Source organism: Stegodyphus dumicola, chromosome 7, assembly GCF_044657685.1.
Source record: "Stegodyphus dumicola isolate Sdum_Otavi_A_Nest chromosome 7, ASM4465768v1".
Lineage (NCBI taxonomy): Eukaryota > Metazoa > Arthropoda > Arachnida > Araneae > Eresidae > Stegodyphus > Stegodyphus dumicola.
In genome coordinates this window covers 87,150,404-87,420,390 of record NC_140774.1, presented here as the reverse complement: position 1 = coordinate 87,420,390, position 269,987 = coordinate 87,150,404, and the positions used below count along the sequence as shown (strand labels likewise).

The 269,987-nt window shown below is 32.0% G+C and overlaps 1 protein-coding gene and 1 long non-coding RNA gene across 10 annotated transcripts; one reads left to right on the top strand and one right to left on the bottom strand.

The window, feature by feature from the left end:
- Positions 1-27,037: 27,037 nt before the first annotated feature.
- Positions 27,038-154,610, bottom strand: Sp1 (transcription factor Sp8). 8 transcript variants are annotated; one of them, XM_035369850.2, is made up of 5 exons: positions 154,216-154,610; positions 106,241-106,339; positions 69,212-69,292; positions 59,535-59,637; positions 27,038-31,033 (listed from the first exon to the last, which is right to left on the bottom strand). In XM_035369850.2, the coding sequence occupies exons 4-5, from the start codon at positions 59,601-59,603 to the stop codon at positions 29,750-29,752; spliced, it is 1,353 nt and encodes a 450-aa protein (XP_035225741.1). In that variant the 5' UTR covers positions 59,604-59,637; positions 69,212-69,292; positions 106,241-106,339; positions 154,216-154,610; the 3' UTR covers positions 27,038-29,749. The 8 variants fall into 8 exon arrangements, with proteins under 8 accessions (XP_035225741.1, XP_035225737.1, XP_085676690.1 ...); XM_035369846.2 differs by lacking the exon at positions 59,535-59,637; XM_085820564.1 differs by lacking the exon at positions 106,241-106,339.
- A 330-nt stretch (positions 154,611-154,940) lies between these two features.
- Positions 154,941-211,698, top strand: LOC118193778 (uncharacterized). Of its 2 annotated transcripts, none has more exons than XR_015041876.1 (4): positions 154,941-155,104; positions 196,827-197,086; positions 205,874-205,942; positions 211,471-211,698. It is a non-coding gene; the product is annotated as an uncharacterized LOC118193778 (long non-coding RNA). The 2 variants fall into 2 exon arrangements; XR_015041877.1 differs by having other exon boundaries at positions 154,942-155,104; positions 205,874-205,934.
- Positions 211,699-269,987: the final 58,289 nt, after the last annotated feature.

Genomic DNA, 269,987 nt, shown 5'->3' with positions numbered 1-269,987 from the left:
CAATCCTGATTTCGCCAACTGCTATTTTGATTAATAGACACCTGTTTTTGCTTATTCGCTGTTATTTGAATATGACTGAGCATTTAAATGACATTTTAAACACCATGTGAGGTATTTAACGATCTTTACGCGATTATAAACGTCGAAACGGGGAAACCAGAGATAGTCGTAACTTTTTTTTTAATCAAAATATGCTATTTATTTTATTTCTTTTTAACCTACGCCTTAATTAATCATAATGTGCAGTATTCAACCCAAGAACTTATTTCAAGCCGTTCTGCCTTGTTTGTTAGATTACCTTGTTTTATTCTGCCTTGATATTGAATAACACCCAAAATGATATCTGTCAACGCTTATGCTAAAGTGATAAAGATATGGAGTTGCGAAGTTAGACACACCTAAATTATTGTCACAGTATATAGTATTTAGAACATGCCATCTTACTTATTGTGCATAGAAATGATTCGAAACAAGTTTATGTAGCAGTCATCTTTACTCATTAATACTGGTATATAATTATTCATCATCTGGTTGTTTAGAGTAATTTTCATTTAGCTTACCTGCATTGATACCTTTATTTCTGTTATTATATATTTTTTGGAAGGAGGTAAGAATTTGCCGATTCAATCTCTATGCGCTACAGTAATGAGATCACTATTTGTACAGCTCTAATCTCATACTATACGCTTGCATAAGTATAGCTAACAAATTTTTTAACTTGCATATCTATTAAATTTAGGATTGCATTTAATATATCATAATTTGTATCTTTTGTTCTAACCGCCTTAACGACTTTGTACAGAGACTGTTAGAACAGTTTCAAACAACAGGTATCTTTCAGGACTTCCCCCCACAAGACTATAAACGCTAATGTGTTTGAATTTTGATATCAACTGTTTTGTTTCTGTTATTCACTTCAAAGAATCATGTACCAGTCGGAGCATTAATTTGTAAATTTTGTGTAATTCAATAATATGAGACTCTGAAAATATATTTTTTGAGGATTTAGCTAAATGACTGCCGCCTGTCTGATCCTTGACTGAGTTTTGAAAAAAGCAAATGATTTCTACGTAGACAATATTTAAATACCAGGAAACTGACTAAGTCTAGGGTCGGTGGTTGTTTTTGGTAGTGTTAGTTAGTATTTATGACATTAAACAGTATTATAAAATAATATCTACTGCACAGCAAGAAGATGAGATGCGTCCTAGGTCAAGCCGCGCGGAAATGAATGGTACCTCAATGGAAAATTTTATTGGAGGGTGGGGAGAGATAAATACAAAAAGAAAAATAATAAAATAGGTACATAAAATAGCATAAAAAATTACATGCATAAATTTTGCAGCGTTTAACAACAACAGTATTACAAATTGAACGTTATCACCGTTGCCGATGTCATTAATTTCAATTGTCTACCTGTAAAATACTATGCATAATTTTAAGTGGAACATTATCAATCTTGTAATAGATATTTACCTATAATCAAGATATATACAAAAGCGCATTAGAAATGAACATAAAACAGTACTTAACAAATTTGAATGTGCATAGGAACTGTGATACAATGCACGAGAAATAAAGCAAAGCAAATAACATTATAAAAAATGCATAATAATAAATATACAAAATAAAATGCATAATGACATACAAATACCTACATAGTAACAGACAATGCATACATAATAACACAAAATATGGAAATTACATAAAGTACATAATATTATATAAAACAAAATATATAATAAATACATAACAAAAAATAATGATACAAAAATTCAGACAAACGATGCTTAAAGATATATACATTCCTCGAAGGTCGCACATTTTACTGCCAATGAGAAATTATGGCATACATGGAAGAACAGTCATTAATAGCTTTTCTTATCCTAAGTTGTGCAACTTTGTTACAGAGGTATTCTCGGTTCAAGCCGTCTAGCGTTCACCAGCCAGTAATTTAAGATGATGGTCCCAAGTAAACGGACATTCAAATATGTAGTGATCGGGATTGCTTAGCCCGCCACAGTCTCAGATGTTCATGTCACTAACCCAAATCGGCTTAGATACGACAAAAAAAACACGCTGACCCGAGGTATGAGTAGCTTTATCAGTTTGCGGTTTTGTCCGAATTTTCGGCATCAGCCGATCAACCTGCCTATTGTAGCTGTATCCTAAGTTACTGCCCCTGTGCGAGCAGAGGCTTAAGGGTGAACCGTTTCAGAAATGTGACTGGAAGTGAAACGGGATTTCCAGAAGGAATGGACCATTTGCATTCTTCGCATTGATATCCGTCCCTCATTTCCAGAATACCGGTGCGATACCGCATTAAGTACAACTGATACTTAACAATGCATTAAGTACAGCTGGATACTTTACGTATTTTGATAACTAAGGGACTTCGGCTTCGTTCGTTGCGGCAAGACTAGGCGTATCGTTGTATATCACCGTTGTATTTTGCGGACTGTGCTAGGCTATCGGTGCACATATTGCTAGTAATTCTGCTTGGTACATTGAATTATTACATCCCAACCTTGGTGTTCAGGAATGCACAGTTTGATCGCAATCCAGATAATCAAAGCCCATCTTATACCTGAATCTGTCTTACAGAGAGCAATCTTGTTGGAGATCTGTGGTTGAGCAAAGAAGATATTTTGCTGTAAATCGCTATGAATAGGATGGCAGATACTTGTGGAAGTATGGTTTTTATAGTCAGAAGGAAAATAAGTTCGCAATCACACACTAGTTGCCAAATGAAATCTGGTAGCTCCCAAAGGAAAACAGGAAAAAGAGCATCAGAGACTTCACTACAGAACAGAATTGGTATTACTTCAGTACACTTAACAGCTAGAGTTTGACACTCCTATGAAGTTGCAAAATATTCGATGGGGATGGATGTTGGTTGAGACTATACCGCGGAAACGTAGCTACACCAAAGGGATCAGTAGTGCAATTTTTGAATGAAAGACTAAAATTGACTGCATGCTCTTAACTGCAGTTATACATTGAACAACTGCACTTATACATTGAAGTTGTTAGATTTAAATATAAGAGGATATCAGCATAAAGTTACGCAACACAACCTGTTGCATAGTTCTGATTAATTCCTTATAACTATACTCATTACAATACTGGTTTACGTAAATATAATACAGTTGATCCTTTCGAGATCGTTACATTGGAATTTTTACATTTTTATTTAAATAGATAAACATATGAGGTTTGATTTTGCTAATAGATTAAAATGGACTTTTGTTACATGAAGATATTTGTTACACGTTAGATTGTACTGAGCTCAGATCCTTCAATCTATAGTTCAAAGTTCATAAATAAAATTTGTGGCCTCAGCTTTGTACATTTGGTGTTTTGAAAAGTCATGGAGATTATTGATATTGCTCTGAATCAGCTAGTGGGGTATAGCCTGGTTATTTTTCTTTCCGCTTTATGATTTTGGGTCTTAAGATGTGACTTGGCATAGGTTCAGTCCTAGAACACTTTACGTTTGATATATTTTCATGATTTTTTTCATACAGCTGACGTTGAGATACATCAGTCTTCGGAAGTTAAGGTCTAGATTGGTGAGATTCCATTTATGCAGGCAACTTGTAAGAGGGCAGAAGAACGGGTAATGGTCTACATCTTATTTGACTCCGCAGACACAGTTGGCGCTATTAAAGTTTTCTTTTACTTTAACCTCTAGTTCAGCCACAGGTAAACTGGAGAAAGGCCAACAATAACTTTAAGGGCACCTGAATACGATACGTTGTGTTGTGAAGAGTTTTCACCTCATATGTGTCCCCTCATATGCGTTTCAAAATTAAAAATAACTATGAGAAAATTAAAATAATCCCTACACTTTTTTTCGTTCAGTTGGAAACTCTGCCTAATTGCTCTTTGTAAATCTGTAAAGTCATCTCTCTCAGAAATAAAGATATTATCCATAAAGCTTTATACTACTTCCGCATTTGTAGCTGCTGGAGAAAGTGAGGATATCAGAATGGCGATAGGCCGGTAAACTTTATTACGTACTATTTTGTAAGCTAAGCCATAGATATCTGCAGTATTAAAGCAGAAATTTCTCCAGGAAACAAATTTGGCTTCTTTAATATGGCGTTTGCACTGAACCTCTAACTTGTGGAATCCTAACATGCAAATCTCCCTAAGTTTTTATTAGTAGGTAGCTTGTACTTTACATCTGAGTGTTCGCACTCTACTGCGTTCAACCATGACAGCCTTAGCTGACGAGGATGTGTGATTCATTATTATGATTGATTTAAGTCTATAGGTCCACTTACAAGCAATTAATATGCTAACTGTCAGTTCTGTATATAGAATATCTAACGTAGGAATAACGTGCTGTGTCAGGGCACCTTTCAAATCTAAATGGTAATAAACAATACAATGAGGTAATGCATGAGTCGTAAAAGTAGAGTGGCTTCTGTAAATCGCCTTTCACTGGAATGCCTAAACGCTACGTGATAATTCTATGATCCTTTACTGAGCGAATATCTCTGACTGCCCAGTTATGTGTATAGGCAGTAACCTCTTCAATGTTGCAAGTCCTGGACTGAGATAAAAGGTTGATCTTTTCTATCCGCCCCCTAAAGCGGATTTACTGTATTGAAGTTCCTGCTACTATACCACAAGTTGCTGTAAGGGGAATACATGTGTCTAATTCCAGCAGCAACAGATTTATGGCAAGCTGTGTGGAAAGTAAACTAAAGTACTCGTAATATTTAGAAAAATGTTCCGCACCTGTAAAAGAAAGGAAACTGTATGCTCTGTCTTCAGTAATTGCAGAAGGGAAAGAGGGCTGATAATAGACGATAGCAAACAGTCTAGTATCTGGGAGAAAGACTTTTCTTGTGAACTGGATGCCAGGAATGCACCCTTGCATAAATGTAACTCCTGGAGCACTACGAAGTATTGTAGTAGGTCTACTATCTACTAATGACTATTGTGTCTGCATAGCTTCTAAACCGCTGCTTTGTAAGCCTGACATGTTCTGGAATTAGCCTGGTGATCATAGGTAAAGCTACTGCCTTTTGACAAATTAGATTTTTCACAGTTGATGGAGTTCTTTTTCTTTGCAAATTTGCGATGAGCGTGCTTTTCCGCACCTCTCACAGGCATGTTTAGCCATGCAGGTGTAGCTGAAGAAGTCAGACTCTTGGCAGTTACTACAACGAGATAATTTATAATATGTCCGAAAGATACAAGATGCAAATCCAAGTATTATTTTATTATAGAATTCTGAGACCAGATCATTGACGCAATTTTGGGTTCCGTCATTTTGGGGTAGAGATTTGCGCGGAAAGCCGGCTTTGGTACAAGCAGTTACGCTCTTTAGGAACAATCTAAATTCTAATTAAAAAGTTGGAACAAATATAATGATCTTATATCTTCTTACCTTGTGTCTTTGCTCATACATCTATGCTGACGCTGGGAAGGCTGTCTTCTTAAATCCAAAAGCTACTAGAACGTTACACACATTACTTATTAATCATTTTAACACACACTCAAAATACAAAAGACACTTAAGGGAAACAACATAGAAATAAATCAAAAAAGAAGTTAGAGTCTTCAAAGTTTCTAGGCATGCGCAGATGATCGAAGTTTAATCGGAAGCACCTCATTCTATACTGTGGGGGTTGTGACACGCTCAGTTTCTAAAAGTCAGTTTAATGCCATCCAAGTGGATTTATGAGGGAACTCCAAACACAATTATACAGTTTTTTGGAGGTAGTGGTTCCCGAATAGGAAGTGAGCTGTATAATATTGGCGACTCCTCATTTGCTTTTCGTAATCTTTGCAGTTGTCCTCTTTCCCTGCAATGGATCAGCAGTTCTGTTGAGGGCTTAGAACCATCAACACCGAAAGAAAAAATCCCGCGTTTTGCTGTTCACTAGGAAGTGAACTAGCAGGCACAATAAACTGACCTTGTGGTATGCATGCTTGTAGTGATAGCGTGATATTTTGTATATTGCATGCATATTTATAAAAGATCTGCAAGTATTCTCTTTGGTGATTAACGATCATCTGCTGAGGAAAGGCTTATACTAGTCATGTGCCTAATTGCAAAGAGAATTGCGCAAATACTGAAAAATTGGACTTTTTTTCATTTCCAAAATCAGATTTTGTATAAGAAATGGCAGAATTTCAATCCATTAAAACATTGTAAGGCAAGTAAAACTAAAACCTTTTTTTTTCATAAAAATGTCAAATTTTTTATTCTTTATAAATTTATAATTGAAAAAGATACTATAATAGATCTCTAGAAATGTCTTTCTGTAGATATATTATAGTTTCCATGGGTATATCTACAGAAATCTTTTTCAACACATGCCCGCTCTGTTCAATGGATAATACTCTGATACCTATTGCCTAGAAAGAAGCTGTCCTAACAAGAAGATTTTACTTCATGGCAATGTTTTGCAGAATGCGAAAATAACTCTAAAAGATAGCTTCAGATACAAGAGATAATCTTAAATTTTGTTCACAGTCGCTTTAATTTAACTATTACAAAAACTTCTGAAGCTCCAAGTAAGAATATTTTTCTCCTTCCTTTATTATGCATGCAAGATTTTGGCAGAAGTACGAAATAAAATGGTTGATGGCACAATCATTGCATTAAACTGCTGCTGTTCTACAACCTCACTAAGGAAAAAACTTTAAATTAATTAAATTAATCGATCACACTCTCCACGGGCAGAACACAGAATCTGATATTGGCAAAAAAATAAAACCGTTGTTTGAGAAAGACATTTTAAAGCAGGCAAAAAGGTCTGTTGGAGATTAGGCTTGAAAATCTTTCTTGTTTTTGTTATACTGCTTTTCACTGACTGTTGCATACTCAGCTCAAACCACCAATTACCTGACTTCTGCACGAAACATTCATTATTTTGCCTAAAATCTAGCTTTGATTTGTTTTGACGCATTTCGATTGATATCAGTGCCTCAAACTTTTCATTCACTGTACACCTTATTCATGACTAATTTTAATGTACCCGCATGATAAAATTTCTCCAAGAAGCTTTCAAAAAGCATTTATAACTAATGAACAAAATATCTAGCGAATGAATATTTTTCTTATCGAAGGGTTTAATCGAAATTCTGAGTTGAAAGTTTAGAAAGCCATAAAGATTTTCTGTAAGAAAATGTGCTTGCAATTTATTACCTTATATCGCGTTATCGAAGCACTCTAGCGTCCAGCCCTGATTAGCCTGTTTTGCTTTCTTTGAGATTTACCATATGCAATGAACCACCATTCTTGCACAACTTCATTGTTGAAAACACTGTCATTAACTTTTTGGCCGGGACAGCAGTCTGAAGAAACTTTTGGAACGAAATTGGTATCTTTTCCTTTAAAACTAAAAAGATAGGAAAAAGTGCATATTCCGTAAGAACTATAGGTCTCACGGAAAAATGAAACTGAATTTGAAATTATGCCTTTATGAACGCACTTTAATAACGTGAACGTGTGTCGAAGTTTAAATTACATATTTAGGTATACTATCATCTCATGTATGCATTAATCTATGAATTTTAATACAGAAAGAAACTTCTAAACGTATTATTGTAAGGATCTTAAGTTTTACTAACGTTTATTTTATTTTAAATCTTTACTATCACTTCTTATTTTCTACTTCCGGCCAGAATTAAAAGCTTTAACTTATTTATGCAAATTTGTCTTGCGAACGCCAAGTACTTAAGTTGTGGCTTTTTCTGAAGAAAAAGTCTGAAGGCCAGTGGAAAAAGAAGGAAAGCATGGAAAGGAAAAAACAAGATTTAAACTAAAACGGATTTCTGCTGACGGGAGGGTGCGGAAATCCGAAGGCCAAGAAAACCCCTCTTTCTTCAAGTTAAATACAGTGATGGTGAAAAATTTGACTCTTCCAAAGATTGAAGTGTTGGTGAATAACATCCCAGCCACCGCACTCCTGGATACAGGCGCACAGTGTTCCTGTGTGGCAGAAGATTTTTTTAGGAAATATTTTCGTAAATACCGCATATATAACTCGGATAATACGACATTGTTAGCTGTGCAGGGAGAAAGATGCAAGTGCATAGGTAAATTACCGCTATACGTTCGTATCAAGGACGAACAAGTAAAGATTATGTTTTTTATAGTAAAGAACTTGCAAGCACATATCATCTTAGGGATAGATTTTCTTTCAGAGGCAGAAGCAACGCTGGATTTTAACGAAGCGTCCCTTAAGCTGACGATGAAACCAGTTCGAGAAGAAAAAACAGAACCACCAATGTTAAACCTTGACCACCTGCCTAAGGAAGAGGAACAAAAAATTTGACAAGTGGTAAGTGAATTTGCTTCGTTATTTAGTGATATTCCAGGATTTACTCAAGTTACTAACCATAGTATCGACACCGGAGATTCACTGCCAGTTCGCCACAAACCATACCGATATGATAAGAATAAAGAAAAAATTATAGAGTGGCACATTAGAGATATGTTACGTAAAAAGATCATAACGCCCATCTCAAGTAGTTATGCTAGCCCGGTTGTTTTATGTAAGAAAAACAATGACTATCCAGTAACACATCCAAAAAGGTGGCGTTTTGCGATTGACTATCGTAAATTAAACTCCATGACTAAATATCTGGTATATCCGTTACCTATTATTGAAGAAATTCTAAGAAACATAACTTCTACCAAATACATGACTACTTTAGACTTAACGACTGGTTATTTTCAAGTAGGGGTTAGACCGGAAGATGTACCTAAGACTGCTTTTATAACCAAGTCTGGCACTTATGCATTCCTGCGTATGCCGTTTGGCCTTTCAGGGGCACCGGCAACATTTCAGCGATGTATGGACATTGTGCTAAGGCCTGTTCTTGGAAAGTCCACATTTATCTATTTAGACGATATCAATATTACTAGTGATAATCTGGACCAACATGTACAGGATTTAAGACAGGTGTTTTCATTATTAAATGAGGCTGGTCTAAAAGTTAATGTCGAAAAGTGCAAATTTGCAGCCCCTGAATTAAAATACATAGGTTACAAAATATCTCAGAAAGGAATCGAGACAGACGAATCAAAAATAATCGCTGTGCAAAAGTATCCGCCGCCAAATACGGCGAAGAAGCTCTCTTCTTTTCTAGGACTTTGTTCATATTATAGGTCCTTTATAAAAGATTTTGCAGCTATTGCTGAACCATTGTTAAAATTAAAAAGGAAAAAGGCAAGCTTCTCGTGGACGGCCGAAGCCAATAGTGCTTTCGAAAAATTAAAGCAAGCATTAACGCAAGCCCCTGTTTTGAAATTTCCTGAAAAGGATGAGAATTTAGAAATTTCAGCGGATGCTTCGGATTATGCGGTAGGAGCGGTACTTTCGCAAAATCATCAGCCCGTGGCATTTTTTAGTCGAACTTTAAATCAAACACAAAGAAATTATTCCGCGACCGAGAGAGAGGCACTTGCAGTTCTGTTAGCAGTGCAAAAGTTCCGAGTCTATTTTGGAAGGGCGCCAATAACAGTGTATTCTGATCATGCGGCGGTAACTAGATTATACTCAGGGAAAAACTTATCCCCAAGGTTAATAAAATGGGCACTCTAGTTACAAGAGTATAATCTGGTAATGAAGCACACCTCCGGAAAGGAAAATATCGTAGCAGATGCCCTATCCAGAATAAAAATAGATGAAGAAGGTAATACTGTAAAGGTGGCAATGTTCACAGCATGTACAATAAATTCCCGAGAAACTGTAATAACCGAACTGGGTAAGGATCCTGAATTTAGAAACATTTATAGAATATATAAAAGCTTTAACTTATTTATGCAAATTTGTCTTGCGAACGCCAAGTACTTAAGTTGTGGCTTTTTGCCAAGCAAGAGAGAGAAGGAGTGATTAGGAGCAGGCCGCTTGCCATAGCAGTTTTACTCGGTTGCTAGTTGCCTTCAAGGCCAGAGGTTTAATCCTCTTGATAATTTCAAACGTATCGTAGTGTTAACAGTTCTCTGTACTACATACGGTCTTTCTGTTAATAAACGGCCAATCTTCAAGTAGGCAATTGTTTATTAATCCAAAGTTAGTTTAGTTAGAGTTTAGTTAATATTTTTTTATATTCTTACGTTCAGACCACAAGTGGTTGGTCTCTGTATTCCGAAGTCCGGAAATCATTGTAAAGAGAGAAGAATAAAAGGTTTCGTATACCCTTCCTGTGTATCTTGTCTACTTCCCACATTTATTGAACATAGCTTTAGTAAGCTCCCTGTTCCGAGTCAGGTCATTTAATGTTCCCAAAGCAAGTAAGGAGGAACACTGAACCTGATATTATTACCTAAAACACATAAACATACACCTTATAAATATATTTATGATCTCCACTCATATTTTCTGAATCGGTAAAATGGACAATTAGTTCCTATTACTTTTTAATTTTTTGATTAAATTCTTTCACAATTCAATCTGTAAGACTCAAAAAATCAAACACCAGTTTCATACATTGCGCAAAAAGTGGCAGATAAAGCTCTTTAACATTTTTTGTCTGTGTGCCAATTATAAAAAGCTAGGAAGGAAAAAGTAAAATGTGAAAGTAATAAAAGTAAATGTGAAAAAAAAAGTGTGAAAGTATTTAAGAGTTCAGAAAATTGTATAGACATTAAATATGTTTTTAAAAAGTTAAATAGCAGATAGTTTTTAACAGATCATCATAGATATTTTTTTCTCCATTCAGATGTCAGAAAAATTTCAAACTGCGCGAACAATTCGAAACTGTAATTTGTAATTTTTTTCCTTATTTTCATTTGCTATTAAATATGAATGATATTAAATATGAACTTAAAAATGAAAAAAAAATTCGAAAATATAGAATAATTTAATTTATTATCACTTCAAAATTATTATAATTTTTCTTTTAAATTTACCACTTATTTGTTTAACTTATTTCAAAAGTGTTAGTCAGTGTTTCCGAAATTTTTATCATCGCGATATGCATTTAATTACTGTTGGGGGAAAATAATTATAATGAGACTTAGATAAAACAATGGTATAATAAAATAAAATTAATTAAATAACTTATAGTTTTAACATTTATTTAATAATTGTACATCAAATCATAATTATCAAAAATGGTTAATATAATTGAGAACAAAATAATGAAATTTAAAAATTTCTTCAACCTCAACAAGAACTTTTTGGAATCTACTGTTGAATCGTGATTTATACTCTGTAAATTACCGCATATAAGTGATTTTTGCCCCTTCATATCGCATGGTAGTCATTGAATATCAGTTAAAATATGCTTCCAAAAATGAGTTCTGTTTTTCTCTTCTAAGAAGTTTTAAATGTAGAAATTAATACAGTTGTTCATGACATTGGAGATTATATATATATACGTATGTATATATCCTATGAACTCCATTTGAATCTGAGTTGTTTAAGTTGTTGTCTTTAGAAATGTACATCTCAAACCAAGCAATTTCTCCCTTTTATTTCCAGAATATTTCTTTTAATACATACAAGATGTTTCGTTTCTAAATAAACATTATTTCTTTTGTTAAAATTTTAAATTTTAATTTTAAATTACTGGCATATCAAGATTCCTTCTAATGCTGGAAAAAGAATATTGCTACGAGTTTCCCAGTTTGTGAATAATCAGTGCGCCTCTATGGAAAAAAAAAAAAAAAAAAAAAATAGCAGAAAATTAGGGCTACATTTCTAGGCCTTCCAAATGAAGTCTTCTATAAGTTTTACATATTTATTTCAATATATAATGTCCAGTTTCATACACAAAACTGCTTATAAATTTCTTCTTTTGTTCTCTAACCTATATGCTAGAATTTATTCTGGCAGAGTTTAATAAAAAGAATAAAAATAAAGTAAAATTAATAAAAAGTTTGGGATTCTAAAAGGAGATTACATGTATTTAAACAAATACTTTAATAAACTGCAGGTTTTTAAAAGTGGTGATTTATCACATTTTTTTCCTAGTCAGCAAAAGAATTTAGTTCTCCAACTACGATCCCAATCAATGCGAGCTGACTAAAAACAAATACAAAAGTGTTTTCTATTTCTTGTGAAATGCGCTGTACTTCTTTACCAGATGAACAATAATAAAATGAAATATTATATGTCTACAAATATGTAGTCAAATAAATTTAAACTTATACGATGTGATAAAAGAATTTGTAATGTAGAACATACTATTGTTTCCATTTCAAAAGTAGTTTCACTTCCACTGAAATAAGCAGAAGTAATAACTTTTCTTACGAAACACGGAACTTTGAGCGGAATTGTCCTAATTATGCAACTAGATTTGTTTTTATCAAGTTTATTGTCATCAGAAATAGAATTATAGAAGTGGAAACAATTAATTTAGTGCCATATGTGCGTCGAATGTAAAACGAAACTTACAGTTATCATAATTACAATATCTCAAATTACAATAGTATCCCTGCTCGAAATACTTTCTTAATTTCGAAATACTTTCTTAATAATAAAAACACTGAATATGGGAACACAAAGATAGACGAAACAAAGTCATTTGCGTTTCATACAAAAAATATCTCCGCAGTTTGATATGAAATAGCACTAGAAAGGAGGAGAAAATATTTTACAAATATAACAAGCATGCTGATCATTAGTGAATTTTTGGAAATTAAATTCGTATTTATATTATTTGAAAGTTCTTCAGTTAAAGTGAGAAATTTTTGAATTATGTCTCAATTATGTATATTCGAAGCGTTATCACAAAAAATTTTGAGTGTTGTTAGAAATGGGAACATATATATTTTTGATAGTTGATGAAACTGTATGAAATGAAACTTTTATGTTTCTTTTATGACCTTGGAAAATTCTGTGCTAAGAGCAGTAATATCTATTGAGTAACATAATACTGTTATGAATTTTGTGTATATGTTAATAATTTTAGCGAAATGGTATGTGGAAATGTGGTATGTTTTGTATAATTTAACATGAAAATCTAAAAAGTCGAAGCTCATTCGAAAAAATAAGATTACAGGGGTAAGTCTATTTAACATTGCACTAAATGGTTATCTCACTAAATTAGTGAGATATCTCACTAAATAACTGGCGATATCTCAGATATCGCCAAACGTGGCGCCAATTTGGCGATATTTAGATCCGATCCCTTTATAACTGTAATTGGTACTGGAATTGATTAACTATAATTGATTCTATATGTAACTGGAACCGTATCTGACCCTCATATGTAACTTTAAACGCATATGTCTTCCAGTAATTTCGAGAAATTGAAGGTACTAGAGATTTCTCGGTGGCCGGGTGAAAGCTATACTATAAGACCGAAGAGAATGTCTGCTCGCAGCTTTTAGTTCAGAGCTGACTTCAGAGTATTGAAACATCGTGCGAGCGTCTCTCTTTGAACGCGTTTTGCATTGTGTTGTGTTTTACGTTATTAACGGTTTGAGAAAAGTTGTACGGGTACTTTTGTGGAAAATTCCAGAAGTGTAAAGTGTTTCTTTTGGAAAAATAAATTTAATAAAGCTATCATCGGTTCTCTATGCATTCAATCCATTACGAATCCGTGCGCAAGCAACCATATTTTTAATAGCAGATAAAATAGTAACGTGAATTATTTCGTGTGCACAAGTTTATGCTGAAACTAAATTAATATAAAATTTTGTTCGCAAAATATAAAAGAAGCTTTGCATAGTGGTTCACATTTGTGTTCGAATACTTATGTTTTCAGTTTTATTAGTAAATATCAAATACTAAATATTGGCAAAATGACCCCGATTTTTTCCCCCTTGATCTATTATCCTTTTTAAAACCTGATTGTTTTTGAAAGCTTCATTCGAAATATTTTAGGTAAAAAAAATATCTCATTAAAAATATTCTTCAGGTAAACACATAAATTCGTAAACATTGAACAAGCAGTTTATATTTAATAACTGCATGAAAATAACGGGACATCTAATACTTCGTTAGATATCCTTTTAACTAAAATTACGCTTTTCAAACGTTTAATCATAAATTTAATTTTTTTTAAATTACACATTTGTATTCCTTAAAGAAGTTGGTAGAAAGACTCTGTAATTAAAGATCTGTTAAATTCAAAGCATTATTTTTTTTTCTATATTTTTCATTCAATAAATTCTGAGCATAACTAAAAGAAAAGTAGCGCGTACTATATCGGATATTTAGAATGTTGATTGCTAAAAAATCTCATTTTATCCCCGCCTTGTAACGTCTGATTCACTATACAAATGCGAACATATTTTTTCTCCGAATAAAGTTCCTATCTAATAATGTTTTTGTATACAGTGAACATAAATTGCATGCTTTCTCAAAAGCCTATTATCAAAAATATTTGTGAACACAAACCCGTCCTTTTTCATGATTACCGAAATGGTATTTTATAACGATGAAGCCTTCTATTCAAGGTTAATTTAGATCCGAGATTTTCAGCTGCAATTTTAGTGTCGATAATTAATATTTAAACACAAAACAAAACATGTAGTGTTGCAGCCAATTTTGCGCAATAATGCATAAATAGGTAATCAAATTCTCTAATCATAGCAGTGTATAAAATTGTTCCTCAATGTCATAAGAAAACTGATGTAAAACCCAGATACTGCCGCCCATTATAGCAGAAATCGTGTTAACATCAATAACTAAACTGGTATTGTTCTATTATTGGAACCGGAGTAGTCGCCGAAAGCTAAACTAACTCGCCGAGAGATTGGTTCATATGAAGTCGCCATTGTTGACTTTGAAAATCGTTACAATGTTTGCATTAAAAAAAAATGTCTATTTTAAAGCTGGCAATGAGAATACAAATTCTAAAGCTGTAACGGTCACTTGCGTTTTTATTAATAATGTATTTACCATGGATATGTAAATTTGGGACTTACCTAATGATGAAACATCCTCCATATAACTTTTTCAGGAACGAGGAATTATTCACTCTGAAAGAAAATGCACAAAACCATAAAATGAAGGTCTACTTCATTTCGAAGGAAGCACCAAAATGGAAATGTGAAAATATGACGTGCTGGAGCAAACAGAATCACATTCTCAAAATTGGTGTGAAGGATCGAGAATCCGTTTATTAGCGGTAATTCGCTTCCTTTATGCATGGTATTTAGAGTTAACTTCCATTGAATTTTGACAGTATTAACTGGATATGAATCATGGCACTGTTGTTGATTGGAGCAGTTATATAACTTAAGTCTGTGGTCATATATTAATGCCTAGATTCCAGACAGTCAGTTAAAATAGGTGGCAGTGGTAATATTGTCGAAGTTTTCGCTTCGAAAACACAATTTTGGTTTTGGTTGAAACGTTGGTCGTTGGTCGAACAACGTTGGTCGAAAAAATAACCTTTCGCCTCAGTGGGTGTGCGGCAGGATTTCTTGAGAAGGAATAGAATGTTTTTAGTTGCTGTGCCTTACGCTCTGCCAGAACTTTGTTTAAAGTTATTGAAGAAAATATTTTTGATGGCATTATAATATACTCAGACTGTTGGAAAGGGTATCACTGAAAAATAAAAAGTGACTGGATTTGAACATTTCTGCGTTAACCATAAATATAATCTTATCGATCCAGTACTGGTTGTCATATGCAAACTATTGAAAGGTTATGGGGCAGTGCGAAATAGCGAAATAAATTTCAACGCAGCACTGACCGTAACCAAGTAGCTTTTTATTTAATGGATGGTATGTGACGGGAGCAGCATCCTAAAACGCATATGCTTCCAGACGTTTTAAATGATATCCACAGTTTATGCCTTCGCGTTAATCTTAATTCGCTAACCGATTTTTTTTTTCTTCGGGACGTTTCTTAAATTACTAATTCTACGAATGTCTAATTCTACGAATACCTTTCTTTTTCCCTTGGATTGTTTCTTCAGTTTAACCGTATCGTTAATATTTCGGCGATTATTTTTATGCTTTGAATTTTTCGCCTGATCATCAGCTTTTCGCGATATCTGAATCCGGTCTCGATAACAGAACAGCACCACTAAATTATATATCCTGCTCTCACCAAATATTTTTTATCTGACGCTATCAACTCAATAACTCATTTTCCCTCAGATAGTTCCGGATATCTATGCAGACTGAAAGTATAGCGAAGGATATTTTCAATCACATTGCTTATCGGCGTTTTACTGCAGGTATCAGAAACCTGAAATGCATAAAATTTAAGATAAGAGAAATTTATCCTTTGTAATTAATACTTATCCGAAAACATCATTTAAACCCAGAATTACTCTAAAATGTAGGTAATTTTCCGTTGCGCACCGATTTTCATTCAGAAAATGGTAAACCGAGAAAACCCGTTAGTTGTTTCAAAGATCTCACAATCAGCTTCATAAGTAGACTCAGACCTATACATTACTTCAGATATTTAATCAGCAGAGATGTTTTTGTGAAGTAATTTCTCAAATTTTCCTTGGAAAGATATTCTCTGTGGAAGATTTCCTTGCATGAATTATCAAAAATCTGAGGGTAAACTGTAATTTCATTAATGGTCTTTGAGAGAATAACATGAGAACAAAGACGAATTTTCCTGTAAGATAAGCTTTATTATTTGCAATTGGTTTGTCTTTAAGCGTTAGCAAATTACAGTTCTATACAGTTAGTTCTGACTGATGTAATTCAGGAAGGAGACTCGGTATCAATAGATAGTCGTTTCTTTTCTCATTTCTATTTATTGTTTTATTTCAATAAATCTCAAAGGCCAAGACTCCCCATAAGCTAGCCCCATTAATACTTATATTATGTAATTTTATTTTTCTGAAAAGTGTAAAATTTATAATGATTCATTACACGAATATACACTCGTGTCCATAAATTAAGGATAATTCGAAGTCACGCGGAAATCGAACTCTAAAATAAATATATCACCTGTAAAATCACTACAGACATCTTCAAGAATCATATACAAATTTCAGGAAATAACCAGATGACACCGATGGTACGTCACAATGACGAGAGTGTAAGAGAGTGATATATAAGGAATACAGGCAAAGAAGTAAAATTGTTCGCAGGCGCTTTATAAGCATTTCAGTGCAATAACCGAATAGTTATGACACAAAGGACGCATTTGGATGATTTTTTACGTGGCAGAATTATCGGCCGTCTGGAATGTGGGCGTACCCAACTGGAAGTATCAGACGAACTTGGAATTGCCAAGAGTGTCATCTCCAGGCTTTGGCAACGATTCCAAGATGATGGTAATGTGAGTAGACGTTACAGCGCAGATTGCCCAGAGTTACAACGCCGAATGAGGACCGGTATTTGGCAGTTAGTGCCAAAAGAAACAGGCGGAGAATAGCCTTAGACCTGTCTCGTCAGCTCTCTTCAGCCACTGGTACGACAATTTCAAGGCAGACCGTGTACAGACGCTTAGGGCAGATTGGTCTATATGCTCGTAGACCTGTCAGATGCGTTCCAATTACTGCAACTCACTGCCGTCTGCGGTTAGCCTGGAGTAGAGAGCATGCATTGTGGACACCGCAACAGTGGGCTTGTGTGATGTTTTCCGACGAGTTCAGGTTTAGCTTGCAGTCTGATTCTCGCCGGACTTTCATATGGAGAGCTCCAGGTACCCGTTACCACCAAGAAAACATCATTGAACGACACCGTTGCGGTGGTGCAGGAGTGCTCGTTTGGGGTGGAATTATTCTGGGTTCCAGAACTGACCTGCATGTTCAAATTGGAACCATGACAAGCCAAATCTATCTGGACGTCACTCTGGAACAACATGTATGTTTGTTTCAGGGCGCCATGGGCGCACAATTTGTGTTTATGGATGACAACGCCCGTCCTCACCGTGCAAACATCGTAAGCGAATGCCTTCAATCGGAGGATATCACCCGTATGGAGTGGCCAGCATTCTCACCGGACTTGAATCCAGTAGAGCACGTGTGGGTCATGCTTGGCCGAGGAGTTGCAGCCCGTCAATCTCCTCCTACATGTCTACCGGAACTTCGGAGAGCATTGCGTTTTGAGTGGTGTAATATCCCCCAAGATCTGACCGATAATTTGATACTCAGCATGCCTAGGCGTTGTACGGACTGTATTGCATCGTCTGGGAGACATACAATGTATTAACAATCATACCAACCATGTAATATTGGTTTATTGTAAATAGGTTTTTTTTTTTTTTTTTTTTTTTTTTTTTTTTTTTTTTTTCTCTTTACCTTTTGTTTAATAAATAAGCTTTACAAATAAGTCAAATTTGTTTTGCTTCTAACTTTTCCTTTGCCTGATTTTGCATTATCCTTAATTTATGGACATGAGTGTAGTTTCAAGCAAAGAAGGGAGTAAATTGTTTTTTGATTATATTCAAATTAATTCAGTTACCACCTGAAATATAAAATTATTTCTCTCGACCATTTTTCAACTGTCGAATTAATTATACAATAACTTTCATTCGATAATTCATACCACTGTATTCGCCACGAAACTAACTGTATAAAGAAGAGAGGTTACTAAGACATGCAAGTTACCTTTGGTAAAGTTAGTAGAAAAGCTGTAGATTCTAAGTGTTTGTAGAGCTAGTTAGTGAAAGGAATGAAATTAATTTTAAAATCATTATTAAATTCATTACTTCCCGGTTCCATAAAACTTCTTTATTAACTTTTACTTTATATATCAAAGTAGAGTACGCCAATCAGTTTAAATTATTATTATTATTAAATTATGTGATGACTATGGTAATTATAGTAATCTTTAATCACAAAAATTCGTTCTACTTTATCTGAATCTTTAATTTTTGAACTTTTTGCTATCCCAAAACGGCTACTAGTCTCGAAACACGATTTTGTGTTGTTTCACTTTCCATTTGGCAAAATGTAAGCTATTTATCTTTCAGATTTAATGTGTTTGTTATTGGCTAATAAATTAAACTACTATTAAAAAAATAAATGGAGATCCTAAGAATATTATTTTTTTAAAGTTTAAATTTATTAATTTTAAAAAATGCATTTCTTTCATGATATATCTACTTAACAAATATTAAATATCGCAGCGAAAAATGTCCTTTTCTGCTCAGCACATTGTGGCTCAGTGGGTAAGACGTCGGATTTCGAGTTTGCAACGTATACAATGGGAAGCCACCCCAAAACTGGTTTCCGTTTAAATTTGCTTCCTGTTAATTTATTTCCTCTTTATGTTCCATTTATTGGGTAATGTTCTCCTTTTTTCAAGAATGTTTCAGCTTGTTCATTAAGTGTAAATATATGGTCACTTATTCAGTTGTACGATAACTTCAACTACGCGACAATATTTTATAAAATTAAATTAGATATTCTCCAATTTTCAGATATACAGAAGATATATGACATTCCTCTATTAGTCTAAATGTATAGTATTCTTCTAGTATGCTGTATATTTTTTCGTTATTCTACTGAGCCATCTCTATCGATAATTTCTGCTGTTAAAATATATTAAACTTTAAAACAGCCCTTTTGGGGGGACCGTTAAAATATGAAGCATTGTCCTTTCAAATTATACTGTTCTTATGCAGACAATATGATTATCCGAAATAGTACAAAAAATATACCGGAATTAGAGTTTTTTTTTTTTTTTTTTTTTTTCATTTTAGTCTCATCTTTCTATATGTGTTAAAATGACACCGCTTCATCTTATTTCGTTTAAGGCCGTATTTTGTAGAAACATATCTTGATTGTTGACTAAATATATTCTTCAATTACAGTGCTTTTTAAACTGGGCCCCTAGAATTTTAACAGCAGTTCCGCAATGCTTTTATAAAAGCATAGATTTTTACCATCCGCCAATCTATATATGTAAGGGAAGAAGCAATGTTTTCGGTCCCGAATTTAAATACTGAGTTTTCAGTGAATAAAAACGAATTATTATCTCCACGACACGGTTTTACAATGATATCTGTTTCTCTGTTTATGTGTCTGTATGTGTATAACGATTTTTTCATCACGATAACTTGTGTATCAAACTTTCAAAATTTCTGTTTTCCGTATTTAAGCTTTCTGCATTCATATAAAGAATTGATTTGGAGTAAAACTGGACAATCTTATTTGAGGCTCACATAAGTTTTTAATGAAAAACTGTATTAAAATATAATCCACTGCTTTCTAAGTTTAATATTTAAGGCTTTTATGTCAGCGAGAACAATATATTAGATTTTGGATGTAGTTGACAAACCGAGGCTTTACTTGAAGCTCTGAACAGTTTTTCATCAAAAATTATATTATGATGTTATCCAAAACTTCTCAACTTTAGTATTTAAAAATGTCATATACATATATGATACATATAGTATAATCACGACTGAGAAGAATATATTAGATTTGTATGGGTAGTAAGACATGTTCGATGAGTAGTAAGACTTCAAATACTAATAGGAAAGCACTATATGACTACATCTGCAGTTATCCCATTGCGATATATCCTCCAAATGTCAATAGATATGGACAGTAGAGAGTCATTTTAAACTTTTTCATCACTAATACTAGCATAGGTATGGCTGAGATAAAACTGAACTCTCATCGGATCATTGATTCGATTTCTGGTTTTAGCAAAAACTGGAATTGAAAAGCCGAGATCTCCTAAACTCAGAACCTACACAGACTGCCACCTGTTTCGTAATCTTTTGAAAATAAACCCTTCAAAGCTTGATGCCTTGCAAGACAAACTTAGTACTGAGGCAGCTACTAATGCTTTCACCAGTGCACAATTAAGTATGTAAATAATGAGGCTAATACATTGAAATGATCCCGCAAACTCCTCAGGAAGATTAGAAAGTTCTGGACAATTAAGAATCGACTCAAAAAACAATATCACATCACCTGGAATCCCCAGATAAAACTCTGCAAAGATTTAGTTTCAAATTGCAAATCCCAAGAAAAAGAGAAAATTCCAAGACGGCTCCCTCTGGAAATTGGCAAAAGATCGTAAAAGAAACCTTCCTTTAAAAATCATATGGCACACACCGCTGAAGAAAGAACAGAAATTTTTGTGAAGCACGTGGAGTGTCTGTGGCTCATAAAGTTATCAAACTCACGACTTCGGGAGAAATTCAAAGGATTCTCAGAAAGCTCTGTACAAGGCAAGCGTCAGGCGAGAAGAGAATTACGAACGGTAGGCTTTTTAATTTTCCAAAAATTGGGATAACAAAGTTAATAAGTATAAAGAATGCGTGCCTTACTCATTATACTTAGCTTTCTTTTGTAAAAATACAAACATATCCCTGCTCACAAAACCTGTAAAGAATCACATGACCCGCGACCGTTCAATTTGCCTTATGTCAAGAACGGAAAAACTGCTTGAAAGGCTGATCTTACGGCATCTCCAGACAAGCAGTTTCGATTTAGAAAGGAAATAAATACAACGAAGCAATTACTGAGGTTTGTAGAATATCTAAGTCCTGAAATATATAATAAAAGATCGACTGCTCTCGTTACTCTAGACATGTTGTTGTTGCTGCTATGCTCACTTGTCTGATATAGTCAGCTCAAGCGCATGAAATTCTTTGCGGCAAGGAGCGCTAGATTACGCGTGCCGTTGGCAACAGCCTTGAGCACCATTCAGGTGACAGTGCGATTTAGCTTTTCTGCCTCCAATTTTGATGGAGAGCACTCCGAGGGACGTGTACGAGGGTCTCCCACCCGTCTTCCCTTCCACCAAACGCTAGACGTAACGAAAGTGTTCCACCACGTTTAGCACCTGAATTTTAACAAGTAAATGATTCTTATTCTTAATTCCTTCGCAGTAAGACAAAGCTCAACGTACTCTTCCAGGAAAAATTGCTATGCATATGTTCCGTAAGGTTCCTGTTTTGTCACGATATTTTACCTCTTCTACATAGCTGATTTTCCTAACCCGAGATATGACTACAGTCAGCTCTTGTTCTGCTATACACACGATACCATAATCGAGGTAAGATCATTTCCGCCAAACCAAGCAGTTTAAAAATTACCAGCAAAATTTACGAAATTGAAGATTGGTACCGAAACTGAAAGGTACAGTCGATGGAAGGAAGCCTTGGTTGCTTGCAGTAAGACGGCACAAGCCTAAGCCCAAAATACAGGAAAAAATTTATTTGTTTAATGAGAAAGTATGAATAACATCCAAAGCTAAACATCTGAGGGTAATTCTTAATAACAATCTTAAATGGAATCAACACACGTAATAGGATCAGTACAGACAACATCAACTTCTACCCTTACTTGGTTACAAACCAAATCTGGACTTTAGGAACAAAAGGAGTTTATACATAACGAATGTCAGACCTATTTTATGCTATGCCAGCCTAGGCAGCGACTACCCCGACAAATATTAATAAATGGCAAATAATGTGCTTAACACTATCACTAATGCTTGTATTTTCATCAGAAATTCTATGCTGCATAGACACTTAAAAGTCCCTCCTCTGATAAGCGAACATCTCACAGCTCTACTGTTGATTTGCTTCTCAGTCATTAATAATGCAGTACTGAAAGATGATAGGTTTATTAGACCATTCGTTGCACATCTATTAGGCGACCGTAACTGTTTTCTAGCCGGTAGTTTATTGCACATACTTATGAATACTTTTTATTCATGTTTGATTCATAATTTGCAATCATTAGACCATGTTTGATTAAGGCTCAGTTTTTTGCTTTATTTTATATTACATTAGTGCGATTACCTGTATTGTGTTCTTAGTGTTTGAGAATTTCGAATTCTGTACAGAGTTGCATATTTAGCATTTTTGAAGAGCACACTTGTGTTGTAAGACAGTTCGATTTTACTTCTTGACTTTGCTTGTCACTAGTGTGGTGTTTTAAACTTCTGTCATCCTATCTGTTTCACAGTTGCACAGCTGAAATATTCCCCTGGAACTGTTTCTCAAAGTCATTGTTTCGGGACAAAGGCCTCCACTGTTTAATTTCCTATTCCTTGGACCATCCACCTTAACAAAATTCAAGTTCGTGGTATTTTAGGCCAATCTTTATTGAGAGAATGAAGGCCTAGTCCAGCTATTAGCTTGCGCACCTATAATATATATCTTCTATTTTCACCGAATAATATAGGATCACAATAATAAGAATTTAATCTTAAATAATGCAACGTGTTAAGTGTTTTTCTATCATTTCTAGACGTGATATTTATTTATATATCCACCCAAAAAATGCGCTCGTTATTCTCTTGTACTGTTGATGATGAGGAGGCACAAGAATAAATGTCAGACTTAAAAATACTTATTCTTTTTTACTTAATACTAATCCTTAAACGCATAGTAATAATAAATTCTCAGCTGCAGTTTCAAAAATTAACGAGCACCCTTTACTGATACCTAAATATAGCAGAGATGTATATTCAGATCTGATGAATTTAGATGTGTTGACACTATAGTTGATCATATTATAGAAGTAAAATAGGAGAAAATTGCGGTATGACATTCAGTTTAAAGTATTTATTTTAAATATATTACGAATATTTTATTTAATTAAAACCAGTTATCTTATATGTTATTCAACTTCCCAATAAAATGCAATTTTTAATAAAAAAGCGTAAAAGAGCAAATATTTCCTTATATTGGTAAATTTAGAAAAACCAGTTTTTACATATATCCAATTATACTTAGTAAAATATAATCCAGAATTTCGCATTATAGACCTTTCTGTTTATTGGAACGTCAAATTAGGTTTTGATTACAAATGATCGACGAAAGTGATACTTTACTTAAAGCTCATTTCTATTCAAAACAAAGAATTGTAGGGAGGTCATGTGCTAGCCTCATCAGATTTCCTGTGGTGTCATAGGATTTTATTATTTGCATTAATTGCTTGTTCATCAGCCACTGAACGACAAAATCTCTGGAAGCTTGCAGTTCAACTCGGGCTCAGATCTGGGCGAATGAGTTGGCTACGTTGAAATTTTTTCCCTCCATTGAGTTTTTCCTGTCAGTAACGGGAATACGAACCCGTTTCCCTTAAAAAGTCCAACTGAAAAATAGCTCTCGTGTGTTTTTCTATAATTCAAACCATTTTGTTAATTATTTTTGCCCTAAATATTCCGAAAATCATATTTATATTAATAAATAAAAACAAACGATGCTATTCGAGTTACATGATGTATTGTAAGGTATTTCTCCCGCTTTCCTAGCGTGCCTTCGTGGTGCAGTGGTCAGCACACTTGGCCGGTATTCCAATGGTCCGTAGTTCGATTCTCGGCGAAAGCGTTTGCTAATTTTTCATCTCTCTGGCTTTTCCAAAATTCCTGATGTCTCTACAGTGGCGCCCGAACTAAAAGGGTGTTGGATGATGATTCTCTTCACCCCGGTTCGATTCCCAACGAAGGCGGTTGCTAATTTTTCATCTCCCCAGCTTTTTCCAATTAACCTAGTGTCTCTACAGTATGACATTAAAAACCTCCTTATGGTAATATTTCAGATGTTCATGAAAATGAATAATAGATTTAAAACAAATTAAATATAATTTAAACTATATTAATATGACATTCTTTTTAAAAATAAATCGAAGATTTAAGAAATCTGTTCATTGTTTCAAAATCGGTCAGATTGTAAGAAATACACTTATAATTTGAAATGCAAATCTTTGAATTTGATATTTTCGAAATTTTTAGATTATCTTAAACTTACAACGGGCATTAAAAATCTAGGTATGTCGGAGATCCTACAAAATGTAATGAAATTTGCTTGAGAGATTCGTGATAATGATTGACATGACACTTGAAGTTTTTCTAAATATTTCCGAACACAAATCAATATTTTATTACAATACCTTGTCCTTATACATTAGCCAACATTTATAATTAAAGCGAAAATGTATTTTAAATGCTAATTATTTATTATCACATTAATATAATTATTTCAAACTTTTTCTTCCAACAAATTACCTGCTTATTAACTGAAAGAAATTAAGTTCTAAGTAAGAAAATAATTCTATGGCAAAACGTCAGACAATTCTGTTACTAAGACCAAATTATTAGCTCATTAACAATTCATTTTAAAATCAAACATTTAAAAGCGCCGCTTTCCGCCATCGACTGTGCCTACCTATACAGTCAGAAAAGGTCACTGAAAATAACCTTGACTGTATAGGAAAGTAGAAGAAATGTTATCTACGATTTGTGCATATGATTTTCTAAGTACAATAAAAAACATGGGAATTTTATCGCTTAAAAAAGTGTTTTTTTAAGGAACAAATATTCAGTGTTTCTACAGATCAAAAGGATATTGAATTAACTGAAGATTTAAAAGATATAATCCCTCTGTATAAGGAAAAAGAAACCATAGAAAAGAATTATCTTTAAATTATAAGACTATTTTATCTATAAAGAAATCAAAATTTTGTTCAAATAAAAAAAACATTAATTGATTCAGAAGACCAAAATTAATGCCAAAACATGCCGACAAAAAGCTTTGAAAGTGTTTTACAAATTTAATCTGAGAGCAACAGTTAAAAATTTATTGAAAATCTACGAATACTAGAGTATGAAATCATCTTAATAGTAGTAAATCGATAACCGCATTCAATGGTTTACATTATTGCAAAATTGGTATCTTCAATTCAGATAAAAATCACGCTCGAAAGGGATTTAAAAATCAAAAATCAAGATGAAAATTAAGTATTTTTTTCAGGCTGGATTATTGGCTTATAGTGAAGTATTGCTTAATATAGATAAATCAGAGCAATGATGATTTCATAAAACTGCGTACTATAATATTACACTTCGGAGTTATGGACTAGTAAACTTCGTTCTTTAAATTCTAATTGTAAAGCTTGCTATTATTTAAAAGTAAAACAGTTTATGGTCATTTTTATGGCTGAAGAATAATATCCGGATCTGCCGCTTTGTGCTAGCCCACCATGTTTCCAATCTTAGACGACCCCACCAGCGGCCGAGCGATAAAGTCGCTGAACGCTAGTACGGGCTGGCTGCATGAGCGGGTTGAAGAAATTTTGTTTTGTTGGTTCAAAATTAAATCTTTGTTGAGCAGAGTTGTTAAATAAATGCAGTAAAAATTATAATTAATTAATTAATTAAATTTGATTACCGTCTCAAGTTAAAATCTTCGTTAAGTGGATTTATTATTCATTGAATGAAAGCAGTCAAATTTAGAACTTAAAAACGCGGTTCGAACGCTGTTGTTATTTCAGTCTTCGTCTTTTCTTGGTTATTTTTCATGAATGAAAGCACAGGAAAACGTAAACTTCTCTCCAAGTCCTCTTTGAAAAGTCGTTTTCTGAAATGTTTTATGGTACCAATTGTGCCTTTTGCTACCACCAAAATTAATTTTGTATTAATTTGTAAGTTTAATTATTAAACGTTTCCAACGAATCTTAACTCTGTTGCTTTTTCGTAGTTCACATATATATTTATTTCTTTTCAAAATTTTAGATATAATTCAAGAGATGTTTTTCAAGAGATGTCATGATATTTTTTTTATTTAGAGAACCCATTATATTTTAACTAATAAGCTTCTGTGTAATTTATAGTCAATTAATGCTTAACTATGCTTGTGAAAGGTATGCACAGTAAGTTCGGATCTCGGCGGGGATATCACCGATTTGTCCTGTTTCCCGGCTTTATAAATATTTTAATTAGTTATACAGCTCTAGGACAAAATTTTTGATAACTAGATATGAAAGCTGCTCCTTCAATGTACTTTGCTAAGTATAAATAATTTCAATAGAATTTTGTAATCAATGTCGAAGGCAAACGTTTAGGATCTGTGAAGCTTTTGTACGCATCTGTGGGATTATATCAGAATTAATGGAAATTAAAGAATAGATTAATAGTTGGTCTGAATAATGTCAACAGAGTATAAGTGATTTTGTATTTATAAACTTATTTTTAAAAATGTAACATATCAGTGTACCAGTAATAACATATCAGATTAAGAAAAAAGTTATTAATAATGTTATAGAGATTATGACTGAGGGTAGATAGGCTAAGAACTTCATTTCTTACATGCATTTTTTTTTTTTTTTTTTTTTTGGTAATATAATGCTGTTTCGCCTAAAATGTTTAAGGTGTGTTTGTTCCTTATAATTTCTGAAATACAAGAAAAGACGTATTGGAAAAAATAATCAGCTGAAATCCTTGAACAGAAAATTTTTTTATTCACATCATTTTATAACAGTACATGAACTCCACTTGCAATGACAATTGCAAGTATACACGCTTCATTCGTTTTACACAATATACTTTTATCTTCTTTTTTATATCAGATGTAATTAAATAGTTTCCATAGACAACTTAATTTTTATATAGATCAAATTTGATAACAATAAAATAAAGAAATCAAGCTAAAATTTAGCTTTGCTGTTTCAATATAAAATTTAAATTAATTTTCGAGGTCCAGGATTATTTTTTTAAACATGATTAAAGAAATATTATTTTATAAAAGAAATTTTTACTGAGCTAAAGTCAAACAATATTGTAAAATTTAAAAAATATTTCAATGGAAAAACACGTTAAAGGAAAATTTTTTATCAGTCAGCTAAAATCGCGAAATAAAATAAAATAAAGAAGATAATTGTTTTTTAGAGTTATCATAATACAAAGAAAGAACAATTATTTTAATATTCAACCTTCATCTAGAATTCCAAACCATGAAACCTAAGACGTGCCCCTCTGGAATGCGAAGAAAGTATTTTAGGCTCGCTAATTGGCGATGTGTGATTGCCACATACTAAATTTCCGACTCACAGCTAACGATAAACAAATACAAGAGTATCTCATCACGACCGATCGCAAATACATTTATATCGCAGCACACCAATGAGACTGTAGAATTTAAACAATTTTTAAACATTTATCTTTAGATTCATAATTAACCACACATCGCCTTTTGCGTGCCTTAAACATTCCCTCGCACTGCAGATGGAACACGTCTCAGACTTCTTTGACACTGTCTCATAGGTGTGCATTCGATGTTCCAAATGATTTTTGTCTAAGATATTGTGTAATGAATTAAAAAAAAGGTTAAAAATATAAACAGTATATTATTCTCATAAAAAAATACACTCATTTTATTCAATTATTTACTTTTTAACTAATTATTTTATTTTTTGACTCGAAATACGTTTTAAAAACATAGATATATTGATGCGCTACTATATGATTCCTTTAGAACACAGATAAATTTGCTTCATGAAAACAAATAATTTACCAAATTAGAGGCTTAATTACATTTTTATGATGAAAGTAATAATCATAACTCTGATATTGTGAGCAATCAAGAATACTCTAAGATAATTATAATATAATAAATTCCGTCACAAGCAGACATAAGTTTTTAGACTATCATAATGTTAAAGTTTCAGTGCTACATGATAATAACGATCAAATATTTAACATTCCCTTATGTAATTTCTCCACTCATTCAAAAAAGGAAATATATTAGAATAAATTTTTTAAGCCATTTTACTCTTAAGAAAATTTAATTTTACTTTTATTATCTGAACTTTATATTTTTAACATGCATTTCGAAAATACAATCTATAAATTTAATTCAGCAAGCTTCAAATTTTTTTAATTAAATCATAAAATTTAAAATAATATGAAGTAATTATTAATTAAAACAATAATTTTCGTTGTAAATGCTTCCTTGTACACAACAGACACTTTGGAAAAATTTATACTTTTAAAAATCTGAATAAATTGATACTATAGCAAAGTTTACATCATTCTCTATTTTCCTTAACGAATGAGTAGAACATTTTATAGACAATTTTTAAGCAAAATTAAGTTTTAAAGATTAAATTATTTTTCAAAATACTTCTTAAAATTCAAAACTATTTATGGTGAATTCTTCATACAACAGCTAAAAATAGAAAAAAAATTTCACACAAGTCAATAGAAATAATGTTTCCTTCTTCTTTACTAAAATTTGCGAATCTTTCTTTTTTTTTTTTTTTTAACTCCAGTAATTTTCAGAGTTTGTTAATCATCATCATGATAATAATGAAACATTTAAGTGCACACTGAAAATGTTCTCAGTTCTATACAGGAGCATAACCAACAGGTTACAGTTACATAAGGCGGCACCTTAAGTCACAGTTTGCTTGCTATATATATTTTTTTAGATTAACTTGATATTCGATGCCGAAAAACAGAGAACGTCGATTAGGAGTCCATTTAAAAGTCACGATGACATGCATGTACACATTAAAGAAGTCCTACTTCAGGCAGCAGGGTCACGTGCAAGCTTCACACGTACGTACACACACACACACGCATACATTTACGTACACAATATACAATGTACCATGGCCGCCTCCAGTAGCTGAAATTCTACTTGAGTACGAATGCAGAACAGACAGAAACAGTTCTATGTAAATTTCGTGAGATTAGTTAAAAAGATTAAAATTAAAAGAAGAATTGTGAGACTCCTTGAGTTAAAATATGTGCTGAAATATTTTCATTACTTGTAAACTGAATTCTCTTCGTATTTTAAACAACAAAGCTTCTGAAATCTTCTGACTGAACATTTTTAATTTGAAACTAGATAAGTTTGAAGGATAAAATCCGTCAGTTTTGACAAGACACAGTTTTTTTTCTTCAGCATGCTTTCGTTGAATCCTTTAAATAGGAATGAAATTTAAAGCTCTGGAAACGACCATGCAATGTACAGCGAGGTGACATTATAGTACTTTTGGCCACTTCAGTTGAGGATTCGACACTATACATTGCAGCAAATTAAACGAAATTGTAGGATTAAAAAAAAGAAGGAGGGAAAGCTCTAGGGGATAAGGTTTCCATTGTGTATACGCGATTATATTTTTTTAATTATTATTTTCATACATTTCACTTTGGAGTTCCATCTGGACCCATAGGTTCATTGTGAAGACCAAGAGGAGGGGTGCCAACAGAAACAGGAGAATTGACGCTGGGTGGTTCGGAGTGACTGTTCTCGGAATCGCTGCAACTACTGCTGGAGCCTTTTTTCTCGGTTCCATTACCATTATGTGTCTTGACGTGTTTACTCAGATGGTCTGAGCGCATGAACCGCTTGTTGCACACAGGACAAGCGAACCGCTTTTCACCCGTGTGGGTTCGTAAGTGCCGCTGGAGTTCGTCGGACCGCGTGAAACGTTTGCCGCAAAACAGCCAGTTGCACACGAAGGGCCTCTCGCCCGTGTGCCACCTGAGATGCGCCTTCAGGTGGGACGTTTTACCGTAGACTTTGCCGCAGCCCGGAATGTGGCAACTATGGATGTTCTTCTTCCTCAAGTGTGCCCCTGCGGGGCCCAGACGCTCGGCTTCCTGACAGTTGGGGCAATCGCATGTTGCCCGTCCGCTGTAGCGTCTCTGCGACCGCGGCGAAGGCATCTGCGGTAACGAGGGCTGGCTGAGGGCAAAAGGTCCTCCCACCGAAGGTCCTTGCGCTGACGGAAGCATCGATTTATAGGTATCTTGGAGCAAATGTTGACCAGAGGACAACAGGTGGGCAGTGTTGGATGCAGCCAAGCTGGGGCCTAATCCATAATCTGAAGTCGGGTAATTTGCTGGTAGCTGAGAATGCAAGCCGGATGCTGCCCCAGACATATCTAACCATGGACCGGCTCCGGATGCAGCATGCATGTCCCACCAGGAAGTAGAGTTTAAAGTGTTCACTGAAGACACTTCAGTCTTGATGGGTCCATGAGGTCCGCCAGCGACATTCATGTTGAATGGCCAACTCTCATAGGGATGAGTTGCCACTCTTGAGTACATGGTACCCAAGTGAGATGAGTCTCCGTGCACTTTGCCGATGAGAGATCCTTGCCCACCGTCTCCCTGCGGTGATGTGACGGCGGCGCCTGGATAAAAGAGATTTTCACCACCATATGATGCTGAACTACAGGCTGAGGTTACCGTCGGTCTTTGGTAGTTCAAATGAGATGGAGCACTGCTGTTGGCCAGAGTAGTGACTCGCTGCGTTGCCAGTGGATGAGCTCCTGGAGACGAAGTGGGTTGAGCCCCTTTCTTCCAAGGATGAAATCCTTTCCCAACAGCTGCGTCGGCAAGCGGGGGTGGGCTTTTGCTGGCGAGTTTGTTACATTGTGCGGCAAGCATAGCAAGTGGCGTGCCTCCTAAGCGGGGATGTTCCTAAAAAGGGCAGAATGTAAATTAATTAGAGTTAAATAATTAAAAAAAATTGCTCACAATATGAAATAACATTTTAAATTGTACATTTACAAGTGAATTGGTACACATTGTTTTCAGTATCAATTAAAAAAAGAAGGTTAATTTTTACACTCCCAACTATTCCCACATGCGTTAACTCCAACCCCCAGTTTTCTGCATTAAAAGAGTATTTGTCATATCCATGGAAGACAAGTCCTCAGTGCCGCAGCTTTTCATCCGAGGCTGCGTCGGTGGGATGTGCACTGCCGCCTCATGGTCACCGAGGCGAAATGGTTGCAACGACTGACGTAGACTGTCTGATGGTGCCTTCCCTCCCATATGAAGCCCAGGATTATACTGATAATGTAGTGCTTTAAAAACTGAATAATTAAAACGTAAATAGTAATTTCGTCTAATTTCCTACGCAGAAAATATATCTATCACTTATATGAGGAAATTAAATTAAATGCTGTAAAATAAATTTACAATTCCGACTACACCTAAGAATCTTTTCTTTTTACTTATTTCTTTTCTTTTAAAGAGAAACAGAAAGCAGGGTCATGATCACCATAAAATTATATCCCTGTATTATATAAGTCATAGATCCTCAAAAATGTATTAACCCAATAACATTAGAAAGAAGTTATAAACTAATGTGTTTTAAAACTTTGTCAGAAATTTCGAAATAAAACAATTTTCTCGAATAAAGATTTTGAAATTTCTTTAATTTCAGGATCACATTTTTTCTGACTTTTGCCGATAAGTATGATGGCTAAGAAATTCATGGCTAAGAAATTATATAGATATTCATGGCTAAGAAACACTATTTTTCTTAATGAATATTTTCTGCTTAATTTAAATTTATAAAAGGAATAATTCTGATACTTCGATACCTGTCTTAGAGGATTTAATAATCTGCAACTTGGAGAACATTAAAAATATAAGAAAAATTACTGAATGAAAAATACAGATGCATATAAGTTACAATATACTTAAATGCATATTTTTGGATGTGAAATTACACCTTCATAATTCAATTAAGCATAATTATCCTTATTATAATCTTATCTTCAAAAGTATAACACAAGCAAATTCTTATATTTTTTCAGTAAATATACGTTTTAATGCTGAAACATAGTAAGATTATATATTTTCTTTAGTTGACTTTTTTATCAATAAATATAATATTGAAAAACAGGATATGAAACAATATGTTTATATTGCCTGAATAAGTTAATTTTTATGTATAGTATATCCTTATTAAGAATATTTAGCCTTTCTTTCCCATTTGCAATGATTATTATTATACATTTCGTGGTGGGCAATAATAACAGATAGATTATTATTGTAATTATTTTTATTTAAAAGATTTGAGAACGAAATGCTCATCAGATGTTTGATTACATAAAATAAAAGCTAATTTCCTCACAATTTCTAAAAACTTCACAAATTTTTCAAGAGTAAAACGAAATCTTACTGCCCTACCCAGATGCTTACTTGCCCTACTCTTCCAAAAAATTTCAACATATAGTGTTGTTATTTTCTGATTCTACCATTCGCCAAGTTGATCAACTCAGTGGCGTAAATTTCCTTAAGGTATTTCGACGAAAGTTACACTAAAAATATTCAATTTCTAACAAAAAAATTGTTCCTTGAATGAACTAAAACAGAAGTACCAAAAATTCTAGTTTGCTATCACTGAGTGTTCATGAGCTTATTATACAGGATGTCGCTGTAATTCTTTAATCTTCCTATTGTATGTTGCAAATATCATTGAGTCACCATCGTCTGTAAACATTATGCTATTTGACCAACGTACAGCCCACTGCATTTAACCATTAATAGCGAAAACTCATCCAGCCAGCTTTTACAGGATGAGCTGGGGGCATGCCCTTTTCGGAAGGGGGGGTCTTCATCAATCCCCATCGTAACATACGAACTTTACCGCCGAAAGTCAATTACGGCTGTTTTTATTCTATCTAAGGGGTCGCGTACAGGTTATTAAACACCGTAAGGTTACATAATCTGACAATGAAAATTCTGTACAAGGCGCTGAAATATGTATTCCTTTTATATTCTGGTCACACCAGATGAAGAAAAGATTACCAAATTACTAAATTACCTGGCTTGTTTATCATTAATGCAATAATTACCGCCTTTGGTCAATTTTTGTCCCTCCCATATGCCGTACTTGCCCTCTGGACTCTGTGTCCAACACGCGTATTATCTTAAGAAATAATAAAAAAGAGGAATGAAATTGAAATGCAACTCGGATTTAAAGCCAGCTAATTTTTATTTTTTCTTCCCTAATATGCAGCTGCGTGGTATTTTTGCCAGGTGATACGACTTTATTTTTTGTTTCCTTTTATTTTCCTTTTAGTTCCGAGCTTGCGTATGTTAAATGTGTGAGACATTTGCAATAACAATGTGCTATTACTAATGTTAGAGAATTCACATGCATTCTGTTAGTATAAACCAGCTAAAGAATTTACTTCATTATGTTTCTTCAATAAAAATTACAAGATGCTGCAGCTGCAATGCGATGCATAGAGAAAACTAAGCCCAAGGTCAATTTCATTTTCTTTACGATAATAACACTAAGATAACTAAAATAAAACATAACTATCGTTAAGCAAATGAATTCATGAAAGCTGGTTTGTATTTTAATGTACAGTAAAACGCCAATTATTTGAAATTCTAAAGAACTAACTTTAGACAAGCAAAATTTCTGGTAGAATTCAATATCCAGGATCATTAGCATTTATATTTAATAATACATTTTATCATAATTTAGATTTTTTTAATCTCTTTGAAAATGGAATGATTAGATGATTGGAAAATTCAAATAAATGGAGTGAGATAACTCGCCTTATGGGAACACCAGCGACCGAGTGCTAAAGTCCCTAAATGTGAGCAGTTTGGTCCGGGGTTTGAAAAACGGCGAACGGGGCGGCTGCATGAACGATTTCGTGGTTTTCCCCATTAGTAACGTATATGTTACCGTGAGAGACCGAAATTGGAGAATGTCGACTTTCACCGGAGAATGTCAACATTCACCAAATGCGTTGGTGAAAGATCGAATATTGCATTACATTCTTGTAGATTCGGACCCTCACCGGTGTATGTCGACAATCACAGATATGCTCTGGTGTAAGTCGAAAAGAGAGGAGTATATGTACGTGCTGTCATTGCAAAAGGAAGTATTCCACAAATAAATGCAGTTGTAAAAGCAAGGACCTCTTGTGCAATTCAAAGTGTCCTAATAGTTTAAATTGTTGCAGTAAATAAGATTTGAATCACATAATTTACTAAGTTTTTAACTTCTATTATTTTCCTTTCTCATTTTGAATGTACCGTGTGTTTTAAGTTCTTATGTTCTTAAGTTCTCGTTTTAAGTCTCAAGTGCGTTTTTTCGAGACTGAATTACGGAGAAGAAAATATAATATTATTATATGTTCAACATTCACCATTAGCACATGGTGAATGTCGACATTTACCGGTATAAGTCAGAAATAAGAATATTTGGAAAATATTTCGGACATGCACCAAGCGACTATGGGAATGTTACATTCACCGGTGAAAGTCGACATTCTCCAGATTTCGGTGTTTCACCGTAACATATATACGAGTCAGTTCTTGTTAGAAAATTCCCCCGAATTCAATCTTCCCCTTAGGGAGACAGCCCTCGAGTGCTTTGCTATAATCATATAAAGTAATCAAAACCAGCCTTATGTGGAAACCACCTATATCTCTATGATGCAAAACTGGAAAACATCAGCTTATTATGATGATCTTTAATTATTGAATTATTACTAATGCTTATTTTATTAAGCTTTTTACTGAATTGTTAGTTAACGGCTGTAATTGCCAACCTTAATTCGGCATTCTAAAATAATGCAACTAATCTCATTTCTTTACTTTCTCAACTCATATGCAAAATGCTGAATTTAGCTGCTCCTCAAAAACACAAACAAAAACACTAATCTGAAACCGATTCAAAAACAATTCGATTTTTAGAATTTTAACAACTTGAATAAATGATATTAAAAGTAATGTAGAATTTCATATTGATTCTGCGATACATAGATATAGATGATAATCAATTAAAACAAAACGCCAAAATTTAATGAAATACTGTAAAGCTTTTTTTTTTTTTTTTTTTTTTTTTTTTTCAGAATAGGTCAAGAATTAATTACGGTTTTTCTAAAATTTAATATTACTTATTCATAACTTATAAACGGAAATGACGCTTTTTAGAATGATATATTTTAAATAGTTTCTATTTTTAGGACAGAAAGAAGAAATACTTGAATTAAAATGAAACACAAGATATTTTCTAGTTAAAATTAGAACTCTCCTATGGTTTTTTTTTTATTATTATTATTTTTATTACATATTATGTGTGCGTATAAAGAAAAAAAATAAAAATAGTGAAGTACTGTTTTTTTTATTCAGAAGAGATGTGTATAAAATAAACTTATTATCCTACTTCAGTGCTCTAAGTAACGAAGTTAGAATGTAAATAAAGCCAGATATATCTTTAGAATTTTCGGTAGGCAGTCTCGCGCGCTGAAGATTTTTTTTTTTTTTTTTTTTTTGTACAGTGTTTCCATTGTTCGCTTTGAAATTGTTGAATTTGTTGATGCGAAATTCGGTAAAGTTTCTCAAATATAAAATAGACAACAAAATAAATTCCAAATTCCAAATTTGGACTTCCAGGTGCCCGTATTCGGGTCGAGGACTACGTTATTCAAAATTTGATGGCTCTAGGTGTCTTTGTTTTTTCACAATACGAGAAACATACATATATTCAAACAGATACTATATTATTTAAAATTTTTATATATAATATATTCTTTATATATAGTAATACACATTACTGTCCTTTATTATATTTAATGGTGGCAACAATTTGAAAAGTGATTCAACGCTTTTAGTGATTTGACGCAAAATGCCGTTTCAAGACTAACAGCTCATTTGGGCTAACGTTCCTTTAGGCTAAAAAAAAAAAAAAAGAATATCATTTATTTTTTGGAGCAAGTGTTTCAAAAAATTTTACATTTTTGAACAGTAAAATGTCTTTTCCTCTTGAAATTTGTCCCTTTTTGAAGGAGGGGGGTCAGTGAAAGTAAAAGATGAGGATTACAAACAAGTAATCCTGACTCGTGTCTGCTTGGGTGATTGCTCCATCAAAATTGGCACTGAGAGAAGCTGCACCTATACGATTATTCCCAAATCATCAGTTAATCAGTAGGTAGGGTCAGTATGGCAAAATATGCAAATGGTCGTACTATTATCATAATTCTCCCCGCCGTAAGTAACCGCCATCAAGAACTGGCCGACGAATCCTTTGAAGGATAATTTGGAAATACTCGAAAAGCAATTTTAAGTGTGGAAGCAAAGAAATCTTTATTCATTGCTTCTGATAAAGTATATAGTTTTAGTGTAAAATTCGATTCCAACAATTACAAAAGACAACAGAGGAGAGGAAAGGAGAAAAATTAGTAAATGTTGACTACATTTGGTCTTCGGATTGATGCTTAAAGTTTAGCAAAATTAAATTTCGCAAGCAATTACAAGCATTTTCTCTCTTTGCGTTATGTGCGAATCGTGTGTATGAAATCCCGATAACGATGATTAAGCTTAATTTATTTCCTGAGTTTAACAACATGTTAATTGAACGAAAGAATTTTACTCTCTGCTTGCAAGAAAAATCTGACCTGTATGTATAATAAGCGAAGTATACATTGCTCATATTCAAGAAAGCAGCTCATTGTGTTATTAGTGTTATATCTACCTTTCCTATAGCATTTCAAATCCATTTGGAAATTAATAGCTACAGCGTACTCAATTTTCCAGGCTAATGCCGGGGGAAACAGACTACGGAAAGTTGGAAAACATGAATGATCCAAACTATTTTCATGCATACTGTACGCATTTATTTCTTATAAGAAAACAGTAATTTGTTTTTCAAAATGTTTAAATATGTGTCGAATTTCACTCCGCAGTTTTAGCCTAAAGGATGTTAGCCCTAGCCCAGAAGGGCTATTAATTTCGTTTTGGCATTTTGCTTCGATTCACTTTCTGCGTTGATTCACTTTTCAAACTGTTGCCACCAACTGTTACAGCTATGTATTATATTTAAAGAAATTAAGTAATGAAGAATCTGCATAAATGTATGTATGTTTCTCGCATTGTGATAAAACAACGGTACCTAGAGCCATCCAATTTTGAATAACATATAACATAATCCTCTAGCGAATATGGGCATCTGGAAGCCCTAATTAGGAATTTGGAATTTTTTTGTTATCTTTTTCATATTTTGTCAGACATTAAAGAATTTTTTATTATGAAACTCAACTATTTCAAAGCGAGGAATGGCAACATTGTACGAAAAAAAATATTTCTCCAGAGACTGTAAATCGAAAATTCTAAAAATATGCTCATTTTTAAAATTATTTTGCGATATTGCTGTTGAACTGAATTTTACTTTTTAAGTGCGAAGAACATGATATTTAATAAAGGTAACACACAGAACGGTAAAAAACGCCCTTTTGGTAGTAATGTAAAATCTGAAACTTTTCAGGTTTTATTTTTTTAATTGAAGTGGTATTTTATCACTGAATTCTAATCCCCTTTGATTGATGACTTCGAATACAGTTCCAGCAAATGTTCTTTCTGTGTCGGGACTAATGTAATTGTCAGTATCGTCTTCGCTTGTAGTTTCAGTATTACTTTGTGCCTCATCTGTTGTTGCGACATTTGAAGCGATATCCGCATCGCTCCAGCACTGAAAGCCCGGCTGAGTCGAATCGGCAGGGAACCATACTTCGATGTTTTCCCGATCGAAATTTTCAAATATTTCGACAATTTCTATTTTTTGCAAATAACTTCAGTTATTAGCTCGACTTCTTCACAACTAGATAAATCTCTTGTTTCTGTATTAAGAAGTATCATTCTCCATGATCGAACTTGCGCGGGTTTAATTTTTACACACTCTCACGCGTTGCGTTGAGTGTGCGTGCGTGAGCATCGCTGCGCACAGATAATCCGCAAACTAGGAATCTTTCCAAAAATTATAATGATTATTAATGATTATTAATATATGTCATGATAGTGAGTAGACATAAAATTTTCTGAAAAAATGAGATGAAATTGTTTAGAAGGTAACAAATATTAACTTCTTAAAGTTCCATTCAAAATTACAGTTTCAAATACATTATTTAAATAGATACCCGGTATTGCTATTACCTTGACTGAAACCTCTTAAATAAACACCTCTTGTAAATGATTACTCGTAATCTTATCCTAGCATTCATTCTTAGCAAATATTTCATATAGGCATTAACTGAATATAAAATTCTCATAGATCTGAATTTTAAATGTAATCGATATGAAAGCAAATCAGATTTCGCTGATTAAAGAAAATAAGAATCGATAAACACGTGCGCTAAGTCTTATCTAAATGTCTTTAAAGACAATATATATATATATATATATATATATATATATATATATATATTTGCTACGCTACAGTATCTATTTTCACTTAATATCATAAAATAGTAAGCATATTAATTACATGGCTAACAAGTCCTTAGGATAATTTAATTTAATTTCCCTTAAAATTTCGCAAGAAAATTTCTCTACTTTTCTACAGTTGTTTGCAAAAATAGTGTCAGTTTGAGGTTGAATTTTGCCATGTATTAAATAGTGTGAACATATTTTCATTTTTGTAATGCGTCATTGGCTTTAATACAATCATTTGAATGAATGATACTAAGTACGAGTTTTATAATGACTCTATGCAATATTAATGAATTCTTTCCTTTTAGAACTGCTTACCGTGTTGCCATGCTATGATCTTACAAAAGAAGAAAAGATTGTAACTTAGATATTTTAACTCAGCTTTTACAAAAGTCACCTTCCCATTACCAAACTGAAAGACTATATAACACTGAATTACCATAGAAAGAGAACCACATCATGCTTGGACTCTCGATTTTAAATCTGTGACAGTTTAACGAAGAAATCTGGGAATGCTGAAAATTTTTTGAATATTACATAATCTGGCAGGTATTATTAGAATACTAACCTAAAAAGTATACCAAACCAAGAAGATTATATCTATTATTATCCGATATTTCGTAAATGTGAAAAGAATAAGCATATCTGAAGATTTACTACCATCTGCCCGTATTGTTATTTCTTGGAGAGCAGATAGCACCTGTAGAAAAGTCTCATTCTTCTACTACTACTAAACATGAAAGAAACAAAAAAGTCTTTTTAGAAACTAGTTTCCTAAGATGCAAGTCTTCTAACTGCCAACCATTGGTAATAGATTATAATGAAAGTCTACCCCTTATTTATTGTTGTTAGTAATTAGGATTCTCAATCATTATGTGCGTCCTTTATGATGTGCTTGTTGCTCGGTGAAAGTGCTTGGTGTCTTAGTTCGTTATTTATGTTTAACTTGAGAAATGGTAATTATTTTTTATCTTTCTTTCTTATCCGTTTCTCAGAAGTGGTTGTCGACTTCGCTTTAGTAACATAATTTATTTCAAGTCTATTAAGCAAAATTAATAAAAATAAAAAATCATTCCCAACTTCATGCATCATCAGTATTTTGCGATTATGTTTTTAATATTCTTAATCAGATATTAATCGATTGTTTATTTATAAGATAAACGTAAATGACTTAAAATTATTTATGAAGCAATAGATTTAAAAAAAAAGTTGCTTAGGAGTTATAAAAGCAAAAATAATTACTAACTAGTTTTCTTCAGATATCAAGTAAATGCTGCCTCCCCCCTCCCAGTTACTTTTTGATATTACTAAAGTGAGATTAAATTGTTCATTTCGCAAAATTAAATTTCATAAAAGGATCATGCGCCGGTATGAATTAAAAGAAAGGTGAGAGCAATAATATTCTCAAAAATTTTAAAGCCAAATTTGATTTTAAAATGCTCATTTTTGGCTTAATGAACTGTAAATCAAAGTTATGCACAATCTGATTTACAAAGCATTAATTAATATTTTTTGTTTTTATAAAACTCTTGCTCAGAAACAAAAGAGAGAACTTCAAGCTTGGGATCTAGTTGTCCAGGCACTGAATAGGTCACCTATATACCTTCAAATCTAGTGTAAATTTTGGAAAGCATGCGCCATTCATCAAAGCTTACTCAAATGTTCTCAGGACTATCGTCTCACGCTGTTCCCCCGATTAAGTCTCACAAAAGCAAGAAAATTATTTTTACTCTCTTGTAAAAAATGAAATATTGTAATCGCAAAAACATTTCGGTTATTAAAGTTCAAAGGAAATATCCATTTTGACCGTTCCTAAAACCATTTGGACGATTTTTTTTTTTTTTCGCGTGAGGTCTATACGCATGCACAGAATAAGGGATTCCTTTATTGCAGATTCAAAAATGAAATTTTTTGTGACGGCTGTACGTACGTACAACCGTCACAAAATTGCTGAGTACTGCTCAAATGGACTCCCGACCCTAGCTGTGGTATGCCTTACTGCATTTCTTTCCACTTGGCAGATGCTGTCTCATCACGACTTTGGGATCCGACAGCAATCTTGACTTCAAATCAAAAGAATTACATTGTCACAAAAAGTATTTTAGATATTTTTTATAGTCTAAACTTTCCTGATGGTGGTTTAGTATAGTTCTATTTTAACTACTGAAAATTCCTTTAACAATAACTACACTGGATACAATGTTTCTTTAACTGCAAAATTTGAGACCCAATGCTGGGAGATACTTGAAAGCTTGCTTATTAAAATAAAACAGGTTTTTGCGTCAAGATATCAAATGTACCTAGGTATAAAGGAAACAAAATAAAGAAATTTTGTCTTAAGAAAATTTGTTAGTGTTCCATTTTTACCTTTATATTTTAATAACATTCATCAAAAAACTGCCTTCGTATTTTCACTTCTATGAAAACAGCTTTATTTTCGAAAAAGAACCATTTATTGTAGTTTAGTAACTGCTTGTATGCTAATCGGCACTTTCCACATAAGTGCTAGGCATTTAATACTTCACACTTCACAAATGGCATATACATCAGGAAACAGCTAGCAAGAGGCCTATACCGGAAGCTGACCTTTTAGTCTTTTTATGAACGCTTTAAAATGTGGTTATTGTAATTTCTGTAAAAGTGGAGAGAAAAAAAGCAGAACATATTTGTTTTTCATTGAAACTAAATCTAACAATAATCAGGAAACACAACAACATTTCTACTTTTCGGGAATCATATCAAAAATTTCTTAAGCAATCGAGAACGAACTTGATAGGGCACACTTCTATTAAAATTTGACGTAGCTGTTAATTCATAAAATGCGAAATACAAATTCCTTACGAAAGTTTGTTTTTAAATGTGACTTAAAAAAAAAAAAAAAAAAAAAAGATAAATGTACTGAAGAATGGAAAAGAAGTATTTAAGAATTCACTTCCACCCAATGACAGATCAAAATCATCACCTTTCAGGTGATGATTTTTTGAAGTAATACGTTTCACTTAAAGCATCGTGTGAAACATATAATTCAGAACAGCTCAGATAAGAAAGCTGGACTCCGATTATAGCTCTGTAGCTTATTTGGAAAACATTTATCAGAGAAGATTAAATACTGTCAGGCCATTTGCAAATCCTCTCCATCAGACTAAATTGTCTGTTAAAAGTATGGGAGACTACAGCGATGTACCATGAGTCAATGGGTAGTGCCTTCCCGTATTAACTAACTATTAAAAAAAATGCGGGCTTTATAAGAATTTACAAAGAAAAGTTGAGAAAATGGGCAGCTGAAGCTTTCCAAATGATCTACAGTTTACCTACTATGGTACATCGTGCAAGAGGTATTCTATTACAATATAGAAGTCCGTTTTATTAACTGTAGGCTTTCACCAACGGAGATCACATGGAATCTTTCCATCTATGGTTCTTTAATATCATTAGTGAATTCGTCATAACTGCTTCAATGACAGAGAGCAGATAGTACAGTAGTCTTCTTTGTACACATTCTTCAAGCGCAACTGGCTTCATGCATTTGTTTAGCATCATGGATTCTTCTCATTTATAGGTATAAATGAAATCCATGTAAGCCCGATCAGGCAATTCCTGATGATTCCTTCTCGTCAACTTCAATTATAGATTGTAAGATTGAAGAATCATTACTGGACGAAATAAGACTATTGCAAGGAATTGCGAAAAGTTTAACCTAGAAAATTTGTACTGGGTACTTTCTAAGAAATCGCAAAGCTGATCTTATCATAATCATTATAAAATTTTAAAAAAGCTTCTCTTCACTGACTGTTCCTGTAAGAAATATTCTTCAGTTACGTTACGATATTATTTCACAGAATATATTTAATATTACTTTTAAGCTTTAATAGTCTTTGTGCTTAGGTCTGAGTTGAGTTAACGCTTTGTTTGTGCTTGAGTTGCATTCATGCACTCTGCGCAGCCATTTTTTCCTAAATTTTCCCAGGTTTTTACAATTTACTACGTGTATTACGCAATAACAAAAAAAGAATACTTCAATACGTTAATTTGGTGAATTCCCAACCAATCAAAGATTCGGTTAGTGGAACACAGCACGCTGTTCGTTCGCTTTCATATTAAATGGTTTCAGTGCCATAAATGGACAAGCGTGGGCCTCCACGTAGCTTTTTCTTAAACTGTAGCGGCGGGCTTATTTCATCGATAAAACCGATCTGCAATCACTCATTAAATCATTAAAAAAACACCAGCGCGCACGAAAATCGCCCTAAAAATTCCTGCGTATGTCCGATTAATATCTTGCTATCCCCCTTTACATTACCCTCCCGGTAATATTTTCTCTCCTTCTCTTGGTATTTTAGCGTTGCCCGAGACAGAGATCGACGATGTGAGGTGGGTCAAGCATCATTATAAATGGGCGTGGATTTATCTATTGGATCGCCCCCATTAACTATGAGGAGGGGTGTCGGGTATTACAAGATGCCTTCGGAAGGCATCAACTGCGATAACGATCGCAAAGTTCATGTTTTATGCATCTCAAATTATCATATCAGTGATCGCGACAGAGTAGGTAGAGAGGGAGAGAAATTATTTATTTTCTTTTATTTTTCGCCTTCGCTAATTCAAAAATGAGGGATTTATGTAGGGATATGCAGTCATTTTGGTCGGCGAGTTTGTGTACATATGCTGTCCAAGCCATATCATTCACCCAATCCTTCCCCAACTCCGTTTTCATGCTTCACTTTTACAGAAGACTAGTTCTACTGCATTTCGGTAATTTCGATGTGTGTTAAAAATGCATGTTCACCATTTTCACATTTAAATTTTTTTAGAAACTGCAAGTTTCTTAAATTCTCAGATTTTCTACTTTCTTAAAGTAACTTCTAAAAAGGAGGAAAATACCAGCCCTTCCATTAGTTCCATAATAGAACTATGTTCACTAATCAACGAGAACAGATATTTTAATCGGGTTCAGTCAACTGAATTTTACAGATCTTGCATATAAAAACTACGCATGCTGTATTAAAACGCGTGGTCTAATTACATGCAAGGGAGCAGAACCATATCAAAGCTCATAACTATAAGTTTAAAAAAAATCGGAAATCCTACTCTTTCCTTTCGTGGAACACCGCTGCATTTTAAATGTTCATCAACCTGTGGAAGCCATTATTTCAAATATCCTTTAAGCTAAAGAGGTACAGTTTTCGTCGCCTAAATCATCTTTATCGTTTCATCCAGATGATGCTTTCGAAACAATCATCGTTAAATTTATGCCTATTTTTAACTTGCTGAATTAGATCGCATTCGTTATTCCATGACAGCACGTGCTTTGACCTTTTAGAAGTCACATTCTGTTTCTGTTGGTCTGTCTGAGCAACTTCTCCACTTTTACTTGAAGCCATGAATTCTGTACATTTCCTTGAGTGGGAATATGATTATGTTAAGATAACTGGGTAGTAAATTATCTTCGAGTCAATTGCAAATCCTGTTACAAAGAGTAAAACTTTCAGAAATGCAAGTTCAGATTTTTATATTTACAATCGAAAATATAGCGCAAATAAACTGTTTTTCTGTTATCATTACCATTTTATTAAATTTTTTTAAACTTTATATTATATATAAATTTAATTGATGATGTGAAGGCAGTCCTGTAGTTGACAGAATTAACTTATCACAGTTTTTATCATCATTAGAAGCACAGCTGTTTCGCAGAAGACACCTTAAAAATCTATATCTTATTTTATAATCCGAGTTTTTGAAAAAATTACAGAGATTATATGTGGAAGTAGGATTCTTCGACTACTTTTACTTCCACTTCAACTCAGCAAGCCATGACGTAGCGCAGCTCGCAGAGCGGCAGACAACCGTTGGAAGCGCTAAGACTAAAGACGTAATCGACGCGCAGAGAGGATAGCTTCGAGATGGAACGGATGTAGGCAGACGACCTACGGATCCTTTTACATCGAGTTAGCCATACAAGGGTAGAAGGGCCCTTTGAATGTATTTATTGAGGACTGTGTGTTAGTCATCGTTACATGAATCCCGTAGAACTGTTTGAAATTACTTGCCATCTGAATTATTAACTTTTACTTTTTATCCCTTATTTCATTTATTTCTTATTAGTAAAATAAAATAGTTAATTATGCTTAACTTGTGCTCTACCATGTTCTTTTGAAAGTAAACCCTACATATATAAATAATCGACAAATTTCAACAAAAAACTCTTGAACATTTTTAAACGTTAATCTTTGGTAAATCTAGTGCAATTTTCATTTATGAAAAATATATATATATATATGTAAGATAAAAATATATGAATCAAAATTATAGATTAAACTATAAACATTAATTCTTCCTCTCTATTCTAAAATCGTAATAACTTCTTTGCATTGCCTCATTTCTAGATCACTCTATGGCCCGCGCAACTCTGATGACCTAATAATTAAGAACTGAAACTGTCCTTGTAAACCAAAACTTTTCTCTTCGCGTGCTTCCATCTTTCATAACTACGCACTTCAGCTTTTGCCCTCTACTCTGCTAAGATGTAATTTCGCTGGCTTGCTTTTTATCTCAACAATATCAAAAATGTCAATCTTCTGTGGAAAGGCACGACTAGAGTGCCAAGTGATTGTGGCCACAAATATCAATTGGAAATAAAAATGGAATTAAAACTGCCTCGACTGCCAAGTTCTTTAGATGTTACCAAGTTAGCATTACTAGCATACTACGCAATCAAAATTCTTCTTCAATATGGATCTAAGCACGCATCTACAGTGTTCCGTCTTTTCCTTCGCTTTTATTATTACATATATATATATATATATATATATATATATATATATTGATGCATAATATGATGCAAAATTTTTAATATATTTTTTAAAAATTATCTAATTCAGAAAAAGAATTATTTTTCTTTAAAAATATCTAGAGAAACTGTATTTGTGCCAAAATACATTAAACTTGCACCCAGTCACCCGGTATATCCCAGCACTAGAATAGTACAAAAAATTAGAATGAAATATTATGTTTCAGAAAAATGGGAAAAGCTGATAAATTTAAGCGTAAAACTGGTTGAAAACATGTATTATTTACGCACAAAAAGCAATTTCTAAAGGAAGTTACTTAGTCCAGTTTCAAGTCAAAACGTCGTATTTATAGATTTACAAATTCTCAATACACCATAATGTTTAGCTTAGTAAAGGAGATCGCTGAATACTGATAGTTAATTCTGGGTTCGAATCCTGGCTAATGGTTTGGTTGTATCGGTGTTTCCATGGTTCTCTCTTATGTAATATTAATATGGATCAATTTCAAACAAGTTCTCCATGAAGTATCCCTCTAATTAGGCAGGTACCCTAGTACGTTTTTCTATAATTCGTTAAGAAAACAATGAAGTCCTGCTTCATTTTATTAACAAAGCTTACAGAAGGCAATAAATTATGGCCTAATTATTATAATAATTTTAAATTCAATTTCCTGTTTGAGAAAAACTAAATTTTGTCATCTTTGGACAAATAAACAATAATTAAAATAAATCAGAATTTCGTTATATTGAACATAAACAAATAAAATTACTTTTCTCCCACCTAATTTTTCTTCGGAAACCTGGTTTACGCCGACGCCCAATACTAATGATTCTTCGACCTAATTTGAATATAGCTCATTCTTTTTTTCCTAACACCCATGGCGGAAATAGAATTTAAAAAAAAAAAAAAAAAAAAAAAACCAAGAGATAAAAAGAACAAAAGAATAACAGCAGTAGTTCAGTTTAATTTCCAGTACTCCAAGCCAGAAATTATAAAAAAAAAAAAAAAAAAAAGCTATGGAAAGAAAACTGAACATGTGATGGAAAGTAAGATAAGTTAAACAAGAATCTGAATATCGTTTAAGCAGATTATATCTTATGTCCTTTTTACAAAAATTTTCCAAGTACAGTAGGCATATTATCAGGATTATTATTCAATAATTCTATTCTATTAATCAGGCCTCTATCAACTAAGGTATTTGTTTACCGAGCGTGCAATTAGTTTAAAGAAATCATTGCGAAAAATGTACCAACATTAGACACTTTACAGACAGAATCAGTAACATTAGCGGTTCTTTTACTTGTGACTGATTTTGTGAACTTTCGTATCAACGATGGGTTATTAATGACTTTTTTATTCGAAATTACTGTCAAAAATGTGTTTTACATATGTTAAAGATGAAAGGAACAGTAATTGTCAATGATTTTTTAGGCATATTTCAAAGACTAAAAGCTGAGTTTCGAAATCGATAAAAACTGAAAACAGAGAATCAAATTTTCAAGTTCTAGAGAAACGAAGAGGTCACATACGGCACAGATTCGGAGAACAATAAAAATTGTGCTGATGCTGAAGATGACGATGAACCAAAAAAGGTAAAGATTAGTCATGTTGAAGTCATAGATTTGGCTTCTACTGATTATGGCAAAGCACGCAGGGCTCTCTGCCTAATAGGAGAGATGCCTTCCTTGAAACCTTTTTAAGGGAAATTGGCCTATATACTTTACATATGGGAAAAATCAGGAAAACTTCCATACGAAGAACCCATTTGTTAGAATTTAAGCCCCGGGCGAACTACCAGTATTGAGCTGCTTTACCGCTGGTCACTGATAGGCGCTTGCTAAGACTTTGAGATAAGCTCTTTAATACTTAAAGCAACCATTTTCATGCTCCTTTTATGGGTCTTTTGTTGATAAAAAATTGGAATTATCATGATTTAGCTAATAGAATACTAGGACTTTCACAAAAAATTAACACACCTTCCCCCCCCCCAAAAAAAAGGGGGATTTTAATACCTCAAATATGGAACATCATATTAGGAAGGGCAAAGACAAAAAAATGTGTGTGACACTTAGATGATCCATGTTTACAGACTGTTAAGTGTCGCCGTATTTTTTATATATTCGCTATACTATTTATATTTGTGATGTAAATTGATAATGACATACAGATGATGAAAACATGCAGAAATTGCTACTGCTTGGAGTTGTAAAAAATGTTCATACTTTTTGGTTAATTTTTTTCTCTTTTGGATGTTTATTCATAAAGTTCATATGAACTGTGAACACACAAAAATACTAACAGTAACTCAGTAAAACATTAAAAAAAAGTGTTTAATTTAATTACTCTTTTGAAGGTGAGAATGGCAACGAATGTTGACAATAGCAGAAGGGTGCTGCAAATGTAAAAAATGTATTAATGTTGTTGCTATAAAATCATATTGTTAAATTATTAAATATTGCATTAAAAACTAAGAGTAAGCTAACAAATTAATTGCATGATAGTTATCTGGCACTTAAAAGTGAAGAGTGAAGAACAAGTTTTTCATAAGTTTTCATATTGAAAAAATGTACAAATAGTTTTATGATACCTAGCAAAACGGGGCCAAAATTTTATTAACGTATAGTTTTAAGAGATTAATTGCTAAAGCGAAAGGCCAAAAATATGTTTGCTTTGAACGATCTCAAACTTTAAATTTTTTTTTAACATACTTGAAGACTTCAAATAAGTAATAAGGTCCGAATTTGAAAACCAGAATGTCAGCTTTGATACTATCATAGACTTCCTCTTGAGATGAATATTTAAATAACCCTATTTTTAAACAAAAGCTTCTCCTTTTTCTTCTGTTAAGGGACGTTTTAATGGACGAAATCCTTTACAACAAGATTATGATAATAGTTAATTATCCCATCAAAAGAAGACATAGCATTAACCGGTTTTACAAATTTTATACAATTTAGACGCAAATTAGACTTAATCTCAGCATAATTATCAAAAAGTGAAATGGTTCACATCAATTCTATGAATAATTGCCATAGTGGTGTGATATTTCAAAAACTTCCGTCTAGCGGAGAGTGAACGTACTTCTATGGGGTTTTGCATGAGCAATTAAAGCGCCTACATATTATTCATATTAATTTAGCCCGCATTAGAACTTCACAGTTACATTTCTTTCCACTTTGCAATAGCAGTTTAAAATGCAACTGTTATGGCACTGAGCTATTTTTGAAATTTAAAATGCACTCAATGTATTAGTAAACATTTATAACCCTATTTTAAGTAAAAAAACATGCATTTTTATCTCCCTTTTTAAAAAATGATATGCATATTTTTAAAAAATTAAACAATTATAAAATATTTTAGCCTGCGTTAGCAGCATATCTTTTATATGTATATATATGTATTTACACACACACACACACGCATATCTATCTATATTATGGGGCACATGTTAACAACACTTCTATTTTTGACACGGTGGGAAGTTTTTTACATAGTGGAAATAATAGTATATGCTTTTCGGTGATGAAATTATTGCTCATTTCCAATCAGTCGCTATTACTTGTAGAACTTTGTATATCACATGTAATTTGGTAATTCTTCCAGAAGTAATAAAAGTAATTTTAGTAATTTTATTTATAGTGGCAAACATTTAATTTCTGTTGTGTTTGATCGTGTTATAAAGCCTGAAGTTATTTTTTAGGTTTATAATAATCATTCAAGCAGTAAACAAAAAATGAGAAAAGGCCGGATTCCAATATTCCTCGTAATTACGTCATTTTCCACGAACGTTACATATTTTCGTATCATGTTACGGATTTTCGACGTTAAGAAAACGACTTTCTTAAGTTATTTCCCACAGTTTGCAACTGGTAGTTTCCCAGAGTTTTGACATCTTTGCTGTCATCCCCTATAGAGTATTTTATTGTTGCTGAAGGTAATTTACCCCGAATGAATACTTTCCATTTTAATAGTATTACAACATGCTAAAAAAGACTTTTTTTAATAGGTAGTTCACTTTCAATAATTTAATGTTAAAAGATGAATATTCAAATATAAAGATGATATTTACTAGCGGTTAAAAGAAATTTAAATTCCATTGTTAACTTTCACGTATAAGGTATTTCTCCCACCTTCTTGGCGAGCTTCGTGGTGTAATGGTCTGCACCCTCAGCGCGTAATTGAGAGGTCCGCGGTTCGATTCCCGGTGAAGACGTTGCTACTTTTTCATCTTGCCTACTTCCAAAAATACCTAATGTCTCTACACACCTATTAACTACAAAATAAATGTGTATCTTTTACAGGGGCGGAAAATATTTCAGCAGGTTTGAATAATTGATTTTTATAGTTTATTATACTTTTTCTCGTTAATAGATCATTCATCAAATGCAATATAAATTTTAAAATGTTGAACCAAAATACCAGGAATTTAATGAATGTGCAAATGAGTCGCAAATTTTATCTTTGACATCACTAAACAAATTACCCTAAATATAAGACACTTTGAAAATTCTCTCACTATAAGCTACAACTATATAGGACCATTATGATTACACTTACCATCACAGGCGAACTCATAAGATAAGGCTAGAATTCAAGAACATTGGACAATGAGAGAAATCCGAAAATTCCGATTAATTTCGATTCAGGTTAAAGCCAACTTTCAGAGCCACCAAACACTTCGGTATCCGGAAACTGGTTTGATATACATCACCAATTACTAACTGAATATGCAACTCAAAACAATTAAGTCTATACTTTTCTAAACTCTATAACTATTGAGTGACTAATATCCAAGTTAAATCTTTAAATCTTTTTATAAAGCCGTAATTTAACAAGAAAAACCTTTTATGTTAACATGATATAATAATAAAAATCAGCCATGAGAAGGTGAGAAATGACATAATCATTAGAGGAATCATTCTTAAATCTTTGACTGTACTGTATTTTTGGAGAGCACTGTAAAGAAAGCATGGATAAATCTCCAGAATTTACTTATACGTAATTTTCTTTTAAAAAATTCGTACGCATAAATTATTTACAAAGTAAAATAAAACTTCTGTTAAAAATTCTTTTTAATATTTGCTATTAGTCATTTACTTAATCCGTATTTTCACTTATGATTACTTGATTTGGGAGGTGATCCTATATATAAATAAATTATGAATTTATAGCTCATTTTATTCCCAATTAATCTTTAAGAGTCTACTTTAAGATGGATCCGATTTAGTTGCAAGGGAAGCAAAACAATACCAACACTATTCTAGTTAGTAACTTGTCTCAATTAAAGTACCAAATTTCGAGTACTGTATTTATCAGTCTAGCTTTCTCTAACTGTAATCTTTCTGTAGAATTACATTGCACTGAGGCACGGGTAACAAACAATTAAAAGAAATATTTGAGAGTTCAGATTTTATTGACCGCGCAAAAGGATTGGTTAAGGTTTCGCTGAGCATGCGATCTGCTAATCTGCTGTTGCACTTATTCCTGCTAGCTTCATTGTTAAGCACCATTTTTTTCGTACTTATGCATCAGACAATTCAAGAGCAAAAATCACAAAAATTAAAAAAAACTTTAAAAGCAGCATAGCAGCATTTGCTTAGGATTCTCGATTCAGTGTTAAGTGTCGGCATGTATTTTTCTGTTTTTGTCAGTATTTTCTCAGCTGGTTATATCAGTCCAAAGTTCAGTTTTCTTAGTAAGATGACTTACAAAACGTTCTTTTTCTGTGTCATTTTATTATTAACGTTTTGTGTGTTTACTTTATTTATTAGACATCCCGTTCTTCGCACTTATGTCACACAATTTTCAACTCAACAGTGAAATCACAAAATATTTAAAAGCAGCATATTTTTACAGTTTCCTATAGACGGTCTCACGAACTGAAAATAAAATTATTTTATTCTATACAGTGTTGCCACTACCCGCTTTACAATCGTTGAGTATATAAATCAAAAATTCATTAAAGTTTTAGAAAATATGAAATATAAAATTCAAATTCAAAATTCGTTCTTCCAGGTGCACTTGTTCGGGTGGAGACCAACTTCATTCAAAATTTAATGGCTCTAGAAACCGTCGTTTTTTAACAATACGAGGAACATACATACCTACATGCAGAATCTTCATTATTTAATTTAAGGCGAGAGCATTTGGTGTCAACCGTTTAAAAATATATATAGTGGTAGTGGTAGATACAAAAACCCAGTTTCGAGACCTGAGATGTCAAATGACTGTAAAAGCAGAAAGAAAAACTCTAATATTTTATTACCTTAATTAATTATCTTAAATGCAAAAAATTACGGCGTCAAAAGCCAAATTTATCAAATGCTTCGAAAACGAGAGTTAAAAAAATCAGGGCATGGAAAAGATCGGAAATACCAAAAAAGAGCAAGTAAGAAAACTAAGATAACGTTTCAGAGAATTAAAACTAAATTATATGTGTTTTAGACAATTTTATACAATTGTTAAACCTACAAATGATCTCTTTTACTGCCCGTTGTAAGAAAATATATAATGTGAACTTAAATAAATATGCATGTATTCTTATCTCCTTCATTTCAAATAGTATTAAAACACATTACGAAGAAACGAAAAACACAATTTTTCGAATTTATTTTCTTAATATGCGTCATGAAGTTGGAAGTCATCCTTATAAATGCAATCTTAAAGTAGCCCACCATTCCTTCTTTTGAAATTTGAAAATTAAAAAATAAATAAACAAATTCATTTATCATACTATAATAATGATTAACATAAAATTATCGATTATAGATGTTATACTTTGCAATCATACCTAACAGCAGCAAAACTATTACATAGATAATGAATTATCTAAGCTATCAAGATTAGAAGCACACCTGTTATCGGCAGCGTAATACATTTTGAATCTTAATCGATTGTTAAAGGGGGGAAAGAAACAACCCTACAACTTCCCTGTTGTCGTTTAAATCGTCCATCCATATTTCAAAACCTGATAGCAAATAGCGTAGCAGTGATGGAAAGTCTTTCCTGAGTTATTGTTCTTCCCATTTCATTTATTTTGCTTAATAAATCCCTTTTTGACGATGTGGCACAATAAGAACCATGAATATTCATCAGCAATAAATGGAATAAACAGTTTAAGCCATTAACTGTAACTGTATTCACTAAGCAAATGAAGTCGTCGGCAGAGGCAGACAACATAAAGAACGAATAGAATTTGTAATTTATGAATTGGAGGCATGCATCTTTCTCGTGGTGCTTAATAGCGTCATAAAAAAGGCGTCTTTGATTGTTATTGATCCATTAAGAAACGTTATGTTGCGTATTTCGGTTGGCAAACGTTCAAAGGCGTGTTTGGAATGACGATTACTCTCTTAAGTTTAATTTAACAGTATTTTTCATTTTCTTTCTTTTTGACTTCATGGCAATATTTGAAAAACGTCTACAAAAAAAAGTAAAGCAATCAAAAGCCATTTTATTTTTATTACGTACACTTTTTAGTTTCATATTACTAGACAGTAAAAAAATTACTCCAATAAAAGGATTGATATAATAAAAAAACTAAGCTCAATTCTTAAACAAACTTCGTATTTTAAAGAATAAAATACACTTAAATTTCCATTCCTTTCATTTTGAAACTGAACTATCTGAATAAATATTTATATAACTTATGTTCCTCGTCACTGAATGCCCTGTTTTTTTGCTTAAAGTAATATTTCATTTTCGGAAACATACAGTAATATCTTTCTATCCTTATTTCATCTTACACTTCTAAAATTTCAGTTTTATATTGACATTGAACTAAATACCATTTTCAAAACTAAATCCCAATACTAACTAATTTCAATTTCTCTTTCTGAACCAGGTTAATGTTACTTTTGCTCACGTGGTGGAAATGCACTCCATGTTATGTTCCATAAAATTTTGCATTTGAAGAAATTGCAGATATTCATTTTAATTTCTTTCGAGGACACAGTGGTACTCTCTGTAATAAAAGGGCTGACAAATTCGCTCAAAAAGCGACTTATTGTGATATTGATGTAATCATATCTGTTCCCAAGTCTAATTGGAAGCATGTTACTTAAGAAAAAACTGTGGTTAACTGCAATACTGACTACCTTACTTCACAGAAGACAAAAAGTTTTTCGCAACGGTTTCTTCAACGTTTTAAAGCACATTCAATCGGATTATAAACTAATTGAGATTTTAACTGGTTGTGGGAATATTAGAAATTATTTACTTCGTTTTAATATCGTGACCAGCGGACTTTATGCTTACGATGCTGTAGGAGATGTAGAGAATATCTTTTTCACTGCACGTTACATCAGAGTACCTGAGGTACTTTTAAGATGAGTTTTAATGCATCTTTGTATTTGCTGTTCTTTAGGTTCTGTCTAACCTTGTCAGGAGTTCTGAAGTTTTCGCTGTCTTGCGCAACTTTTAAACTTTTAGTATTGTTATTTTTACATATTACTGCATTATTATCTTTTATGTGTCACTGTATTATTATTATATTTTATCTATGTAGGATTGCGTCATGTATTATTGTTGTATCATATCTACTTTGTCGTCGTCGCATTGCTACTAGACTTTTTTTAACGAGAGTCTAGACATACGGACAAATATCAGATTAAGGATTTAAAAATTATTTCATTGAATTTAATTAACCTGTATAAAAATCGTTGTCATCATTTCTCGATTATAAGTTTCTAATATCAGAAGCATTTGCATTCCAATACACAATTTCAAATATTCGTATTGTTTCAGATTTCGCTGGAAACGATTAATAATTAGAGTAACTGCTTCTCCTAAAATTTGTGAGATTTTTAAGAGCTAACACTGATAGTTGTTTTATTATTTATCACTTGCTTTCAAAGGTTTCGAAAAGGAAGTTCTTGAAACTTATTACTAAAGACTATTTTATTTCATTTAGCATTCCGCGCGTTTAATCATGTGTGTTTAATGAAGCAATATATATCCATTAATATGTTTATCAATATGTAAAAGTTATTTTTTAATATTTACCAAAGACACTTTTATCTCAAGTACAAAAGAATCAAGTTAAGAACATCCCCTACCAAATCGATGCAGGTCTAGAAAGTCATGATACTGTTATGAAAAAATAAAAATAAACGTGGATGAGAAAACAGGAAACTTATTCTTTAAGTCTAGATTTAGGCATATTGAAGAAATCTTTGTTGAGACTTTCGAAAGCATACCTTCACTGCGCTGATCTGAATATTAAAAACGACTCTCCAAAGAGGAAAAAAAGTTGAAAAGGAATAAAATAGCTAAGTGGTCTATAATTGTTTCGGAATATATGAATGAACAATGTGTGCTCCCCTCTGGGTCTATTCAGTTCCATCAACTCTGACGGGGCATATCCCTCCATCCCCCCAAATTTCCCATTATTTATAAGCTATCAAATTTCGCGTAAATGCCCGTCTCATAAATCACATGCGTTATTTCATTTTTCAAAACGCCAGACAAGGAAAGCGATATTCGATGATTTAGTATTGATGATAAATAATCGATTCCTTTGCTTCGTTGGAGGCCGGAACAACAACTTACGACTGTTGTTTGAAATGTTAAGTAGAAGTGATCTGCTTTCGCAAACAGGTAGTGTCACACATCCAAAAACTATTTCATGCTTTTTTCTTTCCATCAAAAGTTTTAAGAAGTAGTTGAAACTCTTTTTTTTTTTTTTTCTTTTTCTTTTTTTTTTTTTTTTTTCTTTCTTTTTTTTTTTTTTTAATCCTACGGCCTTTTACCAACAGGATAACCTTAAACATCATTCATTCGGCTCTTTGAAGTTGATAAATAAAACATACATTTACGTAATCAAATTAGAGTTTTTAAAAACTAGTGTGCGCAATACAACATACAAGTTTTTACTGTATGAACCATATGCCGCAAGATCATTGATTAAATATTAGGAAAATCTCTCTTTTATTGCTGAGAGTTACGTATGCTTTAAAATTATCAGATCTGTAATTTTTAATTCATGCAGCCTTTTTTAAATCCTCTAACACTTAAATGCGCATATATAAGACAGCAAACTTTGTACCAGTGCGTCATCTTATTAAGCAGCAGATTATTATAAACACGAATTGAGGGGAAGAGTACAGTTATAATATGCTAGGGTCATTTTGTAATTGTAATCGAATAAAATGTACTTTTGTCATGGGTGTTTTGAGAGCTTTGTGACCTTTTTTAAACGCTAGAAGGTTCAAAAGAAGAAGAAAAAACAATCTTGATAAAATTGTTTCAACGGAATAAAAAAACTGCAAAAACATTTCATATGTTTCTAAGTTCGCTTCCTTGATGCACCCAGTTATTAAACTGAACTGAAATGTTAGAGCACTTACATTAAACCGAGAGAGATAAAAACGTTTCTACACATTAAGGACATCCATTCTTTTATAAATTTTACTTCTGAAGTTTTCCTGAGACATTATTAGAACATCTTATTGTGTTAAAGTAACTCAAAGTTATTTAATTTGATCCAGTAATTAATCGTATTCTGAAACAGGTACAATTTAGGCCTGCATTAAATCATTACAAAGAAATAACTGGAAAATTTTCCAAAGCATGGTATCTTTTGCGATTAGGCACTGCTAATTATAGCCATGGTTTCGTGTTCTCTGTTTCTGTACCTCTTTCATATTTTGATAATTAAAAAAAGAAAATGCCCATTAGCTATAAAAAGCAAAAAGAGTCATAACTTGATAAAATACAATAGATTAAAAGCGCCTAATATTCTCTTTCCACACAGTTCTACAATGAAATTAAATATGCATGTGCATTTAGAACTGATATTTCTTTATTTATGTAATTATTTGTCTGGAAAAAGTGATTTTTTTATTGTTCTTTAATCAATTAAAATTGTTTTTCAAACTTAAGTGTACTACACATTCAGCCTTTTCATACAGCTGTATAACTTGTTAAGGATTAATTCAAAATTTCAGAATCCCATAGTTTCACCCGTATGCCAGAAGAAATACGTTACGTTTCGAAATATAAGTTCCTAATTGATTTATTTAAAGCTAGGTAATACCTATCTTTATACGTCTATTGAACTTTATCGTATGTATGTTATATAACTATCGCTCTGTTTACTCTATTGTATTCGGTATTATCCAGATTTCACTAATCATGATAAAATTTGAAGCACATCACTAGTAAACACGTGGCAATGCTATATTTTAAAATAAAATAAACTTTTTTTTAAATTATACAACTTGTTTTGATATCAAATTTTCTAACTAAGAACTTCTCGTTTTACTAGGCACGTGTACTTAGTCATCCGCGTATTACCAATTCGTTCGTGACGTTTATTTCCTTTGTTTTTGTCTTCCTTATCAATTTAGATGAATTCGTTCATAAATTTTTAGGTGCTTTTTCTGTAATGGAAAAAAATTAACACCTTATTTAAAAAGTAGATAATAATATGTTATTATTAAAAACGTATGCACTCATTTTCTTGCGAAAGCAACTTAGCAATCATTGCAAAGAGAATACCATTTTATTTGGGCTAGAAATTATTTAATTTTCTTGGATTGCTACAAACATTTCTAAGAACATAAAACAAAAAGAATATTACATTCTAATTCGCCAAACCATTAACCGTAAGAGTATTCAAACATAAAACATAACGCACTGTAGGTTACGAAGAAAGTTATTGAATAATAAAAGAAAAAGTATGATTAACAATTACACAGAAAAAAAAAATCGCATTTCTTATTACCTTTTTTTATCCATTAATATATCCAATATATTACAACTAACGATTAAATACTCATTTCCACTGCACTTCAACATCAACAAAAATTGCTTATACAAAAGGAATATTGTATTCTAAATCTCCAAATCTAGAATATTTAAACATAAAACATAATGTCGAACGTACTATACTATAGGTTAAGAAGAAAATATTGAATAATAAAGGTAAAAATATGATTAACGTTTATACACACAAAAATAATCGTATTTTACATTATCCTTTTTTTATCCATTAATATATCCAATATGAAATTGTCTGTTGGTAGAAAATTAGAAAATATGAGTAATCATTCACTGAAAGAACTATTCCTACGAAATCGTGCTAGAAGAAATACTCTGTTTATATATCTAACCACATGAATTAAAACGCCCTCTTATCTACAAACAATCGTCCGACTTGCAAGCTTAGCTTTTCATTATAAAGAAGTCTTTTTACACTACTAACTATAATTTCAAGCAATTTAGGCACATTTTTGCGCTGGTAATAAGTCGGCTTGGCGCTATTATAGCTTCAACATAAATCTTAGCCCATACTGGCGCGTTTTTATCGTACACTTAAAAAATATTAAAATAAAAGAACGATGAAGAATATGATATTGGAAAAAAAGAAGGGAAGGAATAAGAAAGAAAAAAAATTAGGTGCTGTTAGTCTTCGTGTCAAAGAAAAAAAAAAAATTCTTGCAAGACCGGTTAGCCGTCCACATTTAAGTTTTGCCGTTGCAGACGAAATTTCTTTCTTTGTTTCATGTTAACGTGCACATTTTTAGCCGCCATAGAAGCTTTTATTTCTTGCTATTATTTCTTTCTTCGCGCCATCTAAGGAAGCTATTATAACAATGTATTCTCGAATAAGCTGACGGAAATTCTCTATCACTAAGGTGCAGTTATGAAAGGCGTGGGTGTAAAATTTGTCTCCATATTTCATTCACGAGCTTATCAGCTAGCTTTTTAGTTTTGAATTCACATCACTGTAACGTGTGAAATGATATGAGCCGCGTTCCTTATCAAAACAATATATCTATCTATACAAGCTGCTATTAAAAGAGTTGCCGCATAGTTAATTCCATACTATTATAAGGCTTCATTTCCCTTTAATTTGTACTTGATAATGGCTATTGCTACCAAATTCTTTTATAGTTAAGCTACACAAGCTTTACTTAATTATATATCAGGCATAGGGAATTATTAGTTCGAAATAAGTAATCTCTAATTTAAAACGAATTACTTTAGTACCAATATTAAAATTAATTTAAAATATATTTAAATAAATTTTAGATATGCGAAAAATATACATGTAGAAGGCTACAAATTCTCAAGTGGTTCCGTGCTACAAATTTTCAAGTTTTTATTTCTGAAAAGAGAAAAATTTCTGAAATATTACGATAATTTTTTAATTTTGATGTACCGTTTGTTGATATGTAGTTGAATACGTTTCCCATAGCGATGACATTGATTGCTTAATCGACGTGGAAAATATCCATTTTAGTATGAAAAGAATTATTGTACCATTGCTTTTCATTACATCATTTATTTGAAAATAAAAGATATAACTTTTAATTTAATTATTAAAAGATTTATTTTTCTTTAAAATGAGAAATTATTAGGATTAATTTACAAATGAATTAATAATTTTGATAACGCCTTGTAAGTTACTCATTGTTATTTCCAAATTTTATAGAGAAAATTGAATTACAGCAATTTAAAAAAAGGGGTACAACTGTGTAAAAATTTTCGTATAATTAAAGAAATTTACAGTATATTCTAATATATAATTGTGTTATATAAAAATAAACCATTAAGTTCGTTGTTTTATGAAACTGATATTTTATTTATAAAAACTGATTTCTGGGATTTAAAAGTGTTGAAATGGAAGTATAACAGCCATTTTCATAACAAACCCTCAACTTCACTCATCAAATAAGAAAACTTAGACGAAATTGAATTTACTTATGTGTTAAATTAAGCAGTTTCAATTTTAAGTAAGAAAAAAGTAACGTTTCACTCGATAGCTCACATTTTTATCTAGCACAATAAAATCAGCAGCATTTAAGAAATAAATATTTTATGAATTTATTTAAAACATCGCTTTAACATTTAAAATTTTCTGAAATATTAAATATCGAATATTAATTCTTAAGGTGTAATTTATTCTCGTTTACCTGGTGTAAAAAGATTTCAGGCACAATTTTGTTTTTAGTCGTCACAAACACAAAGCCTATTTTTAACTTTAAAAAAGGAATTTCAACGAAACTGTTTTTGTGCATTCGTTAACGGATATTTCATTCGCCCAATAGTTTTTTACAGACATAGTAAAAAAATATTAAAAGCTTCCCACTTTCATAAGTATCATTTATTTGAAGTAATTAAGCACAGTATAACTTAATTTTTGGTAAAATGTGTATACGTACTAAGTAATAGGCTCCAAAGGGGGATCCTATTTTCGGTTCGTCGTATCCACGATTGATGTAATCATTCATTGTCGGAACCTGGCAACCGGTTGGGAACCAGAACCTGGGGGAATTAATTGTCACTAATGAATATTATTAAGCACTCAATGATCTAATTCAAGAATTTTAGAGAATTCTGGAATATTTAAACACATGTGTGTTCCGCTTTAAATAATTCATATGCAATTTCTTAATTAAAATTCATTCCTGCACCTTAGGTATCTATAATTACACATATCGAATAGTTAAATCTAACAGTTACATTTTGAAAGCTGATAAGTTAATTTTTACAAATATCTGAAATAATTTTTATACTGTAAAGAGATAATCTTTTAAATAACTGTTTAAATTTTTATCATGACAAATAATAACGGGGAAAAACGGAAGTTTTCTAAATATGAAAATTATTGAAAGTAAATGGTTACTATGATTTGTATGTACGTTTTGTTCATAAATATTTACTGCACTTAAAAATATAAGTATGGGAAAACTCTTTATAAAAAAGGCACATGATTACAGAAACATAAAAGTGAGAAATTAGCATAAATAATGCAAAATATACAGAAAACAACTCATACTCATTTTAATAATTTTAATAAAAAATATTGAGATATTAACGAAACTAATATTTTATTTATAATATATCACTTAACGAGATTCTGCTTAGTTAAATGTTCAGTTTTTGTATAGGGATAAATGTATTTTTACAAAAAATTCAATATGGTTTTAATGGAATTTAAATATTGCAAAAGATTCATTTAAATGGCAAGAAGCATTCAGGCATTAAATTTACATATAAATCAATTGAAGTATGTGTCTCAAAGAAAGTGCACATCAATGCATCATTAATTATTAATTTTATTTAAGCGTCATTTCTTTACTGTTACCTTGAGATCGAAAATTCAATAGCTATTCAACTAATTATAGTAAAACTGTCTATCAAGTTGAGTTTTCTGAAACTTACCTCTTTAAATTCTGTATTTTCTGCAGCATTTTGTCAGTTTAAAACGCTTAAAAATTCATTCAAATAGCTTAAAATTAATTACTACTTAACGAAATAATAATCTCCTTACATGCAAATTTATTTTAAGAATCACTATTACAGATTATTTTAAGAATCACTATTACAGAGTAAGTTCAAAGCAAGAAAGTAATTTCATATTTCACACATCTCAGGCGTTCTATACGAATGAATGTATATAAAACTTGAATTATACGTCATCAACGGAAAACATTTGATAATTTCCTTAATAATTTCTCACGTTAACTTTTATCTATTATATAAAACAAAGACATTTTCTTAATTTTCGAAACTAAAGAATATATATGTGGAATAAATTAAAATCGTTTATCAACTAAAATACTTGAACCATATGAATAAAAAATTGCTTCGCATAAGTACCAGTTAAATTTAATCCCAGTTAAACTTAAAAGTTTATCCTTAGTTTTTTGCTCCTAATTTCAGTTACTTGTTTATGTTAAAGAACATTAATTAATAAATAGTGTTGATAAAATATCCACCTAAAAAAAGTTTTTAAAAAAACTGAAGCGAACACATGAAAAATATTTTTTTTTTCAGTCAATTAGCTTCGTAATGCGTGTGTGTGTGTGTGATTATGGCAAAGCCTCGAGGGCTATCTGCCTAAGAGGAGGGATGCCTTCGTGGAGGATCTGCCTAAGAGGAGGGATGCCTTCGTGGAGGATCTGCCTAAGAGGAGGGATGCCTTCGTGGAGGACTTTCTAAGGGAAACTGGCTCGTATACACGTTACACATGGGGAAAACCACGAAAACGCCCATGCAGCCAGCCCGTTCACGGGACTCGAACCTCGGACCGAACTACCAGTGTTCAGCGACTTTACCGCTCGGCCGCTGGTAGGCCAGCTTTGTAATGCACTAAGCGACTTGTTAATTTTCATATTTAAATATAAGAAACATTACGTTTTTTTCCTTATTTTAGCAAATTTAAACGTCCAGGGAAAAAGAAAAAAAAAATTATCGCAAACATGCGTTTTCAAGCTTTAAAAATTCGCATAATGATTTGTGAGCGCAAGGATTGAGGGATATTTTTACTTTTGCAATTAATATTTTTTAATTAATTAACAAATTTTTGCTGAAAAAATAAGAAGGAAATTTAAGCATTGAGGAACTGAAAATAAATAGAAAAATAATACCAGGTTAGCAGTTAATAGAACTTTAATATAGTTAACTAATAAAGATAATTCGTTGATGAATTTCTTTTATAAAATTTTATTGGTAATTTTCGTGAAAAATATAGTCTAAAAGAATTAGAAAAAGGAAAATGAGTAAGTTCTTGTATACTTACTCATCCTCTATTAACCTCTATTAACATTTGTTAATTAATTATCAAATCATAAAATATTATCAACTGTTATAAGTAAAATTAATTTTCTATTTATTTTCAGTTTTTGAATGCCTCAGTGACCTTTTTAATTTATTGGCAAAAATTTATTAGTTAATTAAAAAAGGTGAAAGTAAAAATATTTCTCATTCATTCTTGCGCTCACAAATCATTATGCGAATACGCAGTTACAGCTTTTAAAGCCTGAAAACACATATCTGCGATGTTATCGTCATACGATGACTTGTAGGTGCTTTGTTTTTTGCCACGATATTTTCAAGGACAATTTTTTTAAACTGCAAAGTTTTTGAACCGCTTTATTTTCGACGATTCTGTTTTGTACTACCATGTTTTAAAAAAGACGGTGTTTTCCCCTTGCGTTGTTTTGTCCGCGATGTTTTTGCTGCGATTTTTTCGCTTGTAACCGACGTTCCATTTACTTTCAAATCTTATTAGTCTTTAATTGCTTACAAGCTGAAAGAGTTAAAACCAACAAACGCGCTCTTCTTGATAAACTGCATAGCAGTTTACTATAGTAGCTGATATAATTTAAAATTATTTGATTTAAAATATAACTAACTGATAATTTTTGCGAATATTTGTAGAAGCTTTAAACCGACGAACAATGTAAGTAAGAATAATAGGAAGTACAAAATCTAACTAACTTATAATTTTGGGGAATATTCGTAGAAGCTCTAAGCCCGCGAACGATATAAGTAACAATAATAGGAAGTACAAAGTTCAATATATAACAAAAAGTAAATGCGCTCTGTCGTATTGATTATACACTAAATCAAAACCTATCATATCTATTTTGCCCATATTTGTATTTTTAATATGCACATGACCATGTGTATGTTCGTCTTAGAAAATACTTCGCTCTTCATAAAAATTGTGTTCTGTGTTTGAAGAAGTCCTCTTTCATTGATACAGGCATTTAATCCAGAGCCGAGCTATTTAAATAAGAATTTTGGCAACACCCAAATAATATGCAAAACCATTGTGTATTGGGCAGTAATACAACAGAGAATTATATCGTGCTTTAAATAAACCTTAAAACAGTTATTTTCCACTTTTATGTTGTAGAAATATTAGGTGTTTTTTTGGGGGGGAAGCACAAAAGATGAAAAATTAGCAACGCCTTCGCCGGGAATCGAACCACGGACCTCTGGATTACTCGCCCAGCGTGCAGACCACCACACCACGAAGGCACGCTAGAAAGGCGGGAGAAATACCTTATAATGTAATCAATTAAGAAAGATCCTAAGCTTCACTCAAGCTTCGTCTTCGGAACATATTTTAGTCGTTTCGTATTAGAATGATACTTTTTTAAATACCAGGAAATTTAAATTTTGGTACCTCTTTCTAGCACTTGAAACAGAGTAAGAAGCATCGGTTCTTCCCCAAGATCCAAGTAGATTATCTGGTTTATAAATGTCACTGTAATCTTTTCCCTTGTCGGCAGCAGAGTCATTATCAAAAACGCATCAGACCAAAACCACGTGATCTTTATCTTGATGTCGCGTCTCGCCGTGTGCTGGATAATTCACCCTCAGGAATAAGTCGAGAGATTTTGAATGACTTCATCACGTTATATACTTGACAGGAAGTCATGCGTTTATGTTTAATATTCCATTTCTACTGTAATGCGAAAATGCTGGGTTTGCATGTTGTTGATGTGATGTAACATGCATATTTGATGATCTGTTATTTCCTCCTGTAGCTTGCAGAATAGCACAATGAAAATGTCATCTCTCTCTCTCTCTCTATCTTTTTAAAATCTAATTTATGTTTGAAAACATTATAACATTGCATTAAAATTACACCTATCAATTCTGTACATAATGAGCGACAAAATGTCGCGAATATTTTGCATTCGTATATGAATTTCCTACAACACTGTATGGAAAGTGCCACTCTATATAATTATTTTTCAGATATTATGCGGATATACGCTAAAAATGACATGAAAATGACGTAACGCTGGAACTATTAGACGCGTATAGCAAGGAGAGAGGGAAAAAAAAAAAAAAAAGTTATATTTTCGCTAAAGAAATTTACGATTTCATGAAATCGAGAATGAGAGTGAGCAAGAATATGATGTGCCGGAAGGAATTAGAAATATCACGATCAGAAAATTTCTAATACCTCAAATAATATTTTTTAATTACAAAAAATTCAAAGCTTAAAAATACAAAATATCATAATTAAAATATATGTAATATATTCGGATTCCGGTTTAATACCTTTAGCAATTTTAAGATAAACATGAACGTCAGGCCCAAATGATTTAAGAATTTATTCTTACGAAATTACGATACAGAGCATAAAATCTAAAACCAACTGTTAAAAACAACAGGGACAAATGAAGCTTGCTGTTATATTATTTCACCAAAAATGAATACCACTCGGACACTTTTGCATTTATTTAATGAATAATAATAATAAAAAAGACTTAATCATGTTAGAAATGCACTTTTCTCATGGGGTAACCTGAGCAAGTCGCTCGCAGAAGACACATTCCGCAATAGATAACAATTTCAATATTGTCAGGGAAAGAAATTCACGCTGTGAAAACAATGATGCTTTCTTTGATATGTGGAAAGGGTATTTTCAAACAAACAAGTGCTGGGATCTGTGAATATGCTTGAGATATTGGTTACGACCTCAAAATGTGATTCAACATAAGCCATGCAATCGTCTACGGTTAAAAGTTTAACATTAAATTTAGAAGAAGGAAAGCTGAGAATAAGCTGAGTCAATAGTAATTAGTGAAGTGGAAAATTATGAAAATGCTTCTTTAAAAATCATTTTAAAAAACATGCATGTAATATATGGTTAATGATTTGCGCATCAAATGCATAGCTATTTTTTGTGTACATAGCTAGATTTTGGAGTATTGTTTACTGTAATTTTCATTTTTCTACTTTACACTTAATTTTATTACTTTGCACTTAAATAATTCATTTTAAAAGTTCAGATTCACATGCATCGGAATTAAATTTCTTCGTTCTGCAGGTAGATATTTGATATATGTATATATATATGTATTTTTTAAATCTAAAAACAAATGCTGTTTGGTGATATGAATTTAATATTTTCAAGATTAATTGTTTGATTTTTGTTACACACACATGATTAATAGTGTGAGAGCATTAAGTCGTGAGAATAAATTTATCAAAAAGAAGAAAGAAAGCTTGCAAATCAGGAGCAAAATGAGACGATGTATGGCTCAACTACGCAGCAGAGTATTTTTCCTCACGGAAAACAGGCGTTATTGAAACACTGGGGCAGTTGCATTGAATTTAGTAACGACTACACAAAGAAGTGATTATTTTTACTATTTCCTTTGGCATATATTTTATTATTATATAAATAGTATCAAATTATGTCTGCATAAAGATTTTTGGGCTGCATATTATTTCCAAGTGTTTTTAGTGTTGAATTACTATATGCAAAAGCAAATATGAAACTTGTAGTGGAAAAGATTAAGTAAAGAACGTAAACTTGAATATGAAATAATTAAGAATGCCTGTTAGGGATGATCTAAGAGGGGAGGTAATGCTCCAAGAGTGGCTGCACTCAATGGAAGGGACCAAGAAATTTTGTGCTATGTTCTCGGTCTTATCCTCAGTTCCTCGTGATTTAATACTCCTATTTTCTTAGTTTTTCTCCAACCACGATTTTTTCTGCATCCTCCTTCAATTCAGTTTTTGTCTCTTCTCTTTCAGGATCCACATGAATACTATTATTTGTTCTTCTGCGACTGCCATTCTAATGCGACTGCCATGTCCTATCCAAGTCTATCTTCTTTGGGTTGAAAAGCTGTGTCTTGTTAAAGGAGTAAATGAATGAATGATGTAAATATAAGGTTACATATTGATTTTTCTTCGTATTTATCTCATTTACAGATTTTCTCTCTTATTTTCTTCTTTTTTTTTTTTTTTTTTTTTAATCTCTTTTTTTTTTTTTTTTTTTTTTTTTTTTTTTTTTTTTTTTTGGTGGGGGAGGGGGGGCTTTTTTCGTTTAACAGTAGATATCTCAACGTATCTTTTCGTATAGGATTTAAAAGGGTAAAATATATAGCACAGTATGCGTTTATCATTTTCTCAAATTATACTAACATTTTTCGAGTCAAATATAGCATTACACTTGCTTCCTTTTTGCTTATTGTTAGCCTTCACTTTCTCAGAGTTCTCAGGAAGTCATAATCACAATGTAATAGCATATTTGAAAGGTACAAATAAGCGTCCCCAGGTAGCGAAATCAGATTTTTCGCACGATTATTGCGTCAGGCTACACAGGTGAAAGCCGCGACGTGAAATCGGTATTGTTATCTAAGCCAGGGCTAATTCGACGGGTCCGGATCAAATGACAGACAGACAGCAGAGACGGGCGGGGAAGCGATTATAATAACTAAACAAAATAAAATATGCGACGAAAATTTTCTCTACAGATCTCTATTCCCCCATGTCGATTCTTTTTCTTTTTAAATCATTGATGCGCGTCGGCGCCGCGCTCGTCTTGGTCGCGGCGTCGCGTCAAAAATTGTTGACGTGTCACATCCACCCATTCTGTCTCTTCCCTCCCTCGCTACCGATTCTAAAACTCCCCATCGGTCGCGTGAGGAAAATTCAAGCGACAAATCCGATGGCTTGGCGCAATTGGCGATTTCTTTTCGTAACCAAAAATAATCTTGAAGATCCAGCACCTCTTTCCAGAAGCCCCAACGCTACAAAACTCAACTCAGCTGAAGTTCTCTTAACCAAAACCAGCTTAATCGGAATAGGAGATCATTGAATCAGGATTCAAAAATTAGTCCCTTCTAATTTTTCAAATCGACTTTCACTATTTTATAATTTTACAGTGATGCACAAAAATTATATCACTTCATACCAGTTGAACCGTTCATAAATGCTAGTCCAAGTATTATGCATGTTAACTTAATTTCTTATTCCAAGGAAACATGCGGAGTATGAGTTACAAACTATCAGTCGAAAACTCTATAAATATGAGTATGTGTTAGTAACTGTAATGATATCCAGAAAGCGCAAGTAGCATGGGTTATCAATATACTTTCTCTGGATGTGATTTAGCAGGAATCATTGCATGTTTTGCCGCCGGGTTGATTGTTATCAATGCTTTGAGAAATATTTAATTATTGATAGTCTGTTTCTAAAGTGCGAAAGTTCAATAATTCGATGCTGTGCAATTGCAATAAATGCCCAAAAAAAAAAAAAAAAAAAAAAAAATTTCAAGATTATTCAGTCGATGTCTGTAGATCACATTCGACAGATATTTAACACATTTTTATTGCAAGGGACTCGAAAATTCTACGCAAAGGAGAAGATGGGCCAATAATAATAATAATAATAATAATAATAATAATAATGTAGAGAAATTCTGCTGTAACACGTAATTTCTAATTTATATGCTGAGGAGATTTAGATGGAAGATCTGGGGGATCTGCGAAACAGTTTGTGCTAACTCCCTAGAAAGGCATTAAAAGCGAACAGGTATTATTAATTAATTTTCAATTTTTGTTTGTCTTTATTTTCTTCCATATTTTTGCACGAACATATTACTTTGCTTTTATTATTTAAATGAAAATAAAAGATGTATAAAAGGAGAATGTAAATTTTTGTTATGCGAAATTTATTCAGAAATAGCACAGTGACTGATAATTATCTATACGAAAATATGCTTCAAATGTAAAAAAAATACTTCACCTGTTATGAAAACGTGACTGAAAATCAACAAGCCGGGATGTCTCCTTCCCTTTCAGTTTCAATAAAGGAATTCTACGGTAGATCAGAGACTTCTTTGTTTAAACGATAATCTCTGTTAAAAATCTCGACTATTACTGATCTCTTTAAATGCATAGAGAGAATTTTTTAAATGTTCATTTTTTCCGTCCTTACAAAATCTGCTGAATTTTAAAATACGATCTAATCGGGTAAGCGAAAAATTGTACCACAACATTATAACATTAATATAACCCTAGAAAACAAAATTAAATCTATGTAGTTTAAAAATAAAATAGTATCATTACCATTTTAATAGTTTAAAATAACTTTTTCCTTTCGAAAGTTAATAAAACTATGCTACTGATAAAAGCGCCAAGAAAGCGATATGAGTGAAATATGGTAACCACGGCATTTTAAACATTCAAGCGGAGGAGTTATAATAAGTAAATAACGAAGAATAAAAAGAATATCATAAGAGGCGGTTATGGGAAGAGCGTGCAAATTTTGGATTCGCCTCCTTCTGTAAACCGTGCTCCGATATTTTTTGTTTATTTACGTTTGTCCCTTTTCTTTTTACATCGCGCCACCTTGCAGGGTGAAATCTTAAATTTGATCATTTTTTATTCAAAAAGAGGGCGTATTTTCTGTAAGAACGATTGATGAACTTTTCTTGGCGATATCTATTTTGGCGTGGTGATGTACAGTTCTGTTCTACAACGAAAACTATAACCATCATCAAATTAGGAATTTAAAAAGATTACATTAAAGGGTATTGTTTTATTTTAAATTCGGCCTTAATGATTTACAACAAGAAAAAATAAATTTTATTTGTGTATAATTATTTTAATATTATAATTCCCCCTTTCGTTCTCTTTTCATAAACATATATACCATTTTTTATCTTATGTGTAAATACGTTTGTCTTTCCACTCTTACCAACGCACACCAAAAATATGCGGCAAAAAAGTATTAATTTTTTAACCTCGCTATTTATTCTAACATCTTATTTAAATTGAAAATTATGTAGAGATTACACTATCTGGAAACAGATATCGTTATTACCTTGGGTACATTTAGACCTGACAACTAAGAGTGTTAAGTAAAAAAATATGCATCTTAATGTAACCTTTTTAATTATCGATACAATTATACCTATCTTTTATGTAATTTTAAGGAATAATCAAAACTTGTTATTAAAATTCCATGATTAAAAAATGCTGTAAAATCATTAACTAAAACTTGTCTCACGAATTGTACTTATTCATTCTATTAGGTAGATACAGTAATTTCTCATTATGTGCAGAAGTTACGGCTCCTTCAATATAACGATTAGGACTAAACCGTGGGTAATGAAATTAGAAGACTTTATAAAACTGTGGATTCTGTGTAATATTAGCTGTTCATACGCAACTGAAATAATTTGATTGAAACGAGGGTAACATAAATCAACACTGGATCAAGAGGCCGACTCTAAGGGTGGTGGCATGGAGCTCTGTACTTAACTGGAACAAAAATGTGTAAAAAAATTAACCTGAATCTGATTTTCCTTGTAGTAACACGCCGATGGTAGAAAGTCTCTCTGTCCGGTAAACAAAGATATCTCCGTTTTACACTGAAAGAAATAAACACAGAAGCTTTTTTTCAAGTATTACCAGGATTATACAATGAAAATAGATTTAATATAAACATTAATCAATATTTAAACTGTAATAAGGTGGTTATAAAAAAAGTTATGTTAACAATTTTTTTTTTTTTTTTTTTTTTTTTTTTGAGTAATTTTTTGTAGAGCTCTAATAAATTTTGAATATATCATTTAAACTTTGGTTCCTGTTCCGTGAGAGGCTTTAGAATGTTTTGGGTGTCTGCTACAGCAAAAATTACCGTTTCGTTTATATTTTCAGTTACAGTCTGTATTTCGCTGAATGGTTACCATGTAGGATATCATAACACTCATATCCAGAATTCTGTCTTAAATAAATACTTTTGTTCATACTTGAGGCAACAAATATTTAACAAGGGACGTTGAATTTTATTTATTTAATAATCGACTCGGTTACAAACCTCGGTTGCATTCATAATTTTTCCGACTAAAATATTGTGGATCCTGATATTGGTTTACCAGGTTCGTCAATGGACTTTCAAAAGTTTTTACGTAATAGGCCTTAAAATAGAGTCATCCTTATTTCTAATGGCAACACAGGTGAAATATTATTTTATTTCCTTTAACTCGATTCAAAGAATTTCAAGAACTGTATGTAACCTGAGAACTGTCATTCAACCAAAGAACTTTTAACTGTATCTCTGCTTCGAACAAGAATATTTACTAGCCCTTCAAAACGCTGGCAATTGATTCGTATCAAGAATTCATAGGTTTAGTGATTTACAGACAAGGTAAATTCATCAACAGGCCATTTGCGTTCTGACAAAATATCAAACTGATTTTAGTAACTTCTTTAAGCTTTTTGTTTTTCTTAAGTCATAGATAACAAAGGATCACAGATAATTGATCCAGATCATGCATCCATATTTGTGCTCATGGTCATTAACGGGCACAGAAAATTAATGTCATAGTCATTAATTGTTTGTGACATGGTCGTCACTTGCTGAGATAATGGTAAGGTCCAGCTGATACATAAGGCCTTGTCCAATCTACAGACGTTCAATCACAGCGCCGGATAAAAAAAAATAGACTGTAGGAGCTGCTGCCGTAGGTTCAAGTAAAATAGGGCTCCAAATATACCCCTAAAAAAATTTCTTTTTTAAATTTTGATCTTAATATTGATGTACACTAGAGACATCTGGGGTACTAGGACCTCAGAAGGATCACCAGCCTAGACACAGCATTCTCTCTGGGATTCCAAAACCTCCACCTTTCCATCGCTTTATGAGAGAGAAATAGAATTATGAAGAATTTTAGGAGGAATTAAGAGGTTTAAGAGTTTAGGAGTTCTGGGACAGGAATTAGGCTATGCATACGGTGATATTTGGGCTGCATAGAATTGCATTAAAGAAAACAAATTATATAGAGAACAGTTAATTTATATCGTAATATAATCTTATTCCATAAAAGATGTAAAGACCCCTTTCTCAGGGAAAAAGAAAATAGCATTATTAGCTGGAATATTTCTCTGAAAAGCAAAACTGAATACGCCATTGACACATTGCATCAAAAGCATTTCCTTTGACTTCTTAATTGACTTTCATACTTAGGATTTCAGATACTGCTATAAAGAGTCTAATTAAAGGTTAGCGTTTTAATTGAATAATCAACATTACATCCCCCATGAAAAAAAAAAAAAAAAAAAAAAATACTTTTTTTGATGAAAAAGACTCAAGAGGTTACATTCAGATGTTCAAAAAGGGAATATTGACTGAGATCGATCATTTTCTTTGTAGGATTACTTTTATTTCTTTTTCCTCTTCGCAAGTAGGCTTGATCTCAAGGGGGATATAATACTTTACGTCTTTAGAATTAATACAGAAAATAATGTAATCTATTAATAAAACGAATATTTACATAAGCTCATTCCGTTCGGAAAATTGATTGAGTGTGATATAACATGTATTACTGTCTTCACTGCTTATAACTTAATAAGTCTTCAAGATTTCATTTAATACATCTCTTTTTAAGTTGATTTATATTGATAATTCAGTAAGGCATAACAGTATGCAGCTCTTATAAAGTTCAGTAATTTAAATTACTCAGTTTATCGAAATATAATCTGAATAAATCAAAAATTACTTGACTTCCATGAAGAGGTCGTATTTTATAATACATCTCGTCACTTAAATACAGATATCGGAAAAACTAAATTTAATAATAAAATATTTTTGCATTTTCCATTTAGTGATGAAAAATTATAAAAATATACCAAAATACTCCCTTATTGTGTACTCACTCGATTATAAGAAACAAATAGTTTACATCTACGTGCTGCTTATTATTATTTCAGAAATGAGAACTGGAGTTATTAAAATGACCAGATAATTTGTTACAGGTTGTTGTCTTAAAAAGATTAACTTGAATCTGTTTTTCACTGTATTAATATGCCGAAATTAAAGCGATATATTGGAAAGTATTTTCCAAACAAAAATTGGTTTGTGATTTTATTAAACTTAATCAGAAAGAGAGAAATACTGATGCAGCTAGTCTGTTTCAGAGAGGCTTTACGAAAAACGAAGATTATAATAAGCATATCAAATAATTCCAGAAGGCTGGAATATGATAATGCAAATATTAGTGGTACACTATATTAGCTGCTGATTGATCGATTCTAAATGGAAGGTAAACTATACTGGAGAATTCAGGTATTTTTCCTAAATTCCACGTAAATGCAAATCAAAGACAGATAGGCTTTGAATAACTCTGGTGCAATAATTAATTTAATATTTAAAAACGAGATTCCATTGTATTTATTTTGTAAACATTATTTCAGTATTTCCAGTTCATATTGATTTACCAGTTCTTAATCATTAACGACGAATAACAGTAGCACTGCCACTAAAACGTACAAAATAGTGAACGGCTCGGGTTTACATTCTTTGACAGGTGTCCTGAGATCTATTGTACTCCACAATATTTCACCGTAAATTAAATCCTCAAGGTTTAAGCCAGTAAAGTCAAAACTGGACAAAAGAAGAAGAAAAGCCAGAGGAACCATTTAAAGCACCTGAATCCCCAAAAGGAAGATGGGCTTGACAAGGATAAAAGAAGAGATATCATTGTTTAAAAGTGCCACTGGAAGACTGATCTTGAAAACGGCGACAAGAAGCGATCTTAGAGTGACGTTCTAATCTAGGAAACCATTCTTCCCTCTCACCAGAGACCACAGAGAATGAATAGAATGTTTTTCAGAGAAAATACGAGGAAGGGATTACAATGATTGCTCCTAGTCCGCTGACAAAAGTCAACTACCGAACTTTGTCAATTAAAAACAAAGTGTATACTAAAAGCAAATAAGTAAGGATGCAAATAGTAAAATATGACCTATATATTATTGGAACTAATGAAAGAATTATTTAAAAATATTGGTACCGAATTAATCCTTAATCCTATATGCCCTAATCCAAAAACATCTTTAATATAAACCCAGTTCTGAGGAAGCTTTTGAATATTCTGACACAGATATTCTCAAAATGTGGGTCGTAAGACAATTTTTGATGGATCGCGGAAAATTTTTGAAATACGTTTTCTGATTGTATAATTATGCATATTTACTCGCAATTACGAATTTATACGAAGTATTAGTCGATTACACGCATATTTATTTATTATTACTTTATTATTACCCCAAATGGGCGTCAGCCCAGAAAGGCTATTAGTCTCAAAACGACATTTTGCGTTGAATCACTATGAAAGTCTGAATTACTTTTCAAAGTGTTGCCACCAAATATTATCGTCCTGTATTATATTTAAAGAAATTAAATAATGAAGAATCTCCTTTAATATATATATATATTTATATATCTATGTGTGTGTGTGTGTGTGTTTCACGCATTGTGAAAAAACGACGGTACCTAGAGCCATCCAATTTTGAATAATGTAATTCTGCACCCGAACATGGTACCTGGAAGCACGAATTTGGAATTTGTTTTATTATCTCTTTCGTATTTTGTAAAACTTTAACGAAATTTTGATTAACAAACTAAACAGTTTCAAAGCGAACAATGGCAACACAATACAGGGGAGGAAACATCTCCAGCGCGCGAGACTGTCTATCTGAAATTCTAAGGATATGCTATTTTTAAATATTTTGGGATATTGCTGTTGAGTTGAATTTTATGTAGTTTAAGCGCAAAGAACATGTTATTTAATAAACAAAGGTAACACGCAAAATGTTAAAAAAGCGCCCCTTTAGGCGTAATATAAAATCTGAAAGCTTTCAGATTTTTTTATCTGTTTTATTTTATTTTATACTTTTTGTATTAATTTCTTCTAAGAATGTCATTGCCGCCTTCTCTTAAGAGCAACTTTATTTTTGAGAGCCGTGACAAATCAAAAACATATACATGTGGGTAATTATAGATCGCTATTATATTATGCGGGTGCCCATGAATCCCAATAACATGAATCGCGTATTGGTCGCAAATGTAAAAATTTTGATGAACACTGTTCTAACAGATTATGAATTTTAAGTGGTTCAAAACATTACTTGTTTCAGCCTTGCAGCTGTCTCACATATGCACCTCCCTACTGGTATTGAGGTTAGTGGCGCCAACTGCCGTACCGGCAGGCCCAGGTTCGAATCTCGCAGAAGGTATAAATATTTGTAAGCATATAGGGTTTGTATGTCAAAAAGGCAATAAAAATATACGGTGAGCCGAAAGTTCTCTCCAAAGTTTGTAGCAGAGCAAGCGGTTCAAGAGCCCCTAGGACCCCCACTCAGGAATTTTGGAGTATCTGCTCTCTAAATTAATGCGAAAGTTCTACAATTAGCATACCCGACGATGAGACCTATGATAATGCACAGGTGCGTTGTTCCAGCCTGTTCTTGTCCCACATATGATAACTAACATAACTAAGGGTATTCAAGTAGGAATAAATAAGAAGGCCTACATATGGTAAATAATATGAGGATTGTTTTATTATATATCTCAAATGTTCAGCAACATGTACAAGACGGATATACTAAAAATTCAGCATTATTATTTTCAAAGACATTTTGCAGTGTGAATTTAGTACGCTTGAATCAGTAAATGTGCGTCTGCCGGCAGCTCTTTTTTTATTCGTCGGGATGACATTAATCCGTTAGGCACCACAGCCTTAGGCGGAATGCCATCTCGACGACGAGAAGTCTGAATTTAGTTCCGGCTTTGACATTAAGTATGAATATTTCCACTAAGAATGGGCCCATTAGCGGCCGAGCGGTAAAGTCGCTGAACACTGGTAGTTCGGTCCGAGGTTTGAATCCCGCGAACGGGCTGGCTGCATGGGTGTTTTCGTGGTTTTCCCCATGTGAAATGTGTACACGAGCTAGTTTCCCTTAGGAAGTCCTCCATGAAGGCATCCCTCCCCTTAGGCAGATAGCCCTCGTGTGCTTTGCCATAATTAAATACACAACACACACACCACTAAGAATGAATGTAAAAGTTAAATTTTCAATGAAGACTTCAGATATTAGTACTGAGTTTTAATTAAAATGTTTTCCATGTTCTTCTGTCTCGAATGTTATTTAATAATTTTCACATTAGTTTGCGTCTAATATGTTTTTCTTAAGAGTAAGAAAATCTATCATGTCAGTAAATTTCGAAATTCATCCATAAGGATTTCATTGTAACATTTAAATGAATCGGTATTCATGGCCACAAAATAAAGTATAAAAAATTTTTGAAAGAAAAATAGGAATTGAAATACGGCAATTAATAGCCATCGCTAAATTTTATAATGAATGTGTGGATGAAGTTCTATTGCAAATAAAACTATGTTTATAACTAAACAAGTAAATAAAATATAAATGTGGAAATACTAGCTTTAAAAGAAATTTAGACGAGAAAGGTCTTACTTTATCCCATTTTGTATACGTTAAAATTTACCAAAATGGTATTCTGTAGTAATTAAAACTATTTACTTTATGGAACAGTTAACTTTGTTGTTCGAATAAGCAGCAAAATACTATCTATGGCCAGGTTCCCTTTTATCAGACCTTGAAAATAATAAGAAAAACAACTGACAAATTCAATCTGAAATATACATAAGCAGTGAAAATACGAAATACTTGAATAACAATATTTTGCTTCTCGAAGAATGGAAGCCTGAATCAAACTCTCTTGAAATAAAAAATTTAAATTAAATTTGAAAAATAATAAATTCGCTAAAATTAACACCAGACTAAGTTTCCTTATCTTAAAATGCCAAATGTTTAACAATTAATACTAAAACGTTAAATAAAAACTTTTTCAGTGAAATTTTTATAGCACCTATTTAGGAGATTTTAATTGAATTTTCCTCTATAAATTCTGTAAATGTTGTATTATAAAATAATAAAGACTACGAGAGACCTGTATTACAAAAGAATAAAGACCCGCATTATAAAAGAATAAAGACTACATTTCGATACATGCAGATACAGAGATTGCGATGCAAACGTCCGCAGATATTCCCAGTTCGGATTTGACTACTTTACAACACTGGATTTAAAAGGAAAAGGAAATCAATCCTTTATCTACACTAGCAAGCTTTTACAATTGTCAACGACTCCTTAAACTATATGAGGTGTTGAAAAACCTCACAATCTTTAATAAAACCCTTGTTTATACATTTTTATAGTCTCAACGTGAGACCCCGATTCTTTTACTTGATTGATATAAATTTCGGCAGCCACGCATCATTATCTCCTCGTTCACAAAACGGCACGATAAGATGCTGACGGAAGTGTAAACGATTCGCAGTATCAATGACAAACTCTCAGCTCTTCCGAAAAAGAAAGAGGAGGTCCGTTCAAGGTTGACGTTGTCCACCACCATCGCGGTCGGACAGATAACATCTCTCGGCGGGGACTTGGGTGTAGCTACGAACAGTTTTCATCTTCTTTTGGTGACAGGAGGGGGCAGACACTACATACTGATGGTTATCGAGTAGCTTTTTGGCTTTCGAGAGAGTTAGCTCTGTTTATTTGTTATTCTCCGCTCGGGAAACGCCTTCAGAGAGTTTAGCTTGACTTCCTTTTTTCCATTTTCAATCAACGAAGACAGCGAACGTTTTCCTCGCAGAATTTATATAAATATTAACTACTATCATAGTTAAACATCATATATATCCCTGCTGACATTATTTAAGAATCTGCTTCTACAAATAAAGGCATGATCCTAAAAACAGGATTTCTGAAATTTTGAAGCCAAATAGGAAACGATATACTTCTTTCCGTTATTTTTTCAAATGTGTCCACACATGTATTTACTTCTGAAATGAAATAAACTTGGTGCTCATTGCATAACCAAAATTAAATTTGAGTGCGTGGAATATGAAAAATAATGAATTTATTTATTAAGAAAAGAAAAGTATGAGTATAATTTTATGAAAAGGAACAAGTACTAGCGAGATCCAGATGAAACATATATTAATATGATTTCTGTTCCGAAAATCGCTAATACGAGCAGTATGTCTCTACATGTCTGAAAGCTAGTTGCAGGAAAACGATGTCAGACTCAGAAAAGAAACAATAGGTATCCTTCTTCTACATGAATTTCCTTATGTTCCTTCTATTTCTTTCTTTCTTTTTTTAATTACAGTATTAGAATTTTCTGCTCTACTCCCTTTTTAAGTACATCATGCGGTCCGCACTGTTATACACTATAGCTATTTAGCCCACCTGAGATACTGAGTTTGGCCTGCCTGATCTCGTGGTTAGGGAAGGCTGCCTGCTAATTCAAACTCCATAGGGCGGATTTGAATTTCGCTTAAGACTCGGAGGTTTGTTTGTATGTCATTACTTCTTTCTCGTGAGCATAATATCGGTCTATCCCTATGGTGCATCATCGGCAGCGCTCATGATGATGAGACTGTTAAATGATCAGTGGATTCGGCTATTCCCGAGGAATGCTAATGCTATACACGAGGAATCTCGAGAAGCTAAAATATCCGGCCTTTTGACAAGGATAGGGGGAGAAAGCTCTCAAAACATAGACCGTTTTTAAAAGACTCAGGCTGTAGGTATGGAAAGGGGAATAACCATAATTCTTTACTATTTCCAATTTTGTGCTCAGCAAAATTTTGGTTTCTTTTCCAAATGATCGACTAATGACAACGCAAATTATATTCGTAATAAGACTTCCGGTGCAAATCAGAAAAAAAAAAAAAAAATTGATTAAAATTAATTAATGTATTAACTTTTATAACCCAATTAGGGAAAATAGGGATATTAAAATGTAAAAGTATTGATTTAAGTAAATTGTATTTAACAATTTATTGTTTTAACTGAATATTTCAAAACTTTGCTAGTCCATAATCTTTCCTTTCGCAATACTTTTTTACTTTTAAAATTGAAGATTTCAAAACTTTGCTAGTCAATAATCTTCAGTTCAACTAGTCAATCCTTCCGCAATAACTTTTCACTTTTTAAGTAACTTTGATGCCGTACTTCTCATTAATTTTAAAATTATTTTGAGTCAGTTTAATTCTAAAGACATTAATCCTACACGTTTCAGATAGGATTACTTGTTCAATACAAACATGCAATCTTTGGCATAATGTATTTAATACAGTTTTTAGAGTCATTAGGTTATTTTTTAAAACAGGAGTGACGAAAAATCAGCAACATTCTCGCCGGGAATCGAACCACGGACCTCTGGAATACGCCACTACACTACGAAGGCATGCTAAGAAGGCGGGAGAAATACCTTATAAGTTCGCTGGTATTTTACTTCTTAATTAAAGTCATACTAATTATGCTGTATCACTTTAATTATACTAATTACTAACACATGTGATTTAATTTGACTACTTTATATGTCACATAATATACAAATCTCAAAATTCCATTAACTGATTAAGAGTATTAGCTGATTGAGTGAATAGTGACAACTTATGTTAATTGTATGTATGGTATGTAAGAAAATAACAACATAATCAAAGAATTTTCAGAAAAAATATGGTAAAAGACATTGAAAGATAGAGCATTGAATTTTAAATGCACTGAAGAGCATTTTATTTAAATACTTAAGTCTTCTTTCTTCAAAAGCAAATTATTGAGCAAAAGTATTGTTAATTCTCCTTAAATACTCAATACGTCGATAAATTATCTTTAAAGAAGACCGCAGAATTACCAATAAATAAGATTCAGAATTTTTCATTTCATAATGTTCAATTTGAAAAAGACTTCAATTTACACTTTTCAAATTTTGCAACTGGAACGTATTTACAACAAAAAAAGTTATCTAAGTTTTACTCAGGGAAATATATATATTTTTTAGTTTTTGCATATTCATATAGAATTTTAACTCATCAGTAATACAGTAAAAGAGAATTGTAAGGAAAAATCGTCGTAGGTTTCACCGGTTACTGTTATATCTTTGTTCGATTACACGCTTAAAAATATCCCAGGTCTATGTTGAAAATAAGTAAAGTATTATAGCATTATCAGCTACGGGTAAGTCACTCAGATAAACTTAGAATATATATTTAGGTAAATTCTCATTTCACAGTTAAGTAAATTTTCCATAATGAAAAGATATATCTGGGGGTAATTCGCTCATCTAGCTCTGCAAATTTTGTTAACAATTCATTATTACATTGTTTAATAAATTTTGCACAGGAAAGGTACATTTTTTGAAACCTGCATTCATGTCAAGGTATGCATGATTTTTCGGGTTAATTTCACATCAAGAGCTATTAACTCAAGGTAACTTGGGTAACAGTGAACAGTAAGAAACAGTTTGTAACGGATATTCATTTCAAGTATATGTGCCCTTCTTGTTAGCCGAAGATACAGTTATTTTGATTGCAATTATCGCTAAACTCAAAGAGGATAGAATGATTTATAAAATCGTCTTCAAAAGAGCATACATATTTTGTCTTTTGGAAAGCCATGTGCACCAAATAGTTCAACCCACCCATTGCCAGATTTGGATGGCATCCGAAATAGAAGTCACTCCGGTACCGCAGCAATCTGAATGACCGCGTCCGACGCACTCCTTCCCTTTTCTTTCAGCATGGGACAGGGGGTGGACGGCTGGGAACACCCTTTCTCCGACTGTCACGCGAGGCGACAAGGGCCTCGAAAAGACTACTCCCGACTTTTTCCCGGCGCATTTTCCACGCTGATTAGCAATGAATGACGGACAGATCGGCGACGATCCCTTAAACTTGTTTGAAGACACGATGTTTATGCCCGCGGGATACATAAAACGGAAAACAGCATAATGGGATGGAATCTTTGTTTTAACTGAGTTCCTACGATATATGATTTTGAGACAGTATGTATGGATGTCATTCACCAAGAGAAAGAGAATGTGTCAAAAAAGGAGACAAAAAAAAAAAAAAAAAAAAAAAAAAGAATTCCTGTCATACTGAATAATTCAGGCAATTATTAATTACGCTTTTGAAAACTATATATGAAAATTACCGATGTGTTGCTTTTGAATTGTTCTAATGCAACTAATTGTGACATCAGCTGGGGCTATAGAAGCCAGCTGATATATACATACAGTAGTATACAACAGACTAGCTAAAAAGAAATTTTACTAATTTAAAATACGTGTGATGATTCAGGTTCCCATTCAGTGGACCTGAATGACCGCACGTCTTTAATTTCCAAGAGATAATTTGAGTTTTATGATTAATATTTATCTGCAGTAATTCTTAAAATTATCATCTTTTTACCCTTGTTTTAATTTAAAGATCCTGAGAAAATGTGAAAAATTCGAATTTTTACTTTTGAAAAATAATGAGAAACGGAAACCCAGAATTAAATGGTTTTATTACATAGTTCATTTGCGTGCATGTAATAAATGTAAATGTATTTTTTAAATGTTTGTTTTTAAATTTGTTATCATTTAAATACAAATCTGAAAGGTTGCTTTGGTTAAAACTTTTTAATATTAAGCAAAAGTTTATTCTTTTTAATTCCTGTTACTCTTCAGATCCAGAAACTTCAAGAAATAACGAAAAATTATATAGAACTTGAATATGAATTCTGATTCAAGAAATTTAAGATTCGTACTAACTCGGAGTGACCATTAAGACAAACTTCCACACAAGAGGAACTATGTCTACGGAAACAGACTTTAGAAGCTTGTGCTTGTGTGTCACATGATCCAACAAAGAGCTGCGGAGCCCAACAAATTATATCAATGGCCACATGGGAATCTGGTATTCATTGATAGCCACAATGTCATTTACGTTGTTACTGCATCTGATAAAATTCTTAGAGATATTTCTTAATCTCAGAGATATTTATTAACGAAAAATATAAGTATAACATTCTTAAAGTGAACTTTCAACAACAATGTATAATTTGATAGCCGTAGTAACGGTTCACAAGAATATGTTCAAAATATCCGTCTGAAAGGATTGCTGTGATTATATTTTTTTTTTTTTTTTTTTTTTTTTTTTTGCCGCTCAAATTAAAAGTCGCAACAATTGAAATTTATACTAAAGTAATTTAAATGATCTTCAGTTTCGTATCTGATCACAACTTTGTATACTCTACTTGCAAGTTCGTAGGTAAGTTTGATGCGAGTTGAGAACGGAATAGCAGACACATTTGAAGGCAAATGTTTCAGCTCAAAATATTATAAAAAATGGTTATCAAGACTAAATATATATATCTGCCGCTTACATAACTCTAGACAGAACGCCAGAAAGAACTGAGTTGTTTGATTATGTGTTAAAATTTCTGGAACACTCCGGATATTCTACAGATATTTAAAAGCAATTATTGTAATGCGAATTAATGCAATTCATTTAACATAGAAGGTTAGTAATTATCTAAACAGATCAGTTTTTTTAATACACAACTTACGTAACTTGCATAAAGTAACGTATGTAACATAAAGAACATAAAGTCTTGAATATGAAGCTTCCTGCTAGGAAATCATTTATGTTTATCCTATAAAAATACGTATGCCTTTATTTTTTACCCGATTTTCGATGGTTATGTCACAGCAAATTGCAGGAGTATTGCCGAATGATAGCTCAGCACGAAGATCTATATAAAACTCTATGTGAATAATTACTTCTAGAGTCGACAGTGGTGTTCATGGAGTATGTCTGAAGAGCAAATCGCGTCGCATCAATCCTGTTCTAAACACCTCCAAAGATAAAAAATACCACGCCCCTAGTTTTATGCATATACATGTGAAGTATGACAAGTGACGTGTGAAGTTCGTGTTCTCGGCACCCACACCCCCGTAGCGATACGTCTGTCCATCGTAAAATGACAAATCGGACCGCGGCGCAACATGACAGGTAACAGCTGTCCGCGGACGTGCACGAGAAACTATGAGAGAGAGAGAGACTTCCAGATTAAATAGATGCCCGAGGAAAAGAAGAATTTTTACATTCGTGCCAAGACACGAAAGCGATCTTTAAAATCCAGAAATAACATTTTAGGAGCAGAAATCTATAGCAACATTTTCGACAAGCATTCTTTGCTAGCTGATAAAATTACATTTTTGCGAACTAAGCTTGATAATGTTATCATTGTTGTTAATAATGTTAATGTTAATTGCTCTTTGCTATTTCAGAAAGCTCAGTTTTTAACTTTTTTTTTTTTTTAAGTACCTCGAAAGAAGCCTCTAAAGAAGCTTACGGTTTTCAGTTTTCCGATTTTGCGTACTGGCAAACTAGAAAATATTATCATTTGGAAACTAATTCTTCGTAACTATTTAGTTGAAAGTTGCTGTAAGTGCTAAACTAAAACTTGAATGTCAAAACGAGATTGTAACTTTTTTATTACTTTTATCTTGGTTTTATTTTATGAGTTATCTATTCATTTATAAGTTTTTGAAATTTTTTAATAATAAAAATCTTCGAGTGCAATCTGAATTTTTCAAATTTCAATTTTATTTTATCTATTTTTCGATTTTGTTTTAAATTAATGTAACTTATACTTCTCATTTATTTGAGTCTTTTTTAAATCATACTTAATACATAATAAAATTTAAAGAAAAAAAGAAAAAGAGTTCTTTTTTTTCTTAAAGACAGAAAGAAATGTGCAGAGAAAATTATAATCTACATGTTACTATAAAATTTTCTCGCCATCGTTACATTTTATTATAAATGCAAATGATAGTCCGTAACAACTAAAATTAGAAATTTTGCATTCCACATACATTCCAGTTTAAGAAACTGATTTTATTTTTCACATTAATGATATCAAACAGCACTTCTGAGATGTTACATTCAAAAAACTATATTTCAAAGGATATATTTTGTTGTACTGATGAGCAGTCTTATATAATATAAAATTTCTTAAAAGCCTCGTAGACTGGCAACAGCTTTTCATCTTCATTTTTGTAAAACTACTAAGAAAGTACAATAACACTTCTCCAAGATGTTAAAAAATTAATCGAAAAATCTCTCCATTCAAGTTGCATATTGCAATGTAATATTGAAACAAATAACTTGGCGTGTAAAATTTGCAAATAAATAATGTGAGTAATTTTTTAATAAATATTTCCATAGCAGAAAAAAACAACTTAATTCTTGGCATTTGTCTAAACAAGAACGAATTTATGCTTATTCTTAAATTAAACTATACGAAGACTGAAGTGAAGATCACCATTATTACTTGTCTGTAAAACATAAACTTCTTCGCGACTTAAAGTAAATCTCAGTTTATGCTTTATTAATTGGATATTTAAAGTAATTTAAATAACAACTTTAAAAAAGTATGTTTTCAATTGAATAATTTGTAAATTATTAGAATACATTCGATTTTAAGACCTCTGAGAAACGATTTTTTAAATGTGATTGCTATTTTAGTTAGATTATGGTTAATTTTTTAATGTGTTCTAGAACTTTTGACCAATACTGCGTAATTAATTCCTAGAATAAATAAACCGTCATAATGATAATTAAAGTAGCAACACATTTTCATTAAAAAAGCGTATCGGATATTAAAGAATATTATTTTTAAGCAGTCGGTATCAGTAACGCTTTCAAACATATTTAAATTCCCAATTTATTGAAAAGAAAGCCAATAAAATTATAATAATGTAATAATCTTAAAATGTACTTTGGACTCTTGGAATTATCTATCAATCATTTGAAAAAAAATTGACCAAAAGTTAAGAACGTTTAATATAAATGTTTCTATATAATTCTGAATGGAAAATATATTTAACGCAAAATAATAAAATGTTTAAATCTGAAATATTAAATATTTATATATTTCTCCAATTACTAGCACTTTTTTCAAAATTTAAATATTTAAGAAATGATTAGAAACGATTGATTAGAGAAAAAAAAGTAGCTCAAAATAAGACTAATAAAACCAAAGTAAATAAAGTAGCACGTTTTTAACACGCGTGGCACATTTATTTGGTGCAAGAGAGGGGAGGGAAAAAAGAGACCTCAAGTTTCAACTGAAACTCCCTATTCGCTATATATATACTTACAAACTTAAACATAATGATGTGTTAAACAATTAATAAATAATATCTTTAAAGTACCATGTGGCGACTCTGGACGAAGCTCGAGATTTCAAAAATAAAATATATTGTTTTTATTGAGAGGGAAGCCGAAATAGCCCCCATAATAATCGTACAACCATTTACAATATCATTAGCAAGCTTTGAAAACCCGCATCTGACAAGATATACCACTTCCAATACTCTAAATAGTTTTCGAACGTCTCGTAAATTAAGATTATAGCCGTCTGCACACGATTTTTTGACGCAGTTAAGATTCGCTCTGTCTCGTAACTTTTGAGATTAACAGAAGTTACGATCCAGACAAGCCTACATTTTTAGCAAATTATAAGATGAGCGTTCCATAATTCCCGTGTCACTTTCACCGATTTCTTGTGTCATCTCCATCCGGATTATTTTCGTTCATATTCAGATATAATTTATTCATGAGAGTGTAAAGAGTTTTTACTATTTATTTTTTATCAGTATAATGATGAAATTCATTTTACGTTAATATTTTAATATAAAAGGAGAGCAATCTGCACACTTTTCTAATAAAAATAAATTTTTTAATAAAAGATTCTTTTAATTCGGCATTATATATAAAACAAGTTTTTAAAATTACCATTTTAAAACTATTTAAAATGCTTTTTTAATTTAAAGTATTGAAGTACATGAAAATTATTTGAAACATGAGAAATGAAAATAAAAATGGAATCTCTGAAAGAAAAGAGATAAGAACTTCTTTCTTTCTTTTCTTTTTTCAGCCCAAAGAGCGTTAACCCAGAAAGGCTATTGATCTCGTTTTGTCATTTTGCGCTGAAAATTTTAAATGTCCGTTTCACTTTTCAAATTGTTGCCACCAAACATTATCGACCTGTGTTATATTTAAAGAAATTAAATAATGAAGAATCTGCATAAATGTATGCATGTTTCTCTCATTGTGATTAAAAAAAAAAAAAAAAACAGTACCTAGAGCCATTAAATTTTGAATAACGTAATCGCCCACCGAATATGGTCATCTGGAAGCCAAATTTGGAATTTGTTTTATTATCGATTTCATATTTTGTAAGACTTTAACGAATTTTTGATTAACAAACTCAACAATTTCAAAGCGAGCAATGATGATACTATACGGGGGGGGGAAATTATCTCCAGCGTGCGAGACTGTGTACCGGAAATTCTAAATGAATTTATCATTTAGAATTTAACATAGAATACATTATAAATTGCGCATACATTATAACATTATAAATACATATAACATTATAAATACCTTATAACATTATAAATACATTATAACATTATAAATACAGTATTATGACATTATAAATACAATAGAATACATTATAACATTATAAATTTATCATTTATAATCAGAATTTTATGGTTTAAATTGCGCAGAACATGATATTTAATAAATAAAGGTAACACACAAAACGCTAAAAAAATGTCTCTTTGGAAGTTGCGTAAAATCTGAAAGCTTTCAGATTTTTTTTTTTTTTTTTTTTTTTAAATTTAATTTCTTGTAAAAAGTATAATTTTTGCAAATGAGCGACAAAATAAGGTAAGTTTAAAAACTTAATTAATTTAACATTGAAATTTAAATTAAAGAAGGAAAATTAAACTTCGTCTTGAAACTAAATACTTTGAATGTCAAGGCCTTTTACTTTGCTTTACATAAGAAAATTCATGAATTTTAAGAACAGGATGTGCACTAAATAACATTCACTGATATTACAACACGAGAACCTAGAGTTAAAGAAATAAAATATCATTAATTGATTCATTTTTCTATTTTGTGTTATTTAACTCTTCTTTTAACTTTGCGCTTTCCTTTACCGTGATAACTTGCAACTGTGATAACAGCATTTGATTATGAGGTACACAACCACTTTATTCACCATCGATTACTATGAAAGACCATCGTGTTTTTTGCCATCATTTACAACAATAAAACCCATTCATCATTAAAATTAGCAACATTGTTCAACTTGAATGATATGATTTTCACTTACATTGTTAACTTTGAATGATTTGGTTTGCTTTGACAGCAAAATGTCTTTGATGTTCAAAAAACAAATAATAAAACAAATAACAAACAAATACAAAAAATGATCCAAAATAGTGAAACAAATCCGACGAAAGAATAATTTGGAAGCATCGCATCCTCAATCAGATCCAAAACCATGCACACATTTACAGGGTAATTTTCGGCGAAAGTTTTTCGACCACGTGTGTTTTACTTCACCCTCTACAAAATGACTGCAGGTAATGATTATAATATGCATATCACCAAGCTTATCATTCAGATAGGATAATTCATTATTTCACGCATGTCTGAAAAATATAAATAAATAAAAAATAGATAGTAATAAAAAATCAAGAAAGGAAAACGAAAGAAAATGACGAAGGTTTGAAAAATGAAGAAATAAACTTGTCATTTAGAAAAACTTCGATAATATCGCCAGATTACATCAAAAATAAGCAGAAGCAAGATCTGCTGTTGTCTCAATTCAAGGTCATCAAATGATGAAGGAAGTTGAAAACTTTAACTCTCTTTCTTTAGAGTTTTTATTTCAGTTGTTTATTACCTATTTTAAAAGAGACACATTCCTACCCACAGCTCGTCTGAATGTTTAACATTATGCATTTATGCGTTTCGACAATATATCGCTCTAGGGACTTCCGGAAATAAAACTTTGCATTATAAGCTTTCTCTGAGAAATTGTTGCCATTCAGAGATTGTAAATATTGGCTGCCTGAAAAAAGTAAAGAATAATGGATGCAAATGTATGTAGTTAAGGTTCGATCTTTATCTAGAGGAAATGTATTTTTATGGGAGAGCTATATATTACTAAACGGAAAAAATAAAAAAAATAATAAAAAAAAAACCCGATAAACTATTCAACTTAAAAGTTTATTACATAATATTAAATTCTATGTTAGAAGAGAATGAAATTACACTTTGGTAGAAAAGATCTCAGGGGCAAAACATGAAATAATGTATGCATGTTTCAATTTGAAAATTGTTCGGTCAGTTTCAATAAAAGATTTTCTATGAACATTTGCAGCAATAAAGACTTGTCTTTTGAAAATTAATTCGGGCGGTTTATTTGGCTGACTTTTTTACTAATGTTCAACTGGAGCGATTGCAGAGAAAAACGTTGTTTTCAAGTTTTAGATCAATTTACATGGGAGCACAGTCCACTCTGCTTTAATGCATTTAGTTTGTAAATTAATATTTTGTGAGAATAATTATAAATATTTCTTCTAATTTTATACTGAACGCAAGTGCACCAAACATGGGACTTTATTGTTTATTGAATGAAAAGGAAAGTGATTGTAGTAAATATAAAGTTTTGTTCTATTCCCTGTTTTTCGTTTTCATTTTCTTGACTTATTCTCTCACCCGCAAAGTTTCCAGGCATCTAGAAAACCATAAGATAATCTGATTAGATATACTGTCTGTACACCGAATTTCTGTGATACAAGATGTGGTTCAACGAGATAGTTGCGGGTACTTGATTTGTCATAAAAAGCCGTCCGGTTGTCCGGCCCTGCATTTCCCTGTTCACCTGGCCAAGTGGTTAAGACCGTTGAATACTGGAAGTTCAAGCCGGGTTTAATTTCCGGTGAACAAGCTGGCTATAGGGTTGGTATTCATGGTTTAAAGTGTAATATGAATACGAGCCAGTTGCCTTAGAAATCCGTCCACCATGGCCCTACCCTTAAGCTCTTGTCTGCTTTATTCTACCCTAATAAACTAACTTAGTTTCTGATATAAATAAACACCTGTAACTACTTGTCCTTTCAGTTTGGTGAAATATGTACTGTATTTACGGAATTGAAATCGATGGTTAAATCAAATATCAATATTATAACTTTGTGCTGATTCGTATGATTTTTAATAATTATTAGCCCTGTAAATAGATTTACAAATTTTCGAAGCAATTTATGTCTTGAATTTACCTCTAAACAGTAGCTATAGGTATTTTATAATATTGTTTCATTACCTAAGCTTTTATTTAAATAAGAATTTTAGAAACATATTTATATTTAAGTTGCATGAGCTTATATTGATATTAAAATGTTAGTACAAAGACCATAAATATAGTTATAATTTTACTTATTAATAATTAAGCATATTTAGTTCATACTAAGGCCAATATAGAATTATAATTATTGCTCATTAAATACTTTCCTTTCAAAATCACAAACTATTGCCTTTTTTTAATTCTTCACAAAATGTCGCTAACATGAAAGACTAAACGCAAACTGCAGTTAGAAGATTCTAACAAGTAAAAATAAAAATATTTAAATTTAGTTATACATTTTCAAGTTAGAAAAGTAATTTACGGAACTGAACTAATATAAGATTAATTAAGAGATTATAATTAACAAAAACCAAAAATCTTCAAAATGTAATCGCGCGCTTTTAGTCAAGAACTCATTTTCCTATTATTGAACATTACTCAAACCTAGTTTGAGATAAATTAACGCTGAAATCTTTTATCTACTGATTCAAAATTGATCTCTTAAGACCTACCAGTTACTAAAAATTAATCTTTCTGCATATGAGTTCAGACTTCAGTTATCTCGAAAATCCTACATGATGGTTGGACCGTGAAAAATTTACAGGATGTGATTAAGAGAAGAACGTTAACAACTCTATTACCTCCATAAAATTAATGATCATTGCTTTCTTAGATTTACACGTTTTACAATGCTTTCACACGTGCAGAACCAGTTGTAGTGCTCTTTCGCAGCAGACGATTGCCTCTTTAATTAACGGAACCTTTCAACGCAAGCAGAAAAATCTAATTTTTTGAGGATTGGCCACTGTAAAAACGCCTTTTTACACTACTCTTGACTTTTTATGATGGGATTCTTAAGTTTTTTTTTTTTTTTTTTTTTTGTCTGAAGTAAACACAGAGTGCATGTAGATTTCTGCGGTATATTATTAATGGTTTTATAACAAAAACCAAGGGCTTTGAAGTCTTAATTAATTAGATTTTCTCAGTCGTATCTATTTAATCGTCAATCAATGAGAATAACAAAACATTTTTCTTTGGACGGGGAAGGGGGAAGAATTTAAGGGAATTAGAAGCATTTATAGTATCAAAAAACATCGAAAGTTTCAGATATTAGTCTAAGGTTTTATTTAATATTCAGTTATATGGAAATTATAAATGATAACTCAGAAAATAAATATTGCTAAATATTCAAATTTAAATTTGCCAACAATAATATGTGCTTTTGTTTTTGTTTAAGCAATTCAGTTTTCCAGTAGCAGCATATATTCCACTTAATTTAGAATAGCTGTTGTAAGTTCAAAAGCCTAATGCAAAAGAAATTTTGAATTCTAAAAATAATTAGAAGCAAATACAATTTAAATTGTAAACAGTTTTCTTTCTATCTGAAAATGCAAAACATAATGCTAATGTGTTCATTTTGTAATTTTTCTAACAAAAGAGACCCACCAGTGGGCGAACCCCAGCGAACGGGTTGGCTGCATGGGCATTTTCGTTGTTAATGTACACGAGTCAGTTTCCCTTTGAAAGGCATCCACGAAGGCATCTCTTCTCTTAGGCAGATAGCCCTTATGTGCTTTACCATAATCAAATAAACTAAATCAAACCTAACAAAAGAAGGTAAATCATTAAAAAGAGCGCATTAATTAGACTGATGATGATAGAAAAAATTTTAAAAAGTTTTTAATTTTAAGAACTTTTTTAGAATTGTTCCAGAAACTTAATTCAAACTGAATTATTTTGAGACGTACATGATTTTATTGTACCAATGATCAGTTATTAAAATGAAAATGCTTGATTTTTCTTCTTTTTAACCATTAGTATCGCAAATGACCATTCGAAATGCCGGTGCCGGTGATTTAACGGCTTCAAACAATACAAAACCTGTGAGTCACATTCGATGCACCCGGCTCCGAAAAGTAATTCTGTGTATCAATCGGTGATGCACATGGCAGTCAAGATGTTAACAGCATTATTGAATAATTGTAATATTTTAAAAGGTATTTAGTTATTTAATAGTAAAATTTGACATTACTGAAACAAATTTATAATTAAATTTTTATACAAGTATGTTTGTGACAATATTTCTTCATTTCAGTTTGAGAGATGATGTAAGAAATATTTATGAATATTTTTTTTTCTTTTTTTTCTTTTTTTTTTTTTTTTCCTTTTAACTATTCGATGTTTGATGATCGATAAAACAAAAATCACAGTTTTTAAAAGTGCTACTATCGCCGATAATAATGCAAAGTTTTCTAAAAATCTAACCTATAGTCCTATGGTGGAATATGAAATAAAAGTTATACATTGCACATGAATAAAGAAAGGCATTTCCAAATTTGCACGGTAATTTTAATAAAAGTCAGACATCCTAAAAGATAACTTGTATTTTTACTTTTAATTTTCTCTTGGTTTTAATAGTACTTTTAATAGTTGCCTTTGCCCTAAGACAATCGCCAATTTGAATAAAATTTTTCAGAGAAGAAAACAATAATCACAACTTACCAATAACTCCATAAAATCACAGGAGTTTAACGATCTCTCCACTTTAATCATCTCTGTACTAAGAAAGCTATAAGTAGGTCGCTCCCGCTTCTAGCTTTGTCCTCTACACTCTGGCAAGACTAAATCCTCGCATTCAACTTTGGACACTACTCCAACCATGAAAAAAAGAGCAATGAGGTTCCATCTAGTCCCTCTCTTTTCCTCGTAGGATAGTGCTTGACCCTCCAGCCAAAAGTCGTTAAAACCATAGAATCGCTAGAGGGGGGTCATGGGAAAAAAGAAAAGTACCCGAACTATATATACACGTCACATGAGAAAAGGAATGGCTGGACTTAGTCCCCAAGTAATGATCCATCTAAAGGGCAGGAAGAGGGAATGAGTTGCACTCAATACAATTAATACAGTAAGCGAGGATAGCCTCAGTATCATTAAATTCTGCTGTTATCTCCAGTCATTAGGTTTTTGTTCACACAAACCTCTCAGCATGAGGAACCCCGGTGGAGACTTGAGATACGACCAACTGTAAATTATCCCTTAATTTTTCTTCAGCTTCGATATATGCGATCCGCATTTCCATTTGCAATCTCAGTGTTATTTGCTCAGTATGCTATAATGGTAAATAAAATCGATCAGGCGATATATGAATTTTATGTGAGTTAATATATTAAGCAGAAATAACGCGACTGTCATATCCAAACGATGACTATATTTCAGAAAAGTTCTTTTCAGATTCTGGATTAAAGTTCTAATCACAAAATCTTTTCCAGTTAAGAATATTTATGAAATCTTAAGCAAGGGAACAACAATTGCAATAATTGCTGTACAGCAATTGTTATTGAGATATTTATTTCTATTCGTCTTAATAAATAAATAAATAAACTAGACCTGTCCTCTTAAAAAAGTTAAATCGTTGTTTGCAAGTCTCGATCCAAATGAAATCGCTCATTGCGATTTTTACTTTATGTAAAATCAACCATCATAATTCTTGTTCAAAACTAAATCTTTGACTTCACATCTTGTTCAGAATAAAATAATATATTTTGATAAATAGCTAAATTGTAACTGCTGATAATCGAGTAATTATGTAATTTGATTAATTTTTCATAGAAGCAAACATAAATACAAATGAATTTATCGTTGGGTAGATGTTATTATTATTTATATATATATTTTTTTATTTTTTTGTTTAGTTATTCTTAAGTCTTTCCCCCCCTCCCCCCCAAATAAAAAGAACAGTACGATAATATTCTGTACCACATTTGCACTTTTTAACAGAGAAACTTTCAAGAAAATAAATATTCCTATGATTTACTTTACTACGACTAAAATGGAATATATGAAATGTAAAAGGGGATTCATCTTATTATCATTAGTCTTCTTATTAGCGCTAATCAAATTGAGTCACACCATTTTTCGAATTCCAACTCCTAAGTACGCTTATGTTATTACTCTGTACTAATTTGGAATTTAGTAAGTAGCAGCCAGAATTCAATCCCCTCCCATTTTTTTCGTTATGTGTGTAAGACACTTTCATATTATTACGTTATTACATGAATTCCACGTTACACTAGCTCTGGTGGATGGTTCTACCAGAAAACTTCCTACCGTAAAATTTTCTGGAAACTCTTCAACTCTTCCTGTATTTTTTCTTCCATTTTGTAGTCCAAACCCTAACGCTATACTTCATTTCATGCTTCAGAACTTAAGTGGGAATAGAAAAAATTATATTATTTCCTTAACAATTTATGAAGCAAAGTGAGTGTTCTGAATCTGAATTGAGAATAACGAGAGGATATGAAGACGACTCATTCTATTATTTTACTTTCCATTACTAAATTAGTTTTAAGTCATTACTATCGTAAATGCTTTTGAAGTGAAATAAGTGGTTAAGCCTTCACAGTCAAAATATTCATGCAATCTCAAATAACATAAATAAATAAATAAAATAAAAAATAATTATAGGTTATGATTACTATTGCATCGTAACTATAACTTGAAAGGCAACAGAAATCTGAAGATTTATTTCGCAAATTCCCGCTGTCGACGATTATTAATGAGAAAAAGACAAATTCTTTCGCTTAACAACGGCGAATTACATATTCGACAAAGAGCAAACAAAAAAGTGAAGTTTCAATTAATTTGATTTCAGTAACCTATACAACTGCACAATTACTTGAACATAATCAAAAATATAATTTGCATCGTTTACGAAAATGCTCAGAATTATCTCTCGACCAAAAAGTTACCGATAACATCAACATATTCTTGTGAGAGATTTCGTGAAATATTATTCCTAAAAAAATTTCTAGACTCACAATACTGCCTGGAATTTCCACTAAATGCAGCGAAACTAACAACAGCAGCTCTATACAAGTTTCATTGCTCGGTATCAAAATAGTTGTTAAAGCAGGATCATGATTCTCCTGTCATTTTAAAGTAAATACTACACAGAGAGCAAGCATATTTGGAGCTGTCAGTTTTGTTTACTTTACAAGAAGTAGCACAAAATAGTATAACTTCTATGTGTAATTATTATTCCTACCTCCAAAAGTTCTTTAGAAATAAGCTTATCTAAAAATTTTGGCCAAAATATTTATCATTTCTGATGCTTTCCACTTCCCTGAGTATTTCTTCTCTCTCTCTCTCTCTCTTTTTTTTACTTAGTCAGATCCCCGATAGAAAATTATTCCAAAGAAGAAGCTCTTCTCACTTTGTGAGACAAAGAATGGATGGGGGTACTTAGCATCCATTTTCTAAAGGAAGTGAATACCATCTGGTCTGAAGAATACCAGATTTTTCACAACTTTTATTCAGCCACGGTTATAATGGAGTTTCCGCATCTGAATGGGGAGCTCTAACACGTGAGAAAATTTATGGGTGCTTTAGCTCTCACAATGCAGGACCTTGGTCATTAGCACTTTCGTGACAAGAAAGGGCAGGACATCACCTCGGGGATTTTACAGCAGCATTTGATTACTGAAGACGTAAATCGAGTGACATCCGTTGCTCGAATCGAAAGCGTGTATCTAAAGAGGGCTAAAATACAATGGGGCTTTGTGTCCTCGTTCGCATGAAAAAAATTCCAAATCTTTAAAGTAAGTTATTTTTATATTCATTATTATTGATGCTTTTTAGTAGTTAAACATCTTAGAAATATGTTAAGTTATAAGGTATTTTCTCTCTCCTTCCAGCATGCCTTCGTGATGTAACGGTAGCACACTCGGTGGGTATTCTAAAGGTCCGGGTTTGAGTCCCGGTGAGGGCACTGCACATTTTTCACATCTCCTGCTTCAAAATAACCTAATGACTCTACAAGTAAAAAGAAAGAAGTTTTGCTAATGCAATATGTTTCCCATAAACAAAAATTCATATTGTAATTCCAACCTTTCTCGGGCATTGCATCAGTGGCGATCGCTTGTGGTACTACTGTCTGAACCAAAAAACACATAAATACATATTCGAGAGAAAATTGAGGCTTTAAGAAGATTTCTGAGCCTATACAAGGAAACCGCATCTGAAAAGAACTTTCGGTCCATAACTGTAATATGCTGTTAAAGATAAAATTCGTGTGATTGCTTTCATGTACATGAAGCCAGTCATTTCGAATGAGATTAATGTGTATATTAACAAATGTTGCTATTTTAAATTTTCTTAACCACCTGCAGTCATTATATGTACCTTTCAGGAATATTTTACTGGGTAGTATATTTTGTTTCCCTTATATCGAATGGAATGCCCTTTCCTGTTCTCATTTTCTATTTCATTAAATGTCTCTTTTAATTAAAATCCGAAAATTTTCCACGTTATCATTGAGTTTTAAGATATTATAAATAGTAATGTAAATGACCTAAAATAATGTTTCAACATATATTTATGTACTAATATTATCTTTTAAATAATCATCTCAAAATTATGTATGGTAAAAATTATAAATTAAAAGTCTTAGAAAGTTTTAGACTTTCAGTCAAATTTATACTCTTTAAAAATAACTATTAAGCAATATGCGTAGACCAAAATGATAAAATTGGCACAATTACTGAGAGATTACATAGTTCCCCCTCCTAAAAAAACAGTAAACAAATACAAAATTTAACAAAGAATCGCTAACTGTAAAGGAAAAACCATTGCTTCTCCAAACAAAGTTTGCTCGGCTATTATTTAATTTTCGCTAAAAGCAGCTTTTATTGGAGATATTAGGTTTAATCATAGCTTCAAAGACCGAGTTACATGACATTTGTATTCGTGTAAATAAATTCAATAATTTCTTGAAAAAGTATGAGCTGTTATATTTTTTTATGTTCTGCTATTTAAATCATCAAAAAATTAAAAATTGCGTAAATAAAGTAACAGAAGTTTTAATTTTACTCGGCTTAATAAACATGACAAGAGATCCGAATGATTGAACTTCTCCTGAATAGATTTATTGAAATAAGTCATCAATAGCACAAAAGTAAATGGAATTAAAGCTGTCGTTCTTTGCGACAAACTCTGCGATTTTGCGACTGAGACATACGTGGAAGCGGTTAATGGGATATTTTCAATAATGTGTTGTTTTCTCCACGCAGTGTACGAAATTATGTAGATGGGATAACGAAAATGTCGTTATCTTATCTTGAAGCTCATGAAACACTTGAAATGATTGAAGACTGGAGAACAGAAAACATTGATAAATGTGATGATAGTTACTCTAATGCCATAAATTGTGTTATTTCGACAGCGTAGAACACCTATGAAGCGTTAGAAACCTTGAAGTACTTTGCATAATCTTTTAGAATCTGTTAATGGCAGTGTTTTTCGAGTAGTTCCATGCATGGCTGAACACACCTGAACATATATAACGTCAAGCTGAAATCGCAGACATTTCAGCGAAGTTACGGTACGTTTAAGCTGATGAAAGTGTTTGAACAATTTCATTATAAATATTTAAATTTATTCTGGGCAATCATTGGCATGAGAAATTAATACTGTGTGATTTTATTTAAGTTATATAGTTTTTTAGCACAGTTTAAGCAGCACATTTGCTTCAAGAAACCATTACAAAATACTAGCTATAAATTTTAGAACAATTAATAATTTTATGAATTTCGTTATTAACTCTTGTTTGAGATCAAAAAGTTAGTTCTTTGAAACATTGTTAGAACGCAGTCTAATGCTATACTTGTACTTCATTTTTTCCTTGGAGACACGGTTTATAAAATTTGTAAATATGTTCAGATTTTATGTATTTGATCATTTTAATTTTTTGTTTATTACATACATTTATTTTTATATTTCTTTATTTTTGTTACCAAGCGAATTACTCTTCAAGCAAACTGTCTTGTAAAGTTTTCTTTTGAAGCAGATTTTTTATCAATCTAAATGATGAATTTGATACAGATCTTGCAAATATAATCTTAAAACATACTTTATATTTAATGTAAGCAAAGAAATCGGTCCAGGTTTTGCGATTTAACATTAAAAAAATATTTCTAATGACTTAAATAATAAACTTTGTTCAAGTTTATAATTTTTAAAAATTTTTCTGCAAATTTTATAAATCATTTTTATAAATCAATCCTGAATTTAACTCACGCATTCACTTATAAATTTACCTGTAGTAATGAATTAATTTATAATTATCAATTAATTATTGATCATTACGCATGTTTGTTCATTATTACTTCATTGTTTTCATTTTCTTCTAGCCTGACATTTTCTCTAGCCTAACTATACGCGGGTAGGTCGTCACATGCCTCAATTCTAAAGATGTGGCGCGCCAGAAGTTACAACTACAATCATATTGATCGCGAGGCTCAACAATTCGAAAAATATTTATTGACCAGCATGTCCAGTGGTGCACTGTTTTCTCAAACACAAGTTAAATACCATTTACTGAGAGTCGATGTAAGAGAGGATGTGACAGCTTTCATTTCTTGATGCGTATTTATCTTCCTTCCATTTAATTCTTGAGAGACTTGGTTAATATGCAGAATGGGTTAGAGAGTGGCAATTCATTTCCTGAAAAGTTTCTATAACTTGTCGTGCCTTATATAGCCTAGCGTTATCCTAAGGGAGAAACTCCTTTCCGTCCGCCGTCGTAAAGCACACCTAAGTTTAACTTCTACACTTAGCAAATAAACAGCTGGATCATATTAACAAAGCACATCAGAGGTAATATTCACAAACAACAATCACAAAATCATCGCACTGTTGCCAGTCCACGAACATTCCGAAGAGCTCTAGATAAGTATGTATGTATTCAATGTTTTCGGCTTCAGAAATTCTCTTCTAGAATACCGTCAATACTGGTAAAAATCTATCGACAAATTTCCTCGCAGAATGACAATTGCGAAATTTATATTTATGAAATTTTACACTTCCGTTTTTTGTAATTAATTTCGCTTTCAAGCATCTAAATTTCACAAAGGCAAACTTCAGTTTGCAGCATCAGTGAAAGGGAATGTGAAATCATCCTTCTATGGCTACAATATAGCACTTACAATCCAACATTTCTGCATACAGGTCTACTGAGATCATTTCATTACATTGAAAAAAAATTTGCTTACTTTTAAAGGATGAAACAATAAACAAAGTTAATTAAAATTTGGAAAAAAAAAAAAAGCTTTAAACTCCCTGTTTCGGTTAAGCAAGATATTTTCGGCAAGGTAACGTTTTATGTTATCCTAAATTACAAGAAGACAACATACGAAGATTAAAAAAAAAAAAAAAAAAAAAAAAAAAAAAAAAAATGCCTGGTCCATAAAAAAAGACAACAAAATAAAAGCATATTAATAAACTTTTTAAAATGACCTATGATTGAATTGTTTACTCTTTCTTTCTGTTCATTTATTGTATGGATTTCTAATTCTAATCAAAACGGAACAAAATATAACTAAACAGTCAAGGAAATTAAAATAAACAAGTTGTTAGAAAAATTTATACATAAAATAAAAACAAATCGAATGCACTATGCAATGTCTTCCATCAGCGTTATGTTTATCGAACAACAAACGCAGCGTCGGATGAAAAGAAAGAATAAATAAATCGAACAAAAGAGGTGCCTAAAACCAAAATTGGAGAGAAAGGGGAGTGAAGAAATGTTTTATCCAATCAGAAGATGGCGCCACGGCATACAAATTCATAAAAGAAACGGATAAGAACGAGCTGCAAAGAAAGAAGACAACAAACTGCTCTCGCTAAAGCGCGCAATTTTCTTTTTTGGATTCTTCTTTTTGCTTGGCTTCGAGAGGGCCAAAAATTAGTCCTAATTACGCCAGGGAGCTTCTAACTTGACGATGAACTTAATTTCTGCCGTAATTACGGTATGATGGGAGGGGAAAGAGAGTTTGTGGAGGGGCGTACGTTTCAGCTTCCAAGAACGGCACTTGAAGAGAGAATTTTTCCGCCATTTCTCTAGAGAAAACTTTTTTCAGCTGGCGAGGAATTTATTTTAGAGTTCACAATTCTCTCCCCTTCCTGCTTTTCCACCCGTCCTGCTTCTTCTTTCCAATGGATACTTTCTTTGTGACAATTTGAAAAATGAAGAATGTGACGGACCGCTGACAAGCAAGACTCTATCAGAATGCGGTGAAAAAGTTGAGATAATTACATATCATTCAGTTCGATTACGATTTTCTGTCTTGTTTGCGTTTTTTGTATAAACTCAGCTCTCCTGACATCAAGCGGGACTGTAAGAGCCCGAAATTATACTTCTGAATTTTAATTCAACAATTACAGTTGAGAAAATTATTACGTAACTATCCCAAGTACACAAGCAGAGCAAGGAGCATAAATATCAGGTATGAGCCAGTTTTTCATCGACCTGAGAGTAACTTAAAAGAAAAATTCTTCTGAAATAGATAAAATCTGAAAGGTTTCATTTGGCCCAAGTAATTAAAAAAAAAAAAAAAAAAAAAACTTCAGATTTCCAACAGGCATAATTCAGGGCACGTTTTTTGATTTTTTTTTTTTTTTTTTTTTTTTTTTTTTTTTTTTTTTTGTATTTTCTGCTATGTTTCTGGTATTTCATGAGTTATCTGTTAAGACGTTGCTGTAAATCAAGAATTACGAAGATACCAAATGTTTGATTTGGTTTATATAATTACGGCAAAGCACACAAGGGCTATCTGTATAAAGGCAGGGATGCCTTCATGGAGAACTTTCTAGGGAAACTGCCTTGTATACATGTTACACATGGGAAAAAAAAAACACGAAAACGCCCATACAACCAACCCGTTCGCCGGGATTCGAATCTCGGACCGAACTACCAGTGTTCAGTGGTGGGCGTTACCAGATCTCGTTGGTGTTATTTGAAAATATTCCCTTTCCTTTGAAAAATGAATGAGTTGTTTTATTTTTTATGTTTTTTCAATTTTGTATTTAGTTCATATTCTTCTTTACAGGCACAGTCGCTCATTGTAGTCTTTGCAATTTCGGTTCAATTAATTTAGTCCTTTTGGGATTAGTTATTTAATTAGTTATTTAATTAATTCGGTCCTTTTGGGATTAGTATTTATATACTATTTAAAGCTCAATTTTAGTTCTCCCTCAGATCTGCCTACTGCACTGTATATTATGTTTAGAAATATGTGAAAGAATGATGAAAAATGATAATTTTATGATGCAAATTATCTTTGAAGTTAGTCCTAAGATGCTCAGAACACGAAAATGGAAATTATGAAATTCTGTCAATAGTAATTTCTGCTAAACTTTAAACGGTTTTTGAAAAGTTTGCACTTATTATATGGGACTAACGAGTCATCAGTTGGTAATCCTTAAAGTAAAACATAATTTCTTAATCCGTAATTAATCTATCTTAATTTTGGTCTTTTTGTTAGCCGATTTCTGTTTTTTGGTGCTCCTGTTATTTGAACAGCATATGACTAGTGTATTTTGATCTTTATGTTTCAACTTACTACAGAATATATGCAGTTATTTATATAACTGCTGCAATATATATTTCATAACCTTTCATTAAATTTAAAGCCTCTTATGGCAACGATTTACATCTGCATTTCCACTTATGCATATGCACAATGAAGCTATAGGTGATTTATTGAAATTAAATCAGAATCTAAAACCTTAATGCTGTCTTTGACTATAAAAGACTTGATAAATTCTGTGATATATGAATTATTCATGTTAAGAAAGTTTCCACTATGCCTTAGATGCAAGCCCGTTCCGAATGGCAAAACCTATGGGTGCGAAGTTCATATCAAAAGCACGTATTTGTAGAGTGTTTGGATAGGCCAACAATAGGTCTACTTGATTCATGAATCCTCGACCATACATGTAGCTTACCTTGCTATACCCTCTATTACTGTTATGCTAATATTTGCCCTCTCTATTAGAACTTTTAAGGGCTTTTAAATAGTGCGGAAACGGACGGATGTAAGCACGGATATGGAATTATAATCTTGAGAGGATAAAAAATACGTATACCGTATAGGTAAAGGACACTTTAGGATAAAGTTCGTACTATAATGATTTTAAGGCGTAAAATGTTGTACTCCCCCCCCCCCCCCCCCGTGTTCACAATCGCCTCCGCTTCCCTTTTAGGTAGCGAAGCTGTTAGCTAAGAAGAATACACGTTTCTTTCTATCTTTCAGTTGCAATGGTATAGGGTTGCCGTAAAAAATATATTGGTGCTTTTCAAGAGAAACATTTCGCCAAGTATAAGGTACAGCACTATCGCGGTTCGAAAACCGTTTACCGCACAGACGGATATGAGCTTTACTCCCCAAATTTTTATTATTTTTAAGATGGGGAAGCTTCTGTTAAAAAAGTTAAGCCAACTCAACAGAAAATCGCATTTTGATAAATGCACTTAGCTGGATTTTTATAAAATCATATGTCCCTAGGGCTGCTATTTGTTACCGACACTCATTTACATTCCATAATACTAGGCGCGCAAACCTTGTGGTGTATATATTTATATAACGGGCGCCTTGAAAATTTACATATGTTTGTGTGAGATAAAATTAATCTATTTGTTTTACGTCTCAATTCTTGTAACAGCATTTAAACTAAATCATTCAATGTTTCGTTGATAGATTAAACTTTCAGCATACTGCAGCCTGCTTTATTAGAGCTACGATTTCTTGTTTTGCCTTGAATGCGCGACAGAGTTTTATTACTATTACTACTACTATTATTATTATTATTATTTAAATTATTATTATTACTTTCAAAATTATTATTATTATATAAGTCCATGGAACGGTTAAAATATTTCATTTCACAGCTTTTTATTGAAATTGAAGTCTTAAAAAATGCGAGACAACAAATAATTTATGCTATACATATGAATTAATCTAAAATAAGTGTTTAAATTAAATCATAATAACAAATAGTAACTATGAAATTGAGTGAATATAGCAATAATTTACGAAAACTAAATCACAATAAATGTTAACCTTATAGCATAGTGAATAAATATTACTTAAATCTTGAAAAGCGATTTTATGCTATCGAGAAAGTATCATATACTTGAAACTAGAAACTAGATGTCTGATTGAGATACTAATATGAATTCTGACGAATTTAAAGCTGCAGACCGAATTGTTCCAATCCAATTAGAAAATTTCAAAAATAGCTTGCTAATAGCATATTTTGCATGTATGTGCATCTATAACTCAGGCTTACAAAGCGTAAACATCATTCATAAGATAAATCTGAATAACTCAGGAAAAAAATATATGCATTAAAGTAAGTAGTTCTAATTTCAATAAGAATTTTTAAAGAAAAAACTCGAATTAAATCGATAACATAACTGCTCGAAGAAATAAGGGAAACACAATAACGTTTGAAGTAGTATCATTCATGCAAGATAATGTTTTTTTGATGTTATTGCAAACATAAATGCTTTTAAAATCTTAATATTCTATAATAATAATTCTACAATTTGATGATCCAGCCCTTTTTATAAACGGGATCTCAACCGGTCTGTAGTCGGTCTTTGTTGTGAAATTTCCTGTTATTTAAGTAAACAAGCTCAAATCGAAAAATATCTTTCATAAAACTATGGAATTCCTTCCTCGGGAACAACTATTTAACCCACCACCCTTCTTTAGGATTAGGATTAGAATTATTCAGTTATGGCAAAGCACACGAGGGCTATCTGCCTAAAGGGAGGGATGCCTTCGTGGAGGACTTTCTAATGGAAACTGGCTCGTATACACGTTACACATGGGGAAAACCACGAAAACGCCCATGCAGCCAGCCCGTTCGCGGGATTCGAACCTCGGACCGAACTACCAGTGTTCAGCGTCTTTACCGCTTGGCCGCTGGTGCCCCCCCCTTCTTTAAAATACAGGAATATTACGGTTATGCTGAAATGAAGTTCTTATATTGGCACCCATATTAATACTGCTCATAAATATTGCTTCCTGAATTCAAGTTTTAAGATATTATTTTAACTAGCCAATAACGGTTTTAGATAAACCTGTCATATCGTTCCTTACTTTAGTTCATACATTTTAGGAAAAGAAAATTATTTGACACACACGTTGTATATATAAAAGAGCTTTAAAGATAGATTAGAACAGAGCATGTTAACTGAGATATATTTCTACTTTTCATATAATGTTACCTAAAAGTTTTGCAGTTTTGTTATTATTTTTAATTTATTTAGGCACTTTAGTATAATTTACTTCAATGACACATTTACCAGTTCTACGAGTAATGTGCTCGAAAGTTCAAGTACGTTTCGCTATTCTTACTGTTAAGCTGAGGATCAAGCTATGAACAGCAGCATGAATTATCCCGAATGGGTCAAGCAGTGTACCTAATTTGGCTATAGGTCTTAAGCAAGCATCACAGGTGACAGTATAGTTTTAAACGCAAATGTCCTGAATCCAGATTAGACAGCAAGGAGTTGACTCGCATCTGCAAAATACTCGTATAAGTGTAGGATGATAAGCGAAATTCATAAATATATGAAATTTAAAAAATGGCGAGATTCGCTATCACATGGCAGCCCCGATAATGCAGGAATCATCGCATTTTCTCTTCCCCCCCCCCAATATTGCCCTTTAACAAACCGAGTGCCGAGAAAAAGCAAAAATAAAATGAAATAAATCAATGCACAAAAACCCTTACAAAACGGTCTCAACACCCGAGCACAAACCCAACAAATCAGGCGTTGCCACTGAAAGAAAGCTTTCTACCCGACCCATCTTTTACAAGCGATTGCAGCGCCCCCGCTGAGGGCAGCGGGCCCTTTGAGAGGGGGGAGACTTCAACTGTTGAACTAACTGAGCCTTGTTGTCGGACATATGTTTGGTTTCTATTGAAGGTATAAGGGATTGGGGGCCTGGGGGTATGATAAAAGGTGTCAGAAATCCTCAGCTTGAGCCGATTTTGCCGTGTCCTCCCCCTTTGTTAGGCTGTATGTACCGCTGCGGTCTATAGAGGTACATTCAAAGGACAGTAAGAGGGTGCAAACAGCATAGCTACCAAAGCTTTGATCAGGTAAACAGACGCACGTTGAAAAATTCTGGAATTTTCGATTCCATGAAATTTAAGTAAAGAAAGAGGAAAGTATCCATCCTGTAATAGACTTTCCGTCTTATCTGAACACGTGCTTTAGAATTTATCCTAATAGAATTCTGTCTTTTTTTTTTTTTTTTTTTTTTTTTTTTTTCATTTTTATGTCAGAATATGAGTAATATGAGAACATTTAGGTACAAGACAAGTGCAAAAGGACAAAATATAGCAACTAATTGGTACAAAATGTAGCAACTACAGGTACAAAATATAGCAACTAATTGGAGTTTAAATGCAATGATAATGTTATATAATGTGTTTTTGGTAGTAACAAAACTAATTATCAGTAAGAAAACTGTCAGTAATCAAATTTGCATAATAAGTATCATGCTCAAATTTCTTAATTTTTATGACGTAACAAATAAATATGATTAAAATAATCATATAATTAAAAATTATTAACAAAATTATACGTATATATATATATGTGTGTGTGTTTGTATATGTATATATTGTAAACTATCAATATTATTAAATAAAAAATAAAAAATTTTAATTACAAAATAATTTAATTTTAACTTTCACGTACATGAAAACCACCATAAATTCAGAGTTAGAACCTAGGCAGGAGTTAGAATCTAAAGTGACCAAAGTCGTAACCGAGAAGGTCCCCAAATTTCAAGGGGCCTTCAAATCGTCAGTGAGTTTCAAAAAATTGTAAACTTCTGCGTCTTAAGATGAAGTCCCCCCAAAAGTTCAGGTAATAAAAGCCCCCTTTTAAAATTGGTTGATGAGTTAAAATGATTATTTCATAAATTATAAAATATATAACTGGAAATCAACAGAATTATGTTTAAATTAATTAATTAACCTTTTAAATTTAAATTGCTCCAAATATGTCCTTAAATTATTTCTTATGATTCTTAATCAATAAACTGCAAATTTTCTAATAAATTTTAAATCAATAAATAACGAAGCTTTTAATTTGTATTTTTTAAAGGTTTAATTTTTATATGTTTAATTAAATTTTCTAGAATTGACTTAAATTTACATAAATGTATACGTTTAGTAATTTGCGTTATGCACATATGCCTGCATTTTTGCATGACTGCCTTTTTGTTTTCATATTCTATTCGCAATATCAAATTTATTAAACTAAAACTATTCGCAATATCAAATTTAAGGTATAGCATTCGTCTTTCAGAAGAACAGTTAATCAGCATTAAGATGAAAACAAGCTTGTAAAAGAATATTATATAAAACAAATAATCACACGTGTTAAAACACCTGACAACCGAATGCAGAATATGATGTTTGTAGCAAGCGAAATATGCTTATTGCTTATAATTTTAAGTCTTGATTCATGTAAATAAAGGCGCTTAATTACATATTTGTTATAAGCTGAAAAACAAGAAAGGTGCTATTTCAATGCCAGTCGGCTTTTTTCTTAAAAGAGAACGCACAGCCCGAGCTGCATAGCTCGTTGATCGCGGGATTGATGTGGAGTGGGTAACGGAGTGAGACGGATACCCCCCTTGCTTCATGAGGGGGGGGGCAACATATTTGACCCCTGACCTCTTCTATCTTTATTATTATTTTTTCCCTCTCTCTTGCCTGAACTAAAGAGCCTTCTCGCTCTTTCATTTATTTGCACATGGCTTAAGGGTGTTACTTACATTGTTGAGGAGTTTATTCCTTTTTTTTATTTATTCTCTCATAGATAGGTTGAAGCAGTTTAAAATGCAGGGGCGCAAGCACACAATCGCTTATGCAGAAAAGTAGGGGCGCAGCTGTTCTCTTGTTTACAAGATTTTTTTTTTTTTCATTTTTCTATTAGCTAAGAATGCAGACTATGCTGTTTTATTTTAATTTAAATAGAATTTTAACTAAAAAGTCTAACTAAAAACAAAGTTACCGTTTTCATTCGGCGCCTGATATTCCTTTGACGCTCTTTAAAAAAAATTTTATGAGTGCGCAAGTATTAGTCTCCTTATATATTCAGACACTATTGTCATAATTTCAGAGAATTGCTGAACACCAGTAAAAATTAAATAATAAAAAACATTAGAAATGCAATAAAAGACAAATTGAAAATCATACAATTGAATTCTATTTATTTATTTATTTTTAATGTTTTTGATACTTTATTGCTGAATATAAAGTCATAACTTATAAGTTAATATTAAAACCCAACCAAATAAAAAAAATGAGACTCAATAAAAGATTTCATATATTTGTTTTCCATGTTAAAAAAAAAAATGAACTGTAGGGCCTTATCATGTTATCGAAGCAATTACCTAAGAAACCGAATAACCTAAGAAACATCTTTAGCATTAATTCTTACAACTAATAGACCATCGCTGCATTATAATTTTCATCTCGAAGCTCTTTTCTGAACATTTTTTTCACTGCTCATAACATGTTTTGCTGCCGATAATTTATTTATTTATTTATTTATTTATTTATTTTCAGTATTAATGAAAAACTTTAGACATTTAATCATTTACAGGCCAATATGACTTCCACTTATGAAAATATAGACTCAATAAAAAATAAAAGCAAACTAAAATATTCAAGTTAATAGAAGAATATTATAATATTTAGATTGGCAAAAGGAATCTATGAGCATATGTATTGAAGTATAATAAGCCAACTTATAATTAAAATGCACGAGCAAATTACTTTTGCTTCATACGGCACAAGCAAAAGGCAATTTAAAACATCATTAAAAAATAAAAGATTTAAGATTTTTGAATTTCTCTTGCACAAATTTTATCTTACTTTATCATAACAAAAGTTTAATTAGATTAATCACAACTAATTTTTGCATATTTATGTTTTCCATTTAATGCATTTAAATCGCTTTTATGTTTTAGTATTTGCCCGAAAAGAAATTCATTTGAAGTTCTAAAAACAGTCGTTTGTTAATCTAAGCTAATAACATATACGAAATTTTATTTCACATTTTCTCCAAGTGTTTCATGCCTAACAAATACTGTTCTGTTTCCCATTGTTTCCTATACATTGCAGAAAAAGGTTATTTAGGGGTAAAAAGCGATGATCGTGGAATAACATATTTAAAGAAAATACATGCTAGGAATTTCCTTGAAAAACGGAATGTATACAAAATAGACAATATTCGAAAATTGCTTAAATTTGAACATTGTCAAAAAGCAGAGAAAATTTTAAAAATCATTAAAAAAAGAGGGAGCAGTTTCGAATATTTGTTATTATTTTCGAATTTTGTTATTGATTTCATTTTTTAAGTTTGAGTGTATTTAAGGATTTTATTTATTTGTTTGTTTATTTTCTTAGCACCGATAATTATAAAATGTTTCACAAATGTATAAATTGATTAAGATACTAAATGAATCTGCTCTTTCCTGCTTCTTTTCAATCAGAATTTTTTTTTTTTTTTTCGCAAATAAACCGCTGAATCAATTAATAAGGCTCGACAAATATTGAATTAAATTAATTAATTGGCTTACCGAGTAGTCGGCAGCGCTTTCAATTTCGTGTTTGACTGCTGTTGAAAGACGAAACGGTATGTCCGGAAAGTCGTACATCTTGTTCATGCGATCTTAGTCCTAGAAAAAATAAGCAAAAAAAAATTAGGAAAAGTCAATGTCAATTGACTGAAAAATTAAACAGTAATATCTCAAACTTGTTAAAATTAATTTTATGCTAACATGTCTGTCAGTCAACGTTTAAGTTCGAGATAGGCTCATACATTAATTTCAGTCCTTTGTTTTTATTTTTTTTAATGACGAAAACCCTGTCTTGCACAGATATGGAAAGGATCAAGAACCCATGAAAATTCATTAACTTTATCATTTGGAAAATAAGTTTCAAATTGTGACCTCAAGGTTTCGAGATACGGACATAAGTCGTCCATAATTCTTTCCGGTGACGATATAATTTTCTACTAAAAAGGTACTAAGGTTGGAAATGGTAAATCTTTGGTATTAAGGTTGGTAATGGTAATCTTTGGTAATGGTAATCTTTTTCTACTAAGATTCGAAATGCTAAAAATTTCTCTGTTTTACACAACTAACTCACAAACTAAGTTTCATCTCAAGCCTCTTTTAATTACTCATGGGCAATATGCACTATGTAAATTCGAACTATATTAAGAATCTAATATATCAATGTAGAATACCTTCACATGACGTATACATATAGTAGGAGTAATTGTTTTTTAATTTTTGATATCGCTGAGCGGATGAAATTGCAGATGCATAGTTGCAGGCGCAATATATTTATTACCTTAATCACCTTCAGTGTTTCCTACTTTAATGCATGCAGTCAATATGTGCAAGAACCAAAAGTATACGCACAAACCTTTCAGATGTTATTGCGCGGCCTCATACATTTTAGGTTTAGAGAATCTATCAGTATCATACCATTTCATTTCTCGGAATCCCTATGTGCGCAAAAAGTAAAAACCCTTACGCAACTTCTCACAAATCAGTGAGCGACCCAACATACTCTCAGCTCAAAGGCGAAGCTGGTTGGGAGATAGAGTCATCGTGCTTCATTTTGCCCATAAAATTATTCGGGCATATGAATATCGTATATTTAAAATTTCTTCGCGTAAGAGTTCTCCTGCATTAGAATTTAAGCTCTGAATACAAGGCTAAATATGTTTGAGAAAGACAAATTAACATGCCAGTCAAATCAAAGTTTATGCATTATCAATGTCATGTTGGCAATGCTGGCCTGTGAAGCATAACTAATCTTTCCGTAGACCACAAGCTGAGAATCTTAAACAGCAAATCACTACAAAAATCAAAACGCTGCTGGAAAGACCATCATACTCTGATAGGTTTGAAGATCCTATCAAAGAAATGCACAATTATATGCATACTTCCCTTATTAGCCTTCTTCATGGCTAAGAAAATGCTGTAAGGATATCTGTCATCTATATACAAACTAATTATCGGCAAAAAGTTTTGCTAACTAGTTGCTAGTTGCACACGGAAGTAAATTATCGTTGAATTCCGAATATGAGTATTTTAAACATAGTTTCGGATGATTAATGTGAAAAACAAGTAGTGCTTGCATGCAAGATATACTAAGAAGTTTGTACATAATACTATAGTATGTAAGTGATAATCGAGAGAGGTCTTTAATTTTTTCAAAAATTTTTAGTCCTGTTCTAAACAGCTGATTATTTTAACTGGATGAGTATATTTTGAAAATTTTAAGATCGTACTGAAGAATTCTTTTTATTTATGGTCATAAAGTAAATATATATTCCATATCTCTAACTATTACATAAAAATACGGTAACAGTTGTGATCTTTTCAATTCATCAAGCTTAAGGCGAATGCGAGGAAAGTATGTCTTGAAAGTCCAAGATGCAAAGATTGAAAATAATAGCAATATTGGGTTAAATTGTAAAAATTATTATAAAAAAATTATATCAATGTTAATTGCTGTAAAAAAATTAAATATAAACTGCATTTTACCCGAAAATATTACTCGTCTTGCAACATCGCCCACGAATGCATCAATTCAGTTAACTGCATTTGCAGCACGACGGATAAATATTTTAATAGAACTTTAAATTAAATTTGTAAAAACACACGCAGAGACACGTTTGTCTTTAAACGTAATAATTAATGCATGCCTTTTTAAATAAATAGAAATAAAAATTAGCAAAGTTAAAAAAATAAATAATTAAAGAAGTAAATTAATTTTTAAAAAAATCTGAAATGTTTCAGATTTTAAATTACGTCCAAAGGAGCGTTTTTTTAACATTTTGTCTGTTACCTTTATTTATTAAATATCACGTTCTTCGCACTTAAACCATAAAATTCAGTCCAAGAGTAATATCGCAAAATAGTTTTAAATTGAGCATATCCTTTAGAATTTCCGATACGCAGTCTTCACGCAGTGGAGATAAAAATGTTTTTTCTGTACAACATTGCCATGGCTCGCTTTGAAATCCTCGAGTTTGTTAATCGAAAATTCGTTAAAGTTTTACGAAATATGAAATCGGTAATAAAACAAATTCAATATTTGGGCTTCCACATGCCCATATTCGCAGTAGGATTGCGTCATTTAAAATTCGATGGCTCTATGTACCGTTCTTTATCACAATGCGAGAAATATACATACATTTAAGCAAATTTTTCATTATTTAATTTCTTCAAATATAATGCAGGACTCTAACATTTGGTGGCAACAGTTTGAAAAGTGAAACGGACATTTATAGTGAACCAACGCAAAATCGCAAAACGAAAACAATAGTCCTTCAAGGACAAAGCCCCTTTCGACTAAAAAAAGGAAAAAAGAAATTAAGTAAAATGGGAATATCATTTTAAAATATAAATATTTTTTGGAAGTGAGATAAGTGTTTAAATGTTAAATGGAAAATAATCCACATATGATGTTAGAACTATTCAAGATACAACGCAATATTTTTTAAATTAATAATATTTACCTGCTTGTTTATTCGAACAGACTTCAGACCTAATATCTCTGTTATTTCCTATTCTGAAAAACAAATTCCTCTCTCCCCTCAATTTTCTTTGAACTTTACAAAATTTTATTTCTTCGGACTAAAAATTTTCAAGTCGATCAGTCTGTTAATGGAAGTTAGGAAGCGGATGCTTGATGCTTAATATAACTAATATTGAAAAATTGTATTTTTATTTCTCTATAGCTACTTTTTTCTTTTGTTACCGCTGATCATTTTGCCAATATAAAGTTCTACTTTTGGTTTTTAAATAAACTGAAATTCCAAAAGAAAAGATTTCTTCTGTGATGAAAAATTTATAGTTAGATATTTTCCAGTTTTCTTATACCTTTTTTTTTTTTTTTTTTTTTTTTTTTTTTTTGCTGTCTTACTACGGATGTATTACCACCCGCGTCATTTTAAACTCCTTCTGCCTTAGTTATTAGCGATTATTGTTTTCAACGGCTTTCTTACATATTGGCTTGCATAAATCCTTTAAGACATATACATATGCAAACACACACACATATATTAAAGAAATTAAGTTCTATGGGCCAAATTAGCCGAATTAATATTTAGACACCCTGTTTCAAATACTAGAATTCTCCTTAAATTAATATCCTAGGTATGTTAATCCTATCTAGATAGATAATCCTTAAAACAAACTGCTGTATATATACGTACACATATAATATATACGTAATTATGTATAAATGTGTGTATGTATGTGCGTAATTTCTGTGTGGTAACTTGCAGTGAAGTGGGGAAAACATGTTTTTCTGAATTATTTTCTGGTTTCTCGAAATTTTACTAGAAAGATCAGTGACAAAGAATGCAAATAATATCGAGAAGAAAAAAAAAATAAAGTTCGGAGATACGTCGCGGGTAGATTATTAGGTCAATTCAAGAGATTTATCCCACCAAGCTTAGGAAAACTTAACCAAAAGCAGGCAAATTAGATCGGAGGTGAGAGGATTTTGCATTGTGACACAGAGGGCTGGAAACTCGACCCGGATCTGTTTTGACAATTTGATCCTTCCTAAGCAAAGCCTGCTTCCCGATCATTAAGTGGAGAGTGTTGAATTTCACAACTCGGGGTGAGCGGTGTGCTCTTGAAATTCGATCTTTTTAACATATGGCTCTTCGAATGATCCCCTGTTGTTCTCCCCCTCCCGTACGATGTGCTACCGACTCTACCCCCATTTTATCTATCCTAAGAGCTCTTTCAAGTGTGTCCTTCCTTCAAGCAATCTGCCTCAAAATCGTTATTCTCAAGTCTTATTAATAATTCGTAATTCACCCACTTTCTAATGATTTTTTCTGCTTTCTCATCAATCAGATCTTTCCTTTCCTGACCATTCTAAATTTCAGACGTAAATGAGATTGAACATATGTGAAAGGCTTAGCAAATATTTATTTAATGCATTTTGTTTTCAAAGATTATTTCAGAAATAATCAATATTGTAAAGTCGCATCAATCATGATAACATTCATGTAAGTTTCTTAAATAGATAAAAGTATAAAAAGAAAAAAAAGGCTGGAAAAAATTCGAAAGCTTTTAGATTTTATATTTTTCCCAAAAGGGCGTGTTTTTCATTCACACGCAAATGCACGTTTCGAGAGAAGTTTCGAAAGCATTTGGGCCTAACAGTGCTTTGGGTTAAAAACATTTAAAAACATCTAAACATATCTTTAGAATTTATGATAGACAATTTAAAAAAAAAGGTTAAAGTTCTACAAAATATGAAATAGCTAATAAAACAAATTTGAAATTCAAGATTCGGGCTTCCAAGTGCTCATATTCGAGAGGAGGACTATATTATTCAAATTTGATGGCTCTATGCTTCGCTGTTTTCCACAATACGCGAGACATATATACATTTATTCAGATTCTTCATTATTTAATTTCGTTAAATATAATACAGAGCGATAATATTTGAGGGCAACAATTTGAAAAGTGATACAGCCGTTTGCGGTGATTCGACGAAAATGCCGTTTCGAGACTAATAGCCGTCCTGGGCTAACGCTCCTTTGGGCTAAAAAGAAGTTAAAAGAAGATAGGAAAATAAGTTTCTCAAAACAATTTTGGAATGATTGTTCTGACATTTTCAAAGCTAAGCTTTCAGATGCAAATTTGTTTTTATTGTAGTAAAATAGTTTCTAGTAGAGGTAGCTCTTTCAAGTTTTTAGGCTTTCTTATATGCAAGTTATTTTCTTCCATGCAGAACATTCTGCTGAGGTTAATTGATTAAAGAAAACCACGCGAGAGCTATCTGCCCAGGAAAACTCGTTATTTGCAGAGGATAATACCTTTCAGATATGCAGAGTCGTTTTGTATGTGAGTCTGATTTCAGTTCGAACCAATAACTGTTCACCCTACTCAAATTTAAAATTTAGCTGTTGGTTGAGAAGGAAAAAATTCCGATAAAAGAAAATTGTTTTTTGACTTTAAGTTTACGAGTTTCTATAGTAAAAAAATATTCAGCTACAACACATATAAAGAATAAATTAAAGTTGGGAACAATGCATAAAAGTTTTAACAATGTTCAACAGGAATCTACGAAAATAGAAAGCTTTAAATTTCCCTTGCCTTTTGATCAGGAAATATATATAAAGCCAAAAATATTAAATTAATAACACGACGACGTTGCTTCGAAATTTCCTGAAGAGCCTTAAGAAACTAAACATTTCTCACATTTTTGCGGAAGCGAGTTAAGTGTCGAGGACTGAAAAATATGATATGCTGTACCTCATATGAAACCTATGTTATCGTTTAAAAAGCTCGAAAACGGCAAAAGGGGGGGGGCAGAATTCCTCCTGTACAAGTAAAAAAAAAAGCTGACTCAGAGTTTAAGATGGCAAAGGAAAGGAACCTTAACCCCTCTTCTGTATCAAGTGATGTGCAAGCAGTTCAAGTAATATGAGAACTGTAGATGAGAAAGAGAGATAGCTAATAAAAAGACGTGTCAACAGGTCATTCAAAAAGTCAAAAAGATGACATTTTCGGTTTATTTATATAATAAGTGATGTTCCTGTTACATTTTGCCAAACACTGAGACTTAGTAATAGTCCTTTTTTTTCCCCCTTCTTTGAGCTTTAGATTCGTTTTTTGATTTTTTAATGCGTTTTAGCTGAAGGAAGGAGAAGAATTGTAGAATGGAAAACATAAAAATGGCATGAAGAGGGAGACAGAGCTTGAATGCAACGCATGAATTATATACAATATTTATATCTGCTTTTAGCCACATATATCCACAAACATCAAGTAATTGATAAAATTTTCTCGTTAAAATCATTACTCACTATACCTGGGATCAACTGATTCTGAGTTCTCAGTAAAATACACGATAGGTAATTAAATAAATAAATTATATAGCTATAATACTAGTAATAGAAGTTACTACAAGCCTTTGAGAGTTTTTACCTATAAGTAGTTTCCTAATTTGCCAACGTTTATTAGAATATTAGAAATCTAATTTCTGTCCATCTGGATTTCAACCACTTCAGCATGGTTATTGCATTATTTTGAGTCTTGAATATTAGCAGTGAAAGGAAAATTTCGTCCTATGTTCAACTAAATCTGCAGTAATCCTATCTAGAACTCCTATGCTTATATGAGAATATGAGAATTCTCATAAGGTTAATATAATATCATCCTAATTTTAGAGGCAATTGAAAAATATTTCTGACTATCTTGGCAACAGTGTAAAAATTATAACACGCATTCAAGATTCAATATTCGGCTTTACTTTAAGAATACGTTGAAGTGAAAAAAATAAGTGTCGATTTTAAATCCCCATCTGCAGAAATGGTATTTCGGAGAGGGGGGAAAAATAGGTACGTGTCACCCCGCATATCTGGAAATGACTAATTACCAATCGAATCCCCAAACCTCCTAGCACCAATGTAGGATTTTACAATACAGCAGTCTGTCAGAAAAAGGTTTTCCTACCTAAAAACATAATTCATTATAAGCTAATATTCACTAGAAAGAGGTGTCACTTTTAATCCCATCTTCACAAAGGAACATAAAATACCGAACGAAACCTCAACGACAAAAAGAGATTGACAGCTCAATTCAGATAATCCCTCTGACTCCATGAAATCCGTTTAAGACCATGAAAGTCAAAGTCAACTCCACCAACGTGAGGTTTGTTAAGCCAGCGGGAGATCATTGTTTGGATCTTCTACAGTAAGGAGAAATTTCTGTTAAGAGGATTTAGTGGTTTTTGATGTCTACGTTACTGGTACATTCTGAGCTGTGTCACAGATCAGGGACTTTCCGCCATATGTCGGGGCTTCGGGGATCTTTGAAGTTATGCTTCCTGTGAGATAAGCGTGTGAATAGGGTGTAAACGGGAACTATTTCTCAAGCGTATCTATATATAAATCATTTCATCAAAAATCGATCAGAATTGCTGCTTAAATCATTTTAATTTGTTAGTAAAAGCATGAAATTTTTGTGATTTTATTTGGACGAAGATATAAATGACTTATTTACATGAACATTCATAAAAAATGCAAGCATATAGGCTTCTTTTTAATTTTTACCTTTAAACATATATTAACCATTAATTTCTGGATGGCCTACCAGCAGCTTAACGGTAAAATCGCCGTGGCAGTAAAATCGCTGAACACTTATAGTTCCGACCTAGGTTCGATTCCAGACGAACGGGTTGACTGCATGGACTTTTTTGTGGTTTTCACAAAATGTGTAACGTGTACAAGAGCTAGTTTCTCTTAGAAATTTCTTCACGATGACATCCTATCTTCAGGCAGATAACCCTAGAGTGTTTTACCATAATCAACCCCACCTTTTACGGATGTGCCTAAATCTTTTCTCGTAAGATATCTTGTATAATAAATGATATATAAATACTTTAAGGAACTTTTAAATAGTTAACCCTTCTCTTTATGGAAATTATAACAGTTAAAGAACTTCCTTGAAGTATCTAACCACTGATACCTTTAAGACAGACAACGTCCTATATACTTATTCTTTGCCTGTATTCCTCAGTTTTAGCTGAACACTTATGGCAAGGGCAACCTGCAGACTATTTAGAGTCTTTTTTTGGAAGCAACTGTATTTAATATGGGCATCTTCAAAATTCTCTCATCAGAAATACAACCCTCTCCAGTAGGGGAGTGGACCATAGAACACCACGGAACATCAGAAGGTTCAATCCCAGATAAAAGGGTTGGCTGCATGGTTGATTTTTGGGTTTTTTTACATGTTTAACGCTAATACGAGCCAATTTTCAAAAGGAAGGATCCTTCCTCGTGTGCTTTGCAAGATTCAAGCAAGCAAACCAGTCATTAGAAATGCAATCTGGTTTAAGTTTGGCGTAGACAAGATTATTTTTCATGGAAGCATTAATTATGGTTGTTTTCATTACAGACAGAGAATACAAAGGGTTTATCCAGGTAAATTCTTTGAAAAACATACATTAAAATTTGTATTATATTTAAATAAAAGGGGGTGGAATCAGCTCATTTTTTTACATTCATAGTTCCTTGTTTAATGTTTTTTATTGAATAAAATTTGAATATGTTGTTCTAATAATTGTAATCATGAATAGTTTGATTTAAAACGCTTTTCTAATTACATAGACTGAATAAATTATAAAATAAATTCTAATCTCTAGTTTTAAAAAAAATCTAGGATAATTATTCAAAAGCGCTTTTAAACTATTTTTTTTTTAAATTTTTATTATTCCATATTGTGGTATATTTGTATTCCATATGACAGATCAATTTTCAGCTTTTAAACTTGTAGCATTTTTATATTTTAAATAGTTTTTCAGCATAATAAATGTATAGAAATGTTACGGACATGTAAGAAATATAAATGTAAAAAGGGTAACTATCAAAACATGTGAGGAAAATTTCTTTCAATTTTTCTTACAGCTTTTTAGTGTCGAAATGTAAGTAGTGAACGAGACATTTGTGGGATTATCATGATAATTTTGTTTGTTGATGGCCCGCATTCGAATACATACGGAAGGAATGAAACACTATTGGGCTTCACCATAAATCTTCAGCTGTCTTCAGACATTTTAGCTTAAATAGAAAAGGTAAATAAATAAATTAATTATTGAAATGTATTTCATTGACTTCAGGATAAAAACTGCTGTCAAGTCAAACCATATAAAGATTTTTAAGCATGTTAATTATTAATGTGACAATTAAGCTTCCAATTAAATGAAATAATTTAGACTGAAGTACAGGACATTTTACAAATATAGTCACAGTTTAAATTCGTTATGTTTTTATGTTGGTTAACCGAAAGACATGTTTTAGTCAGAGCTGAATAAAATGAATAATATGAGTATGCATTTCCACAAAATAATTTATTCGCTCAAAAATTATAGTTTTTTTCTTTAAATGCGATGTATAATAAATACAATCGCTATAACTCCGTCCCTTCATGCTTTTCAGACAGCATATATTGCTTGACACTTACACTTGACTAATTTTCTCATATTAATAAAGCTTATGGTTTATAAAGCTTTTTTTTTTTTTTTTTTTTTTTTACAAGTAAGGTACAAGATTAAAAAGAGCAATCGGGAATAATACGCAGCCTAGAAGTGAATTCCTTAATATTCTAGAAGCCAACATATCAATTATAAAATCGCTATAGCTTACTGTAGAATAGGAGGACACATTATACAATTGCGAATCTTAACATTTGTGACTATTTTTTGGCTACGCATTAAATACATGGTTTCTCTGAATGCTATTTAATTTCAGTGAGAATGCGATCCATCATGTGCAAATAGATCTGAGTTTCAAAAAACAAATCAACGCCTTCCATGTATGTTAATGTGAACTTATTAAGGTACGAAGTGGGTGTGAGGCAAACACAAAAAGAAAGAACCCCAAACAAGTCAGCACCCAATATGGCCCTAGAACAATGAAGACTGGACAAGCTGCCGGCATCATTTCACTAAAACCGCCAACGGTGGAGCGCGGGCGCCAGAGTCATTACGCTGCGAATCTTTTGCATGATGCATTTTCCGCCGGTGGAGTGAAACCATGAGCCGCAAGGTGGCGGTAATTATGGGGAATTTCCCCGGCAGAACGCGGTACCTCCACTCATTCTGGTAACGGTTGACCTAAACCGGGTTTAGAGCGATTCAAAATGGCCGCCTTTGAAGTGTAAGCTCGTAGCAGCGGTGGCGGTGGGGATTTTGGCGGTACATGAACATCAATTTGCTACTACGGAGTGGCGGCAGAGTGAGTGCTAAGGAATACTGATATTAATACAAACTTCTAGTAAATTGTTCTAACTTACAGAATGGCAATATAGTACAGCTGAAAGCGGTTACGCTATAATCTTCCCATGTTCCTGTTCATATTCATTCAAAAGATCCATATTTTTCAAAATTAGGGTAACATATTCTTCGGTTTATTCAGATTCTACCAAACACTCCAAGAAAATCTTATTATGAATTCGATTATTTAAAGCACAAGCAATTAACCTAATATACATATTTTCTATCGTAGGAAAATCATAGAGCCGTGAGCTTTGATTAAGTAAAGTACGCAATAGATGCGTACTTTACTTAATCAATTCTATTAAAAACAATATCATCGCCTAAAGCTCGTGGAACGGAAACTTCGAGTAATACTTAATAGTGGTTTTTTTTTTTTTTTTTTTTTTTAATTAAAGAAAGAGGAGGGGGAGGGAAAAAATGTTCCAGCTGGCTGAAATGAGTAATCGTACGACTACCTACTACTTTTCCTTTGCAAAACAAACGTCTGAATGAAAAATTCTGCATCGTTTAATAAGTCACTTTAAAACAGTGTTTAAAATACTCAGAAATTTGGAAATTGGAATTATATATGATCAGTTTAGGCGGTGAGAGTGGAACTGACTTGAGGGCAAGCGTATTGAAATGAAATCCTCCATTGGATTCAGTAAGACCAGGTCTCCAGCTTAACTGATGATGGAGTTTTGTTAACTGTAACTTTAAGACTTATGAGTGGCTAAGTTTCAGCTAACTTAAAAATCCAAAACGACTTAATACACAGTTCTTTTCTAAAACAAAAATTATAGACTTCAGTGTTAAAATATGGATAAAAATTTTTCACTGTGAAAAATCTATGGTTTAATTTAATTTAAATGAAGCAAAGGGAAACAATCGTTAAAGTTAGAATATAATTCGCTCAAAAAAAATGGTAACTTAATATTTTTTTTTTGCTTTAAATTTTGATGTGAACAAATATAAACGTATTGCAAAACTCCGTTCAATGTTCGTTATAACGAGTAACTAGTTAAAATCGCTTGTATGAAAGTAATAATTAGTTTTGTTAAAAGAAATACAGACTAAGAAAAACAACAGGTACGAAATTTAAAAATAAGATTCAAAACACATTATTTTATATTATTACTAATTATAATAAAGCACTGCAGTAAATAATAAAATAAAACTTTTATTGTCTTACTCCATACTTTTTTAGATGCCCATATGTTGTATAAATTCTATACCACGATTTCTATAATAATACTTTTTGTAGAGTAAATACCATAATGGTTGCAATACAATAAATAAGTTTATGTTCGGTCATCGTGTAGTGTGCCTGTATTGTTAGGCCATATATACCTTTATTGCAACACCCGACATTTTCATTTACAATACTATAATAGTAACTGCAATTTTCATTTACAGGGCCAAATAGTGCTGCTATGCTTGATACTGGGTGAGCGGTAATATGATATTAAATTTACTTTCATGCTCAAATCATTTACTTTTTAAAGCATTTCTCTTTCTTTTCTACTTTGTTCTGAACTATTCTCAACAGTTACAGTTTTGCTATTTATATTTAATTTTTATATTTTATAAAAATATTTGGCGAAAAGCGTTAAAACTACCTTATTATGCTATGTTTTTAACAACAATCCGTTTTGTTCTTTATATGCGCAAAGATATCTGATAAAAGTACTGTCGTTAGAAGCATATTTTATTGGTTACTGATTTATATTAACTATACTACATAAAAATATTTTATTGTTTTGCAATTGTGGATCGATAGTTAAATGTGTTAAGAGGCGGGGAATAATCAACGTCCATGGCGCCTTAGTTCAGCTTTTACTGCAACTAAGGCGTTACTTTAAGTAACTGCAAATACTATCATTCGACGTGCACATGATGATTAATTTTTCAACTACCGATCTGCCATATTACTTCTTCTCAAAGGTACTGCATAGTTGAAGACAATAGTATTTATTTATTTATTATTGTAATTAATCTAAGATGTTTCTAATGCTACATGTTACATATTTTGTTACAGGATAATCGTTTGCGTGCCGCCTAAGATACAATTTTGTTTGCCAAGTACAAAAGTACTTCAGTTGTTTTTTACTATTGAATTTTACATCAACGACTATCAACTAATATTCCATTTTCAAAGCTTGCGGTGGAGATGGTGTACTAAAAAGCACTTTTTCATCTGTTAATAAAAAGTGTGAAAGACAAAAAGAACAGGATGATGGTATCGCGACTTATTAGATGTCTAAACAAGTTTACACCTTAAAATTCCAATACAAGAATCATAATAATAACAACAGCGATAAGGTCAGGCCAAAATAATAGATTATCGCATCTTATCTGACATTTTGATAAGTGGTGGCTCTAAAGTTAATATTACATAACACAAATAAATTGTTGAAGATTTTAAAAAGAGTCTTTTAATTTCATTTCATAAAAGCCTGTTTGAATGACAGATTTTGCTCACATTTATATAAGAAAATTTACTGGTCATGAAAAGGTAATTAGCTTATTCTGCGTAAGAAAAAATTAATAAATTAAACCAGTGAATTTGTAGATTAGTTCAACTGTTTCTTGAAACTCATAATTGTGACAAGGGGCTTCAACTAATTCATTCGATCCCTGCCTAATTTTTTTTCTTTACGAATATTGTTTGAAAACGTAAGGAAAACATTTTCCCCATTATCAAAAAAACAGAATTTAAAAAATATCTCTTCCCCCCCCTCAAACTACCCCTAGAGAACCCGGAACCATTCAAAATGATGAATGGAGTGCTACAGACATTCACCGAACTCTGGTGTAAATAAGAAATATTAGGAAATGTTAACGTCGAGCAAACAACAACGTGGAAATATCCATCAACCATCACGTGCCCTAGACAACGATACAAAAGCCGGCGGGAAAAACATACGAGTGGAAAACGGGCTTTTAGGAACCCGAAAGAAGGGGGAATTGACACTTGATTGGTAAAAATTTACTTCAAGGTCAGAGACCATCATGGAAATGACGGTGCTGTTTCTCATTGCAGAGAGCTAATGAAAGCGAAAGTACTATTTTTAATAAGATTCTTATTTGTGTTTTTAACAGTGCCTGACTATTAAAAACACAAAAACACGGCAAGAATCCGCTTCATAAAGCCTAACAAAAATGAACATGAAATCAGCAATCCATCTGTGTTGATGCGATCCACTGTCATTTGTGAATGGCGTTGAAAGCCCAAACTACTGACTACTCATATTGACAGTTTGGGTAATAAAGTTACCGGCAGTAGAGTTGTGGTAAGTTCAGATAAGCTAATGAGTTGTCAAAAGACATCTTATTAGTTATGAATTATGTAACAATTTCAAAGATCAACTAACTGACTTTAGCACTGCTTGTTGTTAAAAGGTCGAAAGAAGAGACTGCCATTTTTAATCTGATGTAAAGAGAAAATTTATAGTTTATAATTCGTATTGAGGCAAGGCGTTCACAAAAACCGATGCGGGGGAAAAATTTGAGCTAATTATAGATTTTTTTTTAAATATTTAACAAAACTCTCAAAAATAAGTAAAGGGGACAATTTCGTACGTGATCTTTTTGTTTTCTAGTGTATTTTTTTAAAATTTGATGTTGAAGAAATTAAGCAACATTCAGAAATACATGCTAGTCTACATAATTCTAAGATACTTATAATCTATGTCACATACTTATAATCTATGTCATATGACTCTTCTGATGATGTAAATAGAACTAAAACTCAAACAGCCAATAGCAATTTTACAGCAGTATTAACTATCCAATCAAAATGTATTGAGAACCAAAACTAACTCAGTTTGAATTAAGGTTTCACCCTGAAAATAACGCACTTGTTTTTTAGGTTTTGGTTTAAGTGGACTGCAGTCTGTCTGCTCCTTCTACCTCACTGCAAATTTATCTAAAATGTAAACTTTTTGGAATAGGCACAATTAATGAGCCAACTTGATTGTGGCCACAACATGTTTGCTGAAATAAAAAATGAAGATTTAATCTGCCTTAGCCTCCAATTTCCTATTCATTGTGGATCAACACTTCTACGCCATCAAAGTTCCCGCTGTTCATTACTTCTGAGTTTGTTTCTATTACATATATACATGCGATGAAAAACACTCACTCAAAAATAAATTTGATGTGTATGAAATTGAGAAATTTGAAGCTGTTCAGTTTGAAACGTAACATCTCCCATTTTGCTTATCGAAGGCCTCTCTATAACATTAATACTTAAACTTAATTATAAATTAATGTTGTAAAAATGCAATATATATATTCGTAAATACATGAAATAGAAAAAAGCAAAGTAATTTATAAAACATTCCTAATCAAACTCCAGGAGCAGTATTTCAGTTTTCGTGAAAGAACGATTGAATCTGACACCATTTGAAGCGCAAAACTCTGAGATTATTTTCGCTGAAATTTAATTCCATTCTTTTCGTTTAACAATTATCTCGAATAGAATACATACATCTTTTTAATTTGATTCACTTCTCCATCGAATAACTACTCTTCATTTCTCTAATCCTAAGTCATCCGTGTCACCCAGCAGGACTTCGACGATTATCCCATTTTAGCATCACGTTTGAAATACGGGGTGGGAAACATGGATATATCTTCTGGCACGTGCAGTTAATGGAGTATCGGATTGGTCATGAAGCTGTGACCACGTGATGGCCTATTAAGGGGGTAAATTCAGGGCTCTTGCGGAACCGACCGGTTCTGTTTGACTTTGCAAGAAGTAGCAAATTTGAAAGTACAGACCATCTTTTCGCAAAGCAGTAACAACTGAAATCACTTCAATCGAAAAACTGATTTACAACTCAATTAAAATTGCCACTGCTCTATATTTTTTGTAATTGCGAAAGGATGTGAGGGGCAAAAGTTCAAGCATCATGCTGAGATATATTCGGCAGATATACCGAAAATCATTAATTACTGTTGCACGTTTTTCATCTTTTACGGTCACCGAACTTTAAATATTTAATGTCAAATGCAATAAATTTCTTTTAGCGCAGTAAAACTAATGATTAAATATTTCGTTTCATTTTTGAAGGTTATGACCTCAGTGTTTCCCCAAAACATTCCTCTGCTTAGAAGAAAACTGGATCTACTCTTTTTTTTTTTTTTTTTTTTAATTTTTATGTTTTGCGTGAAAAATAATGTAACAATGTTATAATTTGAAATAACTTCACAAATTTCATTAGCTGCTTGGACAAGAGGCTATTATTTTAATTTCGAAATACAGAAATCCAAGATATTTTTCATCATACTATCTTCATCAATTCGCTTTAAAGTTAATATTAAAGTATATATTTAAGACTTAATAAGACAGCCTTCTGGCTGTGATTTCTCAGTAATTTAATACTTTCAGTTTTATTAAACATTTTCTTTAAACTTACATCTGTTGAGTTGTACCGATTTCCTTCTCAAAAGGCGATATATAGTGATGTAAAATAAGTTACTATGTAGACGCTTCGGAAATGCGTTAGAAGAACGTAGATTTGTAGTGCTCCTTTCGATAATGTAATAAAGAAAATAACTGGAAAAAAAGATTATGAAAAATATGATGACAATAAGAGTTACTGCTGCATAAACATAAATATTTCATAGATTTTAAACATCAGCGTTAAAAACTTTAGAATTCCGATCTAAATTATTGACATAAATAATTGACCTTTTGGCAAGCTCTCTTTATTTCCCTTTGCCTTTGGCGCAAAGAAATATTGTCATGTTGCCATTCTGTAAAATAAAATTTCTTCCTTTAATAAAAATCATAGCAATAAATTGCAATAATTAATGAATATAGTGAATAAATACACTATTTAACAATGCAGTCGCTAATGTAAAAGTTGCTGGATGGACTCCTTACTGGGCTCCAGTAAAAAAGCAATTTCGAGGAGCAATTTAACTCGGGTTTAAAATAATATTCTTCTGAAATACCTGACGTCTCAAAGTGCTTAATGTGCTTCGAGTGATTTACACAAAATAACCTGATAATACATTATTCTACTGACCAATTTCAAGCAGTTTATGTGTAGCGAAATATTTTCCTTCTCCATTATTAATGCAGCTTTTGGATAAATAAATAAAAATGAGGCAATTGGGGAGTTTGTAAAAGGGCATAACCTCTCTAAGCCTAACTTATTCGCTTTCTTTAATAGATCCGATGTTAAGCGTTAAATGAAAGTGCCACTCTTGATGTCAGAATGAATGAGCGTTTTGAGTGATAGCTCATTCACAGAGGATGAGGGACTACTTCGCTTAAGAACATAATCACGAAAATAAATGTCACGATCGGGCCCCTATATTTGCTTTGTCATTAACGGTTAGTTTTCAAATGCCTAGACATTCCGAGAGTGGTAATGCTTAGAAAGATATCATCTCAAGGTATTGCTATAAAACGTGTTAGATTTTAAAACTCTGTTCATAAGATTTGCTCGGAAATTGTTTTATATAACATTAATACAAATTTATATTTTATGTGTATATTATAAAATTTACTCATTTAAGAATATTTATTTTTGATGCAAAATGTTGCTAATTATTTATATATATATATGCACGCTCATATATGCAGATTAAATTTAGAATAAATATTATTTATGCAAATTCCTAAAAGTATGCTTTTATTCATGAAGAATTTGTTGTGTATAGTGAGAATGAAAAAAATCATTTCTTTATGTATGTATTTAATGTAAACTACGGACACTGTGCAGATTATTTAATGCGTTGTTAATTGTATTGTAAATGTAAAGGGTTAGTAAAAATTGCACCATTATTATTATTTCTGTTAGGTTAAATACTCTAAAATATAACTCCTAAATATTAGCTTATTTAAATAACCATATAAGATCTATAACAAAATTCTGTACTTGTTTTATTTCTCTCTCTCTCTCTCTCTCTCAATATGTATAAATATACATACAATGAAATTCTTTAAACTTCTCAAAGACAAAAATTTATTTATTCCTGTTCCTCAAAGCAGTTCCTTGCAAACATGAAATTAAATCTTTATATGAAGCTTCAAATCTCCAGTCATTAAATATGAAACAAGATAGAACCAATTCAATTTAGAAATTGTACAACCTAGAAAACATTTTACAAACGTACGCGTTTAAATTTTTAATGACTGAGGTAGAGTTTATATTATCGTCATTACAACTTTTCATTACGCCTAATAGTTTTTTTTATTTGCTTCAACTAATACTTATATAATAAAATATTATAGTTTTGTGTTTTGATGTTTCATTGTGTAAATATTTTATGTTTGTTAAGACGCTAAAATATCGCTGATTTAAGTTGTTCACGTAAAGATCAAGGAAATGATGACATTTTTATATAGTAGTTGAAAGAAAGTGAAAATAAAAAGAATTTTACTTTGCCTGCAAAGTAATTTCTCAATAAAATAAGATGTTACTGGAATTCATAAATCAAAATAAAATCTTACTAAAATTTCCTATTTTTATTATTACATTAATGATTCAACCAATAACATTATCGCATCACATTAGAATATACTAAAGAGATTTAAAATACATTTCCCGTAAATCAGTATATCATTTGTGTATAATTTAGATTTTATTTTTCCATAACATAATAATTCTAAAAGAATATTAAATGCAAATGTGGCCTAAGCATGTACAAAAATTATTTACGTGTATTAAGTACTTAATTTTATTCCAAAATATTTCACTTCTTAATTGAGAAAAGGTTAGGGAAGAGATTGTTTACCACTTAATATATCTACTGTTAATTTTTTTTTAAATTTGATAACTCTTATTTGATAACTGTTAAAACTGTCAATAAGGACATTTTAAAAATAAATAAATAAAATTCATTAAAAAATAAATAAATAAAATAGCAGCACAAATTTTGCTTCTTCATGAGGGACATTCTTATTAACGAGCTTAGATTGTTAACTATTATTTACTAATATTTACGCACTCATTTTTTTATGCTCCAGAATAAAAATATATATATCTTTTTTCTTCTTTCGTTCTTTCTCTCCACCTCTTATATATACATATATATATATATATATATATATATATATACATATATATTTTAATTTAAAGTAATGAAGAGCAAATTTGAAATGTTAACACTTTTCCTTTCACTTTTTAAACAGAAAAGATATTCAAATATTTTCAAAATTCCAGAATACCTGCTTCATTTTAAGTCATCTTGCACATTTAGTTTGTTCGCTGATTTAGATTAATGTACAAGTAATGTTATTTAGAGTATAATAAAGCAAAGTACGACAGTAATTATATGCACAAATTTCCCCAATTATACAGTTAAATACGTCTTTCATTAATTATTTAAAGTTAAACAATACACTTTGCCTATTCTTTAACAACAACAAAAGCAGCATAATGAGGAATATAAGGCAACCTATAGGTGATAATTAGAAATATTTCACTATTATTTCTAAAATTCTTGTCATCTTAAATTACCATCTCACTACTGGTTGCTATTTCCGTTGCCCAGCACAAAACCCGCTCCTGTCATCGTAAATGAAAATGCTCGTCTTAAGTGACATGTCTGACGTTCAGTTTGAATGATAACTGCAACCGTGACAACCCTCTCCAGAGGTCAAGAATTGCAATGAATGAGAGAATGACTTAAAATGAGTTACGAGAGAGAATTTGTATGGAGCGCATCTTTCTTCAGAAGATCACGAATTGGGTAGCCAGGCTCCCTCTACACTTCTCACCGTCAGTAATACTATCTTGTTCCCATTTCCACGAACAAGTAATTGAAGCCTATAAGGAAATTAACAGTGATAAGAAATTTGAGATATACTTAAAAGAAAATCTGGTTAGTGCTTAGGCCCACAAGAACCAAATCCAAGATCCTTGTTTTAAGACGAGCCCCCAAATCCCTCTCATAAATCCTCTTCATCCTATTTTGCTTTCATAAATGCAAAGAACTGATTTCTGAAAGGATCGTGCGTCAGAAATTGCGTCAAAAATTGTCTCAATCGAATCCCGCTTGCAAAATTTGCTGTTAAAAGTAAAAGTAATTTACTCTGTGTGGCATATGTTGCTCTGTATCTGGTGGTTGATGGAGGCAGTTACTAAGTTCATCGCCTAGTCTGGAACTCTTATGGATGGGTGCTCATAAGAAATAAGAAGACGAAATTTCTCTGCATACAAATCCCCTCTTGTGTCTGATGGAAAGGTAGGAGAGGCATTAGCTTTGATACTATCCTTCCGAATGATAAACTAAATATATTTCGAATTTAGACAACCTTGTAAAATCTTATAGTAAACCTGGCCGTTTCTACAGAGCTCTTAGTCATTGGGATATTTTCTTCTGAGATACTATTCATCAAAACTGGGTAGGTATTTCATAGTGGTAGGCTATACCTTTTAATTTAGAGCACAGATTGGTGCCTTCAAAGCAGTAATTAATCGTATCATTGATGACAAAAGTAAAAGCTGGGCAAGTATATGCAATATTTAGTGGGAACGTCAGCTATCATTCGGTCTTTTATAAAGCTTCCATCCTCCCGAGAAACCCCATAACCGAACTGCAAGGCATCATATTTTAGCCTCGCTTATGCCCCGTTATACCACATGTAAGATATAACCTATGAACCATCAAAACAGATAAAAACAAACAAAACTATCAAACTATCAAAACAGAAATAACAAAAAAGTGAATATCAAAACTATTTTTCAGTTAAGTTAGGATATTTTTATTAGTGTGCCCATTCATTAAAGTATTGTTTACACATTGCCTAAACGTTAAAGATATTGCTAATGAGGGAGAACCGTTTTCTCATCTATACATTTCATTTCTTCTAGTACTTTATGTTGATTTTTAGGAAGACAGTTTCAAAAATTATATCCCGCAGGAAGTAACGAAGTACAGATTTTTTACGGATCACGGAGAAGGAATACTAATTTTATCAAACATTGTGTTAAATTTAATTTTAATTAAAATTTAGGATATTAACCAAAACATTGGCTATTGCGAAAGTTTCCCTTTAATACTGGAGAACTCTAGATCTAGAGACTATTAGACCCCCCCCCCTTGAAGCAAGAAACATGATAAACTATTCAGTGCCTTCTTCAGGATTCGAAAGCGGTACTCCAGCTTGCTACTAGCTACTAGAAAGAGGGAGTACCGCTTGGTACTTGGTACTAGCAAGCGGTACTCCCGCTTGCTAGTTTGACGTATTAACCATTTAAAAGCAGGTGCAAGAGAGTTGCATAATTCCGTATGAAATGTTTAAAAATAATTAATAGCAAATCGGAACTATGTACCAATTGTCCTACCTCCGCATTTAGATAAATGCACATATCACCATGACCCCATATTAGAAACACTTGCTGTTTTAACATTAAAAATGTCTTTATCGAAATTTTTTAAAGCATTTGGATTGTTTTATTAGGTTATTCTGCCATACACTTATCATCTACGAGATTTGTGATGTGTTGCTAGTGCCTGAAACGTAATATCTTTAATTTATTTTTTATGGGGCTTGTCAATAGAATCAATTTCCAAAGCTCAATTTTCAGGCTTCTCGATTTCCAGAATATTACCATTAGGCAAGACAAAATATGTATCTTTCAGACTACAGCTGCTTAATGAATTAAGTGATTTAAAAACAATAAAAAAGTTTGTTAGTAATTTAAATTTCTTTGGTTTATTAATATGTATGCAGTGTGTAAAACTTAAAATAGACAACCAAGTACCCCTCCCCCCGCCCCTCCGGCATAACTCGAAAATCATACTTTCAGCTTATCGAAGACCATTCGTAAATTGTAGAAGCAAAACAAGAAGGGTTGACTAGCTAATTTACGGTATTTCTTCCCCTTCTTATTTGAATAATTTAAAATTCTAAATGATTAGAGTGTGAAATACGAGTAAACATTTTCCGAACTGTTAAATCAAAAGAAAAAAAAATATTTAAAATATAAAATTTTATTAATTTTTATAAGAAAATAGGTCATGATTTCAAGCGAAATTTAAAATTTAAATCAAGATTCATTAAAAATAACAGCATTGTAATCAATGATATTGTTAACATAAATATGATAGTTATGATAATTACATCGTTTAGCGTCAGTAATAAATAGTTTGAAAAATGTAATTATAGCGTATTCTACATTGTAGCATAATTTAAGTAAAGTATGAAAAGGTAATTAAAATATTAAAATTTTAATTTTATGCAATAGCATAGTACAATAATTAGAAATATTTAAGCAATTCTATGAAACATAAGTGTTAGATCGAGTTAAAATGAATGAATATATGCATCTCTTTAATAACTTTAAAGAATTAAAAAAATAATGCACATATTCGTAAAAATTTTTAAATGAACTTTAGTTTCTTTCAAAGAAATTCTTAGAACTTACTTGACAAAATATTATAACTTCATAGCCTAATTGCTATTTAAAATGTAACTCCCCATTTTTCTAAGAAATTTAAATAAAAGTCATCTGATTCAATGAATATTACATGAAAAAAGAACCCTCGTCTTGAAAGAATCAATACTGCCAAAAGAGTCTCTTTTATAAAGATTGATCCCTAAAACAAACTTGAAACCAGATCTGCCTTATTAAAATAATAAACATCGCCCCTCCCTGACACTCTGACGTACGACATCCGGCGCGTCCGGCACACGTCGCATCCGGCGGCGGTCTGATCAGCGGTGAAACGGGGTTGGCCTAGCACCGGAAAGAGAGGGAGGCATCGCCGCAGCGGGGACCTCTCATCACCCGTGTAAAGAGTGAGCCGAATTAGGCCTAAGCCCATCCGCAGTGATTGTGTTGGATTCGGGATGGCAGGGAGGGTGGGGAACTGGTTTTCGAAACGTTGGAAAAAGAGAAGGGGATGGGTTGAAAGACTGCGGTTTTACGAACCCAGGACGGAAAAAGGAAGGGGTGGCGAAAGTGATTACCCTCCCTCCTGCCAAAGTGCGTATTCTGTACCAATACGTGTTGCCATTGTATGCCAATATTTTTTCTTGAAGTATTTAAATAAAACGCACGGTAGCCTATCTGGGTGGTTGTCAGATGGTGCAGCTAAAGTGAAATTGATAAGGTCACAATCTGGAAGAGGAAACAATTCGAAGAAAACAATCTTATGAGTTTAGAAAACTTTCCTCGGTGTACTTTTAAGCAAAGATAAAAAAAAAAAATCTTTTGTTAAAATAATATCTTCATTTGGACTACGAAGACTTTCAGAAACTTTTTCTTGAAAGTAAATCAACTAAAGTTAAACATTTTGAAGTTAATTCCAGTTAAATAATAATAAAAAACATATTTACTGGTAATTTTGAAGTAATTTGTTTGAATGAGAAATGTAATAGACTCCCTGTCTCGTAAATTAATTATTTGTCTCAAAAGATGGATTTATAAAATCATTATTAAATTTTCGTTATTGCTTAAACAATTGCATTAAGAAATAAGATTAATAAAAAATTGCACCATTATGCAATTAACTTACGATAAAACTTAATATTAACGAATACTTTCCATCTCATCGGTAACAGAAAAATGTACAAATACAGAATAAGTAATATGCATGATATATATATCCACGTAAAAATTCCTAAACAAGGTAGGACTCTGGAAGCAATTGTTCACGTTTTTCACATGCTAAACATTGGAAGAAATAAGATTTATGTTTTTTTTTTTTTTTTTTATTATTTTATTTATTTTTTTTTTTTTTAATAAAGACATCGTAGAGACCTGAATTTTAAAAACATCACCGATTTTAAAATCCTTTAAATCTTTATTACACGGCATTTTTCAGGTTTTAGACTGTTGGTCTGCTGGTCCGGTTTTGAATATTTATTATTTTTTAATTCACTTTTTTACGTTGACACATTACGCAGATTCGAGTTTTAGAAATTTAGCGAATTCAAAAAAGCGTATTCATGAAATAATTCCAGAAATTAGCATCCCACCCTATCTTGAAATTTGATGATTCTACAATATTTTTCAAAATTTACGCAGAGCTACAAGGAGCTTGCTTTTGTTCAAATGCTAATTATTAAGAAATAGGAGGTTAATTCTGAATCTGGTTAGACAAACATTTTTATTAAATTTCCATCTTAAAAAAAACTCCTCCGTATATTAGACTTCTGTAAGGATGTTACTCAATACTAAATGGGAATCATACACTTCAGGATTTAAAGAGACATATATAAGTCTAAAGATCCTAGAATTCTTCCAAACGTTGTAAGCCAATGTTGTCAGTTATGAAGATTATGTTAATTGAATAAGGAAAGAGATATTTATGATATCTGTTTAGAGCAATTAACTCTTGAACATAATGCAGAAGGAATATAAATTAATTTATCAGCCTTTTAATTGCTGTTGACTTAAACTTGACCTCTGAAGCAAGTTCTTCTCATTGCATTTCACTAGACACGCCCTTAATGCCTCTCTCAAGGAAAATAAGTGTAAATGTAGGGAAATTAGATCATATGTATAACCTGAAAACAGAAGAGATAATTTTTTTTTAACATGAGAAAAATTCTACTTATTTTAAATCGGATGCAGAAATCTTATTGTTCTGATTTAAATTTCTTTGAATTTTCAACATTGTCAATTAATCTGGACTTCTAATAGCACAGACACATATAGGAGGAGAAGTATTTGAAGCAAATGATGTTGCAGAACATATGGACAATGTTTAGTTTCCGGGTGCGTATCAGCATAATGTTTAGATGGTTTTTCTGAATAAGAGGACAATTACATTCTAAATGCTATTAGTATATAAAATGCTGTTAATACATATTAGTACACCAGGATATAAAGATTATCAGGTTTTTTTAACAGTTGAAGGTTTCCGCATTTCATCTGAGACTTCTCGTATTTATTTAAGTCAAAAATAAAACAGTAATATCCTAAAACATTAACAACAAATCAACCTTAAAAAGCTATAAATTAACTAAATATTCGAACTTCGAAAAAGTACGTTTTAAGTTAATACGTTGAAAGAATAACGATAATTTATCCAAAGGAGAACTGAGAAATGGGAATAGCAAATGGTTCTCCTACCATACACACAGCATTTTGTTAACTGCAACTGTTTTATAATATGATTTATTTACAAAGTGTTTAATTAATTATATTGCTGTTGTTCATTTCTCCAGATTGTTGCAAATTACCCCATATTAAGATGCATTTTTTTCATTTACGGAAAAATTATTTCTTTTTATTTAATCATTACGATTAACTTCATGGAATATTTTTCACCCAAATTTAGAGCAAATGTAACTGTAGTTATCTATTTCTTTAACTAAATAACATAAAAAGCGCCTAATTCTAGCTATATATTTCAACCGGCATTCAATAAAATAATTATAAGTATTATTATTATTTGCAATTTGAAAAATCTCAGTTTACAGTCTAAATTAAAAACATTTTAAAAATTATTTAAAAAAGTTAGGAATGCATAGAAATTTATCACTTATCTTCTTAAGTTGAATAAATAACTCATAACTGCTGTTCGCAATTTATAAAAACTATTTTTTTACAATTGAATAAAATTAAAAATTAGTTAAAAAAAAGTTCTATATTAGAATCGCTGGCGTTCATGTTTTGCAATTTTTTAAATAAGCCGCAAAAATGTTAAAATATCTATTTAAATGTTGTATTACCATTTTAACAAAATTTGAAGAGGAAAAGAATATAGAGAGACCTGCAATGTTCAAATGTATTACCATCCAATTTAATCATCAGTTTTACTTCAGATGCGTGCAAATGTATATATGTAAGAAGAAGTGTTCAAAAATTTTGTAAGGAATCGGGATACCCCTTTTATTTATGATATTCAGGGTATAAATAATACTTGTTTAAAAATGTTGTTAAGAAGTGCCAATAAAATGATTTTTTAAAGGATTTACTTTGTTTTACTGAAAAGCAATGCACTTTTTTAATAACGAAAACAAATGAAAGATTTTGTACATCATCGATTGGCAACAAAGTTTATTTGCAACGGACAGGAAATTTATTGCAAATGGAAAGAAATAAGACCTTGATATGTCAAAAATGTATGTTCTAGTTCACTTCCTTTTTAATCAATCATTATGAAATTCTGATACCAGTCAAAAACTCACCAGATCGGATTAAAAGATATATCTGTGACATGGAAAACATGTGAGAGACTGAACTAGGAAAACATGTGAGAAAACTTTAGTTTTTGCTTGCGGATTAACACCAGAAAACACTGTAGATTTGTGTCTTCGTTTGGAAACATTACTCAGGTGACATACATTTGCATTGGTTGCTCTATTTACGAAGCAAAAGGTTCCAGCTATTAGGTTATCTAATATAAGATAACCTATTGCACAGACGTGTTTTATTCTTGTTGAGAAATAATATAGATATAATCTTTGTTGACAGTTTCAAGGAATTTTTTTATCCGATTATTTTGCATTGCTTGAATTTTTCTTACTCTTGATGAAACCCTTCGGAATGATGGATCACATTTAAAAGGATTAGCAGAGAATTTTAAAAGGATTTGTTCAATCAATGCGTTGCAAATGGTTTATTAAATTTTTTTAACATTATTTGTTCAGTTAAAATGATGGTATGTTTTATATGAATGCTTTACACGTAAACTTAAATGCAAATAGAAAAACCTAAATTTAATAAACATTGCGGTAACACTGTAGTTTGCGAAAGCTACAATTGCGATCACCTGAGGCCATAATTTAATAAGATGTCAAATTTAATGTGTCCCAGAAAGCTAATTTGACTATTGTATTTTATTATCTGTTTCCTTTACAACAATACAATAAACAACTAAGAAAATTTTGTTCTCTGTCATTATAAGATGACTGCCCGCTATTGGCCGGAGAGTGAAAACATCTTCCGCAAACTACGAGCAGATACAACCATAAGTTTGAATAGTTGAAATTTTAAACAATTATTATTTATTTTAAGTAATTACGATTTTTTTCTCCAATTGTTTGATAATAAGTTTACTTTTCAAAAGGTTAAGGCATCTGATTTAAAAGAAAATGTTATTAATATCACAAATTCATCATGTTAGCTGAGGAAGTCTTCTTCTTCAGTAAAATTAAAAAAAAAAAAAAAAAAAAATTAAAAAAAGTCTCTTTAGTAGAATTTAAAAAAAAAAATTAACTTCCTCACTAGAAATAATCCAAGATTTAAAATCATTACTTGACAAGGTAGGGAAAAAAAGATTTTTAGCACTCTTTTTTTCCCAAATCCTGTTTTCAGTTTATAGCATACTTTTATTATTTTATGGGTGTGTATCTTTAATTTTATAGAAATTTTATAATTTTTTGTTCAGTTTCAAGATATTTTATGCAATTTAATCTAATACCTTATAATTTTGAATTGTACTGTCCCTTCTTATCATTAACTCTCATCAGGATGTAAATGAGGTAAGTGCATTTAAGACAGAGTTTTTAGAAAGAAAGCCAGAAAGATAATTACACTCATTAAGACCTCTATGTGATTTTTTTATATACATTTAACAATAACAGGATATTAAACTTTACATTTTTAAATAACAACTACCACAAGAGTTAAGTGCACGGTATTCATCAATATCATACGAAATTCACCATCAAAAACGATCGTATTTGTAATGCCTAGTCCAGGTCTTTGTTATCACTTTAGTACTCAATTAAATAATTTCTGCGTTATTTAAATATCATCAAGAATGAAACCTAAATTTCATATTCATTGCTAAATTTAAGACTATCTCATTATTTGAGTTTCAACGGCTGAAATTGGACTTTAAGGTATTGTTCTAAATAAAACTCAAATTTTATTGGAATTCAAATACAATATTGGTTATACTGACGTTTCTGAAACTAATTAATTAAACATACTCAGGTACCCACATCTCCGCAGTACTCCCTTTGATAAAATATTCATTCTTGGAGCCATCATTCATGTAACAACTTTCATTCGTGTCAATTATATTCATGAAAATAGCATTAAAATTTTTCCTACATCATGTAAAATTATATCATTCCGGGGAAATCCCTGGAATTATTATCTGAATGCGATGCAGACCGTTGCACTTAGAAATTCAACTTCTGTCAACACTTCAAACTTTAGAAAGCTTATGCGAGTATATTAATTTTGATATTGCAATTATCTTTTTAACGCATTTTCTATTATTCTAAAAGTATTCATTGTACATGCAGCACACATACATATTTTTAGGTATTTAATACTTAAAAACTATTAATTATCATTCCGATTGTATGCTTTTCAGTATTTTAAAAAGCATAGAAAGGTTCAGAAAGGATTTATTTCAGAATGCTTCTCATAGATATTTATAAACGCAAGTTTTAAGAAAAGTATATTCTTCTCGAAGAATTTCCACATTATGACACATATGCTGCAATAAAATATCTTCTTTCTGGAAACTATGTTTTTTACATTTAAAAAATTCATATTTCCATATACTACAGATAATATATGCCACTGAGAGAACTTCTATTTGGAGATGCTTTTTTTTAAGTGGAAGATGGAATTTCTAACGGAACTTCTTTTTCAAAGCGCAGTTCCTACATGAACTGCATCTCTTCTTTTCCAAGAGCTGCAACCGAATTACGACAGATACAATCATTCATATTCTAGACTCCCAGTGCCTGAGAAACTACTATCTTCATTTCAAGGAATCGCTGGCCACAGATCTATCTACACACCCAGCCACAAATATTTACAACGAACTGAAAAATTGTATGCATAGATAAATTTTCTTCATCTAACCTAAAGATAAGATCAGTTAGTTGTTCGCCGACGAGGGCAGAAGGTGGGAAATATAATGAGATTACACAATAGGAGTGCACCCCCCGTCGGTGCCATCATTTTTTTTTTCCACCAGGGCGTGCGGAGAAGGGGAGGATGAGTTGCGCATTCGCAACACCGCCCGGGCCTGTGGAGGCCCAGCAAATTACCGTAAGTGGTCCACAGTCTCCCCCTCTTTTTCAGACAGGAGTGGCGTTTCGGATACTTTCCCGGTTGGCCGAGCAAAGCGTGTTAGTGTGTGAAGAAAAACTTCGCTTCGGACCGCGAGAATAATATAATAATAAGAGGGGGGGATAGCGAAGGAGTATAGCAAGAGAGATAGACGCTTTTTTAACGCTTTAGTTAACGTTATGCGGAGAAATATATTATTCTTCGAGCCCGTTCTTCTGCATTTGCAGTGCAGTATCCTTGCTTCGTAATATGGTGGCTGGTTAACTTCCGCATTAACCTTCACGAGCCGCGCTGCGGGAGTTAATGCATCTGATGACAGGCACGTGATTGCTTCAGATGCAATGGAATAGTGTAATCGCGTAAAGAAGTAAAGATTGATTAGTTTCTAGGAACATTTATTATACCACTCACTAAAATACCAGTGTTTTGAAACGTAAGAGTTGAGATCAGAATTTCAGCAATGGAAGAAAGTCGTAAACTTTAGACAGTATCAGTTAAAAAAGAGACATTAGGCAGGCTCTGTACAAAGGTAAGCAGAGAAGCTGGTATAGATATATAATGTAGAAAGATTAAGGAAGAAAATGTAAAAAGGTACCTGGAACTAAATTACTGCTATAGATTTTATTGCAAAGGGATCCTAACATCCAAGCACTCTGGTAGAAAGGAACAGTAAACTAGAGATTTGCATTTTCTCCTTTTCCAATTCTGAGTTATTTTTATATTTTTGAATTATTAAATATCTATTTTGACTTTTCTTTATGTATTTTTCCATTTAAAAAATATATTTCATATAGAACATCAAATGAAAAAAGTAATGTATGTTTTCCAGAAATATGCTTTACAAATAAACATGATGGAGCACTACATAAGTTTTTATTGTATTTCTAAGTTCAAACTTTCTTACAAATGTTTCTTTCGAGATGTGCCAATGAAACAGTCTTGTCGAAATATGAATAATTTTTTTATGAATATTTTTAAAAGATAATAAATAGAAAGCTAAATGAATTCTTCACTGAAATTTAATTGCGTTTAAAAACATATGTTATTTAAAAAAGCTTAAAATGTGCTTTAAAAAGTTGATAAAGTGAAAATATTATTTTTTTTCAATCCACTTTTATAACCCAGATCCCACAGAAAAGAGGAAAAAAACTTTATAGTAACAACCGTTTCCTTTAAAAACTTGAGAAAGAAGAAAAGCTACAAATTATATTCACGTTTGATGAGGGGAGAAGAAAGTAGAAATTTTTTTATTGCTGTCTTTATTACTAACTAACTTATTACGTCTGTAATGCGTGACTTCTAATATTTAACTAAAACATTAGCGAAGTTAGGTGGAAAAAAAAACCAAAAAAAAAAAAAAAAAAAGTAAAGACAGAAATAAAATAATGAAGCAGTGGGTAAACATAGACCCCCTAATCCGGCGTGTCAACAGAATCACAGCGCTAGAAATATCATGTAAATTTCTCTCACACTGCTGGTAGCCCGATTCGGGGAATACGTTCCCTATTCAGTATGCCATCGGTGTTCCAACAGTGTCACAAGTGCAGGAGCCACACCCAGATTTCGGCTGGTAGAAGTTCGTTTGCGATGATCTCCGTTTGGTATTCAACGTGTGTTGTCCGCGAAGTAATGTCAAAGCCGAGATTAAGACTCAAATTACTCCAATCGGCACTTTATGACCGACACTTCTGCCCCCCCTCCCCCCACACAATCTCCTCCAGTTAGGTGGACGCGACGACAAGCTTATTGAAATAATAGTTAGTTGTCCCTTAGCGTCTGTTCTAAATTTCCAAGAATTGGGCATTAAAAAATAAACGAAGAGTCTCTTAAGTCAACTTTGTTTGCTTTATGCATGACATCTTTGAGCATAAAATCATCTGTTTTGTGATAATATTATCTCTCCCACTACTACTAAACGAGTAAAAGTCAGAGATAAAAATGGTAAAGTTTTGGAAAAACCAAAATAAAACTGTTAGTCGAAATACATATATTATAAAAGCGTCATTTGAAAAATAAGTTCCTATCCAGTCCACCTACTCAGTTTGAATCAACAACAAACTGTCAACGAAATTAATTTGATTTAAATTACTCATAAATACACCTATTAATTAATTACACACGTTTTATTTATGGTTATTGATGCAAATCATTCAAGATTTAATAACCAATTTTTTGATTAAAAACATATAACCTCCAATTATATAGCTAAGAGACTGTTTTTTTATCATTCATTTCACAGGATAAATAAACTGGCATATTAGGCTGTCAAATTATAATGTAGATGTATTATGTTTAGATAATCAGAAACGTCCGCAATGAACAAAAAATGATTCCTACAAAAATCGAAGACTTTGCATAAATTAAGTTACTATATCTTTTGTCGCTTCCTAGTGCCAGAATCATCATCCCAAATGCAATGTGATACATCTTCCCACTTTCAATGTAACTTGTATACATTCAAATCGTCTTCAACTTACTCCTCTGTAATAATTTTCTGAATAACCTATTATCTTTGTTTAATTGTTTAAAACATAATGTTTCGCAACGACATGACATTTCTTTGTCTAAGAGTTATCAGTCACTGTTACTTCGGTGATTGATACAACAGAACACAAATTCCCATTTAGCGAAATTCTCTACTTAGGAAAGTTCTTGCTATAAATTTGAAATTTGGGTCATTAAATAGCGATCATTAAAGTAATTTCGAGTTTTATCCGATTAATTAAATTGAAAATGCTTATAATTAATTTGTTATTCATTTGACACTTTTCTGACATAAATGTTTATCTGTCTATAGCATGGCGCAATTGAAACAAACTATTTAATAGGTAGTTAATTTATCATACCAAAGCATTTGTGGACTATGCACCGACTTAGAAAGAATTCCTACGTAAGCTTTCTAAAATAGATTGACTATAATTCGAATTATACATGAGAACAACTTTGGACGACCCACTTATCCGATCCTATACATAAACTATGAATAGAATGAGAAGGAAGGTCTTATGTATAGAATTCAATTCAGCCAATCTAAGGCTCTCAGTCAGCTTTGTTTTAGGGACAGCCCTTTTCTTTATTTTTGGGAAACAAAAGATTTATGAAGAAACTATAAGATGATTTAAGTACTCTAAACCGCCCAGACGGTATAGTGGTTAGGGGAGTAAACCGCTAAGTTGGCTTCCGACCTAGAAATAGATATATCTATGTAGAATTGGTTACCAACTCAGCGGGAGTTAACCACTAGCTAGCCCCTGCTAAGCAGACGACATTTATAAAATGCAAAAAAGATATATACATGTGCATACAAGGCACTTGAAGAAGAGTTTAATCAAAATATATGTATATACATATAAATACCAACTCAGATACAGATATATACACACTTACATACATATATATTCCGAAGCAAAAAAAAGTATACATACTCTGGCTCATATTCATATATACGTTATCATAATAGTTAAAATTCACATGAAACATGCCAATGAGGTACGCGTGATCCTGAGTATAAACTAGGTACCTTAAATAAAAGATATAAACATGTACAGACACAGTACAGCATTCAGATACAGTACAAACTTTGAGTATGAAAAGCTGGCACAGCATAAATACAAAATTACATGTTGAACATACGTATCACATATTCTATTGCTGACATATTGAACTAGCTTATATAGTTCTAACGTGCATACTGCTATGCTTTGCAGAGCAAGTAATATGTCTTCAGGTTAATAAATGTACCAGTTCAAAGAAGGTTTAATGCCGTACTGAAGGTGCGATGTCTATTTCTAAGAGAACTGTGCTTAGAAATGACATTGTTAGAACCTAGTGTGTGTTAGGTGCAACTCAAGTTTGTACTTTATAGCTATTATCTTCCAGCGTCAGAAGAGTAATTGCTAGTACAATAGTCAATTATTGTTTTCAGTTTCCGCTGAGCAACTCTGTTAATTTGTAAATTCTGGAACCAATTTGGCCAGAATCTGTTTGCTTGAGGCTGTTAAGTGCTGTGTGTGGGCAGGAGAACACAAAATGGTCAGTGGTTAGGGAAGCCTACTGCGGTACCGAAAGGCCGGGTTCGAATCCCGGAGAAGATATGAATGTTTGTAAATGTATAGTGTCAGCTCCGTATGTGGGCACTCTAATTATTAAGTCCTCTCGAGAGTTTGGGTTAGAGGAAGAGGGGTGGCAGACCCTCGGAAACCTTTCGCCGTAGTGCTCTCTTTCAAAAACTAGGGACGGAACTGAGTAAAGTGGTACTGTCACCTGTATGATACTCAAGGTTCTTGCCAACGACAAGCGCAATCTTGCTGTCCTTGCCACAATGAATTTCGTGGGCTTGTCCTGATGTTACTGTCAGACAAGTGAGATAAGTCACAATAAAAAGAACTTGGGTCCTCAATTTCCATCATTTTGAGCCTAGGTAGCAGTAAACAAGCCCTTCTTACTCACCTATTTTCTACTCAGCCCATTAGGTACAAGGAATGATTAATTTTCGGAATGAATGTGCCTTGAAATATTTTCTAGTAAGACGATATGAAAAATATTGAGATCAAGTAAAAAAATCTCAAATTTCTCTCGCATTGAAATATTCTCCGCAATGAAAAAAAAATTAAAACCGTTTTACCATTTTACAGATTGCGTAAACGAATTAGTTCATTGGTGTCACAAGAGCAAACTCTCGATTCATTTTATTTTTGTTTGCAGCTTGAATTTGCAATTAGTGACGTTTTCGTTTACAAACATGCCTTATCATGGAAGTACTGAAGATTTACTGTGAACAATTTTCTCATTCGAATAAATTAAATTTTTAACAATAACTGCGATTTTCATATTTACCGACAAAAACATTACTGTGGGTATATATTCACATTTGAACAAATTAAACTTTTGAGCAATATATTGCGTGCTGTAAAATTACTCTATTGTTCTAAAATTACTCCAGTGCTGTAAAATTACATTATTCATATATATATAAAAAGAAGAATGCCTGTGTGCTTGTTAACTCAGTCAGTACTATAGCTATCGTCACCAAACTTTCTACAATTCTTTTCTGGGTCCTGGAAAAGGTCAACGTTCACCTTCCCCGCCCTCCAGAAAATAGCTAAAATCAGAAATATTAATTAAAATCTTTGAAAACGCTAATTTTCGCCCTCATTTGTCCGAGTGGCAACAGTCTCGCACACTGGTGATAAAAATCTGCTTTGTTTCGAGAAGTGTTGCCAATGCTCGCTTTCAAATCGTAGAGTTTGTTAATAAAAAAAAGTTTTACAGTGAACTAAAAACAGCATTGCCAAACATTAAATACATTATTCCCGATTCCAAAAATTCGTTGAAAGTCATTTCGACTGTTCCCATCTTCGTACGACTTTAATCAGCGAGAGATTAATTGAAAACTCTGAAAACACTATTTTTCGCACCCATTTTCCCGAGTGGCAACAGTCTTGCATGTTGGATATAAAAGTATTTATTTCGAAAAGTGTTGCTACTGCTCGCTTTCAAATCGTAGAGTTTGTTCATCAAAAATTTGTAAGTTTTACAAAATCTATATACATAAAGAAGGATGTTTGTTGGTGTGTTTGCTTATTTGTTCGCATTATTGATTTCTAACCAATTATGATCAATTTTTTGCTACATTTAATCGACTAAAATTGAATAGAGGTAAAATACTGGATCGAACCTGAGCTCTTACGACTATTTGATTAGAAAGACAAAAATCATTAAAAACTGCGTGCCATTGTTGCTGATATAATGACAGAGAATTAGTTTATTTTTCTATCGAAATTTTTTATGTGTGTTCCATATCGCATCAGATTGAAAAATGTATGATTATGAACCGTGTTTTTTGCATTGTTATTAGAGAAGGATGACAGCGGTATCGTTCTCTCTGTTGTTAGATACACTCTTAGACAAAAAAAAAAAAAAAAAAAAAAAAACTACGCACCGAGAAGTTATAAAGCAAATTGGACATAAATTGATATGCATACAGGTTTCGACGGAAAATGCAAAATTTTACATTTTGGCTGCTAATGAATGAACGGTTGTCGCTACAGCGCATCTGATCTGCTCAACTGGCAGGATATTTAAGAGGAGAAATTACAATTTCAGGTCAAAAATTCTTCACGAATTTCATTCCGTGTACTCTGGTAGACAGCAACTATTCCTCGCATACAGGTGAGCGAACGATATGCGCAGATGTCAGAATTTGAGAGAGGTCTTGTAGTTGGACTCAAAGAAGCCGGTTGGTCTTATCGGCGAATAGCTCAACATTTGAACAGGACCGATGCCAATATTAGACGATGCTGGCAGGAATGGGTGAACCATGGCCGCACGCAGCGTCAAGAAGGAAGCGGTAGGCCTAGAGAAATGACAGAACGTGAAGACCGAGCAATCGTCAGAGCGGCACTCACAGCCCCAGATGCATCATTATCATCGATTGTACGTGCAACTAGTGCTTCAGTGACCGCAAAGACCATTCATAGACGGCTCACAGAAGGGGGCCAGAGGTCACGGCGCCCCTTGCGCCGTCTACCATTGACCTCTGTACAACGTCAAGACTGTTTGCAGTGGTGTCGGGCTCATTTGCACTGGATGTCACTGACTGGAGTAGAATAGTCTTCAGAGATGAGTCTCGCTTTGAATTTAGCCCCGATGACCAGCAAAGGCGGGTCTGGAGACGCCCGGACAACGGTGTGATACCAACCTACTTTTTACTGACTGTCTTCCGGCAGACAGGCCGACAACCAGGAGTGATGGTATGGGGTGCCATTTCATTTCATAGTAGGAGCCCTTTGGTTGTCATCCGTCGCAACTTTACAGCACAGCGGTACGTCGACGAAGTTCTAAGGCCCGTTGTGTTGTCCTTCATATCACGCCACCCTGGGCTTACATTTCAGCAAGATAATGCCCGCCTCCACACTGCACATATTTCTACTGCTTGCCTTAGTGCTTGCCGAACATTACCTTGGCCAGCTCCTTCTTGGTGCGTCGTTTTTTTTTTTTTTTTTGGTTGTTGTTGTTGTTGTCTAAGAGTGTACATTATTCACAATCTAACCTAACTGGTATCGGGTATTTCAGATAGTCATAAATAAAATCTAATATGCAGCTATGCAGCAGGAAACCTATACATTGCGATGCCGAAATGACCTAATGCATCCTAATCCTAAGAATAAATATGGGGTGACACTGGACAGAGAAAACCACTTGTCAATTTGTTGCTCCGAAGAAGAAATTCGTCTTTTGAATCATGTTTATTGACTGAAGGAATACTGTAGAATGGATTATGAACCTGTAAATATCTGTCGCAAATATTTGATTTGTGATCTCTTTACTTTCATTGACGTTATGAAACATACATACAAAATATTTTCACAAACATAGTAGGTTTTTTAAAAATGTGTTTTAGTGTTTTTTTATTCACAAAATTTAAAAAGATTTTATATCCTCTAATAATAAAAAAGATATCATTTTTACAAAAATTTCGTTCGGAAATGCGGTCGAATTTTGGGATTAGAGATTTTATATCCATAAAAAGTATAAACAGTAAATCTGTTTACATAAAAGGTATTCCTAGCATCAGCATGTAAAACATTGCAAAATGACAGTGTAAAATGATTGGTTATCTAATAAATTTGAACAAATGTAACTGAAGATGCTTTTCTGATAAATGATAAAGTGTTAGCTTTATCTAGATTTAAATGGAAGATTTGTGCTTGGAGGCAAGATCTGTATCATAACAGATTTATGCTGAAATGTTAAGAATAATTACTTCATTAAAAGTGTAAAATCAATTGCCCAGATCTGTTATAGAACCTGAAACTACTAATTTGCCTCGCATGGAATCTAACCAAATCCTGACTACTGAAAGATTCTCATCCTTAAGGTTTCTCACTCAGTTCTTCAAAAGGCAAGAAAACGACTCCGAATGCTTTTTCACTTAAACTACTCGATGTCCGATAAAAGAAGTACAAACGGTTTTCTATTAATCAATAATTTAAAAAATAGAATAAATGTACCATTCGAATGTTTTTCTAAAAAACTGTAAGAAACACAAAATATATAACTTGATGCTTTTTTATACTTTCATTTACCTCCTTTCCGTTTAATTCATTAATTGGGAATTTTCTACCATGATGATAGTCTAGTTCTGTATGAATGAGTAGCTGCATAATTCTGTGCAACGAGAGCAAATGTACTCGCTGCAGGGAATGTACGTTTAAATTCAGAAATTTGAATTACTCCCGAAGGGAAAGAAAATAAAACGCGTATTTCACCGAGTGTAAAATAATAACCGACAGGAAAGATGAATAGCCCATGTTTTAACGCTTTTAAAAAATGAATCCTTCGTCGGGTGCTATCGTCGGTAAAGCATAAAAGAATTTCCCCACGCCATATTTTCCCTAGAGAGACCCCCCGTAGTGAAGCCGACGATCCGTTTCTCACTTCCAGTAGAGAGTTGGCACATCGTAAAATGTCCCGATTGCGGTGAGAAGCCGACGGCGGCTTCATTTCAGTTTAGCATAAGTATTACGCAAAGAAGATTGTTAGGTTTTTGCAAGTTCTTGTTAGATTCATAAATTTTGGTCTTTTCTTGTGCAATATTTCTTTGCAGGCATGCGTGTACTGCATTTATGAATAGCTTTTAAAATCAGAAGTTATACACTGAAGTTTGTTTCTTGTATACTTATTTTCGTCAAAACAATTACTATGCTACATTTTTATGCATTTTTTATATGATATATGTTCTATGATTAATTAATATTTTGCAAAATATCGGATAAATTACTCGTTCAAAACAAAGTCATCGATATTCTACTTTATTGGTATCAAAACAATAAGGAAGTTTCTTGTCATTTGTAAAATAAAAATCCTGCAGTGAACAATGAAATATGTTGTTGCTGCTTATGCTCACTTGTCTGACGTAGTCAGCCCAAGTCCAAGAAATTCCTCATGGCAAGGAGAGCTAGATTACGCCTACCGCTGGCAACAGCCTTGAGCACCATACAATGAAATATAGTACATCTTAACATAAATATACGTTGGTAATTTTTATTCATTCTGATCTGTATTTTCTGTTTAAACAAATAGTGTTTACTGGAAAAATACTTTTTTAGACCTAAAAACTAATTATGGAATTAGAAATTAATTATGAAATTATGAATCTAAATTAAATTAGAAACGCTGCAAGAATATAACAGCAAAACGCTTCTTTGAGTCATAAAATAGCGCTTAACAAAGAGATAGGGTTCTATGAATCTACTTTTTCTACAATTTGTTTGGACATCATTATCAACTAATGATAAATAACTATATATATTTGTATTAGCTTTGTAGACTCATTTTGAAACAGGAGACAAGAAAAATGAGCAATGCCCTCACCGGAACTCCAACCCCTCGTATGCACGCTCAGTGTGTTACCATTGCAGAAAATACCTCATAGCTACCATGTAGAAGACTAAAACTGTTTTTGAATCTGATCTAAATTTCTGTTAAATATTTAAAATTAAACTATTAGTTCTTCTATTTTAATTTTATGATTGTTTTTATTAAAAAATATGCCATCAATTTTAAATTTATAATAACGCTTTTTGGGAAAAAGAAACTAAGGAAACATATAGGTTTAAATATATACTAACATTATTATTTCTATTATAACTTTGAAAAAAGTATTTGAATTAATAGTTAATAGAAAGTGCAAATGATTTCGAGCAGAAAAAGGTGTTCGTAAAATGATTCAAAACATACACAGAATGATTGGCAGTGCAACAATAATTAAAAATCTTTTACATTGTTTAGGAAAGAAATAGGCGGAAAGCTCCAGTCTCCTTTTTACCTGATATTGGAGATTATGTTATTTTTTGTTTTACATTTACAAACTTATTTCAACGCATGAAAGAAAAGATAAAAGTATATTCTACAAAGGTTTGACCGCCAAACTTTACGTTAATGATATATAACCAGGAAGTGACACTCGGTGATTATGTAAATCAAATGCTTGTACCTATTTTCCGTTAATGTTTTTAAAATTTAATCTGTTTAACATTTGCAATACTCGTCGAGGCTGTTACGAATCCTGCATCCCTAGAACATGATGATTTTAGTTTTCATTTCTGTGTTTCGAATATCAAAGTGACGTATTAACCTTGTTTATATTCCACTTTGGAATTCTTTTACCACTTACGTCGTGAACGAACATAGAGTAAACTCGATAGATAAAATATTTATAATAATAAATATTTTAACTTTCACGTGACCTTCATCTGATGGTGGAAACTTTTATTGGAGAAATTTTTTATTTAAATTAATGGGGGAAAATGATTTTTATGGAAAGGCAACATTTCAGTCTAGGAGATTTGCTTACAGATAGTAGCATTGCAGAGTATCTTTTCTTAGTCCCAAAGATAGCTTCTTGATTCAATTTCACCTAAAAACTTTAATGTCCTGAAAAACGTTTACGGCTGAAAGATATGTGCAGCCACTGTAAATGAAAAACAATAGAAAGGATTCGTAAAAAATTCGTGTAAGAATCCGAAGTGTCACTCCTTTTTTTATTGATTTAATAAATTGATTTATTAAATTAATTTATTTTGAAAGAAATTAAATGACATTTTTAGTCATTTCTATTAATATTATTCGAAATTCTCGAACAATAGAAAACATCAAACTGACATTTTTAGAAAGGACATTCATATTTAAAAGGGCTTATCAGGTTAGATTTGTTAACTACACAAAACGTGTACGCACAGAGGGTTTACGTTGTATGAGACATGATGTTTATAAGGAGAACTTCCTAAAAGAGCTGTCCCACCAAAATTTGATTGAACATTTGTTGCACAAATTCCAAGCAAGAAAATTTGTGTTTGTAAAACAGATAACAACTTTTAAGGCCGTTATTTAGAAACAATTAAGAGAAACTTTCCATTGATAAACTACGTACGAGTACTGGAATGGTGAGTTTCTTTCAAGTCCATTCTTATACTATTCTTGTTCTCATTGGTATCATTATTATTGTCTTCATTATCATAACATATTGTGCACTAAGTTGCGATAGTGTTGTTAGAAGAGCAGAAGAAGAGAAAGAAAAATAATCTTATATCAACACTGCAACATCATTAATCCTGCTGAAGCCTACTCAGCAGTTGCTTGTTGAACTACGCTTGTCTAAAGTGTAGAAAAAGACAATTTATAAAAGGGCCGAGCCCTGCAGTTGACATGTGAGCTAAAGGTTTTTATCGTGCACTTTTCACGCAACAAGAGTAATATCGCGCAGGGACATTCTGTTATCGCGGTGCGCTATCGCTGAGACTGCTCGTTACGCCAATCCTGCTTACGTGTGCGTGACTGGGGCTATGCTGCTGCCGCTTCTGAGATCGGCCGGTTCAGGATTGGGTACTTCACACGGGGCCCCTAGATACCGTTTGTTTAGTAAAACAAGTATAACCCCGGTTTTCGAGCTGAGTGAGACTAAGCTAAAATAAAATAATTCATTTAGTTGGACAATCGATTTTTGTACGGAAACGCAATGATTATTTTAATATTTTAATTCCCGAGCACTATGTTATTTATTTTGATAAATAAGAGTTCATCTTCATGAATTTCGGTGCTTTATTTCAGCAGTAAATTATAATTTGAACGAAAGGAAGAAAAACATACGATACTTATGAGAATACTGATTTTTCTCCATAACAATCCGCGGCTAACTCATTTTTTTTATTTCATTTTTTAAAACAATCGATATTTAATATGTCTTCATTCAAATCCCAACCCATTTCTTCTAAACGACGTAATAACAAATAATAACACTTAGAGCGGCCTTACTCATCATCCAGACCAAAGACTGAATTAAACTGAATAAAGATAACAGTTTGGAATAAAAATGGCTAAGGTTGGGTAAGATAGCTGAACCTAGTTGAAGGTGTATTGATTATAAGAATTCTTATAAAATATACAAAAACTAAATTATCGAGATTCAGGGCAATCAGAAGCTACCAGCGAATTTCTGCCGCCGTACCTGTGTCTGAAATGCAGACTTTGTCTGGAATCGTGGCTGACATATGTCGAACGAGTTTTATGAGTCCGGATAACCTATTTATTATACGGATAATTGACGTTTTGGATCATCGACGTAGTACTATGTAGTCACAAAATGAATTCATAGACTTTGCATATTTTCGAAGTGTTGGTATTTTACGGATTAGAAACTCGCACTTTGGCTGAAAACCGTAAAGACTTTAATTTTCGATAAATTCGTAATTTAATACATTTTTATAAGAGATTAAATTTCATGTACTTTAAAAGAATATTTAGCTTACATGCATACTTACCGCACATGCATGGATATAACATATGATATATTAATTATATTTTGAAGAAGTGTTATGTGAAATGTTAAATGAATCTAATAAAAGCAGTTATTTAAAATGTAAATATAATTATAGGCAACTGGGACAGGTATAGTAAGAATTTGCATAATCTTTTATTATATAACGTTTAAAAACTTGAAATATGACATTTTTAAAAGCACTCTGTGCATGTAATTTGCTTATAATTAATCTTAATGTTACTATTTCTTGTTACTCAGGTTAAATTATTTTTTGATTATCAAACACAGATATGGTTACTAGCAAATTCATTGTGAAAATATTTACGAGAAGTACAGAATTTTGGAAAATACCCATTGCGTTTCCAGAATTGATTATAACTCAGTTTTGTTATCAATAAACATTCGATTTACAATGCGTTAGGTGTGATTTTATCTAAGTATAAAAATTTAATATAAGTAATAATAATTGCTCTTACTTGCATTAATTTTATGGCGATACAAAATTAAAAAAGTAGTTTTCCTCTTAATTAGTAATGAAAGGAATAAATGAAAGAATAATTTTAAAAGAAAATTCTATATAAAATAGGAAATAGTTACATATCTACGTATCTTTATATCTGTGCAAATTTTTCTTATTTTATGCGGATATATATATATATGTTGTTGATAAATACATGTAACCGACTCTAAATTTATATATATATATGTGTGTGTGTGTGTGTGTTAAAAATTTTAGTAACTTTTGACCTTTTATACATAAAAGAGATCTCCAAAATGCTTCAGGGAAATAATTTTTTCAAATATGATTTTAAAGCATTCATTCAGAAAATATTTTTTATCATTTAAGTACTGAAGTGTAGATGACATATTCAGAGATCTTTAGAAATTTTCGCAAAGGGGAAAAACTTAAAATCTTGTAAAACTGTTCATTCATCAAAAAACTATTCTCTCACAATCTTCACATGAAGAAAAGATGCAATAGTTAGAAAATATATAGTTTGCTTTTTTTAATGATTGTCTTATCAGTAATAATAATGCTTAAGATGAAATATATAAATTACTTGAGACATTTTACAGGTTTTTAATTCCTTCCAAGGGGGGATGAGAAAAGAAAAGCAAAAAAGAAATACACTAATTTTTTTTAGTGCACAATGCTGTTGTAGAATTTTATAGACTAACACATACCATCTTACAGTTTTTTTACACTAACAAGAATTTGCACAGTTTCATGGCTTGCGGAAAAAAAAAAAAATATTTTTTTTTGTCTTTTTTCATTAACGTTTTGCATGTTAAATTTATTGATTAAATATCATGTTCTTTGCACTTCCGCCACATAAAATTCACTTGAATAGCAAAGTCACAAAACATTTAAAAATAGCATAGACAGTCTCTTGCACTGGAGATCACTTTTAATCCGTACAGTGTTGCCACTGCTTACTTTCAAATCGTTGAGTTTTTGAAGAATTCTTTAGTTTTACAAAATATGAAATATAAAATTCGAAATTCAAAATTCGGGCTTTCCAGATGCACAAGTTTGGATGGAGGACTACGTTGTTCAGAATTTGATGGCCTTGGTGTCTTTTGACAGTACGAGAAATATACATATATTCATATAGATTCTTCATTGTTTAATTTCTTTAAAATTAATACAGAACGATAATATTTTATGGCAACAATATGAAAAGTGATGCGCTGCCAAATCCCGTTTCGAGAGTGATAGTTCATTAGGACTAATATTATTTTGGGTTAAAAATTGTGAAATCAGAGGAATGAAATCATAATCAGAAAATGAAATGAAAAATCTACGTTTATAGATATGTGTAAATGTATAAATGAAATGTATAAATGAGCAAATTGAGATCATAAATCGGAAAACAGTTTGTAAGTATTACAAGTATTGATCAGTGAACAGAATTTGGACATTATTTAAAAGTATCGCATCCACATTAGCAAAATGGACTTATATCACTTTAATTAGAACAAAAAATAGTTCGCAAAATCACTGTACAAATGCAATAAATATGAAAAAGTTTAACCAATTAATTAATTATTTTTTACACAACAAAACCTCTTTTTTATTAAGTTGTTGAAACATTGTGTAGTAAGTTAAATTACATATTCATTTACTTAAAACCTTTCAATAACAACTATATATTATTTTGTGTACATTTTTCTGGCTTTTGCACGCATTGTAAACCTAATTTATATTTTGATTTAATGTTGTAAGATTTTTAAATATAACAATTGAAAGCTATTTTATTTTTATAGTGTAGAGTACTTAAGCAGAAGAGAAAATCAAAATTATATTTAATAAAGACTACCGATGACTATCTTTTGGTACGTAGTTGTAATGGATTATTATTATTGAAATATTTTACTCAAATGTGAAGACATGATCTAGGATAATAAATTAGAACTTGATGCTTTAAACAATAATTATCACCTGTAGTCTTGCCTAATCACTACAAACTGTGAATTTCGGGAAATAATTTTATCGGAATAAAGTTTTAATCTTCAATATGAAGATGGAGAAAATTTTTTAATTTATAATTAATAATTTAAAATTTTTTATACATTTATTGACTCGCAAATAAAAGCACGATAAATAAATGATAGTGCTAGAATTCTTAGACAAAAAATTCAAAGAGAAATAAGATACAAAATGGATGTTTCGATTTCTTTCCCTTTTAAAGTTTATAAATTTTTAATAAATTATAAATAAATCCATTTCTTACAATGATTTTTTGAGTAAATTTGTATTATGATTTCAGAAGTTCCCGGTTTGAGTTATGTTTTTTTTATTATCTTCAAATTTACTAAATGCTGAAATATTAAAAATTGAGCAAAACTGCGTCATAAAAATTATAATTATATGCAAAAGTATGACATATAGTTACGAGTTTGCCTCATTTACCATTAATAAAATTCTCTGAAATTTGTTGAAAGTGAAAGCATTTAAATAAATCATAATAATTCAGTTTGATTTTTGCTTGAAATATGTAAAAATATTAGCTAATTAAAACTTAAACAAAGTGTTGTATTATGTAATTAGATTACGATGAAATTTTCACAGATGTATGCTTTCATTTCAACTACTCAGGCTGTATTCAAACTTTTGAAATACCCAACAAATTAAAAGTATATTTTTAAATAAAGTAGGGTAAGCGATTGCCTTGTCGAAATTAGCCATTAAAGAAAGAAAGATTAGAATAAATTATAGTGTTATCTTTTCAAACATTTTGAAGTAGTGCAGTAACCAAAATACCTAGGAAATACCTGTGGCATCAGCTATTTAAAGAATTAGAGCAAATTTTAATGATTTAAAAATAGCTAATGTAGGCAGTTCCCCTCCCTCAAGAGATAAAGACGATAACTATGAAATTAACCCTGAAGTTTTAATATCATAATAAATTAATAATCAAAATATTTCTATCCATCTCAAACATAAATTTTTGAATGATTTACTCTAGTGATTTGAGGGAGGGGATGAAAAGGAACATGTACACACATACACCTATATAAAAACTTGTTATATATTCTGTTGAAGCTAAATTCAGAAGCTCACTTATATTTCTAAATTTATTTTGTTTTAAATTCGTTATTTAAAAGTATTTAGCTGACAAAAACAAACATTAGTTAATTCTGAGATAATTTTTGTCATATGTGTTACAGGATATTTTCATTGACGTAGGAGCAAAATATTTAACAAATACTAAGGTAAATTAGCTTATTTCCCCTCCTTCTCCTGTTTATTGATTATATGTACAATATAAATCATCAACAATTAGACTCATACTGAAACTAATTCTACTTTGTGTACTTGCGTATTCAAATTTAAAGCTTTTCTCTTCAAAGTTAAAATGTAAAGGTAACTGAAGAAAAAATGTATGTGTTTTAAAAAATAATTTGTGAAATTTTATTTTTTGTTGAAGAATACATTATTTTAATTGTGGCTAATACATAAAAAAGCACAATGCAAGTAACATGAGCATATTTCGTTAAAACTTGTGCCAATACAGTCATATGCATACATACAGGATTTTGCATTGTTATTACCTTAAATAACTAGCATCTTTACTATTCCTTATTTAGACATATTTCTCCACTTATTTCTACGTCTATAACATATACTTTCCAAATAATGATACTTTATGGAGAAAGTATGTTTCAGATTTAAGACGACACCTGATATATATTTTGTGTACATGTACAAAAACATGCAGTTTTACACATCATACTTCTAGACACAAGACTTGCTTTAAAAGCTGCTCAAAAAATATCTCATTATAAAGATTTGAGGTTAGTTTATGAGCATTTAATGATTTGGTTTGTTTAACAATATTGAGCTCCTTATGTTAGTGTTATTTCTTGATGTCGCCTATAAAATTTTGTTCTAAAGACTGTAAAATCTTCTTATATATACATTAAAAGCACATAGTAAAAAACAGCAAAAATAAATAAATAAATAAATAAAATAATAATTTTTAAACATCCTCAAGATACTTAACATAAATAAAAAATAACTTAAAGTGACAATATAATTAATCGACAAGTCCCTTAAATTTTAAACCTTAAATAAGTGAATAGTTTCATTTAATTACTCTGTCACTTTAAGTTATTTTTGATTTATTTTAAGTTTCTTGAGAATGTTTTTAGAATTTAAAAATTTTAATTGTACTTATAATTGATTAATTTTCGTGCTTTTGAGCAAATTAACTGTTAAATGGAATCCCGCATATGTAATCAATTATTTTAATTCATTAACATCATATAGATAGCCGTATCTAAAGTATTTAACAACAGATATAGAGCCTTCCAAATTACATTAAAAAGAAAATGCATATAAATTAGTGTGATACCTATCTAATGACTATGTATCGTTTAATCTCTATCTGTCTAATAGTTATGTATGTATAAAAAATAATGTATCTTCTTTATATTAATATAAAGATCCCAAAACTTTTTTTTCTTATAATTATAAAATTGAGAATAGCAGATATATTTTTTTAACAGAAATCAGAATTATTTTTGACATTTGCAACTATAACTATTTATATTTACTATTACAAAAACAAAAATTTCGCTTCGCTTTAAAAATAAAATAAGCAACGGTAAAGACATTAACTTTTGCCTATCTTTGGTAGATTACCTTTTTTTAAATGTTTACAGACCTTGCAAATACATTTATGCATAATACTACTTTGCTTAGTCTCTAATTCCAATAAGCACAATGCTTAATTGGGATTTTATTTATTTTTTATTAATTTAGTTTTCCATCTTGTGAATCTGATACTCAATTTAGTTAAAAAAAATTTCTCTTTTGCAAAAGAAATGGAAAATTACTAAAATAATTACATTTAAAAGCTAAGTCAATACATTTTAACAAGAACTAATCGAAATATTACTTTTCTGTCAATGTATGCAAACTGAATTGTACCGAATTCAGCTATTTTTTTCCAAATAATTTGAAGTGCCTTACATTATTATTATTATTAGTGTAAATCACAAAAAGTAAAAAATTCAGAACTTACGGCTAGAATTAAAATAATTTTCAGACATGCTTTTGAAATGGTATTTCGTGAATATAGATATATAATTTTCATTGCCGTATTATAAAGGCAGTGCACATGAATGATGCATATCATAAAATGCTAATGTTATTTATTTTGTTGTTCAAATAATAATAATATTAATAAAGACATAAACAAAATCATACTCGAATCATATTTATATGTATCCGTTATAAGAATTTTAATGGGAAATATAAAAATCTATGTCAATAAAAGCATGTTAATATTGTAGTCCTAATATAATTTTACAATTAATGTCAGTGCATTGACATCAGTATATGAAAGGCAAGAAAGGACTTTATGATGAAGATAAAACGTTAGTCTTATATTTAAAATTTATAATAATAAAATATAATGGTGTTAATAATACTATAAGTAGCGATGAATGCTTTATAAGCAAAACATTTTAACAGTAAATATTATAGCTGTAGATGCAACTTCAATCTAGAAGTAACTTTAAATTTCTCATATTTAAAGAAATTTTAAAATTTTGAGAAATTAATATTTTTATATTTAAGCTGAAACACATTCAATGATCATTATCGCGAAACTTAAAGGTTCGTTGTTATAAATACGAGATAAATCTATTTAATATAATTAGCGTAGCATTTATCAAAAGAACATACAAATGACTCATGAAGAACTTATTTCTACGATTCCATTCTGAAAAACAATTGCGAAGTATATTCTTTAAAAAAAATGGCTATTTTTATATATTCAAGGTAAGTATTTATTTTAACACATTGTTTTCATCATTACTGTCAAATTTTTAATATAACCTTAGATTTGTGAATTATGATCAAGTCGGTCTTATTCATTTTATTTTAATAACACATTTTGTTTTTGAACACAACTCACAAAAATAATTTTTGTCTATAAAATGCTATGCAACTACCTGAAATATATCGTTTGAAAATTGAGGAAAAGTATGAAGATACGTTAAAAATTTAAATGTATGAGATGAACTGTGAAAGAACAATAGATTTAAAATTAGAAATGCTCAGTAAAAAAAATTAAAAGAAACATTCTTTTTCATCATATGTTTCGATTAAAAAAAATACTTGAGGAAAAAAGCTCTGTGTTCAAGAAGTCAAATAAATACAACACATTCTTGTTTCCTTCTTTTAGGTTTCTCCATAGAGTTCATAAATTTGTTATCACTTGTGCAATATATTTCAAATTAATATATTGTATATATCCGACTATTGTATATTAATAAATCTACTCACAAAGTAAAAGAAAAAAAAAAAAAAAAAAAAAAAAGAAAATATACCTTGAATCCTTGTATGTTATGAAACGTTCGACAATTTATTATTTGCAGAAGCTAGACGTGTGATTAACTTCCGAATGTCAACTTTTCAGGACCATAATAAACTCATATACTTATATTAGTTTTTTACATAACTTTAATACATCAAGATATACTCGATCATGTTATAGATTCCCTCCTCCCCTCAAAAAAAATGTATGTCATATGCATAATAAATTTGCTCTCATGCAAATGAGAATGCATTTAGAAAATAGAAAGAACTAAAATTTTAAGTTAATTCTTTAAGTATCCATTTAGTTAACAAAAATAACCAGTTTAAGGTTAGATTTTAAAAATTTCAGTTCTAAACTTTCAGATGTTCAGATAAAGTTAAAACATGGTTGACGTCGCTTCGCTTTATTGTGTTTGAAACAATTCTTTGATTGACAAATGATAAAAGTACTTTTATCTAAAATAATGATAAAAATTTTTGTCTGCAATAAGTTAAGTCGCATCAGCTTTTAAATAACGATTCCCTTTCAAAGTGTCTTAAATAGAAATGAAAAAAAAAAAAAAAAGTAAACAAAGAACGCAAGAAGTGAGCTAAAGCGGCGTTATTTATGAAGATGACAAAATGAGCACTTACCCCAATAGTGGCGCTAGCCATGTAGGAAAAAGTATACAGTTTCCTTTGATTTGTGGAGAACAGCGAACAAAGACCGATGAAAGGAGCGATATATAAAAGACGGAGAAAAAATTATAAAATAGAGTAAAAATTTTTTGTCGCTGACACAGGTACACCCCGTGGATGAAAAGGTCCTCAGTAACGGAACACACACACAAAAGAAAAACGAAAAAAAAAGTCAGAATACGCAGCCTTCTTTTGTTGTAGCGAGTCACGGAATACGAATGTAAGAAGGCTGGAACACGGCAAATTACTCTTTGCAAACGATCAGCATGCACTGCAATCCGACACAGTTTTGGGAAGAGACTGCGGAGCGGGCAGCCACACAAACCTGGCTCAATAGCTGTGGTTAGAGATCTGGCCGGCCCCAAACGGCAGGCCAATAAGTGGCAGAAGGGGGCGGCACCCAGTGGGTACCGCCCATTGAGCCGGCGCTAATTGCAGGTGATCCCCTGCCGGGGAAAGAGGCGGTTCCCATCAGCCAATGGTGGACCGCCTGGGTCGCTTTGATTGATGTGCGATAGCAGTGTCCTCTAGTGACAATCTTAGATAAAAATTTCTTACAACTTTTTTTTTTCCCGGTTTCCAATAGGTGGCGCTACCGGACAGAGATCACATGACAGTTGGAGTGGAATGTCGTGTTTTTTTTACTTCTGTGGTCTGGATTCAGGACAAGGGGGTAAATGGGGGTCATAATTTCGTCATGGGGGAATCTGGTCCGGGGGAAAGAAGGAATATGCCCTTCATAATCGAGCGTAAGTTATATGCATCATGAGTAGAATGGACAATGAGATGTGCGGTGGACAGAAAATAGGAAATAGGTGATATTTTATCATGTAAAAACAACTCGGTAAGTTTCGATTTTTTAATAAATTTTTAAAAATAAACATAATTTGAAATTCATAACATGCTTCCGATTGCAACAGCTATATTAATATTTTTATTTGTAACGTCGTTTTGTAGAATATCTTTGAAAGTTTTATTAATTTATGTTCTTCTATTATAATTATTATTATTATTAAAAGCTTAATTTATGAAATGTATGCCGAGGATGCTATAAGACATCTGATACAATTAAAAAACGCAATTTAACGAAAAACTGTTAAAATGATAAAATTTGATTTTGGTTCATATTTAATAAGAAAACACAGCGGAATCTATTCGAAATTCTCTCTAAACCGGAATATTTTCTTATCAGTTTTTTTTTTTTTTTTTTTTTTTTTTTTTTTTTTTTTTTGATATTTGAGTTATAAAATTTTAAACTGTTTTCAGAAAACACAGTTTTAAAGATTCAGTTTTGCAAAACCAGATGATTTTGGAAAAATTTCTTTAAATCAATTGTAAATGTACACATTTTTAATTGCATTAAAATACCTTGTGTCAGGTTTCTTTTAAAATTAAGCGGTTGCTACATTTCTCTAAAAAACATTGCTTCCCAGGTTAAAAAAAAAAGGAGTTTATTATGTTAAATCATTCTAAAGATTTCTAAAACTGTACTCAGGGTTTCAACTAAACAGTTTTTTTTTTTTTTTTTTTTTTTTTTTTTTTTTCAAATCGGCCTATCTTTAAAAATACAGTGGCTAGAATTGTAGTTTTTGTTCCGCCTCCTTTAACAGCAATTCTGAAATTTCAAAATTAATTTCATAAAAAAAATTATCATTTTATATCAATAAAAAATGCGTTACCCGAAGAAGCTGAAGGATGTACAAAAGACATACCATTTCTTTTTGTCTGTGAATTCTCGGTTATCTCTTAAAAATAGAATTTTCAGTTTTAAAGAAATTTCCAAAATATATGCTGAGTTTCTTCAGCTTCTTAAACAACCTGAAAAAAAAAAAAAAAAAAAAAAAAAAAAAAATCGATTTAAAAAGCTATAAAAAGCTGATATGGTAAAATTTCGATGAAAATTTAACCATCTAATTACTAGCTAGTTTATTAAACTACATTTGTGCTTATTTATCATTGTTAATAAAACAGTTTGCATTGGCGTGCAATTCTAGAATGTATATTAAGACGTAAAAACATTTCAAGCTATTTGAGAGGTAAGTGACAGATAATGTCTACTTATTAGCATGCATACCCATCAATGCACAAATATGAAAAGTTCTTGAAAGCGGTTTTTAACTAGTAAAGCTTCGAAGCTCATTTAGCTATATCAGTAGCTTCAGATAGTAACATAAAACTCTAATTAAGATTTAATTTTAAGTTTCATATTTACAAAAGTGAAAATGCAATGTTAAAAAATGGGTTAATAGTGTTATTAATTATTTCTTTGTTTTCGGCTTTTACAAAAGCACATAAAGCAACGAAAGCCCGATACAGAGAACATGTGGTTTATGATATGCTTGAGGACTACATCATCATCATATTATTCATTTCGATTAATTAAATAAAACAAAAATTTAAATTACAAAATTTAATTTCAAATTTTTTGCTTTTGATGCAGATTTAGTAAAATCTCTTTCCAACGTAGCTAGCTATGTCGGGTTTCCTGTTTGCGAATGACAGTAATGAATTTAATGCATTTTCTCGCCACTTTTCGGAAAACAATTAGAAAACAGTGCTATTATTACTATCATCATTTGCAAGAGGGGAAAATTGACGTTTCCTGGTGGTTTCACTGTTTTCATAAAATATTATGATAGCTTGTGTTGTTTTAGAAATTAAGTTTTACTTCTGCCCATAATCATCTGATAGAGATCAAAACTTAATTTTTAATCACCGGAATATTGTGAATTGAAAGAGTATCCGTTATCTATTTGTATCTACCTAAATAATCATTATATATGCTTTATACCTTTTAAACAATTTAATATAATTATTATCGTTCGCTTGAACAATGAATTTTATTCGTTTATTACGATATTCCTTAAATGCAAATATTAGATCAACGTAATTAATTGTACGATATTAAGCACATTTTTCGCTGTAGGCTAAGCACGATCGTTTAATACACGTTTGCAGCTTGCGACTGCGTAGCTGTCGAGTCGCAGCCTGCGCTATTGCTTTAAACTTCCGAGCCACATGAGTTTGGGCTCTTTAGCAATTGAATACGGATCGCGATGTAAAAAGCCATACTTTTGCTGAAGTATGATTTGAAACAGAAATCATGCTTCTTTACACTATTTCGAAAATTCAATAATTTTAATTTTTTATTTGCGTTATGCGTATAAAAATTTTAGACAGTTTCAAACTGTGTACTAATCTTCAAAGTATAAATATAATTCCATTTCTGAATACCATGGTGTATGTTAATGGCTATTCCAACAGCAGAAAAAAATATATTAGCCAGGCGTACTTTGTTGATGTACCTTAGATCTTTAGCCATAACTGTTATATATCATCATATTTATTACTGATCTCCGTGCATTAAACTTATTACTTGATTTCAGCAACCATTAAGATTAATTGAGTTAATACTTACAAAGTAATTTACAATGAATAATGGATTATGAAGCGAAATACATGTAGGTGAAAGATTTTTGAATTGCTCTTGATAAAAGAGGATTCTTACATTGCTCATATTTCCTAACGGAACCCCTTTCTCTTTTGCTAGTGACATCAGTCCGAAGTTATAACCAAAGTTGGGCCAGAGGAGGAAAGCCGTAGAAAGTAATGTTATTTTATATTTAAAAAAAAGTTAAAATTTATACCCCCTCCCTCAGCATATTGATTATATATGTAAGAAATATATATAAAGGGTAAGTTAACAAGTAAAGACTTGAAGAAGGAATTGGGATTCAGAGCTAAAAATTAAGTTAAATTATCAAAATAAAAAGGACTTTTTAAGGAGATTGCATAACCGAAGGAAACGAGTTCATAATGATTTTTTTCCCATTTATTTACACGGCATTTAATTTGGAAAGTATTCTTCCAATGGTGGTTTGTTTCGTACTAACATGGGGGGGGATCCAACAGAAATCGAACATTGGCACTTGCTAAATTCATGAACCTTCGGAACTTGAAATTTCATTTTTGATAAAGAAATTTAATTTTATTAATAACTTTCACCCAATTAAATATTTAATCTTCCTTGTAAGGTATTATAACTTCCTCTAGTCCATGCTGTAATAATATAAGTGATTAGTTCGCCCATTTAACGAATTGGAAGATCTGTGCCTCGAATTCCGGATAAGGCATAATTTATATTTTCTGCTTAACTTTTCTACTTATTAATTAATTATTTCATTAATATGTCATTTTCTTCAAACACTATAGTAGTCTCTATAATGGTGTCCCAGCTTAAATACGGTGCAGAATAATTTGCTACCACCTGGATTCAGTCGATTAAGTCTCGTGCCTCTCTTTAGCCGAACTTAAACTGAGGGAGAATGTAAGGAATTATCGCATTTCCTAGTACGCACTCTCATGATATGAGTGATTATCATGTCCAGCCACTAAATTAGAAGTTTATAGCTAGAATTCCGGAGAGGCCACAAATGATTTTTCATGTTTCCTGCTTAAAATAATAATAATAAAAAAACTTAATGGTTTCTACATGTTTGCCAAGTTAAATCTTTTTCTTCATTTTAATTTAATGTATTCTATTTTTACTGTTTTACTTATCGAAGAAATAAAGGACATTTTTGCGAAAAATAGTTTCATTTTTGGTTTGTGGCTTCATCATACAGGAATGAAGATAAAAAATTTAATTTGCGCAAAAGTTAATAAATAGAAACGGAAATGAAAACCAAATGCGTTAATATAAGCAAAAGTTAATAATAATAATATGCTAATATGTTATGCTATTTGGAATAGCGGTTCCACCATTCCAAAGGGGTCTAAAGATGTTTAGCTGAATCGCACTTCCTCCAAGTAAAAAATTCGTTAATTTATTAAATCTCTTCAAATTGAATTTAAAACATTTGCTGAAATTCTTTGTTAAAATATGATGATTAAAGTTAACTTAAAAAAAGTTGTGTCATTTATGGCAGTGTACATGTATAGTATCAGAATATGTGATTTAATCTCGCACTTTGGAGGCATCGATTCATTCAGACACCTTTACATGCGTACACAAATACGAATGGAAAAAAATGAAAACCGCTGCGACAAATAACGCAATATAGTAACATATAACTAATTTTAAGTGTATTATATTTTATTTTGATTTTTGTTCCAACTTAATTGAAAAACCAGGTTTAGGTAACCAAGTAATCAATTCTTTATCTACGAATGAGATGAACATAAAAATTTCATTCAAATTCTTTCTCATTATATTTATGAATGTGCTGCATACTATTATATGAAATTGACAAGCATGGAATTATTTTATCTTCTACGGAGATGGTATCCGCATACAATATAATGCATGAAATGTTATAACTATATGATAACAAGATTTTTCACTTAAACTAAGTTGAGCTTACTGATTTTAATTTTTTGTATAGGTAAGTGTCCTTAAGTGTCCCATTGGCTCTGAACTCTTCTAGCAGCCTTACAAAAGTTCAAGAGTAAAGTTTCTTTAAAAAAAAAAAAAAAAAAAAAAATTAAAGAAAAGTTTCATTAGTTAACTTTCATCAGTAAACAAATATATCATCATTATTTTTTAATAATTATATAATAGCATTATTAAATACCAAATTTTTAATGAAACTTTACAAACCTCTTTCTCTCAAAAATGTAAATAGACTGCTTATATTAAGATTTTTTAAAACTTAACTAGCACGATTTTCCAACGTAAAATCCAGTGCCTAAATATATCTCCCGTTCGAATATTTAATTTTGCCATTTCTTTTTATTCAACATTTAAAATTTAAATGTATCTTAGAAGAACAAAATTTATACATTTATACAGAAAAGCAGCAAGATTGAGATTTCGCTACACGAAAGAGGAAAAAGATTTTTTGATTTCTTTCCTCGATTCTAATCTTACGTGCAAAATGAAGGAATTAAATTATTTCAATTCATAATTATGGAATAAGCAGAATTAATGAAATTCGAGTTTATTCAATTTCATGAATTTATTTTTCTTTCGATTTGTAAATTAATGCTGTTTGATCTGCAGGCATACTTTTACTTCTATTCATTTATAACATAACAATTATGAACGAAGGTTAATTTTTTTCAGTAATTAATTAAAAAAGTTATTTCTGATATTTCTCTTTAATTCTTCTCTTTTTATTCTTCTTTGTAATTATGATTTTCGTAATACGACATGACTCTAATCGTGAATATAAAGTTATTAACAAGATGAGATTGAAAGCATACTTTTGCATTTTTAGATAAAAATATAGAACAGTTTTGATTAAAATTTCGGTTTGTGAAAAAGACAAGAAACTAAGATTCCTAATTCCCAGAGGTTATAATATAGCATGTGATAAAAACTAATAATTAAAATTCAGTGGAATTTATTTATTTCAGCTTCACGACAACACGCAGTAAGACGCAAAAATATTTAGAATTTAGAAAAAAATTTAAATTACTATTTCTTGTGGTAAGAAAGAAATAATTCAATATTAAACGTTACACTCTTTTAACTTTTTTAAACTTAATATTCTTACAAGACGTCATGTAAGAAAATACATGTATTCATACACGTCAAATTATATTTTTAATTATAATAAAGACTATAACGTATTTTTTAAATTGAGCCATCCAATTAGAAGGGTAACTGAAACGGAATACTTCCAATTTACTAACTTAATTCTGCGCCGGTGAAGCCCATTCGTTATTAAGATTTGGAAACACTGTATAGTATAAAGATAATATACATTGCATTTTAATTCTTTGTGGTTACTTATGCTAAGTAATGATAATAATAAGCCAAAATCCGTAATCTGGTATCATATCTATGTTAATAACAAATGTAAATTTTATCCCAGTTTCAAATTTATTTTGACTGCAATATACAAAACGTGTGTTCGCATACTTTTTTGTTTCCTGATAAAGCGATATACAAATAATAACTCTATCTTTTAGTATAATTTCATGACTGTCCGCAGAAATTATGTTATTATTAGCATTATTTTATCACTATCAGGAGAAATTATATTATTTAACTATTTAAATACGAATATTAAAAATAATAAGGAACTAAGTGACAATAATAAATGGAACAAAGTTTAAATAATTCAACTCAATAAAAAAAAATTTCTTTTTTCCCCCTCCCTTTTCTTTCTTTCTTTCTTTTTTTTTTTTTTTTTTTTTAAGAAAAAAAAAATAAATAAACATAGAAAGACATGGCTTAAACAAAGCTACGTTAATTAACTTACTAAAATACCCAAAAGCTATCTGCCATAGGGGAAGTGGAAGATGACACATCAGAAAACGACAAAAATATGCACCCTGGTATGTCCTGGAGTTTAAAAAAGTCTGCGTAGAAAGTAATACATTACAATAACAAACTGTATTGTTGCTATTTATTTCAATATCGGCCTTTCATAATTTATAGGGCGAGAAATATATAAATATGCGCAAAATTTACTATACTTCTAAATTTCAAAATTAAAAAAAATTAATAAATAAGAAAAAATATTTAAAAGAGATTTTGGAAATTTTGTTCATTATTTTTATTTTGAGAAGGAAATCACTTTGTATCAAAACAGGAACCACTCCTTATTTTATGTGATAGAACACCTTTTTCATTTGTTACCCAAATTATAACTACGCGTCATTTTCCATTTGTTATTAACATAGATACCACAGTAAACTAAAATAAGTGTAAACTTTTTAAAAGTGCTTTAATGCATTGCGTTATAGATGTACATTTTATTATGGTTTTGTCGTCAGCAGAATCCAAGAAAATAGCGAAATTGGGCTTCGGGTTAATTAAAATAGAAACGCTGTCAGCAATTTGTTCAATGCTGCTTTCTTTACTGATTTTTGCCATTAGAATAATCAATAAAATACGTTTCTAAGACCATGTTTTATGAAATTCAACTTTCCTAACTGTGCTGTTAGTTCGTAAGAAAAAATTCTTTATGTAAGAGTAAAATCCTGCTATCTGTTACAAAAATAGAACATAATCATATAGCACCGTACAAATTTTAAACGTTTTCCCTCCCCTTTAAATGTCTTGAAAAGCCATTCCCCCTTTATTTAAATGCTTATAATAACAGAGGGAAATATTTTATAAAAGGAGAAAGGAATAAAATAAGTAAACCTTTAATCCTTGTTGATTGGTAATTCAGCTACGCTGGATTTTTATAATTTGAAATCTTTACAATTCCTACTTAGTAGTTTACTACTTAGTATCATATGCACGTAAGCACAACCGTACCGAAATATTTCGTCATTTGACAAAAGAAGAAAATACACAGATCCTGTGCACATCAAGCTGAGCACATCATATCCATCATATTTTGTTGTTTGTTCACTCTCATTTCACTCCTTTCCCGGCGTAGTAATACCGATTTGCGCCGAGTGATATTCAGACAAATTTCGTATCGAACGATATTAGTTTATCCTACCTTTTTAAACCTAAGCCGAAATTTGAGAAAAAAGCGCCCAGGAGTTCGGAATTTACCTGATCACCTGACCTGTTAATACAAGTATTTATATGGTCATATCAGATATCAATAACTCCTACGGCGTATCATATGTTATTGAAATGCTGTATGATAGTATATTAATAATGACTAGTTAAACCGATGCGGTAAATTACGATATCATAAACCATAAAATGAATGCTTTAATAACTATAAATTAGTTATGGTAATTAAATAATGCAAATTACTATTGTAGGTAATTCTTTTTGCCAGTTTAAACGATGAAGTAAAATGAATTTTTTATTCTCAAATTTCAAAACTATTCGATTTTTGAATGAATTTTACCTTTATTTACTTCTTAAATTATTTCGTGATATCACGTATTTTAAAATCATACCATATTCTTAATATGAATCAAACGGTAATATTAACTATTTGGATTTCAGCATTATATGATCTTTTCATTCTTTACTCTGAAGTTCTTAGTCTCAGATAAAGAGCTGGAATTTCAGAGGGTGCGATAAAAGTATATCTCTTGTTTTATTTATTTATTTTTTGATGATGAATGGTAGACTCATTCATCATCATGTATTATATGAACCTTTTCATTTGTATTTAATGTAGCATTACTAATCGAACATTTTTAAGAGCTGTGGGTCATGACAAATTGAACATTCACTACTTTAAATGAAATGACTGAGAATATTCGAAGTCAAATAAAATAAAAAGAACTACTTAAACGAAAGAAAATTATAATTAATATCTGCATTATAGAAATTAAACTCCGTTATTCAACTTTCTTCTCTCAATTTTATTTTCATGATTTCAAAACTTTTCTAAAAACTTTAGCATTTACGAATGAATTTTGCATGCTCTTATTGATATTACTTCAAATGGCCGGACACTTACCACTCAATGCATAATATTTTGCCAGAGTGTACCACAGAAGCGACTGAGCTGCGCCGCCAGAAAGGGAAAGCTTGTCCCAGTTATAACAGAAAAGTATCCCGGGCAACGAATCCGATGGTCTTCTGCCCCTCTTGCTCTATCATCAGCCTCTCGAGATCATTTTCGTCCCGACAATACTTTAAGTGTCTCCATGTCTCATATGCGCACACAGATTCATGCCTTCTCTGGGATCCGTATCTGAGTCCAAGATTATCTTAGCTAATTTATCTACCATCATGTCAAAATGGCAAAAGTTTTGTACAGTAATTAATCTTTATTTTTGTAGTTTAATATTGAAATTATCATTTAGTGTCTGTTGTGCTCTCCGTAAATCTTCTCCTTGAAAGATCACTAATAACTGACTAGTGTTAACAATAACGTCGTCGCTAGCGATTACATTTCGCTGAATTTCACAAAAGATGTTTTCTCCCCGAAAGGTAGGTAGAAAGCAATCTAATCCCCAATTTTCCCGGAATTTGTTCAATCTGATAGATGTACCATAAAGAACAATGGAGCACCAATTATGAGTCTCTTATCCTATTTGTTGATTTATGAGCTTCCGTGTAATTACCGGACATTCAGGTTGCTTTATCAGGATCTCCGTTCTTTTTTTTCTGTTCATTCGTTCACCTTGGTACTTAGAATTATTAATGAATGTCTGCCCTTTAGAAAAAGAGCATTTTTTTAATAAGTTTCATTTTTAGGGGCTTTAAAAACATCTGAATCAAGAGCAGAGTAATCGATTTATCACTTCATGTAGTAGAATGTTTATAATGCAAAAATTTACGAATGTTATCAGTCACCTGATTTTTAATGTATACTCCAACTCAGAAGTGGTCCTGCTTCCAAATTAGTTTAGAAGTTCGAGTAATAATAAAATATACAATTCTAATAATCGACAGTTATTCGAAGTCTAAATTGTAATGTCTGATTATTAATTATAATCTCTGATCATTCGAACTCGATAACATTAAAATATGTTTTTTCTGCGAATATGATTATTTGAACCCAAATAATAGACAACTTGAAAAATCTGAGCATTAACAATGCGTAATATAAGAAACGATTATCTCCTATAAACATATTACTCTAACTCGAAGAAGAGATTATTTAAAAAAATTCGACTAATCTATGATTGTTGGGTCTAAATCACCTTTTTAATTTACTGGACCTCTCACTAAAGAGAGTCTTAGTTTTTCAAGTTACTTCCCTGTATTCTCATTATTTCATTTATCAAATTTCATTCAATAATGAAAGAGGCAGAAGTGCATAATCATACAGCTTTACTTGTGAATAAATATAAATTTTTAAATAAAAAGTATTGTGCGCAAAAAATGCAAAGTTCTAATGCAAATGATTAGTATTTCAGCACATTTAGATGACGCAAAAGAGAAAAACGACATCTTAAGCACTGCATAAAAGAAAATTGTGTAGTAGATTTCTCATTCGGAAAGCGCTTTGTAAGATCTGACTTTGCTATAAATATCGTGTTATGCCTCGAATAATAAGAAGAAATGCTTACCAGCAAGTGTCGGAATTCGACAGAGACAGGATCGAGAGTGTGGATTATCATTCCATGATATCCCCCATCGCAATGGTCGACATTCAGCCACTGTCATGCAAATATAGAATCAATGGGTTCCTGAGGGTCATACTGAACGGCATGCAGTATTTCAACGCTCTCCCATGACTAACGCCCGAGAGAACAGACATATTGTGAAGTCAGCCCTGCAAAACCGTACGACCACATCACGTACCATTAGTCAGGAAATGGGTATGTTTGTAACACGCCCAGTATCAGCTCGGAAGGTACGACGACGTTTGCAGCAGTGTGAACTATCAGCAGGGTGAGCATTACTTCAGCTTCCCTTGACAATGCAAGCATAGAGAGAGACGCCATCTCTGATACGCCAAACGACAAAGCTGGGTACAGGAGTGGCACAATGTCGTCTTTTCAGACGAGCCCCATTTCAGTGTGCTGTATTCTGATGGCTGGATACGTGTCTGGAGGCTCCGAGGAGACAGCACATCGTCTGCTAGCATTCGATATCGGCATAAGGGCCCTGCACATGGTGTGATAGTTTGGGAAGCCATTGAGTACACGGCACGTACATCTCTAGTTCGGATCGACGGTAATTTGAACGCAGATCGGTACATTTCTGATATCTTGCACTCAGTGGCTGTGCCCTATCGTCGAGGCTTGCCAAATGTCACCTTTCAACAAGATAATACAAGACCACATGTTGCACGACGTGTTCTGACCTTTCTCGAAACACAGAGTATTCGATTGCTGCCCTGGCCTGCACTGTCTCCAGACCTGTCATCCATTGAAAACATCTGGTTATGATTCCTGAGACACCCTTCTGCAGCTAATACGGTTGATGAAGTGTGGCATAGACTCTGAAGCAACATGGAATGAGTTGCCCATTTCTCTCATCCAAGCTCAGTTTGACTTCATACCTAACCGGGTAAGGGCCATTTTAGATGCCAGGTGTGGCAGCTCTTTCTACTATTTTCGCACCCCTGTAAACTCCCAAATTGCTTTAAAATTTAATAATTTTTCCTTTATGCCATACTGTTTACATGCAATAAATATCATTTTTGTATTTGCTTTCCTTCCTAGTGTTGCAATTTTAACGGCCAGCAGTGTAGATCTAAATACTTCAACTGCAAAAAATACATTAGAAACGAGAGATATTGCATCAATACACTAATGTAATATTTAAAAATTAAAATTTCATAAGTAAAATAAACTTATTTTTCAATGTTACAAACATTAGAGTTGTCTTTAACATTAGAGTTATTAAAACTCATTAACATTAGAGTCATTATAACTCATTAACATTAGAGTTATTAAAACATAGAATTATAAAAATAATAATTATACATTATTATTTATTTTGCTTAAACAATAGAGTTGATTTTTATGATATTAATTATTTATAAAATAAGCTATTACAAATAAAATATAACTGGTTACTTAATATGATCTTATTACTGAATAAATATTAATTACGTATTAAATATTTACTTTTTTTTTTTCTTTTTGAAATATAGAGAAAACAAATATGAGCTTAAAGCATTTTCCCCGTCCATTAGTAGAGGTTCTTTATGACAGATCTCAGTTCCATACTTTTCGCTACTTATGGCTCAGAGAATAATAAAGTGAGATACATAAATGTATGTCAATAGAAAAAAAATTTAAAAAAAATTAAAAAAAAATTAAAACGAAATTGATTCGTATTTTACTAAAATTCATAGCAGCATGTTTTATATATTTTATATACTGAAAGACTGTTAATCTAAACATGACTGAAAATTGAGTTTCCTAACTACTTCAGTTTATTATTCTTATTAATCGTTAATTATGCTAAGGCCGATACTAAAAATTTCTAGCTGATGGAAGCATGTTAAATCAGTTTTTGTTTCTCTTTTTGAAAGCCATTTGGATAAAGAAATCGAATTTCTTCTTTAAATATCGAGCGTAAAATTTTCTCTACATGAGTTGATTTTATTATTTTTTTTTTTTTTCCACTCTTTTAATTTTTAATTTCTCACTGTAAGGCTGCGTTCAGGCGGCGACGTAACGGGCCGTTCCCACTGGGGTTTATCTGACACACAACTGACGTAGCCGATCTATCTCCAAAACCAGTTTCTTCCCATAGGGTAGCAAGTTGATAAATCTGAACTGCAGGCTCAGCGGAGCTAGTCGACACATGGAACTGACTTCGTTAGCTCAGATAAATCCCAGTGGGAAAGGCCCTTTAATATACCTTTACAGAGACATAGCCATAAGGAATAAAATGTGGGAATTCCGTTCACACCTGAGACACAGGGTCTATGCCGCAATCACTAAAGCCTCGTTCACAAGAGCAGATTCATCTGGCGGCGAAATCTGGTTCTTCCAACGTGTCTTATTCACATGGCGAACAAGTATTAACTGCTTGTCGGAATTGAAAGTGGAATTTGCTAGAATGCTCCTATCTCTCTTGAGCAGGGCGAATGGGGAGATTTTCCATACTGCACTGCGCTATTGCCCGTTTCGCTTAATTTTAGTAAACTACATGGCTGACGTGCAAATGACTACCCGCTGGACTGTCAACGAAACAATCGCGTCCAAAAATTAGGTGGAACTGTACAATATACGGAAATTTATAAACAAGTACAGACAAAGTTATCTGATGCTGGGTCTTCCAGAAATATTGTTCAAATTAAAACTAAAGCCCTCAGACGCGCTTCAACGCGACAAGGGTCTCAGTACCTTTTCAATTTTTTTTTTATTATTATTTAAGAACTTTCACCTATTTTTTATGAATAATATTAAATGGTTTTGTAAGGCAAAATGATTTTAATGTGAAAAAAAATTGACAGTAATTTTTTTCAATTTAAAATTTTTGAAGAAAAATTTAACGATTAAAATATCTTTCTTCTTACAATTTTCAAAGCCTCCCCAGATTTTTTATTGTGTATTTATTAGAGTTTTTGTTCTTGATAACTTCAAGGATCGATTTTGCAATTAATGAATTAGTTTCTGAGAAAAAAATAAAAACACTTTTTTATGTAAAATCTTTGAAACAAATAGGATCTCAGTCACATTTTCATTTCAAGTAATTTTTCTTTTCAGTATTTTGCAAAACCCATCCTAGTTTCTTTAAAGTATATAATTTTAAATAAGCAGTAAAAATATTAAATAACTTAGTCCATACCTATATATGTTTTAGGACTTTAAGTAAAAGGATTTATCGAAAAAATGCAAACTGAGGAAACGCAGTCTAAAGAATACAAACTGTCTAAATGGTCCTAAAATCATTTGAAAATTCTTAAAAAAATTATTACTGAATTTCAATACCAAATACAAAACCTAGTGCTATTTATTCAACATAAATTACAAGCCTTTATTTAAAACCTTATCTGGTCAGAAAGATTTCAAAAAGTAATGATTGACGGTTTTCTACTTTCCGATTCATAATCTTGCTTATTTTTCACTTCGAAATTTTAATACCGTGCATTTCACAACATTTTGGAAATACAATACAGAAATATTTCTCTTCGGGAAGTGCGAAAGCATATTCTTCAATCTAGAACTTCTTTATATGCGATATTTTGAAAGAAAAATAAATTTTAAAATAAGAAACGATATTTCTCATTACAAATAATAAGCTGTTGCCAAACATAGTTTGGCATTTAAATTTTTTATCGAAATCATTCTGAAAATATTTAAACACCCCCTCTATGTTTTTATGAAGCAAGATTAAGTCAATTTCTGTTTCCTATCCAAATTAAAAATTTATGCATACATATCTAATTCAGTAAGATACGCAAGGAAACTTTGGGGCTTTGGGCCCTTGTGCCGCTGCATACCTTGCATTCCCCTATTTACGCCACTGCGTAGATTTCCACAATATTTTAATGCACTAAACGCACTGAAATAAAACAGTTTAAGAGAAGAGGAAGCAGGAACAATTTGAAGCTTAATCTGAAAATTAACATTATTTAAGAGTAATAAGCTCCATGCTAGACATTCTCTTTCATCTGATGTTTTGAAGCTAATTACATTTCCTTTTCAACACGAGTCAAAATTTTAAAGCAGTTTTTGATTTCGAAAAAGTTAATTTACGAATACTTTTTCAAATTCAAGATAGTATGATATTTTGAAAAATAATTGAGCGATATGTATATTTTTATGAAAAGCGTACAACCCCCCACCCAAAAAAATGGGGCGACTTAAAGAAACCACCAATATAAGTCAAAGATGAGTCTGATTACCCAAATAACAATATAGGGATTTAATTTATTTGCTATAAAGAATTCAAAATGTGTATGAAGCATAGAATACATAGTAGCTTTATAAATTATAAAGTTTAATCTACCTTCTAAATAGAGAATCTAAAAATTTGTTTCCAAGAAAGTACAAGTGCTTATAAATATCTCGAACTCGAGCCAAAGAATCTTACTCACAGCTAAATGAAGACCATGGAATGATTGCAAATGAGGATGCAAGTTTTCATGTTTATTCATTGAGTTCACCTGTTTTGATTTATGGATCTCAACGGGAAGGTGCGGAATACATACATACATTTTAATAGAATTTTCAGTATTTAAACCTGGCCGAATTCTTCAGAGGTTGACAAGCGAAGTCTTGTCTTGACATACTCGCCCACTGAGAACCAGATGTAGCTAAAATATTGAGGGTACTTAGCAATTTGTATATTGATTTATACTGGTGGTTTAGAATAACGTGAAAATGTAAATAGACATTTCGAGCAGTAGATTTGCAGAAATCAAACGATAGTCTTAATTTTTCCCTCCTTAACAGAAATTTCTCAGAGAAGAGCGAAATCCTTTAAGATAATCCGAGCTTTCGCACAATATACATTCAAGATTCCTGAAAGTGCTTGATTGGATTGATTAGTTAATTGATAAATTAGTGACTGATTGATGATGAATGAATTAATGAAAGATTAAAAAAACATTTCAACAACAAAGGTATTGAAGTCTGTACTAAATTATTCAGTTATCATCGACAGAATTCATACTTGCTGTGATCTGAAGTGGCAAAGGGAAAGTTAAAAGTCATAAAAAAGATAAAACAAAAACTAAGATAGTTACATACATATGTATATGTATGTATACTTAATCCAATTTTAGGTGATATACCTACCTTTCTGTGTGTAGAATTTAATGAATGAATTTAGAGATTATTCCATACAATAAAATACTTTTCATTTAAGAGCTTCATAACATTATTTCTGTTATTGTCACAATATTAAATATGTGATGTGTATATCACATGACTTCTTTGTTAGCCCTATTAAATTATACACATTTTCTGCTGCTCTTTCTATAGATTTATTTCCTCGAATTATACTAACTTAATTAATAGATTCATCAAGGCATGTTTAAAATAGCATCAAAAATTGCAAATTTTGAGATTAAACATCCTGGTCCATTTTTGTCGCATGGAATCAAACTTCTAATAATTTCATTTTTTTCATGACGAATATAAAACTTTCTTAATTATAAGTACAGGAACAGGGAGACCGCATTAAATGTTAGATTTCGTTATTTTTCGAAAATTAATTTTTTTAAAATTTGACATTGACCAACTATGAATATTTTAGTCATTTAAAACACTTCTGTAAATGGAGGTATATAACTACGACCAACGATTACGAAAATTAAGGTCGGGTAAAGACTTAAATCACGTAAGGGAGGTGAGTGTGTGTGTGTGTGTATATGTATATATATATGCTCTGGATACTGTGCCTTAACTATTACAAGAGCTTCTGTTATTGATTTAAAAAAAAATGTAAAAAAAAATTAAAGTTATTTTTTCTTTTCTTTCCTTTCAATTTTTCAAAATACATCAATGTACAAAACGACGGATTTTTTTATTGATTTATAAACAATCATTACTCTCATATTTGTACATAAGAGAGTGCTGACGCCTAAATGAACAGCTATGGTCAATGTGGTCGGCACATCAGAGTTTTACGTTTGTCCGTACTGGTATTGTCTTACCGCATTAGCTCCCCACTAGTGGCCTAGTGGTTAAGACCGGTGAATATTAGTATTGACCTGAGCCCAGACGAACAAACTGGTTGCATGATTGGTTTCTTGGAGAAACACCTCCACGTAGACACCTCTCCTTTAAGGCAGATAGGGGTTGTATGGTTGTTTCGCCTACCATCAAGTGATCAGACAGGGCAGTTGGCTAGCCAGTATTATAAGTGTCCCCGTGCAGTACAGGCACTATAAACTTACAAACATTCGCACTTTCTCCGACACTTCAGCCCAAGTCGAACGATACGGTAGCCAACATAGCTTACAACTATACCCATCAAGAAGGAATATGAACAGGAAATTGAACCCAATTACGTTTATATATGGTATTACAAGATGATAACTATAAGATTAAAAAGGAACTAAATATATCACAGAGCGCGCTGCAGTTTTCTCCACGACAGACTTCGTTTTATATAATAGTTGTTTCATACTGTTGTTATTGTTGTTTAATTATGTCAATCTGCCTAAGATCTTTTCGTGGAGGACTTTTTGAGGTAAATTTGCTCTTATTCGTATTACACATGCCGAAAATCACGAAAATCCCGTGTATCAAACCCATCCGCAGAGAATTAAACCGGATTGAGTAATTTTCTAATAGTCAAACCTATTTAGTATTATAACACTAAGTTTCTTCATAAATTTCTGTACGTAAAAAAAGAAACGTTTCCCTCAAAATTTCAGATATTTTTTCTATTCGTTAGTTAGGCATTTTTGTAAATTTTTGCATTCATTTACAAATAATTTTAAAGGAACAAAGTCTTCTTTAAATCTGGAAAGATGATAGTTAATTTAACTCGGTTAAAACGAGGAATTGTTACAGTCATAATTGTGTTACCTCCTTCAGAAGGTAACACGATAATGTCTGTAACAAAATAAAGGCGTTAAAAGTCTTGATAATTTTAATTTTTATGTAATTCACTTCAAAAATTACATCATCACAGATATAGCAAGCTTTAGATGAAGACGCTTCTACTAATCAGATGATTTTCTGGAGGTTTTATTATGAATTTTTTAACAGGCCGCGGATCCTTTACAATTGCTTACATGGAGATCGGTTCTCGTATTTCCGTATTTCCGTATGGATTTGGCCTGTCAGGTATACAATAAGTCTTGTTTATAGCGTTGAATATTGCTTGCTGATAATCGACAGTCTGATGTTCGTTATAACAGAGTCCGACGTATACAGCATCAGCTACTAGTTTAAGTCACGGTTTTTCGAAGATAGCATTCTTTCATATCAGCTCATGCATGGAGTAGATAAGCTCTCTATCCGAGAAAAAGTGTGTGCCTAATTTTCGGTTTCCGATCCTATCAATGTGAAATGAAGAGCATGACATAATATCAGCTCAATTTGACTCGCTTGTTTTTCATTCCGAAGGAAATGCACGTGACTTTTGCTTCTGAGAAGCGTTTCTAATCATCTCTTACTCGGCATTCCACAGTAACTGCCGCAATCTGATGATAGTGATCTGTTTAGGCTAAGGCGTTTCCAAAAATAAGATACCTGAATTAATTACTATTATCAATTTGATTTTTAACTAGTCAGTAAATCTATTATCTACATTTAAGCTATTTAATTGCTTGATTTAACAAAATTTATTCAGTTTTTTTACGAAGACTTATGAAATATTACTCTAGGAGATAGTGTAAATTATCCTTTTCTTTATAGAATGCGGAAAAAATTCTAATAATTTATTTAAAATTTTTTAAAACGAATAAAAAATAATGACAAGAAAGTTCTGTGCACGCTGTATGTGAGGTATTTCTAAAGTTTTCTATCATTATCAAAAATGGCATATTAAGCACTATTGTATTAGTCGAAAGGGGCTTTGTCCCTGAAGGACTACTGTTTTCGTTTTGTGATTTTGCGTTGGTTCACTATAAATTGTCCGTTTCACTTTTCAAACTGTTGCCATCAAATATTAGAGTCCTGCATTATATTTGAAGAAATTAAATAATATAAAATCTGCATAAATGTATGTATATTTCTCGCATAGCGATAAAACAACGGTACACAGAGCCATCGAATTTGAATGACGTAATCCTACTGTGAATATAGGCATCTGAAAACCCAAATTTGAAATTTGGAATATGTTTCATTATCGATTTCATATTTTGTAAAAGTTTAACGAATTTTTGCTTAACAAACTCAACGATTTCAAAGCGAGCAATGACAACGTTGTACAGAAAAAACCATCTCCAACGCACGAGACTCTGTATCCGAAATTCTAAAGGATATGCTCAATTTAAAACTATTTTGTGATATTGCTCTTGATCTGAATTTTATGGTTTAAGTGCGAAGAACGTGATATTTAATAAACAAAGGTAACAGACAAAATTTAAAAAAATAAATAAATAAAAAAAAAAAGCCCCTTTAGACGTAATTTAAAATCTGAAACCTTTCAGATTTTCTTTTCTTTTCTTTTTCTTTTTTTTAAATTTTCTTAAATTTAAAGAAAATTTAATTATCCGGCCCATAAATGATCGGTTGCGCAAACGTTTTGTATGAAAATTAATATTTATCTTTCACGACGAGAAATTATCAATTTCAGATAGTTTTTATATTAAATTTTGAGTTATATTTAATCTTAAAATTACTAATTTTGCCTATTTATGTATTTTTAACATAAATTTTATATTAATTTAATAATGACTCTGATTTTTTAAATCTGGCTTTTATCTCAAACCAAAGCTCTGAGGTCGTTAAAAACCCTGCCATCTGAATATTTTGGTTCAATGTCTAGAAGCTCAAAAGCACTTATTTGACTAAAATTGTTTTAAATATTAACAAATTAATCTCTTGTGAACGTTAAATAACATAAAGAGAAGAATATCAATAAAAAATATATCACCATTTGAATTTAATATTAAAAATAAATATATTTAAGGATTTATATTCCATATGTTACCACACAATTTTGTCATTACCATTATATTTTACTATAGAAAGAGACAGTGCTGTACACAATAAGAAGGGAAAAAAAATGTATTTTAACTACTAGAAGGTGTCAAGACCCTGTTTTATTTATGATACTTCTGGATAAAATAACACTTTTTGCAAAATATTATTAAAAAATTTAGATAAATATCGCCTTAATTTAACATTATATTATTTAAAAGCGCCCTTTTATAAAATAGAAACGGCAAATTCAGGATCTTATTCATTGCTTGGTGGTAACAAATATTTACGTTAGATACGATTTTATTTAAAGTGAAAATAATAGCCTTTTCTCGACGTATAACAAAACAAAGCCTACAGGAAAGGAACTGTGTAACAGGTTCAAGTAACAACCGCTAACTGAATCATAAACTGAACGCACATTTAACTCACTTTTAACGCTACTGAGACCAAGAGCCTACCAGTGTGCCAGCGCTAAAATTTGGCAAGCGATAAAGTGCCATCCCCTGGATTGAGTCGAATGCGTCTCTTGATTTTTTTAAGTCTCTATTTAAGGCGGTAAGAATGTAAGGAAATAGCTCATTTCACATCGTGTGCTCTCTTAATGTAAGTGGCTAGCACCACCAGCTAAAACCTAAAAGACCCGTGGTTCGAATCTCGTGGAAAGCTCAGCTTATTTTCTCATATTTTTCGATCCTGAAATATAACTTTAAAACCTGTGATTACAACATCTCTACAACTTTAGAAACTATGATTAATAATGCTCTTATTCAGCATAATTTGCTTTCTGAATGAATTAATGAATCGTCTGCGAGTACAGTGCATTATATACGTTTTCATAGATCTGGTAACAAAAAATCTTGACGAAAATACCGCGCATCAAGCAAAATTGGAGAGTTTATCGCGTTTTGCTTTAGTTTGTGTCATTTGCATTTGTATCTGCAACTTCATATTACGTTTTACGTCTGTTTCACTATCATACAAAGTCCATCAAAAACCCTATGGGTGGAGGAAACTGTCCCCGGGGGGGGGGAGAGAATGTTGGGAATAGGAGATGGAGAAAGGAGGGAGAAATAAATTGTTCACGACATGCACGAAATGCATAATCTATAATAATATTACAAAATACAATTCGGAAATGCGTGCGCGGAAGTGGCAATCGTCCGGAGGGTCCGTGTGTGGCAGTATAAAGTCTTATTTTGTATTTATGACGACTCGGAAATTGTTTCTTCTATAACTTTTTTACGCATTTTGCCGCGAATAACACTTTTGTACTGATGTTCGAATAACCAATCGCTATCCGTCTATTGCGTGTCAAGTCTTCACGAAAACTGTTTAGTGCTTGACTTAGAGTAACTGACAGCTGCAAGCTGGAACTCAAACTGACGGATCAGTAGACTGGGGTGCTTTGGAAAAGAAAACATTTACAACAACTGAATAATTTCTGGATTGGAATAATGCCAATACTTCTTAAATATGCAGTGCTGAGAATAGTCTTGTATTTTCAAACGTTCATTGAAAGTGGTATGCGTCCAACATTTATTTCAATAACCATCAAAATGGAATGGAAAAATGATCAAACCTTAACACTTTAAGTGAAGTATTTTGAAGATGCTTAGTCTTTTTCTACCTGTTTATTTTGAAAGTTAAAGCTCTTTCCTAAAAAAAGCGGTAGAAGAATGAATTTTTAAAATTTTCTTGATTTTTTTAATACCTGAAAATACTCCCCCTCCTTTGCCGAGGTAATGAAACCACTTAATTTTGCAGCTAAAAACAACGTAAAAAATCTTTCTCGAAAAATCAGTGCAAAATATATTACAATTCAATCTCTGGATGTCCTTATTTTAGAAATTTATTCCTGTCTGATATAACTTATTGAAATGAAGATGATCTGGAAACAATAGTGATATCGTAGTCAAATCCAGAGCATATACACTTCGTAATATTCACAGCAATTCATCAGATTCTTAAATGCACTAGAACACAGCGAAGGTAGTTGCATTTTGTCACAAGTGTTTTTTAAAAACGGTATAACCTGTCAACTTTGTCATAACCAAAACTTGAAATATTTAGTGTGGTCAAAGACCAAAAGGGAAATAGTCGGGTTGAAGAAATAAAATGTTAGCTGATGTCTTCGATAGATTCAGGAAACAGTTCCAAGACACTTAAACTTTAACTGAAAACCAGTTTCCTTTGTATACCTATATTTAAGCTATGGCTGTTATTTGATTGCAATTGCTACTACATAAAGTTCTATAACATAAATACATAAAGTTGTCATATTATGTATATCTTATACAAAACGTAAATACATAAGGTTTACATACATAAGGTTGACATAAAGGTTCATGACATCATTCACAAAGGAAGACTAGACTCTGCAAGAAAAATAGTCCTGCTAACGTTTGCGTCCTTTCTAAAAAATCATTTTAATTTGGCGTTTAAAATACATTTCTTTGATCTCCCAGACTAGCATGCTAGTTTCGAATTTATGAATGAATCATGTGTTAAACGGGGCCGAAGACAGTTTTGGACTTTAGGTGCAACATTAATTCAGGGTCTCCAATGCTCACTTTTCTAGTTTTCACGTTGGAGTTTGAGAAACGTACTTATGGAAAATTACGGAAGGATTTTCAGACTACTTTAAATCTAAAGGTACTAGTCTCGAGTCTGGTAGGCTGGCCAATAAGTAAATCCAGAAAAAATATTTGCTTTCAGAAAACAATTGTCATTATTACGGGAATATCAATACAGATCTCAGTATGCTAACCGCAAAAATGCTTTATTCTGGAAAATGCTTGACCTATATTGCATATTTCTCATGAGGCCATTCATTCAAATTTTGTTGCTGGCTACTTCTTAACAGCCCGTACTTCTTCTGGTGTTTCAACAAAATCAAAAACTATTTTATTGTATGCATGGGAAATCTTGAATGATCTGCTGTTTTCAGTCCCATTAAACATAAATGGATGCGTATAATACATATTAATTGTAGATTCTACTCAAAATTAATTCAGTTTATAATTCGATTTGCAACTAAAATACTATTAAATAAATCTACTGTTATATTTATCTTTCTTCTTAAAAAGATTGTGAAATAAGCATTGTTTTCGAAAGAAGATGAAGAACATATCAAATTATTTCATCACTTCCTCCTTCTTTTTTTTTTATGAAAATCGTTTTTTCTCGTTTTTTTTTTTTTTTTCCGATACATTAATCTTTCCGATTAGTTTTTTTTTTTTTTTTTTTTTTTTTTTTTTTTTTTCCCATTCCGATTCATTGGTTCGATTTTTAACTATAAACAGAGTTTTTTCATCTTTTATAATATAGGATGTCATGTGATGATGTATCTTTATATTAGAAGCAACATATCTGTTGCATGATTTTTGATTAAATTTATCGATTTCTTAGTTTTTGAACATAATAATTAATGTAAATATTTATGTTTATTAAAAGCTCTTAAACATAACTGTATGCTACGCTTCTGTTTTATAGTTTTGAAGGATTAAACTTATTAAAGACTGTATTAACATTATTCTAAAAAAAATATATGCGTTCAGTAATCTTAAGCTAAAGAATGCAGTTTAGTAAAATTCCATTTAAAAAAGTCCAAAAGTCCAAACTTGAGAGCATTATGTGGAGATGTTCTCAAAATAGAAAATTTATTCCCTTTCTATACGTATCATACTGTCCACATATCGCATCATAAAATTTAAAATGCTTCAGACAAGGATAATAATGCTGGAAAAATAGCTTAAAATTCAGTTACTGTTTCCATGATCGAATGAAAAACATCAGCGAATGTCACGTGCAGGCTTGTTTACGAATGATGTCTTGTGAATGATATTCTCTCAAGCTGTTTTTTGCATTTTTATTTTTGAGAATTTTTCATTTCTCGCATTGCACAGCGAAAGAAAGTACGCTCAACAATAAAAACGAGTTTTTATAATTCCTTAAAAAAAGGGGGAAGACATTCGATTTAAAAATATTGATTCTATTTCCTATGTTGAGTGTATTTTGGTTGTCAAAAACATATACTTGACCAACTTCATTTTTACTGAAGGTAGGATTTACACACGACGCTTGACTTTACTTCTATTTTTTTAAAAACGTTGCTTTATGGAACAGTACGCATATGTATCGTAACATGTGAAAGAAGTGAAACTTTGTAACTAATACTTGAGTACTTGTATTTAAGTTTTTTAATAATGTATTTTACGTATTAAAAATTGAAAATATTCAAAGTAAGTTTTTATTTTCGAATTAAATTCTTTATTGCATTTTTAAAGAGATTACTTCAGATAAAATAAGTCCAAAAGAATTAAACAAAATTTTTCTTCGGAGAAGATTAATTTTACTTTTAGTCATAGCACATGTTCATCGAAGTTTGATAAAAAATTTTTGCTTTTTAAAAATGGCTGTTTTGCTTTCATTTTAGGAAAGAAAAATAATAATGCTAACTTTCTTCTTACTGCGTCTAAGAATCTTAAACATTTTTCATTAATATAATTTTTTTCATCCAAAAGATTTTCGCAAGATTAAACTTAAGTCTATAAATTCAGTTGTTGTCCTATTGTAACATCCTTCTTTAAAAGATAAGGTTAATTTTCTGACATATTTTCTGTTATTGATTCCTAGGAATTAAAAGCAAATTTAATTCTTAGAATATACTTGCGTGTTTCTTACATTAAATTCCATACAGCGTTTTTTAATACATTGTATGGAATTTACAGTACTAATCATACTTGCGTGTTTTTTACAGTAAATTCCATACAGTGCTTCAAATTAATCGATCAGATCTTTAGGATAATGCAATTATATTATCACAACCTTAATCGAAAAGTTCCGAAACATTTTATCTAAATACACATTTCTTAAGCTAAATATAAATGCACCAAATATAACAAGTATGAGGCTTCGAAGATAACAATTCTAATTAGGTGTCTTATATTTTAAGTGTTTTAGTAAAATTATTAGAAATTCAAATAACTACTTTCATAATGCTCACAAAGTTCAGAAAATTTTGAAAAGTTTCGTCTATATTCAGTCTTTAATCATTGATGATAACACTTTTTTTTTTAAAGGAGCATTGAAAATTATTAGAATATTACAACTTAAATTTAATGCGTGTTGCAAAGGTGATAACTTTTATATAAGATGTTGTTAAACATCTGGAGCCCACGAAACTTATTTCAAGAGTCTCCAAAGACGAAATTATACGTAGAGGCTGTTCTGGCTAAATATTGGTCAATACTGGGTGATGTAGACATTGCAACGTCTTCTCCCTAGTCAAAATAAAATAGTTAAGATTATAATTGTTGTTCCCGCCGATTCTAGTGTTGTCAATTGACTGCTCATCTATTTGTGCATCAATTCAACCAAAGAAGGAACCGCCAGTTCCGGGTATGCGAGGTGGCAACCTCATTTTCCTGCTCTTCCAAATCTTCCGATACAAACGATCGAACCGACAGACATCAGGGTCAAAGTGGCGCCTATAGGCGCAGGCGTCGGGCCCCTCGCTCATCAACGGACGCCGAAGAAGTGGGCTGTGAAGAGACAAGGGGGAGCGAAGAGAAGAACGAAATTTCCACATGAAAGCTGTCAGCACCCCCATCAAATATAAAACAGCGGTATTTGGCTTGGTCATCTTTATTCTGTTAATTCTAAAAGTATATGTGATGCTGTTGTCACTTAGGAATGAATCTTCGAGAAAAACCGCAAAGCATTTCAAGATGCTCGCGAATTTTATCGACTGTTTAATTGCGATGAACTGTGGTTAACTATTCTACTCGCAAATTCTCAGATATGTCAAAAATTAAATAGTGGTTTTCCGTATCCTACATTCTTTTGATTTTACGCAGTCCGAAAATGTTAACAAAGCAGATGATTGCTCCATACATACTTACTAAATACATTTTTAATTCGATGCAACTTCTTTAACAAAATTAATCTAATAAATTAGATTGACTTAAAATAAGTTTGGTTTAGAATTATAAGTATATAGCTCGGTATGTTCAGAGCTGTCGTGTGCAGCACCGCCACTTTACACTATTAGCATTCCATATACGTGCAAATTAGGGGAATATATTTTATGAGGAAATTACATCGAAAATCTGGAAACGTCTTGTAAGAAGGTGGCAAAAAATAAAGTGAATTTGTTTATTGTTGGCTTTATTTGTCTTGTAATCTCGTTGCCTTTGAGAACACGACTAAAGCTAATCAGTATGCCTGAAACAAAAATTTGATATTCAGTGCAACGGAATCTGCTTTGTTTGGCTTCAAATAGATATTTCTGGATTGAATGTGTATCAGCTTTGTAGATCTTTCCCTTTTGCCATTTTCTTTAAACTTCCTTTATTCACCAAAATAATGAAATTACTATCTTTTATTACAATATTAGTTGTTACATAAGTACTGCAATAGTCTAGCTAATTTAGTTGTCCTTGGAAGCTAGAATACTTATGAACTGTGCAGCGAACTATCGCAGAGTTAACGTACTTAAATAAACAATTCAAAGAAAGTTTAAACTATCCTTTATTCCGTTTCAATAAGACACCCAGATGACCCGTTTTCAGGTTTACAGTAAGCCTCCACTTGGGCTTAAGATAGAAAATAAGAAACTTATCTAATCCTAACTAAACTAAAACCAGCCGAAGCTGCACAGAAATGACTAACAGAGTTAGCCCTTATTAAAGATCACTGGCGAATACTCTAGTCCTTTGCACTCGAGACCTTTTTCGCACGGCGCACCAGCAACTCGAGACGTTTCGCCGCCTTTTTGACGCATTTCTTACCAGTAACTTCAAATTATTACACACACAAGTTAATGTATACAATTTTTATATTTTATCATTTCATATATCTTTACACATTTATAAGCATCATTTTTTAAATATTAGTATCTGTAATTTTTGCCTTTTTCCGGGTTCATTTCTCTGAACAGACTTTGCGATAAATAAGAAAAGATAAGATTCAGATAATCTTATCTCTATATAAGAGGGAGTTTATATCCCTCTATCATTTTACACTCCATAAGATTATACAGAAATAGCGTAGGAAACCGTTTCCAAGAAACTAAACGTAAACAGTTATTTCCGGGCATTGAGTCTCGGCATGAAACCAAGTGGTGAGCGACAGTCACCTCTCGAGTTGCCGCATCAAATCAAATGGTGAGTGAGAACCACCTCTCGAGTACAAAGAGCTAGCCAGCACCGTAATATGGCCGAAAAGTCGTAAGATTAACTTACATAGCATTAAAATTACATACATAGATTAAGCAAAGACATAGCCAAAAGGCAGAATACGCTCTAGTAGGAACTTCTAAGTTCTTCTACTGAAGAGACCGAAACTTCAACTTAAATACTGGTTCTACCTCATTTACATAAAACGTGATCCTGAAAACACTTTCTAGTAGGGAATCGTAGGTTAGAAACAAGAGAGTAAAGGAGAGCTTGTTCCAAAATAAAAATAACTACTAGGAAATTAAAATAAACCCCTATAGTAGAATAACATAAATATAATTGGAAATACACCTGCCGATGGAAACAAGTCATAGGCAGGAATGCATAAAAAGTTTTTATGGATGCTGTTTGAACAACACCAAGAGATAGGAAATTATTTCGCAGCATAAGAAATGGTATAGCTGTATAATCGTCCTGATTAAGATATACACACTTTCATTGAATGAGTTATATCAACCCCTATCAAAACAAGAAGGGAATATCAAAACCTACCGAAATATCAGAACTTCTACTATATTACGATTTCTGATAGTTAATATGAACTAATCTGAATACCAAGAATATGCATATAAAAGTAACATAAAAAGTCATGCGTTAGAGAGACTGTAATTATTATTATTAACGAAATACATTGATAAATAAATGATATATTTTGCGCTTATAACGTCGCAAAGGAAAAGGAAATAAAAATAAAAATTTCAGTTTGAATACTCCAAATCACAGTTCAGCTCTCAGCAGAGCTTTGTTATTAAAATTTGAATAAATAAATAAATAAATAAATAAAAACTAAATAAATAGTAGAATTTAAAAAATATAAAAATCATAAGATTAAAAAGAAATTGCAATTTGATCATGGTATCAAATTTCACTTTAACATCGAATGCATTTTAAGGTAAAATATAGGTTCTTATGATAGGCTTACATGAATTAGAATCTCGGAAAATAAAGGTGTATTTATTTATTTATTATTCCGCTTGCTTCCCCTCTTCAGGTCAGTCAGGTTATTCTGATCCTTGCACCAGCAACCTTTTTTGCTTGTTTATCTTTTCAACCTTATTATTAATAAACAGATTTAATTAAATAGTGTATTACTTTTGTTGGAAATTAAAGGTATAGAACAAAAAATCTTATAGTTAAAACTGATTGTTCAAAAGCAAAACCAAACAGTAGGAGAACATTTTAGTATGATAATATTTCATTGAAAATAATGCCATGTGGAAATTTGTGCACTTATGCAATAAAGAAAATATTTAATTATTCCTACGTCTTTAAATTCTGTCTTGCAGCAAATATTTTCTCAGGTGGCAATACTTTCATTTTGCTAGAACTATAAATGCACAAATTAAAAAAAAAAACCTTTCAAGATTTTCCCTTGAGACTCTTATTATTTTTTTATTATTTAATAATAATAAATGTTTAGCCAAAAAAGAAAAAACTTGAAAATTTTTTAAATTTTATTTTTTATATACTTTTTTCATATAAAAATTCGTGTCCTTTAAACACGAATTAGAGCGTATTTTTACAGTTAAAAATCTTAACTTATCTTTAATCAGTTTAACTCTTAATAACTTAAGACGTGCATTACTCGTGCCTTCAGAAAGTCGGTCACTACATATTTTTATGATTAATATTAATAGGCTGCACGAACAACCACCAACATGTTCGACCACCGGCGAACAACACGCATTCAGAAGTTTCCTATAAAGATAAACGTCTCTATAAATACATTGAATAAAGTAATTTTTTAAAAATATGAATTACATGTATCTATAATATAACACGGTAAGGTCGCGTGCATCGGTCATTGGTAGAATTTTGTGTTGCCGGTCTACAAAGTTTTAGATATTTATATTTCAAATTTAATTAAAAAACTCGGCGATGCAAAAGAAATGTGCTGTCACTCGGAATTATGTTTGTCTTTCGAATTTAATAAACAGACTCAATGATTTAAAAGAAATGTGTAGCCACTGCCCGAATTAAAATATTTTATCTTCAACACGGCAGTATTTTGTCGTTCGGCAAAGCATAAGGCCTGTAACTTTTCTTTCGAATTTATTTTGTTGCTAATTAACAAAATAAACGATTTAAAGGCAATAAACGCAGATTCATTTCAATTGTTATTAGTTACTAACTGGCCCGTGAAGTGGTATACTATCTGGATTCACTAAAATCATCTGTATATATAAAGAAGAGTGTCCGTTGGTGGATTTATGTGAGTTTTGTTCATAGAAATCTACAGTTTTACTACGATCTTGATGAAATTTTGTACAGTTGAACTTTAAAACAAGAGAAAGGTTAATCTCTACGTAAGCTTTCGAAAACCATGCCACGGGATGCATAGCCAGGGCGCTTGCATTAGAATCATGCGCACACGCGAGATTTATCTTGTGTACTTGTCATCTAATTTAGGTACATGTCGCCTTTGTTTGTTCCCTCTGATAATGGATGTTGGAAGTCATACATGCTAAGCGAGGAATTATGCTGAGCGATATATATGTATACAAAACATAAATATTAATATTTTTACACAGTTTCAACTTTGAAATCACATCACCCATCCTAGGTTCCCGTCGCCGTTATTTTATAGTCGGTTAGTTATTTCATTAGAAAAGTGCAGAACTTTCTAGAATACTGTAGAATCGTTAAAGCAAAACTTAAATACATTCTCTATTAGTTTTTCACAAATATTTCGAAAAATCTACCCCATCCCGCTAAATGAAGCCTCTTTTCTCTACGTAAAGTCCTTACAATATTGGATACTTCAGCTAGGGTAACATACTGCAGTATAACATGGTAGGTAAATGTATAAACTAGACCAGGACCTCTGTAGAATCATAGATGACTGACGTATTGCTGACCCTAGTTAACTGTTAAGCTTCCGTCAAAATCTTAAGTGAGAACACCTCGGATTTTACTGAAAATATTCCTCGGTTTAAGACACGTTACAATTTTGCTTAAAAATTTTGCTTGATATATAAAATTAAAAATTAAATTTCTTTAATTTTTCAATCAGTTTTTACATAAATCTGTGTAAGAGAAAAATGCTGCTTTTCCTGTACTATACTATCAACAAGAATTAAAAAAAAAAAAAAAAAAAAAAAAAAAAAAAGATAAGTTATTGAAGTTTAAATTTTTTATTTTATTCTTATTACTTTTAAAATTTAAACAGTATTTGTTAGTTAATGTTTCATACTGCCTTCAGATTAAATCAGATTGATAGCTTCTTTTATGCATAGTACCAAATCTAGATAAAGATATTATTTATTTACTTATCTATTTGGAAAGCACCCTAATTCTAAAGTTACTTCTTTTAAAAATTCAGTTTCAGGCAACCGATGAATTTGAAGATAACAATGATTGTCTTCAGTTCAGCAACAAAGAACATAAGCGGTCAATAGAATAAAAGACAGTGAAGGTAGCATATTCTTTGTAAAGATCCTAAAATAACTATGAGAAAGCTGAGTTTGTACACCATCCAAAAATGCATAATACCGTTCAAAACCAAAGGACAGTTCCTATTTCCCACGGATTTCTGTGCCAACTCTGTCAGCAAAATGTATGAAGTAGTGAAGACCTACCTTTCAAACAAAATGCTGTGGACATCGCCCACTTGACTTCAGATCGTTTCTTTTTTGTTGCTCTCCATGGGTGGTAGCAAAACGACACCAAATACCTTTTGTTAAATTTTCTTAAACTTTTTACCTCTTTTTCTTTTCTATAAGTTGACTCCGCGGTACCAGTGTGCCCGAGGGGGTTCTAAGCGATAGCGGCGGAAAGAAAAGATGATGATGACGGTACGGTGCAGGCAGGTATTGGGGGAGCAGTAGGTGTGTGATACCCGGAAATTTTCGGTATGGTTTTTCTCTTTTGTTCGTAGAAACGTTAATTATGAGGCGGCCTTTTTTTCAGAAAGCGGTGCTAAGACTTTGAAATCTTGCAACGCTTATTGATGTTGCGGGACTGAAGGGATATTTCCAGCTAATATATCTCTGACACATTAGCTGGAAGTCTAAGCAGTGAACACCAGAAATGTTCAGCAAATGTAAGAAAGTATTTACATGTGCTCAGTATTTCTGCCGTCCGCTGCTTAGATTCAGTAATTTTACGAGACTAGACAGCGTTTGATCTTCAGATGTGAATTGTTAAATATAGAGTTTCGAATTTGTGAATCTTAAAAAAAGATTCGAAATTCGAAATTCAGAAGAACAGTTGAGCTCATTCCATCATTCGTACTTAATTCCTGTCAAACGTTTAACTCAATACTTTGGAAACATTAATTTTATTGACAATCGTTGGAAATTTCTATTAAAAAAAAAAATACTGGGTTTATTGGGCAATTTTAGTGAACCTGGATTCAGATCCCTTTTAAGACAGTCTAGCCTGCTAAACAAAATCTAAAACACACGCAATTTCAGGAGCCATTTTGTTTTCTAAATTGTTTATAATCTAATTTAGTTTCATAATATAAAAACAGGGTTATGTAACGTTAAAAGGGCTATAAGAATTATTTTATTGTCCTTAAAAATTAAGGCCGATTCACACCGTTGGGGCGGAAAGCGGTAACCAAACAGAAACGAGTTCAGAAATGATATTTTTTGGAAAGCCGGAGACAGCCGCGATTTCATTCAACTATACAACTCTTTGTCAGTTTCAGATCTCTCGTTTCAAATACCTAGTTCTGACCAGATTTTAAATGGATATACTTTCAAAAATTCTTGTTGAAAAATACGTGAAATCAAATGGAATGATCCCAATAAAAAAATTCAGATGATAATTAAAAATGTATAAAGTTAATTATGTAATTAAATAAATTATTTAAAAGAAAATTCTCAAATTTACGAACACATCATTATTATCAATCATAAATGTGATATGGTTGAAATTTTTTGCCCAATACTCTAAAGCAAAAGATTATTGCGAGAAAATAACGATAGATTTTGGCATCCTAATTTTGAATAAAATAAATTTTGAATTTTACTCAAAATTTATACCAATTTAAAGTTGCTTATATGAGCTCTTGAGACGAAGATTGTCGGTTCAAGTCCCCGAGGGGTGGTGTTGTAACGGAGTTGGTATTTTAAAAAAAAGTTATTTACAGAAAAGTAAATCATTAGCTTCAGAACAGTACAGACACTTATTCATTTTCTGAAGATGAGGATTAGAAACCAGTATTTATTTACTTGTCGACAAACAAGCATTGAAGCAATGTGGTAAGAAGAAAATTCAACAAAGACATTGCAGGTTCGGGCATTGGTATTTCCCACCTTTGATGTCCTTCCGAATTTACTAACTTTTTACCCACTGCGATTTTTTAATCTTCCATTTTTTTTTTTTTTTATTTTTTTTTTATTTTTTTATTTTTTTTTTTTTTACTTATTTCTTTTTTTAAATTCTTCATAACATGATTTCGTTTATTTTTCAGTGACTACAAACATGATTTTCTTCTTTCATGCGGTACTACGTGCATTATCCTTTTTGTAATAACGAACCTTTGGCACAATTCACAAGATGTTCTGTGTAAAACCCGTTTCGTCTGATGCCAGACTGGCAAAAGCGATACTGGTATAAGGTTGCGTTTTTTTACCTAATTTTTAAAATTATTCTTAGTTTTGAACAACTGGTGACAAGTAAATAATTGATTTAAAATATCTAAGAAAATTAATATTTATATAGAAAGGAAGCTGGCTTTCAAGTATACGATATTGAAATAAGGATAAAATTCAACCTTAGATTAAATTGATTGTATGGAATACTTCTAGGCATTTTAATGGCTGCATGTTTGTTTTTATCAAATTTTAACCAAGCCAAAGCTCTAAACTTGATAACAGTTTTTCATTGATTTAAAAAACGTTTCTTGCATTAGCAAATTTACTACTTGTGGGACTCAGTTTTCAAAGCAGAAAAAGAAATATTATATAAAATACAGTTATTTTAATGAACTTTAAGCAAAAGTGATTTTATAAAATAAAACTTTAAACAGTGACTTTCATTAACATATGAATGACTAATTGAAGTAATTACGGTTACGTTTAATGGTAAAAAAAATCATATACATAAGACAGAAAATATGTTTCAAAATTTTTTAGAAACTGGTTTTTTTTTTTTTTTTTTTTTTTTTCAAATGTGATATTTTGTAACCCTCTAAAACAAAATATATTTTTTTATTACATTAGTTAAAGGAAAGAAGTACATATGTAGAGACATTAGGTATTTTTTGGAAGCAGGCAAGATGAAAAATGAGCAATCGCCTTCGTCGGGAATTGAACCACGGACCTCTGGAATACCGGCTCAGCGTGCAGAACCACTGCACCACAAAGGCTCGCTAGGAAAGCGAGTAGAAATACCTTATATACTCCCTTTTTTAAATGGAGACTTGGGTTTTTAGGGGGACCCAATCGCCAAATCCTGGGTATGGAGAGTCATCATTCACAACCCTTTTAGTTCGGGCGCCACTGTAGAGACATTAGGATTTTTTTGGAAGCAGAAGAGATGAAAAATGAGCAATCGCCTTCGCCGGGAATCGAACCACGGACCTCTGGAATATCGGTCCAGAGTGCAGAACCACTACATCACGAAGGTACACTAAGAAAGCGGGAGAAATACTTTATATCATGCAAAAATTTTAGTGTCTTATCCCATGAAAGAGTTCCTCTCTGGATTGAAAGATGGAATTAAGAATTTTTAATTATTATTCAACAAAATTCATGAAAATAAATTAGACATGTACGATCCTTTTCAGGGATATTCTTTTCCTATCCTCCAAATGATACTTTTGGGGGATGTTCTGATGAAAATTATTGTTCTGGTTGTGGGTAAAAATTCAACGAGGGCTAGAAATTCCTCGAATTGATGAGGCATCATGCGGAAGTAATTAAAAAAACTTTCGATGTCGTTCAAATGCATCTTTTTAAATAAATTATACAAAATCTTCTTGTTGCATCTTACATCTTAATATATAAGGCATCACTTTCTGCTTCTCTTAGTACGTGAAAGAAGAAGTAACATAAGTTTTGATTTAGCAAAAACTGGATCCAGGTTAATTAATAAATATAACTGTAGGAAGCCAAAATATCACGCAAAAATATACGTTTTCTTTCAAGTTTCCTATATGAAGAACTATCTAATGTGCGCATATGAAAATTTTTAAAGCGAAATATTCTATCCCGGTATGAACTAAAACACGAGGAAAGAGTGTTGTTTTTTTTTTTTTTTTTTTTTTTTTTTTTTTTAAACCGCATTTCCGCTTTTCGTGACTGACAACAGATCAGTGTGAACGCAGGTTATGGTCATTGGCTAGGCTATGTAGACTTAATCGGTAATCGAGTCAGTTTGAGTCATCAATATCATATCGTAGATGAAGTAAGGGCGACACTTGCGGAAAGACATTAAATGTTTAGTTTTTATCTACGTTAATTTTTATAACAATTTTCTCCCTTCTACATTTCCTTTAATTTAAAACGGTACTACAAAAATACATATGTACATATGCACCTAAACATATTTTATCAAATTATATTAAGAAAATAAATCTAAATTCAAGGATTAAGCAACTTGCATTTGTGTTTTCGTAATAAATAAAGGTACATTTTTAAAAACTGTTCTCTTGAATCCGACATTTATTAACTCAAATTTTAAATTTTGCCTTAGTTAAAAACTTTTTAGGATCCCCTTTTAAAAAATTTAGGATTCATTCCACCTCTACTTAAATAACAATATTCCTTATAATAATGATAAAAAGATTATGACCAATATATTATCCCCTTTCTAATACACATTTACACTTTGTAGCAGCAGGAATAGAAAAATACGATCACAAAGTCGTGCTGTCACCATTGAAAATCAGGGATAATGACCAATGACAGGCACACATTATGACGAGACCCGGTGCCTGAGACCTGGTTACAGCAAGCAACAACAGTTGGTTGTAATAAATTCTAAATTCATTCAAAATATGCATCAAAATGCATCAATCTTACACACAGTAAATCGTTTCTTATTTCAAACCAGTTATTGCTAAGTCAAGGCAGTTGGCCCTCAATTCATTTTTATGGCTGACAACGCTCGTGCACATAAGGCTAATTAAGAGGATGATTTCCCGGAAAGGGAAGATATTAACCGGATGGACTTTCCATCCAGATCTCCATATTTAAATCCTATGAAGGATATCTAGGACGCTTTTGAGAGAAGCATTTCAAATAGTTTTTCCCCTACCAGAAATCTCTAGGACCTGAAAACAGCGTTGCTGCAGAAATCTAACAAACTGCCACTTTGCGAGATTTTAGAAGTCATTTTCCGAGAACTATACAATTGTTACAAGGGACCATACCGTGACCAACGACAGTATATCAGGCCACGCCACTGTTTGATGACATCGCAACACTGGAGGATACGTTTTCGACTTAAATAGTGCTACGTTACTTGCAATTTCTGTTACGATGCTCGAAAAGGCTTTTAAAATTTTATCTGATAAGTACTTTTAATCTGCATAAATACGTGCAATATAATAGAATTACAGATTTTATTATATGCATGACACTATAATACCTTTTCAATTAAAAAACTATCAATATGCATTTAAATTATTTCAATAATATTACTGAGCAGAAATTTTCAGTATGTGAATGCCCACAATTTTTATACATAACTATGGATTTGAATATATAATCTCGATTATTATTAAATGCATGACTGTATGCATGTATAAAAAGTTCTTACTAAACTTTTCTGCGACTTCTTTAAAAACTGACAAGAAAAAGATGAACATTTCAATACTTAAAAGTTATGATATAAGCATGCCTGTTTATTTTATGTTTCAGAAATGCCATTAAGAGCAAATACACTTTTATGCTGTTCTACACAGGTATTATATACAATCAAATATTTAATAAGCATATTGCTGCTGTTCTTTTCGAGTCCGTATTTCATGCAAAAATGGTTGCTAGAGCTTTAAAAAGGTTGAACTTCTATTTTCTACCACAATTGTGAGAAAGAGAGAGCACCATAGGATATGGTTTGAGGATCTCCCCACCTTTCTCCTAGAACCAAATTACAGGAGAGAACTTTCTGATGGCCATATATTTAGAGTACCCCAATGACGCAATAACACTATACATTTACAAATATCCATGCCTTTTCTGGAATTCAAACCTTTGTCCTTTGTTACTTAAAAAATATTTTAATTAAAATTAATTTAATAAAATTAAACTAATTTGTGCATTGAAAGAAGACTGTATGAAATAAAATGCCACATAAAATTAAGCTGGTACTATAGTTATATATATAGGGAGAGAGAGGAGCCCTAAGTGTGATGATGTCGCATATGGCCATGCACAATATATATGCGAGTATGGTACTGAACACCAAGCTGCCAAGCTAAATCCAGATATACAGAATTTTTTAAAAAAATTCTAATTAACAAAATTAAAAAATATATTATTATAGAAATGTTTTTTAAATTTTGATATATTGGTTTTGTATTTAATTTAAATTCAACTGATTAGCAAGAATTTAACCGAAAACTCAACACATCTTTTCTTAGTGATTAAAAGCCGAATGTGCAAAATAATAAGTAGTATAAAAAAAAAAAAAAAAAAAAAAAAAGACCAATTTCTAGTCTGCCCTAAAATTTGACCTTGATTAGCTTTGAAAGGACTTCCGTTGGTCCCCTGAATCTAAGAGGCATAAAAGCTATTGTCATTTTATAGTGCTTATGAGATTCCAACATCCGCTGCTTTTATTGCTTTGCCGTTCTAACAGACAATTTAGGCTGAGATTTCTCAATCAGAAATGCCAAGAATAATTCCACAGCGAGAGAGAGATTGTATTTTGATAATTTTCAGGTTATTAATTTCTTAATTCAGTTTCAAATGTGTCAGTAAATATAGGGGGGGGGGAATATGTATATAAAAAGTTGTTTTTTATTTAAGCAAACCATCAAAATTTTAATTATTTTAGTACAGTAAATTTTTATTTCGTACACATTTTTCCTCGCAATAAATCTTTTTTAATTCTTTTATTTTAATAACGTAATATATTAAATTTTATCTTTATTTACTTTAAAATCTTTATCATCATTTTATTAAGCGTAATTTCTTTGAAATCGAGTTTTAAGATATCTATCAACTTGTGAACCTTCGTTGCTAACATTTATAAAGAACTACTGTAGTTAAGATTTATCATGCACCAACAATTACTTCATTGAGGTCCATTTAAATTTCTTTTAATACCTTATCGAGAATAAATCTGCATTAATGCAGATTTATTCTCGATAAGGTATTAAATGTGAATTTCGATCTCTGAATTAGTTAATAAAGTCTTTGAAAGGATTCTGATGCATAATAAAATCTTAATAACTGATGAATAAATTTTTCACGTAATTGCTTTTTTTAAATAAAAAATTTTGTTCAAGATAGGCTTGAGAGCTGGATTACCCATTAAATAATATAGGCACGTGCTTGCATCAAAGATAGGAGGCAGCAAGATAGGAGAAAGAATTCGCTGCAATAGATGATGATAATGTGTGTACAGCCCCAATTATGGCAGACAAAGACAGTTTGGAGTTTGTTCAAAGCTAAAAAAATATCATTGATGCATATTCCGACGACGAAAATGAAATGAATAATGCACCTCCTGTTCCCACGTCATCCGAAATGAGGAACATCATGAAAAATATACGCAGTTATTTAGACGCACATTACAGTGTTGAAATGAATGACAAAATGGACTACATATAACAATTTGTTGACAGTGAGGATCCGCTAGGAACGGCCCTATAAGAAGGGACGAGATTCAAGTTACAGGAAACTAGAAATAAAGATATCTTATTAGATACTGTAATCTTGTATTACTGTGTATTCTTATTAGAATGCAGGTTTCTCTTAAAGAAATAATATTGTGACAGTTATCTGCAATATCCCTGACTACACTGCATTTGTTATGTTCTTCAGAAATTACATTATTTGCCTATTTTTCCTCTCTCGATTTTCAAGGGATAAAATTAGTAAAAAAAAAATAAAAAAAAAAAAAAAAAAAAAGGAAAGTACAAGAGGAAATACGGTAATTAAATGGCACTAACATGAATATTTCTTATGGAATTGGGCATTCAATAATTAAACCCGTCTACCTTTATTATTACCCACTACAAGTTACAGCAAATAACGGAAAACACGCTATTACATGTTGCAAACAAAATTGGACAAATTAGGAACGACAAATTATTTTAATACTGCTTCTCATGTTCCGGTTTACATGTGTTGAACACAGTTATATATAATGCTAGAGAGCTATTAACCGATTACAGATGAATTTCAAACTTAAATAACTTTTGTACAGCTAATTTCAACAAGTAATTGAGTCGTAATGACAGAGGTAATATAAAAACTATGTACAAACTAAACAGATATGTGATAATCCTGCCCCTTATTGGTCTTTTTCGGCAATTTGCATTTTGAGTCAATTAAGAGGAAATTACTCTTTTTAGTTACTTACTGTCACCATGGAGATATTTGTTTCCAATTTTGCAACTAATTTTCTCAAAGTTTTAATGAATTGAGAAAATTACCAACAAAATTGAAAACAAATATTGCTATGGTAACGATTTTTGTATATATTGTAATTTTTTGCATATTTTTGACTTCTACTAGTATACATAAAGTATTTCATTAACTTAGAGTTCCCTAAAAATGAAGAAAAATGAAGTTCATCGTCTTAATGGATAAAGCAATCTAAATTCATTTGTAAGTTTCCTAAATATCTAAATGATATTAGCATAAACATTCTCATACGATATACAAGTTTCACTTCAGTTATACAAGTTTCGCTTCAGTTATTTGAAAAGCTGTACAAATTGGCCAAAGCACATCAAAGTTTAAAAAAAAAAAAAAAAAAAAAAAAAAATAGAGCTTAAATTGATGCATGCCACTATGTTTTGATACTATTACTTTCAATTTATATGCATCTGAATTTTATGGTTTCAGTTATTTTAAGCTTCTGATTATAATTAAAATACCGTAAAGCAGATTAACGTTTGAGTAGCTTTTACTATGTAAAAGTAGAGATCTCTTTCAAGGTGCTTAAAATATAAATCGTCTCATAAGAGAGGGAGAAAAGTTTTTAAGCAAAGGATTCATCAGTAAATCATTTTCAGCCAAGAAGATGAGGTTATCGCCAATCTGGTCACCAAAGAGATGACCGCCAAAAGGCATGTCGACGGTTACTAATTACGGTCATCAAGCCAAAGCTCGGTCAGCGGACGAGGTCAATCGTCAAAACCGTTCCATAAATCATCAGAAAACCCCTTCGAACCGACAATGGTCGAAGTGACCCCTTTATTTCGCCGGGGGGCGGTTGTAGAGACTGATGGACTCATTCCGATTGTATTATTCCAAGGGGGTGGCCTAGGAGTTCTCTTCTCATGAATGGACCCACCAGCAGAGGTGATAATCACCACGCAGTCAGTTTCTTTGTCTCTTCCGTTTCCAGGGGATACTGGAGCCGGAGAAGGTCATTATTAATATTCGTGTCTTTCTTGTCAATCTCAGACCTTCTCTTCGAACTGCGGATACGAATGTTTGTTTTCATTTGACAGATTGAGTGACTGTTTCCTGTACACAGGTTGAAGGTACATTGCTAAATGGCAGGGTTCCTTGGCTATAATGACACGTTTCATAGTTTCTCATTTTGATTCGACTGTAGGCTGACTAGAGGTAAGGTTCTAGTAATGAATCTAGAATGAAAGAACGTTTTTTCCTTACTGATAGCACTGACAATGTAGGCCGGGTAAAGTGCAGAATTAGTGAACTTTTGTTGCACACAGAGATTTCATCATTGCCTTGAACTGAAAGCAAATGTACTAAATCAAATTCCGATTTGTAAAGGTGATGTGAAATGTTTAGTTATGAAACAAAACGAACTTCGTATAATATACCTTTTAATATATACTGCATAAAATCAGTTCTATTAATTTCATAATATAAAGAGTCTTTATATTATGAAATTAATAGAAGGGTTCGAAGGGGTTTTCCTTTGACGACAGTTTCATTTTAATTCATCCTCCTGTTGAAAAAAATATAAGAGAGAAATTTCTCGGATATATAAAACTGGATTTAAGGAACTCATAGTTTTCTTTCTTATCTGATTATCTATGGTTGTAAGTTTAAATTTTACATTAATTATCGAAAAAAAGATCAAAATATTGAAGAAAGAAATTCGAGACCGCTTTCGACAGGTAAACCTTTCTTTCTTTTACTGCAAGAAGTGAATACGGAATTGTCAAGATTTGAAAATGTCGAGAAAGGAGTACACGACGTCATTTCATAATTAGAACTTGAAACGCCATCTCTATTGATAAAAAAATAAACAGGCATTTTATTAAAAAATGCAGATTTTTATGGCTGAAAAGCAATTTACTTTAAATTCCAGATATTTACTACAGTAGATTAATTATAATGCAGTTGAAAATTCAATTCGTAGTCTCCGATAGCTTTCAGAATACTTTTGAAAAAAGAAATCTCAGTGTATGTATAATCAATAAATAGTTTATATTTATGAGATTTTTTCTTCTGAACATATGATGTAAGTTGTTATCAGTTTAAAATAACAGTTAAGTGCGAATACAATGAAAAACTGCAATCTATTAGATTATGATATTCCAGTCCATTAGAAGTTTAAAAATATGCAGAGAAATTTTATAATTTTACTTAAAGTAAAAACCATTTCTCCTCTACCTTTCCAAATGGAAAAGAACAGAATGTAAAGACCGCAATTCTTAATCCATCTATGTATGCCAATAAGAACTAAAACAATATGAAATTATATGACTTTGTGTAATCAAATGTATCAAATTTTAATTTTTGTTCAATTTTTTATCAACATATTTCAATGCTTGTTTTTTTCTTCAACCTTTGTACAGGTCTTTTCTTTTCTATTTTTCTTTTGTAATTAAATTTTCATATTCGTTTTTCATTTCACTCTACTTGGACTTTTCAGTTACAAAACTAATTTTTTTCAGCTCGGAATTGTTTTTAAATTTGATCTCTTTTTGCCTTATATTTACTCAGTTTCATTTTTGTTTTATAAAATAATATAAAATAAACTCTAAGGTAATTGTACCAGCAGCATATAATGATCTTAACTTAAACATTCTATACCTTGAATTTATAGCAATAAAAAGGGAAGAATTTCTGTTTCTAAGCTTTTTAAGATATCTATTTTTAACTCTTTTCATTGTGTAATGTTTACTGCTGGATCAATATCCAGAAGTGTCTGTTACTGCTACCTGCTGCTTCTTGTACTGTTATTATTACTGTTTGTTACAACAATGTCTGTTACTCTAATATAGTCTGTTACTTTAAAATAGAAACTTCAAGGTCATTTCATATCTTAACCACGGGTACAATAGCCGCAGCAGACGATTCGCATGGTCTAATTTCTTTTCCTCCACTCCAAGTCCGCTTAGCATGTTTCGGTTCTTGAAAACGCGTGAATAAAGGCTGACTTGAACTAGTCTGAAATGAAATGAAGAAAATGAGTCTTGTGCGGTAATGACGACGCAATTGCAATCGCAAATGAGAAGGTCTGGCAGTGGTCTTGAGATACCTGGGTTAAAGAAATAGAACAGTTCATTTTTTGCTGTAGTTATGTAATATTATTGATTTTATGCACGTTTCTTTCTTTCACTTACCCGTTCGATTTTGGCGTTTATTCTAATTATTGTTTTTAATTACCTTTTATCTAATTTTCATTACTTTGCCAAAATTTCTTAGACATTTTTGCTTCCTTGTACGAAGTAAAGGAAGTATTGTAATCTCGAAAAATTCCGGGTAACATATTTCAACGAAAATATCCATTTTGACCGCTATTGAATGCTATTTAGCGATCTTTTTGCTTGACATCTGTACGTAAGGACAGAATAAGGACTCATTTTCTCCAAACTAATTTTGCGTAGAAACTTTAATTTTAATTGTAAAAGTTGTTCTTTAAATTGTTTTAACTGTATTTATGTTTTATATTTTTTAATTTTTAATAAAACTTTTTTGAGGTTTTATGTATTTTTGACTTGTAGCGAAGTGAGAACTGAATTAATTGAATGAGAAATATACTCTAATGAAATTCGAGGTCATAAGTTTAAATGAAATGCGGGAAAAAATGCGTATAATTTAATATTACGTACAAGGACACATCAAATTTGTTTATTTTAATAACTGTACATTTTATGGATTTCTAGTTTTTAGGATTTAATTGCAGCACCAAACATGGGACGCTTGTACACAAGACATTTTCCTCTAAAATGTTCTTTTGAAAATTGTATTTGTCTTATACTTGCAAACTAATATATATATATATAGAAAAAAAAAAAAAAAAAAAAAGAGGAGAGAGAGAGAGAGAGAGAGAATATATTAATGTAATCATCATTTTCGCTTTTATTTTTAGGCTAAAAATTTTCCTTTTATCTCAAAATATGAAATTAAAATCATTTTTGTTTTCTTCCAGATCAGTTTCAACATATCAAGCTTGTATACTTACAGTTATCGCAGAGCAAAAGTAGTGGGATATATGGTGGTTAAGCAAAAGAGGGGTACTCATACAAGTCGGCCTGATTTTGAAATTTAGACAAGCCATGAACATTTCTACACTTTCGAATGGGGTCACTTAAAATCTGTCAATCACAGAAGTCCTCTCGATGATCTGGTAGTACTGGAAAAAGAGCATGCGACCTTAAAATTTCACTCCTCGAGTGCTCTTGGATTAAGGTGAGATAAAACGTAGGCAAATATGCACGATTTTTTTTAAATTAAATAATGCTTTTGTCAAATTCCTTTTTTCTTGTATAAAAAATGACAGTCTTCTTTTACGTGACGCCGGCTTAAAATGATTCTAGTACTACACTCTTTTTTTTTTTTTTTTGAGCTAGTCAGAGAATAACGAAAATAAAGTTTAGTGTATATATTAGTGGATAAATTAATGTAAAAAGTAAATAAATATTGATAAAAATCATTCAACTGTAGGAACATTATTAAGTAAAAAGAAAGAAATCAGTTGAGTGCATCTACAATTGTTTCTCAACTGTTTAATTTTTTCTTTTTTTTTCTCCAAGTGGGTTCGCCTCGTTAACTAAATCCATTTTATCTCATGATTTACAGCTAAGTTAATATTAGTTAATGCTTTCTAGGTGGTCACTATGCGGTTTCTCCAAACTTTCTCACCTTTGAACACTTGACTGATTAATGAATTAAATTGTCGCAATTTCGTAACCCAATATTGGCAACAATGGTCGATTTCTTTCATTCCTTTTCGCAGAGATGATGAAGCAAAATGGTTAAAATAATAATAAAACAAAACAAATAGACGAGATTAGCCATCCAATCACCACGAAATAAAAACAAACCCACATATTCGAATCTGTTAGCGCGCGGGCACACCATGCAATATTCAATTATAGCCATCTTAATGACTGTTGTCTTGTCCATGGTTGCGAAGTAATAACATGATATTACAGTCCGCTAACTGGAACTCTTGTTAAACGCACATGCGAAAGGTAGCATTAAAACTTGAGAAGGGCTGGAATACGTCAGATCGGGTGTGGACTTATTGATGGTTAGGAAACGCCCAGGATTTATTATATTTTTATTACTTTTTCAGGCACACACATTCGCGATCTTTTTTTTTACTTATCATTATTATTATTTTTTTAAACTTACTTTTCCTTTCTCTTATTTCTCAAAGTGTTTGAGTGACTGATTATGCGCAGTGTGAAAATGCATCTTGCAAATGACGTAAAAGCATAATACTTGCACATTAAAAGGTGCTACTTTAAAGTCGGTTGAAGCTACATGCTGAAGGTTAGATTGCAGGTTTAAGTAATGATATCAAAATTGCTCAACGCCTTTTCTTTTTCTTTTTAGAATTAAAAGTAACAATTTTTATATGCTTTTGCGTTTATTAATGATGCTGATAAATCACTCACATCTGTTATCAGTCATGTACTCCCGAATTGAATACTTCAATCAGTGACTCTCGAATTCAAGTCTTCAGATTTTCATACAATTAATAAACAAAAACAGGACAAAGATTAAATGATTTTGTACTGGATGCGTACATAGCGTTAGGAATATTCTTTACGTATTATTCTTTGCAATACCGAATGCTGTTTTTCAATTTATATATATTTGTTATATTATTTAAAAAATAAAATGAAGATCTAAATTATTAAGAAATGAATTCACTGCTTTCAGTTGGTCAGTATTTTAAACAGTTACAACTCATTAATTTCGAGACATAAATTAAGCATGTTATGTTAGCATCCTGATAATTGATTAAGTTGAAACCGCATGAAAATAAATTAATGATCTTGCGTTTCACGTAGAAGTAATGCTACTCAAAGTAAATGGATAATATATTCCTTTTATACATTTACTTAATGCGTTCCGTAATGCAACGTAATTCAAAAGTTGTGTTTGCTAAGGAAATAACGAAAAATAGTTTTTCGTTAACGTAAATTACCTTTTATCTAAAATAACGTAAAATAGCTTTTTTAACGTGTTTTGCTTTTATTAAAAACATCCATTAAAAAATGTGAAATGTTAAAAAGAAAATAGAAATTAATGACATTTTAAATTATTAGCACTTAATACAGTTCTCAGATATTTAAATGTACACTTATTTTATAATATGATGAAATAGAAAAATAATTTTTTCCTTGCATTTATGCTGTAATTATATGCTATAATATGCAATTTTATAACACTATAAAAATTAAATGAAAAAAATCTTTGATTAAATACGCTACCAACAAGCTTGTTTTTACTATTCATATATATTAAACATTTAAAATCAAATACGTTTAGAACAAAATTACAATTATAGCATTATAGCTATATGCTCAGTTTAATTCTCTTCCATTAATAATATGTGTGCATGGATTTAATAGTCTTGTTTACACAGACACTCACATAAACACACAGTTCTTACATGGTGCTAATGTTGGGTCTCGGATAAAAAAAACGTGGCAAGTGCATAACGAACAGTGCTCTTAAATTAAAAAAAAAAAAAAAAAAAAAAAAAAAAAAAAAAAAAAGACATATTTCATACAGGAATCTTAAACTATTGTTAGGTCGGGTAAAATATACTTTCGGAATAATAATGTATTGTAAAAATAATAATAACATTAGTAACAGCCTGCAAGTTTTCTAATTCAAATTAAAGGAAGTGAGTTCAAAAACAATCACCTTCTACCTATTTATCAATATTGTGGCATCACATTCAATATATCAGTTTGAACACTGAAGTATTCGAATAGTGATATTCTTATATTTGGCGCGGATGTACCGTATGCAAATGTTTCAAAAATAGCTTGTTTTAAAAAAGTCTATCTTTAAAGTCGGACTTGCCATGCATTAAAATGAGTATTATTTAATACACAGGCACTGATGTGCCGTAGACAAATGTTTCACAGTCTCTGTAAAAAGAATTCTATATATAAATATGTTTGCCACAAATGTGCTATTCATTAAAATGAGTTTCATTTAATGCACAGGTACTGATATTCTTCTTACGATTTTTTTTCCCTCAAACTCGTTTATGTTTATAAAATTCTATATTTGAATTCATTCAGTATAGCTATATCATTCATTAAAATGAATTTTATACAAAATCTATACTTCGAAGCAGATTCAAGTTAGTCCCAGTGTGTAATATATTTCGTAGTAAAGTCTTTTTTTTTTTTTTTTTTTAGATGAGATTTACCTTCTTGTATATTGCTAAAGAAATTCTAGAAATTCAAGATAATACATTTAATTTAAACAAGAAAGTTCTACTTCATCTTAAAGCTTTTAATGCTGTAGCGTCTTTAAGTTAGTTTGAAGCAGGAGATGTGAAAAATGTGCAATGCCTCCGCAGGGACTCGAACCTGGATCCTCGAATACGCGTCTAGTGTGCTGCCTTTACACCACAAAGGCATGCGGAAAGGAGGGAGAAAATACCTTATAATGCTACTGAATGAAAAAGTAATTTATCACTGAATACCCTCATTAAATTTTCACTAATATTATTGAAGTTTGTAAACTGTTTTTGTAAAAAAATTAAAAAAATGCAGTAATTTATAAATAAAAAATTAATTTAATTTGAATTTAAATCTTTAATGTGAAACAGATCAGTATAAATATTTAATTTAGCATTTATGAGTGTATAATTATAAAACCTCATAAGCCACAGATGGTGCCCTCAGTGCTCCACCATCGAGTTGGCCTTACGACATTTGCTTTCACACCATGTTCAGCTGGAACCACGTAGAGTAAGGTTAATGCATGTAAATTTTAACAAATACGAGGAAACTGTATTGCCACTTAATCAAAGAGTTCCAGTATGTCCCCTGCAGTTTTAGTACAGTTGAAATTGCATATTATTAAGATGCATGTAAGAAAAAATAAGACATCAAATTCAGTTCATTTGCGTAACACAGATAATAATTACAATTTTTTTTCATTAAAAATTGTCTTATCGATGCATCAGTAGAAATATTAAATAAAAGGTGACTTTAGTAATTATTTTAAGAATTGGCGTAACATTATTATGAGTATTTGGGACATGGTTACACAGACATATCGTATATTAAAAAAAAACTTAAGAATTTGGGTTTGATACCAGAAAACATGAGAATAATGATAAACATATTAAACAACGAATCAGCTTTTAGTGATGAAATATTTTAATTTTCTGTAATGCGCTGTCTTTTTTTTTTTTTTTTTTTTTTTTTTTATGCTGTTTTCCTTTGATTCCTATTGGTTTATTTACATTAAAAATCAAATTTTCTTCAGAAGATGGGTCAAATTAAATCTAATATGCTTGTAATATCACAGCTATAAAAACTTCCTCACTATATATTACAGTTAAAGCAACAAGAACAAACATGTTCTTGATCCATTCTTTTGAAAACTGCTTTCTGAATGATGCAGAAATATAAGTTACGATTGACATTTTCGCTAAATGGTTTCCCAAAGCCGTTGGTACTAGGGATCAACTGATGCACTTCTTGCATAGGAAGATAAAAACGAAACTAATTATTTTGCTAAGTACATGAAGGGCTCAAAAAGATGTAACTCAATGCTCGACCATCGGGTTGGCCATACGACATTTGCTTTCACACCTTGTTCAGCTGGACCCATGCAGAGTAAGGTTAATCCATGCAAATTTTAGCAAATACGAGGAAAATATATTACCACTGAAGCTTGATTACTCTTGTTGGTTTTCTAACATGCAAAGTGTATAAGAAAACATGTGATATCGGCTATAGAATACTCGGGTTTGCAAAAGTCAATGCTTAAATGAAGGAAAGCTTCTGAGAATTTCCGGTTTTGACTTTCATTTGAAATTTTTGAACTATATTTTAGAATGCTAATTAAAAATATATGCCTACAGTTTTGGACATTTCCTTGCAGCCAATGATCAATATATCGAACGAAGATTATTTTGCTTAATTAATGAAGATCGAATCTTCTTATAATTTTTTCAAGGATTCTTGACAACATCTAACGTTTAAAATTCTTTATTTTGAAGCATATTTTATGTACAAATATTCCGAAAATTTTGGAAGATGATATTAAAGAAGAAGCACCTGTAAACGTCCTAGCAAAGCATACAGTGTTAGGAAAAATACCAAATCTTTTGATTAAAAGTAATTGTCGTATATATCCCATTGAGTTGATTTTTAAGGTGTCATTAATCTTCGTTAACATATAAGACATAACTAAAAGTACTTTTCCTTTTTTTTATATATATATATTCCATCATATTATCTCTTGTTGGAAACTCTGCATCGAACTTTAACCTGTTTTTTATGTTTACCAAACTATACGTGTTTGTAAAATACTTCTGTAGAGTTTCAGTTATATGTTCTTTGTTATGTTGAGTTGGAATTTGAAAGTAAATACCTTAATCTAATTCTAAAACACTGTTAGTTAATTGCCGTTAACTGCTTTCCATTAGAACTGATTTGATGGATAAAAAATCAGATAAATAAAATAACTGCGCTGCGGAACGAAAGCAGACAAATTTGATTTTAGTAAAAAAGATCTCGTCGCTAACTAAAGGCTCAATTACTCTAAATCGCCATGCATCAGCTCTCTTAATCCATTAAACCATTTAAAGGAAGCAAACAGGCTGCCAATCTGTCTGTCACTCGAAATTATCTGAGTTGTTTGAGCTGAATTTTTAAACTAAAATCGAAGTAGAAAAGATGTTCCGACATTGTATCCGAAAAGACCGGTAATAAAACAACAAGCCCGCGCAGGTAGTTTTCTTTTATTGTTTTGGCAACTTCCGCGAACAAGTTGAAGTCGATCGAAAACAAGAGAGTCTCGCGACGTCCCAAAAACAAAACGCGAAATCGCGTGACAACACAGTCGTGGATAAAAAAGACTACAAAAGCGGATAACCTTATGCAACGGCGATCGTCTTTATCCGCCCACTCGACCACGCCTATTGCCCCGCCTACATCTTGACAACTGTTGCCATGGTAACCTGCGAAGACATCAATGAAAGCCGCATTCTTTTAATTCCAGTCGCCATTTTGATTGGGATTTTTTTCCTCTCTGGAACTAGCAAAACAAGACTGAGTGATTTTTCTCAAACGCAAGAACAAGTAAAAAATACCTCAACACATCAGCACTTTAATATTGCTCTTAGCTTTCGATGATAATTTATTAAGTATTGCATTTAAAGAGTAAAATAATTTACAGTATTTACAGCGTTCGATGGAAAACCTAAGGGACAAAAAATCTGTGCATACATTCTTCACCCAGGGGGTGAATGAGGTAGGTACTTCATTCACCTCTGAGTGAAGAATATTCAGCAATGAATATTCAATTTTCTCAAAAATCCATTCAAAATATTACATTCTCATAATATTCCTTCTAACGCAATATTTAGTTTAGGTGAATTTACTCGAAAATAATGTTAAATTTCTTTATACAATTCACAATACATACATACATATATATTATGAGATTATTATTTAAATTAACTAGTTATTTTTAACTTCAGCCTTTACTAAAAGTTCACCATTCCGTTTCCTTGCAAGAAATATAAATTGAGTAAGACAGTATTTAAAATAAGGTTTTGGATTGTAAGACAGAGTGTGTTTCTCCCTCTCGAGGCCACATTACATAATTTCTGCCAGCTCTGTTTAATTTGCAATCTATTCATCTTTGCGTTATTTGCGCCGACATTTAAATTGGATACGCCGGTTAAAGTATTTGAGCCAGTTTGAATTTAATTGTGTAGTCTTTGATTACTATAGCCTACGTTTTAAATTTGAATATAGCTATTACTTTAGTTCTATGGCCACAGGTTAGCATAAGAAGGGCTTTCATGTTCAAAGTTCTTTTTTAATAATAAAATTAAAAAAAAAAAAAAAACTGAAAAAGGTTTCAGATTTTAAATTACGTCCAAAGGGGCGTTTTTTTAACGTTTTGTGTGTTACCTTTATTTATTAAATGTGTTCTTTGCACTTGAACCATAAAATTCAATTCAATAGTAATGTCAATTCAATAGCATATTCGTTGGAATTCAGTATTAGGTTAATCTGTCTATTTAGTGTGTAGCTTTAAGTGCAGTTAAAGATTTTGATATTGCGAGACTTTATTTATCTTTTTTTGTTTCTTGTAGTTTTAAATCCTGCTTAAAGTTTTAAACTGATTTGCCTAAAGAGGCTATTAATTTACACCCAATGCAATGAAATATCATTTGATTTTAAATTTGAGGTATTTATATAAATGCAAAGCAATAAAAATGAGCTGGAAATTATGTAAAATAACTGATAATGGTTTTTCTGTCTTGTTTTAAATGCTATATCGTTAATAATTTGCAGAAACATTATTTTTTGAAAGCAGAAGATGTGAAAAATGACCAACGCCCTCGCCGGAACTCGAACCACGGACCTCTCGAATACGCGTCGAGCGGGCTGACTATCACACCACGAAGGCATGCTAGGAAAGCGGGAGAAATAATTAAAGTGTTTTTTTTTTTTTTTTTTTTTTTCATTCATTTGGTTAATTGTTTAAGGAAAACTATGCCAGTTCGTAAGTGCTCAAGAGCTCAAAAACTTTTTTATTCCTTTTACGATATTTTCAACTAGTTCTTTTCGATATGTTTCAGAACTGAAAGTTAACAATCATAATTTATTTTTCAGTATATTTCTAAAATTCTGCAGCTAATTTTGGGAGTCTTCTAGCCGTTCATGTGAGGCAAGTACCTTTGCCCTGGCTGTAGGTAAGCAAATACAACTGAATACGGAAGACATGTCCGTTAGACTAAATTTTATAACCATCACATTATATTCTTTCTGGTTAAGAGCAGACATTTGAAGAAAAACGAATCATTTTATTCAAAAGGTGTAATTATTTTCAAATAGTGGAGAATGGTAAATGTATTAGTGGTATTCATTGAGCGTGAAATCCGAATTTGAGCAATTAATATTTAACATTACGCAATATTAAAAAAAGATAAAAATCCGAAAGCTGGGATTCTTACATATGCAGATTTAGATTAGCATCAGTTTAAACCAAACATTAGAAATATTTCTTCGCATTGTCTTCACTATTAAATGTATTCTCTTCATTTTTCATTTGAAGGATAACTTAAATAATATTCGATTACGAATTTATATAAATACCTCTGTTTATTTGTAATTTAATTTATGTACTTTTTATAGTACTGCGGTTTTATTAATTTATTAATCTATTTAGGATATTTCATCTATATTTTCGAGTGTTTCTTCTCAGTTTCATTTGTGGTTTAAAATATTTATTTCGTATATTATGCTGTGGATTATCTAACTTTGAATTGATCCATCCACCTTTGAGTTGAAAAGTTAACTCAGATGTGGACAGATATCCTTCTGCAGCATTAACGACATTTCTTGCCGATAGTCACCATTCCAGACCTTTCCGTTAAATGCAAGCCCTAAGAGTGATTTTCTAGAAGCTTTTAGTGGTTCTTACCTTCTACTGAGAGAAGTAACGCTTATTGAGGAGGCTGGAATGAGTTTAACTATTCAGTTCACAAGGCATGCGATTTTATTAAACCCCTGCTTGTACTTACTATTTTAGATTTTGGATAGCCAGAGATATTGCAATTACAGGAAAGCTACTTATTTCCTTGGGTATTAACAGCTATTTATCTTTCTTGTACGAGTTATAAATTATTTCAATAAGGGTTTAATTTCTTCTTATTCATTTGGTGCACTTATTGAGAAGATGTCTACGAATCCATATTGGACAACAATACTTCTGTGGTATGTGACATTAATTCAATTTGGACTTTGTATAAAATTTGTTTGTAATACCTATCTGATTTGAGATTTCCTGGATTTTCACTTTATTTGCAACGTTAACCTAATTTTTACTTTAGATAAAATTTCGAAACTGGAAATACTTCTTGCATTTCTGTATTGTTTGAAATTTTATACCTGTTTCATTTGATACACTTTTCCATTCTCAATTTATTTTTTAACTAAATTTTATTTGTTTTGTTTTTTCTTTTAGATTGGGGAATTTCTGTTAGAAAAAACAAAAAAACCGCAGAAAACGAAATACTGAGTGCAAGGTATTTAAGTATGTGCTTACTATTTAAAATTAGAAAATTACTAATTTATGCTAATTTTTTAATATACTTGTCACCGCTTTTAGTAACATCCTCCAAAATCCTTATCACATACAGAAAGGACAATACAGTTACTGTATAATAACTTTGCATATAGCAAAATACAAGAATCCTATCAATTTGAGTGCGAAAACTACACAAAGTTTTCAGAAGAAAGAAAAAAATAACGTAGATACTACTATATGATAAAATGGTCATATGTGAGCAAGTTGTCTTGCGTTGACAGAAAATGTGAGAGAAGATCTAAAAGTAAAACACTCTTATTTGTTTTGCCAAAGACATACCCCCAATGAAACTGAACACCTCAAACCTATTTCAACATAAGAATCAAAAGTCTCCAAACTCTTCCTCTCTCCCCAATGTAACACCATTTTAAAGACATTTTGCTCTTGAAAATTTATTTTCTGGTGACAATAGCCACTTGTACATATTCGATTGGGCTTCATCGACCAAATCAAAATATTGACTCGAGATGAATCTTTATTAGGCACCAAATACATTGATGTCCCCCATCCGAATATATATATATATATATATTCAAAGAACTAATTAAATTAGGCAATTTTTTTGTATTTAAAAAGCCTAATATTGAAGCTAGAGCTACTAATAAAATAACAATTTATTTATTGGAACATTTTTTGGGTTATCTCCTAGAAAAAGAAAATAAATTAGGAAGCTTGGTAAAAAGTGAACTTTAATGCTAACGTAGTAAAAAATTTTATTTAATAAAAAATTTAAATAAATAAAAAAAATATTTTTAAATAAAATTTAGTATTGTCTATAGCTAGTAAAATTTTTTTTAATTAAAAATAAATTTAAGAAACAATGATGTAAAACGAAAATGTTAAGAAAAAATGAATGAATTATTGCTATTAACGGAAATTAACGGACCTTGCAATTACAGCAAACCAATTTCCGGCGAGTTAACAATAATTAGTGGAAGCGATATGTAGTTTCTTTGTCTTAATATGCAAGAACCAATTGTAAAATATTAAGCCAGGAAGATATTGAGCCAGCATCAACGAATAACGAATTTATTGTTAAGGCTAGCTCTCAACTTAGTTTATTAATACTGCCTTTTTTAAGTGGAAAGATAAAATTCTTCAACAAACTAATACTCAAATTAATCAAGTAATATTTCACAGCAATTTAAATTGCTCTCACCTTCTTTCTAGTATTAAAGCTTGTAGAGACATTAGGATTTTTTGGAAGCAAGAGAGATGAAAAATGAGCACTCACCTTCACCGGGAATCGAACCACGGACCTCTGGAATACTGGCCCAGTGTGCAGACCATTACACCACGAAAACTTGCTAGAAAAAGGGAGAAATACTTTTAAGCTTTAAAAGTACGATCACTAAAAGTGATAAAGCAAATAATAACTTCAGGAGTATTTGAAAAATTGACAACAAAATATTATTAACATAGAATTATTCAAACGCTAATATTTATCAGCTTACTAATATAACAGAAACCTCACTATTCAACAAAATTAAAGCATTCCATAAAAGACTAAAAATTTCGTAGAACCCAGGTATAAGAGACTAAACTTTATACTTTATAACTTGCTAACCTTTATGCTCTTCCTAAGTTCCACAAAACACCGCTTAAATTCAGATTCATTGCGAAAGTCACTAATAATTAGAAGAAAATTATAGGCTAATTTTTTTTCACTGCAGCTTAAAATCTGTAATTTAACCTTTGCTACTTGTAACGCAGAACATAATTACTGCTGGATTATTAATAATTACATTCTGATTATTAAAACTATTCAGTCTATTAATATACAAAATATTAACTGCCATGACTTTAAAAATTTATGTACTTCATTAGAAGAAATCTATACTAGATTTCTTGATCTATCAGAACGTTTTCTTGCTATGCTCACTATACTTTTTGACTTAAATAAATAGAAGACCTGCCTTAATTGCACTATTTTTAATAATTTTATTAAATTTGAAAATCAACTTTTTAAGCAAGTCAAAGGCATACCGATGGGAGCTCATAATTCTTCTAGTCTGAGAAATCTGTTTTTATTTAAAAAGAATTTAAATTTCAAAAATCTTTAGAATAAGAGGATTTAAATTTCTACGCTACTACTTACAGACACATAGATATAATTACGTTTAATAATTTTAACAAAATAGAAAATTCTCAGATTTATTGAAAGAGCCTAAAACTTAATAAAACTAATTCGCCACAAAAAGTCGTCGACTATCTAGATCTTCAAGCAATTAATTACACTCAGTTTCAACTTTTGACAAAACTTATTACTTTAATTTTACTACTAATAAATTATTTAATTTGACTTCTAACATTTTCCCCCAAAAGTGAATATTAGCACAATAATTGATCAAATACAATGCATTAAAATATTTATACAGATACACTAGATATTAAAAACAAAATTTTACTACCTAGTAAAATTCTTAAAAATAAGCAAGTACCAAATCAATTTAATTTTGTCTTAAACTCTTAAAAGGTTAAATACTCATTCTAATCTTTTTACTGGTGAGGTTATGATAATATTTCTGTAAACCTGCTGGGAAAATTATGTTGGATGTCTGTCAGTTTAATTATTTGTACCTTTTATACCATTTTCTTAAATTTATTTTTAATTAAAATTTATTTTATTGACTATAGACAATATTAGTTTAGGAGTCAAACAACAAAAATCAGCGTTATATTTGCAAATTTTCACAGGATTAGTTTCGATGGTTTTACTGAATCACCATACTCAGATGGCAAAGCTTTTTGAGCTTTAGCAGCTGAGAATAATAGTTCTGAAAAACCATCGAAACTAGTCCTGTGAAAATTTTTAATTAAGCTAGAATGACATGCTCTAATACCCACAGTTTTTACATTGCATTTGATCAAGGTTTAATTCCTCAGCTTATGTAAATCATAAATTTAATCTTAATCATAACAAATGTCTAACTAATTATAATTTTCCTAGCTTTTGACTGGAATACTCTATTTCTAGTTCCTCTTAAAATTAAATAATTTAATTAAATAATGTTGTTTTCAAAATTTCACTCGTCTTGGGAAATCTCAGAAAGCATTCTATACCTGTTTTTAGAAAATAATAGCTAGAGCTTCAGTTTTATTATCTTCAGATATCTCTTTTAATGAAGATTTAATGCTTCTGGGAGTGATAAACCCTAACCGTAATTAGAATTCAATTAACTCAATCAATTAGAAACTGGCTTGATTAGTTATAGAATGAAATACTTGCCTAAACTTAGATTGATACATCGCCAAATATTTCAAGACCTTTCTAGGGTTACTGTAAAAAATCCTGACATCTCTTTCAAACGCCCATTCCATAGCCGTAAATGCTCATAAAACTCCAAATCGGTAAGCTTTTGTCCGCTATCCACGAAGAACAAATCTGTAAGCCGAGACTTTAAAATTTAACTATCCGCATTTATTTCCTAAATTGTCTTCTCACATGCAGGGATTACTTTTAAGACAACGAAGTAAACAAAGCTTTTAGAACTTGGTATTTAATAGCTCTTACTCTTGAGTATTTAACGCTTTATTTCACTGTTTAGGATTTTACGCTATTCAAGGTTCATGGGACTGTAGCGAATTTTTACTGTTGAGTAATTATTTGAACATAAAATTCAGTATTAGGAGTTAGGAGTGCATGTGAAATGATCCATTTTAGTAGTATTTTCCAGATTCATTTTTATGAGGACAGGATGCTGTACTGCTCCTCGAGCACTTTTTTTAGTACGATCCTGAGATTATGTCACTTCATGCTGTTATTCAAGTAGGTCATAAATGGATCATTTAAAGCCCAGAAATCACTAAACAGACATTACCGCTTTAGGGATATGAGACCAATTCATTCGAGTTAAAACCAAATAAAAAGGTTGCAGCAAATCGAAGATAGTGTATCATAATTTGTAAATTCACAAGGGAAAAAGTGACAATTTTTTTTTTCGTCTTAAACTATGCGCACAAATTAGCAAAACCTAGTGACTTTTTCTTACGGTTTGCTCTTATGCAGCTGCCGTCCAGACGGTAAAGTGGTTAGTGACTCTGACTTCCATTCCGGAGGGCTTAGGTTTGAATCCCGGAGAAGGCAAGAATGAAAAGGCAAGGAGAAGGCAAGGCTCCTGTGAAGGGATCTGTCCCCTTCACAGGAGGCCACGGGAGTCCACCTATTAGGTGCCATTAGAAAGAGGCCACCGATTTTGTCGTTGATAGTGGCCAACACCTATAAACGCCTAGAGCCCGCAGTTGGAGAGGGGACCTTTTATGCTGCAACAGCATCACCTTTTTATTTATAATGATTTAGTATACTTAATAAAATACATGGTCTTACGAATTGTTCACTGTAAAAATCTTGCAAGAGAATTTTAATCACCTTCTGTGAGGCGATTTAGTCATTTGATGCAAGTACATCAATGACAAAACTAAAGAAAACTATTAACTTAGATATTCCGAATTTATATAAGCGCGGTTTACTGATACTTTCAAATCAAGAAGAATTAATGCATTAAGCTAGGCTTAATCAAGTAGAAGAAATAAAAATGGTGTTACAGAGATACAGAGGTTTGTTTAAAGAATAATAACTGGACTCTGTACCTTAATTCCTTCGATTCTTAATTCAAGAACTTAAATTCGTTCAGGATTCTCGTATCTTTTGATTCATCTAACCTTGAACAAGAACAATAGTTTCAGTAACACCTCAGAAACATTATCAGTTATAGCTCAGAAAAGTTGTATTTTAGTAAAATACTCGTGGCTGACAATCCAGAAGTTTTCTCGGGTGTTCTCTAACGTCTGAGCAGATAAGACGGCTGAATACTAGTGATTCACCTGGAATTCAAATTTAAGAGAAGCTGGCTGCTTGGGCATTTTCGGGATTTTCCTCATAGAAGAAGGGAGGCTACATAATCCCTTTACCCATGCTAGCCATTTTCCTAAATCAAATTGATTAGTTTTATAACATGAATATGAATTAGTTTTCCTCAGAAAATCCTTCATAAAGGTATTTCTCCCCTTAGGCAGCTGGCCATGTGGAGCTTTGCCGTAATCTAATAAGTCGAAATAGAAAACCAAAAAGATTTAACTGAATGTATTAGAAACTTTAAAATTGAATTAATTGTATTAAAAGCGAATCATGCATCGCATCGGAAATCAACAGAAAGAAATATAATTTAACCAGATGATCTCTAAAAGATATGGAAATGCAGAAGTTTCCTTTCTAGTGTTTTCCTGGTGATAGGAAGTTTATTTTATTGTGTATATATCTGTAATCAGAAGTTAATATAAAAGTTACTAAATTTTGCTCATTAAAAAGTTTTCCTATCAAAATGTATTTACGTAACTAAATTAAAAATTGTAAATTATCTACGCTTGCTAAGCTTTACGCTTAATTTGAGAACTTTGTACATGTGCTATAAAAATCAAATTTCCTTTCTTGTTTTATTCCTGTCTGAAATCACAAAAAATGCGTTTCTTTTTAGGTGCTGTTACCAACTAGATATTCTTATTAGAAGATAACCTGGGACAAGAAAAGGAAACGTTATATGTGTAAATGAATAAAATAGACTTAAATATATCAAAGTGATATTATAAATAGTATATAAATAGTATATATATATATATATATATCAAAGAAGTTTTTGATCATGTTCTTGTTTATTATTTTAGTTCAATAAATTTTTGGAAGAATATATTAGAAACTATTAATCCATCAGAAATTGCATCTTCTTTATATAAAAATTTAATGCTGCGCATTTACAGAAAGAAATTATTGTCTTACATTTAATGTTACGTATATGAAATATTATAATGTTTACATTATGTATGAGAATGATGTCAATGTTAATTGACTATTAGGAACTTGATGTGGTATGCTATACAATAACGGACAGTAAATTATTAACTCTGTTATTAGTAAATATACTTTCCAGAGTAAAGAAATAAGAGACTAATATTGTCAGTTATAAAATTATAAGTTTTAATAAGAGAAAAGGCCCAATAGACTTCTAATCAACAGAGAAAAATATTAATTCTTGTTCTATAAAACTGTATAGTTGGCTTGATTTATTATGATTAATATATTTATTTTAAATGTTATTCTAGACTTTTCATTTTAAAAGTAAAAAATATATTTTCTGTTTGAAATAATTTTCCCAAAGTGAATTTTAGATATATTAAGAAAGCATAAAATGTTAACACAAAATTATTCCAATAAATAACTGAATAATTCTAATAAGCAACTGAATACCTTTATTAAAAACTGACTACTACTTTAACAAAAGTATTGTAAAACATAGCAGATGTAACAGTTATATTAACATATAAGTAATTTGCATTATACCAAAAAATAATAATTATTACTTTTTTAAAAATTTACATAATATTTTGGTTACAAATATGTTTGAAATTAAAAGAAATAGTTTGACTCATTAGGTTATTTTGAAGCATATGACATGAAAAATGTGCAATGTTCTCGCCGGTACACGAACCTGGACCTTTTGAATACGCGCTGAGTGCGCTACCGTTACATACGAAGGGATGCTGGAAGGAGGGAGAAAATACCTTATATACTCCACCTTTTAAAGGGCGAACTGGAGATTAGGGGACCTCAGTCGCCAAATTCTGGTGGTGACGAATTATTGTTCACAATCTTACAGTTCGGGCGCCGCTGTAGACAATAAGGTATTTTGAAGGAGGAGATGTTAAAAGTGAGCAATGCACTCGCGGGGATTCGAACCTGGACCTCTCGAATACCCTCCGAGTGGGCTACCGTTACATCACGAAGACCCGCTGGAATGAGGGAGAAAATACCTTTCAAACTTTACTGCAAGAATTGAGTAATATCCAGAACAGTTTTCAAATATTTTAAAGAATGAAATTAGAGAATTCTAAGAATTTTTTTAAAGAAACTTCCGTATTTAAATAAAAATGAATCCTAAAATAGATTTTAGAAGCATAAAAAGTTTCAAACAATAGAACGTACAAATATGCTTTTGTACATTCTGATAAAAGAAAAATACTCAACCTAATTCAAAGTTTACAAATAAAGATAGTAAGCTGGAGAAAACATATTCACCAGTGATTTACCCGATTCATCATTTCAAGTTAACAATTTAAGTTTAATATTTTTTTTTACATTAGGGTTAAAGTGAATAAACAGACAGTTGTTGATGAAGTACTAACACCATGCAACGAGTATTTTTCTCTTTTAAATAAATGAAAGTATTATTTACTTGACGCTGATTCAGGTAACTAATTTACATAAACTAATTAAAAAGTAATTTTTCCCCTAATAAATCCAAATTTAAATGAATGTGTAAATATTACTAATGCGATTTAAATAAGATTGTTGATAATGATAAATTCCTATTCAAATTAATCTGAAATTATTTGAATTTAAAGCAGATAATTCAACAAGCTGTCATCTTTCCATTAATTTAAGAGGACCTGTTTTTCTTGCCAATGCAAGTGTGTCGAATTTTATTAATTTTAATTTTTGTTAATAAAAATTTTTTGATAAATAATTCCCACCAATGTGTTATCCTAAGGGTTCAATTTATTTTCCCTTTAATGTTGATTTTAATAATTAAAATGAGTTTTCATTTAGCTTAGACTCAATGAGATATTTGTTCACATGAATTAAAAGCAGGATTTGACCTTTATTCTAATTTGAATATGATACAGAATTTTTGGAATCACCTTAATCGGAACTTTAAGTACCATTCCAGGTAAGAATCAGAATCTTCCAAAACCACTTATAAATCATGATAAATGTTCAGCTGTAATCTGTCATCAACAGATCGACATCTATGTTATTTGAGCTTAATGCATTGGAGTTAAAGGATTATCTTATTTTTTGAGCAGAGAGACATAAATCTGAAAAAATGGTGACTGATTAACCATCAATCATACATGATTAAGCATTAGCGACAACGATAGAAGGAGACTTATCGGAGGAAAATCATTTTACCCCTTGTTTTATAAGCAGAGAAAAAAAGTCGAGAAGGTTTTCATTGCAATTAATTATGATGCATAAGGGTTAAATTATAAAATAAAATACCTTTAATTAGAAATTATATTTCACTAAAAAAAGCAGCTGAAAAAATCAACATCATGAGATTTCCATCATGATTGATTCCGGTCAGTTTATTAGTCTGTACCAAGGGTGGTCAAACTTCCTACTGAAAAGAGCTGCATATTAGGATTCAGAAATCTTCAAAAGTTAGGTTTTTCTAAGCATCATAACTAGATGTCTAATATCGGGAAAATATGTAGTGTGCTTCAGAATAAATTAAAAAACTTTCACTGGAGGGAAGATTAAAACAGTAATTTAAAGAACAAAACCAGAGAATTTTCTTTGCTCTCAGTCAAAACAACTATGAAAATATTTTTAATATAAACACTCAGCTTATTAAAATTCCTACATAAAAAATTATAATTTATTTTTTACCTTCAAGTAACTGCTCTCAGTCACATTAACGCCCACCAATGGCCGAGTGGCTAAGAGTAATGAACATCGATAATTCGATCCCAGTTCTAATTCAGGGAACGAGTTGATTACATGAGCGTTTCTAGATATATAACGCTAATATAAACCACTTCTCTCAGAAATTCCTCCATGAAAGCATTTTTCTTGTTAAAAATACACTTCTTAGGCACTCATTTGTCAATTAATAAATTTAATCCGCATTAGTATTAAATATCAATCTTAAGGACGTTTTAGCACATTTCTTGTTAAATGGAAATTGTTTTAAAGGAAAACCTCTCTCCATTGCACACTGTATATGCACTATCGCTAAATATTTGGATTATTTTTATTAAGCTCTGTTATATCCTTTTTATGGGATATAGCATACTCGCTCTTCTCACTACTCTAGAATTTCAAACAAAACATTTAGCCAAGATTTATAGACCGTATTAAGGATTTTGCTTGCTATTTTAAATTTCGTACCTAAATTTCCTATAATTAACTTTCATCTTCTGGATATGATTGAGATGAATCAAGATAAAAGAAAGTAATAAATTAATTAAACTGAGCTTTTCACATATTTTTCACCAAAAACAATTATTAGCACATTGTTATCAAATTTATCTATTGGCTACCTGCACAAATTTCCAAACAAGGAGTTTCAAGAATTTCGGCACAATCTAAGGAATATCTTGTTCAAGAAGAAAATATATTCCGTACATTTTTACAGAATTTTATCGACTTGAATTTTGTAGTATGACTGCAGAATAATACTTTCTTTAAGGAGAAAGGCCGTACAAATTCTTTGAAAATAACTGCAGCTTATTATTACTATTATTTCCTAAAATCAAAGCTAGTCTAGAACTGAATATTGTTTAATGTTAATTGATACAAGTTGGCATGCTTCTTTTACGGCTTTATCCACTTTATTTATGTTAAGCCCTAACTTGTTACTTTCTGTAACACTGGCAGACAAATAAGTTTTCGAAACACCGTAAGAGCTCATAAAACCCAGTAAACATTGGTAAGAAACTTCAAAGTCAAAATCTATTGCTTATTTACTTTAAATCTTCAGTTTCCTGTCAAGTATTGGAAAACAAGCGAAAGTAGAGAGGGAGTGGGAGAAAGAAAGAGTCTTCCCTCCTAATCCAATCCAAATATTTACATCTTATGCTATTCAGAGACCGTGATTCTTCCAAATCCCTAAAAACCTACTTAACGGTAATCCATCAACTAGGCTTTGCACAATGCGCCAAATCAAGTTATATTACCTGCGACAGCAGAGATTACAATCAGCAGGTGAGAGAGGTACAACCAGCAATGTTTACACGCAAAAGGTCAAGTTCTGAGGAGCAATCTCCCATGGCGTGAAGGATAAGCACACCCGGTGAGACACGCTTCCAGAAGTGAAGAAACTCGCAGATGGATATTTTTTAAGAATCTATTGGAGATTGCTAATGGAGAAGGTTCTGATGTTTATTGCATTTGCTAAACACTTTTATTTTTGACTTTTGAACGTCCGCTCGTAGAAGCACAGGTGTAACTTAGGAACACCTTTCTCCATGTTTCCGATTTCTTAAAAGAAATTGTGCTTAATAGTACTCACAATACTTCTGTTTAACATAAGAATAAATGATAAACATTTCACAAATTATACAGGTTTTTAACGGACAGTAAAAAGAGAGCTTGCATATTAAATGTCTTTACATAAATGACCCTGATACGTGAAAATATTGCATAAGACAGTTAAATTGTCTAAATTCTATATTTTAAATAAAACTAAGCATGATATTTATACCACTTAATTGTCTTGTACAAGATCTTCAATGAAGATTTATAAAACTCAATGATTACATAAAAGATATATTTTGTACTCTATAATATTTATAGCGTTTTATTCTTAGTAATCATAACTACCCATTACACAAGAACAACAGAATAAAAGAAATTATTCTTTTGTGAAACAAAACACATTCAGTGTACGAAAGACTTTTGTTACTTTAATTTTGCTGTTTTTTCTTCAGACTACAGATCTTTCTTTCAGAATACCATATTCCTAAATGATAAACTTGCTCTTTCATTGCGCATATAGTTAGCTATATTATGTCTTTCATTGCGCATATAGTTAGCTATATTATGTCTTTCATTGCTCAAACAGTTCGCTATATTATGCATTATAATCTAACCTCCTAACTGTTTTGAAATTATCTTTTGTGATGTAGCTATGTTCAGTTTTCTCAGGTTGATTATTCACTTTGCTTTATCAAATTTTATTTCCATTAAGAAACAGAATTAGATTTATGCATTAAGCTGAATCCTGTTCTTTAAACAGTTAACTTCAAACACTAGTCATTTCTGTTACAAGCTGCGTAAGACACACACGTGGCAATGCTCCCTCAAGTTTTATGTTTCGGTAATCTTTTATCCTGGAACAAGTATTAGTCGCCAATGGCAATGTTTTTAATAGCGATAAAATATTTTACTGGCAGCCTTCAAAGAATGTTTAACATTCAGTTTTCTATTTCTAGCCCAAAAGAAATTCCTTTCTTTTGGGCTAAAATAGCTCTTAACCCAATAATATTAATAATAAATCGCAATTCAAATATTGCAGTTTAATACTTTGCATAGTTTACCATTAAACTTTCAAATAATTAAATAAATAATATCTAAAAGTTTAAGATTTAAAAAATCATAATATTCAATAAATGTTTAGTCTCATCTTGGTATACAGATATCAGCTTACCAACTTAGCAGAAACTATTTTGACCTAAGCAGTTATGATAGAATTACCAGTTTAAAAATTATTACTCCCCGTCCACCAGAAATTGAAGATGGAAAACACTAAATATGTTTAAAATAATTTTTTTTTTCAAAACGGAAACAAGTAAATGGTAGGGAAAACCGTTACTACTATAGTATTTCATTATAAAATAATGCTTTGAAGAGGTTTGTGTTCTTATTTAATGACAAAATAAATAAATAAATGAAAATCAAATCTGAAAGTCTTCAGATTTTATATCATGCTGTAATACTTCTTTGGCGAAATGAAGCAACTCCAATGATGGAACACAGCAATAACTTTTATTTAACACTTAAAAAAAATGGCGACATACAAACAAGAAGATAAAACATATTCTAACATTTAAAAATAAATTACATTTTTCGTGCGAGAGTCGCACGAGGCACTCGAGTCTGGTTTCAAATATTGCCATTCACAAATACCTTAATGTTCATCTAATTAAATTATTTAAACTACAAGATTTTAATACTATTTAAAGCTGTTACAACCTCTCCCCCAACGGAGAGACTTTTACCGAAGGGAAAAGTTCTGTAAAATTCGAAAGTTTATAAGCTCGGCTTGCTCAAATGCTTAAAGAGAAAAGGTAATTTCTCTCATAAGTTTCCAAACTTCAGGCCAAAATTTTTAAGTTTTAAACAAATATTTTTATACCACATTTAAATAGGAAGAAAAAAATGGAGAACGTTCAAATACATCATTTGAGTATACATTAAATAAATAAATAAATCCTGAACGTGGTTACATACACTAAGAGTTATTACATTACTTAATTCTACTCAGAACATCTACGTTCTTGTGCAAAGATCCTTTGCGATGAATGACCTTAAAATTATAAGGTTGTAATGAGAGTGCCCAGCGCATCAATCTAGAGTTACATTTGGCGTTGGATTGTAGCCAGACCAAAGGATTATGATCAGTTTGAGTCAAGAATTCTTGTTGACCATCCAGATAAAAATGCAGTTTCTTGATAGCGTAGATGATAGCAGCGCACTCCTTTTCAGTAGTACAATAATTCTTTTAAAACTTAGTAAATTTTTTGCTTATATACAAGATAGGATGTTCACGTTGTTCATCATCTAATTGGCATAGTACTATACCCATGCCATTGTCTGAGGCATCGGTTTGTATAATAAACCTTTTATAAAAATCGGGAGCATGCAGAATTGGTTTCTTGCATAGCAACTCTTTTAAATTTTTAAAAGCTTTGTCACATATTTCAGACCATTGTATATTTCCTTGTTTCGTTACCCCCTTCAAAACGTCCGTGAGGGGTGAAGCAATTTCCGAAAATCTCGGTATGTACTGGCGATAATATCCTACCAGTCCTAAGAAAGCACGTACTTCTGTTTTAGTTTTAGGTGTAGGATACTCCTTTACAGCTAGGATCTTTACTTCATCCGGGGTTCGTTGTCCTTGTCCCACAACATGGCCTAGGTATCTCACTTGATCTTGTGCAAATTTACATTTTGATGGTTTTAGTCGTAAATTTGCTTTCTGTATTCTCTCTAGAACAGAAGTTAAGTTTTTAAGGTGCTCTTCCCAGTTTTCTGAGTAAATGGCAATGTCATCCAGGTATGGTACAGCGAAACCTTCGCATCCAGCCAGGACTTTAGTCATAACTTTGCTAAAAAAATATGGGGCATTTTTTAATCCAAAGGGTAAACGTAAAAGTCTGAAACTTCCAAAACTAGTTACAAATGTTGCATATCTTTGGGCTCTTTCTGTTAACGGAATTTGCCAGTAGCCTCTAGATAAATCTAATAGGGTAATATATTTTGCTTTTGCTACAGTTTCGATACGTTCTTCAATATTAGGCAAAGGATAGTATTCAGTTTTAGTAACAGCATTGAGTTTACGATAATCAATACAAGGCCGAGGATCCTTTGATGAAGATTCTATCAAAATCATGGGAGATGTATAGTCCGATTCTCCCGGCTCTATAATTTTAAGATCGAGCATTTTCTGTATTTCCTTTTTGAGAATTTCAGTCTGTCGGGGTGACAGTCTGTATGGCTTTATTTGTATTGGTTCGTTATTTAATAGCTCAATATCGTGACAAACTAAGTTTGTTAGTCCAGGATTATTTGAAAAACAACCAGAATATTTCCATAAAATCTTTCGTAAATCTTCTATTTGCTCGGATTTCAACCTTTTCTCGAGTTCATTCTCCTCTATGATGTCCGAAAAATTTAATATACTTGGATTGGAAGGTAAACGAGGAATGTCCATTTCTAAGTCTCCTTCCACTTCAGTTATCATATTAATCATTTCTGGTCTTTTGTAATATGGTTTAAGTATGTTAATGTGATATACTTGATTTGGCTCATTTTGTTCCTCGAAACTTACAATATAATTGGTTTCTGAAATTTTCTGCTCTATTTTTCCAGGTCCTTTCCCCTGTACTTCTAGTCTATTTTGACGATTCGTTGATAAAACAAGAACTAAATCTCCTCTAGCAAATTCTCTTTTCACTGCGTTTCGATCGTACCATATTTTCCTCCGTTGTTGAGCTTCTTTCATGTTTTCCACGGCAAGTTCTTGGCATTTCTTCATTCGATTAATAAGTTCGAAAACGTAACTGACAACATTATTATTTTCTTCAATCGGTTCTAGCCGCTGCTCATAAAGTAAAGTGACTGGCGTTCGTAGGTTTTTGCCATGAACTAATTCTGCTGGTGTAAAACCAGTGCTTTCGTGTGTGACTGTTCTGAGAGCAAAAAGAACTGATGGTAGATAATTCTCCCAATCCGAAGTCGCTCCTATACATACGACTCTTAACACCCTTTTTAGCGTTCTATGGAATCGCTCAACGGGATTACTCTGCGGATGATACACAGAGCTTCTTACATGTTTAATGCCGAAACGCTCCAAAAATTCCTCTGTCAAAGCACTGACGAAAGAGGTCCCCTGATCTGTTTGGATCACTTTTGGGAAACCCATACGACTGAAAATCTGTAAGAAAGCATCAATCACAGATGGCGAAGAAATGTCTGTCACCGCTACAGCATCTGGATATTTGGACGACATACACAGAGCTGTAATAATATATTTTTTTCCAGTCTTCGAAATAGGTAGCGGACCAACGGCATCGGCATTTATTTTAGTGAATATTTCGGAAATTACTGGTACTAATGTCATTGGAGCCTTCTTTTTGTCATTTCCTTTTCCAGCGCGCTGACAAGCATCACAGGTTCTTACAAAATCTTCAGTTTCTTTGTAACACCTCGTCCAGTAAAAATATCTAGCAAGTCTGTCTTTGGTCTTTTTGACACCCAAATGACCAGAAGTTCCTTCGTGGCACATCTTTATAATTGACGGCTTGAGTTTTTCAGGTATAACGACAAGCTGTCTTTCAAAGCCCATTTTATCCGTCGTTTTTTTAACTAAAAGTTCTTTTCCTGTCAGACTATAGTTCTCATTTTTGCATGTACCTTCTTTAACTTCTTGGATGATTTTAGACAGTTCCTTATCAGCAAGCTGAAGTTGTGCAATTTCTTCTGAGTCAATGTTTACCAGTTTCATGAGAGTTTCATCTTCCGAATTTAGCTCCGGTAAATTATCTTCTTCTTCAAAAACATCTCTGGATGCTTTATTTTCTTCTTTCATCGGTTCCAAGATCTTCTCTTCGGCTATTTCTCTTTTCTTTTGAGCTCTAGTAGAGACAGCATTAACCTGGTGAGGACAACTATCAGGTTCCTTTCCTTGTTTATTCAACAGTGCAAAAGTTCGATTGCCTAATAAATACCTTCCTTTGTCGAGTTCATTTCTAATAATGGCAGCCTTAGTTATTACTCGCCCAAGATCGCAATTTAGTTCGATCTCAGCCAATGGTAAACAGGTTGGACTCAAATCTAATGGCTGTTGCACCCACACATTTTCACCTTTCAACATTTCCGGCGTGATGTATTTGCGACAAACTATATCAATACTAGCACCTGAATCCCTTAATATAGTAATTTTATGACCATTTACGTAACCCATACTAGTATAAGGTAATAGAAATTTATCCTCTGGTTTTGCACTAATTCTGTTAAGATTAGCAGGAGATTCAGTACTATTCTTAAGTTTTGGACATTGGGGTCTTAAATATTGATAGGACCCACACTGATAGCATTGTGGCGTTTTTCGTTTTTCATATTTATCATCTGGACGTGGACTTCTAGGTCTATGAAACCAGCTTTGCGAATTAAATCCTGATGACGATTTTTTTTTCAGTTTTATTTTTATTATCTGAACTCAATTTACCTTGAGTTAGTGCATTGTATCTTTCTTTCTGCCGATCCAATACAGGCCTTTTTTGAAAGTTTCCGCAAACGTTTTCATAGGCATAAAGTTTTTCAGCTAATTTTTTAGATGAAATCATCTCTACCCATTCATCAAGAAAATGATCTCGAATTTCAGGAGGAACTCGACGTTTAAGTTGGTCAAGCACCATCAAATCTAGCAACTGATCAAAAGTCTTAACTCCTAGACCAGTCACCCATTCTTTGCAATAATTTTCTATTTCATAATTGAAATCCACCCATGTGGATTCGGTACTCTTTTGATGTTTCATAAATTTCTGCCTAAACTTTTCCGGGCTTAATTTAAACCGTCTTAACAATAAATGTTTCACGTGTTCATAGTCTTTAGCTTTATCAGAGGGTTCTCTAGCTATTAACTGGGTTACTTCGTAAGGAAGTAGTCCTAGTAAATGAGATACAAATTCTTCTTTATCAATTTTAGCCCATTCTGCTTGCCTTTCAAACAATAGCAAATATAGACTGATATCTCTCCTTTCTTGTCATCGAATTTCTGCATAAGGTGACGCAGCTCCGTTTTCGGCCGGATCTGTCCGGTATTTTGAGACTTTGTCTCTGCTTCAAGTCTTAATCTCTCTAATTCATACTGTTCGTTCCTTCTCCGCTCTTCTGCTTCTTCCTGTCTCCTACGTTCTTCTCTTTCCTCCCTCTCTTTCCGTTCTTCTCTTTCCCTTTCCTCTTTCCGTTCTTCTATTTCCTCTCTCTCTTTTTCTCATTTCTCCCTCTCTTTCCGTTCTTCTATTATTGTGTCTAAGACTCCTTTGACGAATACTTCATCATAATCACTACTTTCAACAATTTTCTGTTTTAAATCGACTATTTTCATATCTGCAGTCACATGAACTCCCAGTTCAGCCGCGAGATTTTGCAAATCTACCTTACGAGCTCTTCCCAAGTAGGACATTTTTTTATGTTTAAAATTAACGAACACTGTGTTCTTTATATTTCCTCAAAATAGCTCAATTCAATTACTTTAGTTAATTAATGCAGTCAGGAGTCACGAAATTAAATGCACTCTGTTAAATACGTATACCTCAAAAATGAAATATTTAAATTATATGAAGTTCATTCTCTCTACCACATTAATGGTGGCTAAAATAAGAATAACAACATAGAGCAATATATATATCTACTGTCTGGACAACTAAAATGAATATTAAAAATAATATCCAAAACGGTAATAAAATAAGACAATTCAATATTAACAGGAAGTAATAATCTGGTATCGCTAATATTGTGTTCAGTGATGAACTAATAACATAAATAAATTCAATATTAACAGAAAGTAATAATCTGGTATCGCTAATATTGCGTTCAGTGATGAACTAATAAAATAAAGCAATTCAATATTAACAGGAAGTAATAATCTGATATCGCTAATATTGCGTTCAGTGATGAACTAATAACATAAAGCAATTCAATATTAACAGAAAGTAATAATCTGGTATCACTAATATTATGTTCAGTGATGAACTAACAAAATAAAAATACGCACGATTATTCGATCTCTGTCGGTGCCTCCAAAATAATTAAGACTGTAATACTTCTTTGGCGAAATGAAGCAACTCCAATGATGGAACACAGCAATAACTTTTATTTAACACTAAAAAAAAATGGCGACATACAAACAAGAAACATAAAACATATTCTAACATTTAAAAATAAATTACATTTTTCGTGCGAGAGTCGCACGAGGCACTCGAGTCTGGTTTCAAATATTGCCATTCACAAATACCTTAATGTTCATCTAATTAAATTATTTAAACTACAAGATTTTAATAATATGTAAAGCTGTTACAATGCCTAAAGATAAATTTTTTAATTTACATACACATACACGTTTCGACAGGATTTGAGCTAATGCTCTTTTGGGCTAAAAATATTTAAAAGCAGCCTATCTTTAGAACTTCCGATAGAAAGTCTCGAGCGCTGGATGAAAAGAAAAAAAAATTCGTACAGTGTTGCCATTTCTTGTTTTGAAATCGCTGAGTTGGCTAATCAAAAATTTGTTAACGGATTAATTCGTTACTCAAAATTTGATGGCTTTAGGTTCCGTTGTTTTTTTACAATGAGAAAAACATGCATACATTCATGCAAATTCTTCATTATTTAATTTCTTTAAATATAATACAGGGGATAATATTTGGTGGCAATAATTTGAGAAATGAACCAGACTTTTTTAATGATTCAACACAAAATCTCGTTTTGAGACTAACAGCCCTTCTGGCTGTTTAAGCTGTGCGTATTATTTCTGTGAATCTCTTGGACACAGTGCTTGTAAAAAAAATTCTATAAAATGCTAATACATTTTATTTTGTCACTATGCGAAATTCGAGGTCTTAAAAGAATAAAATTCTTGAAGAGATTTTCTTCGAGGTATTAGAAAAATTATTCAATAAAATTTTTTTCTGATATTAAATAGTAAATATGTTCAACGGTGACATAATTTCGAAAGCTTAATTTCCTTCATATCTGAGATAATTGTTATTAGTCCTCATAAACCTTACCTGAAAAAGTGTTCTGCCTCATTAAAAGATCTGACATTTCCATTTCTGGGTAGAAATTTAAAATACTTATAATGTACCTATTTTAGATGGGGTTAAAAACTCTGTTTTCCGTACAGGAGAGAGAGAGAGAGAGATTTCTTATTTGTTTCTATTCTGTATGAGTAATGATAGGGATGAATCAATATTTCTTTTTGAAAAGACCCCCTGCTCGAGTGAGGAGCGATTTGTCTGTAGGAACAGCGGACGTCGCCAGCTTAGCGGCACTCGTTTTTATTTCTTTGCCATTCAAGTTTTCGTATTTTTATTTATTTATTTTTATTGGTGAGTTCGGATGGCTTTCTTTACGTTAAACATTCTTTGAAGGCTGCCAGTAAAATATTTTATCGCTATTAAAAACATTGCCATTGGCGACTAATACTTGTTCCAGGATAAAAGATTACCGAAACATAAAACTTGAGGGAGCTTTGCCACGTGTGTGTCTTACGTAGCTTGTAACAGAAACGACTGGTGTTTGAAGTTAACTGTTTAAAGAACAGGATTCAGCTTAATGCATAAATCTAATTCTGTTTCTTAATGGAAATAAAATTTGATAAAGCAAAGTGAATAATCAACCTGAGAAAACTGAACATAGCTACATCACAAAAGATAATTTCAAAACAGTTAGGAGGTTAGATTATAATGCATAATATAGCTAACTGTATGCGCAATGAAAGAGTAAGTTAATCATTCAGGAATATGGCATTCTGAAAGAAAGATCTGTAATCTGAAGAAAAAACAGCAAAATTAAAATAATAAAAGTCTTTCGTACACTGAATGTGTTTTATACATCTTCTTTTCTCTATGAAGAAGGAATATATAGAATTATTTTTAGAAATATTTAATTCTTTATCATGTGAATTTTAAGTCAATTAATGCTATGGAATGCGAATAATTTATAAAATAGGATGCTTCAAGTGGTTACAGAATATAGTGCATTTGCGCAAATTAATATAGTGCATTTGCGCAAATTAATATAGTGCAAAAGCGCAAATTAATATAGTGCATTTATTGACATACTCAGAAAACCTGAAGATGATAACCAAAACACTTTATTACTAAAGAAGATATCTTCAGAATGTGATTTTATGCCACAGGGAACAGAAAATTAATTTTTAGTTTTTTTCTCAGGTAACGCATTTTTGTAATAATATTTTTTGGTGTATTAGTAACATTATGCACAAGAAATGTAAAATTTAAAATTTTTGAAGAATAATACGTTTTTAAAATTAATATTCGAATCCTATCATAACTGCCACATATTATTCAGATATGATTTACAAATATGTCATTAACTTTTAATGCCAATAGAATTAACCTTCTATGCTGTTTCTCAAACTCTTTAAATACATAAATATTGAGGTTTTTACCATGGCAGACCAAGAACTTCTACATTGACGAGACATGTCATGGGATTAAAACACACGGTATAACACAATATTACTAAATATTTCCAAATTTCATTTATATGAAGAAAACTAGAACTGCATATTTTTAGTTAGCGAAATGTAAAGAAGGACCATTTTGCCTCCGCATTCAATTTCTATGCTTTAAAACCTTCATAAAAACCATTTTCTATATCCCACTTTTGTGCTCTGAAATAATCTTAGAAATTAAATTAATTCTTAGATCTTTAAAGAAGCCGAAAAGTGCACAAAAATTAAGAGTATATACTGTTGTTATGAACTAAACTTCATTCTTTTTGTCAGAATTTAAATCTTCCACATAATGTATAGATTTGAAATTCTGTTTTCGAACAGACAGTCTCTTTTACTTCCCATTATCCCCCCCCAGAAGCATAGAAAATGAAATCAATTGAATTTCGCCTCAGTATTCGCATTTGCAGTCACCAAGGTTTTACATGTTTCAAGCTATGGAAAAATTTTCCAACTTCATAGAAGTTTCGAAAACATCTTAACTACATAAAATTTGCAAATAAATATTTTCATCTCCAGACATTTCATAATAATCCTAGAAAGTACCTACGTGTGTAGGGATAATATTTTGTAATGTTATTGTTAAAAACTTATATTAAGAATAAAATGTTGACAGGTGACAGGTGACGGAGGACGGGGATGCCTGATGTTTAACAGAGGTAAACAGGCATATGTCCCGCGCCCTCCCGTATCTAGTGGCAGCAACTCGTAGGAGCCTCATGAGGCCACCTCGGGAGTTTATTGAAGAATTTTATGTATTGTATATGGCCATACAGAGGCGTCTTAAGAATAGATTAGTTTTGATCGATAGACGAATGATTTGTTACATCTTGGTTTGTTAGACACTAATTACAGCATATACATACACATACATTTACACTTGAACATATAAAGATACATACAAAACACTTATAAAACACATATAAAAGCACATATATAACACATATAAAACATGTAAGCACATTATAGAATAATAGAAATTAGATACTAGTTTGCACACACTTATACAAGTAAAACACATAATGAAACATAATTAAGCTAATGTATAGTATACAGTTACACTAAAGACATACATAGATCACATGTAAAATGCGCATATAAACATACATAAAGCATGCAGACACACTGTAGAATATTAAATTTTGTTATTAGATTGTAGTAATTACAGATGAAACTTTACGCTGTAGAATAGAATACATTATGCAATACATTATATCAGGTACACAATACTTATTTAATTTGAATAGATATGGAGCGCTTTTTATATACATAATGCTTACAGAATTGACACACAATGTAAATACAGATACACTATGCTTGTAAAGCATTAGATATTAGAAACTATACTGCGCACAATTGTACAAACGAAATAAGACACTATAGTACTTTATACAACAGTTATGGTGTACAATTATGCAAACATAATTATACTAACGTATTAAAACACAGATTAAAACACTGTACTACCATATATAACACAATTGTGCACAATTATATAAACACAATTATACTAACAGACTAAAAAACTATACTATTATATACACACAATTATAGTACGCAGCACCATGCCTGCTATGTTGTGTGATGTTGCCAAGCTATATATTTCTATGCGAAGCTATGAGACTATACAGGTAATGCAGATACAATATTGATAGATATAGATGAATTATACATTATGCATATGTCAGATACAGCGCAGATATAATACAAATAGTTTGAGTAACACAGATATGATGTGCAGGCAATAACTGTAGTGGAGACACTATGTTATTGTCAGTATAAGAGACTGTCAGAATTCTGTTGATGATTTGCTAGTAAAAGCTGACTGTGGTTGCTTTATGAGACGCTATAATTGACGCTAGTTTGGTTGGCAGATATCTTGCCCTAGGGCGTTGACCTGCCTAATTATTTGGCAGATCTTTTTGACCGCTGGTGGGTACTTAATGATGAATCGTTTATATGATTCTATATTTGTGGCTGGGAGTGGTAGGTGAAAGTTTGACGTAAGGCTGCATTCAAATATGTAGTGGTTGGGGGAGCCAGTTGCCCCGCAGACTCATATATCTGTCATCGAAATTGAATGTCTCTGAAACTAGGATGGAAATGGGCCGTGCCCCGTGATATAGTTTGTCAAGGGTGCAATGGCCTGGAGACGTTCGTTATCTACTATTGGGTAGAATCCGTGTGTCCTTCTTCCTGTATCACAGTTATCCCACTCCTGTTGCCACTGTTCTTTGCTTAGTTCTCTTAGCGTTCGCTTTAAATACGAAGCCGGGATTGGAGTTGTCACCTCTTGCGCATCGTTGTTGAGTGCCGCCTCGTTTTCTAACTGGTCAGCCATCTCATTACCCTCTATGCCAACATGCCCTTTCACCCAGATTAGTTTGATGCGTGTTTGAAGATTGTTACGCAGGAGCTGTTGGATTGCTATAATTGTGGGTGAGGTATGGTGGTGATTCATGATTGCCTGTAACACTGACATGCCATCTGTGTGAATTTCGGTTGCTGCTAGATTAATGTCCAGAGCATACTGAATTGCAGCTGCTATTGCCACAGCCTCTGCCTGGAAAATGCTGTTGTGGGTAGCGAGATGGCCTTTCCATTTGCTTTCCACTCGGTCATTTTTGAAGTGAACGAAGGCGCTTCCCACTCCATTGTCATGCTTTGATCCGTCGGTGTAGAATCGAGAGTACATATGTGGAGTTTCTCCGAGAGGCGTTGGGTGTTGTGCTGTCACAACATGGATGCCTTTACTTTTGTGTGCTGTGTGCACATACTGCACACTCCCTGGTGATTCCTACTGTGTTGCATGGAAGGCGGTGCTTGCAAAGTTGGCATCTTGTTTTAGCCTAATTAGGCGCTCATATGCAGCTTCTATGCTGGCCTTTATGTGCAGTGGTGTTAGTCCCGCAAGAACCGTTATTGCCCTTGATGCCGTTGTCCTATATACCCTGCTTATGTTTAGAGCAAATGGGCGTTGTATTGTTGTCAGGAGTTTGATCTTGCAACTGCCCATTGGTTGCGCCTATATAGCCGATGCGTAAAGAACAATTCTCTCTGCTACCGTTAGATATAGTAGTGTTGCTTAACAAGTAAATCATAGGTTCGAAAATCTGAGCCGACACTTTTTTAAAAACACCAACATTTATTTGCACGCTATTTCTAATTCTACAAAATCTTAAATGCAACTAACTATCAAACAGAAAAGCAGATGTAGACGTAACGATGCATCATCTGGGCACGTGATCCTCGTGACAGACGAATTCTTTAGGGTTGCCACAGAAAGGCAGTGTGTCGCCACAATTCTCCCACCTTTTGAGTGGATGGCTATACACTCAAAACATAAAACTCACATCAATATAAATGATGGTTATATAACAAAGAAAATTACTTAATACTTAAATCATATTCCTTGAAAACAAAATTAATACTGATAAATAATACAACAATAATAGCACAAAAAATTAAATCATAATAACTCAAAGACATGAATTACATTATTCGTGATTTTACAACTCTACCACTACTGGTGGTGAAAGGAACTTGCTCATTTTGAGTATTATCTATTATATTATCCAGTTCCAATCTAAACAATCTCTGTATTGGTCTCAAGAACTCTGAATTATTGCTTTTTACAAAAGCAACTCTTATGTTGCCATCTCGACCAGTGATCACCCGAATAACGCGTGCTAAATTCCAATATGCACGGTTTTTATTTTAATCGTCCAGCAAGACAATTTCTCCTACAAAGAGAGGTTTATTTTTGTAATTTCTTGTAGACTGCTGTCTTAACTGCCCTAGATACTCAGAGCGAAATCTCATTCTTAACAATTCTCTCATTCTCTGGAGATACTTCGCTCTTCTACTCAATTTTTCTTTGTCCACGTTGTCAATATCAGGTACACCCGACTGTGGAGTTTCATGCAGAAATTTTTCTGGAGTTAAAGGTAAGGGATCTCCAATATCGTCAGACACGTACGTAAGTGGTCTTGAGTTGACAATCCTTTCACTATCACACAAGACGGTGAGTAACTCTTCATAACCAAGAGAAGCACGACCTAAAATTTTTCTTAATATTTATTTTACAATTTGTATTAAACGCTCCCACCATCCACCCCACCAAGCGGCGGATGGAGGATTAAATTTCCATTGTATTCTCTTTTCAGCAGCCTTAGAGCAGAGGCTGTCCCAGTCAATGGTTTGCAGAACTCTCTCTGCACCCACAAAATTTGTCCCATTATCGGAATATATGGTGGTAGGGCGTCCACGACGTGCGATAAAACGCCTTAAAGCTTGAAAAATTATTCAGTTGTTAATGAGGTAACCAATTCCATATGGATAGCACGATAAACGGCACAGGTGAAGAGCACAATATACGATTTTCGTCCATCCTTTAAATGCAAGGGTCCTGCAAGATCACACCCTACGATTTCAAAAATGGCTGAATCACGAACCCTATCATTTGGTAAAACGCCTGGGACTGCCTCTACTCTTTTAGCCTTAAATCTCTGACATGTTACACATTTTCTTATACAGTTCCTTATAGTTTTACGTGATTTATAGTATATGATAGTTTACGTCTATTTCTGAATTAACCAAATCCTCATCTGGTTCATCATTAGATTTAGGCCAATTTGCCTCATCTTCCCGTAACCAATCAGGTCCCTCCCACCATTTTCGTTCTATTAATTGATCTGCATAACAACCTCTAGAAAGTAGGTCAGCAGGATTGAGACTACCAGGGATATGTCGCCATACAGTGGGGGAGGTCAACGACCTGATTTCCTGTACACGATTAAAAACGAATGCTCCCCAACGTTGATTTCGCCCAACTTAAAGCCGTCGCGGAGTCAGTCCAACAATGAATACGAACTTCATGTAGGCCAATATCATTAATAACTGAAGACAATAACCTAGAACCAATATTACAAGCAAGAAGTTCTAATCGAGGAATCGTAATAGGTTTTAAAGGAGCTACTCTCGATCTTGCGTGTATCAAACTAACCTTCACCTTTTTTGCCAGTCTGTACTCTTAAAAAGACGCATGCACCATACGCACTTTTACTACTGTCACAAAAGAAATGTATACTCACAGCTTCATTAATAGATTTGAGACCTACCCATCTAGGTATTTGGATACTGGATAGCAAGTACAACTTTTTAAGCCAAAACCTATACTTTTTGGTTAATTCACCGGGAAGAATATCGTCCCATTTAAGCCTTAAATTCCAAGTTTCCTGTAAAATTAGTTTTGGAATCAACATTACAGGAGCCGTATGCCCTATAACGTCAAACACCTTATGAGCTACTGCTAAAACTAGTCTTTTAGTAACTGGGTCATCCAATTTTATATCTTCACTTATTTTGCAAGATAAGGTATCTGTAACTGCATGCCATACAAAGCCCAAAACAGACACATCTCCTTCCGTGGAGGAATCTTCCTCTGACACAACACTTCTTATATTGGAATTCCAGAATCTTAAATTAAAATGACCTGAAGCCATAATTATTTGTGATTCATTTACAAACTTTCTCATTTCTATTTCTGAATCCATACTAGCCACACAGTTATCTACGTAAAAGGATGTTTTCAAAATCTCCGCTGTATGACTTAAGCTTTCGGGAACTACACTCAAATGATATTGTATTGTAGCGGCCAATAAATACGGACTACACGTAATACCAAAAACTACCCTGCTATGCCGGTACAGTTCAACTTGTTCTTGATTATCCCCACTAAACCACATAAATCTCAAAAAGTCTCGATCTTTTCCCCTTATAGATATTTGCAAGAACGCTTTTTCTATAACTGAAGTGACACCAACGTAATACTTGCGAAACCGATTAAGAATCGAAGGTATAATTTCAATTAAATTTGGTGCAGTAGATAAACAATCGTTCAATGATGGGTAACCAGGCGAATGAGAACTTGCATTAAACACCGGTCTTAACTCGTGCTACTATTTTCTTTAACGACTGCTCTATGAGATAAATAATGTACACCCTTATATTTATTCTTATCCGGTACTTTTTCAATTATCCCGAGTGCTAACCAGTTCTGGAAAATGTCTCCGTAAGCATCAAAAATTCCCGTAGTCATTAATTTCCTTTTAGTACTTACAAGACATTTTTCTGCTATCGCTTTGTTTTCGGGTAAAAGCGAGCTATCCAACACCCAAGGTAATGCTACTTCGTACCTTCCCTCTAAATTTACCGTAAGAGTCTCTTCAAAATATTTTTGCGTATCCTCCTGTAACTGAGTTTTGGTTTTACTTACGGAAGGTTCACCAATACCCAAAACATCTAACTTCCAGAGATCACTTATACATTGACCCTTCACTAACAGAAAAGAAATTAGGAGGGATGCAGTATTTATCGTAGCTGGCTCAGTGCCAGTAAATTTACCCATAACAGTCCAGCTTAATTGCGTATGCACCGCACTGACGCCGCACGTAAGAGGAACAATTTTTCCAGTTAGCAACTTACCAGCAAAATCCGCACCAATTAGTAATTTTATCTCTTTATCGACCTTACATGTACCATTTTCTAAATCACTTAATTTGATACCATGTGACTTAAGTTCGCGTAACCACGAACCAGATGGGAGTTGCTTAATTTCAGAACAAATTTTGTTTTGACCAAGTACCTCTAATGTACACTTATATTTACTATATATATTACTTACTTCAATAACATAGTTTTTATACAAATTTTCTGAAGTCTCAACTCCACCAAAAAGAAACTGCTTAATTTTTGATTCACCAATACACTTACACTTTAACCTTTGAGCAACATCATTACATAAATATGATTTCATAGAACCACTATCATAAATTGCTCGTACAAACATTTCTTTAGAACCATTCTGAATTTTTACAATTAAAGTTTGAAGATATACATCTGATACCTTAACATAATTATTAAGAATGCCTGTTTTGTTTTCGTCATTCCCTAACTTTGTGACACTTTTTGTTTTGTTAGAAGGCAAATCAGGACACATAATCACAAAATGTCGATTTTTACATAAGGTACACCTATGTTTAGCTGTGCACTGATTTGCTCTATGGTTTTTCTTAAGGCACAGAAAACAAACATTCTTTTTCTTAATAATATCTTTCTTACATTCTAAACTCATTAAAGATGCATCTTTACAACTTTCAGACAAATGGGATTTTTCACAAAAAATACAAGTATCAGACTTTTTATACTTTTGAAAATTATCATTACACTTACTACTATTACTATTATTTGCATTAATTAGTTCACATGCAGTTGGAACAACAGGTTTTGTGTCAAAAAACTTATTTTTCTTATTACTTACTTTATCAGAACCCAAAACATCACGGGTAAGTTTAACTCTAAATTCAGTTTCTACCTCCCTTTTTAGAAAATCAATTAATGACTCCAAATCACTCTTACCTGTTGTTTCAGGAGACATACCTCATTGTCTTTCCCAAATTTGTATTAAATCAGCAGGAAGTGCTGATTCCACTAAAGGAAATAAAAAAACTGCAAATTTATCTTTAGTTAAACCGAGTGTTTCCAATGCGCGTAGTTGAGTTTGCAACTTGTCATAAAGAGTTAATAAGTCTATCTTTTGTTTGTAAGTGATTACCAGTTTTAATAGCGTTCTAACATAAATTTGAATTAAAACATTTTCGTTTCCAAATCGTTCTTTAAGATACTCCACGGCTTTTTCGTAATTTTCTTCCGTAGCAGGAAAACTTTCCACTATTCCTCTAGGCGCAGTCTCAGGTTTCGTAGATTGTAGTAGATAATGGAACTTGTATCTCTTGTCGATTCGAGTATCTTCATGTATTTTACTAAACCTCGTCCAAAATGTCAACCACTTTCGGGAGTCTCCATCGAACTTCACCAGTTCGATCTCTGGCAATTTCTGTTTTGCGGCTGTAACTATTCCTGATGAAGAATCGCTATTCGTTGACCCAGTAGAGGGCTGTGAACACTTATCCTTTTTCCTGTTGGCTTTTACTTTCAACGTAGATAATTTATCGTAATATTCTTGAGCTGCACTAAATTCTCTTTCGTATTCTTCTTCAGTACAGCCTTTTTCTGTAGAAGTTCCAAAAAAGAGTCATCCGTATTTCGTAAAGTTTTATACTTCTCTGAAATTTGATCTAAATAAATTTCTAAATCTTCCAAATCCGGAGAATCTGATCGTATCAGTTCATCCAACTTATTAGCTGTTTTCGTAAATACACTCCTAATTGCTTTCTGCTTCTGTTTTAGTGTTTCTAAATCATCCATGTTTGCACCTAGGAACTTCTCTTATTTTCGTAAATTATCAAGTGTCGAAATCGATAATGTCACCCTGTGACATTCATCCTGGCTGGCTCGCCAAATTTGTTGCTTAATAAGTAAATCATAGGTTCGAAAATCTGAGCCGACACTTTTTAAAAAACACCAACATTTATTTTCACGCCATTTCTAATTCTACAAAATCTTAAATGCAACTAACTATCAAACAGAAAAGCAGACTTAGACGTAACGATGCATCATCTGGGCACGTGATCCTCGTGACAGACGAATTCTTTAGGGTTGCCACAGAAAGGCAGTGTGTCGCCACAAACGTGTTTTTGTAGCTGTTCTGAGTAATACTGGCTAATAGATTGTATTTTGATTCTTCGTAAAGTGTTGCCGTCAATCATACCAAATACACGAACCCGTAAAAATGTAACAATATTTTGGTTAGCGGTGCCAACTGACATATTTCTGGGTCCCCCAGATTCGAATCCTGAAGAAAGGGGTGGACGTTCGTAGTTGTTTTCTTGCTTGCTCATGATAGCAATATCGATTTATTTCCTGCAGTGCAACCTGGGCAGCATTATTGATAATGAGATGACTAAAAGACAGAAGCGGGGACCAGAGCGGGTTGCAGCAGGCGATTGCTGCTCTTGGTGGTGGCTCATTCTGTTGTGCATTGCGCTGAAAGATTTTCCAACAGAGTGGCAAACAGGCTACTTCCCCTGCTCTGCAGTAAGGTTCTTGAATCACTAGTATATCTGGTTGATGGTTGATAGTATGTTGGATCAATTGTGACGCGGCAGCTTTTGCTCTTTGTAAATTAATCTGGATGCATTTGATAACTTCTCGTTGGATGTCTGGTGTTTGCATCATTTGGGTGAGCAGTTGTGGCAAATCACTCGTATCTGGTACTGCGTCTGATATTAGCGATGTATCTTCCGTACGAGGGGCAGTTGACGTCATAGGCTGGATGATCGCAGGGGATGCTCCTGTTTGTCCTATAGTTATAGTCTGCGCAGTTGGTACACACGGGCTTCTGCGCTCGGCATTCACGGATGTCTTATTCTTCTGTGCAGAATGCACAATAGTGTTTGTTAGAACACTCCTTTTGAGTGTGGCCGAGCTCCTGGCATCTGTAGCATCTCTTGGTGTTATAGAAGTCTGCAATTCGGTATGCCCGCCAGCCGAGGTAGAGTCTGGGAGCCTGCATGATTCGCTGCTGGTAGACTGTAGGTTGGCACTCAAGAACCCATTTAACTGTGTTTCTTCTATCTCGAAGGCGGTAGAGGATCTTGACTGTTGATTTGGTAGCATTGTGCTCCGATCCCAAAGCTCGTTTTATTTCGTGTTCCTGGACTTCATGTGGGACGCTGTGGATAGCAATTCTTGGAAGTCTTGTGACGGGGAGCTTGGTCTCTACCAGTTTTTGTCCCTTTGCACTGTTTAGCGTATTTTTAAGCTTGTCAAGGTCCTCCTTCGTGTGGCAGTCAACGGCTAGACCTAGGAAAAATAAAGAATCGAAGGAAATATACTTAGGATAATGGACCAAAACTGAAAAAATTTCCCCTCCCTCCGAAAACCAAATATTGAAACTTCGACCTTGAATTTATTGGGTTATCGAAATATTTAATTTGACTTATCTTCTAAGTCCTAGTTCCGACAACAATTCCGAAATACTTAAGCTGAAGTAAAAAATTTAGTATATATTCACTGTATGTTAATAAAGTAATCAGAGTGTAATAAAAATAGATTATAGAATTTACGCTGATGCAACTTTTTGTCTAACTGCACAGCATGTAATGGAAGAGAAGGCTTGTAGAGATCTGTTTTTTACATGCCTCTAAAAGTAGATGTCATACTCCTTTTGTCTCTTCAATGTCAAAAAACTTTCCTTTGTGAGGCAACTTTAGTTTTTGGGAAAGAAAAAAAATCACAAGAAGACAAATTTGAAGAACATGCAGGACGATTGAGTACACATACTTATTTTCGGAACACAAGCGGTTCTCCGACTGGTTATTGAATAATGAAAAGATGCATTGTCATGCAATACAAAACATTTGGAATACGTTTTCTGACTGAAAACGTAAGATTCAAAGTCATCTGCTTAATTCACAGCCATTTACAAGTCAACTACTCGGGCAATTGCAAAATCGTTTTGATCCTGAGCTTGTAAGACAAACCTAATATCACTGGATTTAAACACTTCTTTAATCTTCCGAGAACGTTCCTTCTTTAGCTCATATTCCAAGAATATTAAGTGAATACAATTATTGCAAAAGAAATTGAATATTCATTTGCAATACGGCTTGGTAGTTTACTAACGATTTAACAAAACTTAAATTCTGCTTTTTGTGTCTAAGAATACAACAATATTTTAAATATTTACAAATAAAACATTAAATTGGAGCCTCACCAATTGCCTAGCATTTGAAGATTGTTAAATACTAATTGTTTGTTGCTAAGTCTAACCCAGGCTGCATGGTTGGTTTTTGCAGTTTTCTAGGTTCTCTTTACAAAGAAGGTTCTCTATGAAAGCATCTTAATCAAATAGCTCCCATGTCCTTTCTATGTTCAAATAACCAACTAACCTAGCTTAAGTGCGATTTCCAAGTGAAGTTACCAGCAAAACCCGAATACTCATTAAAAATCATGTAGCTTGCCAATCGGGAGTAACATGAAAGATGCGGCGCCAATAATTGAATTCCTGCTACGGTACGCTGTTTTTAAACTTAGATGGTGGTTTTTTAATTAAATAGCTCACCAGCGGCCGAGCGGTAAAGACGCTGAACACTGGTAGTTTGGTCCGAGGTTCGAATCCCGCGAACGGGCTGGTCGCATGGGCGTTTTCGTGGTTTTCCCCATGTGTAATGTGTATACGAGCCAGTTTCCCTTAGAAAGTCCTCGACGAAGGCCTTTAGGCAGATAGCCCTCGTGTGCTTTGCCATAATTAAATAATTCAATCCAATCCAATCCAATCCTTAATTAAATATAATTGATTTGTAACTTCTACTAGAACTGACTGTAACAATTGAAGTGCAAATAAATAATATCGTGTGCAATTTTGATTAATATAAAATTAAAAATATTTGCATTCAGACAGAAAGTTTTTGAAATATTTGCAATTACTTTATAAGAAGGATTTATTAATAACCGTAATAATTACTTATTATATTACTGATGATTAGGATTCAGTTCTTGACAATTACATTCTAAATTAGAATTTTAAGGATATAATGAAAATACGCTACGCACAAAAATACATTTTAGGATAAAAAATGAGTTGATTTTTTATGTTTTAAAACTTCTTAAATTCATTTAATAAACATCGTATCCTCGTTGTTAATTGAATCCACAATGTTGGGTGTCGTTTATATAATTATTCTTACTTGTCATAGAATCTGCTGACTTATCCAGCCATTAAGTAGCTGCAGATCATTTCTACATAACCATTGAACTTCCATTAATTCGGTCTCTAGAGGGTTGTATGTTTATATCATAATTTGACTTTTATAAAAATGATTATTCTAAATCTTATGTTTGTATAAAAATATACTGTGCTTTAAAAATATGGATGATAGTATCAGCCGCTCTTTCAGCCACTTCAAAAGCAACAGTTTGTTTACAAATATTTTTTACTGTGTGTGTATTTAATTATGGCAAAGCACACTAGGGCTATCTGCCTAAGAGGAGGGATGCCTTCGTGGAGGACTTTCTAAGGGAAACTGGCTCGTATACACGTTACACATGGGGAAAACCACGAAAACACCCATGCAGCCAGCCCGTTCGCGGGATTCGAACCTCTGACCGAACTACCAGTGTTCAGCGACTTTACCGCTCGGCCGCTGGTGGGCTTGTTTACAAATAAATTTTGCAGTTAATGTCATAAAATTCAAATAAACATCAAACGAAAATTCTCAGTTTTAGACAATTCGATTAAACGAAGTAAAGTAGCAAACGATAAAACGCCGAAGGTAAAAATTTACTTTTACAAATATTTACTCTTATTTAAAAAAAAAAAAAAAAAAAAAAGGATGGAGAGGAATTAAAAAAATAGTTAAAAAGTTGAAAAATATCATCTATAATTTAAAAAAAAAATAGCTTTTCATATAGTATTAACAAATATTTATTACGCATCATTGAGGGAAAAAATGTTATATAATTAATTCTTCGTAAAATTTTACTTGAAAGGTAAGGTTAAAAATAGCTGTGGCTATTCACTGTAACAAAATGCCATAGACCACATTTGGCGTTATTATCGCTCAAAAAAAAGATGCCAAATTTCAAAACGCGAAAATTTGTAAATTCGCGTATATCTTAGAAAATTTTGAATAAAAAGTCTAATTTTTTGCAGATGTGCTTAAAAATACACCTACTTTAAGATGATGGTAAAAATTTTATAGGTTATAATTCAAAATGTTTTTCGAAAAATTTATAAAAATTATTTAAAAATAGAAATTAAAAAAATAAAACACAAAAAATGGGTAAATTTTATTTGGAATGAACCTAAATTTCGAAATGTGAGAGAAAAAATCAAAAAAGTTTAATAAAAAAAAAGAGATATTAATAAATATTTGCCAAATTGAATTAACATTGAGGAGCTAAAATTTTGAGAGCTAATATTTTAAAATCTACTTGTACGATTTTTACAAAACTTGGTATTCTGGCATAATTTGAGTGGTAGAATCGAAATATGGAAAAAATTGGTATGTTATTTCAGAAAAAGTCCGATTTTGTGTCAAAATACCTATGTTAGAATAGTGCTATATATAAATCTAATATATATCTTAAGTCGCGCTATCGAGACATGAAAAACGCAGTTTGACATGAAAAACGCAGCCCCATTTTTTTTTTTTTTTTTTAGCAGTGTACATAGAGACAGATTGCAGGTAGTTAGAGTTCAGAATAGCACTCACAATAATTTCCGATTGACGAGTACATAAAATAACTTGCATATATGAAATTTGCTATCGTAATTAGTTAACATTAATTAGTAATTGGAGATTTTAAAATTTTATACTGATATTAAATACTAATATTTTAAAGATTTACACTGATATTAAATACTATCACGGCTGTTAAGATAATATAAATATGATCAAGCAATCCTACCTTGGATGTTAAGCTTCTCTGTGCTTCATCTGTACATGTACATATAATTCAAATACTATAATACGACACACTTCACACAAAGAACAATAGTGTTATTATAAAGTTCACACCACGCACACTTAAAGATAATACACACAGATGTATGCACTGCACACGTTTTGCTTTGACGGTACTGTCTTGCTCTTAATTAATTAATTGGCACACTTATCGGTAGTCGCGCTGTTATGGTGGAGGTCGGTATAAAAACTAAGTCCGTAAAATTAGACGAAAAATGCGTAAAATGGGTTCTAGTGGACTGATTTTATCCAAACTTGAAAACTTGTAACTCGCATCTGATTAGGAGACTGATGTTGGTATCAGAATTGTAGCGGTGTTGGCTTTGATGCAGCACTCGGTAAAACAATTGTCCAGTATCCTTTGTTGTGATTCCTCGCGGACGGAGTAGTTGCGAATCCACGGGGGGCAGCTGGAAACCGGGCCCACGTCGAGTTTCCGTTGAAGGTCAAAGTTCATATAAACACGTGATAATTCATTAAAAAATCGATAATTAGCGTTCTAATTATCGCCGTGACTTAAAATGTTTCGGAGGTTATTGCGCATCCGTTGATATCAAACACTTTACATTCCTTCAGGCGACGGCTGCTGGATGGACATTTATATCCGCTATGTAAGGCTTAGGCGATTCATTCAGTCCACGAAAACTTTAAAAAATCATAACAATTTCCATATTTGTCGTACAGCGATGAATTTTATATCTACTTGTTGTTTGGATCTTTCGCTTCACGAAAATATAGCTTTTATAGAGCTGGCTATTGTAGTACCGCTTATGCACGGGTAAAACGAAGAGCATCCGTAATGCGACCTATTCATTCAGACTCGCAGTTCCTACTCTATAAAATGTTGACAGAAAATTTTTAAGGTACGGTAAGGAGTTTGTATATCCAAGAAAATGTACGAGTAAAAGTTAAGAATCATATGAAATAAATTGGAGCTCGTGCCTAGCTATCGAAACACTGAATGTGAAATTGAATCCAGCTTTGATGGATTACAGTTTATTACCCATAAAACTGACTCGTGTCATAAGTAATAAGTCTGCAATCTTTTCATTAGATCTGTTTCATATTTAAAAGGGGGCATGAGGTTTTCTTATCAGTCTGAAGCACGATTCTTTTGCAGTGTCATTTTTTCTTAAATTAATTTTCCGCTTTTTCAAACAAAACCGCTGTTAATTAGAATTTAATTCTTTTTTCAATTAAAGCTCAGTTGCATTATTTTATTTTCAGAATTAGAAGTAATTTTAGTCAGAGAATTGCCTTCAGTAACTGTAAAAGATAGATTTCAATATAGAAAAATAAAAATTAGTAATCGCAGAAAATAAATCAGATCAGCTGTAAGACAAAATTCAGAACACTACAAATTTCGGATAAATAGAAAACTTCAAATGCAATGTAGAAAGTATACAGTAGTCTCTTTTAAGGAAGACATTCTGTCCATAAGCTTCTAAAACATTAAATTAAAAAAATAAACTGAAATTAAAACAGCAAATTTCAATATCCTTCGTGAAAATCAGCATAATTGTCTTACCATAAAAAATCATTCCTTATCCAGCTGGTGATATTTGAAAAGTATTGAATTGGATGATGTTTATAATATACTATAATAACAAGTTTTTTTTTTTTTTTATTTTTTTTATTTTCCGTTGTTGTTGTTGTTTTTCTGTACTAGATTTTTATTAAGATTTGCCAAAGATGTGCATCTACTTCTACTCTTCTCTGCAGAGCATTCGCCTCGCCAAAGGGTGATTTTTCACACTTCACTTCTTTACTCCGAATGATCAATCTCGACCCCTTTTAAATGGTAGGGTCGGTGACACCAGAGACTCTAAACGGTTTCCCCAGCGCCCCGGAAGAGCCCCTCTATTAAGAGGGATTGGGGGTCCAATGACAGTCATCATTTTAGAATCGAGTGGACCATTAGGATGAGGATTAAATGTCAAAAGTCACTTTTCGAACACCTTTTTGTCAATGTATGAGCAAACTTAACTATGTTTTCAGACAAATGCTACTTCGAGTATGAGGAATGACTCGTTTATTAAATTTTCGCTCTTTTTCACACAAGGTACAATTCAAATTATTCGGATTATGTAGATTCATAAACCACCCAGATCATTAAGAAATTCAAAAAACTTGGTTGTCTTATTTTTCAAAGGCTTAACACATATTTATGAAAATATAAATAATAAATATAGTTAAGTGATAATTTAAAATTGGTTCAATCCATTCGATGACAATCACTTTAGATTTCAGATGGTTTTGATCTTGCGGGGAGGTGGTAACATTAAAGGTTATCACCTATCTGAGACCTAAACTAATATATATATATTTTTTTTTCTAATGGCAAGAACTTGCCTATAACGGCATTGGCCACTAATAAAGCCAGAAGTGATGGTCATTTTATTGTGGAGGTATCTAATAGGTGACCACCGTAACTTCTTATGAAGAAACAGACAACTTTACATCCATGCCTTCTCCGGGATTCAAACCCGGGCTCTTTGGTATCGCAGTCAGGCTTCCCTAACCATTATACTGTAAGGGCGGCTCCTAAACTAATCTTAACAAACTCAAATACAGTTTACATAGGTGTTACTTAAAGCTATTGTGTGAATTTTTACTACTAACTTAACTAAACTTATAAGGTATTTCTCCCGCCTTCTTAGCATGCCTTCCTAGGGTAGTGGTCAGCACACTCGGCGCGTATTCCAGAGGTTCGTGGTTCAAGTTCTGGCAAAGGCGTTGCTCATTTTTGATCTCTCTTGTTTTGAAATAAACTAATGTCTCTACAGTGGCACCCGAACTAAAAAGGTGATGAATGATGATTCTTCCCCACCAGGATTTGGCGACTGGGTCCCCTAATCCCCAGTCTCCCTTTAAAAGGGGGAGTATATAAAGTATTTCTCCCGCCTTCTTAGCATGCCTCATAGTGTAGTGGTCAACACGCTCGGCGCGTATTCGAGAGGCCTGTGGTTCGAGTCCCAGCGAAGGCGTTGCTCATTTTTCATCTTCCTTGCTTCGAAATAACCTAATGACTCTAAAAACGATGCAAACGAACAGACACCAATATTACTCTAAATTAAAATTTCTTCTACCTCACCACATGCGACGGTCATAGTAAAAATACTTATTACAGCACTAAGTTACCAGTTTCTGGTTGCTAATGAAAAGTCTTGCAAGTACAATATCTATCTAGAGATAACTTCTAATAATGGCTTAAGTTTCACTGACGACTGTTAACAGTTACTGAAAATCTGAATTTCCCAATTATGCCCACACTGAGATTTTATTTTAACGTGATGCGGCAGCCATTCGCAAAGTGACAAGCTGTATGGCAGGCAGCCGGTGTTAATCCAAAAATTGCACGTACGTTTACGAGCCATTCCTCTAATTTTATCCTCAACTACTCGATGCTCAAATCTATATAAATTCTGGAATTAGAGAAACCGTGACGAAATGGGGCAGTAGGAAAGATGCTAACCGGAAAGAAATTTCGTTGAAACTCCAATATTTTGCCACAAAGCTGCGACTCGTCATTTCTTAGCTCGAAATTTCTATTCTTTAAAAGGTTAAATCATAAATTTTTCCTTTGTTATTTTGCCCTCCTGTAAATAATATTGAACCGAGCCGTCTTCTTTTCCTGTTTTTCAAAGACATTTATTTTCCACCTCATTTAGCGCTATTTGCAGTACCAAAAAATAGACTCGCTTAATATTCATAACCAATACAACTTACCTTTTCGCTCCTACTTTAGATGCATCTTTTCGATTAATCGTCGCATGTGTAACAAGTTCAAGAAACTACATAACACCTCTGACTTGTAACTAAATTAAGACTGTTAAGAACTCGCACTTTTATGAAGAGACGTTGTTAGAAAATAAAGCAAAGGGGTCAAAAATTTCAAACGGTGCAACCTAGCTAACGAAACCCTATGATTTAACACTTTCAAAACATACCTTTAACATATCATTAGGTAACCGTACCTCTTTAAGACGCGGCCATAATTGCAGCTGTTTCGAAATATTTGTTTAATACTTCTCTTTTAAAACAGGTGCCGCTTTTCCCTGCGATGGGGAAATCGCTGGAAAGTTTTCCCTCTAAAAATATTTCCGCTTTTCCTGGTTTGATGAGTTATTTTTTAATACATGTATTAGAGTTAATGGCAAAGTAAAGGTTTGCAACTAGTATTAGAGATATTTCTGAAAACATTTTTTTTTTTTTTTTTTTTTTTTTTTGAAGATATTTCAGAAGTGTTGCCGTTAATATTCTTTAAAAGCAGAAAATTGGTTGAAACCAACAGAATCAGAATATTTTTATCTTAGTGAGTAATTACTGAAAAGCAAGCAACTCTATAATACCAATAAATATGTTGGGAAAAAAGTTTAAGAATATATTTAAATCTGTATTTTGGCAAACTAATAATGCGAAATTTGAAAGGAAAAAGAGTAAATTGAAAAGAAGACTTCATTTTAAAAATTGTTGGCAAAGATGAATATTTTTGATTTGTTTATGATTTTCTGATTTACTGTACTCTGATAAATCAAGAAAAGGGTGCTAATCATTTACCACAAGCCAAGCTTAAAAATATGCGAAGATAAATACTGCATTTATGTTTTATTTTTTTAGCTACTTTCACGTTTTTCATGCAATGACTTCAGTATTTTTTAACATTTTTGTTAGATTTCTAATTCACTTAAACACTGTAATTTTTAAGAAATCATAAACCTTTTCTCGCTGATTACACATCTGGAAAAATCAAATATCGGATTTCATTTCTCCAAATCATACTGAAAGGAAAGGAAAACTGAATTTTCTTTTTGCAGCTGGAAAGTCCTATATTTCTATTAATTTATTCACAGGTTTGCAAATAAAACCATAATTCAATATCGTTAGAAATTTGTTAGCTACAAGGAAATAAACTAACAGACATAGTACTGAGGAAAATAAAACAAAGCAAAAAATTTAATATGTTCTACAGCTTAGAAAATACTCGTAGAATAAAATTTAATTGCGATTTAAATGTCCATTGCATCCTGCAGTGATTAGAAAGCATCTGAAAAAAAAAAAAAAATAAGTAACAGAAACTTAGCACCTAATTTTGTCGAAATAATTGCTGATCAAACTAATCAACCTGATATTACAAATTGTACGTTGAAATAATTTATCACTATAGCCACATCTAGAAGACTATAGTTATAACGAAATCCTTTAATAAAGGAATGCAGATACAAAAAAGACGTGTTAGTCCACATAAGGTTAGTAAATCCACTATTTCTTTCTGGACATGATGCTTCTTCAGACATTCCAGCAAATTTGTGTTATTCTGGTTAGTGTTGAAAGAAGAAGCAAAGAAAATCGGACTTAATTTTTTTTAAGTGACAGAATTGGTTAGTCAAATGCAAAACTATTATGCTTCTACAAACTTTTTATTAAAGGGGGGATAAAAGATTCACAGTGGTATTTCAGTATATATTAAAGGACAGGCTGGTTCAAAACACATTGTTACTTATATTTTAAAAATATAAAATAAATAAACAAATAAAATAAAATTAAAATTTTTCTGAAAGTTACTATCTAAGAACTTCTGATTATAGTCTGATATTTGAAAGAGTTGGCCAATAACCTTTCAGAAACTTAGACATTAAGTAAAAAAATTAATAAAACATAAAAATTAAAAAAGAAACAGCAATCTGATCTTATCATGCAAATTTCAACTTAAAATCTGAAACAATTTTAAGCTAAGTAATTATAATAAACTTAGTAGTTTAATAATAAGTTCTCCGAAAATTAAAACTATAAAATATAAAAGTTTTTTTTTAAATGATATGAGATTTTATATTTTCAAAATAGCAAAGCCATTTAAACGTTAAAATTTCTGTAATAATATTTCGTAATAAGTTAACGCGTAATTATTCAAGATGCAGCTGTGCATGCATTTCATTGGATCACCTGCGCACAGAGCTTGCAACAAATATTTCCTTCAACAAGTGACAAGGAAGCAAGAAAATCAGTAAACTGAAAATGATAAACATTTCGAGAACTTGCCTTCGCGAAGTTCGAAAACTGCCCTGGATTTAACAAGCTTTTCTTTTAGGTAGCATAGAGAGCTTTCCTTTAATGCTTATTCAAACCAGTGATGTGCAGAGGGAAAAAAATGTTACACATAAGAATACTTTATAATATTTTCCCTGATAATCAATACCAAGCTCTCTGGCAATTTCAGCTACTTGATTTTTCATCTGTTACAGTTTAATACTGTCATGTAGCTATTGCTCCATTGTTTTTAAAATTTACTTCCACAGAAAATGGGAAGATTTCCAATTAATTTTCAATTACAAATATGTAAATTAATCGTACAAGAACATACTGAAGAATTTGCTTAAATAGTCAGTGAAAATTGTATTTCAGGGTTAAAAATATGTTATTCAAGGGATAAGTAATAAAATAATACTTAAGCAATAAAATAATTCAAGAAAGAAAAATCTCAAGGTTATAGTCAAAAATTTTTCATTTTAAATTTCTACAGTGGAACACAAATAGGACATATACGAATGAAAATTTCATTGCATAGGTTTTGCAGCAAAAGAACGTTTTACTAATCTCGGATTGACGTAAAAATAAACATGAATGATAGATGAATAGTTTGATATAGAAATTGCACCCCATCTCTCTAATTAAAAAATTATTTAACTAAAGATTTATTTAAAGATTATGGCTATAAATTTATTTTAAGAATTCGTTTTCTGCGATAAAACTAACCAAATTTTTTTCAATCAAGTCATTTAAAATTTGATCGTATATATATTTTTTTAATTTAAAAATGATCAGAATAATTATAAATTTTAAGTTATGTTAGGATAGATTTTAACAGGGAAGAAATATTCAGTAATCTTTCTTTAAGATTAAACTGAAAGCTTGAAGAATTAAATTAGATTACATCAGTTTTCAAAGCCTCAAGAAGATATCAAAAATATGCATAAACAATGAAAATTAAAAATTTATTTAATTCTAAAATTTAAATTTGACAAATAAAAATTAAATTGTGTAAATAGTACTCAACATAATTTCAAACTTTTGATTAAAATTTCACATCTAAAAAAAAACAAAAAACTTTTTATGTTGTTTGAGGGAAATAAGGAAAAGTTTCGCAGAGAAAAAAAGGAAAGCTGTATCAATTACATTTCTGTAGCTCAATTCTGTATCAGCTCAATTACATTTCTGTAGACTTTTAAACCAGTGTAATTACTTTGGATAATTTGTAACATTGGCAGCGAAATTAAACAAATTTATGAATTTCCAGCTCCACTTACACTTAAAGTAGGAAATCTCTAATTTCTCAGTTTCATGTACTTTTTAAAAAAATTAAATTTGGTGTATTATGTACTGAACTAAATAAGATCTCTTATATTACAATACTTCATCATCTTATATTTTAACTAATACTTCTTTGTGTAATTAATTCTGCTTATTATCGACTATATATAGTTACTGGCTGTCACGTTGCGATTGCGCTCTTTTTCTTCCTCGTATTTTATCCGAGAATTCTATCAGCTTTTCGACTTAAATATTCTGCTTTTCAGATTTATTTGCAGTTTTATCATACTTTTATGTTATTGTATTACGGATCACTCTAGATAGCAATTTTTATTTAGAATTTCGTTAATTAATAATATTTAGCTATCTATTTATATTTTAAATAAATATTTGGTATCCATCTCCCCTTACTTCTGTTTTATCTTGTTAAAGGCTTTGTTTCTCCTTTGGCATGCATTGTATGTACCCAGTGCAGGATTAATGTATAAGCTACAGAAGCTATAGCTTACGGCCCCCACTTTTTTGCCTCCCCCTTCAAAAAATTGTCCGTTTATTATTTAAAATAATAAACGGCAATATTGGAAAAATGTTCTTGAACGAGTTGTGGTAGTCATAATTACTATGGCAGAGCGTGGTTTACCTTTCAGAGGATATAAAAAACCATTTGGGTCTCCTCACAATGGTAATTTCCTTGGATTGCTCAAATTTATAGCAAAATTTAATCCTTTTCTAGCAAGCCATATAAAAAAAAAATTTGGAATAAAGGATCAGGTATCACATTTTATTTTTCTAAAACAATGTGGGATGAATTTATACAAATTACGACACATAAAGCAAGAGATTAAATCTTGGAGGATTTAAAAACTGCAGGGTACTTCAATTTATCTATAAATTTCACTCCAGATTGGTCCCATATTGATCAGTTCACTGTTACTGTGAGGTACGTTTCCCCAGATGATGGGCTCCCTATTGAAAGTTTTCTACCTTTCCTAAAGATGTTTGGTTAATATAATGTACAACTACCTTAAAAATGATAAAAATGAGTGCAAAATAGATTTTTGTAAGTGTCAAGGCCAATAATAATGCTGCTAATATATCTGGCAATATATCAAGGGTATGCAAGAAATAATATTGAAGATTAACAAATATGCTATGCATATTCCATGCGCTGGTCATTACCTGAATCTTGTCGGTAGAGCAACAGTTGACTGTTGTTTAGATGCAGTACACCTTTTTCGAATTGTTCAAGAAATATATAATTTCTTTTCATCATATACGCATAGATGGGTAGTACTGTTGTCCTGCTTCAAAGATGATTAAAAAATTCAAAAGTATTTGTCAAAGACTAAATGGCAAGCACATTCAATGGCTACAAGTGCAATACTTGATAGTTATGATGGAATAATTTCTGCATTGCATCAGCTGCATATTGACACTACATAGAAAGGCGAAACAAGAAATCAAGCAATAAACATTTGAATAAAATGGAGGAGTTTGAATTTATGGCAATGTTATATTTGTTACTGGATGAATTCCACAAGATCAGCCAATCACTGTAAGACCCCCAGCTTAGTCTATATGTATGTAGTAAATTGTATGCTTCACTTTCGGATTTTTTAAAAAAGTTCCAGGAATATGTTCGATCATTTTGAAGAAAAAGTAAAGGAAAAATTGCCTGATGTTGATTACAAGAAAAGTAGATATAGAAGAAAGCATATCAATGATGATGAAGATGATACTTTAGAGCACGTTGAGCCAAGAGCCAAGTTCAGAATCAAAACATTTATACCTGTGATGGATGCATTACGTACTGAACTAAATAACTGAGTGCCTCAAATCTAGTACTGAGTGCCTCAGTATACAATGTCGCTGTAAAAAAGTTTTCATTCTTAACAATATTAGAAGCTACAGAAGAAGAGATTCGTGAAGGAGTTATTGCTTTATGCCAAACATATCCTGAAGATGTGGATAGGAATATTGTAGGAAAAGTCAAACATTTTCAGCAGTATGATTTAGTAAAGCCTATGTCTAATATACTGATAAAATTATATCATGATAAATGAAATCTATGTTATGTTACATGTTGATGAAACATGATAGTATCAGACTATCAGTATCATGTTCAGCGGAACATGATACCTGACACATCAGGATCTGGTATAGGGTAATAGTTAACGATCAGCAATCCCTAATGCAGAAGCAATTTTGAGATATTTCTTAGTATGATGACTGCAAATTGCTCTGGAGAAGGATCTTTTTCTCAGCTGAACAGGATAAAAAATAAATCTAGAACAACGATTCAAGATAAATTATGTTCCCTCAGTATCGCGTGCATAGAAAGTGACAAACTACGCAGTTTATCATTTGATCATGTCATCAGTGACTCTGGTCTGGCAAAGTCAAGAAGTAAAATATTTTAGTTAATTATAACATGTTTAACGGATTCCGTATAACATGTTTCAGGAGTTAGATAATAAGCCTTTGTAAACTGTGCCTTTTAAAAGAACGTTTGTTTCTTTTTACCAGAGTTTGCATTTTTAAGTTTGAATAAAAATGTTTTAAGTTAAAGACTTGTCATTTCACTATCTATATACTTAAAGATTGTATTTCAGTTTAACCCTCTAGGTATCCGGAAATCATATTTGACACTGACATATAATATCTGAACTTATGAAGAGGCCCATATCTCAAATAGATTAGGGCCTTATGAAGTCTAAATCCGACCTCTATGTACCACTTCCATTTCGTACTCTGAAGCCATTGGCGGTTATGCACTGTTCCGTCTTAAGTTTACGTGTGGATTTTTAAACTCACAGTTCTAGTTCTGAACAATTTCTGATCCATCGAAATCTCAGTTTAGTGCATATGGCATGGCAAATAATCCAGCATCTCCAGATAAGTTCCTCTTCAACTTCGCAGGTCTTACTTCTCTCACAATCTTCACGATTGGTCGAAACGCAATAATACCCATTGCGAATGATGTTATGAATCTCTTCACGCTTAGCTATACCAAAAAAAAATTAAGAAGAGTGATAAGCTTCACTTCAGCATATCCAGTGTTGTCAAGTCAGCATATACAACTATTGTTATTGTGTTATTGAACAAGATTGTTAGCTATTGTTATTGGAAAAGAATTGACTATTGCAGAACGGCATGGACAGATTGCAGCACTACTATCTGCTTCTTCTACTTATGCACCCCAATTTGCTCATCTTGCAGCGACTGAGGTCTCATCTCCGGAAAAATTTCACCTTTAACAGAAATTAAAAATCCATCTTAATAAATTAACGAGCAGCTTACAGCTGAAATAAATCCAAAAGAACTAGGGCTCAAGGTGCAGCAGGTGCATCCAAAAAGCGTTCAAAAAACTGATGATCCCTTGTAGGGAAGGAGGAAAGCTACAGAGGCTACGAAAAGTAATTGAATCGCTTCTGCACAACTTGCTAACTCTCCGGGAACTACTGCCTCCATAATTGTCTTTGCAGTTTCCTAGGAAGTCCAAGCATAAGTCATTAGACAAACTTTTGAGGGATTCCTCATATCTCAGTCCACGAATGTCTACTTCCCGCTTAAATTTCTGGCGCAGCAAGATGGATATAAAAACTAGATCATAGACCTGAATTCGGAATTTCTTTAGCAAGATAAAACACCGTAACAGAGTAAGATTTACGTCTTGTCCTTCTCGGACATATTATAAATTATATCTTTTTTATAACTGCTAAAAGACAGCAACTGATAGAGCTTGTTATGCTACCCCAATAACAGCCCTCAGAGTCTTTGAATATTCCCTCTTACTCTGCATGGTAGTTAAAAGAAAGGGCTATGGTAGTGAGAACAAAAAACTTAATTTGACAACTAGTCTATGGGATCGATTTATTTTCACTCTGATTACGAAAGGCATCATCCGCCATTGTCGGTCATCCACTTAATCGTAACTTGCACCAGAATATCTTCTTGCTCAACCTACACACCTACAACAAGATACCTCTTTGAGCACGGATGACTCTAAGAAAGAATTAGGTACAAGCTACGGGGTATGTCATTTTGACGGAGATCAAAATGTGCGTTCTTGGAAACGGAGACTGGATACAAAAAAAAATAATGTATTGATATTAATTAAATAAATAAAATTAATAGCTAAAAGATTGGCGATTTCATATTCGCTGTGTCACCCACTAGATACAAAGGGGATATAAGGCGATTCGGCCTCTAATATTGTCGCAATCTCAGCAGGAAGAACTGCAGTCCTTTAGTTAATTGAATGCGTAAAATAATGCTATAGAGAACAATCTTGTAAGAGGGTTTGCTGGGGACCGGATCACACTAGTATTCCTGAAAATGAGCACTCACAGAAAATTCTGAAGAATGCGACCACTGACACCTTCCTTCTGGATGTGATGCCCTCTTTTGAGCAGTCCTAATGGTAAACACAACCAACTTTGTGTCGGTTAGGTGTGCTGGGCTTCATTTAAGGATATTACATCCCTTCTAAAGCATTAGGTTTCTCTAACGTTTTTGAAACAGTCCCCCGCTAGTAATATCTTCTTCCAACGGCAGAAACGATAGAATTCAGCTGCGACAGGCCATCGGAAAATGCTGAAAGTAGTGACAGAACTTCAAATTGAAAAATCAACTCTTACTCTATTTCTAATAGGCTATGGATTTTGTCTGTCCTATTTAAGGCGATCTCAGTACAGTGATACGGACATCTGTGAATGTGGCAGAGGTAGCTGCTCCAACCATTGCATACCTTTATGTCTTTTCGCTCGAGACCATCATCTCAAATTCCCGGTTATGATCACTGGACAGCTTGGACAGAGAATTCGCTCTTCAATAAAGTTTTGCAGTTTAAGATTGAAAGAGCTATTAATTACAATATATCCATATATGCAAGACTTTTTCAATGTCAGTGGAAACTATATTATTTAAGAAATATATATGTATCGTTTCATTAGTCACCTAATATATCTCACGCACCATATATATAAAGTATATTGATATTAAAAGGAGGACGTTTTACTAGTTGATGTCAAACTGTTATCCCGAGAGCCAGTAGATCTGGGGTCAATATTACAGGCTAAGTGAGTGAACCGCTATAGTGGCTTCCGACCACGGACATAAACTAAACGGAATTATATACCATCAGGGCGGGAAAACCTCCAAAGTAACACAGTTGGATATGACATACTAATAACAGTTTCTATAGTTTGATAATTGCAGATATCAAGGGTTATTCTGGTTATCTGCTTTAAATTCTGAACATTTGAAACATAATATTATTCACGGTTGTTTCTGATTACGCAGTGTCTTGAGATTTTTCTCAATTTTACCAAGGGCTACTCTGTTTTTGAGTGTGTTAGACATCCACATTGCCCATGCATAGTCCGCTTGTTTCTTCAAGTGCCAGGTTCTTGTATGTACACAATGAAAGTAATAATGGTCAATGTCGCTTTCCTCTCCGCATTCGCAGAAAGGAGTATCCCTAAGTCTCAATCTGGTGAGGTATACTTGGAATGGTCCATCACCTATAAAGAACTGTGTTAGGCTAGCACTGTGAGTCTTTATTTCCATGTTAACTTTTGGCAAGAAACGATATGTCCTTCGTCCTACCTCTGTCTCTGTCCATTTACTTTGCCAATTTTGTAGCAGACTTGTCAAAGTTGTTCGCTTAATGTGAGACCAAGGAAGTTTAGTTGGTCTTTCTAATATATCCGTGCAGTTGGCTGCCTGCTTGGCCAGTAGGTCAGTGGCTTCATTGCCTTGAATCCCTGTGTGAGCAGGAACTTATTTTAAAGTGGGTCTTTGTGAGAAAGACATTGCCAGAAGCTTTTCCAGAATTCGGTATACCAAAGAACTCCGGCCGCTTTGATCTACGATAGCCGCCAGACCTGATGCCGAATCGCTGAGTACGGAGAATTTCCGCTGTTGACATGTATTCGCATACCTAATTGCAGGGCTGATAGCTAGAAGCTCTGCTTGGTATACCGAGTTGTTCAAGCTTAGTTTCCTCTTCCACTCGAATGTTACACCACCATTTTCCAGCCTACAGAAGGCCCTGTCCGTGCCATTCTCCGTTTTGGTGCCATCTGTAAAAAGGTTATTACTGTTGCTTTCAAATGGTTGGTTAGCTTGGCAGCTGATTATAATAACAGAATACGGATTTGAATTTGAAAACAATTTGAATTTCAGAAAGCATTTATTAGAAACGATACTCTCGCATTTTTGAGAAGCCTGGGCTTCATATCCTGAGGGAATTGCTAGTCTTCAGTGAGGACAGAATGCTGAACTTTTTGAAAGTCCTAAGTGATTGCTCTCAAGAAAGCAATCGCTTAAGCAATCATATAAGAAGGCATATCTTCGTTTCTTCTTATATGATTGCTCTCAAGAAAGCAATCATATAAGAAGAAACGAAGATATAGCAACAAAAAATTCTTAAAAGAGGGGAAAATTTAGAAATTTTCATTAAAAATACATGTTTCAAAATAATAAACCTTATTATCCTGTGGCAGGCATAAACTGAGTATTGAGATAATATTCAGTTAGCAGTTTAAAATAATTGTTTCAGTATAGATCAAAAGCAAGAAAGATGTGAAGAGAATGTGAAGAACGAATTTCTAAGGGTCCTGCCAACGCAAAATTTTAAATTAGACCAAAAAAAAAAAAAAAGAGAGAGAGAGAGAGAGGAATTCGGTTCGGCGGATAGAGTTTAAATACAGATCCCTCTTCTTCGGGGGCAAAAAAAGTTTTTTCTAAAGTTATATCCGCTCGCTCTCGAAACTCATACAGTTTTATTCAAAATCTATACTAAACTGTTGATTTTTTACCTAATTTTTAGATAAGAAAGTGGAGGATTTGGATAGAAAAACCACTTTCGAAGTACACATTCCATATTAACAAGAAATGAGAAAAAATATTATTAGTGAATATGCTTAAATGTATGCCTTAAATGAAATTATGTTTTAAATCACGGACCTTAAGACGATCCTGTTTGTGCCTTCCAAGTAAGAGATAGTTGCATAAGCTATATTCTGGAGTATGAGGATTGCTGTCTATGAAAGTTATACATACATAATATGATTATCAAGAGATACGTATTTGGCGTTATAAAAATGGATCCATAACTTAGCTTACGTTGGGGGGCATTTATAATATCTTGAATTTTAAAGTGAACTATCTCATTACCAACATTTTAAAGAAAGGATAGCCTAATTTTGAGATTTTCATTCCTTTTTTAAAATATGCATTTTTGAGACAAAAACTTTAAAAATAGATTTCATTCTTTGCATTCTAAATGATTTTTTTCTTTTTGTATCATTAATTATTAAAACCTATTCCTTCGAAGTACATCATTAGCCCAAAGGGCGTTAGGTCAGAAGGGCTATTAATTTCGTTTTGGCACTTTGCGTCGAATTACTATAAACGGCGCATCACTTTTCAAACTGTTGGCCACCAAATGTTAGAGCCCTGCATTATATTTAAAGAAATTAAATAATGAAGAATCTGCATAAATGTATGCATGTTTCTAGCATTGTGATAGAACAACGGTACCTAGAGCCATCAGATTTTCCATAACGTAATCCTCCACAAGAATATGGGCATCTGGGAGCACTAATTTGGAATTTGCTGTATTATCTAGTTCCTATTTTGTAAAACTTGAACAAATTTTTGATTAACAAACTCTACGATTTCAAAGCGAGCAGTGGCAACATTGTACGGAATAAAACATTTTTGTCTCCAATGTGCGAGACTGTGTATCGGAAATTCTAAAGATAAGCTCTTTTTAAATTATTTTGTGATACTGCTGTGGAATTGAATTTTATGGCTTAAAGTTTTATGGTTTAAGTGCGAAGAACATGATATTTAATAAACAATGGGAACACACAAGACGCTAAAAAAAGCTCCTTTGGGCGTAATATAAACCCTGAAAAACATTTAAAAAAAATCGTTTAACAGATAAGCAGGAAGATGTAAGGAATAGTTCTCAGGAATGTGACCAGCAGAATGAATGCTTCAGAAAAGAGAAGGCCAAATATAAGAGATAGAACTTGACACCTTTCAATTTGTGATGCAAATTTCGGTTAAATATTTATCTGTTTATAATTTATTATGCATATTCTCTGATATTTAATTAATGATAACGTAGAGAAAGTACATTGTACAAATTATAGACAAGTTCTACCTTCTTACAAGAACTGCTCTTCAGCAAAATTAAGCGATTTTCTATTGAAGTAGAAAAAAAAATAAACAAGGCAAAGGCACAAAGCTACGTAAATCGTTTATCTCACATTAATTCTTAAATTCAACAGTGCATACTTATTAAATAACGACATAAATGAGTTACCTATTTCTGTTGTCCAGCTGAAGGAAACAGTTCAATCCCGTTTTAGCGTTTGCAAAGCAGCTCTAAAGTGTGGATAATTTGCTGAACTTAAATGCAATTAAAAATAAAAAGAATAGCATTTCCTCAGTATTTTTCTTAATTATGATTTAAAAAACCCATAATTTTGATGCAAATGCTATTCTGCAGTAAAATTTCAATATGGCCATGAGCATGAAACTTCCTGATGCCTTGCATTTCATACGAAAACACACTTAACTTTGCAAAAAAAAAAAAAAAAAAAAAAAAAAACCCTCCTTTGAAGTCTGCGTTATAAATGCATCTGTTTTCTCACTACGCGCAAGAAGTGCATATCTTTTCAAAGAAAAAAATTTACAATCGTAATTACAAAGCAGCTGTGAACTAGTAGCTAGCTGCTTAGACTATTATATTCTCGTTTTGTCCTCAAAAATTCTGAAATCACTTTTCCCCATACTTTGGATAATTTTCCCTCATCTACAAGACTGTGATCCAATTCAAAGCAGGTGTCTAAAGATCCACGCTTACGGACAGACTACTAGAGAGCAAAGTTCTCTTACGAACGGTAGGCGTGAAATGTTTTAGAGGCAAGCGATCTAAAAGTTTAAAGGCGCCTTCATAACTATCAAAGCGTAATTATCAGCGCCGCTAAGAGCTGATGAGGCTTAGAGAGACCTTTCGAAATTACTGCAGCGTGAGTTATCTGATCGTTGCTGCATACACTTAGAACAACAAGGGATCATCTACTAACCTCGTAAACCTAAATTTATACATCTTCGAATGATTTACAAACTAGTTCTTGCTGCTTTCAAATCCAATGCATGCTTTGCCTATTTAAAAACAGTAATTTGAAAAAGGTCTGACAAAAATTCTTTTTTATTAGGAATTAATAAGTAGTTTAAATATTTAAATCTTCTCTTTGTCTCATTTCTTAAACCCCTCTTTTAGAAGCCTGGAATATCTACTACTTAACGCTATCTTATTTAGTGAACTTAAATTAGTTTAATAAATTTTAGTACCAGGAGAACAATAACTGTCAGATGACAAAAATTAGATGTACTAATCTCTCATTTTAGGCTATTAATCGATTCTCCTGTTTCCTGCGTTTCGAAGGCTCTTATAAAAATTGTTTATGTATTTTATACGAGTATTTAACTTACTGCTTTAAACTGTTATTTCCCAAAAAGGGAAATATATTTCTTCTTATTTGGTAAATTTTGATTTATCAAAGAAATATTAAGCTTCAAGAGGAGACCAGAGAGACATTTCAAGGGAAAAAATAGTGTGGGAATGATTTTATGATAATATTATAATAATATTAAACCTGAATTATCTAACAACGTCAACGTGCTAAAGTCTGATTAACATCCTTTTTTACCCAGAAGGGCTATTAATTTCTTTTTGGAATTTTGCGTTTATACTTTTCAAACTGTTGTCACCAAACATTACAGCCCTGTATTATATTTAAAGAAATTAAATAATGAAAAATCTTGCATAAATGTATGTATGTTTCTTGCATTGTGATAAAACAGCCATAAAATTTAGCCATCAAATTTTGAATAAGATAATCCTCCATCGAATATGGGCATCTGCAAGCCCTAATTTGGAATTTGGAATTTGTTTTGATATCTATTTCATATTTTGTCAGACATTAAAGATTTTTTGATTAAGAAACTCAACGATTTCGAAGAGCAGAATGACAACACTGTAAAAAAAAAATCTCCAGGGAGCGAGATTGTGCAATGGAAATTCTAAAGATATGCTCATTTAAAAATAATTTTCCGATAAATGGAATTTTATACCTTCCAAAAATCACGTACGATATTTTTTGGAATATTTAGTTCCTGAACTGTATAGTATGGATTTTTTACGACAGCTTCTTTTACCATACACAAAGTCCTTATTTACAAAAGACGGTCATTCAAAGCAGGGATCATGTTCAAAGTTGAAATAGCCGCTCTTAAACTTCTCCCTCCAGCTTCGAAGCGTCTCATCAGAAAGAGCATTTTATCCATAAACAGCAGAAATTTTACGACTAATATTTTTTCTGATTTTAAACTAAAACTGCATAATATGATGAAAGTAAATTTTGGGATTAGCCGTTCTTACCACTGCATTGAAAAACAAATTATGCCACAAACACATGCTAGAGAATGCAATTCAAAACATGCGTGATCAGCGTACAGAGTATTTAAACATATGTCTCAATCAAGATCACTCCTCATCAGATGCAGTAAAAAAATTTAAAGAAACGCACAACGAATGAAAACCACAAAACATTTCGGTTGACCCAACAAAATTATCTTCTCGCCACTGTCTGTACTTTTTTTAAATTCCAGTTTTCTATGTAGGTTCTTTGTAAGGTTCTTGAGAGGGCTCTCATCTGGGGAATCTTACCCTCAATAAAATCCTTACAGCATTTTGGCCAGAATGCACTCGAATATTCACCTACGATGATGCAGCCCTCATTATAAGAGGAAAAACTGGAGATGAATCACAAAGAAACTCTGTAGAAGTCTGCAATAAATTTTTAATGTTCTAAAATTGCAAATCATTGAACAGAAATCACAAATCCTCCTAATCCCGAAGAAAGCAGGCTCACTGATGAGTCGACCATCTGTAAATCTAAATAATAAAATGTTGAAAATAGTAAGACAACTAAAATACAAAAGCCTTATTTTTATAAAAAATTAACACAGATCTCACTCATCATGGAACTGAAAAAAGCGGGTAACCATAACTGTTAAAAAACTTGGACATTTACAAGGGTAGAGGTGGGAATGAATTTCCCCATTCAAAAAGATTCTATATTCTACAGTTGCGGGAAAAAAGTATAACATACAGTACAGCAGTATAATCTCAACCCACGCAAGGAAACAAATAGTTGTCCAGAATGTAGAGACCTTTCTTACTTAACATCACGAGGGCTTACTACACAACTTCTACAACTTCAGTCAGTGCCCTTTCACAGATTTTACCTTTGCGAGCAAAAGTTGAAGAAGCAACAGTCTGTCAACTAAACAAACAACTGCAAAAACCAGCATCCATAGATGATAAAGTATTTCACCCAGATAAATATGAAAAGCAAGCTCCACACCTGCGCCTATACATCCGTCACAAAAAAAAAAAAAAAAAAAAAAAAAAAAAGAAGAAGAAGAAGAAGAAGAAGAACGAAAATTAAATTACGAACGAAAATTAAACAGACAACAAAGTTCCTTTTCATTCACCGAATTAGAACTTTATACAGATGGATCAAACGTGAGCACGATGGTGGAAATACTTTTATAGTACTACGTCACGAACAAATATAATATCAATGGAAAAGTCACATATCTACACTGACACAAGAGTATTTTTAAAGGTGAAGCAATAGTTATAGCTAATCCCATACAATATATACACAGCAAGTAACTTTATAATGTTAAGATAAAAACTGATAGTATTAATTGCATGCAATTTTAAATTTACCATACGTTTCGCCAATCATTGCTGCTATATACAATTACCTAAGAAAATCTAAAAATCCTACTATCACACGAGAAGGAATTAAATCACGGCTATGAAATAGCAGATCGTCTTGCGAAAGATCATCACGGAAAAAACCTGCCAATCAAATTGAGATTTTATGGCCAGCATAATTCCTCAAAAAATAGCCTAAAATTGAAAGCAATGGTCAAATGCCCAGAAAAGTTGGAGTGATACAGGTCGAAGAACGTATTATCACACTCCATATGTAGACCATACCCTAGAATATTAATAATTCGCAGTTAGTAAGATACGTCTCGGAGCACGATCAACTCCCAATTTATTTAGCATGATTTGGAATCTGAGACTCAGAACTCTGCAGCTGTGGAGAAACAGAAAATCCAGATTATTACTTGATGAGCTGCTCTATAACCAGTAGTTATAAAAATTCCAATGACAAACAAGCAGGCATACTGTAAATACTTAAGCAGCGGTATTTAATTGAAAAGGTCACCCATGTTATGGAAAATGTATCCGTATTTGGAACAAACTTGTATCTCAGTGCATAAGTATATAATAACATAAAGTACTCTTCCTCTTCAGTAAATAAATTTTAAACAAATCATAAATATCAGGACTTTTGAATAATTCTGAATGTATGACTTTGAATATTCAATTTTTATCATATGTACATATTAAAGTAGACCATTCCTACAATATTATTATGCTTATTATACAATATAAAGATTATTATATAATATAAAGATTATTATACAATATAAAGATTATCATACAATATAAAGATACTTACATCAAAAAGTGCTGTTACTATGTTGAATTACCACAATAGTAATATATCGTATTACATTATACATTAATAATGCACTATTATAATAGTCGACTCAGGGACGATAAATTAATACGTATAATAATAAACTTTCCTGAACTCTACAGACTTTGCAGAGCGGTATCAATGCGCATTGTATAACCTATAGCTATACATATTATATATTAATATTACATGCATACAATACATTAATACACAGATAACATAAAAGGTGCATTCAAAATATTAATACATTATACATTAATAGTGCACTCGATTTAAGACATACAATAAAAAAGTACCTACACTCTACAGACATTTTGGAGAGCAATACCAATGCGCATTATGCAATTTATAGCTATATACATTATACATTAATAACACATACACACGTCCATTACACTGATACATACATAGCATGAAAGGTGCATTCGATATATCAATATAATTACATAATACATTATACATATTATACATTAAAAGTGCACTCGATATTAACACCATATATATATAGATATATATATATGTGCTATTTATATATGTGTTCATGTATTTATGTAACTATGTATTTATGCATATTTTGTAATAAAGGTGGACGCTGCGCTATACCAGTTAACCATATGATGTAGGGATGGTGCCCCCTTTCTTACACTCCCTCCACATTACATTCACTCACTCCCTATAAAAGTTCCAGCTATGTTGCTATTGCTTGAGCAGTTCTTGCCTGGGGTACTTTTTAAGTATTGAAGCCAGAAGCGGAAGAGATGAAGAAATCCAGTTTTCACAGCCATGTCAGCTGCTTTCGTCTTTTCATCTGCCAGTTCGTTACTGCCTATGCTGTTATGCACCGGGACCCAAACAATAACTGGTCATAGAAGTAGTGAAAAATATTAGCCAGAATTTCTTTATTTCCCTTTACTGGGCTCTTCCTGGATGCAGTCTGCAAGCTGCCTCTAGGCTTAGTTACTGAAGTCACTGAAGACTGTGGTTTTATTGTTATTTATTAGGATGAGAAAACGAATGGACTTACTAAGCGCAATTAATTCGCCCTGGAAAACTGTATTATCTTCTCCCGGTCTCAGATTCCATGTGTATAGAGTTTTGTTTTGGTAACAGGCAGACAACTGTTGGTTCCACAGGCCATCTTTGATACAACCGTACTGACTGAAAACTTTGTTTGACTGTGTTATAGAAGATGGAGAATTATCTTGTGCGAGATGTCAAAACGAAAATAGTTAACAAACCAGAAAACTGTGTATGTTCATACTCTTTTGAAATACAGTAAAGGCTCATAACGGTGAAGGGTGGCACTGACGAAGGATGTTAAAAAGCGCAGCCTCTCGCTGCAGTACTTCCTCACAACACTACAAGCCCGACAGTCTGCTGCAACTTCAAGGCAAGCCGCAACAATATTCGCCGTGTTGACAGTCAATGCTTCTGCAGACGTCACAACGCTGCTCGTGTGGACCCTTGGCGCTCTAAATATGAGCCAAGTTTCTGACTCAGGGTAGGTCTTCTCGGGCGTTAGTGGGCCGGGGCTTTTGAGATCCTACTTGATCTCCAGCGTGGCCCTGCCTAATCCATCAATTCCATATTCGTCTGATAGATATCGAACTAACAAGGGCAGCAATGTTACAGAACGATAAACCGCAGACCTGCTAGGCCACTATGGGCTGTGATCAAATTTCAATATATGCTGGTAAACGTTTCTCCTTACGTGAAGCACAAAACTACCTTTACAAAAAAAAAAAAAAAAAAAAAAAAAAAAAAAAAAAAACACCACAGTTTAAATGTGATTTCCAAAGGCGATACCCACTGCTCAATCTTTATATTTACACATACTATAAATATGTTGTTCACCGAAGATACGTTGCAGTGTTACTCATGCCTGCTTTGTGAAGATGTTATGAAGTGTTATTATTTGCATATCACAGCATGTAGTACCTTTTCTTGCAAGCTTACGTCTGTTGCCTGTCGCTTCATGATGCAGGAGTCTGTATGGCCTGCAATATACTTAAAGCCAGTTATTTTTTTGGCCAGTTATTTTCCTTTAAAAATAAATAATTGACTTATTTATCATTTAAATGAACTCAAGAGAATTACGTCCTTACCACATGCGTACTCTCGTATTATATTCATTTAACAGCTGGAAGATCCATGGTTCGAATCTCAGTGACAGAACATATAGTTTTTTATGTTCAACTGATCCTAAATCTCTATCTGTCTCTAAAATGATGTATCAGAATGTACAAATGTATCAGAATGGAAGGACAAATAATTCAGAAAAATATTCTAAATAAGATGGTCAATTACATAGGGTAATAAAAAATAGGGTAGGAAAGTAACAAACTCCTGCTCTAAAAAAAAAGTCACCAAGTGCTTTAACTACGTGACTAACTATTTTGCTTTAACTACGTGATTTATGACATATTCAACTACGATGAAGATCCTTGATTTTATGCAATAAAAATGCACTTAAAACCGCATACATTTTTATTTATTTTTCTGGGAAAAGCACATCCTTTCTATTTCGTGTAAGTTTGCGTTTCTAGAAATTCCTTTAAACCCATTTTTTCTTATCTTCTACTACGTTTACCAAGTACCGGAATTTATTTGTTGACCTTTGAACCTAGTCAAAAATGGTCAAACGGAAAACAAAAAAGGCGTAGCAGGATCTTTTTGTTAATTGTTTTTTACGCCTGGAGGAGGGGAAGTATATTTTGGTGAGATTTCACACGAGCAAGGGGAGGATTAAAACTTCCTTCATTCTTCGTTTAGGAAACCGGATAGACCCAAATTCCAGAAAGTACATATTCGAAAGAAAGTTCCATCCTTGAGTTATTGAGAGCGATTTATTGCATTCTGCTTTTGTAAGCGGCACTTTAAAAACCAGCGAGAAGTTTGTATATTTGCACCATAAATTAACTTACTGCGCACATTACTATGAAGTCTGCCGTCGCGGTACTCTCGTAAAGACTTGTCAAGAAGACAATATTTACTATTGAAGAAAATTTTCGTTGTAATGTTTTTCAAGACTTTGTCAGCTACTTGCTACGTACACATTCACTTCTTCTATTTATTATATTGTATTACCAAAATAGCTTTTTTATATTCTTACAGTATTTTACTCAAATATGCCATTACAAACTGATATGTCGATTAGAAATTTGATACATAACATTGAATAGACACTGATCCGAAAAACTGCAACAAGCACTGGTAGATTTTTAATTAAAAAAAAAGTGCGTTACGTACTTAGTATTCACTAACGAGAGAAATCTCAAGAAACATGAGCCATATAATGACAAAATCACTCGAGGTAGTTCTGTGATCTATGCAGTCAGAAAATACCCCAAAATTAAATTCAGTATTACATCAAATTTAAGAAGCAGTAGGATTTTTAAGAGTGAATAGTTAAAAAAATTGTACGTATGTAGCCATTTTCGAAGTCCATTTAAGTAGGATTCCATCGGAAAATTGTAATAATAAGAACATTTTAATAATGATTTTAATAATAGCTACTGAAAAACGGAAATTTTTTTATTTATTTAAGTAAGTACTAATATAAAGAAACGAAGGAAAGAATTTAACATTAATTTTATAATCAACTGTAGAAAATGAATAGATGAGCCTGTCAATATAACAACGTTAGGAGTTATGAGTGCGTCTATAAAGCAACGTGCTTATAGGTGTTGCTATTATCATTATGAGAGTCCTATTTTCGCCGAATCCGAAACTCAGATATATAATGTACCACACTGTACCATGCTCTCTTGATGGCTGTTTTTAAGGCCTTCACGGAAGAAACTTCCTTCCATTCTCGTAAGCTTATAAAGACATAATGTCCCATACATTTTCAATTGGGGCTCATTAGTAGGCATTCAAGAAAACAATGACATTTTCCATGTCGAAGTAATTTTTTGTAACATTAGAGGTATGAACGTGAACTTTGTCATGTTGGTACACCCAACTGTTATTCAGTGTTTTCTGCAAATGGCATAAGATGGTCTCTTAGTGTTTCTACGTATTTAGAAGAATTTTTAGGACTATCTAGAAATGTGAAACACATATGCCCGCTGAAACCGAAAGCTGTCCATATCATAACAGATCCATCTTCGATGTTCCTACTGAAATAGCTCCGAGACTCTTTTCGTAAGTCATGCCAGTAATATGAATACCCGTCAGGACCATCTAGATTCCATTTTTTTTTTTTTTTTCAATCACTGAAAGTTACAATGACTCATTTGTCACCATATGCCGTGTGGTTACGAGCAATTTCATTCATTTAAGAAGCTTTGATAACATTAATGATCGAGCCATTTTTGCATGAATCATATAACCAGATTCCCTTGATTCGGCTATGAATACTGTTTTTGAATATTTGCAAACCATAGGGCCTTGTAATTTGGCGAGCCGAATTTTTCTGTGTCGAAGCCATTCTTTGTATCCGCCTATCGTTTCGACTACCCGTCATTCAGGATGTTCCTGAATGTGGTTTTGGCTAATGAGGCGCCTTACGAGATATCACACAATAAATCATGCTCACAGATCGATTCAAAAATTTTGAATTAATTTAAAAGACCTACTGTGAAATTTAAAATTCAGAATCCTATTAACTTCAGCATCAGAAAGCTGTGTAGCTTTAGGCATACTTAAACACAATTTAAACTATCTTTTTCCTTTTTTAAATTGGAGATTTGAATGAGGGTATTATCATATTCTCCATCATAATTGTTGCTAACCAATTTGCATAAAATTACATTTGTCAATAAAGTTTAAGAACACACATTTTTCTATCTTTATTTTTTCTAAAGGACAAATTGATATTTTTGTTAAATATTTATCCTAATGCAAGACACCTGTGTTTTAAATAAACCTATTTTAATTGGGTAATTTTATACATTTCTATTTTTCTTAAACATGTAATTTACTTTTGAGTCTATAAACTTTTTAAATAGAGTGTATCGATTGTATGCATGTATGAACCAAATTATTGTCTTCTAATGCATTACTTCTCCATTTTTCATGAGCAAAATTTTATATTTAATGCATATTTATATTAATGGGCTGTAATCTGCATTTAACACTTTCAATATGAAGTAAAATGAAGGGATAGAAAAATTTAATTTACGAAAGAACTTTTTAAGACATTTAAAAGAAAATTCATGAAATTACCATTGAGTAAATGAAACTCATTCCGCGAAGAATATTCTGAAAGTAAATCCGTTCAAAACATAAAGTTTCACCTCAAGGTTAACTTTTGTCATGGATGCGATAAATAACTTGACCTAGAGCGCAAAAGCAAACAGTAAATCCACATCCCATCTGATTTTGAGCTCTTTCCAACAGGAATTTTTTTCTTCGTAACAAAAACATTTTATTATTATTATTATTATTTAAATGAGAAGTTTGTAACCGGAAACTACGGAAATTTCTTGAAGCTGTGTTTTGAAAACTGTAGTCTAAATCAATTGTTATATTAAAAAAAATAATGTTTCGTCCCAGTTAAGTTTGAGTACTTTCGAACCCATTTTGCAGCAGAAACCCGGTTATCTAATTTTAAATATTTTTCATAACACTTAAAAAACTTCACCTTTATCAACTTATTTTCACTTAAAAAGGAAAAAAGAAGGAAAGAAGGGAGGAAAAAAAAGACAAAAAGAGTCTGTAATTAAAAAAAAGTTTCTTATTTATTTATTTTTTATCAAATTATCACTTTCAAGTTAATAAACGAATGGCCGGCAGGTAAAACGGCACGTAAAAAATCCTATACTTTAAATACATAAATACTTAAAAAAAATTGCTTCTAAAAATGTGAAATTAAAATAATTCAATAGATACCAATAGATAGATACATATACATACATTTAAGTTTAAGCTTAAAACTGTGAATAATATAATTCATTAAAATATATTTTAACTAAGCGCAAAGGCAGCATTAATAACTTATATTTAAACTAGAAAGAAATGAATAATTTACTTCCTAGAACAAGGGTGCAAAAATTTATGAAAGGTTATAGAATCTGGACCTCGCATCCTAAACAGAGGCGAAACATTTTTGACCTGTGGCTAAATTTAAACAGAGATATTACATTTATAAATGATATAACGAAAATTAATTGCTCTGATACTGGAGTTCTTCAAGGAAACAGCAGAAATCAGAAACAATTCACCTTCTTTACATTATCAGAACCCAAAAACGTTTCGTAAGTTTTTGTGGTTTGAATGGTTCCAAAAATAATTTAGAGAAATTAAATAATTAAATTTTAACACTCGTAAACCCATTCCATTCTTTTTTGGAATTAAACGCAGGTTAGAATTAATTAAAAGCAAAAAGGTAAATCCAAGTGCAACATATATCGGGCCACCTAATCGGGATAGTGGTTAGTGACGCTGACTTCTATACCGAAGAGTCCAGGTTCGAATCCAGGAGAAGGCATGGATGTTTGCAAATATATAGTGTCTGTGCGGCTTGGGGGCACTCTAAATATGCGGCGAGACGAAAGTCCTCTTCAGAGGTTGGTGGTAGGGGAATAGGGGTGAGAGATCTTCGGACCGTTCCCTCGGGGTGCTCTCTTTCAAAACTGGTGGCGAACCTGAGCAAAGTCGTACTGTCACCTGTAAGGAGCTCAAGGTCATTGCCAACGACAGGAGCAATCTTGCACCCCTTCGCAAGATGAATTTCATGGACTTGTTCTGATGTTACTGTCAGACAAGTGAGATAAGTCACAACACAACAACATATACATCACTTCAAAACTGGTAAAATTAGAATATAAAAATAAGCATAATATGGACAAATAAAAGAATTTTATAACTAGTAATAATTTAAACTAAAACAAAAAACAAACCCCCTCCAAAAAAATCTGAAAGGTTTCAAAATTTAAATTACGTCCAAAGGGACTTTTTTTTTAACGTTTTGTGTGTTACCTTTATTTATTAAATATTATGTTCTTTGCACTTAAACCATAATTATTGTCTTCTAATGCATCACTTCGCCATTTTTCATGAGCAAAATTTTATATTTAATGCATATGGGGGCATTAATGGGCTGTATTCATTTTAGTAGCAATGTCGCAAAATAATTTGAAAATGAGCTTTAGAATTTGCGATACACAGTTCTGCACCCGCTGGAGATAAAAAGGTTTTTTTTTTCCGCGCCGTAGAGTGTTGCCATTGTTCGCTTTTGAATCGTTGAATTTGTTACTCAAAAATTCGTTCAAGTTTTACAAAATATGAAATCGATAATAAAACAAATTCCAAATTTCAAATTTGATCTACCGTTGTTTTATCACAATGAGAGAAATAGACATATATTTATGCAGATTTTTCATTATTTAATTTCTTCAAATGTAATGCAAGACTCTAACATTTGGTGGCAAGAGTTTGAAAAGTGAAACGGACATTTATAGTGATTCAACGCAAAATTGCAAAACGAAAACAATAGTCCTTCAAGGGACAAGGCCCCTTTGGACTAAAAATAATTAGCATTCAATTAATACAAATAGAAAGCTTGACTTACTACACTTTAGTAGAGGCATTTCGAAATTGGAGTTGCGTAAAGAAGCTTTGAGACGGGAAGGGTTGCTGTTGGTAACAGCATGAAATACAAAATAAAACAGGTGGTTGGCGTGAAATTGAATAAAAACTGGAATTTTGACATGAAAAATGTTTGATGTGCAAAAAGGGAAAAAAATCTTTTTAATGTATATACATATATTTATAAATAAATATATATAAATTAAACAATAATAATTAAAATTATAACAATATATTTATATGTTTAATTTATATGTTAGGATAATCAAAATATTTTTAAAAAATACTCTGGTAGCAATAAGCATAGTAGAAACAGGAAAATAAGTAAAAAAACAAATATCTTCTGTTATTCCAGGAAAAAAATCTACATTTTTATGTTTTTACATATATACACAAATTACACATCCGCATATAAATTCCTCTCAGTTTAAATATGTAATTTAAAGCTGTAATGTGTGCAATGAATGACTGTTTTGAAACTGTTTTTTAATGAAATGAAATGAAAGTTGATTTTGTAGCAATGTTCCGGTGAAAACATGTTTTTAATTCGGAAACATCTGTTTTTAAGTATTTTAATTCTTGTGAATTTGGTGAATTATGGTGTTACTCCTCCGCTTATAAGTTGCTTTCGGTTTAAATTACAGCTTCATAGGTAACTTAAAATTTTATTGTCTATCAGTAATGCCATGGTTTTGGAATTGCTTTTTAATGGGTTGAAATGGAACTGAGTTTTCTAGTAGAGTTTCGGTTAGAATATATATTTCAGTTTTAAAATCGGCCCAGCGGTAAAGTCGCTGAACACTGGTAGTTCGGTCCGAGGTTCGAATCCCGCGAACGGGCTGGCTGCATGGGCGTTTTCTTGGTTTTCCCCATCTGTAACGTGTATACGAGTGGAGAAGGTCTTCCACGAAGGCATCCCTTCCCTTAGGCAGATAGCCCTAGTGTGCTTTGCCGTAATTAAATAAACCAAACCAAACCAGTTTTAAAATCGGAAATTTCTGTTTTCAGATATTTTTAATCCTGTGAATTTGGTTAATTATGGTGTTTGTCAAAACCTTATTAGAAATGTTGGAGTGCCAATGCTTAAGTTTATTGGTAAAGAAATCAAATGTCTCTTTTTAGAAAAAAAAATGTTAATTTGTGTGTAGTTAATGATGTTAATGTTTAAAACGTCAATAGGCATTTGTCAAGTTCAAGGCGAGATGGGTACATGATGCTATCATTTAATAGTTCCTCATTATTTATGATTAAAACTTCATCTAAGTACCCGAAGAAAAGTTTAAATTTGTCCTTGGTGCACTCATCTATTTGATTCATGAATTCATATTTCTTTTCAGAAGGATAAAGGTTATTGATACAAGTTAAATATTTGATACCCATGAGTATTCCATTTTTTTTTTCTGGCGTATATTATTTTCATTCTGGAAAATATTTGGTAATTCCACCAAGCTACTGTATATTCATTTTAAGAGGAGTTTAGTATAAAGCTTCTGAAAATAGTAACAATTAATTAAATTCTTTTTAATTCTTCTAGAACTGGTCGATTATTTTTGCTGGATTATTAAAAGTAATCCTACTTTTGCTCGATTATAAAAAAATAACAACCAGCTCTAGAGGCATTAAAAAGATAATTTTAAAAAAAAAATTGAGACTTTTATTCCGTGTGATTTTCAAAGGCTCATCTCTCGTGCTTAGATCATAAAAGACACACGCAATTTTTGCAGCAATTGGAATGCAGTAACAATATATGCATTGAATTTCATGATTTTTTTTATTTATGAAATTTATTAAATTCGCACAAAATTTTAAATAAATAAATAAATAAAGAAACAAAATGTGGATTTCGAAGTGCACATGTTCGAAGGCAGGACTGCATGTGTTTAAAATTCGATAACTCTACGTGCCCTTTGTTTGCAACAATGCGATGAACGTATTCACATACAATGTGAAAGTTCCTCCTTTTTTATATCAAATATATATATAAATATACTACTCGATACTTCCGTTTTTGGAATTCAGTTTTAGAAATTTCTATTATAAAAAGCAAATTTTAAAATATTTATATATAATATTAAATATTTTTATCAGAAATTTTAAAATGCCATGTCATACTCGCTGCTTTCGAGGAACGGGAAATTAATTAAATTTGATGGCAATGAATAATTAAATTTTGATGCTCATTAAGATATATAATATAATCTTTATGTAATTCAAAAACAAAAACAAAAAATGCCTTTACATAATATTTTTTCCTTTTTAGTCTATATGGGCTGTTTCCTTGAAGGACTATTGTTTTTGTTTTGCGATTTTGCGTCGGAAACCTATAAACGGCGTATCACTTCTTAAATTGTTGCCACCAAATACTGTCGCCATGCATTATATTTGAATAAATTAAATAATGAAGAATCTGCATAAATGTAGGTGTTTCTCGCATTGTGATAAAACAACGGTACCTAGAGCAATCCAATTTTGAATGACGTAATCCTACTGCAAATATGGGCATCTGAACGACCAAATTTGAAATTGGTTTTATTACTGATTTCATATTTTGTAAAACTTTAACGAATTTTCGATTAACAAAGTCAAAGATTTAAAAGCGAGCAATGGAAACACTGTACGGAAGGGGGGAGGACCTTTTTATCTCCAGCGCGCAGAACGAATAATTATAATTAATATTAATATTAAAACGTTTGATTGCGAAGGTAAAATTTTGAAAATATCAAATATAGTTATTAATTTTTACAGTAGTGTATTGACAGAATTTTGACATTTAAATATAACTTGAAAGATTTTATTTTTATGGTACATGATCATAGTTCAATGTGAGAAAAAATAATAACTCAGTGCTCACCAAATAAAATCACACAACGATGATCTTCAGAACTAAAACTTTTTATTCAATCGTTTTTACAAAACGTTTTTAACATAATTTTTTAAAAGGTTTTTCTCTTTTACGCACGAGTAGAAAACAAAGTAGTATATCAAAAAGTAGTCACAAAATGCATGCCTCCTCCCTCCAAAAAATAAAAATAATAAAATGAAAATCTAAAAGGATTTAGATTTTTAACCTGGCACAGAGGATTTGTTAAGGTTTCTTATGCTCTCGCTGAGCGTCGCAGGTCACCAATCTGCTCTTGGCCTCATTGACACAATTTTGTTTTTTGGCTTTTTAGTTTTATTATTATGCAAACCTTTCTTTGTAGCTACGCTACATAAAGTTCAAGACAGAATAACAAAATATTTAAAAACAGCATATCTTTAGAATTAAAGATAGAGTGGTAAAGATTGCTATACTTTTTTTTTTCTTTTTTAAATATCCGCTATATTATTTCTTTGAAAACTAGCCGCTCGAGTGGCGAATGCCTGAAAGAGTTTTCATTAAAAAAGAATACAATAATTTGAATGAGACTAGCTAATGAAATTTTATAAAAAATATTTAATATATCTAATTAGACGTCTCGTGATTTAAATGCATTTTTATTTAAATCAATCGGATTAAAAAGTAGGAAAATATTTTTAAGAACTG

Coding starts and splice junctions, on each gene's coding strand:
- Sp1 (XM_035369846.2), bottom strand. CDS start 106,327: ATGAACAAGATGTACGACTTTCCGGACATACCGTTTCGTCTTTCAACA. Junction 69,293..106,240: donor AAAGCGCTGCCGACTACTCG/GTAAGCCAATTA, acceptor TATTTCTTTCAG/TGTAAAACGGAGATATCTTT. Junction 31,034..69,211: donor ACAAGGAAAATCAGATTCAG/GTTAATTTTTTT, acceptor TGCCCTTTTTAG/GAACATCCCCGCTTAGGAGG.